The sequence below is a fragment of the Ascaphus truei genome, chromosome 8, assembly GCF_040206685.1.
Source record: "Ascaphus truei isolate aAscTru1 chromosome 8, aAscTru1.hap1, whole genome shotgun sequence".
NCBI lineage: Eukaryota > Metazoa > Chordata > Amphibia > Anura > Ascaphidae > Ascaphus > Ascaphus truei.
The window spans coordinates 62,442,203-62,730,560 of record NC_134490.1 but is presented as its reverse complement, the minus strand read 5'-3'; the positions used below and the strand labels follow the sequence as shown (position 1 = coordinate 62,730,560).

Sequence of the window (288,358 nt, the reverse complement as noted above, 5' to 3'; positions counted from 1 at the left end):
CAGGGTAACTCAAGCTAAGTACTATGGGGTGTGTACCCAACAGGGTGTGCAACAGAAAGTAATACCAACGGTTACTTATACAAGATGGTTTTCCATTTTGGAGGCCGTAAATGCTTCGGGGAAACCATTCACAATTTTTTTTACTAATTGCTGAGGCTTTTGGGGAAACATATCAGGCCTTTAAAGTACAAATTATCAGTGAAGTGACCAGGAAAACCATGTACTGTCTCTTGAAGTTCCTAACAGAAAATATGACCACAGTTGTTAATGTCATCAAAACAACATATCTATCCAAAATCAGTACAGTATGTGCAGGTAGTGTCCGGGGAGGGGCTCTTGACCTTCAGGAGGCCAGAACCTTCGTTTGAGAAGCTGCAGCAATACTATTAGCGGTCCCCAGTACAGGGAGCCGCAGTGTGCACAGTCTGAACTGCCCACGTGTAGTAGCGTCCTAGGGGGCGCTCTCGGAGATGGGGAAGCCAGAACCTCCGTTGTAATGGAGCTATATCAATCCAGAGTGTGAAATAGCGATTCCCGCCAAAACCAGGAGGACCGCGTGGAGAAGTTTGCAGAGTTGCAAAATTGTGCAATGCTTGGCGCGAAGCTAAAGCCGCACCCGGAAATGTGCTTGTTCGGGGTGAAAGCCGTGGCCACGCCCATCTATAATGTGCCTATACTACTGGATCCACCGGGGGGAGGAGGCAAGAGATTACTGTGTCACCACTAGGGGCGTAGCCGGATGTGAGCTACCACACCCTCAGTTGCGCATGGTGAGTCAACGGAGCAGGAGCAAGTCAATACTGTTCCCGCTAAACTATGAACATTGCTGAGTGCACAATATCCCAGTATACACTGCCAGGAGGCTTCCTGGCAGTACAAGTGAATGGGGGAAGCTTCCTACAATGCATTTGTCCCAGCTGTGATTGCCCCGGCAGGGATGTGAGCCTGGAGTCGAAATGTAAAAGACTCCCCGCCGTAAGCCCAAGGTGTCGCCACCACACATGCTGGGCCAGATGGAGGTGCAGGACTTTTACAATACGCTATGTGAATTGCAGGAATTTATGGGGACAAGCGTCCCCCCGAGAGGAGCAGTGTTGTCAGATGGCAATCTACAATTTGTGCCACCCTGAGCGGAGAGTCGAGAATGCGGCCTATCTACAAACATGTGAGGCCTGACCTGCAGAATCGGCAGCGGACGCTCCAAGAGAACTGTGTGTCCCTGTAACAAATAATCTAAGAGACTTACCTGGAAAGATGATCGTCCTAGAGGAGGTGGGCGCACTTCCATCGGTGGTGCAAGAGCGGGAACGCTGCTTGTCAACTGCTGCCAATGTTGCTGAGGTGAGCCAGTGAGCCGGTCATCCTCTCCATCTAGAGAGTCTGAGGCTGCGTCAGAGGAGAGGAGAGTGAAGAGGGGCGCTCCATCGGAGTGTCATCCAAGTGCTGCCGTCGTGGTGATGCAAATCACCAAGGGCGAGCGGGAGCTGTATCTGTGACGTCATCGGAGGTGACGTCGCTACCCGAGCGGAGGATCTCCAAGGCCTTGGAGGATTCTCGTGAGGTGGCGTCAGATGTGCCTGCTCCCAGCTGGGAGAGCCAAAGTAGATGCCAAGGATCAGCGGAACGGTGAGGATGCATTCCCTTCCCAGGTTCCGGAAATTGTGTCTGCCCCGCGGACTGACCAGGAAGCTTCCGCTCAGCTGGGACCAGTGGAGGAATCCTTTGGGGGGTTACCGGCCGGTACTTCCTGCCTGTCTGCAAATGCTAACACCCATCTGGTGCAACCAGATGTCGTCATCACGAGGCGACCGCCAGAGCGGATGAGGACATTGAGATGCCCGCTCCGGTGAGTAAGGCCTCGACTGATTTATTTTTACAGCGGCACCATGACAGAGCCAAGGGCTAAGGACGTAAGGCCCCTACGGACCCTGATACCCATAAAGTGCTGGCAGTAATGGGCCGCGGTAGGCGTAATGAGGCTGATATACCCAGAGACATTGCGGAGCCTAAGGCCTCCATAGAGAATACAAAGTACTCAAAAGGTGTGATTAAGTCATCCAAGGACTGGATACATTAGGCTAGGGCTAATATCACCAGTCGGTCTGTTCCAAGTTATTGACCCTGTTATCAATATAAGATGGTGATGCATTGATGTCTCAGCGGGGACGTGAGGGTCTACCGGGGGGAGCATGTAGCCGGGTACCCCCTGGGCTACTAATTTGCCCTACCTAACACGTAAGCCCTGGTATTAGCCCAGGCAGTGTTAGGGTTAAATCCATGCTCCTTGCTGCTGCAGTAAACAACTCCCTTGAGTGACAGGGGGAGTGGGGCTAAGGCCTGGGTAATGCCCTTAGGGTTGCGAGCAGGCTTGTCCAAAAATACTGGACACAATGGTAAAAGATGCGACCCCCCCCCAATACATTATAAAAAATACCTCCACGCCCCCAAATACATATTAAAAAAATACCCCCACGCCCCCAAATACATACAAAAAATGCCCAGACCACGTCCCCCAATAGATATAAAAAAAATACTCCCACCTCCCCAATACATATAAAATTGTAAGGAATGGGGGAACGCGTGAAGAGGGGCGTTTACCTTAACTTCCCTACCTTCCACTGCACACCCCCTTCCTGAAAGGATCCTCTTTGCCCCCTGCTGTGCAACCTCCCGCGCACCTTACAGAGCAAGCGCACCCACAGAGGACTTTCTGGAATTCCACGGAGCTTGGCTCCGCCCCTCTGCCTGTGACGCGCGTGCACTGCTCCCCAGCTACGCATCAACTCTGATCACCCTCACCTGTCTCCTGCTCCGTTCACAGCCTATCCCTGCCTCCGTTGTGCACACACCTCTGCTCCTCCCCTCTGCCCCATTGGTTCCCTCCTGCTATATATGCTCAGCTTGTGCATTCACACTTTGGCTGGGCATAGTCATAGGTGACCTTTTGTTCCCACTTCCCTGTGCCTGCCTTGTTCCTGTGTTTACCTTGTTGCTGCTTTTCTTCCTGTGTACCGACGCGGCTAGACTTTGGACCATTGTCTGGATTACTGACCCCGGCTTGCCTCTGACCTTCCGCTCTTCTCCATCCATGACCACGGCTAACGGACTCTCGACTATCCTCCTGGCTCCAACCCTAGACCACGGCATTCCAGACTCCGACTACCCACCTGGCACCTACCTACGACCTCGGCAAGTACTACGACTAACACACTCTCTCCAATCCAGACCCGGCGATCTTGACTATCCACCCTCCAGGAGCGCCTCTGCTGCTGTGGTGCGCAGTTTAATACTTTCCCACCCCAGTACCGGGTCCCGCCTTGTTCATGGTGAGCGCAAGCGTTACAAAAATATACCCCCACCTCTCCAATACATATACTAAATACCCCCACCTCCCCAAAACATAATTATATCCCACCTCCCATATTTATATAAAATATACCCCCACCTCCACAATACATATTCAAAATACCCCCACCTCCCCAATCAAATTCAGACTTACCTTGGGGATGGTGTCATGTCGGGCATGGTGGCTGTGGAATGTTGGAGGGGGGGGGGTCCGTTGGCTGCAGAGAGGAGGGGGTGGCAGAGAGGAGGGAGGGCAGTGGCTACGGAGAGGGCCTGGTGGCTGCCAAGGTGTCTGAGGCTGATGCACGCCAGGCCTCCCTCTCACGCCAGCACGCACCGGAAGCCCAGCTGACTTCCGGCGCTGATGTCAGGGGACCCGGCACACGTCAGCATCACAGCACCTCGGCGTGGGGCAGACAGGGAGAAAGGAGCCTGCAGCAGGAGAGAGACGAGCATGGCGGCAACTGCTCTAACCCCCTCCCCCCCCCCGCCCGCAGCCACCCTGCGTTCGGAGAGAGGTAATACCAGACACATACATGTCCGGTATTACCTTTCATTTTATAGTAGCAGGGGCAAAATACCGGGCTGTCCAGTTCAAAACCGGACACCTGGCAACTCTAACTGCCCTCTTAGGGGCTCAGATCTAGGACCCTTCCCTGAGTACAAAATGGGGCTGCAGTCTAATTCCGTTCTGTTCTGAGAGAGCTGGAAGTGTGGAGCCAGGGCTCTGGTTCACCTTCCTTCCCCTCCCTCCGGGGAGTGGGATCAGCTACCCCATATTCCACCAGGGAGTATGGGAGTCAGGGATAGACCTTTGGGGCCTCAAGTCCTGGTGGTTGAGTCCAGGGACCAAGAGAGTGTATATGTTGGTATACTGCTGTGATGTACTGATGGAAGAATAAAGAAGCATTACTTGTTTTATACTCCTGCCTGACGCTGCAGTTTCTTCAGGGAGGAAGGGAGTGTTTTCCACAGGGGACTGCACCTATTCCTATAGGCCCTGCGGGAATGGAGGCGCTGCAACACCGAGCGAAAAGCTGTGAAGATCCCTAAAGCCTGTCCTGTTAATCCCCAAACAACACCGGCGCATGCTCCTGTAAACCAACAGGTAGCACCAACACCAGGTAACAACAGTGAATGTCCCTTAGGCTGCACTTATAGTGCCGGCGAGGTGACGGCGCTGTCGCGTCGCGGCAAAACAAATGCACTGTTGCCGTCGCGTGCGCTTATAGTGCACGCGACGGCGACAAATCGACGGAGCGACAGTGTTACCAGAAATCTGGTATTCACTGTTATTTGATTTGTTCGGCAACGGTCTCCCCTTGCGGCCAATCCGGAGCTTCTCCGTGCCTCTGCCCTCCCCTTTTGTGACGTCGCTGGCCTTGCAGCCAGCGACATCGCCTTAAACTCAATTGCAACTTTTGCTAATGGCGACAGTGACGTCATCGGTCGCCGTTGCTGTCACTATAAGTGCGGTTTTATGCTCGGGGAACACGGGATACATGTGTTTTTTTCACATGGGGTGTGTGCCGAACGCGTTCACAGTCAACCTACTTTGCCTTTGATGAATGACATTGTACTTTAATTTGTGTATTTCTGATAGAATAAAACACTGTTGTGATTTGCACAATACAAAGAAGCTTCACTTATAGCGTGCGTGCTCGGCACACACCCCCCACCCCCTTTTTTTTATTGCAGTTATATGAAAGTATGCAATGCTCATTTAAAGCGGAAATCCAAGCACGCAATTTTTGTTTATTTTTTAAATAGGATAGAAGCGGGGGGTCTCTGGAGCTGAACCCCATTCATTTCAGCTCCGGTGACCCCCTGCTTCCAGACATACTTACCTCTGTAGGGGTGCCGATAGCTGCTCCGCTCGGCAACCTGGGATCACCTTATGGTGGAGTTCCAAAGCTCCCGCACCCTGCGGGCCAATAAGAAGCTGTGACATCACCAGGTGCGGCTTCCTATTGGCCAGCATGACGCGGGAGTTTTAAACTTTGCAGAGATACCGGCACCCCCTTTGAAGGTCTTTACCTTGGGAAGCAGGGGGTCCCCGAAGCTGAAATTAATGGGATTCAACTCCAGAGACCCCCTGCTCCAATCCTATGTTAAAAATACGACAATAAAAAACGGCTTGGATTGCTCCTTTAACAGAGAAGTCATTTTTACACTTAAGGTTAAACGAGCACTGCATTCTTTCTTAATAATGAAAAATGTGTGGCTCATTTAGGATTTCAGCAATTGCTGATCTTGGTTCCTTCAGATATTTCACAGTATGTCATGCCTTGGCTATGTCTGTGCTTCTGTTCTGCGATGCATAGGATATTCAGTTCATGTTAAGATTTTGCTGTTCCTTGTATGCTTTGAAACATTGCATGATAAAAATAAGTAAGAGCATACACTACCTAATATAGAGAATGCATGTAAGTTACAGTATTTGTGTCTGATTCCAGGTCAGCTGATAGGTATGCCAATAACCATTGATGTGTGTTTGAAAACAATGTCAAGCACAAAATTATATACTGTACATCGTTGTTTGCAATTTCTTTGGGTATATATTGTGAAAACACTGAAAAAATGGTTTCTTCTATATTGCAATTTTTTTTTTAAATATTTAAAATAAACACAGCATACATTTTTTTTTATAAACTACGAAAATCAATATCCCTAATAAGAATTGAGCTTCTCACACCATATTAGAATGCATCAGTGTGCAAGATCTGCCATACAGTATATCCACAGGGAGCAAAGTCACCGGATGTGTGTGTGTAAGTGTGTATATATGTGTGTGTATATATATATATATATATATATATATATATATATATATATATATATATATATATATATATATATATGTGTGTGTGTATAGAGGTATCAGTACCGTGTTAGCCGAGCTTCAATAATCAAAAAATAAATAGATGATACCGTTCTGTGGCTAACGAAATGCTTTTATTATATATTATTAAATGAAAGCATTTCGTTAGCCACAGAACGGTATCATCTATTTATTTTTTGATTATATATATGTGTATATATATATATATATATATGTATATGTGTATATGTGCACATATATATATATATATATATATATATATATATATATATATATATAAATATTTGCTTCTTATCTGTACCATGTGATAATGTTTCCATATTCCTAAAGTTTTATACATCAAACAAAATATGTTCAATAGGAATTTACTTGCGCTAAGCGTGTTATCTTTTGGAGCTGGACTCTAAGGACTACATTTTGATTTAAAAAGTGTCAGGTCAACGCAAACATTTGTTATACAATTTAAAGTTGTGCAAATTTCTTCAGGTTTGCTTTGCAAAATGTTTAGTGTATTTTTCTCTCGTCACATTTCTCTGCATATTTCTCAGGATATTGTCTGTTCTGACAGAATTTCACAACTTTTTGTCAGAATTGAGTGAAAATGGCAGCATCTAAAGAGCCACGTGACCTTGCACATGGACTTTAAATGCTTGGTGACATTTTTTTCGGGAGCTTGATGATTTTTGCAAAGTTTTTGCAAAAAAAAACCCCATTCTGCCTTGTTTGTAAACTTGAGCACATCTTTAGTAAAAAAATATGTTTGTAACAACATTATGAAGTGTCTCTTAAATACAGTAATGAAACAAGTGATCTAACGTGTTAGATCAGGAGGAGGCAACTTCAGTCCTCAAGGGCCACCAACAGGTCAGGTTTTCAGAGTATCCCTGCTTCAGCACAGATGGCTCAATCAGTTTCTCAGTCAAAGACTGCTTCAGCACATGTGGCTCAAAGAGTGGCTCAGTCGAAAACTGCTTCAGCACAGGTGGCTCAATCAGCCTGACCTGTTGGTGACCCTTGAGGACTGAAGTTGCCCACCCCTGTGTTAGATCGTTGAAAGCTTTCGCTTGTATTTGTGTCTCCAGCATGATGATCAATAATCAAGCGAACAATGTATGAATGAACACCCCCAGCACATTGTGAAAGGGCAATAACTCTTGGAGGCGTTCTGTGTGTGGTGTAGAGCAGGACACTGACCCATAAGTACCATAAGAGATATGTAAACACGCCAGGTTATGGGAAATGCCGCGTAACGTGCACAGACCTGTAACACAAATACACCTGGGCTGCATGAGCACCACGTGACGCCTCCACAATGTCTGAACACCAGATTAACCCTTTCAGCCGTGCGCATGGTGGTGCCTCCCATGCAGAATGAGTTAAATAAAACCGGGCTCCCCGATGAATGAACAGTTTGAGAACTTTGGCAGCAGCTCATTGCCCAGTTTTTCCCGGTGGTCGATAGGGTCACCCACCACACAGTTCAGGTGCTGCGAGGTCCTTGAAGGATCAGTTTCGGTGACTGTTGTCACAGTGCACCTGTGTATCTGTGGGCCGCACAAGGGCACGACCCGGGGGGGCCTCATCATAACTTCACAAAGCAAGGAGTGGATTCCAGCCTGGAAATATCAGGCCACGTTAGGGAGAATTCAGGTAAGCCTGTTTGTTTTCACATGAATCAAAACATGTGTAAAAGGATTTCAGCACCTGTGTGCTCCTGGGGCACTTGTTGGGAGCTTCTTGTCAAACGCAAGATCCAAATGCCCTCTTTAGGCAGCAATTCAAGGTGTGGTCTCTTTGACTTATCATAACAAATCCGTGAAGCGAGGTAAGGTATACCATTTGAGCATGCCCAGCGACTACCGTCCAACCTGTGAAACACTGAGAAACTCACGTTACCATTGTTTCGATGGGAATAGTTTGGGGAATCTGGTTTTACACACAGTTTGAAAACAATGTTGAAATCGCACAGGACAACTGTGTAGGTGGCACCGACCCCTCACAGCTTTCTGACAGTCAGAAAGAAAAATACCAATTGCAGTTATTCAACAAAATATATGATAGGTATCACATTGCTATGCTACTGATCGATTAAGTAACATTGCTGTCTCTGAAAGACTTCTGCCATAAAAAATAAAAAATACAAGTGCTATCAAACATATACAGTATGGGCATATTTGTGTCAAACCTCTCCACATGTTTATATCTCTATAAACCTAATCATTTCCACACTTTCCTCTACTGAGGTTATGAATTGAACTCCTCTGGCTGCAAAATAGGGGCGTAAATGGTACAGAAAAAACACCAGATTTATTAAAGTAGCATGTGTTTTATGCAGGTATATGAAAAAAATACAATAGTAATTCACCTATATTTTCTCTTTTTTTTTTTCTTCTTGCTATTGTTTAAGTTTTTTCAATTAAAATCTATTTTCAATTTTAATGTTTTCTTTCCGAATTGAATGTTTAATTCTTCACACTTAGACACATACATGGGTACATTTAAGAGTTGGTGTGCACAGCTAGGATGATACAAACACAAATCAAGGCAGTGAATAAGCAGAAATATATTGCTCACCTCTCAAATTCATTATTCATTTTTATACAAATTCTTTTTCATCACATAATATAGAAAGAAACAATGTATAATGCGCTCGATGACACACAGATTACACAACCACAAAGATACACAAAGAACCATTCATTTAAATTATTCTTAATACAGTATGTGAGTAACAGGGGATATTCAGCATTTGCCTTGGCTGATGGGCACTACAATATGTTCTAAGTGATATGGCCAACGAATTAAGCTGATAACACCCGAGGCATGGGGTTGTCCCCTTAACAAGGTACAAACATTAGCACCTGCTTAGTTAGAAGGCACATGAGATATTTGCAGCATCCCTAATGTTTGCAGGCTGTAAACCACACAAACTGCAACATCAATAGGTAATCGCTCCGCCATCATGATCTTCCCGTTTATTTGTTACTGATATACTGTAGACAAGAGGCTATTAACATGAACGTTTCCTGGACTACTGCAATGTTAATAATTAGTGCAAGTATCACCATACTTGCACTTAGCTCTGTTCTTCAACTGCCATGTTGATGACCCCTCTCTCCTTGGGCTTCCTGCTTTCTCTCTCTAACCTCTTCTTTTGACCTTCTCCAAAGTACTGAAGCCAGCACCCACAAGGATGGCCATTACCTGGACCTGGTTTTCAGGAAATCCTATTCTCTCTCCGATTTCTCTATTTCCCCCTTTCCTCTCTGACCATCACCTCATCTAATTTACTCTCTCGCTCGGTTTTCCTTTTCTTCACCTCTATCTACCGCTCATTTCTGCAGAGACCTGCGTTCCATTAATCTTCCGGCTCTTGACTCCACTTTGCGCGCCTCCTTCTCTCTGCTTCTCTACAGACTCTGACAACCTTTCATGAACCAGAGGAGTAACTACTGCGTAAGGGGCCCCCGGGCATTTCACTTACCTGCCGGTCCTTGTTCTGCGATGTCATGGCATTGTCCCGGCAATGCATCGCCATGTAACGTCGCTGCTTCACGTGACGACGCCTTGTCATGGCAACGCGTTGCCATGTGACGTCGCAGCGCCATGTGACGTGTCGCCATGACAATGCAGCGTCACATGAATCGATGGAAGAGTGTCGCTCTGTTACAGAGGCCCCACTCTCTCCCTCGGCAATCAGTTTAATTGCTATGGGGAAGAGCGCCAGGCCTCTGACACTGCTTCAGGGGTTCATTATGAGTCTGGAGGTCCCGACTTCCTTAAGGCCCCTCCCTCCCCCAAGCTGCGAAACCCAGGACATGATTGGGCATTCAGAGCAGTAGTTACACCACAATCATGAACTACAACTCTGCCCTATCCTTCTCTCCTGATCTACCTGCCCCTTTTTTCTCTGCCATTTTACCTGAACGCCTCTAGAGAAAATCTCATACTCTCATGAACGTCCTTCACTACACATTTATCCAATCCAGTTTCAACTCTGATCTCTCCCAGGTTAAACGCAGCTACACTAATCAGCACTCACAAGTCTAGCCCATGCCGCCTCTTCTCTGTCTTTGACTCTCTACTCAGACTCCCGTCTGCTACTAGAGATGGGCACTTTTTTTTTGCGAATTTGGATCTGCAGCACAGGTGGCTCAATCAGTCCACTGATTGAGCCACCTGTGCTGAAGCAGGGATATCCTTAAAAACTGACCTTTTGGTGGCCCTTGAGTATTGGAGTTGGCCACTCCTGAAATAGACTACAATAGACAAATTCTATAGGTAGGAGGTATTACAGCGTTACCCAGGTTTTATCACAGTGTGTATGTAGTCCTGTGAACGCATAACAAAGTTGATTCTTTACAAGATTTGATGTCATTATTTGGACCAAAAATGCAAAATATAACATCAGGTAGCGCCTTTGATGCATGCGATCACCCTCATTGAGTGAACCACTGATTGAGCCACCTGTGCTGAAGCAGGAATGTCCTGAAGACCTGCCCTGCTGGTGGCCCTTGAGGACTGGGATTGGCTACCCCTGGTGTTGAACAACAATAACAAAAAGCAAAGAAATCAGTACAATACAAATTACTATCCACTTCATTGATGTAATATATTTGACATTTACATACAGCTCACAGTATACATAAAATGGAAAACTATTTATACATACAATTATACATCCATGAGTTTGCAATATAAGTTGGTACACAAAGCATAGAAAGATAAAGACTTTTCAAAAGTCACAAAGGAACCAAATGACCCAAAATGTAACAAAAACTCCAAGTATGACGCTGACATGTTAGTCAAAAATAGTTCTGCTCAGAAGAAACATAGAAAGGTGGAGAATGAACTATTTGAAAAGCACGGTACTTTTTATTTTAACGTTTTAAGATGACACCTGCTTCCCGTGACAAAGGTCTTTTCACAAAAACAATGACACTCCTCCTCATAGAGAAGTATCCAGGCGTGTGTCTGTACAAACTGAACTGTTTGCATGAACAATTATTATTAAAAGACAAATAAAGTGAGGCTTACTACAGGGCCTGGCTGGCCAATAAACAAAATCCAGCCGGGATCCATTCAATTCAATCTAACAAAACCTACTGAAAAACTATTACCATCTATCGACTACATTCATCAGACCACCTTCCTCTGCCGTAAATATTCTGGGTAATAGATATAAAATTATTTAAAGGGCATCTTTCCCACTGAATGTGCACGTAACCATGCCTGTCAGTGCAGGTAGGGTTTCCAGGTGTCCAGTATTGAACGAGTCTGACCTGTATTTGGACACTGTTCAGTAAAAAAGGTAATACTGGACATGTATGTATTACCTCTCTGGACATGGTGACATGACCGGCTTGGGGGGGGGGGGGGCGCAGGATTTCTCTGAGCAGGGAGATAGCAGGGCTGTTGCTAAGGGGCTGGGCAACTTTGTTGTTTTTGCATGGTCCTACACTTAGGGTTGTCAAGTGGCTTTTCCAAAAATACTGGACACAATACGCTTGAGACGCACACACCCCTCTCACCTCTCTTCACTCCATGCTGTTTCCTGCTCTCCCTGGCCCCACCCCCAGGCTCCTGATGTCTCCTGCTGATTGTCTGCATTACCCAGCAGCAGCCAATCAGGATGGAGGAAGCTGCCCAGCCCCCTAGCAACAGCCCACCTCTCTCCCTGCTCGGCGAAATCCCTGTGGACCCCCAAGCCAGTCAGGTCACTATGCCCAGAGACGTAACACCAGACACATACATGCTCTTCCACTGTTTCTGGGCTGTTGATGACCAACAGCTGCACATGGAATTCATTGCCCTGCGCTCCATCTTGGTCGCCAATTATAAGGAGACCATTAAAATGCCGATTAACTAGCCCACCATGGGGAAGAAAAAGTCCCAGATCCAGGAATATGTTTATTATTACGGTGGCCCTGTAGCTCAGCACATTGCTCTGAATACTTCCGATATTATTACTGCGGTTTCTAACTTAAAAGAACGAGGCTTGCAATTCATGTCTATTCCATCCACCTATTAGCAGGCTCTGCGAGAAAACCTGGAATCTGCTGATATCCAAGTAAAATATTGACAAACTGGAGATAATTTTAAGCATTATACTAATGGAAATACTTGTATGTGACATGGCTGCCATTTTCCAAGATTCAGACCCTTTTCCCACCAGTTCCATGCAATGGACGTCTCAGTAACAGCAAGTTGTTCCTGTTCTAACTTTAGAACCTGAGGATTTTGGTGGACTATGACAAGAATGGTTATTTGCTGCAAATTTTCACTAAACCAGTTCAGGACAGACCTACGCTGTTTCTGGAGGTCATCCAGCGTCATAATCACCAGGTATGCTATATAAAAAGGGAGGTGAGGGGGAGTGTTTATATATTCCTTTATTCTGAATATTTAAGAGCAGGGACTCGTTTTCCTCTATGTAACTTTTATGTCTGAAGCACTTCTTCCCATTATGTGTTAGTTATATTATTTGTTATTTATATGATTGTCACGCGTATTACAGCTGTGAAGCGCTATGTACATTAATGGCGCTATATAAATAAAGACATACATACAGTATTACCTCTAACTTCTTACTGGACAGTATCCGAATACAGGACAGTCTGCTTCAATACTGGACACATGGCAACTGGGCCGCCAACAGGGGGGTCTGCCGGGGCTGGTGTCCCGGGCACGCTGGCTGGGGGGGGCCGGCCGAGCGGCGCTGCAAATTTCCCCTGGCCTCTGGCCAGGCCCTGCTGCCGGTCACGGCCGGGCCCCGGCTCTCAGTTGCCTCAGGTAGAGTGGACAGTGTGGCTACGGGGCACCCGGTGGCAGGTCTCTCTGACGTCAGTGCCGGAAGTCAGCTGGGCTAAGCTTCCGGTGCGCATCGGCATACGCCCAGACACCCCGTGGGACAGACAGTGAGGGAGAACTGGGCCGGCGGCAACTGCTGAGACCTGATGCCACCCCCCCCCCAGACCATCCCGCAGCCCCCCTCTCAGCAACGCCCCCCGTAGCCACGGCCTCTCCGTCACAGCCACCGGCCCTCCCGCAGCAACGGCAGCCATTGGCCCCCCCACAGCAACGCCCCCCCTAGCAGCCATTGGCCCTCCCGCGGCAATAGCCCCCTGCGTAGCAATGGCCCCTCCATCGCAGCCACCGGCCCACCCTAAGCCACCGGCCCACTGCCCATCCTGCAGCCACCAGCCCCCCCCCCCCCTACAGCCACTGGCCCCTCCCGCAGCCACCGGGCCTGACCTGAGACCATCCACAAGGTAAGTCTGATTTTTATTTGTATTGGGGGTGTCTTTTTTATATGTATTGGGGGGGTTTGGGGTATATTTTTATATGTATTTGGGGGTGGGGGTATATATTTGTATATGTATTGGGGGGTTGGGGGTATATTGTTATATATATATTGGGGGGTTGGGGGTATATTGTTATATATATTGGGGCCTTGGGGGAATTTGTATATGTATTGGGGGGCTTGGGGGAATTTGTATATGTATTGGGGGGCTTGGGGGAATTTGTATATGTATTGGGGGTCTTGGGGGAAATTTTGTATGTATTGGGGGGCTTGGGGGTATTTTTATATGTATTGGGGGTATTTTTATATGTATTGAGGAGGTTTTTTTTTTTTAATATGTATTCTCTTTTTTAGATGTTTTGGGGTCTTTTGTACATTTATTGGGGTATTGAGGTCTCTTTTAAATGCACTGGGGTCTTTTTTTGGTGCATTGGGGTCTTTTTTATATGTATTTGGATGGGTTTAATATGTATTGTTTTATATATATATATATATATATATATATATATATATATATATATATATATACAGTGCTCGACAAACCCGGTCGCCAACTCGCCAGCTGCGATCGGATATTGGCTCGTGGCCAGTAGCTTTTCCCCTGCTCTGCAAAAACAAAATCCCCTGCTCGAAAAAAAAAAAAACCCTCTGGCTGTGACGCGGCTTGGAGTTGCCAGGACTTCAACTCGCCCTTCCTTCTCTGCACGGGTAAGTAATGAAGGGGGGGGGGGTTGGAGGTGCGCGCGCCTATATATCCTCCTGTATAATTGTGTCACCTCCTGCTTACAAGACCTGCCCTGATCCGGTCATGGAGAGGATTGTGGACAGATGCTTGAGGTGGGGGGGAATTTAATGCACTGTAATAAATATTTATATATACTGTACTGTTCTGGTGCTTCACCCCCCCTCCCTCCGGTGCTCCCGCTGCCCGCGCGGCTCGGGTGCTTCACCCCCCTCCCTCCGGTGCCCGCGCGGCTCGGGTGCTTCACCCCCTCCCTCCGGTGCTCCCGCTGCCCGCGCGGCTCGGGTGCTTCACCCCCCTCCCTCCGGTGCTCCCGCTGCCCGCGCGGCTCGGGTGCTTCACCCCCCTCCCTCCGGTGCTCCCGCTGCCCGCGCGGCTCGGGTGCTTCACCCCCCTCCCTCCGGTGCTCCCGCTGCCCGCGCGGCTCGGGTGCTTCACCCCCCTCCCTCCGGTGCTCCCGCTGCCCGCGCGGCTCGGGTGCTTCACCCCCTTCCCTCCGGTGCTCCCGCTGCCCGCGAGGCTCGGGTTTCACTCCCCCCTCCCTCCGTTGCTCCCGCTGCCTGCGCGGCTCGGGTGTCTCTCCCCCCCTCCCTCCGGTGACCGCGCAGCTCGTGTCTCTCCCCCCTCCCTCCGGTGCCCGCGCGGCTCGTGTGTCTCTCCCCCCCATCCCTCCGGTGACCGCGCGGCTCGGGTGTCTCTCTCCCCTCCCTCCGGTGCTCCAGCTGCCCACGCGGGGCGGGAGGTAGTAGCAGTGTGTGTGTGTGTGTGTGTGTGTGTGTGTGTGTGTGTGTGTGTGTGTGTGTGTGTGTGTGTGTGTGTGTGTGTGTGTGTGTGTGTGTGTGTGTGTGTGTGTGTGTGTGTGTGTGTGTGAGCGTATGGGACAGAGAGAGAGAGAGAGAGGGTATGGGACAGAGAGAGAGAGGGGTATGGGAGAGAGAGAGAGAGAGGGGTATGGGAGAGAGAGAGAGAGAGAGAGGGGGTATGGGAGAGAGAAAGAGAGAGAGGGGGTATGGGAGAAAGAGAGAGGGGTATACGAGAGAGAGGGAGAGAGTGTATGGGAATGAGAGAGTGTGTGTATGGGTATGAGAGAGTGTGTGTATGGGTATGAGAGAGTGTGTATGTGTGTGTGTGTGTATGAGAGAGAGAGAACGTGTAGGACACCAGAGGTACCCAGTCACCCCCCACCCAGTCAGTCAGTCATCCCCCCCACCCAGTCAGTCAAAAGTCAGTCACCCCCCCCCCACCCAGTCAGTCAAAAGTCAGTCACCCCCCCACCCAGTCAGTCAAAAGTCAGTCATAGTCTGTCATCCCACCCCCTGCCCAGTCATCCCACCCAGTCACACAGTCAGTAATCCCCACCAAGTCAGACATCCCATCACCCCACCCCCCCAATCACCCCACCCCCCCAATCACCCCACCCCCCAATCAATCACCCCACCCCCCAATCAATCACCCCACCCAGTCACCCCACACCCCCAATCACCCCACCCAGTCACCCCACACCCCCAATCACCCCACCCAGTCACCCCATCCCCCCACAGTCACCCTCTCTCTGTCTCTCACCCTCCGTCTCTCTCACACTCTCTCCGTCTCTCTCACACTCTCTCTCCGTCTCTCTCACCCTCTCTCTCCGTCTCTCTCTTCGTCTCTCTCACCCTCTCTCTTCGTCTCTCTCACCCTCTCTCTCCGTCTCTCTCACCCTCTCTCTCCGTCTCTCTCACCCTCTCTCTTCGTCTCTCTCACCCTCTCTCACACTCTCTCTCCGTCTCTCTCACCCTCTCTCTCCGTCTCTCTCTTCGTCTCTCTCACCCTCTCTCTTCGTCTCTCTCACCCTCTCTCTCCGTCTCTCTCACCCTCTCTCTCCGTCTCTCTCACCCTCTCTCTCCGTCTCTCTCACCCTCTCTCTTCGTCTCTCTCACCCTCTCTCACCCTCTCTCTCCGTCTCTCTCACCCTCTCTCTCCGTCTCTCTCACCCTCTCTCTCCGTCTCTCTCACCCTCTCTCACCCTCTCTCTCCGTCTCTCTCACCCTCTCTCTCCGTCTCTCTCACCCTCTCTCTCCGTCTCTCTGTCTCACAATCTGGATCTGGATATCTTATTTACCCTGTATATCTTAACTGCCCTACACTACACCGAAATAACCTATTCTGCTTTCTTCCAGATCTGACTCAAGCTTCACACGGAAGACATCGGAACCCCCCCTAACCCAGAAGACAGGTAGGGAACACATCCCCTCCAATGTATAACATTGCGGGAATGAGGGTACATGGACATTGACGGACTGCAGATCAGGTAAGATCCCAGGCCGGATTGCTGCTTTAAATATTGTGAAGCGGGGACGTCCAGACACTGGTTAAGGGGTTCAGGAAACTAGTCATTCACATCTGGCTTTTTTTCTAGATTTGACATTTATACACAAGGACTAATTGTAGTATAATGTAATACAATAAATAAACTTATGTCAAAAACGAATGTTCTTACTAGGAATTTATTCAATTTATTTCATTTATGGTTTTTTTAAATGCGGGGCTGGGGGCGGGATTAGAGGCGGGGTTGGGGGCGAGACTAGGGGCGAGTAGATTTTTTGGTTCGGCGAGTAGATTTGTGGGTGATTTGTCAATTACTGTATATATATATATATATAGACTCCAGGCCCATAGTTAACCCCCCAGGCCCATATTTATCCCCCCAGGCCCATATATAACCCCCCCACCCCATACTGAATCCCCCCAGGCTTTTTGTCACATTGGATGTAGCATTTGGGTATCTTTGTCTTTTGTTGAAAATATTAAAATAAACAGATTGCAATGTAATGTTTTTTTCCGTATTAACAATAACAAGAAAACAGTTAAGTAAAAGCTGCGCGATAAGAAAAAATGTTTTCGTGGTATGGGTTTGGGGGGGGGGGGGGAAGAGGGTGCACTGCGCCTTTCATTTGTCCTGGGCCCCATGAATTCTGTTGGCGACCCTGCCTGGCAACCCTACCTCCACCCCCTCACCCCCCTCACCCCTCTCACTCCTCTCACCCCTCCCCACAGCTCTCTCTCTCTAGCAGCAAGTAGGCAAAGCAATGCATTTCAGGCCCCTCTGGCAGTGAAAGGGTTATGCATTAATCAACTAGTTGCAACCAAATTAAACATACCACTGCCATTAGTTCTCTTTGGTCCGAGATAAAACTGCACCTTTAAAGAACTATTGCATTGTATTGCAACGTCTAACGTGTTAAGATGTGGAATTTCCAGTTAGCAACGAGAAAGTCACTCACTTTTATACCTTGTCAGTTAACTATTAAAAACACGTCCCCACCCATGTATTTGTTTGAGCAACAAGCAAAAAGTGATATTTTGTCTAAAGTATAGGTGCACTAGAGTGACTAGACCACACAAGGATGCTGGGCTGGAAATGTTCAGTTGCGAGTTCTTCTTGCTCATTGCGGGAGATGAAGGATGCAGCCTTTGTGCGTATTTGTATGCTAGGACCTTTCCTGTTTAATTACATCTTTACATTGCAAAACCTACATGAGCCCAAAGGTAAAAGAGGGTCAATCCAGGAGAGCAGCGGGAGTTCAGAGTACTCATTACTTGTTCTCTAAAAACTGCCTGCACAATAGTAATTGTATTTACATTATAATGGTCACAAAGCTCAAAATACATTTTATCACCAAGGTGTTTGATTTGTAAGTGGTTTGTGGATATAAATAGTATATTGTTTAAACTTTCAACTCAAATAAAGGAGCAAGTCATGAGCTTTTTTCAAATTATTTTTTTAACATAGGTTTGAAGCAGGGGGTCTCCGGAGCTGAATCCAGGCCCGCCCGTAGGCGCGGTAAGCAGGTAAGGCCGCGCTTATAGTGCTGGCTACGGCGACGCTGTGACATCATCCGTCACCGTTGTCGCAGCGGATTTTGCCTGTAGTGTAGGAGGCAAGAGACGGCGACCGGGGGGCGTGGTGGGGGCGTGGCCGTGAGCGGTTCACCCTCATTAGCTGAACCGCTCACGTGCCCGCTGATGTCATGCAGCGGTCAATTTTCATTGACTTCCAGCGATCGCGACCAAGCCGTTGCTCCATCGCCGGGACTATAAGCGCGGCCTAAGGCACTGCTTAGGGGCGGCAGGTCTCAGGGGGTGGCAAGAGGGAGAGAGTAGCAGTACTTCTGCATTTATTTCTTAAAATGTAGGATTGAAGCAGGGAGCTGAACTCCGTTAATTTCAGCTCCGGGGACCCCCTGCTTCCTGAGATACTTACCTCCTTAGGGGGTGCCGGTATCTCCTGCTCAAGTTTAAAGCCCTTGGTCACATGGGCCAATAGGAAGCCGTCTATGATGTCATGGCTTCCTATTGGTCCATGTATTGGGACATCTAAACCTGAGCCAGAGATACCGGTACCCCCTAAGAAGGTAAGTATCTCAGGAAGGAGGGGGACCCCAGAGCTGAAATTAATGGGGTTCAGCTCAGTAGATCCCCTGCTCCCTACCAAATGTTGTTTTTTTTGGGAGGGGGGGGGATATTTTCTTTTCCTTAATAGTTCTTACCTAAGGGCAGCACAAAACTTAGGAATGTGCCTGGCTGAACCCCATTAATTTCAGCTCCAGGGACCCCCAGATTCCTAAGATTCAGACCTCAAAAGGGGGTGCAGATATCTCTGCAAAGTTTAACATTCCCGCGTGACGCAAGCCAATAGGAAGCTGAACCTGATGATGTCACGGCTGAATCATTGGCCCGCAGAGCGTGGGAGCTTCAAAACTCTGGCAAACATGATCCCTGCTCGCCGAGCAGCTACCGGCAACCCCTAAGGAGGTAAATATCTCTGAAAGCAGGGGGTCCTCTGAGCTAAACTTAACGGGGTTGGGCTCTGGAGACCCCCTGCTTCAATCCTATGTTAAAAAAAATCGCTCGCTTGAATTGTCTCTTTAAATCTCTTTACAGAGCAGTGCACAGCATGGTTTAACATACAGTAATGTGACATGAACCATCTACAGTATGTTTGTTACAACCTGTGCCAAGTGCCCCATGTTTGTGCAGGGGTTTGGATTCCAGTGCTTGGTGTCTCCCTTCAGAAAAATTATCCCTGTGTCCTTAATATCATGTCCGTATTCAGAGGGATCTCCCACTGGTGTGTCCTTTGATGTTATCCCTGATTTGATGCTGTGTATATGCATTTTTTTTCACATGTAGCTGCTCTCTTTCAGAAACACAAAAACTTCCATGGGGGCATTTTATGAAGCGTTGCCGGCCATGGATTTTCGAATTCTGTGTGACATTAGGGTATTGAACGTTCGCAGCTTAGTTTCATGAGACATTACCACTTTTATACTGGCTAAACATGTAAAAACAATGGAGACTAATAAGCATTTCCTTTTCCCCGTAGCTAGAACTACAGCCAAGAAGATGTGCAGTTGACCTTGTGCCTCCAGCAATGCAGATGCCGTCACACTGAGACAGTAATTCCCCTTCTACATGTTCCAGTGGCTGCTCCTTCAGCCATCAAGTTCAGTCAAAGCTGTCAGAGGTGTAACTGAAACCCTTCACATGTCAATCCCAGAACGATATTTTGCCAATAGGTAAGTGCAGATGACACAGGATTAGAAACATTGTCTCAGATGTTCAGCTCTGAGCTGGGGGCTACTTTCCCCCGGGTACCTTGCATATAGAAACATGAATAGGCTCCAAAAACCTATCGCTCCTAATTAGCCCTATCGTTTGCACACAAAACCCAAGAGCTTCCCGTGTTTTGACACCGGTTCTAGATCTAATCTAAAATCACAATATCCCATGAAATGTTGAGTTATTTTTATCCCAATGCAACATATTGCACTGTCAACTGTACAGCGTTAAAGCTGACATACCCTTCCTCTATGTATTCCCTCTGCTCCATACATTTCCTATTAAGTAGTAAGGGTGGGGGCTCTTTCACTGGTGTTTTTTTTTTTTTTTTTAAATGTTGGTGTTTTGGGTTTTGCCGGAAATCGGTGGGTTGTGGTTTTAAACTTAAAAAAAAAAAAAATCCAAACTTTTGTGAATACGTTGGCGAGTTTTTTGTTTGTGAATGAAATGTTTGCCCGTTTTTTTTAAAAGAAAAAACAAAAAACAAAATGGACTTGAGGATGAGCTTTTGTAGGGTTTTGAAAAGAAGGTTGTCTCCAGGCGCGTGGAACCGGGGATTTAGCAGTATGAAAAAGAAACAGAAAAAAAGACAATAGTATAATACTAATGGAAAGGTGAAAAATGAAACGGACCAGGGGGGGGTTTGGCTTGTATTTTGCTCGAGTCCAACATTGAAATAAACATTGGGGTTTTGAACCTGTGAACCTGTCCCTCTTATCATGCCTTCCTCCCTCCGTTAAAGATGCAGACAAGGCAATATCCTACATGTGTTTTTTTTTAAAATAAATCAGTTCTGTATAATGAGAAAATACTTGTAGCATTTAAAAAAAAAAAAAACAACAACTCTGAATTACATTTTTTATGCATTATAATGTAACAAGCATTTTGTGTTTCTATAGCAACCATTTACAAAGTCACATACCCATCCCCTTCTGAAACAGGCTCTGGCACACCCCTTTTGAGCCCTGCCCTCTCTCTAGCAGTACACCAATTGTAGCTAGTGACTACCTGGTCACATGATCTTCCCCACAGAACTTTGCATCTTAGGTCCTCTTTTGCTGCACTGACAGCCATTTAGTGAACCCCTGAGCCAAATCTTCGCCGATTGATTATAGCAGAACGGATCGATCGGCAACTTAGCTAATTACTGATCATTGTGTGGATTGTATTGATGCACAGATTAAAGGGGGGGGAAATGAAATGTAAAACAAAAGCTTGGACTACTGCTTTAATGCAATATACATCCTTCCGTAGCACATTTTTCTCGTACTTTTATGTCATCCGCCTCCCTTCCTCATTTCTTTCTACCATGCTCTCCTTCCCTGCCTTCATTCTCCCTTTATCTTTCACCCGGCCTCCGTCTTTTCCTTCACTTTTACTCCACTTTCTCTTTCTTATGTCCCCCATCCTGGCCCTACTGGTATTCACTAATATGACGTTTCGGGCCATGCAAACCTGATGGGAAAAAGTAAGTAGCTACCTATAGAAATGGAATCAACGCTCTCCAATTAACCTAGAAGATAAACTAAGGTGCAATGGGGTGAATGTATATGGTAGAGACAGAAGTTAACCAAAGGTTAACACAAGAACCCCAATTGCTGCACTCAAAGTGTAGTATAAATACCGTAATGATAGGGGTATACAATAACCCACTGGAGGAGTAGTATATTCCTCCTAGAATCGACACATCAAGGTGAGTATTGTTCTCACAGTTAAACTAAAATAACAAAATGTTCTTTCTATAATACACAACAATCACATTTAAAAGTATATACATAAGGTTGATTAAAATCCCCGGGTAGGCGGTAGATAGGGGTGTAGCAATACTGGGTAATTAACCCATAGAATGCTGACTCTGACTCGGCGCCGTGACGTTGACGCAGCTTCGCCCTGATTGGATGTTTTCAGCCGACAGCGCGCTGAAAAACAGCTTGGCGCTCGGCTGAAAACTGCATCTCGTCAGCACACCTGCGGACGCTCGCGTGAGCCCCCTCTCAAGGCATCCTCATTGAGGACGCAGGGGCTCGGCGCGGAGCGTCCGCACGGCTCAGCACGGCCTGTCCTTCTATGGACTCGGCCTAAAGTAGCCAGCTGCTCTTGCAGCTCCTGTCACATACCCCTGAGGCAAACTCTATTGTATAGCCGCGTGACAGCGATATAGCAGGCGCCACGGAACCCAGCTCCATACACACATGGCACCCGGTACAGCAGCTCGAGTGGGTAGTATAATCGCCAGGCTGACTGACTAGGCAGAATATGCACATAGGAGTGAGTGGTTCAAAAGGCTAGATAAGGGGAACAGGATTGATACGACCGTGTAATGATGGTGCTGCGCTGGTAACCGGATAATGCCGATACTGCCGAGCTGTAGCACACTACCCGGGGATTTTAATCAACCTTATGTATATACTTTTAAATGTTATTGTTGTGTATTATAGAAATAAAATTTGGTAATTTTAGTTTAACTGTGAGAACAATACTCACCTTGATGTGTCGATTCTAGGAGGAATATAGCACTCCTCCAGTGGGTTATTGTATACCCCTATCATTACGGTATTTATACTACACTTTGAGTGCAGCAGTTGGGGTTCTTGTGTTAACCTTTGGTTAACTTCTGTCTCTGGTAAAAAGTAAGTAGTAAGGAAGTAACACATATGGCTTCTTCTGCTGGGAGTAACATTATGAGCCACCCTAACCGGGTAGTAATTTATGATTTATTTTTGTTGCAAGAATAATGCTCATAGTATTTACCATGCATGAGCTTCCTGTGTCCATGGGCTATCCTCTTGGATTTGGACTTTCTTTCCATTTGGGGAGGATCATCGCATACATCCACGGTGCTAAACAACGTGATGTGATATTTTGATCCAAATAAAGACGTCAAATTTTGTAAAGAATCAACTTTGTTATACGTAGAAAGGAAGACACACTGTGATAACACCGGGGTCTGCGCTGTAATAGCGCCAACCTATAGAATGTGTCTCTTGTTGTCTATGTCAGGGGCGACCAACAGGTCAAGTAATAAGGATATCCCTGCTTCAGCCCAGGAGGCTCAATCTTTGACTGAGCCACTGATTGAGCCACCTGGGCTGAAGCAGAGATATCCTTATTACTTGACCTGTTGGTAGCTCTTGAATATTCAAGTTGGCCACCCCTGATCTCTGTCTACTTTGGCTTTTTACCTATACATTTGTACAATAGACTTAAAAAAATAAACACAGGACTGCTTCACACCAGGTGGTTCAGCCAGCTGTTAAAAGCAAGTTCATTTCTCTCGACTCTTTTCTTCTTTGTTTCAGCAACCTGGAGAGGTTTATGGGGAGGGTCCCCTGTGAAAGGAGTTATTGGTTATAAATGTTCCGTAAAGGTTGCTGGTGAAGGGGTAGATGGGCCTCAGCTGATTGCTTTGTTAACAGGCTCATCTGAGGATCCTTGACTGAAAGATCTAGGAGTAATGAGGCAGGTAACAGGTGTGGGAGGAGAGGAGTAAAACCAACACTCCCAGACCATAGGCATAGATTCCAATCCAATGACTGCTAAGACCTTTACAGCCGAGATGCAAGGGGTGGCGGAAACTGTTCCTCCTTCATGTTGTCACAGCTCCACAACAAAAAACATTTAAAGAGTGTGAAGAAAGCCTCTGGCAGCATTAACTTTACAGTCCGAATTAACATGTTCCCTGCTGGAGGGGCCAGCATCTCACTACAAAGCAACATTGAACTTCCCATTATCTCCATATGTCTTTAATACTAAAAATTAGACTCTAAGGTGCTTACGGCAGGAAGCCATTGGATCTGTATTATTCCTGCCTATACCTTCCTTTTAACATGCAAATAACATAGTTAGCTCATCTTGCAGTTTTGAATTACAGATAATACTGGTGAGTTTGCGTGGCCTTTTAAGACTGGTGCTTTTGTGATTTTTTTTTAGAGCTGGTGTATCACTGCAACATTAGCAGAGTATCAGTTTTGGTATTGCCATTGAATAAAGGAGTTCATGTGTTATCGTAGTGGCTTACTGTGACTGACGCACGCACAAATAGACGCACGCTCTCTCTTCTCCCTATGGAAACTCTGTGATATTCTGTATTATAGGATATCCAACGGAGTTGAAGAAAAGCGGAGCACAGCGGCAAAAATAGAAAGGCTACAATGCACTGGCTAGATTCAAAACAATTTAATAATCAGTGACAACATGGCATGAAAGAGTAGTTAATGCTAACGCGTTTCGTGCATGTCTCTGCGCTTCGTCAGAGAGTATGTTGCTCTATTTATAGTCAGGCAATATATAGCTATCACCCCGACCAGAAGTGACATGACCGTTACCATGAGCACGGTACTCCAGCCTTTTTGGTAATGAGCGGCTGTCTGATACACACACCTCAGGTCCAGCGCTTCATGTTGCAACAAATTACCAGACTATAGATTTTCACATAAATGTTCTCTTTATATTGACTACCAAACACACATTTCTTTCCTTTCTTTCCATTTGTGTATAGCCTGCTTTGGAGGCTACTATTGCAGTTAATAAGGTTAACGGCCTTGTTGAGTTAACTGTGTGGGTTCACTCCCCAGCCCAGTGATGTCACTATAGGGAGATAGAAGGGTATATATAGCCCCACACAATGTTCTAGAAACAGGTTCTTCAGAGTTCTGACTGGGGCCCTCACTGTGAGTCCTGTAAATAGGTTTGTGTGAACAGTGAAGTGTATTAAAAACTGTCCAGTCACCATTTGTTGTTTTCAGGTAAGGAACGTGCCCTTTAAGTAAGCGCCAGTAGTAAGGATCCAAGATCGTTTTCACTATTGAAAAGAAGAAACCATGCTCTTGATAGTTTTCCGCATAGTATCTCTGGAGCATGTTTGGACCGACCCCACCGAAAGTTACCTAGTGCAATTCTGATCACATAGGTATGGAAGAAGTATGCAGAACATCTTAGTGGGTTTCTATTTCAGCAGCCGAAGTGTTCCTGAAAGGTCAATCCGATATGGGGCATTACTGACTCTATGTATGAGACTGCCAATTAACACTTTACTACGGGTAACAAGTATAAGTACCTCCCAAGTGTAAGAGTGAGAGTTTCCGGGGGATGAAGTCCAGAGTATTATGTTTTGCCACAAGTTTTTGTCAAGTGAGATGTATGTCAATACCTGTGGAGCCTTATATTCAGATGTCAAATAAAGCACCTTTTATGTTTTACAAAAGTTCCTGGCGCCCATCCTTTTCCTATCTGCTTATTCACGCCCAGCCTGCACCCTGAAAATATATGAGACTGAGCACTGCCAATGTGTATAGTTAATCTGATGTAACCTCCTTTGGAGCCGGGTAAGGAGGTTTACATGTGTATCAAACTAAAACACCAAGACTGAACTTTATGAAATCACAAGGAACTTTGGGCAATATACACTAATATTGAATGAGCCGTCAGGTGTATTATGGCTTAACAGTAATTAGTATCACATACAGGTATTTGTCTCACACTCACTGGAGGCTGAACTCATTGACTAGTTTTAGCGATACATACATGCAAACAATTTCTAACTATTCAGAATATTCCCTGTCTTGTTACGGCTACTGATTATTTCCTTTTAGAAATGCCTTTAGCATCCCTTAAAACTCAATCTTTGAAATGCACTCCTCCGTGATAGGGCATGCCTTAACGAACAGGATTATATTTTGTTAAGGCAGCATAAACATGGAACTAAAAGCAGAACAGACAATTCAAAGTAAGAGGAGTGAAATTTTAAAGCTCTGGGGATTTCTGAGAAAAAAAGACTCTTAAAGTGAAGTTCACTGTGTGCTGTTTTGATAAGCGAGAGGAGGAATCTGAGACAGCCAAGGTGGGAGAAGACATCAACTTGTTTTTTCAGGCCTCTGCTGATGAGCTTAGTTTTATGTAGTGGACAGCAACCGTTTTGTAGTCATGTGCTAACAAGGGCTGTTCAGTTTCTGCTTGTTTTAGATCACAGCAGGTTAAAGGTCACAGGTGCACCTGTAACCTAGACCAAACAAGACACCTCCAGAGAGGCTGAGTCACGAGACAGAAAAGACTGTGCTGACAACCAGGTCAAGGTCTTCCTGAAAGCGTCTCAGATCCCATTCTGGTCTACACTAGCAAACAGTCTGTCCTACAGCTCCACCACCTGCTGGCTGCACTGGTCCTACATCTTGACCTTCACGTATGTTTGTTTGATGTTTTACTTCACAGCAAGAAAACCATCATGGGAGGGAGGTGATCCTTATTTTGGAAACATTTGAAGATCAAAAGCCAAAGCTCCGTAAACACTTATCACCCACCTGCAAGACCTTCTGCACTGCCCGCTACACTTCTAAGTACCACTTTTGATGACGATTTGTTAACTGGTCAGTTAGGATTTTAGGTTTCCACAACATTAGACAAGCAGAGAGGAAGTTCGCGCAGTTCTGATTGCATTATTCTTTTCCACACTTGATCAACTCTGAGGCAGGCCACTCTGCTCCCCATGTGCTGTACAAGTAGCATTACTAATGCCAGTACTGACAGATTTCACTCAACAGATGTCTAAATCAAATCAGAAGAAAATTGTTTCCAAAGTGTAGCTCAAAGTTCTAGTAGTAGCTGTCTTGGTCCTGGAGAAATGTAGCCTTGTTTCAAGTTGCGGAACCTTTGAACATTAGTTTTATTATACTGTGCAGAGCTTCTGAAACCTACGTTTCTATGACGTTTTCAAATCTTTGTACCCTAGAAATTGTATCTATAAACGCTTCTAATGTTCATCCCCTAAAAGGAATCACAACTTCAACAAATGTACATTTGGGAAGCGACAGCCACAGAACCATTCAATACTCTTCCTATCAAATATTTCATACACAGCTTTCCGATCTTTATAGTTAATGCCATTTCTGATTATGAGCAGGAACACCTCGTAGAGGGAAAGGACGCGATGCACCGCCGTGCAAACAAAACGAAGGCTGGTCACGTGACTCAAAAAAACTTTATTGCAACGAGTGTAGAGCTAACAGATCCTTTGAGGCGTATCAGCCGATTGGCCTTTGTTGAGAGACGCTTATCACCTGGTGAGCTTTGCCTAAGACCTACAATTTATTCATTGAATTTGGCCATTTTCAGCAACTGATTTATACTTCTTGAGCACCTAGTTGGTCCACTTTATGTGTACCTGTGTGTACCCATTTCTGATTATACGTGATCTTGTTACTTTTCACTTAGCACTTCATACTGCATCTTCCACCCCCTTCGGAAATTTACATAAAGCAGTTCAATACATGCATGATATTCATGTCGTTTTTGGAGATGTGCACTTATTTGCAAAGCTCGGTACGTAGCCCCTGAAAAAATATATCTTAAAGGCTTTATTATTTTAAGTCTCTCTAAAAGACAACATTTTGAAATTGGAGTGTTCAGTGATGCAACTACATAATGGGATCCTGGGGCCTCTTGGAGCAAAAGCGTTGTGTGCGTAAACAGAGGGAGCTTGGCTGCGGCCCCAGTGCGCACGTGACGCGGTGCCTGGCGGCACTCGTTTCTGGCAGCAGTACGACCTGATGGACTCCAGACAGCATGCGGCGGCGCAGCCCTCATTGGCTGAACCGCCGCCATGCCCAGCGCTCCGTCGCCACTAGCATAGACAAAATCCTTGTCTTTGCTAAATGTGGTCGCACATCGCGCATTGTGCGCAGGCAGCTACAGGGGCCAGCCCCATAGAAGGCCATACCATGTGTGCGCCACGCATGCCGTCGAAGCCACTGGAGACCTATAGAGATCACTACAAAAGGAGGTTGAAAATGTTTTGCCAAGAAGAGACAAACCACCCTTACAATGCTCTCCCTTCTGTGCAAGCGGGCCAGGCCTTACTCTGGTCCATCTATAATAATATTCGGAAAAGAGACAGTGCTGTGAGGCCGAAACATTTTATGCAGGTAACCTTGTTGCTAAAGTTTGACGAAACATGAAATAACAACGATCTCTTTTCCTTCCCTCCCAGATGTCTGTCCTATTTAACTGTTGACAAAGATTATGATCCCAAGCCTGTGTTAAATGACAGGTAGTCCTCGGTTATCCAACGGAATCCGTTCTGGAAGTAGCGCTGGATAGTGAAACCGTTGTAAAGTGAGTCCCATGTTAATCAGTGGCGGTGAGCATCAGATAATGCATTCCAAAATAAAAAAAAACGGCCCATAGGGTTACATTGTAAAGCGTTGGATATGCCATTCGTTGTAAAGTGAAACGTTGGATAGCGAGGACTACCTGTATTCTTAAATTGTTGTTGGCATTATGCATTGTATAAATGTCCCCCTAACCCCTTTACGTCTGTATCCCAAAATACCTTAAAGCTGCAGTTCAGTCAATATCCTGCATGTGTTTTTTTTTTAATAAATCAGTTCTTTGGTAAGAAAAAATACTTTTAGCATTTTGTTTTTTTTAAAAAAACTTTGAAAGACCAATTTTCTTGTATTCTATTTTAACAAGCATTTGCTAAGGCACTGCCCCTTCATGTCCTGTCACAAGCTCTGGCACACCCCTTTGTGAGTCCTGCCCTCCCTCTTGCACATGTCAGTGCAGGAGTGCTCATGAATATTCATGAGCTTCCACTGAGTGACAGAAGCAGATGAAAAACATATGCCATACCTAAAGATGTCGCCAAATTTCGCCGATCAATACATGGAGAACGAATTGACTGGCAGCTATACAGTTCTTTATGTAATTAGAGATTGCACACATAAAACTATTGAATTAAAAAAAAAAATAAAAAAAAAAAAAAAGGGACTGAACTGCAGCTTTAATAGTTGGGGAAAAAAAAAACAAGAATCAGCAAATGTACCACAGAGTCTTCTCTACTGGGGTAAGCACCGAGTTTCAGAAAGGGATCTGCTCACTGCAAGCCCATTATTCCAGATGTTTCGTATGGGATTTTACAGGAGTTATGACATTATATGGGGTAATACTGGTGTAATGATTGATTACTCATGTTTTTTTTTCTGACACCTTTCCTCGATTTGGAACCTTATTGCCTACTAAGATCAGAGTACCACACTATTGCAAACCCAAGGGATTTAATGCAACTCCCTCATATCTGATTTATTTTTTTAATAACTTTTAGCATTGAGAACTATTTAAGACAGTATCGCAGGGGTCCCATGCAGTCCATGGCAGGCTGTGGGCGAGAATCAGGGTGCCCTCTGTGATCCTGTAGGTTCTGAATTCTAAAACATATGGGGTTCTATTTTTTTTTTTCATGTACTGGTCCATCAAATCTTAACGGTTTACTGTATTCAAGACAATTGGGACCTGTTTTTATAGGGCAGCTGACCAAAGCTTTATAAATACAAACTGAACATAACCAGAAAACTGCATTATGCTACATCCATTTAGGAAAGTCTATCATGTTTGTTTTAATAATATTCTCTCATTTTATATAAAAGTGGTTTACGCCAGGCATAAAAGTGATATATAGATATCCCCACCTGCTTTATGGGGTTTAGTCAGCTCAAGTTACAGCAAACCAAAAATAGTGCATGGTTCCAAGTTGTGGCAACCACTCCCTCTGCTGGTTTTCTATGGGTCTTGCCAACTGCAATCTTTCGAATATCAGGTTTCAGGGCACACCATACTTATCCAGTACTTTCGAGAACTGCAACAGTGTGACGTAAAGGCACCTGTTTTACTAGTGTCTTGTCCCAACGTTGGCACTAGCACAGGGGTGGGCAACTCCCGTCTTCAAGGGCCACCAACAGGTCAGGTCTTCAGGCTATCCCTGCTTCAGCACAGGTGCTCAGTCAAAGACTGAGCCACCTCTGCTGAAGCAGGGATAGCCTGAAAACCTGACCTGTTGGTGGCCCTTGAAGACAGGCGTTGCCCACCCCAGAACTAACATCTAATGAAAGCAGGAGGTAGGAGGGGCTGGATTCACCATTTGACCTTCCTGAAACCTGTATACAAGGGTGCGGTACACTACCTGCAACCACTTGCATTAGGTGAACATGGAGTCAATTAATACCTCTAAAATTTCAAAAAGGTGTACAAGGCATGACTAATCTTGCAATGATTGCACCTGTGTACCAGCAGCAAAAGATATTATTTTCGGTCAGGAACTATTTTGTTGTAGCAAGATTGTTTTACATCCAAAAATAAAAGTACTTGTTGGCTACACATTTTAGACGTGCCAAATTGAATATGCTTAATATGGATATAAATATAGATGTTACAGTGCAGCACTTTATCTGGCGCTAGTACCTTGGATATTCATGCAATTGTGAACTTTACAAGTGACCTTCAACTCGAGTCATTTAAAGGCCTTCCATTAAATTGCAGTAAACCATTTAGCACATGGTCATGCCATACAATTTAATGCCGTGACTACACGTTGGTGAATGAAAGCTTTCGGACACAACATCCAACACAAAAAAAACACCACACAAGATGCAGGTTTGTTTAGTCTCTTCCCGAAATTTTATTCCTGTCCCATCAGCCTTCCAAAAGGGACATAAACTGAAAACATAATAGAAGAGGAAGTGGAGATGATAGATTTTGAAGTGCAGACACCCAAAACATGCGTCTCAGTCTGACAAATCAACATTTGGACCAGTAAATTGGTGTGACAGAATTGAGTAGAGACCTTGAATTTGCACATGAACCAATTTTCACACCTGCATACAGTCATCGACAAACACCAAGCAACGTTCAATACAGCAAGTGAGCACCGGGCTGACTTCAAATGCTGACTTTCCAAAAAAAAAAAGAAAAAAAAAAAAAGGAAACTGGCTTTCTGTATGATACAGGGTGGGGTAAAAATGGCTATAAAATCCTTAAAAATGAGTATTGGAACAGAAACATTAGCGCCAATCTCAAAGTATGCCAGCTTATTACACTGGAGAATAATGTTTCAAAAAAGGCAGACTGCAACATCTTTTACAACCCACCTGCAGTTAGTATGTCTGCTTAATATAGATGTTTTCATTCAAACAATGTGCAAATGATGTAACTACAGTATTTGTATGCTCTGATTAGACCAATTTAAAAGACAAACAGATACAATACCATAGGTAAAATAGGGCAACAGCAAAAAAAGCTGGTCCACTAATTAAAATATAAGGGAGTGCAAAATGCAGATTGACTGTATACCCCCCATCTTTTTACACAAGGCCATACAGAAAACAGTCTCCTCTATCTCAAGCCCCTCAACACTGCCACCAATTAGATTTGCTTAACCCACAGGTGCTCAACTCTAATCCTCAAGAGCCCCCCTCCAACAGGTCAGGTTTTCAGGCTTCAGCACAGGTGGCTCAATCAATGGCCCAGTTTTCAACTGAGACACCTGTGCTGAAGCAGGGATAGCATGACATGTTTTTTTTTTGGGGGGGGGGCTTTACTTGAGGACTAGAGTTGAGAACTCCTGGGTTTACCAATTCTGCCTCTGTTAAAAGAATTCAATGTCGATCTTCTGGTCCTAATTTCTTTCAAGAACGTTACAGTTTCGCTTTCTTCTGAGACACTCATGTTATTTTGTAGTCGGAGAGCAGGCAGCAAGCTTCTCCTTTAAGCTGTAGCAGCATATTCTTGTTGCCTCTCCCTGCTACTTTTGGGGTTCTGACGGTTGGCAACATTGAGAGAAGCCTCAGGGAATAAGATCAATTGGGCCAAAAAAATAAAAAATACACAAATGTATTTCCCCACCCCAATGCTTACGATATAGAAAAAAAAAATTATCCAGCCACCAAGCTGGCGTAAGTGCGTTAACATGTGCGTGCCGACACCGGCGTAGCCAACTAATTGTTCCATGTCAGGACAAAGACACTACTGACAAACTTTGGTAAGGACACTGTATTTAGAAACCAAAAGTAAACTTTTTTTTTTTTTGAGTGCGTGTTATATGGGACAGTTACCCCTTCCGCTCGCTCCTTTTTGGGAACTGCTGTAACCAAGACACCTTTGAAGACAGATGCGCAAAGGGTAATACGGCACAGAGTTCGAGGTAAACTCCAGACAACGTTAAATGCCACTATTTATAGCCTTCACCAGTCAGTGGGGAAAAGGTGCAACTTGTAAACGGTTTCTCATTGGTAAAGCATCCATCCCATGGCGTGGTATGTAGAACTTTTTAATGGGCTTCAAACGTAATGTGTTTTTTCCTGTTAATTAAACAGCACTGTAATATGATATCATTATACTTCATATAAGCAGGCTTATTGCCTGAATATATCTAGACAATTATTTGCAAGAGATGCCTGCACAAGCATTTCAATTATTTCCAGACTGCTGCTCAGTGACAACTCCAGCCTTTGAATAATGGGAGTGCGGCTCCGTGTTGAAAACTGTATTTAAAAACAAGGCAGGCTGTTTGCGTTTTGTGGAAGTAAAGAGCAAGGCGGCAGGATCTGGTTAGGAACTACACATTCTAGCTTTGCTGCATGTGCTATTATAATGGGGTAGTAGTGTTGGGAGATGTGACATTCATTCCCCTCACGCCAAGAATAAGTAGATTAAAACATTAAAAAGGCAAAATTCAGGCTGGGAACAGATCATTAACTGTGGCTGGAGCATCTCTGCAGGGCGCGCTTTGGTTAGGGGCATCAGTGCCCAGCCCTCCTTTCCTCCTGTCGTTTGGTGATGATGTATTTGAAGAACTCGTACACAGACCATGCGATAGCTGTTGAGGGCACCTGATAGATCACCCTGGCCTGAACCCCTCGGAAGTAGGCAGCGAGGCCGCCCACTTGGTACACCGTCCTGAAGGCATTAGCCATGCCTGTGATATGTCCACTTATGAAGGAATTCAAGGCCAGAGATTCCTGTGTGTTGAGTAAGGTCTTGCAAACGTCCATTGGTGTGGTGGCAGCGGCAGCCACGGCCCCTGCACAAGCCCCGGAGAGCATGTGGGAAGTCGGATTGTATTGTCTGTGAGGATTTAGGTGCTCCTGCAGGAACTCATAAGTCATGAAGTGGATCGCCTGGAACGGGATATTCATAGTCAGTTGGGTTGTGTAGCTCCTGTAAAAGGCACCAGCGCCCTCTTTCTGCCACACCGCCCTCATACAGTCAGTCACCCGCCGGTAAGGGGAGTTGTACATCTGCATCCTTTGCTTCACCACTTGGTAGAGAAGCGAGATCGCATCAGGCAAAGATGAAGAAGCAGGCCCAGGCAGGTAACGAAAATCCACCAGGGACAAAATAAAAATAGAAAAAAAAACAAAACATAAGTTAGTGTAATCCCAGGTATACGTGTCTTTACTCAATCATGGAAATGTAACGGGTTTAACAGTCCCTAACATTGTGAATCGTTTGCTCTAGAAAGGCTTACAATCCATACCAATTGATTGAGCTTTTAGAACAGTAAAATAGACTGAAAATAAAACATTTACATTTTTTCCTTTTTTAAATGACATACAAAAAAAATAATGACTTAAATAAAAACGTAGTCGATTTATTGGTTCAATATAATAACCCTTACATTTAAACTAGGAAAATGTAATGTGTATGTTGTCATGCAAGCATAGGACAATAACTGTATCAATTGAAAGCATTATACTGTACATTGGTGCATTTACTCATGCTCCTTTACAGGCAGATATCAATATGGGTGGAAACTTGAATTCATCTTTGCATCCAACAATACAGCTCATGCTCTATATCAGCGGTTCCCAGACTATTACACTGTGCAACACCTGCAAGAAAATATTTATTAGGCAAACCCCTAATTAATAAATCTTATTGTTGAAGACGATTGCCAATAAAACTGACCGATCGCAGGCAGCATAGTGCCCTGAGTGCATGGGGGAGGGGGGGAGACACACGCTTACCAAGGCCCCAAACTGTACCTCAGTGTGTGCAGACAGCATGGGGAATATAGCAACCAATCACTGCAGGAGCTGCCAAAGTCACACCCCACAATGCCTTGCTGCAGTGGATACAAAGCACTGTAGGGAGCATCTTCACATATTCCTGCTCGAATTACAGCTATACCATCCACCCTATGGTGCAGTTTGGGGCCTTACAAAGTGTGCAGGTCCCTTACGGTATCAGGAACCCGCTATATTGCCTGGAAGTCGCTAGTAAATAGTTTTGTCTTCTGAAACACCCGCTCTATATTCAACCAACATTCAAAAGTAATAGTACAGCTCAAACCCCTTATAACGCTGTGTTTGGGGTCCAACGAATCGCATCGTGCTATAAGCGGATTGCATTAGAAATAATGTGCGATTGTAGGCATTGCACAATAAGGTATTTAAGATACCAATAATCCTGTTGTAAAGTATTCATAAATACAAAAATTGGGAGCAACGCTTGCATCGAGTTATAAATGGATTCGCGTTATAACGGGGTTGAACTGTATTTTCTTTTGTTTTAAACAAACTTTATAGGATAAATGGATGTGGATTTCAGTTTAATAAATGAATGCCCTCAGGAGCTTTAATATCACTTTTAGTACCAAAAAAAAAAAAAAAAAAAGAGAGAGAAAACCCCCACCCCACTTAATACCTGACAAAAATAAAGGCAACTTAACCTTTCTACTGCCAGAGAGGCCAGCAATAACTCAGGCAGCAAAATGGTTACACAGACTCCATTCGGCTTTTCAAAACATGAACATAAAACGATAAAAAAAAAAAAAAAAACTATTTCTGCAGTTACAAGTTTCCTTTCTAAACGGAGAGATCAGTGCTGGTAAAAGTGATTTCCCCTCGTCCGTTACCTTCAGCTGGATTCATAGCTGCATCATGTAACAGTGTCGCTACGCATCCAGCTGCTCCTGAAAAACAAAAACTGGCACAAGTGAGGGGGAGAAATTTCTGCAGAGAAAGCACACGTTTCTAGAAGGAAATTAAACATTTTTTTTTTGTAAACACCTAATTATTTTGACTGTCTAAAAATATTTAAGTACTCTTGTAAACTCCCCGACAGGCATGTGAACACACGAGAGATTAAATACATTCATAAATGCAGCGGGGCTAGAGGTGAAAAATTCTCTAATAATCAGTGCTATAGCAATCCAGTCAAACTTGTGCAAAAATAAGTGAGTACTTGCAATGACAGGAGAGAGATATAGATATTTGTATTTCAGGTTACTAGATCCATTGCTAAAGACAAATTTTTGAGATGTGTACCTCCCTCAGGTTAAGACGCACTGGTATAAAACGCAGTACTCTATTTCCAAGCTTAAATAACGGAGAGGAGAGCCAAAAAGTGGCCGAGAGCAAAAGGTAAAGGGAGAGACAGTTAGCAGATCGAAGAGATTGTGTAGTTTAGGATAGTAAACAAAAAGGGGTTTAGGAGAAGTGGACTGCGGGACTTTGGAACATGTAGGATGGGAATGAATAGTTGCTGATGATATGCAAACTAAACAGAAGTCCTAACTTATTTTTGCACTTTGAATAGACCAGAATACAAGGACAGATTAACCTTCTGCCTTAATAACGGATTATGACTTTTTTTTTTTTTTTTTTTAGATCAAAAAAACACAAAAAGATGTGTTTCCAACTGCAAAGACCAAATCGATCAAGCAGCAACTGTTTCTTTAATCCTTACAAACCCCCATATACAGCACCTGCAGTCTACATAAACTGCCAATCAAATGTCTCACTCTCCTATTGGATTCATTTAAGTCAGGGGATGGCAACTCCAGTCCACTTAGAGCCATCTGTGCTGAAGCAGAGCCATCCTGAAAACCCGACTGGTGGTGGCCCTTAAGGACTGGAGCTTTCCACCCCTGACTTAAGTGCTAGAGTCCCAAAAGCATAAGCTAAGAGACATTCAGCTCTCCAACTATACCATCTGGGAAAAAAAAAAAAAAGTTAACCTTTTCATGCACCAAGACAATTAAAAAAAAAATTAAGTGCGTCAAGATTTGGGGCATTGACATTCACAGCCCCTTCAACATACTCTTGCATCTAACTTCGTTTCAATTAAATTCCTTCGGTACCTGCAGTCCATACAACACATGCGATGTGTTACAAACCCCTCAGGCATCAAAGGTTTTAATGACCCCATTTTTTTTTTTAACACAATACATCCTAAACAAATCCTGTAACCCTAAAATTAAATAAAAGAATAAAAAAAGTGCAACGGATGTATAAAGAAGAGGTTCTGGAAGAGGCGAGCTTGTGGGCAAGGAGAGCTCTCAGCACGCAGACACTGCTCCGATATAGCTGCCCTCTCTTCACGTTTTCCGCAGATCCAATGCTGGCATAAGAGCTGTGCATCTTTACAGCAGTCTGAACGGATCAAGTCAAACACAGAACAGGTGTCGAATGTCTAGTGCACAAATCAAGTCTGTGTAGAAAAGTTAGGCAAATGTCTCAGCAACATCAGCGCCACTGGAGTAGGAAGTCTAAGCGGTTATGCAGAAAGGTGTGTGTGTAACTGTGTGCACTGGGACGCCTCCAGTCCTTCATATCATCAGTTCGCTAATAACCAATTTATCTGCTGAAGGCTCGTGCGATGCATTCTTCTGCAGCACAGGAACTAAAGGATTGGGTCTAAAATGGAGGAGGTCGCCACATTGGCATGAATTTGGTTTGAACAATACTGCCATTGATAACACTGCAAACTTCTATTCCCCGCAGGAAGTCACTGAAAAACAAGGCTGCTACCAAAAATGCACTTTTTTCCCCCTCAGCAGTCTTATGACTAAATCTGGGGTGAGACCCTTCAAAAAGTCTTCAGATTCAGGGAACAAGAAATGGTTGAAGGGCAAAAAGTTGTGTCAGGGCCTGGCTGAAGGAAGAGCAGTAAATTTTACATCGGTTTGAGTTTTACTTGGCTCGAGCGGAGCAGAAAATAAACCCGGAACTGGTACAATAAGATTGTCCATCTTTTGCCACTAACAATATAAAGTGTAAGAAAGGGAAGCTTTGTACCAAGGGAAAGTCCCCTTCATGTTCCCGTATCATTTACGAAGAGTGATCATTATGTGATCATTCCAAAGCACAAAATTACATATACACATTCTTTTTCTCTACATTGTTATATTAGGTTTAAAACACAGATGTAAACTGTGGGGGGGGGGGAAAAAAAAAACAAACAAATGGATTTACTAAACGGTGACTACATTTTAGAGTAAAAACTAAAGAAAATAAACATGAATGGGAATTTAACGTCATTTTGTTTGTAATCTGACATAAGGCAGAACAAAACTGCAGGTGGAGACACCAAGTACTTGTACTAGATGAGTCATGCTCATAGCTTTGTCAGCATGAAACGGTTGGCCGAGGGAGGGTATATATATATATATTTTTAATCATGACTAGGCTTGCCTGACAGAATGTGGAAAGAGGCAGGCGCCCATTAATTCAGGAGCGGTTTTTGTGGGGAGTGGTTTTTTTTGCCTTGTTTGTGTCAAACTGCCCTAATAAAAATAAAAAAAATAAAAAATGCTGATCACAAAATGTCTCCAATGGAAGAGATTTAAAAATAAAAATAAGCAACCGCTGAGCATAATGCCGAACAGGAATCATCAATACCATTAGCGATATGGCTATTGCCCCCAGGGCGGATTACATCACTCAATGTCTTTTTTAATTTTTCGTAGCAGGCAAAATAGAGGGCGTGAGCGGGGCCCGCCCCCGTTGCTGTAATATTCATTCCTCGCATCGGTCTCCAGATGCCTTCTGTACGAATGATTTTCGACAGGGCCTCCATCACATTCCGGTAACGGGCAGCCGGATCAGGCTGCAGACTCTGCATACGGGTCTGAAACAGCACGGAAAATCACATCAGTAGAGAAGTAGAAAAGACTGGCTCAGGGGTTTAATGTCAGCAACAGAAGGAGTGATTTTCTGAGATGCCTGCCATGAAGTGGTAAGGATTCTACAAAACGCGTTGGGATTATTGCTTTGAGCAATTCTGATGAGCAAGGACCCCCAAAGTCTGTCTAACCGAGACTTCGCTCTATTTATGTGATCATGTGTGACCTACTCCCACTGCAGGAAACCATTCTCATTTAAAACCTTTTATTCTATATACTTTCCCTAAAATATTGGTTTTCATTATATTATGTCACCAGCGTCATTTTCTTTTTATACAGAGCCGCAAACATGTTATAATGCCACAGAAGGGATATCTTTTAACTTTTTCTGAGGGAAGTATTGGATCTAATGTCTATTTTTGATTTAGGTGTGGGGACAATTACTATTTTTGTGGATTGCTCTTTTAAAAGGTGAATATTCATTTTCAAATATTTGTGTTTCATATTTTGCTTATACACTTATCAATTCTGGATGCAGAATATCGATATTTTGTACATATAAACATTTTTCATATAGTTCACACTTATTTCTATTTCTATTTTTTCCCCCCATGGTAGCCGCAACTGCTCACTTTTTATTTGTACACTATTCCTTTGTAGCACGCTGATTTTTTTTTTTTTTTTTTGCATGAATTTCTGAAATCTTCATGGTGAAAATTCACTGCAAATTTCTAAATAAAAAGCAGAGAACAGAGTACAGCCTTAAGCTTGTGAAAAACAGAGAATGCCACGTTACGAGAAAACCAGCCCCTTAAAGAGGCAATATAGGTGGCACTTAAAAAAAACACAATCATTTTTTTTTTAATGCAGCCTTTGATTACCTTTATTGGAAACTAATTACCCAAGCTTCCGATCGATTCGTCCTCCTGTGATCGATCAACAAAGATCCTGCTTCCCATGTTTCACTAAATCGCTACCGTTCAGTTTCAATCAGTGTAACTCAGCAGCTACGAAGTATCCTGATATTACCAAGATAACATTATCTATTGTTACAGTTTGCAGCTGCAGCTTGCAAACTGTTGGGAATATTAGCAACAAATTATCACGAACAGGAAAGTGTTCCCAAGATCTTTGTAGGTGGGCTAAAGCCGACTATAGAAAACAAAGGATGCTAAGTATATTAAAACTCATTAAGAATAGCATTAAGATATTAATTTAAAAAGAAAATTGTACCAAGTATTATCTAATACTACAGATTAAATTAAAAAAAAAAAAAAAAAAAACACACACAACATGTAGGATATTGCATCTTTAAATATACAGAATCTCACTATTGTTAAAATAATTAAATATCCACGTCTTCCGGTTCATCTACTGTGGAGGAAAGAAACACTTAGCAGGGCATACTTAAAGGGTGGCATTGCCGCAAATACACAAACACCTAGAACAAAAGAAGGCACACACTATACCCAGCTATGCATGTATGGGCAGGAAGAGAGGGAGGTAGAAACAGATTCAAATCAGGATAACCTTTCCAGTTCAAATTATTGCTGCATCCATTCCCAAGGTCACATTGCCGAAGAGACATGTAATCCCAGACAGTTTACATTCACACAACCACTTCCATAACAGTATCTCCATAACCTACCTCTAACACAGCATTTTACCTTCTTCTCCACTGGCATAGCAAAACACAGCTGCCAACACCATCCAGACACAATGCTCATTGTACATACAGTTTCTAAACCGCAACCTTCAGCTAAACGGGAGATTGTCTCGCTATGGTTTACTTAAGGCCCTACAAATACCCCTCTAAATCTTTTATACATGTTATGATTAGTCAAAAGATTCAATTACCGCTTTCCCTGGTTCTTTGTTTCTATGCTGGTGCCAAAACAGGTTCTAGAGAAAGTCATATTGAAATCTTATAACCACAGACAAATTGCTCAACACTAATTATACCATGCTGCCTTACTGGCATCTCAAGCCGACTGCTCAATGTTTTTTTTAAGATGGCGTCTGAAGTACTCCCGCCCACACGAGCATAAATGTCACCTTTGTATTTTTGTTTGCAATAAACAGCCTGCAAGATCTTAATACTACAGCAGTATACACAAACCTGTCATGCTTGAAAGCCCGATCACGCGGATGTATTGGAGGATAAAGCTGCATCACAATGGTATCTAGTCAACATGGTTACCAGCTAAAAATAGTTACATGTGATGAGTTAGTTTATATTTCTTTAAAAATGTGTGCAAAGGAAAGACCGGCTGATATGTCTGCTTATAGTGGTCTTTCAAATAAATGGCAAGTAAAAGTAGATTGCCAATACGAGTGACTACAGCAGTGGTTGAGCCCACGGGCTCAAATATATGTGTTCAACAAAATTCTCCAAAAAAGTCTACAATTGAATCCCCTATGTAGCTTATATTTTCTTTGGGGGTCAGGGGGCCTCGTATACCGAGAGAGAATGTGCATGAAATATATATATACATACATACATATATAAAAAAAGAATTATCCACTAACCAACTGGATGGTTTCACCAAAACAGGCATCACAACATGACCCTGCATCCAGGCACTGGAAAAAGGACTCCTGTCTCCCATGTCACCTTACAAAGGAGACTCCCCATATCCTGCTTTAGTGGTGGTCTCCTCTTCTATCATCATTCTAGTAGAGTGAAACCCATTTCCTGAAGGACACACTCCATTTTGTATCATCTTACCAGAGGGTCATTCCATTATCTTTCATGTATCACCAACCCCAGCAAGAGAGAGAGCTCTAGTGTCTAATGCAACTGTTACATCTACACAACCTTGCGGTTAACAGGTTTCAATCCCTGATGTTTGATCTTTCCAAGTTACATAAAGGTCTACTAAATATAACCAGGTAATATAATGTGTAACATCTGTTTACAAAGCTTTGAAAAGTACTTGATAAATACTGTAGATATGTAACAGAGGGGTGCTCTCCATTCACTATCTTACAGAGGTTCCCCATACCTTGCTCTTGGCACACGTGAGGGCACTCCAGGCCTGTCCCTGTACAGTGGGAGTGAAGCGAAGGGAGGACAGGGCCTTCAGTCCTGTTTTATAAACGGACAGTTCCCAGAATACACTGCCTCCCCCCCCCCCTCCTTGCATACACTGTCCCCTGCACTGCTCACACCCCATTGTGATTTTTTTAATTTCAAGATATAGTATAGGAAATACTGAGAACCCACAATGAAGTGGTTGTAGTCACAATAGGCGTTGGACCAAATCAGGAGACGTGTGTGTGTGTGTGTGTGTGTGTGTGTGTGTGTGTGTGTGTGTGTGTGTGTGTGTGTGTATGTATGTATGTATGTGTATGTGTATATATATATATATATATATATATATATATATATATATATATATATATCCTGAAATAAAGTTTGCAAGAGATGTTAGGATCTGCAATGGGACTGGGGATTTCTATATTGATTTAGAACAACTTTCCAAGCAGCACTGCAGTGAAATCACACCAAATAACAAAGGGGGCTGGGTACTGAACTTACTAAAGTTGTGGATCGCATATTACAGCGGTATCCTTCTGCCCTCCCTCCCTAGAGGGGATCTCTTGCCCCCCGTCCTGTCCTAGAGGGGGTCCTGTCCCCTCTCTCCCCATGATGGGACTGTTCCAGCTCCGTGCCCCCTCCCCCCAAGTGGTGGATCCTCCTCCAGCCATGTTATATAGAGGGGGTGACTTCCCACGTGTGTCTCCATCCCCTTATTGCGCTCTGCCTGGGGGTCTCCTCTCACCCTCCCCACGCTCTCACCTTGACACAGTCCACCGGGTACATCAGGCAGTGCTCCATGACCCCAGCCACTGCCCCGGCCAACATGTGCGTGGTGACCGTGGACCCCTCCGGCAGCGCCTCGTACTCCGGCTCCCCCAATTCCCGGGGCCGGTGACTCGCGGACTCCGCCGCTAAGGGAGAAGCCGCCCCGCCGCTCACCTCCGCCTCGGGCCCCCAGCCACGCCGGACCCAACCCCCCAACACCCGTCCGGGATCCCCGGCCGACGCGGCCCGCTCCTTCAGCACGGCCTCCAGCTCCATGCTACAGTCCCCAGGCTGCTCCTGGACACCGACCCGGGCCTGTGAGCGCCGCTGCCGGATTCGCGGTGGACCCGACACCGCCGTGGTGGCGCCACCCAAACTCCCGCAACCTCGGGGCCCAGCGACACGCCCACTCTCGCTCCCATTGGGCAGCCAGTTGCATAATCACCGCGCTGATTGGCGGCTGGCGGTGCCAGTCATTATTCGGAAAGCGGCCATTGGCTCGCGCCGTTGCTCCTTTATGTACCGGGCGGGGGCGGGGCGATGCCGCCTCTTATTGTGATTGGCTGCTTAAGCTGTCAGTGTTTTACTCCTGGACTCACGTGAAAGGGAGAGATGATTGACATGGCAGGGGGCGGGGCTAGATGACCTGGTTGTCAAGTGTGGTGGGCGAATGATGAGGACCCACATGTGTCCCAAGGTCAGGGCTGGAAGGTCATCAGTGCAGTCAGAGCAAGGCCTGTTCACCCAAGCCAGGGGTGCGCCCTCATGCCTTTTCACGGCTCCCAGCCAGTAGAGGCATAAGGAAGCGTGCGATGGCGCTCACGCTGGCCGCTATGAAACACATTTCTGCAATGTGTGTGGCCAGCGCCTGCCCAATGAGGGCAAACCAGCTCCGTGACATTGTGGCCGCGCTCCCAGACGCGCGCGCTCCTAGCCAGCCACAAATAGCCCGGCCGAGCAGGGCGTGTGACGTCACGGCGCATGAGTGTCAGTGCGCCCGCTCCCTGCCTGGCCGCGGCCTAACTGTCTCCTTTATACCCCTTACACCTCTACTGCTCTCTCATCTTAAACACTTTTCCTCACTTCACCATAATTGTGGAACTCCCTCCCACCCAGTATAGCCAAGCACCTCTCCCCACCTTGCAGACAAAACTGAAAAACAACCTCTTAAAGGAAGCATCCCAATTGCCTGAACTTATGGCTATTGTCCCTCAGTCACTCCTGCCAATCACTGCCATCTACTGCACTTATTCCCTCACCTGTCGTAAATTTCCCAACATACCACTTAGATTGTAAATTCTCCGAGGCATGGATTTCCTTTTCTATTGCCTGACTTTGTTGCACTTATTGTATTAAAATTCCCTGTATGGTATTGTCTTTGTAAAGTGCTGAGTACTCTGGGTGCTATATAAATAACGATATACATACGCAGTGTCCTGAGCATTTGGGTTGAATGTACGCTTAGTAAAGCCCCAAACTGCACCTCAGTGTGTGCAGACAGCATGGGTGGTAGAGCTGTCAATCACTGCTGGAGCTTCCAAAGTAACGCCCACAATGCCTTGCTGCTGTGGATGCAATGCACTGTGGGAAGCGACTATAGGAAGCTCCTGCTGTGACAGCTACAGAACCTCCCCCCTCCCCCTCCCCACTCCCTGTGCTAAGGTGCAGTTTGGGGCCTTACAAAGTGTGCAGACCCCACACAGCTTCAGCAACCCACTATACTGCCAGGGACCCAACTTTACAATTTTGGGGGCGAACCCCTTGGAGAAACCTTACAAACTCCCTGTTCGAAATCACTGGTGTAGAAGATCAGGCATATTCATAATTCAAAAATAAATACATTGCTTCTCTATTTTAAGAAAAAAAAATCCATTGTAGGGCTGAATTGCGAACCCAATAAATACCTTTTCTATCTTGTTTGCTATTTTGTACCTTGCATCATAACGGATTAATTCTATACATAAATAAACTGAAGTTGTAGTAGTTGTAGTGGGCCGGTGTGGAATAAAGAAGCATACAAGAAAATATAAGAGACCGAACAAGGAAGGCAGGTTGTCCAGTCCTGTGTCGAGGTTGGAGAATGGTGACGACCAGAAATAATTGTGCTAATTACCCAGCATCATTTTGTCAGTCCCAACCAGACCCTGTTTAGCAATGCATGTCATCCATAAACACGTCCCTCACTCCCTGACTCCTACATAAAACAGGCTTGTCAAGTCTTTAAAACTTGTGAACAACATCTACAAAAGGCCTTCATGTTGATACAGTAAAGCAGGGGTGCACAAACTGGGGGCGCGGGATTTTTTTTGGGGGGGCACGTGTGGTTGCAGAGGCCCTGTGTTCTTCCCCAAGGCATTTATGCTGAGGTATCGCGCGAGGCCTCTGTATTGCTTGGTGTTGCAGCCTGGATTCACTGTTGCTGTATCCAAGGACGGGCCTAACAACAACAAGAGAGTGCCAGGAAAAGAGTAGGGGAGTGCAAGATAGTATAGAAAACAGATATTACACTGATTAGTACGTAAAGTAGCTTACACAACAGCTATGGGGCATGTAGTGATTTGTTATGTATGAGTTGCATTGACCCCTTCACATCCCTATACCACTGTGCTATTATTGTATGATTGAATTCAGCTATTTAGCTGTTGTGTAAGCTACTTTACCTATTAATCAGTGTAATATCTCTGTTTTCTATACTATCTTGCGCTCCCCTACTCTTTTCCTTGCACCTGTGATGGGAGCTTTGTGACAGGCTATAATAATACACCAAATAACTGAGTTGAACTGAACGAGGCTTAGATATAATAAAGTATATTTATTCCTTAAATAGGTGAACACACAATATAGTACAGTAACAGGCAAGAAGTACACTTACTTGGGGGTGGGGAATGAGAAGTATCATGTAGCAATTCTCCAGCAATCAGGTAACAATTCAGATGGTATAGAAGACAAAGGATATAGGGTTGACCACAGTTTATATATCTTTTGTGACCCTGTCCTTAACATTAAGTACAGGTGATTGGACAACAATTACCTGTATCCAATCTTTAACGTGGGAACACATTTAAATCCATGCCCCCCTGCTAGTTAGCTCATGCGCACTAGGACCCTGGGGTCTCATTTCTGTAGCCCCACATTTACATCAGGAATGCCAGCCAGTCTACCAAATGGAGTTTCTGGCAGGATACTCTTTGTTGGAAGGTGTAAAATGTGACACTCATGGACTGGTCTGGTTTGAGTCGTCTCCGCCCTCAGGTAAACAGTGAGGGTGACAAAATCCTTTGAACAACACTTAAGTCCTAGACACTGGGTCACCTCTCTGACCATATGCTTCCTTGTATGCAAAGGAATTTCCTCTGGGTTTTATCCCTGCCTTGGGATACAGCGTTATAGGTAAAATACAAACATATTAAAATATCCGGTTCCATTGGGCCTAGCGGGTCCAAACTACCCAGATCTTAATGCCGGAACTGGGACACCATTTGGTCCGAGTTTCAGCCCGCTATGACCTTCGGAACCGGAGTTACACAAATACACCTTAAACCGTTTCCTATTTTAATACAAACATATCCGCTGTAAATTAAATCACGCTTTTTCACTAAATTCCCATTGAAAACAACGGGCTCCGCCGCCATAGACTTTCAATGGCAAACCGCCGCCATTGGCGGCTATGGGAATCCGCCGCCATAGACTTTCAATGGGGCAGCGCCGCCGTTGAAGTCTATGGGGCTTCTCCGCCATAGCCGGTCAATGGAAATTGGCCGCCATTGGAGTCTAAGGGAAAAGTCCCGAACTTTCAAGGGGGTCCATACTCCGTCGGGGTTGGTCCAAGAGGGTCAAGGATGGTTCTGCAGCCATGCCGGAGCAGTGCCTACAGATACCCCAAACCTTGGCCCTCAGGACCCTCCGGAACCGGAGGTATGGATTCATGGTTTTCAGCTTTTCACACTTAGTCGAATTCCTGAGCTGTTTCTGCCGCTGCCATTGGAACCTATGGCGCGACCCGCTCTCTCGGCACGACCCTTCTCGGGGGTACAGGATACGGGGACCCGGTGGTGGTCGAGTGGGGGGAGGTCTAGGGACTAGGGGCAAAAATAATTTTATTTCTGGGTGCCCTAGAACTGTAGATTCCCACGCCACTTAACGTTGAACTTGACTAACAGTGATCAAAGCTCTTTTTCAGAAAAAGTATCCGCTTTGCGGTTTTGCGGTTTGGACGGCAGCCAACTCGTTCCTGAAAAGCGCCGTCGAGGAATCCCCATTGAAGTCAATGAGCCCATTGACTTACAATGGGAAACCGCCGCTCCTCCTCTCGGACGCCACCTGCTGGTCTTCACGGGAAACAGGACCAAAACAGCAAGATCCGCCATTGAAATGCATTGAGCTCTAATGGTGGCCTATGGGACCCTGCAAAATGGTGCCTGAAAAGGCGGGAAAATTACACAAAGGGCTATAATCACTAAAGAACTATTAACCCTTGCCCTCCCGGATGTATCCCAGCGTGTGGGTGATGCAGCCACATATAACACAATATATAGCAATAAAGCATGGGGACAGGGGCATATACATTTTCAGGCTATAACAAGGGTTAAATCATATTTCTGGACCGCGGCCCAGTTAACCCCTTGTCTCCCTGGTGAGGTCAGGGGATGGCCAAATGGGGTGTAACCCCTTTGATACCGGGCCACCCCCTTTCTCCCTCTACAGCACCACTGTAGGATCACGGGACAAACCTCTTCGGATCAAGCTGCAGCATTTATATTGGGCCAGTATTGTATCTTATTTTCGGCCTTATTACGTGTAACCCTTTTATCCCCCCCCCCCCTAAGTGAGATGGAGGGGTACTCTCCTTCTTGGTTACCTCAAGTGATCTGGGTGCTGCAACCTGCTGGCAACAGGAGGGCTGAGGGCTCCGCGGTGGTGTGGGGAGAGCCAGGACAGGGGAAAAGATTATCTTGATCTCTGATGGTGCAGTGCCTCCAGCCAGTGAGGATCTCCTGATGATCTTCAGGAGATGGACCCCCACTGACACTCCTTCATACCCAGAGACATGAATCCACACAGCAATGTCTTTTCTTGAAGGCTTTATTGCAGGCAAGTGTACAGCATATCACAACAGATTCTTCAATGCATATGCCCTTCTCCATACTAGGGAGCTCTTCCACTGCTCATAACAGCATACTTCCCCTCCCTCCCTGCCCCTGTGGGGTAAGAGGGAGAGTACTCTTTTCTTTCCTTCTCAGCTCACTCTCTAACTCTCAACTCTGAGAACGCCACCTTATTTTCCACTACCGCTGCAGTAGAGCACATCGCCTTCATTCCGGGTACAGAAATCTCCTCCCAAGGCCCATCATCCGACATGGAGTTCAGCCCTGGTCTTCTGGACAGCGCATCCGCTCCTATGTTCAAAGGCCCGGGCTTGTATTTTAACGTGAACTGGTAGTTGAATAAGGCGGCCAACCACCTGTGACCAGTGGCATCCAGTTTGGCAGTTGTCAAGATATAGGTCAACGGATTGTTGTCCGTTCTCACTTCGAAGGAGACCACATACAGATAGTCGTGGAGCTTTTTCACTATGGCCCACTTGAGGGCGAGGAATTCTAACGTGAACCGGATAGTTCGTCTCACTGGGAGTTAAACTTCGGCTCACATAAGCCACTGGACGCAGACCAGCCGGGTACTTCTGGTGTAAGACCGCTCCCAGCCCATTGAAGCTGGCGTCCACATGCAAGATATAGGGTTTCTCCGGATCAGCATAGGCCAGCACCGGCGCTTCCGTCAGACTTTTCTTCAGTCCCAGGAATGCCTTCTCACAGTCAGAGGTCCATTTATCTCCAAAAGGGGTCCTAGGAGGGGTAACTTTCTGTCGAGGCTCCTCGGGGTAAACCTTAAACAGATTATTGAGAGCCTTACATGAGTATCCTTCGACGAACCTTCTGTAATAGCCACAGAAGCCTAAGAACGATCACAACTCCATCACATTGTCAGGTCTGGGCCAGTTGACCACAGCTTCCACCTTGGCAGGATCTGTGGCCACTCCTTCGGCCGAAACTATGTGGCCAACATAGGAAACGGAGGTTCTGCAAAATCGACACTTATCTATTGATAGTTTCAAGCCTTCTTTGCCCAACCTATCCAACACCTTCATGAGACGGGCCAAATGTTCTTCGAGGGTCTTCCCAAACACGATTATGTCATCCAGATAGACGATGCACTTGCGCGGGTTCATGTCCCCGATTGTCTTCTACATCAGCCTCTGGAATGTCGCAGGAGCACCACAAATACCTTGAGGCATCCGTGTGAACTGGTAGAACACAAGGGGGCAAATGAAGGCCGTTTTTTCTTGTTCAGCTGGGTTCATGGGGACTTGATAGTAGCCTGAGCGTAGATCCAACACGCTGAACCATTGGCTGCCAGACAACGCATCAAGGATCTCCTCGATCTGGGGTAGTGTGTACTGATCAGGGATAGTACATTGATTCAAGGTACGACAGTCAGCGCACAGGCGGACGGACCTGTTTTTCTTCCTGACTATCACTATTGGAGAAGCGTAGGGACTTCGGGACTCAGTCACTATGTCGGCCGTTTACATCTCGTTGATGACATTCCTCACGTCATCTACATCCTTTGGAGCAATTTGTCTGGACCGTTCTCGGAATGGAGTGGCATCGGTCAATCTGATCGTGTGTTGGGCATTACGACTACAGCACACATCCAACTCACTTCTCTGCATTCTTCCAACTGTGCGCTCAACCGCTTCTTCCACTCTGCAGAGATAGTTGAATCTCCAAAGTCAAACTGCAAGCCATCGGTCTCTTCTTGAGCGGTAGCAGCCTTGACATGCACTACTGTCTCCACTGTTGTTACCGGGTATATCCTGCCCAGTCTTTGTCCAAATTCAAACGTCACCGGATGTGGGGAGACATTTTGCATAGACACTGTAATTTTCTCAGGAATAGCTGCTGTCCATTCCCTCATCTCTGGCACCATCTTGTACCCTCTTTTGAGATCGTCTTCAGGAGTTGTCTCTAGCGAGAACAAAGTGTCTGCAGTGCTTCGGCCCCAGTATCTGACCACGGCGGTCATATGTCTCAATCCCCTGGTGGAATCTCTATCAGGCCCTTTTCATGATTAAAAATCTCTCCATATTCTTCCTGGGAAGCGACACGTAAACATTCGTCCTTGAGGGCTGGAGGTAGCGGCAGCTTAGACAGAGGCAATTCCCCCATCTCTTGGAGATAGGCTCGAATCATGGACCTTACTACATCAGCGTTCGTTCCTAATATGATGGGGGGCACTTGGGTGCTCTTGAGTCTCAGGGCAGACCAGGGCTTCCAATCTCATTGGGTGAGTCCGATTGGTGTTCAACTGGAATATGTCGATCTGCACGCCTATCACTCCGTCGATGGGATAATACTCGTTACTGAGGCCTCACAACTTCATCTGATTAGCTGACTGTAGGGGCAGATGGCTAAGGTGTTGGTTGTAAAATGTTCTATAGATAATGGTCACCTGCGACCCGGTGTCCATCAGAGCTGAGGAGTACACGCCTTCCATGACGACTCTTATTAGAGCAGTGGGTCCTACCCAGCGGTATTCATTTGGTGGGAGGATTTCTTCCGTGGGGGCCTCCATCTTTTTTTCGGCCTCTTCTGGTAGTGCCGGGATGGAAGTGAGTGACGACTGAACTTGCACGGTGAAGGACATGGGTCCGGTAGAAGATTTTCTGGGGTGTGGACAGGCCCTTGCAGCATGACCCGGTTCTCCACAGTTGAAACAGCTAAAATCTGGCCAATATCTTGAACTGCCAGGAGATCTTGGCGGAGACCCAGGTGCCTTGGTGGTGGACGTATCTTTCTCCTTCTTACTCCCTTTCCCTTTTTGTATCGGTGCGTCCTTGGTATCTTCTTTGCAGGCTTCTTTACCCTTTTTGGGGGTGTGGAAGTGCAACTGTACCTCATGTCTTCTGATGTACCGCATTAAATTCATGTAGCTAGGTGGTACTGCAGTGATCGGGGCAGCCCGCATCACTAAAGCTATGGGGTGGCTAGGCACCGAAACCCTTCAGTAGCTGCTTGAATCGGTGTCGGTCCACTTCAGCGGCCACAACAATATGTTTGGACAAAAGATTCCCCAAGAGTTTCTCTAATGAGTCCCGTATTTCACTCTCTGCCACTAGTGCAGGGACATTCCCTACAGCTACTACATGACTGGGTGGTTCCCTGACCTTGAAGGCCCAGACGTGGACTTCCTGACTTGACGGAGCGAACATGATGAACAATTTGGATAACAATATAACACAGAAATTCTTGGGCACCCCAGGTCAGAATCTCAGCAGCGCCTCCAAATGTAGCGGGTGTACCCCTAGGGTACTATAACTACTGGTACTGCTGTCACCTGTGAGGCTAACAAGAGGCATAAACCTCCACCACTGGGAGCCTGGGGTATACTTACACTCAGTGCAGCGCCTCCACTGATGAGGGATCCCAACGTGGTGGGAGTGTGCCCTCACCAGAACAACCATATAGTAAATACACACACAGTTGAAGGAGAACAGTATTTACTGAGTATGTACTGTACTTAGGTAAACTTATCAGAGCATGACATCCTTACATCAAAAGCATCAGAGTATCACCCCCATGTCAATCATGGCAATACATCACATATCAGTCTTTGCATCACCCTTTGTCCTTGGTGTACCAATGTGCCAGGGCACTTAACCTCTGAGTGTCTACCAGCTATAAGGTTAATGTGAATGTGGGGGATAGCGCTTCCCTGTGTTGGGACCCGTTGGTGCACTTAATATACTACCTTCCTGGTTATTGTCCTAACCAGAATCATCCTTGGATGATCAGTGCAGTGCAATGTGATCCCACGGCGTACTGCGCTGCTCTCTGCAGAACTGGACACACAAGCTGACTCTCCAGGGGAGGGATCCCCAGCTGGATGATCCATTTGCAAATAGTCTCTGCTATGGAGTCAGATGCTCTTTCAGTTACACGCTGTACTAACAGTCAGGCACTGTCCTGCAGCATCTCTCTCTCTATGAGTACAGTGAAGGAGTCCCTGTCTTAAGGCAGTTCCCTACACCATACAGTTACTTCTCTACAGTGGCTCAGGGGACTAACTGGGCCCTGGGGATGTACCCCTGGCCTAGTCCCTGGAGCACTGCTCTGTGGACCTAACCTGCACCTCAGGTTCCCAGGCTTGACTCCTTACTTCCTCTCCCAGCAGGCAGTAGTCCTTCCTACCTTCAGAAGCAATCCAGCCATTCCATTGGCTCTCGTGAGTCACCAGGCAGCTTTCTCCCTAAGCATCATGGGAGTTGTTGTCTCTGAGCTGCCTGATTAACATTGTGACCGCGTGCGCATAGGACACTGCACCTGCGCGACTCTAATGGCCGCCACGACCTTGCCCCGCTCATGCACAACCTTCCAGGGCTCTTCCTGGCCTTTGCCGCTTCTGCGCATGCGCGACTCTGTGCTCGTGCGCGCGCACACCTAACATGGCAGCACCCTGCATAACATACTGAGGGTAAGGAGGGGGGAAACGGGAGCGCGGGGAGACCGGAGGGTACCTGGCTACATATGTATAATGTATTAACTTCATAGATATTGTTAGTTACATTGGTGCGCCCTAGTATTTTCCGATCAACAACAAGAGAGTGTCATCCTTGGGGAGGATACTGGCTGGCCACATGCCGATGATGTGATGCCTGTCAGTATTGGACCTGCCCTGTTATGGGGCAGGGTTACAAGCCCTTCCCCTGGGGTACATAAGCTGACACTCTCCCAGAAGTCAGGGCTCTCTCCCCTCCCCCTATGGAGTAGGAGCACTTACCCTTTTGTCCCATCAAGAGGTAAAGGAGCTGAGAAGGGGCCTGCAGGGCCTCAAGCCCTTTGGGTGCTAGTTCTGGGAATGTGATATCTACATGCTGCTAATAAAGACCAGTTGAACTATACGTTGTGGCTGCTTGTCTGGACTACTATCTGATGTTGCCAGTGTGGCCCATCCTGGCTGCACCAGGATCCTCACCGGCTGGAGGTGCTGCGCTACAAATGATCATCACTGAGAACCTGTCCTGACACCTCCCCATACCACAGTGAGTTCTCAGGGCCTTCTGCTCAACCTCACAGGTATGCACCGCACCAGAATGCACAGTAGCTCTATGATCTCACTCAGTGTGGGGGAAAAGGTACTACATACATATGACCTGAGGCATAGTATGATATTTGCAGTTCAAATGTTTGTTTGAGAGACTAGAACTATATATGTTTTCAATTCCTGAGCTTCTGGACAAAATTAGCAATAGGAGCATCTGTTCATTATTTTCACAAAGGCATATGCACGCATAAACATATGCTAAATTCACTTTTACTAGTTCCTTCCTCTTAATAATCACTTAATCTTCTACACCCTGAACATTTTCATAATTGTTTTGTAAATGTGACATATACATTATAAGAAATGTCAGTAAGGATAACAAATCAAACATCTCTCAGACATAACAGAAGGTCCATCATTTTGATTGGTAGGACATCATACATACCAACGATAATGGAATATGATTAGTATAATAAAGTTGAGATGGGTCAACAGAGAAATGTACTGTATCTTTTCTCTCTCGCCATTAACATCCTGCCTTATCTTCCAGCTTTGGAAATGTTTGTTTCCCAGCGGAGAAGAAAAAAAAATACATCACATGTTTCAAGCACACAGTTGGGTTACAATTACTTCTCTATTTCAAATATTACAAAGAGGGAATAGCCTTGACCAATCTGCTCTCCTGACCACACAATGTAGCAATCAGTTACAGGCGTACAAAACTAGGAAATAACATGCACACAAAACGTGGAAATATGCAACCAACCGACTTATTGAGTCAGGACAGTCGAAGGAGGAATAAAACAAAGAAAGGTTTGATAGTAGAAGATGATTTTGTTTCAAAGTTCTTTTGACACAGCTCATTGTGTTTTCCGGAGTCGTTTTAAAGCATGTTCTTAAGCCTGGGTTTGGCCCTGATACCGACCTTTGTCCTGTCCAGGATCTACCAGAAGTTATAGTGGGACAAACACGACTCGTTGTGTACAATCAGTAGGACCAAACGTTTGCCTCCTCTCACTTGCAGAAGCCCACGTGGTAAAAGGTGAACATTCATGTATTTGTCTATGATATTTTTCTCACTTACTCAGACTGAGGATAACCAGTTATTTTTTTATCACTAACTGGAATGGAAGGGGTTAAGAAGCTTTATTGTATGCGCCTTTTACTGTATATGCAGCCTCATGATGCCGAGTAAGTGGAAATGCACTTTAAATGCGTATTCCCGCCTACAGTAAAAACTTGTAATAAGCACCTTCTTTATTAAAAACAATCACGTCATTGTTTAGGTTCTAATTGATTTATGATATTTTTTCTTCTTGTCGGCGCAGTGTCAGGACTGCAGCCCGTACCCAACAAATAACCTGATCAAAGGCTTGTACAAGGGTAGCAGCCCTTCATTTTCTATACTTATTATGGAATATTGTAATTATGACTGTATTCCTGCTGGTAATGAGTGGTATTATGCTGTCATTGGTAATCTTTAAACTATAGTAAAATTAACATTATGGTTTCCATTGAATAGACATGGATTTTTTAGTTTTGTTTGGATTTTGCATTTATCCTGCTTGGCATAGACCCAGATACTCATGATTAATCACACCTCAGCATCACTAGGACATAGATTTCTCCTACAGGTAGGTTCATGCTTTAAAACATCCTGCTAGGAAACAGGATCCAGAGCCGCCTCCTTCCTCCTATGCAGCCAGCTGAGTGACTGAAAGAAGAGTTACACATATTTACTATTAACATAACATGATATCCTTGTTTGCTCATTTTCTCACATTTATGCACAATGCATAAGTGACATCATGCATTCCCAAAGCTTTTCATTGCAAATAAAGTATTTCATATTCAGTCGCTAAGCTTCATTTTACTGCAGTAAGCACATCATGTAATATTCAGATGTCTGTGCTAACTGCAGTACCATGAAGCCCAGTGACTCAATATTAGTTTACATGGCAAGGTTTCCAATGCTGGGCCAGTATATAAACGCACACACACATATGTGTATACGCCTACACACACATACACACACACATAACCCCCCTCCTAAAGTGTTACTAACAATACTGATATATGTTGAACCCCACCCTGGTTGCTATGGGGCTCCATACGTCACACAGAGGTATTTAAGGAGGAGGGACTGTTCTGGAAGGTTAGGTTCCAGGAGGCCCAGAGGAGTGGAGCCTCGGGGATTGGAGATGGGTATGTTAATAAGATGATTGCATAGACCAAGCCCCTCTGATTATGTTACAGATAGGGCCAGTACCCCTTAAGTAAGGAGCCCTTAAAGACAGAAAGAGTCCTGTACAGTTTCAGTAAAAGGAATACGGCACGCTATAGAGGGTCTCAAGAAAAGAGGGCACCCGGGTGTCTGCTGATAAGCTCTATCCGTGGATCAGCACTAAAGTTTCTCATCAGTCTGTGTGGAAGTGGCAGTTCTCAAATACAGACAGCAAGGTATTGGATCAAGCACAATGAGACCTATCATGATTTCCTGTAGGGGCCTCGAATAGTTGGATCACTATCTAAAGGGTTCCAAAGAGACAAAGGGGGCCGGATCCCACAACTACCTAAGCAACTGTCAGAGTACCTCCATCGAAGTGTTAAGAGTGGACACAGATGGAAAATAAGTATTTGTGTATGTCTTTGTATCAAACTCTGTACACCGTGTCAAGATATGTATGAGTTGTCCCTGAGTTGGGGACATAAATAAATGACGGTTGTACTATAAAAGTTCCTGGCGCCCATTATTTCACAACCTTGCTACCTCATCACCCAGCCACCCGAATGTCAGCACCCCAAGTCAAGGCAAGCCCTAAGGAGTAGCCATATAAATACCACACCGATGTAACCTCCCTAGGAAGCCAGGCAGGGAGGGTTTATATATATATAAATCAAGAAAAAGAATGAGTATTGGCACCTTACCAAATCCCCACTGACACAGGACTGTAATGTGAGGATACTAAATAAAAAATTTGAACAATAACCATGTATAATAATAGTAAACAATATATAGATTATGAAAAAATAAAATTAAAATAAACCAATAAAACCACAAAAAAGAATATATGTAAAATATACAATACAAGTGCAAGTCCAATCCAAAAAACACTGTCCTTCAGAGTCTCTGCAGCCTGAAAAGAGGGACCACCAAATCTCTCATGGATATCTAAGAAAAAAACAAAAAACAACAGGCGCACTCATAGTATAGTAGATTAATAAATTTATAAAGGACTGGTAAAGGTAAAATTGCGCACTCACAAACAAAACAAGAACATAAGCAGTTATGAGTATACTCAATCGCCAACAGTACAGGATACCAGCAAGGCAAACATCTTGGGGGCTCCACCAAGTGTAGCAGATGTCACCGTTCACGTCGCCTCTGTATGCCGAGTACTTCCTCACTCCAGTCGGGGTCTCGCGAGAGTTGTGACGTCAGCGGGGGTGTTTAGGTAGCCTCTGATTCCTCACCGCAAGCAAGCTCTGTGTCCGTAGAACAGCAAGGCAAACGTCTTGGGGCTCCACCATGTGCAGCAGACAACACCACTCGCGTCGCCTCTGTACGCCGGGCACTTCCCCACTCCGGTCGGAGTCCCGCAAGAACTGTGACGTCAGCGGGAGCTTGTCTCTGACTCCTCACCGCAAGAAAGCTCTGTATCCATCAGACTCGATCGCAATAATGCTCAGAATAAAGTCCAAATGCCAATATGTTTGTGGATACGCATATGGGAACATATAAAATTAATATTCGATGTCAAACTTGATCCGAAACACACCATATGCGTTTCGTCCTTAAGACTTCATCAGGGGGTATATAAATGACATGGAACTGCAAACATATTATATACATATGTTAACCAATCATAGCTAGACATAACTAATTGCGTAATTGACAACATGAGAGTGGTTTCAATAATTGGACACTGACACAATTTTCATAATTTTGGCTCTGTCCTTTGTGATGCTTTACCAGGCCTTTACCACAGCTGTCTTCAGTTGTTGTTTGTTCGTGGGTCTTTCTGCCTTAAGTTTTGTCTTCAGCAAGTGAAATGTATGCTTGATCGGGTTGAGATCAGGTGATTGACTCGGCCATTGCAGAATATTCCACTTCTTATTCCACGCCTTAAAAACTCCTGGGTTGCTTTTGCAGTATGTTTTGGGTCATTGTACATCTGTAAAGTGAAGCGCCTTCCAATCAACTTAGCTGAATTTGGCTGAATCTGAGCAGACAATATATCTCTATACACTTCAGAATTCATCCGGCTGCTTCTGTCTTTTGTTACATCCTCAATAAACACTAGTGACCCAGTGCCATTGGAAGCCATGCATGCCCATGCCATCACACTGTCGCCACCGTGTTTTACAGATGATGTGTTATGATTTGGATCATGAGCCATTCCAAGCCTTCCCCAAACTTTTTTCTTCCCATCATTCTGGTACAGGTTAATCTTAGTTTCATCTGTCCAAAGAATGCTGTTCCAGAACTGGGCTGGCTTTTTTAGATATTGTTTGGCAAAGTCTAATCTGGCCTTTCTATTCTTGAGGCTTATGAATGGTTTGCACCTTGTGGTGAACCCTCTGTACAGGCATACCCCGGTTTAAGTACACTCACTTTAAGTACACTCGCGAGTAAGTACATATCGCTCAATAGGAAAACGGCAGCTCACGCATGCGCCTGTCAGCACGTCCTGAACAGCAATACTGGCTCCCTACCTGTATCAAAGCTGTGCGCAAGCAGGGAGACTATAGAGCCTGTTACAAATGTGTTATTTACATCAGTTATGAACGTATATGACGATTGCAGTACAGTACATGCATCGATAAGTGGGGAAAAGGTAGTTCTTCACTTTAAGTACATTTTCGCTTTACATACATGCTCCGGTCCCATTGCGTACGTTAATGCGGGGTATGCCTGTATTTGCTCTCGTGAAGTCTTCTCTTTATGGTAGACTTGGATAATGATATGCCTACCTCCTGGAGAGTGTTCTTCACTTTGCTGGATGTTGTGAAGGGGTTTTTCTTTACCATGGAAAGGATGCTACGATCATCCACCACTGTTGTCTTCCATGGACGTCCAGGCCTTTTTGTGTTGCAGAGCTCACCAGTGCATTCTTTTTTTCTCAGAATGTACCAAACTGTTGATTTGGCCACTCCTAATGTTCCTGCTATCTCTCTGATGGATTTTCTTTTGTTTTTGCAGCCTAAGGATGCCCTGTTTCACTTGCATTGAGAGCTCCTTTGACCGCATGTTGTGGGCTCACAGAAACAGCTTCCAAATGTGAATGCCACACCTGGAATCAACTCCAGACCTTTTACCTGCTTAATTGATGATGAAATAACGAAGGAATAGCCCACTTTTGAGTAAATTGGCCAATTACTTTTGGTCCCTTGAAAAAGAGGGGGCTACATATTAAAGAGATGTAATTCCTAAACCCTTCCTCCAATTTGGATGTGAATAGCCTCAAATTAAAGCGGATAGACTGCACTTTAAGCCCATATTCATTAATTAACTGTAACATGAATTTATTTTGGCAAAAGCCGAAATAACAAAACTTGCATCAGTGTCCAATTATTTCCGGACCTAACTGTAGCTCTAGGTATCTTATAGACAAGGTCCCAGTCTACTAGCTGTATTTACCTGTTATTTACTATTTGTATGGATACAGAAGCATAGAATGGGTGAACAATTCGGAGCCCATAGAACCAGTGAGAAATCTCATGGCTGCACATCCCTTTTCCCTCCCCTCCTTTTCCCTCTCCCTTCTCCTATTATACTAACATTATCAAACCCCAAACATCTCTACCCAATCTCCAATATCTTTTTACAGAATTCAGCAAAATATCAGTGTGGGCGGACGCTCACAGAGGTATGCAAGGGAGACTCGTTATTGTGAAATTAAATAAGCCTTTTATTGCGCCTGTTTCCTTAACATCAGGAAACCATCCAAACAAGGGGTAAACAAAGCTTCTATTCACTTGGGAGTATTTCTAGTGAAATACTATGCAGTTCACAACTCCCTTAGATAAGCATGTCTCCCATCCCCAATCATATAGCATGAGATGAACAGATATAAAAAGTCTTGTATATGAAAGTCTTATCTGTTTGTAGTGGTTTGGAGGGAAAATCTTCTCTGTCCCTGGTTCAGCTCCCTTTTCCTCAGGGTGTGTCAGCATTCAGGTTTAGAAGTTTTCCCTGTGTCTTGAAAGCAGCTTTGCTGTGTCTTCTGGCAAGGCTCAAGACAAGTTGTGAGAGTCAAAGACAATCTCTGCTCTGTGTCCAAGTTCAGCTCAGGTATTAGCTAAGGAGTCTCACTTACTGTCTCAAAAGACAGGCTTTTCTAAGCAATCTAATCAGGCAGGTGGTGTTTGTTAATTGACTACCAGCAGTTAACCACCACACTGCTGGATTGGAGGCACATTACTTGAACAGGGATAACTCCCCTGTTACATACCTCCCCTGTTTGTGGGAAGCTCGGGCTTGCCACGGCCAAAGCCCATCCTTCCACTCTCATTCTAGATATCTCTGTGACTTGAATGAGAGTGGATGGAGGAAGAGAACCCTCAGTCCTGCTGGGATTGGAGCCCTTTCCCCAGTTTATTCGTGTCTCCTCCTGAAGGTGCTTGAGATCAGCACCCCTCAGTCGTTTGAGGAGGACTTTTTCTAAGTATAGTCTTTTTACTACGTGCGCGGTCATGAGATTTCCCTTGCGTCGGGTGCTCGTCTTATTGTAGGCATACTGTATGGCAGCAGTTGCAGAGCGTTTAAAAACAGCCCTTTGAGTTTTCCACTCTTACAGCTGTCTCTCCGCCCTTTTCCCACTCAATGGGGTTGCTAGTTCAGCCTCTTTGGGGTTAAGTTGTAATTCCACACCCACTTCCAGAGAAGTCTTGCAAGTCTCTTCTCAGGGAATTTATCTGCACGCGTTGCTTTCTCTGAGCTTGATTCCACATTTTGATTGCATTGTGAAGCACTATGAATTTCTTTGCTCGGGCCACAGTTACTTGTTTTAGTTTCTGGACCTTCTTGTGCTCCCTTTTGTGCCGGGTCACCTGGGTTCTAAGCTTGGCCTCTAGCGATGCTTTGGTGACGCTCAGGGTAGCCTTCCGTTTATCATGCTGCTTTGCGGGGACATACTGGGTCATCAGACGTTCCTGCAGCACTTGAATTTCTTTAACAGCCTGCAGATTTTCTTCCTGCAGAGTTCGCTGCTTCTCCTCGGCCTTCTCGAGGTGCGTACAGAGACCTTGCAGTTGGTTCTGCAGTCGGTGCTCTGCTTCAAACTTCTCACCTTCCAAAAGTCTATTTATTTCCTTAAGCTCGTGTAGCTTTTCATTCCTTTCCTTGACTTCGTCTGTCAACTGAAAATTTTCTTCTTTCAGTTTTAAGTTTTCTTTTTTTAATCTTGAATTTTCTTTTTTTTCAGTCTCTGTACTATTCAGGGCCTCTTTGCAGTCCTCCTTCCATTTACACACATCGGCTTTGAGAATGACAGTCTCCTGGCGTGAGACTTCCTTCTCTAGGTTGAGGGTCTGAAGCTTCTTCTGAGAGACTTTGAGATCTGTATCAAGATTGACAATAGTTTCTTTAGATATGTCCAGCTCCTCAGTGAGACTGTGTAGTTCCTTTCTGGAAACTTCCAGGTCTGTGCGGCAGCTGTTGGTCTCATGATGTGAGGTATCCAGTGCTCTGCGGAGTGTCTGAAACTCTTTCTGAGATACTTCCACCTCTGTCCGGACATTGTTGACCTCCTGTTGTGAGGCATTCAGCTCTACGCGAAGAGTGTGAACCTCTTGCTGAAAGACTGTCATCTGCTTTAGTGCCTCCTCATACGTCCGCTTCAGCTTAGTCATCATTTTATCAGATTGTGTCTGCTTTTCATCCATGGCAGAAATAGTAGAATTTGCAGTATCTAGCTCAGTCTTGAGATCGTCCAATTCTGTCTTGGCTGCAGAGTACATTGCGAGCACATGTTCCTGTAGCTTCACGTTATTTTTCAGTAGCTCCGCGTAACCATCTTTCTTTTGTTTCAGTTGTTCACGGAGTATATCATAGTCATGCCTGGCATTTTTCAGGGCATCCTCAGGGCTGGTCAAGGGATCGACACTCACTGGTTCCGGCTCCACTTCCCTGGGATGGTTGGTTGAGGGTTCCTCACTGTTGGCACCGGACAGACACTTCTTTGGGGTACACGACTCCTGCCTTGGGCCCTCTGGATATTCGGTTAACCGCAGGACGAATTCTCCATTTTCTCTAGTCTGCAGGGCAACTCGGTCCCCCTTTTCCTCCACAGGATCTGCGGACGTGTCTGTTCCTTCCACGGTAAGTGAAGAACCGCTTTTCTTTTTCCACTTTTTTGTTTTGGATGACTCCGTCCCATCCGGAATACTGGGGTCTCCTTCTTTATTTGATGCTTTAGCAGCTTCATTATATACGCCAGGCTTTTCTTGCAGTTGCTTTAGCTGACAGAAATATTGGGTGATCTGCTGCTCCTGCTCTTTCTCTTGTCGATCATATTCGTCATCATAGAGGGCGGTCTTTTCTGTTTGTGCCGAGTTCAGGCACCCCCACCATTCTTGGGGTGTTTTGTGGATGTGACTCGGTTCGGGTTCCCCGTAAGAGATGTCTTCCTCTTTATTGGACTGGAAGGGCCACTCTTCCGTGGGGTGGGTTCATTACAGGAACGCTGCATCTTGTCCTCCATTTTTAGGCTATCAGGTGTAATTTTCTTCCTGACCTCAGGAGGCGCTATTGCAGTTGTTGCCACTGTATTTGCTAGAACCCCCAATTGTGGTAGTCCTACAGGTGTGCATATTTTGCTTGTAGAGGTCGTAGCTCTCACAGGCATCTCTGTAGACTTTTTCTCTGTAGACTTTCTCTGTAGACGTTTTACAATATCAGCAGTACTGTGCATGCATTTTCTCTCATCAGGTATACAAGATGTGCAGTTGCTAGGTAAAAACGTCTATTTGCTTTACACCATTTACTTGCTAGGTATAATCTCTCATTAGGTATGCTGAATGTGTAGTTGCTAGGTAAAAACTTCTGTTTGCTTTACACCATTTACTTGCTAGGTGCAATCTCTCTGCTTCAACCACATAATGTGGTTTTCTGCTTGAGTTCAGTCTCAACTTTGGGTATTATGACATTCACTCTTCACACTTTGGGATACCTTTTACACAGTTCAGCAATTCCTTTTTTATCTAGTAGGCAATTTTACCCTCAGCACTTGTTTATTGAAAATTCCCCTGCTTCAGCACAGTCTTGCATCAATTTTCATATTTTTCTGCATATACTCCATTCACAACTGGTAGTCCTATGCGGTGTGGCAGCCATTACTTGCAGAATCAGTACCGCTCATGGGTCACCATTTGTATTCACTGCTTCAGCTAAACATTTGAAAATAACAAACGCCTATCCCTTTCAAGGGCTAACTCACTTCTTGAACCCTGACTATGGCTGGAAGGCAAACGCCCTATTTCAATGACCATATTACACTTTGTGATAGGCAAATAAAGGTTTACTTGCTTCAGCAGTCTCTCTCTCCTCTTGGGATTGGGGAAAAGAGTCCATCTGTGGTTTTGTAAGTTTCAGTGCAGTGATTTCCTGCCTGGGTGTGTCGCTTTAATTATGGTCTCTGCTGCATGAGATTTTTTTTTTTTTTTTTTTTTAAAGTTGCTCAGACTGTTTGTAGGCAAAAAGCATTAAAAAAAATTTCACAGAACAAATCTCCGGTCCTTTCTAACTTCAAAGACCCCCTCTCGTCCCACTTCGGACACCATATGTGGCGGACGCTCACAGAGGTATGCAAGTGAAACTCGTTATTGTGAAATTAAATAAGCCTTTTATTGCGCCTGCTTCCTTAACATCAGGAAACCATCCAAACAAGGGGTAAACAAAGCTTCTATTCACTTGGGAGTATTTCTAGTGAAATACTATGCAGTTTACAACTCCCTTAGATAAGCATGTCTCCCATCCCCAAACATATAGCATGAGATGAACAGATATAAAAAGTCTTGTATATGAAAGTCTTATCTGTTTGTAGTAGTTTGGAGGGAAAATCTTCTCTGTCCCTGGTTCAGCTCCCTTTTCCTCAGGGTGTGTCAGCATTCAGGTTTAGAAGTTTTCCCTGTGTCTTGAAAGCAGCTTTGCTGTGTCTTCTGGCAAGGCTCAAGACAAGTTGTGAGAGTCAAAGACAATCTCTGCTTTGTCTCCAAGTTCAGCTCAGGTATGAGCTAAGGAGTCTCACTTCCTGTCTCAAAAGACAGGCTTTTCTAAGCAATCTAATCAGGCAGGTGGTGTTTGTTAATTGACTACCAGCAGTTAACCACCACACTGCTGGATTAGAGGCACATTACTTGAACAGGGATAACTTCCCTGTTACAATCAGGCTATAAAATTAATAATGACAAATCGGAAGCCCTAAATTTAACCCTCTCGGCCCAAGAAATTAAGTTACAACAACTGAATTTTAATTATAGGTGGAATTCCTCCCATATCAAATACTTGGGAGTTAAAGTTCCCAGATATTACGGTTCTCTCTATCAATGTAATTACCCCCCTCTGTTTGACAGAATCAAAAAGGACCTGCTGACTTGGGATAAGTTCCAGATATCATTGTTCGGGAGATGAATATACTCCCTATACTGCAATATTATTTTCAGACCCTGAGAGCAGCCTCAGAGCTAAAAAAAATTATTTGGCAGGGCAAAAGGCCCAGCAGGGCTAGGTCCGTTATGCTGACCTCAAGAGCAAAAATTCTATCTCATGATCCAGAATATTATCAGAGACGCAACAGAGCTGATAATCCCTGTGGACCCTTAGGCTATTTGCTAGCAAAACCAGTAGAAGATATTAGTCAACCCCTGAGACGGTTGATCTTGTTTATACTAACAGCAGCTAGGTGTTCGATAGCGGCCTCCTGGAAGAAACGTGTCCCCCCTTCCAGACAAACAGTAGAGAAATGAATAAACGATGTGATGATTATGGAAAAGTTGATGTGTGCTTGAAACAATTTACTGACAATTTCTACAGAACCTTGGATCCATGGCTGGAGAAATGAGATGAGACGAGGATAATTAAATGTGGTTTGGTCGGACTGGTCGGATCCGGGTTCTCCAGAACAGGGGCCTCCCGGGACTGATAGTATCGGGCAAATAAGACAAAACTGACTTGGTTCGGATGGGTGGATGTATGTGAGACTTTCTGTTGGGTTTGGCGGTGGATGGGGTGGATAGGGGCCTCTTTCCCCTCCCCCCCCACACTTTTTTCCCAGGTCGCTTTTATTTCCTCCTTGTCTGTTTTCTTTGTATACCACTGTTACTCAAGTGCAGTGCAATTTTATTTATAATTCGACTAAAATGTCTCTTGGATCCATATTTATGTATCAGTTGGTCATTTATAATATCTGTAATATGACTTATATAACTTTATTTGGTTCCTTCCTTTTATCTATTTTTGTTATTTTAGTAATTACATCTGACTGCAGTTGTTAATTTTATTATGCTGGAAACGTCAATAAAAATATCTTAAACAAAAAAAATAGTTCGAAGGGACATAGGCTTCATACCAGAATTATAAGGAATGCAACAAAAGTTGCAAAAGGGAAATACGATTAGGAAAACTTTTAAATGAAAAAAGGATTGCAATAAAACATAAGATCAACCCTAAAAAGTTTTTGAAGAACCTTACTAACAAAAATATTACAAAAGAGAAAGGACTGAAAGGACCCTTTCAGTGTGAGATGGGTATGCACATTATTGGAGATAAGGAAAAGACGGAGGTATTAAATACATTCTTTGCTTCTGTATTTACCAAATGAGTCAGTTGCAAAATATTGCAACTGGCGGAAGCCACAACCTCTATATTAACGAACAATTGGTTAACTAAGAAAGACGTACATAGGTGGCGTGATAAAATGTATGTAAATAAAGCTCCTGGCCCGGAGGCATAAATCCAAGGTTTCTAAGGAGCTAAGTTCAGTAATAGCCAAACCATTATATTTAATATTCAAGGACTACATTTCCACAGGCTCAGTACCAGAAGGATGGCATAATCAGACGTGGTGCCAATATTTAAAAGGGGAGCTAGATCACAACCGGGAATTACAGACCTGTAAGCCTGACATAAATAGTGGGGAAGCTACTTAAAGGTCTAGTACAGGCTAATATTCAGGAATACATAATGGCTAACAAAATTATTATTAATAGTCAGCATAGATTTATGAAGGGTAGGTCGTGACAAACTAATTTTATTAGTTTCTTTGAGAAGGTAAGTAGGAATGTAGACCAGGTGTAAGGAATCCGCTCCTCGGTTTACTGTTTGCCATACCTTGCAGACCTGTGCGGTCCTGGAGCACTTCTCCTGATGTTTGCTGCAGCCTGGATTCACTCACCAAAGTAATGCTGCCACACGCCCCTTCTGCCATTGGTTCACGGACCTTTAAGTATTGCCTTCCCACAATGCTCCCTGCCGAGCATAGTCCTTCCTGGATGTCTCTGTGTTCTGCCATAAGCCTTGTCTTGTCTGTCGCCTTGGTTCCTGAGACCGGCTGCTAGTGTCACGCAGCGGTCTGTTCCTGAGCTGAAGCGGACTACTCTCCTTGTTGTCTTCAGCCCCCTGGTTCCTGTGACCGGCTGCTAGTCTCATGCAGCGGTCAGTTCCTGTTTCCTGTGCTGAAGCTGAGTACTCTCCTTGTTACTTCAGCTCCTTGTTTCCTGTGACCGGCTGCTATATTCACGCAGCGGTCTGTTCCTGTTTCCTGCACTGAAGCGGAGGTTTCCCTGGGTATCTTCAGCTTCCTGGTTCCTGGGGCCTACTCTTTCCCTAATCTAGAGAGGCCGTGTCCTGGTTCCTGCGCTGAAACGGAGGATTCCCCAGCCCGCTCAGGACTCTTGCGCTGAAGCACTGGTTTACCAGTGCAGCTAGGCGGTGTGCTACTCTGGTCTGTCTACCACCTCCTGTGACCAGTACCATGGGCCATGGTCGCCGCACGCGCAGAAGCCACTCCCGCACTCCTAAGCTGAAGCGGGGCTCTACTGACTACCTGTTGCCGAACTCCTGCTTGAACAACGTTTACCCTGATATCTCCAGTCCTGACCCTGGCGTGTCCACCGACGATGCTGTCTTCTCCTATCCTGATCCTGCTACATACGACTACGAACTGCGCAATCCGGATCCGCCTGCGCGGTCTAAGGTCGGTGCTTTTACAACCACACCTCAGCCACGCGGTCCGACCCAGGTTTGTGGCGAGCACAGCCGTGACAGTATGCTCGGCCCCACAAACTCGGACCGCCCTGTGGTGAGGGTTGGTATGTTTCTGTCTGAAATCCTGTCCCGGCCTGTAGACCAGTCCCAGTTTGAAAACCAGTATCTGTGCGAAATACTACCCCTGATTGAAGAACAGATTATGTATGACGGTTTAACCCCGTTGCAAAGACAATGCCGTAATGATCTCATTATTAAGGCTTACTGCCTCAAGGACTTAAAACAGTCTCTGGCCGCTTGTGTTTGCTCCCCTGGTTCCCCTTTAACCTGGGATAATGTGAATCCTATCAAACTTGCCAACGCCCAAGATATACTCTTTGCCTTGGCCTTATCATTGGACATTCCCGTAGTACAACAGGACCCTCTCTTCATGTTGGTTCATGCTCAAGACACACTCCGTGTACTTTCCCTGACTTTGGACATTTGCATAAAGGAACATGACCCTCTCCTCGCCAGCTACGCTGCCGCTTGGCAGTCCACCTGTGCTGCCAGTCCTGTCGCTAAACCTGGGGACGTATCTCCCTCTCCAGGAAATGACCAAACTGACTCACTATCACTGCCCCCTAACGTAGAAGCTGCCACGGTCCCTAGCCCTGATTGTACACCCGGGTACTCTGACACCAATGATACGTCTACGTTAACCCCTGCTGATCAGTCCTGTGAGGTTCCCCTGGAATATACGTATATTTCTCTAGCCAACACTAAGGCTCTAGTATCCGAGAACAAGTCCCTTTTTCCCTCTATTCCTAACTCTGAATCTCCCTTTTCAGCCCTTGAAGTTTTTCCTGCTTTAACCCCTGCTAGGCAGTTCTGTATGCCTTCCCTGTCAGAAAACGAATCCCTCCTACCTTCACATACTCAGTTTGAATTTCTAAGTTCTGTTCCCAGGGTCATTCCTGTATTAACCCCTGTGGGGCAGCTCTCTGAGTCCCCTTTGGTAACCCCCTGTTCTCCGCCAGCCATGGTCACTTCCCTAGCTCCAGAGGAAAAATCCCTTGTCTCACCTATTACAGAGGAAAAACTCTCTATGTTCTACTCTCAGGTACTGTCTGCATTAACTCCTGTAAATTCTTGCTGCCTCCAAGCTAATGCCTTCGTTCTAGCCTCAGAGAATGTGTCCCCAAGTCCTACTGCAGAGGTTGCATTAAATGACTTCCCCAAGGTTGTTGAATCCTTAGTTAGTTTTTGCTATAAAACCCCTGCTTCAGCTCAAGTCTCAGCTGCTGTGCCCCCTGAAACTTCGGCTAAAGTTCTGATTCCAGTTAAATATATTCAGTTACCAAGTTTTTCCCTAAGCTTGGTCGCAGAGTTCCCATTCCCGGGTACTTCGCTGAATCAGTCTGTCACCCAGGGAGCAATGATCCCTGCTTCAGCACATAGTCCCCACATCGTGGAATCTGCAGTCATTTCTGGTTTCCCTGACACTCCTTACCAAATACCCACTTCAGAGACCAGTACAGTTATGATTACCCCCCCGTGTACTGTCTGTGTTATCCCCTTCTCAAAGCTTAGGGTTAAAACCGTACAGTGGTCAGTATGCCCCTCCTGGGGTTCATGTGGTGTTCCCAGGAGGGTTTGCTGACACACTGTTTTCACTCAAAAGCGACGCTTTTTCATATGTGCTAGCTAGAAGCCTGCACACAGTTTCCCCTCTCTCTGAAATTTGCCTTGCCGGCCCTGATACTCGGAGAGGTAAAAACCTCCCTTCAGATTCAGAATCTCTTTCTATAGAGGTCGTCCTTGCTGTTAGTTCCCCTGATTTCTCTGCCCATGCAAACCCTCCAGGGATCAGCATATCTGTTGTTACCCCCTTAGTATAGTCTGAGACCACCCTGCTTATATTACAAGTCCTGGTGTTTAAATCTGAGCTATCTAGTTTTACTGCCCTTGCTAAACCTCAGTCCCTCAGCACTGCAGCTAAACGTGCTCCAGCAACCGTTGGGTTACTCGGGGTAAAAATTAAAATTCCTGTCTTAAAGGGTACTTTCTCACACATGTCCAGCAAACCTAGAACCTCAGTGATTGATTCTAAGTCACTTATCACTATATCTGATTTTCTCACTAGTCAAACCCTGACACCCTCACCACTGGCTAGGAGTCCCGTTATCAGAATTTTTGCACTAGTAAACACGCCTAAATCTGGTTTTGTCATGACAAGCACCCCTTTTGTTAGGGCCCTTGCAGTTTTGGATAAGACTCCTTTTACTTCAAAGGTTTCTGCTATTGAGAGTTTCCACGGTTCCAACTTACAGCTTATTGTCTCTTTAACTCCCATCATTACTCTCCCATTACCAGTCACTGATTCCCAGGCACCAGCTCCTGACGCTAGTTCTCCTATCGGTACCCCAGCTTTGTGAGATGTTTCTGTTATGGATTCCGAGCCTCCAGCTCCGGAGTCAATTCCTTTACTCGCTGCTGTTTTTGTAGTCTCTCAGGTCCCTGTCACTGAAGTACAGACTTCAGCTGCTGAGGTTAGCACCCCTCCCTCCGCTACCCTTGCTCTGCCTGATTCTCAAGTTTCTGATATTAAAGCCCCAAAACCTATTCCTACTCCCCAGACAATACTATCTCCCACTGTGGGTTCCCCAGTATTTGGGATCTCCACTGCTGAGTGCTTCTCTGCCTCTGTGAAACAATGGTTTTCCCCCTCGGAACCTTCTGTTGCCCGTTATTTCCTTTGAGTTGGAAATACTCTGTACGTATCCCAAGATTTCGGTCTCTATGTCTGGTTTACTGCTTGCCTTGTCACCTTCCATACCAATACCGGGAAATGCTCCCACCCACCCTATACCCTCGCTGACCACTACCTGGGAGACCTCTGGAGGAGAAGTCCCTCTCAAATTCCTACATGCAGAGGTCAGCCAAGACTTTGTCTGTCCCGAAGGTCGCCCGGGTATATTCGATCAACTGTCAAGGCCGCTTATCCTAAATTCTGGTCCCATTACTAAAGACTGGGCTCCCAGTGGGGGTTCTTCTGCCCAGATTATATCTCTACCACCACTCTCATATCCTAGAACAGTACTCACCAAGGAACTACTCGTTTACGGATCCCCTTTCCGCCTAAATTTTTTTAGGAACAACTCGATGTCCCCGAGACCCATGGATGGCCCTGTCTGGCCGCAGTTCTCTCCGGGGGGTGGGGGTACACAAAGGAGTGACCACGAGTCTCTGGACTATGACTCTAACACCAATCCTAGACGGTTCAGGAACAACTCCTGGTCCCCCAACTCTACGAGTGGTCTTGTTCGCCCGGAGGTCTCACGTGAAGGGGGGGGTACTGTAAGGAATCCGCTCCTCGGTTTACTGTTTGCCATACTTTGCAGACCTGTGCGGTCCTGGAGCACTTCTCCTGATGTTTGCTGCAGCCTGGATTCACTCACCAAAGTAATGCTGCCACACGCCCCTTCTGCCATTGGTTCACGGACCTTTAAGTATTGCCTTCCCACAATGCTCCCTGCCGAGCATAGTCCTTCCTGGATGTCTCTGTGTTCTGCCATAAGCCTTGTCTTGTCTGTCGCCTTGGTTCCTGAGACCGGCTGCTAGTGTCACGCAGCGGTCTGTTCCTGAGCTGAAGCGGACTACTCTCCTTGTTGTCTTCAGCCCCCTGGTTCCTGTGACTGGCTGCTAGTCTCATGCAGCGGTCAGTTCCTGTTTCCTGTGCTGAAGCTGAGTACTCTCCTTGTTACTTCAGCTCCTTGTTTCCTGTGACCGGCTGCTATATTCACGCAGCGGTCTGTTCCTGTTTCCTGCACTGAAGCGGAGGTTTCCCTGGGTATCTTCAGCTTCCTGGTTCCTGGGGCCTACTCTTTCCCTAATCTAGAGAGGCCGTGTCCTGGTTCCTGCGCTGAAACGGAGGATTCCCCAGCCCGCTCAGGACTCTTGCGCTGAAGCACTGGTTTACCAGTGCAGCTAGGCGGTGTGCTACTCTGGTCTGTCTACCACCTCCTGAGACCAGTACCATGGGCCATGGTCGCCGCACGCGCAGAAGCCACTCCCGCACTCCTAAGCTGAAGCGGGGCTCTACTGACTACCTGTTGCCGAACTCCTGCTTGAACAACGTTTACCCTGATATCTCCAGTCCTGACCCTGGCGTGTCCACCGACGATGCTGTCTTCTCCTATCCTGATCCTGCTACATACGACTACGAACTGCGCAATCCGGATCCGCCTGCGCGGTCTAAGGTCGGTGCTTTTACAACCCCACCTCAGCCACGCGGTCCGACCCAGGTTTGTGGCGAGCACAGCCGTGACACCAGGCTAATGCAGTTGATGTGGTCTACTTATATTTTGCAAAGGTTTTTTTTATACAGTGCCACACAAGAGGTTAGTGTACAAAATAAAGGGAATTGGTTTCAGTAAAAAATATTTGCACCTAGATTGAAAACTGGTTGAAAGAATAAACCGGCTACTTACAAATTAAATGGGGCAAACTTAGGTCAAGCCTTGATAGAGAAGGATGTATGAGTGCTTCTAGACAGCAGGTTTAGCAATAGTGCCCAATGTCAGGTAGTGGCTACAAAGGCAAATAAGGTCTTATCTTGTATTAAATGCGGTATGGAAGGAAGGGAAGAAAGCATAATTATGCTACTGTATAAAGCATTAGTATGACCACACCTTGAATATGGGGTACAGTTTTGGGTACCACTCCATAAAAAAAGACATTATGGAACTAGAAAAAGTACAGAAGAGACACCAGATTTATAAGGGGATGGAAACTCTGACCCCATTGACAATAACCACGTGTGTTATTGCGTAAGTGCGACTGGTTTGTGGCACCTATACGCCTAGCTGCACATGTCACTCACTCCTCCAGTTCCTGCTAATATAAGGCTATGTGGCCCACATTTACTAGACAGTGCTAAGCTGTAATGAATAGGCTGTATTGTGTCTTAGATTTACCATGGGTCAAAGTCTTGGCCTGCATCTGTAGTAGTAATCAAACCTCACGTGACCTCCAAACCAATCTGTATTATTAATAAAATAATGACCACACCTTGTAAAAGGCCCTTTCATTAAGGAAGGAAATGTCGCTACACCAAGACTACTTGCGACCACGTGTTACATTATAATTTCCTTTAACTCTATGTGTGAAGTTGGCATTACCATGATTAGATGCTGTATTGTGTTAATAAGTGGAAACACACTTTTAACGCTTTTTCTGCTGAATGGATTTGCAATACAACACCGGGGTTAAATAAAATAGAAATGGCAAGATCTAATAAAAACCCGGCTATTTGCATGACGAGACCAATTTCTGTCTGCCACAGTAAGTGGCTGCTTTTTGCCTTAAATAATGTGGCTCCTAAACAGGCATAAGAACTCTTAGCTACTAACAAATCAAAATACTTGCAAAATAATTATATCATACTAGTAGGAATTTTAGAAATAATAATTGTATATATGTAGTAATTTTGCTTGGACAGAAGCCAGAAGATTAAGCATGTGCTGTCATTGCCAGCTTGAAATAAGAGACCGACGCTAACGCTTCTAAAAACCTGTAACAGAACCTCCTTCAGCAAGTTTAACCAGCTATTCAAGCTCCTGTGTTAGTTTAATTAATGCACCTTGACATTACACACTTAAAGAACTTTATGAGGAGCTTTATTACATTGTGTTGGGTGTATTCTGTGAGATTTGGGGGAAGTCACTTTTCTTTTCTATGCTTTATATGCTAAATTAAAGTGTAAGCTCTGTGAGTCACTCCCAGTGGGCAATGGTGATGTACTGTGTACAATGCTGAATGTATTGGCAGTGCTAGTTAGGAATTACATTTAATCACAATATTATTTATATTATTATTATAATTATTGCCATAACCGATAAGTCATCTTCTCTCCTCATGGACAAACCTCTCAATTTCTTGACATTGCCGCCTGGCTTCCTCAATATCTCTCTTCTGACTCTCCTACTGTCATCCTGGAAGACTTTAACAAACCTATCGAAAATCCCAATGTCACTTCAGCGCATATTTTCTCTACTTAACCTCTCCTATGGTCTCTCCCAATGGATCACCTCTCCTACTCCCTTGACCTGGTTTTCTCCTGCTTCTGCTCAGTCTAGCTCCACTAACACGCCTTCCCTCACTCTCATCATCACCTCCTAACCTTTAGCCTCCCTCTACCCTCTGCACTCTCCACAACATCTACTCCCACACGCACATACAGAAACCTAAATGGTATAGACCCCCTCCAATTTTCAACATCTTTACAACCTCTCCTCTCTCCCATCTCTACCATTTCCTGCCCAGACCTAGCAACCTCTCTATACAGTACACTTTCATCAGCCTTAGACAAGACGGCTTCTGCCACCACACATAGCCCCCGACAATTTAAGCCACAACCATGGCACACAAACTTTACCCGTGCTCACACACTGCTGAATATTCCTAGAGGAAATCACGCTCTAGCGCCGATGTCCTCCACTATAAATTCATACTCTCCTTCAACAACACTGCAATTTCCCTTGCCAAGCAAACCTACTTCTCCTCACTCATACTAACCCTCAACTTCTATTTGCTACCTTAAACTCTCTTCTCTGCGCCACCACACCTGCACTCACCTACACTCACAGCCCAAGACCTTGCCACCTACTTCACCGGTAACATTGAGTCCATCAGACACGACATCTCTAAATCTCAGTCTCCTTATGCACCACCTATCTCCCTCACACACCCACATTCCTCCTTCATCTCATTTTACTGTTACTTAGGATGAGGTCTCCGTGCTCCTCCAATCATCTAACCCTACAACTTGCCCCTTGAACCTATTCCCTTACATCTTCTCCAATCCCTTCTGGCGCACTAAGCCCTATCCAATAGTCACCTTTTTAACCTCTCTCTTATCTCTGGTGCATTCCCAGCTTCCTTTAAACATGCACTAATCACTAAAGAAACCCTCTCTTGATCCAACCCCCCTCTTTGTTACCTTATCTGTCTTCTCCCCTCTGCCTCCAAACTACTTGAGTGGCTTGTATACATCTGCTTAACTCATGTTCTCGCCCATAACTGCCTGCTTGACTCTTTACAATCTGGTTTCCGTCCTCTACATTCCACCGAGACAGTACTAACAAAAGTGGCCAACGACTTACTCACAGTTAAGTCTAACTTTTAGGGTAATTTCTCCTTACTAATTCTCCTAGATCTCTCTGCTTCCTCCAGCACTGTTGATCACCCCTTCTCCTGCACATTCTCCCCTCCATTGGCCTCGTGAAGCAGCCTTCTCCTGACTCCCGTCCTACCTATCCAACTACTCTTTCAGTGTTTCCTTCTCTGTTGTCTCCTCTTCACTCCCTTTTTCTGTTGAGGTCACACAAGGACTCTGTTCTTAGCCCTCTGGTCTTCCCACTCTGCACCTCTTCTCTTGGTACTAATACCATATTTTGGCTTTCAGTATCATCTCTATGTCGATGATACCCAAAGTGACCTCTTCTCCCCCAACCTTTCCCCCCCTCTCTTGCCTTGTGTCACCAATGATCTCTTCGCAATCTCCTCCAGGATATCCCACCGTTATCTGAAGCTTAACATGTCCAAAACAGAACTACTTTTCCCTCTTCTACTGCCACCCCTACACCCACTCTCCCTCATTGTCAATAACACCAGGATCTCATCAAGACCCAGAGCCCACTGCCTAAGGGCCATCTTTGCCCTCTCCTTCATTCCGCACATTCAAGTCCTCACAAAATCCTGCCGTCTTTTCTCACTCATGATGCATGGTCATCCTACCCAAAACGCCCCCTCTATTCTGCCCATAACATCCGCCTTTCCTTCTCCGCTCACTCCAGCCTAAAAGACTTCTCCCATGCTGCCTCTTCTCTCTGGAATTCCCTACAACGCACCATCAGACTTTATTCTAGCTTTCAGACATTTAAAAACTCCTTGAAAACTCACCTTTTCAAGGAAGCCTATCTAGCATACCACTGACCTCTACCAACTCCCTCACCCTATTGGGACCTGCAATGCGGCTGGATCAAACTCCACGCTATCTAACACCCCCTAACATTCTCCCCCCCCCCAAGCCTAAATGGGATAAGCTGTTAGGCTGGACCATACTCCACCCTGAGGAATACTCCATCCCTCAAGTGCGGGTGGAATATTTGGCGCTTTACAAATAAACGATAATAACAACCAAATTTACATTTCCATATACCCTGCAAATGATCGATCGCACTGGAAAAGGGCAGACACGTTATTCTAATATACCATGATGATAATAAACATTAAATGAACTCACAATAATATATCCAGTATATTTACTTTGGAAAGCCTCTCACCACCCAACTATCACTCATACTCTTTCTACGTGGGAGAACATGCTTTGAGACCTGGTTCCAGCTTCACCCTGTCCTATCAGTCCCATGTGTGATGTGGCATGTGGCTGATTTCTGATCCCTTTGCTCAGCTACAGGGCCACGTGGGATGTTATTGTCCATACTGCTAATGTTAGCGTTTCAATAAAGTTGTTGATTAAAAAAAAAAAAAAAAAAAAAAAGGAACGAAGACGTGGTGAGATGCTGCCGGCTGCAAACTTCCGGGTGGTGAGAGTGAGCGTTGTTGTTATTGTTAGTGAGGGGCGCGGGGTACTGGGGTACAGGAGCGCGCAGGGGGAGGGATTAGGATAGAGGTAAGAGTGGGATGGGGCAGTGGTAAAGGTAGGTGTGTGGTTGGAGCAGAGGTAAGAGTGGGATGGGGCAGAGGTAGGTGTGTGGATGATGGGGCAGAGGTAGGTGTGTGGATGATGGGGCAGAGGTAGGTGTGTGGATGATGGGGCAGAGGTAGGTGTGTGGATGATGGGGCAGAGGTAGGTGTGTGGATGATGGGGCAGAGGTAGGTGTGTGGATGATGGGGCAGAGGTAGGTGTGTGGATGATGGGGCAGAGGTAGGTGTGTGGATGGCATAGGGGTACCAGAGGCAGGATGGGATAGAGGTGTTGCTAAGCATGAGACAGGTGTTATGATGGAGTGGGGGTGGGGGTGGGGCTGATGTAGGAGTGGGATGGATTAAGGGTATAACTATGATTAGGATCAATGCTAGGGGTGGGATGATGAGGGTAGGGGATAGGTGGGAGTAGAGGTATCATTGGGTTCAATGGTGTGATTGAGATCAGGGGTGGGAACTGAGGTACTGTAGGAATAGATGGGGGTAGGGGTAAGGATAAGGTTAGGAGCAACTTCATGAGGGAACAGTTCCATATATGACACTAATCACAAACTCCATTTCACCCCATCCCTATAAATCAGAAACATTTATTTATTAGTGTAAATACAAAATGATAAGAAATGGATACATAGAATAAATGATTTAAACTATTGTTGCCAGAGCTGCTTGCAATTCTTCGCACCCCTTCTGACAGAGATGGGGTTACATCAAATATAGACAATATATAAAATTTCCATCATATTTGAAATGTTTTTAAGAAATAACAGGTCACCATTGGATTTGCATCTTTTTCATCCTTGCTTTTGAGTTTTGTTAGGACATCCATTTTTATTGTTATGCATGTGAGCTTTAACTCCAGCTCACTGTGAGCTGAACAGAAATCCCGATGTTAAATACAATTATTTGTGTAAAAACGATTTTATTGTACCAGTGAGCACTTAAACAAATTACTTTATCAGATTAAGCCCAGTGAGTCACCCAATACAGTTAATAAAATTGTAGTCATGATAGTTTTTCAACCCTGATAACGTGATTAAGGACTTCAGATATTTGCTTTTACCCTGTATGTGACCGAGCATAACGTTGACTTGCTGTCAGGGGTTAACTATGTGAATTTCTCTTGTATGACGAATACCAATTGTAATCTTGAGTGAAAGTGATGATGTGTTCAATCATTATCTGTTTTCAACAGTGTTAGCTGTCTTAATAAATACACTAATCCTTACAATTAATTATCTACATCTTGGACATGTCAGTCTTGCTTTGTAGATGAGGGAGGCAGGTGTAAACCTTGCTTTGTACATAAGGCTACCTGGCAGGTGTAACCCTTTTTTTTTTTCCCCTTTATGCTGCCAGGGCTGGAGGAGGGAGCAATGCTAGAAGTTATGACGTCACTTCCCTGGGGCAGACTGAGAAAAAGGTGACATGTGGTGCAAAGACACAGAGAGCAGTTGATTGGGAGAGGTGCCTATGGCCAGGTAATCCTTACATTGTTTTTGGATATATGCTGTGTTGTGATGGGAAGCAACAGAATAAAATAGGTTTGTTGTCATGGTTTTGGCCTCTCTCGTGCTTAAGGGAGTGGTGGCTCCGGTGTGGCATGGAAGATCCCCAGTTTTTTAAATTGTGTCCCTCACCTTGACAAAGTCTGATCCATGCAGCCGAAACGTTGGCTCACTTTGGCTCAATAAATACATTTGGATTTGGAAGACCGAGTGCCTGTATTTCTGCTATACCCTCTTGTAATGTTGGGCCAGTTAATCTATCTCTGTGCATATGACACAACAATGTTTTAACTGTAAGCTGTTCAGAGCAGGGACTCGACGTTTCGAGCTGTTTTTATTGCATCAAAAATAATATATGATCGTTTTATTAAAGGAATAGCTCGAGGAACAAGGAAATTGCCATGGTTGTACACAGCAGATTGTTGGGTGTTTGATGCCCTGTGAATGATGTGTAGTATGTTCTTGTTTTTCAGAATTAGCTTTTCCTGCTTGTTTCCTGTATCTTGGCACTGCAGCCTGCCCTCTGTAAGCCATTTCTCTCGCCAACGCGTGGCTCTTGTGGTTATTCTCCTTGCAGTCTTTGTTTTAGTACTTGTAGCCATTATAGACCCTCGAGTCTGGAACTCAAAGGCATTTCGGGACCGGCAATTTAGGAGGTTAGTGTGATCTCTGTACCTATGTATGTGTATATATACAAAAGCAAACTAAATATCACAAGACATCTTCTAGTATACTGTGATAACAACTGTAATTAGAATGCAGATATTACATGGAGACTTTGACCTCTTGTAAATAGTTGTATCACACGTCAGGAATGATTCCAGTCCACTCAATATGACATGATTAGCTACTAATAAAATCACTGTGCAACACACAAATCCTATACAGGCATACCCCGGTTTAAGGACACGCACTTTAAGTACACTCGCGAGTAAGGACATATCGCCGAATAGGCAAACGCCAGCTCACGCATGCGCCTGACAGCACGTCCTGAACAATAATACCGGCTCCCTACCTATACCGAAGCTGTGTCAAGCGGGGAGACTATAGAGCCTGTTACAACTGCGTTATTTACATCAGTTATGCACGTATATGACGATTGCAGTACAGCACATGCATCGATAAGTGGGAAAAGGGAGTGGTTCACTTTAAGTACATTTTCGCTTTACATACATGCTCCGGTCCCATTGCGTACGTTAATGTGGGGTATGCCTGTAATATGTTAATTTTGTTGACTTGAAATATGTATGTGTGTGTGTGTGTGTGTGTGTGTGTGTGTGTGTGTGTGTGTGTGTGTGTATTTACATGACTTGGGATTCACAGGTACAACAAATCCTTGCCCGGTATAGCTTAAAATCTAATATTTGGTGCACATTGTATACAGAAATATTGACTTTCTCAAGGTAGAGCGGTTGAGGGAAGGGGCATTTGTCACTATTTGCTGTACCATACTAAATCACCCTGGAACTAGCCCAAAATGTGGTGGCTCTTCCATATTATGTATATCATCCCCTTATTATTCCAAAACGGAACATTTCATTTTTCAAAAGGATCTGAAACTATCCTAATTCACAGCTTTGCTAGATATTAATTGCCATATTTCATTCACGTGAATGGCACACACGTGTCTTATTGCTTAGCACAGCCCTTTAAATATGGCCCTCCATGTCTTCAGGGAGGTGAGCTGGCCATGGATTTGGTGCACGCACAGATAATCTTTGTCCATTCAATATTGTTGCCTAAATTACCAAAATAGACCAAAGGGGAATGTTGACTGAGTAATATAAGGACTCTAACAATTTAAGTGTACATCATTTTTTTCACCTTAGTGAGTAAGTGATAATACTTCTTAATTTCAATCAATAAGTGATCAATTTTTAGAGGACGTATAATTGGAAGTGTATAACGATACTAAATACTGTAAATGTTCGAATAATAGCCGGGGCTGTTACATTTACAATTTCTGTGCTTGTACCCAGCTACAATTCAAGCACAGGCTACTATTTAAGCCCCGGCTACAAATGACATCAAAATAATGTTCAAATAAAGTTTAATATAAAACAAAATAAAGAAAAATAAAACATGGATTTTTTAAAGTGTGTGAAGTCTAAAAGATTTCAGCTGTATGGGTTTTATAATACAATTGTAATACAATAGAAATGTAGGTAGCTACATAAAAACATTCTGCTTCTATTAATATTAAAACAATCTAACATTCCAGTTTAAAAAAATAAATGGTGCTGTCAAATACTGGTATCCTCAGAAGAACAGTCACTAGCATCTGCTTGCTCACACGCAAATCATTTTATATCGGCGCCCTTAACGAACAAATTTAATAAACAGCATGTTTAAAACTAATGGCATCGGCACTGGTAAGCAAACTTGCCATAAACGTGGATTCCCCTTGACATGTGCAGGGAGCCTCTGCTAGCTAAGGGGATTCCGTGCAGGTTAGCCCGGCCACTATTTGAGACCCAGCCACTATTTTCAATTTCTGCGCTATTACCTGGCTATAATTCAAGCATAGGCTACTATTTACGCCCCGGCGTTTAATCGAAAGTTTACAGTATTGACATAGTGTAGCATGTTACTTTACACTGGATGTATTCCCCCCCTCCCCTGAACATCAGCTTGTGCTTTAATTAGAGCAGGCTGGATTCCAGTGTGCCAGGTGTTCGTGTTCACAGTGCCCGCTTGTGACACTTGCAGCTGCCTTCAGGGCCAGACGTATCAGAAAACCCAGATACAAGCTCCATGAGACTTGTTCAAGTGACTCGGATGTCAGCAGCTGCGGGTGCTGGGAAAGGCTCAGGAGATCCGAGGGGAACCTCAAAACATTACACATGATTAAAGTCTTTTGGTAATTATCCGGAATAACAGTTAGCTCATTAGATTTAATTCCTCGTTGTGTAGCCAACTTTAGTGAAAACAGAAGCCTGAAGATTTCATGGTACAGACATGAAAGAGAGGCATTCCCAGAGACGGTAAACCCAGCGGAGATCTCGGACAATATATCCCATTTTTTTTCTGCGACAGGGATTTGAATGGTGTTTGTAGACATACCCTCTCTATAGATCTAATCGGGTTTAGAATAGATTCAATACCTTTCTGCTTGCAAACTATGCAAGTCGTCATTATGGACATGACGTTGTATGGTCAGGATTTTTTTTTTTTTTAACATTTATCCTTCCGCAAGCATTTGCTGACAAATTAGCTTTATACTTGCTAAAGGGTCAGGCTCCGTTTAAAGTATTATACCTACCAGTGAAGGACTGTTACTATTATGTGTCCAGGTTCTAACACAGACTACAGTGTATCCCGTCCCTTGAGCCCCGGTGTATCCCCTTGAAAGGATACTTTTTTTCTTTGCTGACAAATTAGCAGATGCCATTGATCCAGTCTAAGACATTTGGTTGTGGCCGTTTCGCCGCAAGTGACCTCGCAGCAGGGACTCAGCTGCTGGACAGTTTGCTGCCAAAGTAAGGCCCTTACCCTAAAAACCCTAATCTTAACCCCTAAACTAATGCTACCCTTACCCTAACAACCTTAACCCCTTACCACTTAAACCCCTAAAGCTAACCTCCTACTCCAAGCATTAAAACCATTAAAGCTAACCCCTTACTCCAAGCATTAAAACCCCTAACACTAACCCCCTACTCCAAGCATTTAAACCCCTAAAGCTAACCCCCTACTACAAGCATTAAAACCATTAAAGCTAACCTCCTACTCCAAGCATTAAAACCCTTAAAGCTAACCCCTTACTCCAAGCATTAAAACCATTAAAGCTAACCTCCTACTCCAAGCATTAAAACCATTAAAGCTAACCCCTTACTCCAAGCATTAAAACCCCTAACACTAACCCCCTACTCCAAGCATTTAAACCCCTAAAGCTAACCCCCTACTCCAAGCATTAAAACCCCTAACGCTAACCCCATACTCCAAGCATTTAAACCCCTATGCTAACCCCCTACTCCAAGCATTTTAAACCTCTAAAGCTAGCCCCCTACTCCAAGCATTAAAAGGTAACCCCCTACTCCAAGCATTAAAGCCAGCCCCCTACTCCAAGCATTAAAACCCCTAACACTAACCCCCTACTCCAAGTATTAAAACCCCTAACGCTAACCCCCTATTCCAAGCATTAAAACCCCCAACGCTAACCCCCTACTCCAAGCATTAAAACCCCCAACGCTAACCCCCTACTCCAAGCATTAAAACACCCAACGCTAACCCCCTACTCCAAGCATTAAAACACCCAACGCTAACCCCCTACTCCAAGCATTAAAACACCCAACGCTAATACCCTACTCCAAGCATTTAAACCCCTAAAGCTAACCCCCTACTACAAGCATTAAAACCATTAAAGCTAACCTCCTACTCCAAGCATTAAAACCCTTAAAGCTAACCCCTTACTCCAAGCATTAAAACCATTAAAGCTAACCTCCTACTCCAAGCATTAAAACCATTAAAGCTAACCCCTTACTCCAAGCATTAAAACCCCTAACACTAACCCCCTACTCCAAGCATTTAAACCCCTAAAGCTAACCCCCTACTCCAAGCATTAAAACCCCTAACGCTAACCCCATACTCCAAGCATTTAAACCCCTATGCTAACCCCCTACTCCAAGCATTTTAAACCTCTAAAGCTAGCCCCCTACTCCAAGCATTAAAAGGTAACCCCCTACTCCAAGCATTAAAGCCAGCCCCCTACTCCAAGCATTAAAACCCCTAACACTAACCCCCTACTCCAAGTATTAAAACCCCTAACGCTAACCCCCTATTCCAAGCATTAAAACCCCCAACGCTAACCCCCTACTCCAAGCATTAAAACCCCCAACGCTAACCCCCTACTCCAAGCATTAAAACACCCAACGCTAACCCCCTACTCCAAGCATTAAAACACCCAACGCTAACCCCCTACTCCAAGCATTAAAACACCCAACGCTAATACCCTACTCCAAGCATTTAAACCCCTAAAGCTAACCCCCTACTACAAGCATTAAAACCATTAAAGCTAACCTCCTACTCCAAGCATTAAAACCCTTAAAGCTAACCCCTTACTCCAAGCATTAAAACCATTAAAGCTAACCTCCTACTCCAAGCATTAAAACCATTAAAGCTAACCCCTTACTCCAAGCATTAAAACCCCTAACACTAACCCCCTACTCCAAGCATTTAAACCCCTAAAGCTAACCCCCTACTACAAGCATTAAAACCATTAAAGCTAACCTCCTACTCCAAGCATTAAAACCCTTAAAGCTAACCCCTTACTCCAAGCATAACCCTAATCTTAACCCCTAAACTAATGCTACCCTTACCCTAACAACCTTAACCCCTTACCACTTAAACCCCTAAAGCTAACCTCCTACTCCAAGCATTAAAACCATTAAAGCTAACCCCTTACTCCAAGCATTAAAACCCCTAACACTAACCCCCTACTCCAAGCATTTAAACCCCTAAAGCTAACCCCCTACTACAAGCATTAAAACCATTAAAGCTAACCTCCTACTCCAAGCATTAAAACCCTTAAAGCTAACCCCTTACTCCAAGCATTAAAACCATTAAAGCTAACCTCCTACTCCAAGCATTAAAACCATTAAAGCTAACCCCTTACTCCAAGCATTAAAACCCCTAACACTAACCCCCTACTCCAAGCATTTAAACCCCTAAAGCTAACCCCCTACTCCAAGCATTAAAACCCCTAACGCTAACCCCATACTCCAAGCATTTAAACCCCTATGCTAACCCCCTACTCCAAGCATTTTAAACCTCTAAAGCTAGCCCCCTACTCCAAGCATTAAAAGGTAACCCCCTACTCCAAGCATTAAAGCCAGCCCCCTACTCCAAGCATTAAAACCCCTAACACTAACCCCCTACTCCAAGTATTAAAACCCCTAACGCTAACCCCCTATTCCAAGCATTAAAACCCCCAACGCTAACCCCCTACTCCAAGCATTAAAACCCCCAACGCTAACCCCCTACTCCAAGCATTAAAACACCCAACGCTAACCCCCTACTCCAAGCATTAAAACACCCAACGCTAACCCCCTACTCCAAGCATTAAAACACCCAACGCTAATACCCTACTCCAAGCATTAAAACACCCAACGCTAATACCCTACTCCAAGCATTAAAACCCCCAACGCTAACCCCCTACTCCAAGCATTAAAACACCCAACGCTAATACCCTACTCCAAGCATTAAAACACCCAACGCTAACCCCCTACTCCAAGCATTAAAACACCCAACGCCAACACCATACTCCAAGCATTAAAACCCCTATGCTAACCCTATACCCTAAGCACTAAAAACCCCTAACGCTAATCACCTACCTTAAAACATACCTTTTTGTGGAAGCGACCGGCGGTGAAGGGTCCGGCAGTGGAACGGCTGCAGCGGAGGGTCCTTCTGCAGCTAAACGCCGCCGGGGACTTGGTCGCGGCAAGACGGCCGCTACCAAATGTCCAATTCCGCCAGTGATCTAAATCGCTAAAGTTTGGTTGCAAAAAGAAAGGTGATGGGAGAGCACACACAGAATGATAAAAATACAGGCTGTGAGACAACATAAAATACCTCTGAAAGGCAAAATGAAGGATTGTGGGGGAAACACTCCTAGAATATCTCTCCATTCCTCCATAAGTGTTCCACTCCTCTAGCGGTCCTGAACCCGCTATGAACCGTGACGTAAAGCAAAGTACCAACTAACAGCTAACTACAATGTGTTCTATTTTGCTATTCGCAACATATGTACATAATATTTAATGTAAGGTATCCCTATGCGCTGCACAGATGTTCTCCCATTTGTGGAATGTAGCCATTCCTGCGCAATCATTTACCTGCAGCAGTTATGCAGTCAGGATCTAGAACAGGACTGGCCAACTCCAGTCCTCAAAGGCCACCAACAGACCAGGTTTTAAGAATATCCCTGCTTCATCACAGGTGGCTCAATCACCTGTGCTGAAGGGATATCCCTAATACCTGGCCTGTTGGTGGCCCGTGAGGACTGGAGTTGGCCAGTCCTGTTCTAGAGGAAATAAAGACTGCTTAGAGATAATTAAAGAAAAGAAAACAAAATTAAATCAATGAAAGTAGATTACTTAGTGTATTGGATTAAAGCTCAATTTAGGCTATATGGTTTGACCGAATACTGCTTCTTTGAAGGGGGAAAGATAAGGTTCTGGATTGTAAATATCCTCATAACCGAGTCCGAAATGGACTTGCAAAATCTAGCTTTCAAATACTTTATTACAGCGCAGGGATTAATGTTCCTGGATATGACAAACAACACCAGCCTCTGGCTTTTTGCAGCGGGGCTCATTGGCCATTGAAGGAAGCTAAGGAATTATTTAGTAACCGTGGGCTGAGAATTGACAGCATTTGCAAACACCAGCTGGGTACTCCTGTAATTTAATTAGACCAAGACAGCTCGGCGATACAGACTGTCTCACTTCCCTGCTGTGCGGTCTCATTTCTGCTTGCCGAAACAAGTTCTTCCAACATAACCCGATTGAGGTTTTACTTCTGAGCTAGAAATCAGGAAAGTCAATTCCAGTTTGGTCACCACTGACTGGTTGCTCGATTGGTTTACAGGCGGTTATTGCTCCTAACGCTGCACCCCAGAGGGATGGAAATGGTACTGGTAGGAAACCTGATGCCTGGGTTGGAGTAATCACATTGTGTTGTGGAATCCTAATCGTGTTATGTTTACACTAATAACAAATGTAGTCTGTTATTTTAGGATTTTCTTGTTGGTTCATTGGCTCCATCTGAATTTCTGCACACGAGGCGAAACCCAAAGGCTGTAGCGGTCCTGTTTGTAGTGGAACCATTAAAGATAATAGATGGGCTTTTACGGTTAGCCAGACACATTGAGGATGCGAGCAGCATACAAGCGCTATTAGTATCCTCAGTGGGGTGTTTGACATTCTCATTGCTGTTACTGATATGTATTCTGCCCATTACCAACTCTATACACGACCTCCATGAATGGTGCAGTTATTGTCTGCTATTCTTTTCATTACGGAGCACTTTGTACTGTTTGCTTCTAAAGTATATATAGCATTTCTATTTCCCCCTGAATAAATGTAAAAGAAGGGTGAAAAGTTTTCGTATGGCTCGGGTACACAAAGTAAGTTATGGTGGGTTAAAGAAAAAGTGACACACACACACTGATGAGCACATGAATCACTGACGTTCTATACATTTACAGTCCATTTTGGCAAAGTGCATAATCAAAAGGTACTCGGATGTCCAGAAATGGGCATCTAGTTGGAAATCCAGCTGGAGACTTTGTAAAAGGGTTGGTGACGGTATTCAAATGATTGTCTTTTTCTGCGGTTTATTTTGACACACAATGGAAAATGTAATTGATATGTTGATATTTTATTACTACATTATGAGTACCGGAGACATTGGCCAACATATTTATGCTGTAATGCAGGGGTGCTCAACTCCAGTCCTCAAAACCCCTCCCCCCCCACCCCAACAGGTCAGTTTTTCAAGATATCACAGCTTCAGCACAGGTGGCTCAGTCAAAGTCACCTGTGCTGAAGCTGGGACTGATTGAGCCACTTGTGCTGAAGCTGGGATATCCTGAAAACCTGACCTGTTTGGGGGTCTTGAGTACTGGAGTTGAGCACCCCTGCTCTAGTGCATTGCATTAGAAGTCATACTAGTACTAAAAGTAATTGAAGACACTATCTGCGTTGCTTTTCTGTATGGTTTTCATATTGCTTATTATTAGAACTTTAAAACCCCCATTATTACGATTGCTTTCCATCTTTCTGGATGGATGCACAACCCCTGCTGTGCTCCTTCCAGATAGCCTAGTCTCGCTCCTTCGGAAATGGTGGCATGAGCCCCCCTCTTCCTTTACCTCCCTGTGGCAGGTACTTAGATCAGATAGAAGACTTGGAAGCTACAGATACAGAGGACAACAAGTTAAGCTATGGAATCGTCATTGACTGCGGCAGCAGCGGGTCCCGGGCGTTTGTGTACTTCTGGCCGCAACATAACGGCAATCCTCACGATCTCCTCGACATGAAACAAATGCGAGACCGCGGCAGTAAACCCGTTGTCAAGAAGATCAAACCAGGTACCTGTACAGACTGTGCACAGCAGAGAGGTGTGTGTGTGTGTGTGTGTGTGTGTGTGTGTGTGTGTGTGTGTGTGTGTGTGTGTGTGTGTGTGTGTGTGTACACGTGTGTACACGTGTGTACACGTGTGTACACATGTAGAAAATAACGGGAGAGAGAGAGCACACCATATATACAAAACAATTGGCTAGTGTTCGCATCATAAATAGTATAAAGAAATATACTGTGTGGATATGGATTAAATACCCTTTTTTTTTCATCTACCTATAATGCTGTCTCCTCCCTTTTCATTTTTTGTGTGTGTGTGTATTGTGTGAATATGCTATAGTAAGTGAACTATGTGTGAAATGATAAATAGCTTAAAGGTATAAATGTGATGTGGTTGGTACACAATCTCAAATGAGTGAGAGGGTTTAGGGAAGGGATGGAAGGTGATCAAGAACAGAACTATGTACGTATGACCCCGTTATAATGTCTTGTGTGAAGCACCTATACCTTATATTCTCTTTGCTAATAATATAAAGTACATCTTGAACTGACAGGACTATAAGCATCTTCATTGTTCCTTCTGATTTCCTCATTCATGTACTGAAACGATGAAAGGAGAAGGCACATTTTGTAATATTAGGCCTTCGTTTCCACTTATACTATAATAGTAAGAACTAAATATTGCATGCCTTCGCTTTTTAACATGGAATCTATTGTAGCACATTACATATGAATATGATCACAATAAGGCCCATGGTCCTTTTATTCCTGTAATGTACAAGTGGTTTTAGACAAATTACCCTTTAATTAGACAAAAAGAAATAGAAATATAGCTAAGATTTTTTAGATGGGAAAGGTATACAGGGATATACCAAATAAGTATACATGGGAAGGTTGTTGATCCAGGGATTAATCCGATTGCTAATTCTTGGAGTCGGGAAGGAATTTATTTTTCACCTTATGTGATATCATTGGATGATATGACTCTGGGGTTTTTTGTTTGCCTTCCTCTGGATCAATAAGTAAGTATAGATATAGGATAAAGTATCTGTTGTCTAAATTTAGCAAAGGTTGAACTTGATGGACCTATGTCTTTTTTTTAACCTCATCTACTATGTAACTATGTAACTAAGTTATGTTGGGTTTCAGCAGACCATGGGGCCTATGCAGAGAGCAGCGCTATTTCGAAATTCGCCATTTTTTGGAGAAAATCGCGCAGAAAGCAGCAGAAAATGGCGAGTTCCGAAAAACGCGCCAATTTTTCGTTTCTAGTTATAAAACTCGCCTCGCGGCTGGCGAGAACCTCAATCTCGCCAGTTTTAAAAATATCCGTATGCAGAGAGGTGCGAACGGCATCTAGCGGCTGTTCGCGCCAATAAAATGGCGCGATTGTCTCAGTTTTAACTCGCCAGAAAAAACTGCCGCTCGCGGCCATTGCAAAGGGAAAAAAAAAGCCGCGAATTTTTTTTAACACATTTCTGAAGCGCGCATCTCGCCAATTTAAACTCGCCACAAGCATCCATGTTAAACATAGCAGAATTCGCACTTTTCTGCATATGGAGATTAAAACTCTCCAAAAAAGCTACTTTTTAATAAATTCGCCATTTTTAAAATTCGCTGCTCTCTGCATAGGCCCCCATGTCTGTTGCTGCTTTGAGACATCAAGGATTGATTCCCAGTTGTGGGCTGCCACCTAGTGGCCATTTCTAGTATTTGCAGGTAACGTGTAGTAGTCAGGTTGGCCCAGAAGAACACAAGTGATTGCGACGATTGGGCATGTATGGGACCCTGATGAGTCCTCAAGACCAGGGGTGCTCAAATCCAGTCCTCAAGCCGCCCCCCAACAGGTTTTTGGGATATCCCAGCTTCAGTACAGGTGCTCAATCAGAGGCTCAGTCTTCAAATAATATAAATCACCAAGATATATTCTATACATTTTATACAGCAAATCTAGTTTTCCCTCCACCTCTTGATGCAAAGAGCATAGATGATCATTCATTTTGATGTGTCCTGTTCCCCAGGTATTTCCACAATGGCGTTGACCCCAGAAAAAGCGAGCGATTACATGAACCCCTTGCTAAGCTTTGCTGCAGCGCATATTCCAAAGAGTAAACACAAAGAGACCCCCTTATACATCCTTTGCACGGCTGGCATGAGAGTCCTACCTGAAAGGTGAGTTACGAAATCTGTTTTGTCCTGATTACAAAATCGATATTTTTGAAGGAATTTCAGTCCCCACTCTTCTCTTTCCTACTGTTCCCATAGATCTGCTTGTTACCGTGAGGTTATATGACCTTTTTTGTAGCTTGTGTATGGGGTATGTGCCTAATATTTGGGATTTTAAATCGCTGATTGCCACATGCATAACCTGGTAACATGGAAGATCGTGTGCTAAGTTCTGCGCGTTATGGAGGGTAGAAGTTAGGTCTGATCTCTGGTTCACTGGCGTCCCTTGGTTGGCGGGATGTAAAGGAATGAGATCAGGTTTTGTATTTAATAACCTGTATTTATAGTGTTGTCTATACCTCTCACAGCCAACAGGCAGCCATTCTTCTGGACCTAGTAAAGGATGTGCCCCAGGAGTTTGACTTCCTTTTCTCGGAGGCCCATGCGGAGGTCATCTCAGGAAAACAAGAAGGTATTGGAATAGTGATATATACGTGGCTAGGAAAATATGTAATGTGGGCTCTCTTTGACGTATTTCCTGGACTCTGAAACTAAAGCACATCTGCTATATTAACATTTATATGTGGAATGTTTGCAATCCATTGGTAAACAGTATGGCCAATTGATTCACAAGTTACAAATGATATCTTCTGTATGCAGTGTAGTAAGCAGTGCCACTTTTGCTCAGAGCTATATATGTTAAGAAAATAATAGGCCCTATATGACACAAAATCCATGTAATTAACATGCTTGATTGAACGACTTTTTCAATCCTGAGCATGTAACATTAGTAAACTGTTCCGTCTTTCTTGTAGAATATATGTCTCAGTAGCGATGAGACAAAGTCTTTAATTTGAATTGGATTTCTCACTCTTTCATTGAACACTTTAATACTTGCATACTGTTTTCTGAAACTTTCAGGTGTGTATGCGTGGATCAGTATTAACTTTGTTCTTGGCCGTTTCGACCACGTCGTTGATGGTGAGTAAGAAGTATGTTTTGGTTTAATGAAAAAATGTATGCTTGTTTCATTGAACAATGTTACTTACCGAGCAACAAAAAGGTGGTGAATGATTTGTGAACCAGATGTGCAGCTATTTGAATGTTTGGCGCCATGAATTGTCAGCATGAAGAATATATAAATACTTTGTAGCTTGCCCACTCCTCGGGATTTCCGGATTGTGTGTGCTGGGTATGTTGTTGTTGATGGTCCCAAACCTGCAGTGCCAGGAGAAATCATACATGCAGCGTTCCTTCATCACTAAACAGTGACATTTTTGTAATGTCGAGGAAAGCAGCTTCCATGTTTTTATATAGTTCCTTTATCAAGACCCCATTATCAGAAGTTAGTGTGGCCAAGTCTTCCTGATAACGCTGTATAGTCTGAGTGTTTGGTTAGTTTATGCCTTACTTAAACTGCAGACCTTAAGTTTCCATTGCCAACTACTTATTAACATTTGTACATAAACATGAAATTAAAGCATATTTCAAATATTCAGCAATCCTTTTTTTTTTGTCCTTGGATATTTTCAGTGGAATAAGAATTTAGTCACAAACCCTGTTGGAGAATAGACGTCTGCCTTCTTCCCGTCATAATCCTTTGCGTAGACTGTAATAATGATATTGTGATGTTATGTTCCGGTTTTGCCCAATACCGCTGGTAATATCTTGTTTGTTTAGGGGAGGAGGCTGTTGTTGCGGTGACTCTAGGTAAACAAGAGGAGCACCACATCGTTCGCAAGCGGACAGTAGGAGTCCTAGATATGGGTGGTGGTTCTCTCCAAATTGCCTATGAGGTTCCAACCACGATGACACCTTCTGCAGAGCATGTACGTACAGTGTGCTGAGGAGGGGACCCGTTTCTTCACCTCCACATGTATCCATAGCTGTACAAAGTCGTCGCAAACAGCATGATGATAAGAATGCAGACACTCCGGTCACTCACATTGTCAAAAGCACTTTAAAAAAAAATTAAAAATTATATTTTGTTTTTAAATCCAGTGGATCTGCTTCCTCATCTAAAATGTCATCATTTCTCAATACACTGCAGTTTGCCTTTGCCTGTGAAAGTTCCCCAACAGGATCTGCACTCCTTTATTTAGAGATTGGTATCACATACTAAAAGGGATTATAGAGTGTTTGGCAAGCGTGTTGATTGACAATGTAAACATCGCACTTTTTTTGGTTTAAATGCCATGTTAAATATCTGTTTTCTTATATTTTGACTTCTTTTGAGCAAAGTTAAAATGTTGAACTTATTGTTGGTATAAATATGCCTTACAGGAGCAACATGTGAACTAAATGATTGTGCGTAGAACGCAGAGGAATACACCAACAGCAGAGCTATAAATATTTCTTGTTACACATTAAAGCTTCTGGCAGATATGATGAGGATGTACATGAAATCTGAATTTTGACTCGCATGTTATATCAAGTCAAGAGCTAGATAACGATGAAACGAATGCACTCAATTTGTGAACATGACCAAACAATACATTATATATAATGTTTTTTTTTTTATCTTTGGACTTCTGCTAATAAGTACTTTGTCTCACACACGTTTTAGGAGGAAGTTGCAAAAACGATGCTGGCAGAGTTCAACTTGGGCTGCGACTTACAACATACAGAGCATGTGTACCGTGTCTATGTTACAACATTCCTGGGCTTCGGCGGGAACTTTGCACGGCAGCGTTATGAAGACGCGATATTCAATGAGACAGTGACAAAAAACAGGTATATTGTGTAGTGACTGATGTGCCAATCTGCCTTCTCTTGGCTAAGTGTTGCATGATCTAATGATAGAGAAATGAATAACCCATGCATATTGTTTTTGCTCTGCGTACATTCTCATGGCCTTCAACTTTCATTTGCTTAAGCTACGATATTGTCCATGAACATGTTGATTACAGTACCTTAATTAAAATGCTTTTCTGCTTTTCTAGAGTGCTGGGGCAGCAGACAGGTATAAATCCCAAAACACCATTTTTGGATCCTTGTTTGCCCATTGGATTGTCAGACAAAGTTCACAGACGAAACCAGGACCTTCATGTTCTTGGGAAAGGAAACTGGGACAGCTGCCGGCAGCTGCTGGAACCTCTGCTGTTAAAGTCTAACGACAGTCAGGCCTATCTGAATGGGGTTTACCAGCCCACCATTGACTTCTCGAACAGCGAGTTCTATGGTTTCTCTGAATTCTACTACTGTACAGAAGATGTTCTACGTATGGGAGGCCAATACAACAGCCACAACTTCGCTAAAGCAGCACAGGTACCTGTACTCTGAACAAAGCATTTGCCCAATCTCCTCTCCATAATATTGTGTGCAGCTTTTATCTTATGTTTAGCATTCTTCCGATTTTTGTCTTGTTAGGACTACTGTAACATGGCTTGGACAACATTAACTGAGAGATTCAACAATGGTCTTTATTCTTCTCATGCTGACCAGCATCGGTTAAAGTAAGCTTCTTCTCTGCTACAAGTACAGTGCTCAGCGGTATATACTGAATACAGCAAGTTTCATCAGAGATAACAATTCAGTTTTATAAATAAACACTTGCTAGACTAATCCATAAAATTGTGCAATTGATGCATAAGGTGGGGAAAATTGTAGGAATTACTTGTGTAATAGAAGTGCCAGTGATGCTAGAAGGGCTTTATTTACCCAGTTATGAAGCCAATTGAACCACCTTCTTTGTATATTTGTTACTTGGGTAATATAAATCAATTATGTTCAATGCTTTTGTGCCTTCAGGCACATTGCAGAACAGATGTAAACAGCATTATTTGAATGCTTGAGGTACTCTTGACTCACATGTACGTATAATTTTATTTACCTAGCGTCGACCATATACGCTGCGCTTTAAAATATTACAATGGGAGGTAAATGCGTACAAAAAATGGTAATAAATGCAACAGGTAAATTACAACATAAGGCTAAAGGAGACTGTCACAAAGAGCTTACAATCTGCATTCTGTTGGCAGGCTTGCTGACACATTAGGAGTAGGAAATGCACTATTGAAGGAAAAATGTGGTCAAGTGCATCTGGAATTTGTAGTAGAGGCGGAGAAAGTTTCAGCTGCTTCTTTTAAGAGGTGGAGTTTCAGCTGGGCTGTGTATGTGGACAGTGAAGGTACTTGATAAATATTGGGTGGAAGAGCGTTCCATAGGTAGGGCGAGATTGGTGAGAAAGGTTTAAGATGGGAGAGGGCTGTAGAGGTGAAAGTTGCAAAGATTGAGACCACGTTGGGTAGAGAGTGGAAGAGACGAGTAGGTGTGTAACGAGAGATCAGAGTTGATAGATATATGAAGGTGCAGAGGAGTGTAGAGCCTTAAAAGTAAGGAGGTGAATGTTGTTGTTCATACAGAAATTAATCTGAAGACAACAGAGAGAGTTCAGGAGGTCGGAAGTAGATACACGCCTAGAAGAGCAGGAGATGATTAGAGCAGCAGCATTTTGAATGGACTGTAAAGGAGACAGATGTGAGGCAGGGAGGCCAGATAAAAGAATGTTACAGTATTCCATACGGGAGAGAACAAGGGCATACACTAGTGTTTTAGTGGTAGTGGAATATAAGAAGGGGCGAATTGTAGCAATGTTGCGAAGGAAAACGAGCCAAGATTTAGTAACGCTATATGTGGGGAGAAGGAATGGGTGGAGTCGAATGTAACCCGTAGGCAGAGTGCGTGCGAGACTGGGTGGTTTGTTGTGAACAATGGGACCTGGTTTGGGAAGGAATATGCGAAGTTCTGTTTTAGCCATGCTAAGCTTGAGGTGATGAAGGGCCATCCAGGGAGATTAGCACTCAGTCATTTTTGACTGGACTGTGGGTGTAAGGTCGGGTGCAGATTAATATAGTTGTGTATCATCGGCATAGAGATTACAGGTGAATCCGAAGGCGTCAATGAGGTCTCCCAGTGAGAGGGTATATAGAGAGGAGAGTAAGGGCCCTAAAATTGAGTCTTGAGATACGCCTACAGAGTTCCATAGAGGTCAAGGAGGAGTTGGTGTAAGAGACACATGAAGCAATGGTGAGAGAGGTAGGAGAGAGCAGTGCCACGGATGCCAAGAGCGTGAAGAACGTGTAGGAGAAGAGGGTCGTCAACACTATCGAAAGCTGAGGAGAGGTAAAGAAGAATCAGAATGTAGTTGTTGCCGTGAGATTTGGCAATATGGAGGTCATTAGCTACTTTGGGGAGTGCGGTTTCTGTAGAGTATGCTGCGCGGAAGCCTGATTTGAGAGGGTCAATTAGGTTATGTGAGTTAAGAAAGTGAAGTATACACAAAGAAGTAATACGTTCCAGAAGTTTAGAGGGAAAGAGGGAGCCGGCGATAGATAGAAGGGGCAGTAGGGTGTAGGGTGTTATTCTTAAGATTAGATGTAACAATAGTTTGTTTTAAAGAGAGATGGGAATGTACTAGAACAGCGGTGCGCAATCTGTGGGGCGCGACCCCCAGGGGGGGCGCGAGACTGCCGACGGGGGGCGCGGGGTTTACAGAGGCCCCGCGCGCTTCCCGAAGGCACTTAAATTAAGTGCCGGGGGAGCTGCAGGGCCTCTGTAAACCATACTTACCCGTGGCTCCGGCGGCTTCCTCCCGGCGTCGCCATGGCAACGCGGCGTCAAACTGACGCTGCGAGGTCATGTGACGTCACGTTGCTATGGCAACGTGACGTCATTACGCCGGAGCGCGGGTAAGTTGGGGTTGGGGGGGGCGCGGGAGCGAGGGGACAGCCGTCAGGGGGGCGCAGGGAAAAAAGTTTGCGCCCCCCTGTACTAGAATACAGTGATGAGTTAAAGATGTTAGTGAGGATGGGGACCATGGTAGAAGCGTTGGGTTTCAGGAGATGGGAGGGAATGGTGTCAAGGCCACATGTGGTGAAGGTTCAGGAGTGGTGCTTCTTCTGGAGCGGAGACAAAGTAAGATGGAGGAGGATTAGGAAGGAGTATGGAAGGGACAGAGGGGGTTTCTTTACAGATAGTTTCCACCTTGCCCTTGAAATAATCAGCAACGTTTTGAGGTGTAATGGAAGGAGTGGAGCATGGTATGGCAGGAGGTCAAAGAACTTTGTGAAGGACAGAGAAGGGTTTAATTGATGCTTATTTATAAGAGAGTTGAAGTAACCCTGTTTGGCAAGAAAATGAGCAGAGTTAAAGCAGTGTTGATCGAATTCCAGGGGAGCGTTGTCGATACCCAAAAAAAGGAAATATATATAGTGTAACACAGTGGTAATCAAAATATAAGGGGTTGCCAAATCACTACTCACAAGTGAAGTAGAATTTAAAGCATTGATTCTGTCTGGAACTGTGAATCATCCCAGTCAGGTGTGTTATATAGGGTCAGCAATCTCATGAAAAAGAGAAAACAGCCATGATACAGATAGAATAACAAAATTTATAAAAAGGTCACGAATGGAGGCTTACATAAATCTTAAAAGTAAAGGCAGTATACAGCTGGGTCTTTAGTGCGTCGCAGACTCTCACCGCCCGGTACACACTGCTCACAGCTCTCGCGTGTGTAGACACCGTGACGTCACTTCCGGATCGTGTCGTTAAAGCAGGACAGAATAAATTTGTAGTGAAGGAAATCAGCCTGTGTGTGACTTCCTCCAATGATGTTCAGCGGAACGAGTGTAAGAAACGTGTCTGTGTATTTAGCCAGGGTTGTGGGCTGGAGTGCCGTCTGTGTCAGTGTACAAGAGGAGCATACTGGTCGAGTGAGAAAGCAAGGACCGTGTTGTAAGTTGTGACAACTGTTTGGGTCAGTGCTTGGTGGTAGTAAAGAACTTTGATTTTAGACTGAATTCCAAGGACTCTGAAGGTCAATGAAATGCAGGTTGTGAGTATAGCAGGGAGAGGCTGGAGGTTGTGTGAGGAGTGTGTGAGAGAGAAAATGCGATGAGGTTATGATCAGAGTGGGAAAGAAGAGATTGGCTAAGAAACCATTTAGTGAAGACGAGGTCAAGGAAGTGGCCTTCCCTGTGGGTGCTAGAAGCAGTCCATTGGAGGAGACCAAAGGTGGAAGTGAGATGCCCAGGACTTAGATGGGTCATCAATGTGACAGTTAAAGTCTCCTAAGAGGAGAGTGCGTGAGTCCGAAGAGAGGAAGAAGGATAACCAGGATTACAAATTGGAAAGGAAATTAGTGTGAGAGGATGTAGCGTTAGGTGGTCTGTAAATTACAGCAATACGCAGAGAGAGTAGAGGGAAAGGGTGAATAGTATGGGTCTCAAAGGATGAGAATGTCTGGGAAGCAGGTTTAAGTAGGGGCTGAAACTTGGTACGCAGAGACGTATTCCCAATCCACCCCCACGTGATGTCCCAAATGAGCGATATATGTGAGAGAAGGAAAGACTCCCATAGAATAGAGCTGTCTCCAGGGCAGAGTCCAAGTGTGCGAGCTAAGTTTCTGAAAGTGTGAAGAGAGCAAGAGAGGAACAGGTCATGTACAGCTAATGTTTTGTTAGAGCGCACATGAAGCAGGGGTTGAGCTGGAAATAGATATCGGGTTGGAGGCGTTAGCTATTACAGGTGAGAAGGTTGGCAGTTGAGAGAAAGTGAGGATATGGAAGGAGCCAAGGTTTGGAGAAATGTCTCCAGCTACCAAGAGGAGGAGGGCTAGTGACAGGAGATGAGAGATTTATAGGAGCATATGCTTTTGAGGAGAGGAGGTAGGTGGCAGAAGTGAGTGCAAGAATCAGTGGAGTTCATGAGTGCAAAGAAGGGGAGAGAAGAGCAGGAGGTGTGTATAGTAAGGCCTCGTCCATAGTACAAGATACGAAGCGAGCTACAGAGCTTGTGCTACAAACGTGTGTATTCCAAAACGCATGGCCATAGTGAGCGCAAGCTTGCACGTGAGATACAAGGATACCAAAAGCAGAGGAGACAAACTTGTTTGCCATTGCAGCGAGACAGGCTGGTCATGTGAACGGCTAACAGCAAATGAAAATTTAGAAAGCTACTGTTCAAATGACTTTTTGTCAGTGGAGTTGTGCTTGCTGTGAGAATATGGACAACTCAACTATTGAAAATTGGATTTCTGAGGTTTACAAAAGTGAACCTTTAATTCATACCATGACAGAAATATCAATGATAATTTATGGAGAGAAATTTCTGATGTATTGTCCATTACTTGTATATTATTGTTAAAAAAAAAAATGAAAAAAAATGTGTACAATGCTTATTTTAATGCATCACATTTTATAATTTTTTTATTTAACAAGGCATGATTTCATGCATGACAGTGTATATATGTTTGCAGAATACTTCTGTAAATTGCATGGCATTATAGCATTTTATTATTTGCTAAAGGCGTGTTCTCATGCATGACACTTCCTTGACACGCCCCTACCACGTAATGACCACGCCCACCTCCTCGCTCTCCAAAAACCTACAGTCCACACATCGCCGGAAAGGAAAGCTCGCGCGAGGCAAGTAGCACTGTAGCGCTCGCTATGGACAAAGCCTAAGGAGAGCTGTGAGCTAGGTTAGAGGAAGATAGTGTGATTGAGAAGATGTTGCAGCATACAGAAGGAAAAGAAGGGTGAGCATAATGAAGGATATGATCGTAAGGAAAGCAAGGTGTGGTGATTGTGAGCAAAAAAGGTAGAAGTATTGAGAGAGACTGGGGCAGATGAAGCTGGAGGACGGTAATAGTGCAAAGTGTAGAGAAGAGAGATCGCAGAAAGCTGTGCAGTAATATCCTCATGTAGATGACGGTTCCAGGCAGATTAAAGTCCACTTCCGGACAATACCCGACTAGCACCCTCTCTATCCACCTTTAAGACCCACCTTAAGACACATTTGCTTAAAGAAGCGTATGAATAGCACTGTGGATAATCCTGAACACATGATACATAAGCTTGGCCCCCTGCAGACGCTCTTACTAGAATTCCCTCCTACTGTATCTATACGTTCCCCTACCTACCAATTAGACTGTAAGCTGCTCGGAGCAGGGACTCCACTTCCTTAATGTTACTTTTATGTCTGAAGCACTTATTCCCATAACCTGTTATTTATATTATTTGTTATTTTATATGATTACAACATGTATCACTACTGTGAAGCGCTATGTACATTTATGGCGCTATATAAATAAAGACATACAATGCTTCCTGTGTAACTCAAGACACGTAACAATATTCACTTTTTAAAATATGAACACTTCTTCAGATAGGCAAATGACAGGCTGCAAAAGTGTGGCATTTGAATAGCCGCACTGGCTCTGCTGCAAGCAGTTCATGTTGGCTGTTTATTTTTGTTTGTACATTTTAGAAAAGGGCTGATATGCAGTTGCTGATTTTTATTTTATTTGTTTCTCAATACAAATATTTATAATAAAGCTCTATCCCCACTGGGATCCCCTGCTGCAAAGTGATCTAATCTTAGGCCTGGGACATAGTGGGATCAGCCTTGCTGATCCGTGCTGAGGCGCGCTCACGCTCAGCACTGAGACCCTGCAGCCGCAATGAGAGCGGCTTTAGCAGGGGCTTGCGCATGCTTCCGCATGCTTGCGGAAGCGTGTGTCTCACCAAGATTTCAGATTTGGCGCTCGCCGGAGCGCAGGGCCGGTCACGTGAGCGGTTCGCCAATGAGGGCGAACCAGCTTCGTGACATCACTGGCCCGCCCCCAGACACGCCCACGGACGGCGCACGCTCTAAAGCCAGGGAAAGCACCGCTTTCCCTGAGCCTCAGCGTGCCTCCGCACGGACAAGTGTCTATGTCCCAGGCCTAATAAACAATTTCCTGATCATGAGATTACCATGTGTGTATTGACACATTTCATGAAAACAATTAATAGCACGTGTGTTTGTGCCATCATATGATGTCATCTATGCTGTATGTTTAGTTTTCTGCTAAGTGTCCCCGTACCATTAGTTCTTATGTATTGTTCTATTTTTGTCCAGGTATCAGTGTTTTAAATCGGCGTGGATGTACAAAGTTCTACATGACGGTTTCCACTTCCCGTACAGTTACCCAAACCTCAAGACTGCCCAGCTGGTATACGACAAGGAAGTGCAGTGGACACTGGGTGCAATGCTGTACAAAACCCGCTTTCTTCCACTCAGGTAATGCAGAGGAACCCAGTAAAGCAGGAGTGAGCAACTTCCGTCCTCAAAGGCCACCAACAGGCCAGATTTTCAGGATATCCCTGCTTCAGCACAGGTGGTGGTCTTCGACTGAGCTACTGATTGAGCCACCTGTACTGACGCAGGGATATTCTAAAAACCTGACCTGTTGGTGGCTCTTGAGGACTGGGAGTTGCCCACCCCTACTGTAGTCACATCTCCTTTCCATGTTCATTGGCGGTATCCATGGATTTTGATGTAAAACTTCTTTATCCAGGTTTCCTCCGCATATTTCAGCATGGATGATGTATTGCTTACAGCTTAGTGTTGAAGTAGCACTCATTAGTAAGAATGCCCCTGAATGCACATCTGTGTTTGTTATCAGTGAGGAAATGTATTGTCTTCATAAAATGGTGTTGTTTCTACAGGGATATCCGCCAGGAGAACTCTCGGCCTTCCCACGTGAGCTGGTTCAGGTTCTCCTTCGTCTATAACCACTATCTCTTCTTTGCCTGCATTCTTGTCGTACTGCTGGCCATCGTCCTGTACATCTTGAGGCTTCGACGCATACACAGACGTCAGACTCGGGCCTCTGTACTCAACTTGCTTTGGATGGAGGAGGGTGTGCATTCGACAGCAGAACCTGGCATCTCTAGATAAGACCGCCAAGTTAAAAGTCGGATAGCTGTGCACTGCCACCAGTTTTAAGATCTCTGCTGCTAAACACCCAATAATCCCCCTACCAAGGATGGAGGTTTTGCAGCTATTCTATAGCTAAGGGCTACGTGTTACTGCCTTCCAGAAGCAGTTCTTAAATACAGGGCCATGTTATTTTTGCTATTCTTTTATTTGTTGTCTGTCAGTACCAACTACCCTCCAAAAAATATTTATAGCCAATAGGAAACTGTTCTCTACGTGTAAGATGCACCACTATTGGTATTGGTTATTAAAGTGGGGTAAAGGGCCATCACGGGTACAGATAAAACCAGTCTCCTTGGAAACCTCCAATAACATATTATTAGGTCTCTACTTTAGGGTGTTCATTTCTGTAGATGAGGAAGGACATACGTAAACATCAAACTTTGTTTTCAATTCTATTTACAACACACAGATTTTAAACGCTGATCTAAAACAAAATATGAAACAACAAGGGAAATATTTGGAAGTGCAGTGTTTAAGAGGCTAGAAGACTGTCTGGCTTCTGTGGACAGGTCCACAGTTTATATCACTTTGGGGCATTTCCTCCAGTACTATATGTTGGACACCCTTCAATTCAACATATTTGACTACATTCAGTCTTTTTGGACTTGTCGATACCTCCTTAGTAAGAGTGTTTACATCGTATGGTGACTGAACATAACAGTAATCCAACTTTATATACAGTATCTCTGTTTATAGAGGCAATTTTGTGGTTTTACTACACCCATTAAGCAGCGTTACTGTATACAGGGAGCAAATGCCTCCAATCACTATGAATTCATATTTATAGTTTATTACATATAAATTATAATCTCCAGAACATTGCTATTTTACATGAAGACTCAAAGCTGCTCACATTCCCAGGTTATCTTCTTCTATTAAGATCTGGGAGTCTGGGATAGAAGCAGCTCAGGTGGTAAATATTTCATGGAATGACCAATCATGATGTGAGTGAGCGCAGACTTGCCTGTAAGAGTGTGGAGACAGCCGCGTGTAAAACATGACTTATTTTGTATGACTTTTCTACCTTTATGTACTAAATGGATACAAACCAAAGCTGAAAACTATGAACTACCTGTACGCAACTCACATTCAATGTTTGACACTCCTCAATGCTGTGAATAGCTTAATTTACACCAGCTGTGAAGCATTTCAGAATATGTTACCTGCTGAATGAAAGGTAACTTGTCCTTCGTTCTTTTTTTCCTCTGAAATGTGTTTGATTGTATGTGAGAGAGGGCTATCGGTGTATGTGTTATTGTATTTGTAATAGTCTTCATTTGTATCTCTCCTTTCCTGATGATTGATGTCTGTTTTTGGTGTCGTGTTGTCCATGGGTGTAAAACGGAAAGTATCTCACTGCCTTTTGTATGCAAAAAAAAATATCTATACACTCGTTGCGCCATCCACCAAATTGTGACGATTGATCAGTATTGGATACAAGTAGAATATTATGTACAAATAAATTCAGCGTATGTGATGGGTTGAAGATTAAGCGGAGCTCTGATTAACAACTAAATGTGAAAGTACAGCACTGATGTAATAACACAATGTATACACAGTATAATACATCAAGTTTATTTCACGGTTAATAAATAATACTAATACTTTCACAATGAATAAAGTGTACATTATTTCAAATAAAGCCCTCATGGTCCTGCTTCCATTAATCATTTTTGTTCTCATTATGCCTTGCCATTGAATAATAATGCTGCTCTCGCCTTCAGACTGTCTTACAGACAATAATGTTGTGTGTTCTGTCCATGTCCGACCTGCATTTATAAATCACGTAAATTAATCTAACCAATGTGTTTTACATAACTACACTCCTTAACCCAGTCAGTGCCAGATGGATGAGGCCAACCCCAACACTGTTGGACATGAAACTAGTACCACCCCCAGTGTAATCTCTAATAGTGGAAGCCCATGTGGTCACAGAATTTCAGTCACTTGCTCTTGGAGAAACACGATTCAAGTATTGTTGATAAGATTGTTGGATTTATACCACCAACAAAATCTGTAATGCCATTGTATGACCTGATAACGGATTTTCAGATAAGCACAATGTTTTTACAAGGTATGAGTTATTGGCATTACTTATTTTTAACAAAAACAGGTAATTATTGGTCAGTGACTCTTTCATTGTGTATAGAATTTACCAAAATGATAATCGGATCATCTAACTCCGTCTTCAATTGAGCCACCTGTGCTGAAGCAGGGATATCCTGTAAACCTGACCTGTGGGTAGCCCTTGAGGACTGGTGTTGGCCACCCCTGATCTAACAATGATGAATATAATTGGTCAACAGCACCCCCACCCCCCACCCCCCATTCTTTCTGACAACTTTATTTTGCACTTTTCCTGGCATATCCTTTGTCCACGCAGAAGACGTATTGCAGCTATAACACATTATCCTCTTTAGCAGGGGTGCGCAAAGTTTTTGTTTTTTGCTGCGCCCCCCCCCGTGCGCCAGCCCCAGCGCTCGCACCCCCCCCCCCCTCTCCAGTGACCCGGTGTCAAATGTGACGTTACATCACGTGACCCAGCAGCAGCATTTGACGTGCGTTATCATGATGACACGTCATCACTTGACACCACGTTGTCATGGCGACGTGACCAGAAGCCGGCTGAATCCCGCTAAGTTGAGTTTGCAGAGGTCTCGTGCGATCCCCCAGCATTTAATTTAAATGCCTCGGGGAAGAGCGCGGGGCCTCTGCAACCACCCACGCACCCCTGCTCTACAGCAGGGGAGCGCAATCTTTTTTTCCCTGTGCCCCCCTGCTGGCTCCCCCCGTTACCTCGACTCCGGTGTTCTGAGTGTCATGCTGCCATGGTAACGTGATGTCACATGACCCCACAGCGTCATTTCATGACGTGTTGCCATGGCGACGCATCTCCAGAAACCGTCTGAGCCAAGGTAAGTGCAGTTTTGTTTAGTTTAAAGGGGCCTGCGCCACTTCCCCGCCATTTAATAAGTGCCTTCGGGAAGCGTGCGGGGCCTCTGGACTTACAATCTCAGGGGCGCGCCCACCTGCTCTATAGAACAGAAACAATTCGCTTTATGTGGGAGGTAGATGTTAAGGTAACCAAAACACACACAAATAATACAACATCCAGTAATGTCCAGGATATAATATCTTCGTATGGTGGGCTGCTGGGTTCCTGTAAGCAGGTGTCGTCTTCAACCTGGTTCTCTTATTGTAAAGTGTCTTTCGTATAATTTTACCGTGATGCAAAACAAGACTTTCTCCAGTGCAGGAATGATGAGGACGATCGTATACTACCAAATGTGTCTTTAACAATAAATAGGGGAAATAAGGAAAATCTAGGAGAGAAGATAATAAAATGCATTACTAACTATACAAAAGGACACGCAATGGTTAATGTCCCCCCCCCGCCGGGCGCGCGTGTCACAGTGATGACTGGGACCGCAGCCTAAGGCTGCCTCACATTTTAATCTGGTCTGTAACTGTTACATAAGCCTATAATATATATTTTCTTTAACTGTGCATGCAATGTCTTGTATATAATGTATACCCTGTTCACTTATGTAACTATGTGTATGCATGTATTATTTATCTTAACTATGCCCAGGACATACTTGAAAACGAGAGGTAACTCTCAATGTATTACTTCCTGGTAAAACATTTTATAAATAAATAAAGTTCTCAGCTGCACATCTGTATGCACTGGTTGATTGCAACTATTGAGTGTTCTATTAGAGGAGTGGCCAACTCCAGTCCTCAAGGACCACCAACAGGTCAGGTTTGAAGGATATCCCTGCTTCAGCACAGGTGGCTCAGCCATTGTCTGAGCTACTAATTGGGCCACCTATGCTGAAGCAGAGCTATCCTTAAAACCTGACCTGTTGGTGACCCTTGCTCTATTACATTCAATACAGTACCTTGGATGATGTGGAGCTCCAGGCCATTCATTCCCACAGGAATCGCACATACCAGATGGTCTCGTTTTTTAGTTGGGGTCCAAACAGGGGATTCACCTGAGCCAAGATGGCCACCAGCCAGCTGTGACAGAAAGAAGCATCAGCGACGCACAACGAAGCATCAGCAACGCACAACAACACTTTAAGTATACAGTATTCTGTCACCCAACGGCAACATGAATTATTGTGCATCCCTCTCTGCTGCAGCATAACCATGTTATTCTAATACGATATTAGCATGCTGAGGTCTGCTGAGGAACCAGAACAAACCCCGTCTGGGGGAAGAGAAGCCAGCGTCCATTCTGGTGAAAGGTATCCCCAATTAAATATTATATCAAATGGCCTGGTAAATATGTATTACTGTTCAGCTCCAAGTAATAGATGAATGAGAAAAAGATTCCAGGGAATTATTTAGAGACAAGCCCCTATCATGCATTTAGCCCACACACCCTGAATCGGTGTGTTACTGCTACCCTCACAATGATGTAAGAGGTAGATGGAGTATACTTACAAGAGGTAGCAGCAGACAGCTGTTGTTACCAACATGGTTATGATAACACTGAAAGAGATAGAAAGGACCCAATAAATATTATTGCATTTGTTCCTATTGTATTTAAAGTGTAAACTGTGTAAGGTGTTTTTGTGCTATGACCATTAAATCCGGATTCCTGAGGCAGATTATGGAAGTTATTCTACATAACATATTCACCCTCTCATATCACAAAACACCCATATATATTGGCCGAAGTCGGTTTGATTCTCCGTGTCAGCTCCTTGTGACCTTGGGCAAATCAATCGGCCTGTGCCTCAGGCACCAAAAGTAGATTGTAAGCTCTACAGGGCAGACTTATTGTGCCTGCCAAACTCTATGTACATTGCATATATATTAGATGTACACACAAAGATTTGGATCTGTCCAACAGAAGGATGCTGGTAACCAGAGTCATAGGAACATTATTAAAGGGAAAAAACCCCACTCAGTTTTCAGGACCCACTGAATATGGTCTGCCCCTCGCCCACTAACTTCAATTTCCACGGTAAAGAAACCACAGCGAAGCCCCTGAACTGATTTGCATCTGATAATAAAACCAGAGAATTCATCCACGGTAATTACCAGAAGCAGCGATTTCTCAGCCCTCTACAGTAAAACCGGTGGGGGGAGGGGGGGTAACAGAAGGCCCCTGTGCTAAGCACAGACCAGGGGGTGACCGGGGACATGATGAATTCTTACCCTCGATTAGGTCCCTTGGGAACGAACCAAGGAGCCGCAAAACCGATCAGGCCCCAGAAGGTTGTGAAGATTATCATGGGGACGGTGAAGGAGTGCGCCGTCATCCTGAGCGATGTGCGCCGGGGAAACGCTGCACAACTCGGTCACAAGCCAATAGGGACTGTGTGATCAGGTTGCAGCGCTCTGATCGAACGCTGAGATTGCGATGGAACCCTGGAATAGAACGCGGAGATTGCGATGGAACCCTGGAATAGAACGCCGAGATTGCGATGGAACCCTGGAATAGAACGCCGAGATTGCGATGGAACCCTGGAATAGAACGCTGAGATTGCGATGGAACCCTGGAATAGAACGCTGAGATTGCGATGGAACCCTGGAATAGAACGCTGAGATTGCGATGGAACCCTGGAATAGAACGCTGAGATTGCGATGGAACCCTGGAATAGAACGCTGAGATCGCGATGGTGCTTGGTGAATCTGTCTGTATTAAACCATAAAGGATAAAAGACGATGGGGCTGCGTCTTTTCCTGATGCTCCTCCCTAAAGCTGTCACCGAGATCCTGACCAGTAAACACTCTCTCCCATCCTGCTTCCAACGCGAGAGCTGTTTACAGAGTGGTTGTATATGGGGGAATAGAAGAAGTTATGTGGAGTGGTTATATGGGGTATTATACATTATATGGAGCAATAGGAGTGTGAAGGAGATGTTATATGGCAATAGATTATATGCGGCTCTTGATGTATATCATGTTTCCCACACTTAATCTATAGGATCTACCTTCTCAAAGCCCTGTGCTATAGGTGAAGGTTTGTGACAGTCATAGCATGGGCAGGGATTTGCAGTGCAATCCTACACAGGACCAAAGATTATATATTATTATACAGTTATATGGATGCTTAACAGATTTAAACTAGATAAGCAATGTCCTAAAAAATAATATATTTGTGTTAGTCATTATTGAAAGTTTATCCATAAAATATTTGCCAGGGAAGTGTAGGTTGGGTTTTATTGCCGAGCAATGTGTTGCAAGGACATCTGGCAGCAAAGAGGTTAATAAAACATCAAAACTATTCATAGATGTTATCCCTCAGTATGAGAGACCACCATAGCGGATCCTTCAGATGTCACAAACTCATGTATATCTGAAACTGTGCAGAGACCCAGATGTAATCTTCTCACATTTAATATGGCTACACATGAGTACTCCTGCCTGTTACAGATTTATACTTTGTTTTATTGTGGGTTGTAATTCAGATATGAATTATCTTGTATAATGTGAATCTGAAATAGCTAGTAAAGTGACCCTTTCATCACATGTGGGCCTGTTGGCCAGGGACGATCTCAGGCCCTTTATGATGCCCTTGTTCAGGCACATGAGATTATTTCTATCACCGGTCACATCATCTCCATGAAAACATAATAGTTTGTTTTTGTGTAGCGCCAACAGTGTATGTGGCGCTATACATGGAATTTTTGGAAGCATGTGTCCCTGCCCTGTAGAGCTTACAATCTATTTTTTGGTGCCTGAGGCACATGGAGATTAAGTGACTTGCCGAAGGCTCTCCCAACTCAGCGCCTTTGCACACTGAGCCACTGTTTTTTTGTTTTATAACCCTAAGCCATGACCACTCTCTGGTACCCATCAGAAACAGAAGAATTGTTTATTTAAAAGAGTTAAACCCTTGGTTGCTGCACCTCTCCCATTCATTAACCCTTGCATGGCTTTATTGTGACAGTCACGCTACTGGAAGATAATGCAACGTTATGCTACAATACCATAACATTAGGCCTATGCTAAGGAGATATTGACCGATTCCAGTAAGGATTCAGAAGATCGCATAGTACTAAAATAACTGGTTTGTGTGCTAAACGATTTCCTGATGGCGAGACACAAATGACTTGCGATCTTGGTACTCCGTGACCTCTCAGCAGCATTTGTTACTGTTGATCATGGAATTTTAATGGAGCACCTGATGGATTTCCTTGGACTGGGTGGCACAGTTCTCATTGGCAGGTCAGAGTATCTTCCAATGTCCATCATGTGGAGTGCCACAAGGTTCTATTCTATCTCCTATATTGTTCGCAGCGTACATGCTGCCACTAGGTGATGGAATGGCCTGGGTTATGCAGAGGACACAATGGTCACTGTTATGCAGAGGACACAACTCTACTTATCCTTTGCACCAGGTACTAAGGAACCATTATCAGTCATCAATAGAGGTTTATCTGAGCTCATAGAATGGATGCGTGCCAGTTGGTTGACGTTGAATCCTGGTAAGGCAGAAGTGCTTATGGTGGATGTTCATTGTCTGAAGATAAGACTGAAGTTTGGTCAACCAACTGGCCTTAAGCTTGGGGGTTCCCAGTTGCTAAACTCTGTCCGTGTGCGGAATGGTGTTGTCCGAGACTCATTTGACCCTTAAACATCAGGTGTCATCCGTGATCAAATCTTCATTCTTCCACCTAAAGAACATAGCCAGGATTAAGCACTTAATTTCCCCAGAGTATTTTACTACGCTTGCCCATGCCATTGTCTCCTCACGCCTGGACTACTATAGTACCCTTCACCTGGGTCTTCCAGAAATAGCTGTGCCGCCTGCAGCTGGTGCAGAATGCTGTAGCCAGGTTCTTAAGTAACCAGACCCGTTCTAGCCACATGACACCTGCTCTACATTCTCTGCACTGGCTGCCTGTAAAATTACTAATTTATTTCAAGATTGGCTTATTGACATCCAAAAGCACTACATTACTAGGTGATCGCTCACCTCGATCTGCATATGAAGGACTCCTAACAGTTCCCAGAATCTCCTTAACTTCCTTTGGGACCCGAGATTTTAGATGCTCTGCTCCCACTCTTTGGAACAATCTGCCTTGTACAGTTCCAGGGGGCCCCCTTTCTGCAAATCAATTAAAAAAATAAAATCAGATCAAGACCTACCCATTTACCTAGGCATTTATTAATGAACCACAACCTGTCTGGCATTTAATAGCTACAGTACCATCCCATCCTGTATATTTCCTTGAGTTTGGCCTCATTTATAACCTTAAGTTATTTATGGTTTTCTTTTTCCTTTTACCAACTGTGAAAAGCTTTGAGTCCCATTGGGACAAAAGCACCATGTAATAACAATAATAATAATATTATTATATAGAACAGCTGTTGGTTTTGCATAGAAGTAGCTCTGTGGATAAGTGTTAAGCTCAAGGAACGTATATTGTTGTTTTAGGCACCATCAAATTATGAGCTCTCATTTAACAGAGCTTTGTGGATCTAGACCGTAGCATGCTTTGTACCGTAGGCAACGAAAAGCTCCCATTCCTTAGCACTGCCTTATTGGAAACCAAGACTTTAGGACAGGCTGCTATAGTAATAAAATATGTAAATCCCCAAAGCGTTTTCCAATACCCACATACAAAAGCTCTGAGCAATGTGGACAGAATCTAAACTTACAATTCCACAAAGACATGTCCTGTTCCTCTAGTATCAGTTGAGAAACGGGGCACCACGGAATTCTGCAAAATAATTATTAAATGAGCCAAGTGACTCGGTTCAATAAATAATTATTTTGCAGAAATCCGTGGTGCCCTGTTTCTCAACTGATAGCTGAAACTTGGAGTGCAGGCAGGGATTCCCTGAACTAGGAGCACTGGTGAATATAAATATCTTGCTTTATTGGTGTGCAGCAATATCCTTGTTTATATATTACCGTTCCTCTAGTAACCACTTTAGGGGAAAAAAAAAAAGTGTTTGATATTTAAATTAGTTTATTTCTCAATATATATCTCCAGGCAAAATGTACAAAAAGGGTATAGAGAGCAACAGTGTTGCTTTTTGCAATGCAATTCAAAAATAAGCTTTGCTATAATAAACAAAGATATTGAAATGACCATCATACGGTGAATGTGTCATCAATGAAGGACATGAATCGAAGAATGTGTGTAAATCCCCATCTGGATATCGTCACTTTGTTTTAATCACTATTTAGGTAGCCGTCTCAATTCGTTCATTAGCCAGATAGCCATGCTGAGCAGAGCCAATGAGCCAGACTGATGGGTAGCCGCTAATGAGGTTGGAACATATAGTAGAAGGGTGCTTATACCCAGTGTGACCTGCAAATAAAGAAAAGCGTTAACGAAAAACAATAAAGCAAAACAGTTTCCCCCTATAAACTACTTGTAGGAAAAGTATGTGAAGAAAAAAGAATATATATAGTAGGTAGAGTCAGTGTAGTAAGGCAATGGTGGTCAGGTTTTCGGGATATCCCAGCTTCAGCACAGGTGGCTCAGTGAATGAGCCACCTGTGCTGAAGCAGGGTCTGATTGAGCCACCGGTGCTGAAGCTGGGATACCCTGAAAACCTGACCTGTTCGAAGGGGGGAGGGTGAGGGGGGGGGTTGAGCATCCCTGTAGGCAAGGCACTCCTAAAAAATAGAAACCAAGATGGCACAAAAGGAAAGTGTTTCTATACTACAAAGTAGAAGTCCGGGCCACTTAGGATTTTTCTAAATGTGAATTTATTATGTGATCGACGTGTCGGTTTCCGTTGGGACCTTGTTGAAGATGTAACGTTGATCACCTAATAAATTCCCAATTAGAAAAATCCCACGTGTGCCAGGTGTGGGATATAGATATATGACTTGAGCAACTAAACCAAGAGTCTTTTTCATACTGCTATTTAAAGCAAACACCAGAACAGGTGTCTGTTTGTTTTTAGATTTTCTTGCACATAAAAAAACAAAATGGAATGATTAAAGATGTCAGCCATGGGTTACTAATGCCTTTATCCATTAGGTTTTTGGGATTAGTTATGTTAATAACTATTGCATCTTTCACCATCATTTCATCTTTAAAATATTACAGAGAGATATATATATATATATATATATATATATATATATATATATATATAATGCAGAAATAGTGTGTGAATAAAAAGGGAATACCCTGAAATAGCTAGTCACATACCTGCATATAAGCCACAGCTATCAGGGAGTTTAATGCGAGCTTCGCTCTACGAGGGAGAGGAATCTTCCGAGAGAAATAGTACAGCCCAGTGATGGCCGCTACGGAGCTGATCCCCTGAAGAACAAACAGCTGATTGATAAAACTTATTACAGTTGCACAATGGGAACTACATGGTCAATCTCCTATCTTGGTTAGAAGTGAAATCATGCAATCTGTTTCCTGAAGAGAAGGCAGGAGATTTACACATGCTGTATATACTGCACATAATCATAACAGAAGGCTTATCCCAACAACAAACAACACTGTCCATGCAATGCTCTTAGCAGGTATATGTAGGTTTGTATGGGTGTGTATAAACACGAAGTGTAATCATGTCAAACACACTAAAAGAATACTAGTAGACAACCCCCTCATCAGTTATCCATAGATGAAAACGGGGGAATAATTCAAGAGCCCTCACGAGTATCCTGTGATCAAACTGCACTGTTGTGGGATTCTCAAAAAAGTTTTTCAATGTTGGGGAGAATGCAAGCAGGTCGTCTGGAATCCAACGTTCCCCCATCTTAGGGAAGGAGTTGTAGACAAGACCGGCGTCTAAACCTGCGACAAAGGCACCTGTGGTTGGAGGAGATGAAGAGAAACAATTAGAATCTGGTGTCACACAGCTCCTGTAAGCCCAGAACCCAAATCTACCATCATATATATTGTGTCAAAATGCGTGCTACTAGGATTGTGACCTTATGTATAAAACAAGAGACACAAAGGCCCAGTGCTACATCTAACTTGACAAAATTATATAGTTAAATACATATCTGTTTATTTAGTTAAATTCTTTGACCAAAGTATTTTAAGAATACAACCACGTCTCGGTATTGCCCATCTGTAGGTCCCAACACTGCTGCACCTGCAAAAAGCTCTCGTAACCTCTCTAATGGAGGGAGAGCCGTCTTAATAGATTGGTCATTTATAGGTGCTTAGCAAGAACTGCAATTAAAAATGTGGGATGAGTGAGCTTGGAAACAATATGCCTTTTTTGTCTTATAGAATCTGGCGTCTCCCATACTGGTAGTGGAATAAAAGGCCACTTTGCTTCTGAATTGAGAAGACAATTATGGCCAACTGTTTTGCATCACTGCTTCCAACAATCAAGACTCCCTATGCTTAAAAAGGTTTTAACAACTATTCCTAAACTTTTCAGAGCTGAAGGGCCCTGGCACAGATTGTTTTTATTACCAACAAAAAAACACTTTAAAGCAAATTTTGATACGAGTCCACTCATACATTAGCCATCTAAACCTCCCAAGACATGCAGGGTTCAGCAAGCGTTACGCAGAATCCATTTAACAGTGAGTGATCTTTTACTGACTAGATCGCTTTTTTTTGTAAGACTCAAAATCACCATTATTTTCCAGGTGTGTGATGTATCTGAACTAGCTACTTTGTGTGGTATCTATACTGGACTAAACGTCTACCTGAGAGAGCTGTGAGGAAGACCAGGCCTGTTGTCCAATGCGTGAATCTTCTCAGCTGCAGCAGCTGACGGGTGTCAGGTAACTGAATAAAACAAAAGTAGGGTGAAAACAAACATTAAATAGAGTAGCTGCTACAAACGCCTTCTATTAGCAGACTATGCCCTTCTCATAACTAGGACATACAAGAGTTGTATTTTAATCATGAACATTTTTAAGTGAAATATGACAGACGTAATTGTTACCTTGTGCTTTGGAAGAAGAAGAGACAATCCAGTCCAAAGACTTGCACAGTAGAGAACAAGCGCAGAACCCAAATGTGCGGCCAGACGGTACTGACTGACACGAGGGATGTCATAGGACTCTGGTTTCTCTTCTAATCCGCTTTTCACCATGTACCAACCCAGGAGACCCTATCACAAGAAATGCAGTCACTGCAAAACAGCAGCAGCAAAGGGCAAGTCTAATAACATTTCACTTTTTATTATTATTATTATTTTTGTGCTTTTGTATGCATCAGATAGCCAAGGCAAATATAAAATGTAGCTATAAAAAAAGGGATAAGTAATAATGTATATTTTATATATGAAGCTTCTATAACTGTTGAATAGATTCTTAAAAGCTGCGATCTCTGCTGACAAGCTACACTTTTGACAAATAGGATGTTTGCCTACGTTTTCAGAAAGACATAAATTTCAAATACAGCTGCTTGCCATATTGGAGATTTGCTCGATAAAAGTCTAACAGCTTGCAATATTTATTTCTCCTATGTGCAACAGTGTGAATATTACAGCACCAATTAAGAAGTACCAAGCTATGCTTAAGTAACATGCATCCTTGGGAGATTTGGAAGTCCTCATTCACAACTTGGCATAATGATTTACTAGAAATGGTTGTTACGGTCTACTTGTGATTGTAGAGAACGACCCCTTTGTATTTGAAACATCAAAAATGGATTCAGAAAATAATATTTAATTGATTCACCCGAAACCCCAGAGCCCTGCAATTGTTTCTTACTTTAAAAAAAAAAAAGAGTGTTAGTTATGTTTGTTGTTACCTGGAAGCAAACAAAGCCACAGAGGCCAAGAACACGACCTTTCATTCCACGACTGAACCAGCCCTTTCTCCAGAAGTAGATTGCTGGGAGAATGTAAGCCAGCCCCACTGCCCGTCCCCACATGCGGTGAGAATACTCCATGAACCAGATAAACTTGAACTCGTTCAGAGTCATATCATGGTTCATACTAAGAAACAGTAACAATCAGTTAGGGAAAGCATTAAAGGACCGCTCATTTAAAAAGGCTCTTCAATAAACCTGATGTGAAAGACATACTGAATCCATACAAGGAACAGCTATCATTACAAATATACCAGTTTATTGCTTAAAATAAGATTAATCGACTCCTATTTATCTAGATTTTAAGTAACATATTTGTTCGGCAGGACACTGATGTAATTTGCATTAAATGTACCACCAACAAAGTCTTATACTTCAAACACTTATGAATTCTGCTCATTCTATTGAGTAGGCCTTGCATTCTAATTTATATTGAGCCTTAAAAAAAAAAAAATATTATATATATTCTAATCAAAATGCTACATAAATTTAACAAAGTCATCTAAAACATGATATAAAGATTACATGTAAACGGAATCATGCAGTGTCAATTTAAAGCAGCAATCCCAGCCAATAGTTATTTATCCAGCATCCAAGGACCCCGCGGTTATTGATATATGTGTAGGTTTGTTTTGTGCCGCGAGACAAACAAAATGGGGCCACGGGGTCCCCAATAGAAAGTCCTTTGATGTTGTGGCTTTCGATTGGCTGTAGGCACAGATCCTGATCCCAGAGCCATTTTGCCCGGTTCAGGTATATATTTAAAAAAAAAAAAAAATGTACACTGTCGCACGGATGCTGCTTTAATGGTTGGTAATCTGGATTACATGTTATGTCTACCACAACTTGCATCCGAAGGCTTACATTTTAAATTCAGGGTACTGCTGGTACTTTTGAAACTCTGCTTCCCAATCTGCTCGAGTCACTGGTGGTTTCATCTCCTTTATTAAATGCCAGTCAACCATTGAAAGTCCAGATTCTGTTAATCTATGACATACCACAGGAGAACCATGTTACATACAGAGGGAAAAACACAGAGAAAAAAACCCAATGCAAACTATTGAAGGCAGGTGACCGCTTCATCCGGGACTTTTTAACTTTAGCTTTCTATGGTGTATTATAAAGCAGTTTGTTTTATAGGATTTTCACCATAAAGTTGTATAAAATCTATCAAACTAGAAGGAACAACACATTGCAAAGCAATGCTTTGCCGACTGTGCAATGAAGCGGTGTCTCCTTATTCATGATAGAATATTTATTAGCAACATTTCCCTAGTACAGTAATTATATATTTTTGGTTCCACTACATGCACTGTTGGCTGTTGACTATTCATTTGTGGCCATATGTGCTGCCTGTTGAGGTCACTACCAGCTATTTTATGCCAATTATGTTAACGTAATTGCCGTTCATACACTCACCTTGTTACGCCTCCCAGGATGACTGCTCCAGCTACCATCCCACTGCATACTAGAAGCCAGCGTCCCATGATACGTTCCGCAGCAGAATTAGGGACAGATCCCCCTGCAGCTCTGGACGGCGCTGCCATTTCTGCCACAGTGCTGCTTTTCCATCTCCTCTGAATAAAGTGTCTCTTCTGCTGGAGGAATCAAATTGAAGCCGTTCTTAACCTCTCACTATTTTGATAGCAATAGATAGAGACCTCGCTCGAAAACCCCTTGTTGGTTAGGGCGTGCTGCCTAGGGAGTGGGTATATGGACAGACAATGAGTGTATCTAGAGAGGTACACAGAATAGAATCCCTTTATAGGCGCACCGCAGACCGTTATGGAATAAATGTGGTCAGGGGAAAAAAAGTGTTTAGCAAAATAATAAATATTTTAATCAAATTTTGTGATTGTGCAATAAAAATTGCTATTTTTATTGCACAATCACAAAATTTGATTAAAATATTTATTATTTTGCTAAACACTTTTTTTCCCCTGACCACATTTATTCCATAACGGTCTGCGGTGCGCCTATAAAGGGATTCTATTCTGTGTACCTCTCTAGATACACTCATTGTCCTCTCACTATTTTACCAGCACTGTTACGTTTAAGCAAGTATTTTATTTTCTAAGTTCTCTGGTCCACAGATCACGCTCTCGAATATGTACCAACTACAACACAAGTCTGTATGTGCACCCGAACAACAGACCCTGCTGAACCTTAAGCAGTTATTTTACGGGGGAAAAATAGAAGTATATTCATATAATTATGACAGGTTGCTTGTTCTGCATTATGAGCTGTCCAGATTTGTTTAGGGAATCCCAACCGAATTTCTTAAAAGAAGGCCGATTTCAGGTGTGGATTGGACCTTTAGGGCTGCAGTAGTAACCTAGTGGTACACCCCTGAGGAAGTGAGACGTCTCTCTCGAAACATGTAGGGTGAGGTTTGCTATTACACATTCCCAAGTAGCTTATTTATTGATACCCTTTTGCTGTGGGACTTTGTGAAACTCTATGACATCCCTGGAACACCTGTATTGGAGTCACATGGACTGCTGACGATTACCAGGAAGTAATAACAGAGGCTCTACACGTGGACCCACAGAGGCAAGGATCCAAGCAGTCACAGAGGAAACAGACATCAGAGGGCCCCCACAACCAGGCTTAAAGGGGTGAAAGGCTTACAAAGAAATGCGTGAGTTTTATTCCAAGTGTTTGTTTTTAAATGTTGGTTCATTAAAATGTTGGTACTGTATATAGCAGGTCTGTGCTAGGTTTTCATTTTTCTTTTCCACATATTGCTGAGAATTGTCCATCCGGCAGAGGTGCAATTTTTTCATCTTCAACTCCATTGATGTGAGTGTTTTCTATTAACTATCATTCACAGTGTAATCTAGGAGTACTCTGGTGTAATAAGATACATCTTAATTGATTGGGTTACACCTAGATTACTGATCCAGGCTGTAAAGGGATAACTGCTTGGTGGTGGTGGTGTGTGTATGTTTATGGTCATTTCCATCACTATTTCTGGAGTGTTTAGGGTGAAATAGCATCTAATGCTACCACTGTCACAGAGGTGACAGCATCTTTAATCAAGTGTTAGGCCTGGTCCCCGCTGGCTACTGCAGCGCCCGCTGTTGGGGACGCTGCAGGGACAATAGCCGCTGCACAATGGGACCAGGCGCGCTGCGCTCTGCCGACAGTGACTCCTGCTCGCAATAGAATTGTGATCAGGAGTCGCGACAGAGCGCTAATCCACACCCCCCAGCAGTTCAGCCAATGAGGGCGAACCTGCCGGGTGACGTCACGGCCGCTCCCCCGTCCCTCCACCGTAACGCCCCCCCCCTGTCTTTTGGTCTGCAGCTCCCTGCACAAGTGAAAGTTCCAGCACCAAGGAGGACTCTATTTGCAAAAACGCTGTGGTAATGTCACTGGAAGTGGGCGAACTTGGTTCAAATCCCAGTGTCGTCTCCTTGTGATCTTGTGCAAGTCACCCAGTCTCCCTGTGCCTCAAGCACCAAACTTAGATCATAAGCTCTACCAGCCTATTGTGCCTACTAAATTCTATGTACAGAAAAACTTACACGGTAAGCAATATAAAAAAAAAGTATATTATAAATGATAAAATGCCACCCTTGAAGTGACGTATCACTTTGGGTTAGATATGAACATAAGAAAACTAGTGGTATGACTAAACAGCGTGGCATGCACAATCAGTCATTCATAAGATTATTATTTATACATGTCTTCTCCGGGGTGGTCGGCAGGTGATAGTTACCTGCCCTCCCGCTGTGTGGATGTAGCGCAGCGCCGCCTGCACCCTGCTCTGTGCCAGGCCGGAGCGGAGAGTCAACAGAAGCAGCATTCTCCGTCTGGATCTGTCTCCCGGCGGAGGGAGGGAGCGAAAAAAACACAGAGAAATGACACGGGCCGGGAACAACTGGACTCGCCGCGCGGCGTAGACACCGACTGGTGACAGGAGGATTCCTTTATGGGAGCCGCCATATTAACGCTGACGTAATCGCGTCTACGGAGGCTCGCGAGGAATCCGCGTGCTGCCGTCACGTGTTAAGGGCGAGCGGCCTGTGGCGTTAAGCGCGTTTGACCATTTTAAAGGCAGGTCGGGGTAAATACATAGATTGTTTATGGCTCATTGTCGCCTGGAATGCCGCAAATCCCAGAGCGATGTCGGGAAGAAAATGCTCCAGGCCACTCGGCGTAGCCATGGGATCAAGATGGCTGCCGCCAGAGAGGCTTCAAAACAAGCCTGAAATAGCGTCCAATCAGCAGCAAGGGGAACAGATGGGTATCCAATCAGCTGCAAGGCGGACAGATGGGTATCCAATCAGCAGCGAGTAGGTGGCCGGGTGCCCAATGAGTGTGGGAAGGTGGTGCTGGCAGAGAGGGCTGTGACCCTGGGAGGTAAACACGCAGTGTATGCAGAAGCAGCAGGAGGGGTGTGTTGGGAGTGAGCTGCATGTCTGACCCGCTCAGTTAGGGATGAGGCTGTGGGTGACCCCTTTATGTCCCTGACAAGTCATGTGTCACTTGTGGTGTCCTGTCTCATGCACATACACATATATATTTGCAGATATAAATGGCTCATGTGGACCCTGCAAACCACTGCTGCCCTCTGTCGTGTTATCCCTTTCAGTACCACAGGGGCCTGTAACACAGGGTGGCAGAGAAATGTCTGCGAAGGGGTTAAGTACCGTGTTTCCTGCGCAATGTGTTCCAGGCCTCACTGGCAGCGAAGGGTTAAGTGCATTTCTATGCATTTCTGGTAAATGGGTAAAAAAACAAAAAATCTCAAATATAAAATGCTTTTTGTGTTGACCGTGGGTTCATCATGGCTTTCTCAATGCCAATAGTCACTTCTCATTAAATGAAACTTAGTGACACAACCTTCTTTGATTGTGGTTGTGACTAGTAGCCGAATTGGTCCCAGAAAGCGTAAAATACAGTGTTGGTTGTGATACCCTTAAATGGAACAACATTTGAATTGTGCAATATTTTCTTGTACAGACGCTTTTGAACCAACAGATCTCTTCTTCAGATAAAGTAATGTAACAATTAGTAATTTGTTTGTCCTGTCAACGTCTGAATGATCCAGTTCTGGTTTATAGGTATTAAATCGTAATCCTGTTTCTCTTCCCATTTTAGTCATTTCTGGTGCTTAATCTCTAAAAGGCAGTAGCTGTACAACAAATGATACAAACCGTTACCACTGTTTTAACGATGACCCTGTTTTGGTGTCACTTACTGATTCGTCATATGCAACATTATTCTTGGAAATATTCTTTCATATACACAAACTCAGAATGTGCTAAAATGCCAAAGGGAGTAATTCTATCAACTCCAAAGCTGACGTTTTTGGCAAAAAAAATTCCTTTTGATTTCCATGGGGATTTTTTGTGGAAATGTCTGCCTCAGAACATATCCCTAAATGTAGTCCAGTTCATACAGTTAATAAAAAATACTATAAATATGTCTGCCATGTTTTCTCATGGCAGACATATATGGACCCCTCTTAACAATTTGTGCTTTCATATAACGTAAAGGAGTATGGGACTTTGGTCATCTAATAAGTCAGTTTATACTTCATCAAGAGTGAGGTGTTTATATTTGTAACATGTTTTCTATGTAACTATCACATTCACCGAGAAATTAGTACTGTTATAATGATCATTTCCTGAAATGTTTATTTTGTACATTTCATCACATACAAATTGCGGTAATTAATCCCCGTTACTCCTCTTAGTTGCACATGGATATATAGCATGCGTACTACCGTCTTACTCACAGCAAAGCCTGGCCTTATAATATGTCGTGACGATACTAATTTACTCAAGTTCTGTATCCTATAACAGTTTCTGTGTCTCTCTGTAGAGATGGGGGATCAAGGTTTTCTGATGGAGGTTTGTGTGGATTCTGTGGAGTCCGCTGTGAATGCTGAAAGGGGAGGTAAAAGTCAGATTATTCACTGTTTGTGTCTAGTGGGAAACCCCAATATCTTCTGGTAAATGTCCTCTCACCTCTTATTTTAGGTGCTGGTCGCATTGAGCTCTGTGCCAATTTGCTGGAAGGAGGAACCACACCTACTATTGGTACATGTGTGTTTTGAAAGGAACTGTCCCTCTTAGGACCTATGTCTAGAAATGGCAGTGACCTGTTTATGGAGTTGTCTCATTTTTAATCAACATCTGACCCCCATAAGTCTTCAGTTTGTAAACTTGGGGAGCTAAAACTTAAGAGGGGTTTGATTTTCTCTGGCTACTCTACAATGTGTGATGTCACTGTGTGTTGAACAAGATTTTGCACAAGTAAAGCATCCCTTACCTTAATTGGCTCTCAGATAAGGGTAGTGGAAACATTTGATTGGCAAACACTGCCCGATTTAGAGGCCCATAAGAAAAACTATTTGTAATTGGGCCTAGCTTCCAAAAAGCAGTTTGGTCAATTTGTCTATAGAAGCCAATTGTTTACATAAGTTTGTTTTGAGGCGGGATTTGTGGCATTACTCTTTTCAACATTCATTGATTCAGCCGCTATAAGCTACAAATCAGTGGTAGCCAACATTTTCAACAGGAGGGTCACGGGTAGAAACTCTCATGTAGCCACACCATACTACCCAAGCCTAATGCTACATTTAACTAAAATAAAAAATCAGTTGTATTTTTTTTTATCATTTTCAGTACCAATTCAGGATGGACTGGACCATTTCCAATTCACAGGCTATTTGCTATGTTTTTCAATCTGAAAGTGGTTTGAATTTGTCTTAATATTGGCAAGATTTTATTTGATTGAAAATGAACTTCGTGTATTTTTGAGGAACGTTCGTGAAATTAACTCATCCCCAAGGTTTTGGAGCCAGGATATTTCTGATGATTTAATTAAGTCCCTTTTCCCGAAACGATGATTGTTTTTATCTAATCTCTCTATTACTGCTGATTTTGACGCTCGGTTGGGTATTCAGCATACAGATGGCTGGTGGCAATCATAAAAGGTTATCATTTTAGATAATAACCCTGTTTGATCTCCCTCTGTCTGCTGGTGTCTCTAGCACAGGCTGCAGTGTTTATTTCATTGAAACGCTCCCTTCATCATTTTGTTTCTCTCTGTTTTGTCAGGTGTTCTGCAAGTAGTCAAGCAATATGTCCAGATCCCAGTGTATGTGATGATTCGGCCGCGAGGTGGGGACTTCCTTTACTCCGACCGCGAGGTGGAAGTGATGAAGGCTGACATCCGTCTTGCTAAGATACATGGGGCAGATGGACTGGTGTTTGGAGCCCTAACAGAAGATGGGCGAATTGACACAGAATTGTGCATGGAACTACTTGGTAAAAACCTAATCGCCATTAAGTAGTATTGAAAACGACTTTTTTTTTTTAACTTTCGTTTTGCAGACTCTGTTAATTTAATCGCATCAGGAAGTATTATCTTTTCTGATTTGGGCAATTTAAACCTTACACTGGTAGTCCCAGACAAAAGTAATAACCTTTGGATAAACCCGCTCAGTCCTATGAGGGCTGACAACGCTCCGCTGTCTCGTGAAGTAGCAATGTGATAATAATGGGGGGGAAGATTACTTTTCCACTTGTTTCTTCTCCGGCCCAATGTTGGCTTTCATCTTTCTGCTCCTTTATCTATGTTGTAGCTGTGCTGGTTTGCCGGTCCGACATTGACATCAGTGCAGCTTTCTTTAGATTCTTTAGTTTTTCTATAGATTCAGAGCACTTTAAGTCTTGGACTGTTTTACTGTCACTTAGTACAAAAAGCTCTTTCAATGTCAGAGAAATAACTGACATTTGGTTCTGAATAGGCACAGACCTCTTAACTGTTACAAGAACAGCAATTGCAGTTGCTGTGTCATTCAGTTGAGGATGAAGAAGCACTTGTTAGACTAGAGTATACCCAGCATATACTTTCACAAAAGGCAAATGTTTTGTATTTTGTTTTAAACATACAGAGATGGAAAGCTGAACCTTTCTTTTCTCTCCCTATTATAGCCGTATCTCGTCCTCTGGCGGTTACTTTCCATCGAGGTGAGTGTCATCCCATGGGAATGACCATAATAGTTAGATGTCCTTGAAACGGCACAACACACATTTCTTCTTCTTGTTGATTTATGTAGCCATTTAACTACAGGTATACAATGAGAAATATCAGAGCGCTTGTGTGTACAGTATTGAACTCCCCCCACAATAGCCAGATTTAATGAGCCACACAACAGTTTCACTCATCCTATTGTCGGTGATATCAATGGATGTACAATGAGAATAATTCATTGCAAAACATAGTACTTTTGACTGACGTATTGTGATGTTTTTGGCCTGGCCTGATGTATGCAATAATTAACTTAAATTAACTTGAGCTACATTATTTTCACTTGGATAGCGTTTACCAGAAAGCAAAAAATAAAACTAAATTCCCTACTTTCACCTGCAAAATCAAATGAATACAATGATTTTATAACCATCTGTAGCTTTTATTATATATTAAAAAAAAGTGTTTGGATTAATATGTTGATTACAGGGGATACTCCTGTTTGCAGAGACACTGAAATAACCTCATACAGCAAGTTTGCTAATCAGTATCATAGCTTATGCGAGTGACATTGTTTCAATGAAAGTAGTGACAGGGACACTTCCTTGCTAAATATAGTCATTCCATCCTATATCAAAAGCTGCAAAAATAAGTACAGCAAATATTATTTTTAATACATTTTTAGATCAGTTATTATTGAATAAACTAAGAGCATTAAAGGTACAGTACATCGTTGATACGATGCCCGGATGAAATGAGATCATTCTGATTGACACGTATCAGAATTGCTGATCAGAATTACGCACTGTTTACTTTACGTTATTAAGTAACGCTTGAATGAATCATTATTGCTTTTTCCAGGGACTTGCCCAACCCATTGCTCTGTGATGGGCAGTTACTCGGGCAACCTTTTTGTTTTAGCATCGTTATAAAGATCTTGTATATATCAAACAAAAAAAAAAAAACCCCAATTCAACATCCAAATGACAAAGTATATAGTTAAATACTGCCTCTTTGTCTTCTCATGAGTAAGGGTCATTTAGTTAAACTCTGGCCAAAGCGTTATAAGCTTGCAGCCACGTCACGGCATGACCACTCTGCAGGTCCTAACACTACCCGTGATTATTCTCATTTACCCCTATAATACAGGGAGAAATGTCTTAATAGACCATTTTCCACAGGTGCATACAAAAACCTGCTACTTCAAAAGTGGTAAGAGCGATAAGGGAGCCCCTGCTGCAGCCACAATAGAGTTAGGCTGTGAACGGTGCTATGGGTGTAAATACAATAGTAGAAGATAGAGAGAGAACCCAATGTAGCACTCGGGTTCACCCTCTGGTGATGAGTGAATGAATTAAAACATAAACTTTATTAATAGCAACACATATATAAAATAATAGGTGTTAAAACAACGTACTGAAGGTGAGCTGATCATTAGTACTGATAGCCATATAGGCTCAGGATCAAACGTAGTTGTGTGTACTAGGTGTATCCAGGTAACACACAAATAACAAAACAACACAGAAATCCTAGTGTGGACCTGTGTTTTAAATGAATACTGTAGGGTGTGCTTAGGTAGATACTTAAACTACAGGTCACATAATGGGAGTATCTGCATAAACCAAGGGATGAAATAGGTAATGTGACTAGTAGTGACTGATACACATATAAAACATATATACTATATATATCAGTGGGGTATCTATGTACAATCAGCTTGATGCTCCTCTGTGTGAATAATGGTGTGCTTTGCACGGTGTCAGAATGACCTAAGATAACCTGCTTAGGTCTGTTCTGCAGGAGTGTAATGTCGTGTAGTAACCTACGTAGCAGTTGTCAGAGGTAATGCAGTCTGACAGTAGGTTGTAGAGATATTAGTTAAAATCCTTATCAGGGAGACACTGACACCTAAGTACAAACATGAATCATGATATACTTCAGAGGAGATAGCTGCGTGATACACAAAAGAAAAGTAACCCCGGGGCTGCTGTTAATACGTCCATATATAGCGGCGCAACCTGCAGGGAACTTAATATATACTTCTACTGGTTCGGAGCACTATCCCTATAAATATTCCTCATTAAGAGGCTTGTAGTGTCTGTCGGGGCACTTATAGCCTGTATATTATAGCACGAGCAGACTACCGCATAAGCTCGCGGTGTGAAACATAAATGCGGAGGCAGTCACTGATCTGCGCGTGCACGTAGGAGAATAGAGCCGACGCGCGCGTTTCGCTTCTCAAGGCGAAATAGTAAGTGTTACTTCAAAAGTGGGAAGGGTGAGCTATTTTGTCATTTGGATGTTGCATTGGGGTTTAATTTTTTTTGTTGTATACAGTATATTTGGTCACACCCAATAGCACTCCTTTTGACACAAATATATTGGGTGTTGGGTTCTGAGCTTGCCTAAGTGTGTCATTACAAAGATCTCCTGATATCTCCCAGATAACGATGGCATGCCATCAGCACATGTTCACAGCCGCTATGTATTGCCTGACATTATCTGATCTTGCAGCGTTTGACATGGTGTATGATCCCGCGGTTGCGATGGAAACTCTAATTTCACTGGGATTTGAAAGGGTACTGACCAGCGGATGTGACAGCTCTGCTTTAGAAGGACTCCCGCTAATTAAAAGACTCGTAGAACAGGTAACCTATTCTATTTTTTTCCATACACTGGCGACACACTTTATTCGAGCTTGGCTAGTCCCACGAATTCGGGTATACCCGGGTGTATTGAGGTTTGTGACTGTTTTCTGCCCGAGTGCATTGAGGTATTTTCCAAGCAGGGATTGAAGCATTTTATTCCTGCTGGCTGCAATACTGCACAGTATATATATATATACTGCATTACAATTCATGAATTTATGCCATCTGGTAGACACGGGAAGCATTGCAGCCTATTAAATTCTAATCATTATCATTTAACAGATCAGCCGCCCATCAGCCAGGCATGAACCCAGGCTGGGCAGGCAAACGCAACGGGGCTTGTCAGAGGTGAGGAGCGGCGCATTCCAGGTATCTGCCAGGTACATACCGGGTATTTGCTCGAATAAAGTGTGTCGGTGCAGTACTTGTTACATTATTTTTACATCACAATAAAATCTGCTTAGCTACTCTCCAATTACCAGGGCTGTGCACCAGGTCTTCCTGTAAAAGGACTTAACGACATATGAGGGTTTTTCTTAAATATATGCTTTCCACTAAACATTAATGTTCCTCTGTTACAGTGTCACAAAGCCTCTGGTGCTGCACAGTTTACTGGCATCTGTTCTATGTTTACTGTAATTGAATCTGCATCACGAGAGTAATATGTGGCATTTTTCTATTTTAGGCCAAAGGAAGAATCATTGTGATGCCAGGTAACTGAAAGCACGAGTGTGTATTATTATTTATAAACTAGAATTGGCTCTCCTAATTTGTCACTGTAACAAAAATGTATATATATTTTAATGTATTCGAACAATTCTAGAGGACATGTTTGTAATATTATATATACACACAGCACTTTTCCCTACTACTGCAATGCATAGTAGTAGTCGAACAGCAATCTCTCTCGCGCTCTCTGACTCTCTGAAATAAGTGGGGATAATAAGTGAAAAGGAAAAATGTCTTTCTCCCTGCAAGTTTAGGCATGTTCCCGCTGCTCATACCCCAGAATTCCTGTATTCTTATACAGCTCAACCCTGTTATAACGCGATCCGTTACAAAGCGAATCCGCTTATAACGCGATGCAAGCGTGGCTCCCAATTTTCATATTTATGAATACTTTACAACACAATTATTGGCATCTTAAATACTTTATTGTACAATACATAGAATTGTGCATTATTTTTAACGTGATCCGCTTATAACGCGATGTGATTCTTTGGACCCCAAGCACAGCGTTATAAGGGGGTTGAGCTGTATTTGCTAAATCTTTAAAGCAGCAGTCGGAGATAATAACGTGTGTGTGTGTGTGTTATGGTGGGTGAAAAAACAAAAAACCTCCACCGTTAGCTTATAGCCAATAAAGAATATAATTTGTGAGCACATTCACATGTCTTAGACAGGTCTGCAACCCTGCCTTTCAACCATCACCTAGCAAACAATGCTCCCACTGCAGCAAGGGATTCTGGGAAATGACATGCAAATGAGCACACGATGTGTCACCTTTTGCCTGGAATATCCACTCACATGGAGCCCATATAAGCAAATGCATCGCTGTTCATACTGCTTTTAAGCACAGCATGGGACTAGCAAAGTAAGTCAAACCACTCTTTGCTTTGCTAGTCCCATGCTGTGCTTAAAAGCTGTATGAACGGCGATGCATTTGCTTAAATGGGCTTCAAGTGACATTCTTTATTGGAGATATATATATATTATTATTATTTTTTTTTTTTTTAAAGATCTCATCTTGCCCGTTCAGGTTTTTTTTCTTACAATTTGAGGTTTCGTTCAGGACATATGAGCTGTTGAAATATTAAGTGACCGGAGGTTAAAAGGGGGTACTCTCCAGAGCCCAGCGCAGGTTACCACTAAAAAAAAAAGAGCAGGAGATGCTCAGGGGGCAAAATACTACCAGTTTATGACTTAAACTCCTGCAGGCTTCTAGGGGCGATTGCTGCACTAACACTTTAACTGCCGGAGGTGCTGCAGCACCAGAGCCCCTTTGCTTTGCATTGACGTAATCGCGGCATCACTGATGACGGAGCGGTAGAGGCGCGCTGAACGCAATCTCCCCCTAGAAATATGACCAAATAGAATATGATGTAGCTGCTAATTCATGGGGCCACTGGAGAGGGCCAGAGCCCAAGACGTTGTACATCAACCGGCATCCAAAGTATTGGTGATGTTTTTCTGGGGAGACTCTATGGGATGTTTTGTCTTGCGCACTCCAGGTGGCGGCATCACCGAGAGGAACCTGCAGAGAATACTCGAGGGCGCAGGAGTCCAAGAGTTTCACTGCTCGGCGCGCTCAACCAGAGACTCAGGAATGAATTACAGGTAGAGCACACGCATCCACGTTCAGGGTCGCTCCTCTCACAGCTTGCAGACCCATTCTAAGTGAACACTTCCTGTACCCGGCAGCATGTCGCAGAACACTATCCTGCAGGTTGTTTCCACACTGAATGGTTCACATGAAATCTGTAGTGTTTTTTTCTTATGAAAATAGGCACTTAATCTGGGAAATGGCCGTTAGGAGTTTAAACAGCAGTAGGGGCAAAAGGCAATACGATTTTTAACTTCTAACCTGCAATAGTTCATTTGAGTAAAAATGTTATGTTGCTATATCTCCCCTTGCTTCTTTTACTCCTCGGTTTCTGCTTTGCCCTCCCCACTGTTACACTGTTATTGGGGGCGGTATGTTACACATTCATTCCGGGGCACTTAGGACAGACAGCCTGGCCTTCTCTTCTTGCCTGCTGAGCCTGTGTTATCCTGTGTTATGAATGTCGGCTAGTTCTAACCCACTGGCTTGGTGCTAATCAAAAACTAAGCTCATAATATGGATCAAAGATCAAAGCATATTTTAACAAGAAAATTACTTAGGCGAGTCATAATCTTCCAGCTCCGATGGCCATGATCTGGTTACCAGAATACCATCATTGTTTTCTTAATATCCTGTGCACTTTAATTTAACATTTACATGTTATTGAGTAAATATTCAGTGTCTGGGTTTATCTTTATAGTATTTGATTCCTTACTTGATAATGGACTCGTGTTCATATATAATAGTGTTTCTGAAAGGACATTGAGGACAGATGAGCCATTTGCATTTATTTTCTATTTCTGCAATATAGTAAACATTTACACTGATCATTTATTAGGTTGTTCGCCCTTAGGTGATGTTTAGTAACTAACCAGCAGTAGGGGCTGCTGTTTGTCTTTGACAAAGCGCTAGGTGCGAAACGCGTTAGGGTATTTCTACTCCCTTCATCTGGTTTGATATGTGCCAATAAATTATTTTACTAGCATTTGCTGGCACTCCAGCCCTTTTATATTAATGCATTGTGCACCGCCATTCTTTCACTTTTTCTATTACCTTATCAGTGAGTCTTGTCATGTTGACATTGATCATTATTATATATTACATGTGATGTTGACAGATGCAGCAAAAAGATAAGGAGAATTTGTTTAGCTAAAGTGTTTTTGTGAACAGACTATGATCTCTTTATCCTTGGCAGAAACAACTCTGTATCCATGGGAGCGACACTTTCTACCTCCGAGTATTCCATGAAGGTTGCAGATGTGACAAAAGTCCGAACCTTGAATGCAATGGCAAAAAATATCCTATAAACGGACAGTGTGGGAGGGACAGGTGTGAAGAACTCTGTGCTGTTGAATCACGGCAGCATGAGAAGCTCGTGAGCTCTGTATCTCTTTACCTATTGGTTGCCGGTAGAGGATGTAGAGTAAGAGCCTCTGCTTCAAGGGGATGTCACTGGCTGGTTGTATTCTGACTGTTCTAACTCTTTTCCATGAGTCCACTCTGAAAGAAGCATTGCCTGAGAAGAACCGAATACAAAGAAGCCGACGACCCGATGCTCAACGGCAGTCCTTGTTTCAGCTAGAAACACAACTATGTGCTGTTACACAACGTAATGCTAAAGCCATTTTCAACACATTGTTTGCAGTGCTGATTAACCCATTCAGAGTCAGGGCGCCCTGCAGTGCATTGGTTTACAATGCTTCACAGTTTCCTGGCATTAGGGTGTCAGTCAGCACTATAGTATGACACAGATTAAGGGAATCGCTGAAAACCATGGGAATGATACATTTTATGCGGCTATTTTATTAAAGGGTTTGACACTTGGCTGTAACTTTTAAGACCGTGAAATGTTAGCTCAATAAAGTGGCTATACATTATATTTCAATCAAAATTCCTGGTTTAATTTTGACTGTTTATAGCAAAGTACTTTTCTCATTTTATCTAGTCACTCGTGATGCAAGAATGGAGGGAATATCAAAGAATTATACACCCATATTCCATTTAAAAAGTTTACACTGCGTGTAAGTTTTGTTATGTAGCTGTGTTTATTTAAAGCAGCATTTCATGTTTGGGGGAAAAGTACAGTGTCTAACTTTATAATGGTACTGAGTATCTCTACATGCTTTGCAGCACCTAACCCCTCTCCCTCTGAAGTACAATGTAGGTTGGAAGTGTGGATTCACACACAGGGTTTCTTTATATTGGCGCATGTTCACTTCATTGGAGGATTTGTTAAACGGAAATGCTGGTTCCATGCTGAAATACAGAACATGTGCATTCCACCCATAATTACAGCAGATGTGTCGCCTCGTTACCTCTTTAATGGAACATTCCTAATAAATGTAATAATAGGTTAAGTGGTTTGGGAGTCTCACACATTTTATAATCGTGTGCAATTACATGTGTTTTACTGTACACAAAAATTGGAGACCTGTGAGGTTTTACTTATGTCCTTTAAATAGACAATAATACAATATATAATATTAAATCTATAAATCCCAAAGTCATGAGTAATATTACACAGGGATTTTTATCTTTCCAAAATGTACAAATCACAAGTCTAGAAGAAATATCAGGATTCGACCTCACAGCAATGTATAAATGCATCAAATTATTTGTTAATATAAAGCAATATTTCATAATATTTTACTATTTGTACAAATAATACACCATCTTTAATAGCAATTTGTCACCCGACATTAAAGTTACAGAAAGCTAAAAGATCAGTTGCCTAAGATGGCTATCTTTGGTGATCAGCTAATTGGTAGGTATTTCAGAATTGATTGTGGCCCCTCTCTAATAATTAACAGATGAATAGTTTTATTGCTAAACTATTTGTGAACATTGGACCTCCCGCTCCTTGTTTGTAGTGTAAGTACGAACAGTTCACTTTTATCTAGTACGTCCGCCAATTAGTCAACACTGACTTTTATACCATTTTTACGAAGGATGACATTGCATATTTTTTTTTTTAGCTTATGTCATTGTTTCAGGACACAATATTGTATTTATTACAACATTTTATTTGTTATAACTGCATTTATTTATCTAAATTATTCAGTAAAGTTAAAAGATGTGGTGGTGTGACCGTTTTTAATATTTAGCGCAGGAATAAAAAAAATCCCGGACAGCCAGCGCCTACATTTATCCCCTGGTGCCTGTGCTGTGTGCGGTGATGACTGACCTGTCAATCACCGCTGCCACTTCAAAGTCGGCTCTGTCTCGCTTGGGTGCGGCAGTGGTGGTGATTGATGGGCCAGGTCGCTCAGTGGGGAGGGGGGTGGTTAGAATGCAGGAGGCAGGCGTGTGATTGCTGGGGGCGGAGCCAGTCAAAGAAATAACATTGTAAAGCTGGTGTATCAGAAAAGAAGAGATGGACACCAGGATTCGCAATGCTCCGATACAAGGTATCGCAGCTCAATGCGGCTTTAACTATCGCACATATAGAACCCATAGGCATTGACTTGAATTGCAGGTAACGCTGATTAAGCTCCAGTAATCATTATTGGGGCTTTGGGAATCCCCCCACAGAGTCGTATAGAGCTGTAATTTGCCTTAAGGGTTAGCACAACTTCGTATTTATGACCCTAGGTGTTGTATTATTACACATCCCAATATTTTGCCTGGAGGAAACACGTCTTATGAAATCTCCGCTTGCACTACCCAACAATCTCTGTTTTAAACACGGGTGAGAATATCTCTGCAGATCTTGACGCTAATAAAGAAGGATTTGTAATAACGTACCAGAATGCTCCATAGCTTTCTATCTTCAGTGTTTGATCCGTGTGCGATATTATTACACGCACACTCCCGGAAGTGAAAGATACCTTGGGACTGAAGATGCAACATAAATAGTGATATTCTGAGTCTGTTGCACCAATATACAGGCAGTCCTCGGTTATCCAACGGAATCCGTTCTGGAAGTAGCGTTGGATAGTGAAACCGTTGTAAAGTGAGTCCCATGTTAATCAGTGGCGGTGAGCGTTGGATAACGCATTCCGGCGTCAAAAAACAGCCCATAGGGTTGCATTGTAAAGCGTTGGATATGCCATTCGTTGTAAAGTGAAACGCTGGATAGCGAGGACTACGTGTATAGTAATCACAGTATCTCTTTTTCATGTTTACCAATATACCCCCAGCATGTAGAAAATATACCTAAGACGACAATTAATTCTTCTATGGGGAACAGACAGTGGACATATTTTAACTTCTTCACAGTTAAAGGGGCCAGCAATGTAATATTTATCGTATATATAAGTAATGGGGCTATACCACAAGACACAGCACTAGAATGGTGTGAGGTGTCTTCTGGCACCAGAAAGTGTTTTGGGGAATAGCACTTCTTAGTAAATATGGGCCTACATGTGTTATTATCATCTTTTAATTCTATAGCGCCAACATATTCTGCAGCACAGTACAATGCGAGAGGGAGGACATTTCCAAGCTCTGGCGGCAGAGAGGCTACTGCCCTCAATTGCCAGCAACTAATGCTCCTTGAGCCAATTGAACAAATTCAGTAACACGTTGCACGCCGATAAACATACAGGCACACTTACACATGCAGTACTTACACATTACCACACAAAGACACTGATATACTCACCAGGGCACCATGCCTAAACACACACACACAAACATACCGTATACACGTGCTTCTATACGCTTACACTGTTGTCATCTGCTGTTCTACTATACATGGGGTGGCCGATTCCAGTCCCCAAGGGCCAGCAACAAGTTAGGTTTTCAGGATATCCATGCTTCAGCACAGATGGCACAATTGTTGACTGAGCCACCGATTGAGCCACCTGTGCTGAAGCAGGGATATCCTGAAAACCTGACTTGTTGGTGGCCCTTGAGGACTGGAGTGTGCTACCCCTGTACTATTCTCACCAACTATGATTGTGGTCGTGTGCTACTGAGGAGTGAGTCTGCATGTACATTCAGGGTACATACCTTGATGCAAAGCAGACAGCAGCTATGCAAACTCATTGTCTTATTTAGTGCCACATGCTGGAACCTTATAAGCTACCCTGGCAATGTTAATGAAATATTTGTTGTCTTTTTTGAGGTTTAACATTGTACAAGTCAATGAATAATTGAAGTCCCTGCAAGGTTGCTTATGTACTTTAGGACATCTGGTAATTTAATGAAAATGTAAATAAATCTTCGGAGGAATATTTCCCGCGCTGTAATCTGCTTTATCCAAACCTCCAATGTTATTGTTTCAGAGCCAGGAAGAGTGCACATCCACAATGTGTAAAGCATGTTGCATTAAAAAGATTAAAGATCATGATAATAATCTCAACGCTCGTAAGCACTAACAAGATCTATATGATGTTCACTTGATGTTCACCAGACCACAGGAGTTTACAAAATCAGCAAAAGAAGCACTAAATAATAACTGTGTTTCTTGCTTGACAGCTTTCCCCCCATCAATTGAAGTCCCTTTTAAGATTGAGATTATGTAATGTTTCTCCCCAGTGGGATGCTTGTTGTGATAACAGATCTTGCTAGGCTAAATGAAAGATTAGTTAGTACCAGTTAAATAATACGCTAGTCACATAGAATAGCACATACATAATGAGAAGAAAACATCATATCAAGAACAGCGAGAGACTGACTACAAATGAAACAATCCTAGAATCCATCCGATGAGACCTTCTTTTAAGGCAACCTCAATGGACGTACAGTATGAAAGTGCGGATGGTTAAAATTTAACCATGCTCTGGTTCAATAGGTTGATGTTGATCCGTTTTGAGATGAGTCTCAGAGGTAGACAGAGCACTCTGGGCGAGGGACGACTTTTAACCTGCTGAATCACTGTGTGATAACACTGCTGCTGACATAAATATAATAAATATGTAACACAGAAAATTCCAAAGCACAATTTCAGAACTGAGACCCCAGCAGCAGCTGCACTGCACACACCAGACTAAACATGTCTAGAGCTTTGGATGAATTTTGTGGTTCTGTTTTCTGGGTAAGTTTGTCCTTTATTGTTTATAGTTCAAATGCTTTATGCACATTACAGATGTTGGGTCATTAACTGGATGAAGATATGTTGGGGTTATTCTGGTGATTGCAGTACGCAGATCTACTAAACCTATTGGTCCTAAAAACATGTCGTTTTTTGGAAGGTCGTGGTAGGCCCAATGTATAGATTCTTCCTGGTTGTTTTGTACATGGGCTTTTCAAGACCTTAAAAGTTACTGCAGACACAACAAGTAATAATTATATACATGTAAATGTTACACTGCTAGTGTAGCAAGAACAGAATAAGAGTCAACTATGCAACGTCCTGATTCATTATGGAACGTACATACTGTAATCACTTGTTTAGCTATAGCTTAGTATTGACGATGATCGCTTTAGACCTGAGGAGTGTTGAGCTTTGCACCAAAAGGTTGACGTTTTCTCATTACAAAAAAAGCAATCAACGGAGCAACTGTGTGAGAGTATCAAGCACATTTTAAAACACTTGTAGCCAAGGAGTAATTCTTCAATACAAGAGGGATTGCTGGAGGAATTCCTGACATAATAGAACATGGTAAAGATATTAAAGGACATGCATCTTGGTGGCAAAGGCTGCATTCAAAATCTCTTTGGGAAATAACTGGGAACACTTCTGATGAAGTGGCTGCTTCCCCGAAGCATGAACACGTTTTTGTGTTTAGTTTTTGCTTTTGCAGTATGCTGTGGGCTCTACGCCTTTTTGGTTCTAAATAATTGGTAATGTTGATGAGTTGATGAATTTGGGGTTCTTCGGCCGCAGTGGAGGCCACGATGTGTGTTGGTATTGAGTTGGATCTTATGGCTACATCTCAGGCAGCAGAACATCTGTTAGGAAGATGAATAATTTCTCTGAAGGCCTGCAATGAAATAGATATAAATAATAACGCCATCATTCCCAAATGTTCATGTGTGTGTATTGTTGACTATATTGCTTAGAATAATCCACCCCAGATGTTTTTAAATCTTACATACTTTATAGGGTTTCTAACTCTTACACATTGGAAATTGGCTTTATTTATTCACATGTATTGTGTTGAAGAAGACTAAATGAACTCGTTAAAGTGAGATAACAGCTCCTAACCATATAATATGGAATGTATCTTGTGTTACAGAACTCCTCCCTTCTGGAAAGGCCAGATCCTGATCTGCCCTTGTGTTTTGAACAGACTGTACTAATTTGGGTTCCTCTGATCTTCCTTTGGCTCTGTGCCCCATGGCAGCTTCTTCAATTGTGTAAACCAGGGACTGTCAAATCCCCCATAACCAAACTTTATCTGGCTAAGCAGGTAAGTCACCGTGTGCACACAAATACTGAAATATATTCAGACCAACAATTACTACATTGCTTCCTATAACACTATTACAATAGATCAGTGCATCTCAAGCAGTGACATATATAGGCCATATGTAGGGTTGCCAGGTGGCTTCTCCAAAAATACTGGACACAATAGTGAAAGTTGTAACATGCTCAAGACACACACACACACACACACACACACACACACACACACACACACACACACACACACACACACACACACACACACACACACACACACACACACACACACACACACACACACACACACCTCTCTTCTCTCCAGGCTGTTTCCTCCTGTCCTTGGTCCCACCCACAGGATCCTGACACCTCCTGATTGGCTGCTGTTGGGTAATGCAGCCAATCAGGATGCAGGAAGCTGCCCAGCCCCCTAGCAACAGCCCCGCTCGGTGGAAATCTTACAACTCCCCAAGCCGGTCATGTCACTATGTCCAGAGAGGTAATACCGGTATTAACACACATGCAGTATTACCTCTCCTTTTTTACCGGACAGTGTCCAAATACAGAACAGTCCGGTACAATACTGGACACCTGGCAACCGTAGCCATATGCAGTGACCTCTTGAACTATCTGCTACAGTAACTTTAATTGTTGCTCAAGCAGCTAAATGCAATTTTGTTCACACTGAAAGTGACTTGTGCAGTAGGGTAATTTACATATTATGGTACATATGTTAAAATATTATATTTCAACATATTGCAACCACTTGTAAATCTTTAAGTGTATCCTAAAATGCATTCTAATATTCTTGTGGAGCTTCTACTCCTAATTTATTTTCTGAATCGACCCCTTTGGGAAACTTGTTAAAGAGCCCATCCATAGCTTATCCAGCACAAAAAAAGATAACTTGATTGTGAGTATAAGCAACAAGAAATAGCTTCCCCAGAAAAGGTAATCTTAGAATTATGTTCAAAATACTTAGGGACCTCGGCACTAAGCACCGGGGGGAAAATCGCCGGGCTGTGTAAATTGCCAGTTTTGAAAGCGTTGCTATCACGGTGCAGAAAGCCCAGAATACCTGTGATAGCAACATTTGCAAAACTGGTGAGTAGCCGGCGACGTGAGGATCGCCTCTCGGAAAGGGGCTCACCCGGCGATTTCTTTCTGCTGCAGAGAGAGCCGCTTCTCCCTGCGCAAATCTCGCCAGAGATCAAAAATGTTTAATATAAAATGTAATACTAGTGTATTGTAGTATGGGGTCTCCAGAGCAGAACCGCGTTGATTTGAGGTCCGGGGACCCCCTGCTTCCCGAGATACAGGCTCCGTTATGAGGTGCCGGTATCCTATGCATTTTATTCCCATGGTCACGTGACGCGAGACATGTAAATGAATAGGAGATACCGGAACCCCATAACGGGGTCCGCATCTCGGGAAGCATGGGGGTCCCCGGACCTCAAATCAACGCAGTTCTGCTCCAGAGATGCCCTGCTCATCTACACTAGTAAAACATTTATATTAAAACAGCTGCTATCCACAATAAACATTAAAAACACAACACTAACACCCACCTCCTCTACCCCCACATGATTGATACCAGAGGCTGCTGGTGTCCAGGGGTCCTCAGGTGGTCCCCACGAGGGTCTGGGAGCCCTCGGGTAGTCCCCGCGAATCCCTGCTTGCCTGCGGTACCAATCCTGTGGCCAATTATTTTTTTACAATACATTTAAATAAATACACCCCCCCCCAACACGTACAGTACTGTAATTGGCAAAATAACTATTATCCAGATATGGATAATAGCTCATTTGCCCATTATTAGCCACCCGGGAGGCCTAACCAGCCACCCTGGGACCACTACACCCACCCTGTACCACCAGACACCCGCGGGGCCCACCTGAGGGCCCACAGACACCCACGGGAACCACATGAGAACCCCTGGACACCCGTGGGGACCACAGACAAACGCGGGGACCACCTGAGGTCCCCCGGACACCCACGTGGACCACCCGAGGGCCCACTGACACCCGCGGGGACCATCTGGGGACCCGCTTGTGCGACATCGCTCCAAGTTTATTTGTACTATCTTGTGTTTGCATTAAGTAATTTTCATTTTGGCATATACCTTGTTTAGATCATTTTTCCCTTAGTCAGTGAGTGCTGGAACTGTAGTTGGTGTTAAAATAAATACACTGTTCTGTATGATGCAGAGAAAAAAAAATGTTTTCCAAAAATAGGATGGGTAATTTAGGGAATGGGCAGAATTCACCATGAGCTAGGACATCACATCTATAACATTTTAACACGCGTGCTTCCCCTTGGCAGTAAAAGAGTGAAAAAGTAAAACAAAAAAAACAGGAACAAGCTGTGCCCACTAATAACCTCATGTGTCTTTTTATGTTTTTTTCTCCACAGTGCCTGACATTGTTACTCTTTCTTAATTCGCTGGCTGGGATAGGTGTGACTGTGGCAGAGCATGTTGCAGTAAATTCAGGGCCGTCTCCTGGACAGCCTGTTCCTGCTGTGCTATATACAAACCCCCCACTCCAAGCAGTGACATGGGTAAGAATGGAAACCTATTACACGTTCAACATGCAGAATACAAATGGAATTTGGGCTCCCCATAATGATAGAGCAGGGGGGCTCAACTCCAGTCATTAAGCCCCCCACACTAGGTCAGGTTTTCAGGATATCCCTGCTTCAGCACAGGTTGCTCAGTCCTAGACTGAGCCTCTCATTGAGCCTCTGATTGAGCCACCCTTGCTGAAGCAGGCCTATCCATAAATCCTAAGCAGTTCTGGCTTGAGGACTGGAGTTGAGTCCTCCGGTGATAGAGCAGAAATGACTTAAGATTGATGGAAGCACAGAACATGCACGGGAAATTATTTAGCAAATTCAGCTGTAAAACTGGGGGGGAAATTATTTAGCATATTCAGCTGTAAAACTGGGGGGGAAATTGAAGCATAAAACGCACCAACTTTATCAAAGAAAGTTAATCCCATTTTCTGAAATCACGTGCACCTGTTTTATACTGGTTGTGCAACCGAGAGCCTTTAATAAATAGATTTTAAAGATGTGGTTCTTCCAAATTGACAATACATTTAAATAAATACACCCCCCCAACACATACAGTACTGTAATTGGCAAAATAACTATTATCAGATATGCAGAGAAGTACTTGTCACTGAGGGCTGTGTTCTGATCATTCTGCTGCAGATATATATCTACACTCACTGTATATCCTCTTCGCTCAGTGCCCTGGCCGTGTATATATTTTGTTAGATCTCTGTACATATATCTTTATGGCTTTTTGCTAGTGTGAGCTACACTACTTTGACTTGGAGACCACCGAGGTTTCCAGAGTTTAGTGATAACTTTTGGATGCTCACAATATCAGCAGTTATGGTTCTCTGCTTGTTCGAAATCCAGGGGAGCGTCGCCGGATGCCCCAAAAAGGAAGAAATGTATATAGTGTAATACAGTAACAACTGTGAATAGTGAGTGTTAAGGCTCCCAATTTTCTACTCACATAAAAATAGAAAAAGGAGCATGTGTGCCAGTCTTTGACCATAACCGTCTCAGTCTGGATGGGGTAGATACAGGTGGTCAGCAATCTCGGGCAGAGAAGAAAGAAACCATGGTGCAGATCGAATAACAAATTTATAAACAAAAGCTCACAATTGGAGGCTTACATGAGATCCAGAACAGAAAGGCAGTAAGCAGCAGGGCACCTCAGCGAGTCGCGACTCTCACCACCTCGGTATACACGGCTGCAGCTCTCACTCGCGTCTGGTCCCGTGGCGTCACTGGCTATCAGGAACAGAGGACACCGCTGGGATCCCTCTGCTTCTTTCTCTCCTCCAAGATGGCCAACGAGCCAAGCTCAACGCGTTTCGACGTAATGACGTCTTCCTCAGGAGTGGCTAATTCATGCTAATAGCTGAATATATATACCCTGTACTCGACTCTAATTGGTGCAATAGCACCCTATCTGCTTCTTATCTAAAAACACACCTTTATGCAGACTAATGAACGTGAATACATCCTGTATGTGTGTGATAAGAAGCTATACGCAAGATGTAAACATTGTAAATAATATAAATTCATCTAATATTAACTATATATCTATAAATAACATTATACATTCATATAAAATATTTATAAATGAATTGGCGCATTATAAATGTTTATAACATATACAAATATATTTAAAATATAGATGTATTATAAAATATATGAAAACATATTTTATACAATATATGTAAAAATCGGCGATGATGGTTTTGTTGCCCCCAAATCAACATAACCATATATACAATACTGTTATCTAACTAAATCAGCGATTGATGATATCCTCATGGGTGAATGAACATACGAGGGAAGAGAACGAGAAAAAGACATGATTAAGTATAATACAATGCAGAACAGATTATCAAAATATCCTAAATAAAAACATATTAAAAAACTACCTAATGGAGATCAATACATAAAAGTCATGGAAATACTATAAAAATACTCCTATATCAAACTCAGCGTTAAGACCAGCTGGAACCAGTGTTTTACGTGTAAATATCCAAAAGGTTTCCCTCTTTGTGAGTTCCAGGTCTCTGTCTCCCCCTCTCCAATGGGGAAGAACATATCCTATAGCACTGAATTTGAAGTTCTTCCCCATTGGAGAGGGGATTTTGAGATTTTTTAGCAGAATTCTTATATTCTCTCTTCATTTTCAGTCCCGGGCCCAATTATTGCTGGTGTGGAAAGGGAATCGCAACTATCGCATGTTCAGGGGAAATATATCAAATGGAGACTTTTCAAAAGTGCAGAGAAATAGGGAGATTTGTTGTGGAAATAATATAACTATTGCCATGGTTGATTATACATACAATAGCTGCACAGATAGATAGATACATGTGTTTTAGCTGCAACATTGAGCAAATATTATGCTTGTTGAATAAAACGGGTTAATAGTGCACAGGTCTACCTTCTTCTGCCATAATATCACCCAGTTACTGCATCAGGATTTAGCTGAGAGCTGCAGTTCTGACAGATTTGTTTAGCAAATAAAAATACCACATTCATATCTCAGACAGGTCCAGAACCCGGCTTTTCCCCCATTATCTTCTAGCATAGAATACTTCCACTGCAGCCAGGGATTCTGGGTAATGACATGCAAATGAGCACACAGTGTCACCTTTTGCTTCTTATCCATGTTAACATGGACTATAAACATATGCCTGCCGTATTACACAGCTTTTCAGCACAGCCTGGGTTAAAGAAGTGCAGAGTCAGTAAACATGTTCATAGACAGCTATTTCAACCTTTTGGTCTCATCAGCGGGAGGATGGTTACTGGCCTTGCAATGTGAAGCTGGGACTAGCTACAATCAGATAGCGTTGTTGTAATGGTAGCTGAAAATATACACAGCTTACATTGTGGCCAGAAAATAACTACAACCCATGTGTTATTGTGTCCAGGTTCTGGTGATGCTGATTCACCACACCAGGCGATACTTCACCAGGAAGGATTCCGGAATTCTTTTCACCTTCTGGACCATCTCTGTTATTTGTGGAATTTTTCCATTTCAGACTTTAACCCGGAAAGCATTGAAGGTAAGAACGGTTCTATTACAAGTCACTTTATCTCCCTGTGCCTCAGGCACAAAAAAACCATAGATTGTAAGCTCCACGGGGCAGGGACCTGTGCCTGCAAAATGTCTCTGTAAAGCGCTACGTAAAACTAGCAGCGCTATACAAGAACATTTGCTATTATTAAAATGCGATCGAAAAAAGGCATTTGCAGCAAACAAATGGTTACTACAAAATATAAGGGGAAGGAATATTCTGATAGACACCGGGAACTAACTAAAGTCTCCTGGGTTCAAATCCCGGGGCGAAACGAGTGCAAAATGATTACACCGGATTTATCAAAGGAATAACTCTTTTTACAATGGAAATCCTTTGATAAATATAGGGGCTATTACACTGTGTGTATCAAGGCAAAAGTGAAGCAATTCTTGGGCAAACCAATGACACCATATGTGTCAAGGAACAAAATCCTATTGATTTCAAGGAGGAATGGTTTTGCTCCAGACTTGCACCAATTTTGCTTTGTTACACAGTATGCCTCATAGTGCTGTTTTCAGCTCTGGGTTTTCCCACCTTTTTGCAGTCTGGAAACGTTAGGAAATAGTCCTCTAGTATGAAGCACATTGTTTGTGTAGCAATGCTCAACTCTAGTCCCCAAGCCCCCCCCACCCCCCCTCCCCAACAGGTCAGGTTTTCAGGATATACCAGCTTCAGCACAGGTGGCTCAATCAGAGGCTCATTTGAAGACTGGTCCTCTGATTGGGCCACCTGTGTTGAAGCAGGGACCGATTGATCCACCTGTGCCGAAGCAAGGACTGATTCAGCCACTTGTGCTGAAGCAGGGATATCTTGAAAACCTGACCTGTTGGAAAGGTGGGGGGGGGGGGGCTGAAGACTGGAGTTGAGCACCACTACATCACATATCAGTTTCATAGACACGCATGTTACATGCTATGCCTGACAGTTTGAATGTTTCTACACATAGAAGAATAGCAAGATGTGTGTAACACCTCTCAGGTGTATATAAAGAAACACTGAATGCTTGAGGCTATAAAAACTGAAATAGTGGCCTCCCTTCTCAGTGCGTAAATGTAAATAATACAGTACTCACATGGGTCTTACTCCTTTCTGAATAGGTACGGTCCTTTGAGGTAGAGCAGTAAAAAAAGTTAGAAAGTGGAATTTTTGTGTAGGCTTGTGTTCAAATCTCAATATATACAACAAAAGACAAAAATCCCCAATGCTATATATATATATATATATATTGACATATTGGATGTAGTATTTGGAATTGTTGTCTTTGTTGAATACATTTGGTCACACCCAGTAGCATTCTTTTTGACAGAATTATATTAGGGTTGCCAGTGGCTTTTCCAAAAATACAGGACACAATGGTGAGAGGTTTGACGCGCTCCACACACACACACACACACATACACACACACACACACACACACACACACACACACACACACACACACCCCTCACACCTGTTCGCTCCATGCTGTTTCCTCCTCTACTTGGCCCTAACCCATGTTCCTGACACCTACTACTGATTGGCTGCATTACCCAGCAGAAGCCAATCAGGATGGAGGGAGCTGCCCAGCCCCCTAGCAAAACTCCTGCTCTCTCCCTGCTCGGGGAAATCCCGCTGCCCCCCAAGCTGGTCAGGTCACGTGTCCAGAGAGGTAATACCGGATACATACATGTCCAGTATCAATTTTTTACTGGACAGTGTCCAAATACAGGACAGTCCGGTTCAATACTGGAGACCTGGCAACTATATATATAGACCTGGCAACTATATATGTGTTATGTTGGGGTTAGAGCTTGCAGGGATTGTGTATGTTTGTAAATCCCAATATAAGGCAATCTGAGTATGGTTCATATAAGAGACTGAAATTAAATTTTTCCCCCTCTTTTACTAGGGGGACATCCCGGATATTCCTCGCGTGTGCTTGTTTTTCATCTCCTTTGGTCTCCAAGTACTCATCCTGATTATCTCGGCCATTTCTGAAACAAATGAGAGTACCAAAAAGGTGGAGTGTGCCCTATTCCTTTTGTGTATATTGCTTTCGTTACGGAAGATTTAGGGAAAGTGCCAAACATTATTTTACATTGCATCCCTTCCTTGTGAAATGAAATAACCGCTCTTCTTTCAAATCTATTGCATGTTTTCATAATTCCTTGTAGTTTACAGCACTTTGCTTTACGGCTTATGTCATGTGAGTCCACATATGTTTAATGGGAGGTGAAGCTAGGTGAGTAACGGGTTTTAATATAGCACCATTTTACTGACCTGTGACAATACCAAGAGAGCAGTCCAGAGGAAAATCAGCTATAACAGTAACTAAAAGCCTAAAAGCCGGTTGTGTACAACGCAAAAGAACACAGGGTAACGTGTGAATGGTATTCTAACATAAGACTTCATGTTTTTTTCCTTCTAATTTAAAGTCATTGTGTTTTTCATGTAGAATCCAGAGATAACAGCATCGTTTCTAAGTAGAATCACCTTCAATTGGTTTAACAGGTACAGTCGTTGTGTTTATACCAAATCTAATTCCTTGGCAAGAATGGAGCGTACATAGTGACTAATGGAATTAACCCTTTGCTGACAGCGTATTGCAGCGCAATGTAATAATATGTTGAGCAATGCATTGAGAGCCCTAACTAGCCACTTCTCCCTGCATGTTTACTTCTTATTTCTTAAAGATTTCTTCACCATACTGTACAGTCACGTTATGTTTTAACATCTCGTTTCCCCCCCCCCCCCCCCCCCCCCCCCCGCTCGCTGATTTTTAAACTGTGTATTGACTTCCTACAAAATTAGCCCAAAACCTAAATTAATGTGGCTGGTAAGATGCCCTCACTTAGCGACATTAATAGACCACAAAGAAAATGATCTGACAAGATTAAGATAATCTTTTTTTTCTTTCTGATAAGACCCTTTGTAGTCTACAGGGAAAACATATCGGTGCTGCCTCGGGGAGTGGGGAAATTGAGACTAAACTGCAGGAGTGGCCATGTGGACACTCTTCTTCAGGCTTTGGGCCTTTTAAAAGGAACATTTACATTTAAAATAACATTTAAAAAAATGCTCACTTTAACAATACGTCATGTTGGGGGAACTGCACCTTTAATAAACGTTTCTCCCTGTAATCCGTCGCTAATTCCGGGATGTGACTGTTTTGTAGCTTGGTTGTGAAAGGATATAAAAACCCACTCGAGTTGGAAGATCTTTGGGAGCTAAACGAAGAAGATAAAACCAAACACATTTATGACGAGTTTGAGAAACACATGAAGAAAGATGTGAATATAGCAAGGAAGGAACTGGAGAAGCGGAGACACAAGCGAGCGCACAAGCAGAGTGACATCCAAATCAACGGGCTGAGCAAGGCGCAGAGCCAGGACATCCTTGTGATGGTAGCTATATCTTCATGGGGTTTTTCTGTGTGTTAGATCAGGGGTGCGCAAACTTTTGGCCATGAAACCCCCCTGCCTGGTCAGCCCCAGTGCTCGCCCCTCCCCCCCCCCTAAACCTGGTATCTGGTGTCAAATGATGCAGCGGTGTCATGTGACGTCACGTTGCCATAGTGACGCCCGAAGCCGTTGGAGAGAAGGTAAGTAAGTTACAGAGGCCTCGCGCGCGCTGCCTGGCATTTAATTTAAATGCTTTGGGGATCCGCGGGACCTCTGTAACTGCCACCCCTCCCCCCCAAAAACAATTCTCGCGCGACCCCCAGTGTAAGATCATATATTCGTGGCATAGATTTCTGTACAGTTCTAGCAGCCATGTCAGTATTGATAATAATAACTTTATTTCATATAGCGCTTTTCTCCCAATGGGCTTCACAATAACAATATAGGGCGCAGTAAGCAGCACTGTACATAGGATTTTTACACGGTCCCTGCCGCATAGAGCTTACAATCTATGTTTTGGCACCTGAGGCACAGGGAGATAAAGTGACTTGCCCAAGGTCACATGGAGCTGACACTAGGAATTGAACCAGACTCCCTCAGTGTCACCGGGTTTCAGAGTTTGTGCTTTTTACTCCCTGAGACGCTCTTTCACTGCATATTGTTGTTGTCGATTGAACCAGCATGGACGTTTTACATGAGCTTCCAAGACCATAGACACACAGTATCTTCTTCAGATGTACAAAGCAGGGGTGGGCAACTCCAGTCCTCAAGGGCCACCAACAGGTCAGGTTTTATGGATATCGCTGCGTTAGCACAGTTGGCTCAAACAGTGACTCTGTCGTTGAGTCACCTGTGCTGAAGCAGGGATATACTAAAAACCTGACCTGTTGGCCCTTGAGGACTGGAGTTGGCCACTCATTATCCAAAGCTTATGTGCAACAATAATAACGCTAAAAAATGATTGAAAAAAAATAATGTTTGTTATTGGTCTGTATTATGTGCAAACCAAAGAGAAATAAATTTGGCGCCTGATAGTAAAGTCTCGGTATAGTGTGACTAGTACCGTGAGGTGTAATATATACAACCGTTTGGCTTTCAAGTTTAGACAATTGTCCTGGCCACTCCAAACGGAAATCAATGCGGATGTGTTCTCAGTACAGGAAACGAGAGAAAAAGACAAGACATAGCATCATACTGTTTTGCAAGTATAGAAGCACAATGTGCAATAATGAACTGGGTGCCTCAGAGGTGATAGGTCATATAGACATAGAAATGCAAGGTAAGTGAAAAAAGTGGGTGTACATGTATTTAAAAATAATTTAAAATACTAAATATACAAATATATCTGTGGACAAATAAGGAGCTTTCAAAAGAATTATTCAACCCAGGGGCAGTACAAATGACTCAGTGCCATCCCTTAAGGTTGGAGGAAAGGCGATTTCACCAGCAACAAAGGAAAGGATTCTTTACATTAAGGGCAGTTACAATGTGGAATTCATTACTCATGGAGACTGTGATACAATAGATTTGCTCAAAAAAAGGTTGGACATCTTTTTAGATGGGAAAGGTATACAGGGATATACCAAATAAGTAAACATGGGAAGAATGTTGATCCAGGGATTAATCCGATTGCCAATTCTTGGAGTGAGCAAGAAATTTATTTTCCCCTTATGAGATATCACTGGATATCTGTTTTTTTTTATGCCTTCTTCTGGATCAATAAGTAGGTATAGATATAGGATAAAGTATCTATTGTCTAAATTTAGCATAGGTTAAACTTGATGGAAGTACGTCTTTTTTCAACCTCATCTACTATGTAACTATGTAAAATAAGATGCAAAATAGTGTGATATGCAATTGAAGATTCCAATGGTGGTCCACTGCGAAAACTTGAAGCCCTACGTACAAGACGCAGGTAGGATGTAAGCAATAGATATGTTAAGAGAATATCCTTTCTCATCCGTGGCAAAGCAGCCCGAAAATTCCTCGTGGTGTGCGGCGTCTCAGACCAGCTGGTAGCGGTGAGATGTGTCTCCACAGAGACGGAGCTGGAAGGTGCCGGTGTCTGCGCGATACCCTCCTGCTGCCTCCTGTTGACTCCACTGACTCCACTCTCGCGAGAGGGAAAAAAGCCAGTTATGGTATTCGGGGAATCAGCTGGAGACTGCCTTTTGGTGTCAGTATCGATATGCTATGCAGGGCAAGCTAGGAATAACCCTACGCGTTTCACGAGTTCACTCGCTTCTTCAGGGGTGTATTGCAACAATGTGAAGCTCCGATCTTAAATAGACCCTTTAATCAATCATTGATCCATTAGACCTGTGTGCACCTCTCTGCACATGCGCATATGACATAAAAATGTTTTACACATATTGTTTGAACCTCTGGGCACCTAATCCTAGTCGGTATTATGATGACGTCCGTGGCAATTTAATTCTTGTTAATTTTCAGGAAGAGAAGAAAAAGACAAAAAAGAAAAAAGAGTCAACAGACGGGACAGTTAAGGACTTCCCCAAATCCTGGCTCATTAAAACTCTCCTAAAAACCTTTCCACATACCTTGATTGAATCTGCTCTTTTTAAGCTTCTGCACGACCTTCTGGTGTTTGTGAGTCCCCAACTTCTAAAGTAAGTTGGGATTTTATGAGATTAGCTTGTTTTTTTCTAATTTTAACAAGTTGGACCCAAATACACATATCAGTACTAGTCTTAACTGGAAAGATTCCGCACAGCAATCTCTGAAATTAATGTAACTTTATTTTACAAGTTATTAATTAAATATTTTGCTGAGTGATAACTGATAAATAAAAATACATAGGGCTAGTTGTACCTAATCTTGTGTATTTGCCACTAGCAGAATGAAGAATTTCCCTTTCTCTGGCCTGTGTTTCTGCAGGTTAATGGTCTCGTTCACAGCTGATCCTTCAGAGTACCAGTGGAAGGGGTTTTTCTATGCCATCTTGCTGCTTGTAACAGCGATAATCCAGTCTCTCTGTCTTCAGCAGTATTTCCAAGGCTGCTTTGTTCTTGGAATGAGAGTCCGTACTACACTCACGGCTGCAGTATACAAGAAAGTAAGTTGGGAGAGAGGTGTGTTTTCTTACTCTATACTAAACACCATAACCGACGTCTAAATACTAGGAAACTCAGATTAATGTATCAGCTTAAGTCTCAGGCCCAAACATAAAGAAATGATAAGTAAAGGACATTATTAAAGTTGGATGTTTGGGTCACTGGGCACTTTGTCAGTGCTCTAAAATATACTAGTGTTGTTGTCTATTCCTTAGATTAGAAAATGTATTTACATTATTTGTCATGTTTTAACCATAATGATTTCCTTCCAAGGCACTGACTGTCTCCAACTCTATCCGGAAAGAGTCAACCGTGGGGGAAACAGTAAACCTGATGTCTGCTGATGCGCAGAGGTTCATGGATCTGACAAATTTCATTCACCTTCTGTGGTCCTCCCCTCTGCAGATTGCTATTTCCATAGTGTTTCTCTGGACAGAGCTTGGTCCATCAGTCTTGGCTGGACTTGCAGTGATGGTGCTGCTGATACCTATCAATGCTATCTTAGCCACCAAGTCCAAGAAGCTTCAGGTAAGATGCTTGCCATTTATTTGTTTACTTCTTGGAGACCACTTGGAGACCTCTTGGAGACCTCTTGAAGAACTCATGACCTCGAGCATCATTGTCCTTTTTGACTACAATCTGCTCCACCCAGAATAGAAGCTAGAGATGCTGATCCTACTAACGTTAACCTAAAGACCATATTCAGTCTCATTTTTGCATCACTGTAACAGCAATTGATTGCTCATGTGGTACATCAAAATCTCTCTGCAAGCATCTGAAAAAATATAATTGTTTAGTATTATAAATTATAAAAAGAGGGGGAATCAGGTCAAGCGACTTGGGAAGCCCCTGCAAGGGGCCCCTGCTTATATCCTGCTTATATCTGTAGCTGTGAGACAGAGAGTGCTGGTACTATTTTTTGGATTGTTAGACAAATGGTCCGGTCAAGGAGTAACAATCATGAGCAAAAAAGAGTCAAGCACACCAAAAAATAGGAAAAAATCAAAAGGTAGCAAAAAGGTAATTTAATGACTATAAAAGGCCATGGTTGCATCCAACGTTTCGGTGCCAACATGAACCAGGGATGATTTGTTACGATTTTTTGGTGCGTTTGACTCCCGTTTGCTCATTAGTATTATAAATAAGATTATGTGAGCAAAGAAAGAAACATGTTGTTTGGGCAGCAGTGGGATCACTCGGATCTTTACCCCATAGCGGCGTGGCGTTGCCGCACACAGAATGTGCCATACAAGAGCAGCTGGCGTTGGTATAATCCGAATTTTGTTCTCTATAGATGAAGAACATGAAGAACAAAGACAAGCGGATGAAAATAATGAGTGAAATGCTCAATGGCATCAAGGTAAGATATACTAAATGTAGAAATAGAGAAATGAAGCACAGATAAGGAACATTTAGCTCCACTAATGACACCCCAGGGGTATTAATATACTTCACTTCAGTAATGATGACCATCATTCTTATGACATCTTTTGCCAGTGTATGACAAATGGGGCCACACACATAATAAGAAACAATTCAATAAAGGGAATATACCCAGTGAGCAGTAACTGTTTCATTCATTATCAGAAGTAAATGGAAAACAAACATATTTTTGAAAATAAAGCCAGCATTAAGCCTGGACTATAAACATGTGGGCACACATCTGTATCTCAGAGATAGGCACAAAGCAGAGGAATTATTATGGTGGAAGTGATGCCTTAGTCTTAGTGCAGGGGTGGGCAACTTCAGTCCTCATAGGCCACCAACGGGTCAGGTTTTCAGGATATCCCTGCTCCAGCACAAGTGGCTCAATCAGTGGCTCAATCAGTGGCTCAGTCTTCAACTGAGCCACTGATTGAGTGACCTGTGCGGAAGCAGGGATATCCTGTGAACCTGACCTATTGGTGGTTCATTGAGCCACCTGTGCTGAAGCAGGGATATCCTGAACACCTGACCTGTTGCTGGCCCTTAAGGGCTGGGAGTTGCCCTCCCGTGCCTCAGTGACATTGCAGGTGCCATGATAAATATCTTAAGATAACTGTGGAATTAGGCAATGACTGACTATACCCCGGGTTGCACTTGGTTTTTTATACACTGACAAACCTGGATCAAAAAACAACACCAGATTTAGCCTACAAAATGAACCATATTGCAAGCAATGGGACGTTACTCTGATGCATTTGGTGGAATTGTTTTGCATTAGTTCTTGCCCGGTTTTGCAGCTCACAGACTTTGCTGAGAGTAACCCTAATGTCTATTAAGTGTTGATTGTAACACAAATTGCCATTGTCTCATACCTTCATGGTTTCTCCCGTGCTTACTTTCCGTTATAAAGTGTGATGTATTTGTGTGTGCTAGATCCTGAAGCTGTATGCCTGGGAACCATCATTTGAGAATCGGGTACAGGAAATTCGGGAAAGGGAACTGAAAGACTTGTTGCATTTCACCTACCTCCATTCAGTGTCCCTTTTTATTTTCACTTGCGCTCCATTTCTGGTAAGGACTAGACAAATATTCCATTGTGTCTTTATACTGAGGTCCTTGTTTCTTGCATAATATTCTGATTATTTGCCATTTAGGGAGGTGGCATCACATCGGGGTGACTACTATGTGCTTAATGTGGGAAAAAATGGTTTGAGTCACATTGGTGTGTCTTTATGATCTTAGTCAAGTCACTTCTGCTCTGTATGCTGCAGGTACCAATAGGATTGTGGCAAGACTTCCTTACAATGCTCAGTGCTGCGTATACAGTCAGCTGCATTCTATAAAATCTAAATGATATATATACTAGCTAAAGTAACCGGCCTTGGTCAGGAATTCAAAGAAACAAAAAAATACTGAGATTTATTCATGGATAATATTTTTTCCCTCTGTTTCTTAATGCGTAATCCCCTGCTAAAACAACAACTCTACACATAATAGTTTCATTGCCTCTGAGGTCCAGAAGTGTTTGATCGAGAGCCTCTAATGCGTGTTTGTAGGACATTGTGCTCTCGTCCCAAACCCTGATCTCGTGCTCAGTCTTGAAGAACTTTTGGCTGCTTCTGTATTTTTGCTAATGTTGCAAATTTGGATTTTCAGAGTGCGAGATTAAGAGGGAGCTTGAGGGTTGTATGATGAGATCATGTCATACATGATGTCATCAGTTATGTCATTGCTGGTGTCATTTGTGAATTGTATCCACACATAGACAAAACCTGCTCCTTGATCTCAGGAACCATCAGGCAAAATTTGGCTACGATATCTTAAGAGGCGTCCAAATGCATAGCAAACAGACTAGCAACTTTCCAAAATATATACTAGATAACGTACAGTACGATGATAGAGTCCCCCAGAATCACGATCCTTAATCTGTTGCCTTGTGCAGTTTTAATAAAGATGACCAGTTAACGTCTGGTGATCATTTTCTTCACAGGTGTCTGTTGCCAGTTTTGCTGTGTACGTGGTGGTGGATCCAAGCAATGTCTTAACTGCAGAAAAAGCTTTTACCTCCATCGCCCTGTTTAATATCCTACGCTTTCCTCTGGCAATGCTCCCCATGCTCATATCTACTATGGTGCAGGTAAGAAACGAGATACATATGACTTTATCAACTTTTAAATACAGTATTTCTGGCTCATTGTAAACCTGCCAACCTTATTCCTGAGTAGATACAGGATAACATGTTGTCAGTCGGGTGGCTGGAGAGATCTGTTGTTTATTGTATCTTCTCTACAACACCTGTGTTTGTGCAGACAAGTGTGTCTTGTGGCCGACTTGAGAAATATCTGGGTGGTGGTGACTTGGATGCATCGTCCATTCGTAATGACCCTACTGTGGGTAAGGAATAATTGAAAGGAGAAATACTACACCCCCCCCCCTTCCTTTTTTTTCTTCTTATTTGTATATGCAAAGCATGTGACAAGGTATAATTCGACATTCTTATCTAAGATGGGCAATTGTGTGGTGTTCCTGTTATACATCTGTAAAAATCCTGATTGTGCGACTAATATGTACAATGGCTGCTTGAGTCAGTGTAACTCAGCAGCTACAATGTATCCGTATATTACTAAGGCAACATTATCTATTGTTACAGTTTGCAGCTCAAACTGCTGGGAATATTGGCAGCAAATTATCACAAACAGGAAAGTGTTGTAAAAACCTTGCACTGCTGGGGAGGTGGGCTTAAACCTGCTATAGAAATCAAAGGATGCTTTAAAACTGATTAAAAATTGCATAGAGTTGAATAATAATAATACAGATACAGTAAATATGATCTAATACTACAGAACTGATTTATTTAAAAAAAACACCTTTGTGTTTGAGCATAGTTGCCTAATATACACCGCCTCTGTAATCTTCACACAAGCCGCAGAGTGTGTCGTTAGGGAGAAAATATTACACAGTAAGTGTAAAGTTGTCCGCAGAAAGGGAAGTTCTATGACTGCGGAATCTCTGAACAACCCCATGGTGCACAGTGTCTCACCGTCTGTGAATTAAGCACACTCTTTCCTTTCACAGATGCTGCCATTCAGTTTTCTGATGCCACGTTTGCCTGGGAGCAAGATGCAAAGCCAGTAGTCCGAAAGTAAGTGACAATGACCGTAACATTGGAACGTCACCGTTACCCTGTTACCGCAGAACATTGTACGGAGATCACATGCTGACGGTTTTAGGAGATACGCAGATGCAGTTTACGTCAATTTTATGTTGAGTGAATTTATGTAGCACAGCTAAGTCTAGAAAACCCAACCGGGCTAAATAACGCAATCTACACATTGAATGCGATATTTATTAAGCAGTGTTACCCCCCCATATTGTAAGACAAATTCCAACACCAGAAACATCTTATGGCCCATTCACTTAAATGAGCTGTAAGGCAGGGGCGGCCAATGCCAATCCTCAAGGACCACCAACAGGTCAGGTTTTCAAGATAGCCCTGCTTCAGCACAGGTGGTGCAGTCGAAGACTGAGCCACCTATTGGATCAACTGTGCTGAAGCAGGGATATTCTGAAAACCTGACCTGTTGGTGGCCCATGAGGATTGGAGTTGGCCTGGGCCACTGATTGAGCCACCTGTGTTGAAGCAATGATATTTGTGGATCTTTATTACTTTGCTGGTTAATGTCTGTGTTAATAGTGCATGTCCGAAGGAAATTCAAGGGCCGTTTTATAACACAGTGTTGTTTCCTTCTTCCATTCTCCTGTTCTTCACCTCCTCTTCATCTGAATTGGATTCAGTGTTAACCTGGATATTAAAGAAGGGCACCTGGTAGCAGTGGTCGGGGTAGTGGGTTCGGGGAAGTCCTCCCTTGTGTCTGCAATGCTGGGAGAAATGGACAATATCAGTGGATACATTAATATTAAGGTAGGAATGAATGACACTAACCCACAAGCTATTATTGGAGGCAAATGTATGCGGTTAATGCTTTTCATTTGATATAGATCTTTGTGACTGGCATTTAGGCCATAAGTTTGTTTTAATACATGCAGCCTCTGATTACCTTTATTGAAAACTAATTACCTAAGCTGCCGATCGGTTCGTTCTCCTGTGATCGATTAGCAAAGATCCTGCTTCACACGGTTCACTAAATGGCCGCCTTTCAGTTTCAAATCAATCATTCAGTCAGTGTAACTCAGCAGCTAAAATGTATTCTTATATTACTAAGATACCGTTATCTATTGTTACAGTTTGCAGCTCAAACTGCTGGGAATATTGGCAACAAATGATCACAAACAGGAAAGTGTTACAAAGATCTAGTACTACTGTGAAAGTGTTTAAAACCTTTCTATACAAACAAAAGGGTTATCACTATATTACAGCGAATTAAAATGGCATTAAGAGTTGAATAAAATAAAAAACGTAGTAAGTATTATCTAATACTACAGAACTGATTTATTTAAAAAACACACACACACACACACACACACACACACACACACACACACACACACACACACACACACACACACACACACACACACACGATATTGCTTGGATTGCTCCTTTAACAATAACAAAACCAAATTATTACAAATAACACATTACATTTATTTGAGATAATCATCTTCCTGCACTCTGTTTGGAAGTTAAACTTAATCTCTGACAAACCGTTTGCAGACGACTCAAAGCACAATCTATGCTCTGTACATTGTGCAAGGCGGGACTGGCCTTCAAACTGGTCTCTTTGGAGCAGAGATTCCTTTCTCCTAACATTTCCTTTGCAGTTGGAGGGCCCATCCTGTTATTAGTCCAATTTTTAGACGCTGTATCAGTTTATGAGAAGTGTAGAATTCTTGTGGGTCGCGATACCTTTCAATTAACCAACTAGAGCGTTTTCCATAAATATAAGAATGTGTACCAAGCATTTTATACATTTGTATCGCTCTTTTTTATGCGCACTGTATCTTATCTTTGTGTAGTACTATATCTTCCTTGTGTGTTTTTTTACAGCACTAAATCTATAGTTGGTATTATAAAAGAATAAATAAACATAGATACAATTTTTTAACCAGTTCGTCAGCAGTTTTTATATTAGGCATCAGATGTGAACTAGCATTGCGGACAGAAGAGACATCAAATAGTTCTGAAGCTTTGATTTAACTTCTGATTATTTTTATTTTAACTTTTGTATTTCGGTCAAATGATCTTTTTCTACAAGACACACTGCTGTCATTCCAACATGTTACACTTGTTCATATCATCTGCTGTTTTAAACAATGTTATCTTGCTAGAGCAGGGGTGGTCAACTCCACTCCTCAAAAGCCACCAACAGGTCAGGCATTAGGGATATCCCAGCTTCAGCACAAGTGGCACAATCAGTGGCTCAGTCAGTGACTGAGCCACTGATTGAGCCATATGTGCTGAAGACGGGATAACCTTAAAACCTGACCTGTTGGTGGCCCTTGAGGAGTGGAGTTGGCCAGCCCTACTTTGGATCATCGGAAGAAGATACTGTGTGTCTATGGTCTTGGAAGCTCATGTACGACAGGGATCATGAAGCATTTCAGGACTGGAGTTGGCCACTCCTGTGCTAGAGCAGGGGAGCACAAACTTTTTGTGCTGCGCCCCCCTGTCTCTTTGCCCCCGGCTCTCGCGCCCCCATGCCTTCCTTCAGGTGCGTCAGATGATGCTACGTGTGCGTGTGACATCAGGTCACTAGACGCCGCGTTGCCATGGCGACGCAACACAGACGGCTGAATCCCGGTAAGTAAATAGTTGCAGGGGCCTCACGCGATCCCCGGCATTTAATTTAAATGCCTGGGGGAAGAGTGCGGGGCCTCTGCAACTGCCCGCGCCCCCCCAGCACAATCTCCCGCCCCCCTGGGGGTCGCGCCCCCCACTTTGCGCACCGCTGTGCTAGAGGATGTGAAAATATGTTTTCTTTTCCAGGGTTCTGTTGCATACGTTCCTCAGCAAGCTTGGATCCAGAATGCCACCCTGCAGGACAATATTCTGTTCGGGGCACAGCTGGATGAAGTGCGATACCAGAAGGTCCTGGAGGCGTGTGCTCTTCTCCCAGATCTGGAGCTACTCCCTGGAAAGGATAAATCTGAAATAGGAGAAAAGGTCAATATAATCCCTTCATTTATTCAAACTCAACAACATGCCTTCTATTCAAATGTTGAACTCAAAGAAAAAGTAAAGATGGCAAAATATGAGAGGTGATATACGAAAAGAAATTCTGGAGCAAATCAGAATTATAACTCATATTACCAATACCAGTGTGTTTTTTTCTTTAATAAAACGGATCCCTTTTTAGATTCATTACCATGTGTTTTTGTTTAACTCAGCTGTTCTATTTTTTAGTATACGTTTAAAAAATATATAATTTATCAGAACACCTCATGTCTTATAAAACGGAACAACGAAGTGACCAGCTCCCTTTGGCTAATGTTTGTATGATAGGGTATAAACCTGAGTGGTGGCCAGAAGCAGCGGGTCAGTTTGGCCAGGGCTGTGTACAACGACGCAGACATATATATCCTTGATGACCCTCTCTCTGCTGTTGATGCACACGTTGGCAAGCACATATTTGAGAAGGTGGTGGGTCCCAATGGATTACTGAAAAATAAGGTAAGTGTGACAGAGATCTCAAACTGTGGCAGAGATCTCTTAAGTGTGACCATGTGCTTTATTACTTCTCACTACATCAGGAACCTTTACAACTGATAAAGGGATTTCTTACTGTCTTTGTAACAGCGTAGAAATTGCAGTCCCACTACAGTATATCCAACTAGAATCCTATTATACGAGTTAAATCTGTGTTGCTTCCATTCCATACAGTATCCATTTAAATGTTTATATTTGTATAGGACAAACATGATCAAATGTGCACCTCAAACATTACATATTTATTGTGCTGCCTTTATTTATATCAACATCAAATTATTTATAAATGTGTAACACGAAAGGGTTAAACCACGCACGTCTGTGTGCCATACAAGGACTGGTGTTGAGAACCACTGCAGTAGATACTGTTACAATCTGCAAACATCTATTGCAAACAGATACATAATTTTTAATATTGAACACCTTGTGATGTCTTTGAGACATGTTTTATACTACTGTATATATTCCCTATTGTGGTAAGGTGAAGTGCCCAAGGTACATGGAGCTTGGTAGATCCTGTTGTTGAATTCTCTGTTGATTCGTAGTACAGTGACAACTTGTCCTATATTGATTTGGGAAATAAACACCCCATTGCCACTACACTTGCTAATAGACCATCTGGATGTGTTTTCTGATCATTCCGTTTTGGTTTTCTTGACATGCTCTTCCTTCTCCCCACAGACCCGTGTCTTAGTAACCCACGGTGTTAGTTTTCTAAAGGACACGGATGAGATTGTGGTGCTTGTGAGCGGCTGTGTCACTGAAACCGGATCCTACAAAACCTTACTGGCAAACAATGGAGCATTTTCAGAGTTTCTCAAGACGTATGCAAAGCAGGAAAACCACAAAAAGGAAGAAGAAACTTCAGGTGAAGGGCACACCAAGTCTGGGTCATACGTGCTAACAGGTGGTGCATATCTATGAACGTGTGTGTGTGTGTGTGTGTGTGTGTGTAGTCTTTCCATGGAATATGACACACAAAAGCAAATTGATTCAGATAAAAATACACCCAGATGCATTTAAATGATTTTTCTTTTGGGCTGGTTTTTTAACATTCCTGGAAGTCAATTGCCTGCCACACAAAGTAACGGCTTAGCATGACTGCACTGGAGTTTTCTCATCTCCCGTATTGTTTAGTTTGGAACGGCGTGGATGAGGAAGGTGACGGCGAGCCATCGGAACAGAGTGTGGAAGAACTCCCTGGAGACATTGTAGCAGTGACGCTGAAAAGGGAAAACAGCCTTCACCTGAGGAAGCACAGCAGGTGGGAACCTGTCTGCGGGTCATAGAGAAAAGCGGAAGGGAGATCTTTCTGAAAGTCTCCTGGCTGAAGCACGCAGCCACAACTGATGCAAATGACAGCGCACATTTGATTCAAATCAATGAGACATTAATCTGTTGCAGTCTGTTTGCCCCAGTTTTGCAGATGGGGGCCTTTAAAAGAGCAATTCATGCCTTTTTTTAAATTTATTTTTTAACATAGGGTTGAAGCGGGGTCTCCGGAGCTGAACCCCATTAATTCAGCAGGGACACCATCCGAAGGGACTGCCGGTATCTTGGCAACGTTTAAAGCCCTTGGTCAAATGGGCCAATAGGAAGCCGAACCTGATGACATCACGGCTTCCTATTGGCCACAGGGCATGGGAGCTTTTAAACAACACCATTATGTGATCCCTGCTAGCCCAGTGGAGCGGCTGCCGGCGCCCCCTATGGAGGTCTGTATCTCTGGAAGTAGCGGTCTGCGGAGCTGAAATTAGTGGGGTTCAGCTCCGTAGACCCCGTGCTTCAAGCCTATGTTAAAAAAATAAAAAAGGGCATAAATTGCTAATTTAAAGACTCCCATCAACAAAACGGGGGCTGTGTTAAAAAAAAACAAACTAACAAAAACACCACATGCAAGGGTTGCCTATTTAATAAGTACTGATGATAAGATATATGAAGATGTACAAAAGCTAATAATGGTATTTAATACAATGCTTAATAACCAGTTAGGGCACTGGGCAGGACAATTGGTCCAAATTGTTCTTATTCTGTGTTTGTAGAAAATAGGCTTAGGCAAAATATCTTGAAGCGGCAATTCCCGCCTCAGCCCCCAACATTAGTTACCAGGATGGGAATACAACAAAAAAGGAAGCGCGCTAACTAAATTAAATTCCAAACGTGAAAAAGGTAGATGTGGTGCAGCGTGAAGAGTCGAATTGTTCCCAATTCCCAGCAGCAATAGATGTGCAAAGTAATCAGCGCACCTCGTTTCATGCGAAGGAAAGAAAAAGAGCACAATAGTGAAGCAAGTTCACAACACAAAGCTGGTATCTGTAGATGGTGAGATGTGCACTTACATTTCAGTGCCTGTCTCAGGCATGTAATGGTATCTTTTAGCGTCCTCACCACCATGAAGTCATCACAATATTCAAAAGACTTCTTTTTTCAAGGTTCTGCTTTATATAAAATATCAGGAATGGGGTTTCACAAAACAGAATTAAAACATGGGCACAGACCAGTTCATGATGTTCCGCAACCTCCGGTGTCCGCGACAGTCACTTGCCGAACTGGTCGGCGTTCTATGTCACTTCCGGTTCCTGGTGCTTCAGTGAAACTGGTCCTTCCGGCAACCCCAAGTGATGAATTCATGATGGTGAGGACGCTAAAAGATACCATTATATGCCTGAGACAGGCACTGAAATGTAAGTGCACATCTTACCATCTACAGATACAAGCTTTGTGTTGTGAACTTGCTTCACTATTGTGCTCTTTTTCTTCTTTCTTTCCTTCACATGAAACGAGGTGCGCTGATTACTTTGGACATCTACCAGGATGGGAAGTAAGGGGTCTTCGGGGATGAACCGCTTTAATTTTAGCTCCAGGTAACCCCTTTTTCCCGAGAAGGTAGCACCAGTACTTCCTGGAATTTACCTCCCCCATATCACATGGACCAATAGGAAGCATTGCGGCTTCCTAATGGTCAGCATGATGTGGAGATTTATAGCGCCATTTTGTTTCCCCTGCCATGGCTGAACCTTCACCAGTAAGTATCTTGGGATCCAGTGGGTTCCCGTAGCTGTAAATAATGCGTTTCGGCTCCAGAGAACCGCTGCTTCCCATCTTTGTTAAAAATAGAATCGTACAGGGGGCTGTTGTGTAAATATTTAGTAATATTTTTTTTAAAGTTTATGTCAACATTAAAGAGAAGGGAGTAACAGATTTTGTTACTATATTACAGCTCAGTAATCTAATGCATGGATAAGATAAAATGGTTTTTGACCAAATGGGAGTTGGGGGCAGAGAATGACATCTTGTTAAATTACTATCTTAACGTGTATGCCACATTGCATGAAGTGGTCAAAATATAGCATATAGGTGATCGCATATAAGCAGCAGTTCATGTATGGAAGTCCCATGGACATATAAAGCAATCCTTAGTACAAGCCCATAAAGCTAGTGTTATATTTTGCATTTATTTTTTGTTGTACAGAGATAATTAAGGCCATTACATAGTAAATGTTCATTTTCAAGTGTGTGTGACGTAGATCTCGAGTCAAGATGTTCACAGAACTACTGATATAGTCTTTTTAATATATTTCTCAGCTTCAATGGCACCCAGTCCCTGAAAAGGTCACTGAGAAGGTCACTGGAGGATGGAGCAAAAGAAAAGACAGAGGACCCGCAAAAGCTAGTGAAAGGACAACGGCTAATTGAAAAAGAAACAATGGAGAAAGGAAAGGTACCACATTTCCACTCTGTAGAGCTAGAAACATAACAAGCACGTACTGTAATACACAACAACATTTCAGGGGGGGAAACAGGCGGAAAACTGGAATTATTTTGGTGCCATTGCGCAGTGTGTGTAACACGGCGCTCAATTATTCAAATACTTTTACAGTGACCCTTTTGTAGTGTTGCAATGAAAGGGTTAATATCTCCTTTGTGACGTTGTTCTAATGACACAAATGAGTTGGCCATGTTAATGTATATTTAGAAGAAAAAACAAACAGGAACACATATTTGAACTTCACAATTATATAATAGCAAAAATCAAGGGTGCTTGCTCATCGGCAATACCGGCTCCCGACGTGGCAAGGAGCTCGGGGTACCCCGAAACATTCCATCTGCAGACGCTTTTCAAAAGACATTTGTAAAGATTGAACTGGGCAGACTGGGTCAGCCCAGCGGTTCTTTTCTGCCGCCAGTTTCAATGTCTCTATTAACCTGTGTGAGAGCGATCGGCGGGGAATAGCCCGGCCTCAGTGTGCCACACACACACACACACACACACACACACACACACACACACACACACACACACACACACACACACACACACACACACACACACACACACACACACACACACACACACACACACACACACACCGTGTAGCCTGACGATTGTTTTTCTTTTTATTACATTGCTACAGGTGCAATTTTCGCTATATGTGCAATACCTGCGTGCAGTAGGATGGGGGTTCACTTTTTGGATATCTGTGAGCTATGTTCTTCAGAACGCAGCCTTCGTTGGACAAAATATTTGGCTGAGCGAGTGGACCAAAGATGCTGTAACTTATGACAATAGGACCTATCCAGCGTCACAGAGGGACATGAGGGTCGGAGTATTTGGAGTGCTGGGAGTAGCGCAAGGTAAAGACTATGACGATTCCATAGAAAACAATACCAACCCATCACCAAACACCCATCCCAGTGAACCATTGCGCAGTCAGTAGGGATTTCACCATCTGTAGAGAATATGAAAGCTTTTGTGTCCTGCGTGTTCTTGTAGCAATGTGTGATGTACACATCTTCCAGGTATCTTTGTGTTCCTGGGAGCATATCTTTGTGCCGGAGGTGCAATCCGGGCTTCCCGATGGCTTCACGCACGGCTGCTTCGCAACATCTTGCATGTCTCTATGCTTTTCTTTGATACCACGCCAACGGGGCGCATCGTTAACAGGTTTGCCAAGGTGCGTCCGTCTCAAGTTAATCTTTTCAAGAGGTGCCTGTGAAGTGAGAAATAAAGGCGGGAACAGGAGTAGACTCTCTTGTTCTGGTAGAATAAATAAGGCCATGTCTAGTAAGTGGCGCTAAGCCATAAGACACCTTACCGCCCATGGGGCCTATTCTAGTAGCTCCAAATTGTGATGTTAGAGCTGCTGTTCTGAATGGCAGAGTTGTGGGTTCTAATTGTGTTGACTCTGACACTGGTACCCCCTTCATCACAAGGGCCCTTAGACTAATTGGACTTAAGAATATATTTTACGATGTGTGACTCATTTCAATATATTTTGTATAGACATTAACATGTCTCCCAGGGTACCTCATATGTTTTCCATTTTCGGCACAGGCATCTCTCCCTAATTTAATTTGAGGGAGGTTTATGGGGACATATATACAACTGGAGGTCCTACTAAGTTGGAACGCCTCCCTCCTCCCCACCATGCGGTTTGTCACCTTTTATAGAAGTGGTTTAAAAGGTGCGATTTGCAATAGAGAATAGGGATTTTCTCCCATTTCATTCCGCGACTTCTGAACCCGCGCGGTTTGCCACTGACAACTTCGGCGCTACGAGAATAGGCCCCTCAAGTCTTTTGTTATGAGTTAGATGGGATGTGAAAAGCGATGAAATGACAGAGTACATTCTCTTTGCAGGACATCTTCACAGTGGATGAGACCATCCCCATGTCATTCCGCAGCTGGATAGCCTGCATTTTGGGGGTCATCGGTACATTGTTTGTGATTTGTTTGGCCACCCCCATCTTTGCTGCGGTCATTGTACCCATAGCAATCTTTTACTTCTTTGTGCAGGTAACACTTGTTCATCTGAAAAGCACAATGCCAACTGGAATTGCACGTTTGTTCCTATACTGTTATTTATAATACAGGCGTTGCTATAGCACTAATAGGAGTGTTGGGATATGATATGTATTGATATTGCAGAATAGGAGAAAAACCTTGCGAGTGCAACGCAAATATATGCAGCTTTTTAGTTAAAGTTGCAGTAACAATGAATCAACTTTGGCCCAGATCCACAAAACAGTGCTAAATCTTTAGCATAGGGGCAGCCAACTCCAGTCCTCAGGGGCCACCAACAGGTGAGGTTTTTAGGAAATCCCTGCTTCAGCACAGGTGGCTCAATCAGTGGCTCAGTCAATGATTGATTAATTGAGCCAGTTGTGCTGAAGCAGGGATATCCTGAAAACCCCACCTGTTGGTGGCCATTGAGGCCTGGAGTTGACCACCCCTGCCCTTTACTCATAGACATAATATCGTAAACACGTGTTATTAATTTCTCACAGTAGCATGTTTCCCATTTAAAAAAAAAAACAATTTCTAGCGCTTTTACGTGACCACATCGCGCCAGCTGAGACGCCTGGATTCCGTGACGCGCTCTCCGATCTATTCTCATTTCGGAGAGACTGTCTCTGGCTTGTCTGTGATCCGTGCCTATGGCCACCAGCAGAGGTTCCTTCAGCACAACGAGGCCACAATTGATATCAATCAGAAAAGTGTTTATTCCTGGATCGTCTCCAACAGGTGAAGCATCAATTCACAGAACAGAAAATATGTAGCCGGGTAGCATTATAATGGGGAATCCTGGTATGAGCTTGTTGCCGTAAGGCAGGAAGATGGATTTTATTGGTACCGGAATGAGATCTATCCGTTGTATATTACTGTTTATGTCACTATGTAGGTGGCTGGCTATTCGTCTGGAATTCGCAGGGAATCTCACAGTGTTCTTTGCGGCGCTTTTTGCGGTTTTGGCCCGAGGAACTCTGGACAGTGGAACTGTCGGACTTTCCATTTCTTCAGCTCTCAATGTGAGTCCAAATGAAATGGGTTTCTGTGTGCACATTGTCTCTTGTCTACCATTTCATATGTGAGGTTTCATAAGCAGCGTTAATGTCACAAGATGTGTAATGTATAACTCTGTGTCTATCTGCTATCTAATCTATCTGTCATTAAAGCAGCAGTCCAACCTGCTGTCCCCCCCATCCACCCACTTTAATATGTGCATCAATACAATCCACACAATGATAAGTAATTTGCTAAGTTGCCGATCGATCCGTTCTCCTATGATCGATTGGCAAAGATTCAGCTCGGGGGTTCACTAAATGGCTGCAGAGGAGTATTCTGTTTCAAAAGAGGAAGGGGGTGTGACTTTGTAAATGGTTGTTATAGAAACAAAAAAGGCTTGTTACATTATAATACATTAAAAAGTTAATTTCAGAGTTGTTTAAAAAAAAAAAATGCTACTAGTATTTTCTCATAGTACAGAACTGATTTATTAAAAAAAACAAAAAAAAAAAACACATGTAGGATATTGCTTGGTCCGCAGCTTTAAGACATTAGTTAAACAAGTATAAAGACATTATGCATTGATGCTGATAAGCGATACTAAGGACTTGGATGCTTATTCTTGACAGATAACGCAAACCCTCAACTGGTTAGTTCGGATGACATCCGAGTTGGAAACCAACATCGTTGCTGTGGAACGTGTACATGAGTATATCGAACTAGAGAATGAGGTGAGCTGTGAAAGGGGTATTAGTCGAAAGCATAAAGAGAGTATTTTGGATGAAAGCCACACACTTGTAAATGTTTTATTTGACACAACAAACGTCATGACTTTATTGTAGGCGTCATGGGTCACAGAACCTCGCCCACCCCCAAATTGGCCCGATAAAGGAGTGGTCCAGTTTATTGACTACACAGTTCGCTACCGTCCTGAATTAGATCTTGTTCTTCAAGGAATATCATGCAAGGTGGAAAGCATGGAGAAGGTATGAGTTATCGTCACTTCATTGGGACAAGTTGCTATCATGGAAGTTCAATGTATAAGGAAGCTGTACATTTTGACCGTGCTTTAAGACACACCCATCATTTAAAAGACTAATTCAGGGGTGAAACAAAGAAAATTATTTTTTAATTTATTATGATTATTTTATTTTTTGTAATTATTATTTTTATATATATATATATAGAAAATAATTAACAGCGCCCCTATTAGCACACACCTGTATCCTTGCAAAACAAATCCCACAATGTAGAACGATGCACCCAGCACAGATGTCTAACAATATATAGTAAAGTGGCAGGATACTAAGTGAATTCAAGTTACAAAAAATAAAAATGAAAAAATATAAAAAATGTAGGTTGGCAACAAAAACAATATAAAAGAAAAAGAAAAATATACCTATAAAAAATGTGTGTAAGTCTCTTTTTCAATGTAGACAATGCAAATATAGAATGTCCATACAAATCCTTAAAAAATGAAATTGCAGTCCTGGGCAGCTTTAATCTTGGGCTCACCAACCTCCCAACGATACCTAAGAGAAAAAAAAGAAAGAAAAAGCGCCCGATCCTTGTGTAAAATCAGAAAATAAAGGGTTTTAATTTGCCATGAACAGACGATTGCCAACTCACACTTTATCAAATAAAATCAAGCAATTTATGGGACAAGCCCATGCACCACGCCGACGACCAGATATCACAGCTGTCCTCCGTCTGCATACAGATACTGCCGTTGTAAATCAGCTCTGCTGTGGGATGTGCTGCCAGTAAAACCTTTCTCTTTCACCTCAGTTGGAATAATAGGTACTTCTGGCTGCATTCAATCTTCCACCGATCGTGTTGCAGGATACTCCTGGACTGACGTCTTTGCTCTGGAGCCTGGGCTGTTCGGCCACCGTAGTTCCTGTACCACGTGACCCTACGTGTTTCATCCGTCTCAGCGGATTTCATCAGGGGATCGAAATCCGCTGAGACGGATGAAACGCGTAGGGTCATGTGGTACAGTAGGACAGCTGTGATATCTGGACGTCGGCGTGGTGCATGGGCTTGTCCCATAAATTGCTTGATTTTATTTGACAAAGTGTGAGTTGGCAATCGTCTGTTCATGGCAAATTAAAACCCTTTATTATCTGATTTTACACAAGGATCGGGCGCTTTTTCTTTCTTTTTTTTCATATATATATATAGTGGTTGACAAATCACCAAAAAATCTACTCGCCACACAAAAAAATCTACTCGCCACCTAGTACCAAACGTGTGCTGCTTGGGCCAATATTTACTCGCCCGGGGGTTAAATCCACTCGCCCGGGGCGAGCAAATGTATAGGTTTGTCGAACACTGTATATATATATATGATGGTGGTTACATCCCTTTGATCCCAAACTGCGTAATTCAGTTCCATTGATGTGGATGTTTCAATCTCTTTATCTCTGAACGTATATATATTACTTGGGAGACAAAGTAGTTAGTTTTGGCACATTGGCTTTTAACTAAATCTGTGTGGATCTGTTCCTCAGATTGGAATCGTGGGCAGAACAGGTGCTGGCAAATCCTCACTCACAAATTGCATCTTTCGGATCATTGAGTCGTCGGGCGGGAAGATTATGATCGATGGGGTGGACATTTCCACCATTGGCCTTCACGACCTGCGCCAAAAACTGACTATTATTCCTCAGGTAAAGGTTTACGTTAGGATTTATGCCCCAAATTGGAATACACAATCTTTTGTTTGTAGATTACTATTCCCATGTTAACAGCTGTATGACTGGAAACATTACGAGTGTCATCTGGCTAAGATTTGTCATGGTTACATAGCATATTAATGTCTGATTCTGAAAACTCTGCCCAAGAGCAAATGTTGGTCTGACCTTTAAATTAAATGTACATATTGCAAAAGATCCACAGGTGGCGGACACACTCCGCTCCTTTCAAAATGGTGGTTGGTGCTCTAGCATGAAAAGCGAGAATCCCTGCAGAAATCACTCCATAGACTTCAAAAGAGAACAGTATCCTGTGGCACTCCAACTCTGTGACAAAAGTCAATAGACATTTAGGGGCCTATGCTATAAGCGTCGATAAGCCACTTATAGAGCACTTATCGGCCAAAATGCCTACTGCTATTCAGTAAGCCTCGATAAGTGGGCGATAAATGCCTGAATCGGCAGAAATTTCAGCCGTCATAAAAAAATTGCCGGATGAGCGGTTTGAAATTCGTGCAATTCTAGTAGCCGCGATTAGGTTATCGACGATAATCACGGCTCTAGAATGGCGAGTTTCTCCCAAAATCCTCATGCCAAGAAAAGTTGGCGTGAGGCTGGTGAGAAGCTGCTGAGAGGTGGCGAAACAGGACTTCAAAAGGATGTGACATCTCTTTAAGGGATGACATCACATCCTTTTGAACGAATGTGACCTATCACATGGTACAGCAACCAATGGGATTGTCTTCAATCACTTTGGCTGTAATTCCATGTGATATAGCCATGTGGTTTTAAGGATGTGACGTACCTCCCTTGGAGATGATGTCACATCCTTAAAAAAAAAAAAAAAAAGAGGCGGGCACATGATACATCGTCCAATCGGATTGGAGCTGTACCATCTGACAATAAAATGTGATGTCACAGGCCATATATAAGGCATGTATGTCTCATTTTACTTCAAGAAGCCGACGAGAGATCCTGTTCTGGATTTACCATTGGGTTTTGGATTGACAGATGAAGATAGAAGATTAAAGAAAAGATAAAAATAATGAAAGATGAAGAAAGAAGACGGCGATAGAAGATAAAAGAAAGAAGATTTTTTTTACCTGATGCTGGTCTTCAAGGTGGATGGCGTTGGATTGCGGGTGATGACGTCGCGGTACGAGAGATTGCAGATACAGCGGGATTCGGAGGGTGAAGACTTCTAAAAGGTAAGTAAAATATTGCATGTATGTAAATGTCATTTTCAGGTTTTTTCATTATATTTATTTTTAAGTTTGTGATTGCCCATTGACTGATAATGTATTAATCTGTGCCCCTTTAGGATACAGATAAATGCAGTGACAGTCAATGCATTTTTTGGCAAATGCTTGTTTTGAATTGATTGTAATTTTTTCTATTTGTTTTTGTTGTTTGGATTTAATAGTTTGGAATTTTGATGGCTTGTTTTAGTACATTTTAGGATTGGTTAGCATTTTAAATTAATTATTTGTTTTGCTGGCTACCCGTTTTGTTGGCTAGTGTTTAAAATGAATTAATTGTTTTGTTGGTTAGTGATTTTATTTATTTAATTGTGCTGTTGAGGTGCTTGTGTATATCTTTTATTATTGTGTATTTTTGGCCTCCTTGCTTTTTTTATTAGGCTGACCATTGACTGCTATAGTGGCTTATAATGCCCATATTATATGGGTATGATGTACCACTATGCCAATCAATAGGTAGAGGGTGGGTATAGTGGGCCAGGGTGGGTGGTTAGGCCTCCCAGGTAGGAAGCGGGGGTTGTGTGGTTTAACCCCTTAATTACTATAGCGGTTATTAATAAATTAATAGATAGGGGAAGGCGGTGTATTTATTTAAATGTATTGCAAAAAAAAATTTGGCCACAGGATTGGTACCGCAGGCCAGCGGGACCTGCGGGGACCACCTTAGGACATCCGAGGGCCCACAGACCCCCACGGGGACCACGAGGATCCCTGGACACCCGCGGCCTCTGGTATCAATCATGTGGGGGTAGAGAAGGTGGGTATTAGTGTTGTTGTGTTTTTAATGTTTATTGTGGGTAGCAGCTGTTTTAATATACATTTTAATACTAGTGTATGAGCAGGGAGTCTCCGGAGCAGAACCGCGTTGATTTGAGGTCCGGGGATGGGGTGCCAGTATCTCCTATGCGTCACGTGACCGTGGGAATAAAATGCATAGGCGTTTCTGGCACCCCATAACGGGGCCTGTATCTCGGGAAGCAGGGGGTCCCCGGACCTCAAATCAACGCGGTTCTGCACAGGGAGAGGCGACTCTCTGCAGCAGAAAGGTATCGCCGGGTAAGGTCTTTTCAGAGAGGTGATCAGGCCGACGGCTACTCGCCCATTTTGGGAATTTTGCTATCACAGGTAACCGGGGCTTTCTGAATACTGATAGCAACGCTAAAAAAACAGGCGATTTTTTTATGAACGCTTATAGCATGGGTCCCTTATAGTTTTTTTTAATGAAGTAAAATAGATGACTCAGAGCACTATGGATTTCTTCATACATTTATTGTGCCAAATAGAAACACAACGTTTCGTCAGGTAACTGGCCTTTATCAAGTGAAAGTGGCATAGTTACAGGCCGAAACTTTGTGTTTCTATTTGGCACAATAAATGTAGCATGAAGAAAACCCATACCATTGAGTCTCACAGTTGTCCCAGAGGGGTTTAATGCCCTGACTTAGAGAATCTTGTGTCCTCTACTTCCCATCATCAGTAGGTTGTACTGGGATAGTATAATTATATATTTGATGACATGGGTGCTTGATATTATTGATTTAATCCATTTTTAAATTCACTTTACACAATTCTTTGGTAATATATGTTTTAAGTAAATATATTAAAAGTTAACTCTTACACATTGTAAGTGTGCGGTTTAGTGAATTCTTTTTGGGGCACAATCAATTTGTGTTTCCCTTCCCTCTTTTTCTGCATTACAGTATGTCTGCATCATTAAAAAGACTTTAAATGTCTATTTGACTTTTGTCCCAGTGTTTGACTGCCACGGTATACTGTTCTCTATTAAAATGTATATATTTGAATGGTATGGCTATCCATCTAGGAATCTGCTGAAATATGACGTAGTCCTTGTGGCCAGTTCAGTCTTTGCAGGTGTATCTAGGACAGAAGTGGGCTAGGGATAGCGATATGTTCAGTAAGGCCAGGTCCCCGCTGGCTGCTGCAGCTCCCGCAGGGACAAGAGCCGCCCCTCATCGGGGCCTGGCCCACTGCCAGGGGGCGCCACCGCGCTGCGCCGTCAGTTTTTCCAGAAGACTGGAAAATTGTGCTCAGTACGATGGAGCGCAAGGCCACTCCCCCGGCGGCTCTGCCAATGAGGGCGAACCTGACGGGTGACATCATGGCCGCGCCCCGTCACTCCCCCTGCAGATCGGGGAACTCGGCTGCACGCGTGGCCAGCCTGGCAGGTGTGCGTGCAGCGCAGGCGGCGGGGCCCTAGCCTTAGATAACAGTAGGTGATTGATGTGCAGGATGCATGAATAAATCACTGCGGTAATGCAAACAAGATTACCAATGACACCTTCCGTCAGGCTCCCTGATATAAGTGAAATGAATGTCACTTTTTTTTTTAAGCCTCTAATCTCTTCGTTTTAATTGATTAAACATGTCACCGTCATTAGTTCAACATGGTCTCATCCCCAAAGGATGTACTCATTTTCAATAGCACATATAATAAAACATACCACTAGAGGGCAGCAACTGCAAGCTTAATATAGGAATGTATTATTTGTAGGTTTTGCACAGCACACCTATCACCCAACATTGGCACAGGGCAGGCACACAGCCAGAACCAAACAGGGGGTTTACAATGCATTTCTCCCACGGTTTGGACATGCAACAATTGTTCAAGAAATACTTTGAGGTGTGTTTCATATTCGCACTGGAACGGCATTTTTGCAGTTCAACGTCACATCGTTTTCTAATGCTTTCAATCGCCTGAAGGCAAAATCACAGGATACGATTAAATCCAGTTCTACATTCTCTGGGTCCGATTCCTGTATTGCCTATATACCTAGGGTCTGGGACATGGGTGGCCAACTCCAGTCCTCAAGGGTCACCAACAGCTCAAGTTTTCAGGATATCCCTGCTTCAGCACAGGTGGCTCACTCAGAGACTGAGCCACTGATTGAACCACCAGTGCTGACGCAGGGATATTCTGGAAACCTGACCGGTTGGTGACCCTTGAGGACATGAGTTGGCCACTCCTGGTCTGGGCTATATACAGCATATATAGTTAGAAATATGCAATACAAACATTTTCCTGCTTAGGTAAGTTACCTATTTGACGTAATTTACGTGCGATAACTTAAAGGGCAGAGAGGAATTATTCAGTGGGGATTTATTGACTGTTTCAGAGCAAATGGAATAACCGCCCCAAACAGACTAATTCTTACGTTTCCAAACAACAATAACAAGATGCGCTCATGAAAAAAGATCGACTCCAGCTGCCTCATCACATTTCACTTACAGGGCAGCAACAATTCACTGTGTTCTTACACTCCTAATTATCCCTACTTCTTGAATAACCAAAACAATTGTAACATGAAAGATAAAAGCATATTACAAAATCAACACGGAATCGGTTGAGTTTTGCAATTTATTTTGCATGCTGCAATGAAACATTTTACTGCCAGAGGGGCCATTAAAATATATCACAGGCTACAACGGTGCCCCCCAAAAATGTATAAGCATCATAAGGAAATCCCGACCCATAAGCGCAACCCTGAGCGGCAGATTCATCCAACGCGGGCACGGGGTCGGCAATGCACCGTCCTCTCTAATAACTATACCCAAAGCAATGCTCATTTCTGTAGGATCCGGTCCTGTTTTCTGGCAGCCTGAGGATGAATTTGGATCCCTTCCACCAGTACTCGGATGAAGACATCTGGAAAGCGCTGGCGCTGTCTCATCTCAAACTGTATGTGGAAGGGCTGCAGGAAAAACTCTCCCACGAAGTGAGCGAAGGAGGAGAAAACCTAAGGTGACCAAGCAGTAACATAGCACAGGAGGGGGAGGGGGGAGAAAACCTAAGGTGACCAAGCAGTGACATAGCACAGGAGGGGGAGGGGGGAGAAAACCTAAGGTGACCAAGCAGTGACATAGCACAGGAGGGGGAGGGGGGAGAAAACCTAAGGTGACCAAGCAGTGACATAGCACAGGAGGGGGAGGGAGAGGGGGGGAGAAAACCTAAGGTGACCAAGCAGTGACATAGCACAGGAGGGGGAGGGGGGGAGAAAACCTAAGGTGACCAAGCAGTGACATAGCACAGGAGGGGGAGGGGGGGAGAAAACCTAAGGTGACCAAGCAGTGACATAGCACAGGAGGGGGAGGGGCGAGAAAACCTAAGGTGACCAAGCAGTAACATAGCACAGGAGGGGGAGGGAGAGGGGGGGAGATAACCTAAGGTGACCAAGCAGTAACATAGCACAGGAGGGGGAGGGAGAGGGGGGAGGGGTATGATACATTTTATTGGACCAACAAGTAATTAATATTATTATTATATGCTACAAGATTTCGAACCTCTCGGGGTCCTTCATCGGGAAGGAAGGACCAGCACGGCTACCCACCCTTCTTTGCCTAAGGCAGGGGTGGTCAATTCCAGTCAAGGGCCACCAACAGCTCAGGTTTTTAGGATATCCCTGCTTCAGCACAGGTGGCTCAGTCGTTGACTGAGCCAGGGATATCCTGAAGCCTGACCTGTTGGTGGCCTGTGAGAACTGAAGTTGGCCACGCCTGGCATAAGGTAACAAAGTAACAATCAGTGAGTGAGATTTCATGAACACGAGAACCTGGGCAATCAGATAAAAGGTTCTTTTACAGGGTCCTGCACATAGCACTACCTGAGGTTACGCCAATGCAATTCTTTGGTTGGGGGGGGGGGGGGGGAAGGGGGTTGGTGTGTGTGTGTGTGTGTGTGTGTGTGTGTGTGTGTGTGTGTGTGTGTGTTAATGCCTATACAAAATATAGTTAAATGTGTCCCATCCCACACTTTGTAAAAGCATTTCTATACCAATTATATACAGTTCATAATAAGCCTAATATTAGCATATCGCTCAGGTGTGCTCCTTTTCCAGCACAGGTGTGTTGCCCTAATTTATTTGGTGTGAGGTTGAAGGGGATATATAGATAGAACTGGCGACTGCTAATAAAATTAGGTGTGTGTGTGCCCTAATCCATCTGCGAATCCACCTGGATTTTCAGGCATGAAATCTGTATGCGGAACAGAATTTGGCAAAATAATCTGCAAAATTTCAGGAACCTAATTTTGACAGCTTCACCCATCTCTGGTGATGGAGGGGAAAAAATAAAAATCTTCATTAAATTAATTTCAAAGTGGACACATTTTGAATGCAGGTTACCTGGTATTGTTGTAGCTATATAGAATAGAATGCAGGTTACCTGGTATTGTTGTAGCTATATAGAATAGAATGCAGGTTACCTGTACAGGCATACCCCGGTTTTAGGGCACTCACTTTAAATACACTCGCGAGTAAGGACAAATAACCCAATAGGCAAACGGCAGCTCACACATGCGCCTGTCAGCTCGTCCTGAACAGCAATACCAGTTCCCTACCTGTACTGAAGCTGTGTGCAAGCGGGGAGACTATAGAGCCTGTTACACATGCGTTATTTACATCAGTTATGCACGTATATGACGATTGCAGTACAGTACATGCATCGATAAGTGGGAAAAAGGTAGTGCTTCACTTGAAGTACATTTTCGCTTTACATACATACTCCGGTCCCATTGCGTATGTTAATGCGAGGTATGCCTGTATTATGGCACTAGGTGGTTTGCAGATCTCGGCTTCTTACAATGTCAGGATTTTTATTTTGTTAATAGTGATAACTGTGTTTTGTTTTTTCTAAATTCCTAGAGATCTTGGTCCCTTTATGTAAATAAAGTAGGCAAGTCCTAAAAATAAAGGGGGGGGGGGAGTATGAAGGAGAAAAACGTCCTATTTATAGAAAATGGTCCAAGAAATAGCCCAGATTAATGACGAGTATAAATCTAATTGAAAGCAGATTTTTTTCAGGTTTTGCAGGTGGAAGACTATGGTTCCTACCTCAATATATTGTGAAGCCACCATCCCCCTTGAAAGCCAATAGAATTTAAAGCAGTTATTACAAATCTTATACCATTGTGTACACCGTAGCATCACATTAACCATGTAACCTTCTGCTTTTCTTCTGGGGGAAGTGTTGGCCAGAGGCAGCTCCTATGTCTCGCTCGCGCTTTGCTCAGGAAATCCAAGATTCTGATATTGGATGAAGCAACAGCCGCTGTGGACCTCGAAACCGATAATCTGATCCAGAGGACAATACGTAGCGAGTTTTCAGACTGCACAGTTCTTACCATCGCACATCGATTGCACACCATCATGGACAGCAACAGGTGAGAAGCAGGTGACCTCCACCTTATTCACTCCAACACATCACTATAGTGAGGTTCCTTTCACATAAGTATGCTCTACTCAAAAGGTCCTCTTTGTTGTTCACATGCAAAGGCGGCTGATCACAAGTACAGAGCGATGACCAAATAAGCTCAATACAAGAATACAAAGCATCACATTTCTTACCCACTTTATTAAAGAAGCTACAGATCTAGGTCACTATACATCATAAGATCACTGTAATATGAGCATCAAGTCAAACCTAAATTCTCCCTATCTTTTCTCGTTGATGTCAGGGTGATGGTGTTGGATGCTGGGAAGATCATAGAATTTGGTAGCCCAGATGAGCTACTCCAACGTCAGGGACACTTCTTCTCTATGACCAAAGATGCTGGCATTGGGAGCGCTCAAAGCACTGTGTTGTAGGAGTGAAGGTGGCAACTGTGTGCAAAGACGCCCAAATAAGTGCCACAATGAACCTCGATTGCTCTTGTGGTATTTTGGTAGCTGATGCTAAGTCTTCAAGGTGCTTTTACGCGGAGGTGAAGGCAAGTCTCGATTCCTCCAGTTTAGTAGACTTGGACATGCTCACTAGGATGACATCAGCGATGAAGACCACACCCGGGAGTATGTGGGAGCATTAATTAGATGGTGCTTGAATTCCCATTTTAAATAGTAGATTGTGTACGATTGTGCTTGGCAAATTTCCTACGGATGAACTAAAAGGATCACCGTAAAACAGCCCTTTAGAAAGAAGCTGAGCAGCACATACAGTACAAGCCGGTCAGAATTCTACAAAGAATGTAGGAGGTGCATTCCCCCCCCGTCTACGTTTTGTTTTCTTGCACTGTTGGGCTGTTACTCCTTTTTAAAACAAGAATTTACAGGAGAGAAGAGGTCCACTAAATATCATAAGATACCCTTAAAAAAAGGGATCCCCCCGTCACTTGTAGAATACTACTTAGGGAAATAATGCCCTTAAAAAGGAGCAATTCAAGCAGTTTTACATTTTTTAACACAGGGTTGAAGCAGGGGGTCTCCGGTGCTGAACCCCAATAATTTCAGCTCCGGGGGCCACCTGCTAGCCGCTCCGACTGAACTAGCTGGGGTTTAAAGCTCCCGCATTAGGCGGGCCAATAGGAAGCCAAACCCAATGTTATTACTTCTTCCTATTGGTCCGCAGGGCGCGCGAGCTTTGAAACCCCGCCATTACATGAACCCTGGGAGCCGAGCGGCTACCAGCACCCCTGCCGGTAAAATAGAACCGCAGTTTGTCACAATGTATCCACAAAGCGTGTGCTGCTGTACATAGTTGATGAAACATTGTTTAATGCATCACGTTCAACTAAAATCAGTATTGCAAAATCAGACAGAAACCCAGCACCAAATCACTGTGTGACAAGATTTGAGGTGGAAAGGTTGTGGGGTTTATCTGTTCAAGTCTCCCCATTATTTTTTTCTTTTTTTAAACTTTGGTAAAAACTGTCCCAAAGCAAAAAATATATATTAAAAAAAAAGCCCATAGGTTTCAATAGGAATATTTTCCACCCCAAACTTGATGCTGGAAGACTTTCATATGTAACAGCCATTAAACTACAATAGTGCCGATCGGGGCAGGCACCATCGCATGGAAACTACCACTGAAATCGGTACGAATTTTTGTTCAACTGTGCCCTGATACTATTGCAGTTTAATAAATAACCCCCATGGGCCCTAAATTCTCTAGTTGTGACTCTATTGCACATATACAGGAATACAATAAACCATTTGACCTTGTCCAGGTAACTACCTCATTCACATGTGACAACTGCAGAGACACTACAATAAAATCTATTTACTAAGTTCCAAAGGACAATAAAAAAGATAGAACGCCACCTGCAATAACCAATTAATAACACATCATACACTGCTGATTATACCTTCTTGATAAATAAAGTATTATAAAACTGGAAAAGTTAGTGCATACTAAGAATGCATATTGTGTTCTTTAAATAGATCTAAATTATGTTGTATGCAAATGTTTTGTCAATTAAAGGCAACTGAAAAAAGCTTTCCTTCTCCATGTGGTGTGAAAATTGATTTGAAGGCATCAAGGAGGCAAGCCAAGAGGCACTTTATTAAAAATAATAATATATATATTATATGCAGCCTTTGATTACCTTTATTGAAAACTAATTACCTACTGTAAGCTCCAGATCGATTAATTCTCCCGTGATCGATCAGCAAAGATCCTGCTTCCCAGGGTTCACTAAATGGCTGCCTCAGTTTCAACCAATCCTTCAGTCAGTGTAACTCAGCAGCTACAATGTATTCTTATATTACTTGTATAACTTTTATAACATTATCTATTGTTAGTTTGCAGCTCAAACTGCTGGGAATATTGGCAGGAAAGTGTTACAAATACCTTGCACTGCTGGGGAAGTGTGTTAAACCGGCTATAGAAATCAAAGGATGCTCAGTATACTCTGCCATTTTTAATGAGTTGAATAAAATAAAATGTAGTAAGTTTTTAATACTACAGAACAGATTTATTTAAAAACACACTTGTAGGATATTGCATGGATTGCTCCTTTAAACCAGCTATGAACATCATGGAAGATAGTTCAATATTAATATACGAGACCATTTTGTATACATATATAGGTTCGTTTTTCAATGCGAGGACCATTTTCTCGCTGAAAGGAAGATTTGTAAAACCCACTTGTGACTGAAGACATTAAACACAGACAGCTATAAACTAGGTACTATATCTCAGAGAAATGAGGGGTTACATGAAAGGCATCGGAAAGAAATCAGGTGTGCAATTCTAGAAATCAACAGGAAATCGCTCTCCTCCATCATATGCATGTAATACAAATATGCAAAATAAAAAAAGGTATGGGCACGAAGAAAGCAATCGAAACAAAAAGGTAGTGAATTAATGAGCCCAGCACAAAACACGAAAGATAATTAAATGTAAAAAAAAAAACTAGGTGTGTGAACTGTTCAGGTATCGGCATTGTTTAAAATAAATTTGCTGAAAGGTTTATCGTTTTCTTTATAATTGCATTTTTTTTTATGACAAAGGAACATGAAATTTCCCCCATTTTTCAAAATTTTACAAAAATGGTTTAGTTTTAGCTTTTAAAATAAAAAAGTTTCCCAGAATCCTTGGCTGCAGGGGAGGTATTGTATGCCAAGAGATAATGGGGAAAAGCCGGGCTGCAGACCTGTCTGAGACGTGTGAATGTGCGCACTAGTGATATATTTTTGTTTTATTAAGTAATTTTTTTTGTTGCCATTTTAACGGTAATTATTTGAAAAAACGACGTCCCATGACCAATATGACCTGCACATCAGCGTCATTTGACAAATTGTGTTTGGAACAAATGTTGCTGGGGTTTTTTTTTGCAAATAGTTTTCGCACAAGCCTACAAATGTCTCTGTGAGGTCACACATCTCATCACCACACACAGCGTGTACATTACAGAAACTGCACACCGCACCAGAAATCCAAAGCAACCGCGCCCCCCCCCCCCCCAAAAAAAGAAGTACTTTTATCCAGCAGCGTCACAACAACAGGGACCGTTGGACGCAGGGCGCAATAATCAATCCAGCTCAGATGCCATCTCTGAGCTGCAACATATTCCTCATGCTGTGCTTACACTGCAAGGTATGGGGGGGGGGGGTGCTACATATTTAAGAGTTACTATTGCTTGGGTAACATTATTGAGGTAGGGAGGCAGTCTGTCTCTCTTTCATTCTCCAAGTTCATTCACAACCCATTGACTTATTAATGTATTCAGACCAGGTGTGTGGCAACTGTTCTGTAAATCCACACTTTCTGCATGAATTCTGCCCCAGCAGCAAATGAAATGCGCATAAGCAGTATGGTTAGAGGCATGAGTGGACTGTTACGCAGAAGTAACAACATAATTAATATCAGACTCGACCCCTGGTTAGTTATAGCGAGCGGGGAAGATTTGGTTCAAGGCAGAGGCCAAGCTTAACAGAGTAACACAAGTAACCTTTCTATGAATAAACGAAATAACAGCTTCAGGAGAAGGGTCCATTCTCAAACACAACATTGGATGTGGTAACACTAAAAAACAATGTTTCTCTTCCAGACACTTTCTCCAGATACTTTAATACTTTATTTAGTATGTAGTGTGCATTCTGTCAGATGGTGTAGTTACATGATTACGTAGGGTTACTGGCTCTGCACTTCTTATCCCAGGCTGTGCTGAAAAGCTGTGTAACACGACAGGTATAAAGTTATAGGGATCCATGTTAAAAGGATAAGAAGTAAAGAGTGACTCACTGTGAGTGCTCATTTGCATGTCATTACCCAGAATCCCTTGCTGCATTGTATGCTAAGCGATTGTGGAAAAGCAGAGTTGCAGACCTGTCAGACATCTAAATGCCCCAAAAGTGGTATTTTTATTTACTATAGTTCTAACACCCACTTTAACCATTTTTGTCTTTTCCTGGGAGAATTTTAACACTTTTTTTTAAATCATATTCACACTGATATTTCCCACAAATGTTTAAGAAAGTCTTATGTAAATTACACAGAGAAAAATATTAATTTAATTCAGATTATATTTGGCTCAAATTAATAACTAATTTCACACACACAAAGGAATGACAAAATCTGAGGTTTATTGGTACTGTGTAGCATTGCACAGACTGATGCCTGATATAATTGAACCGCTGCATCTATAAGTGACCAAGAACGCCACCGGAAATCTTCTCTTACTCCTGTTGAAAAAACTCAAACATATAAAAGCACAGGAAGGCATCATACAATGTCTCATTCCAACAGAAAATAAAAATAAAAAAAAAGAACGTATTGCATTCTCTAAAAAGGTGCCTATTACAAAATGTGCAAAGCCTAGGTTTTAAAAAAATGCGTTTACATCTGAAAGATAAAATAACTACAAAAATAAATTTAAATGCAATTTACATATGTGAATGTCCCCCTCAGCCAATCAAAATAATTGCATCAGTAGTGAAGGTACCTAGAACATCCCCTTTTCCATGTTATACTTGGTACAACGCTGTCTCGTGTGATGCACACAGCATACAAGGTTTCATTTCATAGGAATTCCTATATTATACAAAATGTCTCTTGCCGGACCCCTTGTAATGCAACGTGAACGCTTCAAATAATCAAATAATGCACAAAAACAACGTAACGGAAGTCGTGGACGTCAAAAGGTTCAAAGATTCGGCTTTGTTTCCAAGCATTTCTTGTCCGTAGCTTGAACACCAGCCAACGTTGGGCGGTTCTCGTACAAATGTCACTAGTGAAATGCGGTTTGTTTTGCACTGGAGAAGGAAGACCAAGGTCTTGGAATCTAGGCGATGCACGGACCTATTTATCCTCCTACGGTTAAACTTCAGTTCTCTCACTCATGAGACGTGGTACTGAATGCGGTTCATCTGGTCACCGTGGCTTATTAAGAAATCCTTACTGACCTGAAAATGTCCGTAGCAGAAACAAAAATAGATTTAAGAATCAAAACAAATAATACTGTTTGGCTAATTGCAAATCAGCACCACACTCCCTAAAATGCAAGAAACACGATAAAAGGTAATGCTGAGGCAGTTACCCAACACCACAGCTAAGGTTTGTTTTCTTTAACTGCAGCCTTCACCAACCTAGTCTCCAGCAATGGTTTGTCCAGGAAGAGAAACGTCTGCTGATTGAAAAGTTCTTTAAATAACCCTGAATTGGAAGTACGGCTCCTCAGATGTGAAATTACTTTTAATTAGCACACAGCATTCACCACAGCAAAAATCATTGGATCGTTCTTAAACTCGATTCCAGGGTCTCCATGATTGGGTCATTAAGCAAATTGTATTTAAATGTAAGAATATACAAAAAAAAATAAACATTCCAGATGGATGCTTTTCATCAGTGACCTGAATAACCAGGTTTTTTCTTTTTTTTTTGGACGACTCCGCAATTCATAATCGATGATTTTTAAATGTCAACATATTTACTGTGTTGCTTTAATGCACCAGCCAAGGAACTGCTTGAACTCTCATCAAATACTCTCTGCTTCTGTATTGATGTTCTGAAAGTTGGTTCCACAAATTTAAAGCCACCTTCTCGGTAAATATTGTTCAAGTGATTTCAGCAGCAAAAAAAAAAGAAAAAGAAAAGAAAAACTGATCAACCTGGATAAAAGGCACAAATGTTTTTCTAATGCTTGTAAAAGAATAAAAAAAGCCTATTTGTTCTGTAAGAGCTTCCGCTTCACGTGTATTCTGTCTTGCGAATGTAATTGGATGGAACATAGCCCCGCCTTCCTTCTACTTCAGCCAACCACCATTCATTGTTTCCATTCATGTCTCGGAATTCCAGGATCTTAAGTCTTTGATTGGCAGTTACTGAAAGTTCATTTGGAGAACGGGCTTTGAAGGTGTACACAGCATAATACACCTGCAATGGTACAATTAAAATAATGAGCTATTCAACTAGTTGGCATTAATTAACCGCAATTCTGACTCAACTGGAGCCGGTCTACTCCTGGGTACTGAATAGAAGGGATACAGTCCACTCTAATGAGTGATGCTGGACAGGCCTATTCGTACCATTCACATCAACAAAATATTGTGCATAAGACTTTAATAACAATTTTCCATGATGAAACTGCAAAGATGGACATAACAGATAAATGGGTAATAATATGAAACTTTTAGGGCCATTTACAAACGGTGATATTTCATAGGACACCTTTGGCTCATTCATTTGAATGGGCAATAAGAGGTTTCCTGGCGCCGAAAGGCAAGCGGAGGAGCAGCACTTAGTTATTGGTCCTGTATTTGTATAATATGGCCCTAAATCTCCAGCAGCAAGTACATCAACAATGAAAAGACAAACACAAGATAAATGCTCCGTCCCTTTTTGTTCCTTTCTGCGGTCACTTAAATTTGACAAAGTGGGCAAATGACGACTAGTTATCGGACTACTAGAAAGACTTTCCTGGCTCTGCTTTTGGGCTTCCAACATTGTAATGCTTCAGAGTTCTGAAGGTTTTACTCTAGTTACAGATACACAATTGAAACATATTCCATTCTAGCCAATCAAACAAAAGGTTTGTTTGTTAATTCATTTTTAGCAAAATTTAATAAAATTGTTTTTATCTCCATAGAGTTATCCTGAAATAAAGAGAACGGTTTAGTCTAAAGCTTACCTGGTTCCCTTCTAATTCACTGCTCTCTTGTGCCAAGTAGCTGTCCATGGAGGAAGGAGCTTTCCTCTGGTATGCTTTGCGATTATCAGCAATACGCCCTTTCTCTCCATTATTTTGCGGTGGAGAGTTATTCCCATTTGCGGTTTGGCTGCAGCGACGGTTAGGATCCATCTTATTAGCATTCTGCACAGAGTCGGTAGCCGCTGTATTAGGTCTCGATTTACTTGGTTCCATTTGACCAGTCCTTAATTGCGGGACCGAGTCTGTCTCGTTGCACATTTTAGAGGAGTTCTTATCAGCAGGACTGGGCTTGGAAGAAACACACGAGTCTACTTGACTGCTGCTTGGTACTGATGCATCCGTACTGGATTTTGGAGTGGATAGTGTTGTAAAGGTGACAGTTGCATTGTTCGGGTTAAATGTTAAAGTGTTATTGCTGTCCTTTCTTGAGAAGTTGGGAGAGGAACCACCATAGCCAGATTCATTGGAAGAGTGGCTGCCAATGGATGCGTCCGAGTGGCTTCGCCGAGGATTGTATGGCTTCAGGAAAGAGCTGTATACAAAACCTTTGGTCACTGGAGAGAGAAAATATGGTGTATGGTTAGAGAATTCAGCAGCTCTAATACATACACATATACACACATGAATAGATATAAGCAAATGTGGTCCTCCAGAAGATTAACATTAAACTATTACTCAATAAGTGCACATTTCCAAACTATTAGGGGGTTATTCTATATACACCAAAGTGGCGGCTTCAATGGAGATTTTCAGATGAAAATAATAGCCACAACGTCCGCTTTGGAGTATATAGAATAAGGCTCATAAACTCTTAAAAGTTAGCTTGCATTACAAGTGCATAAGGCTGAGTCCCCGCTGGCGCAGAGCGTGCTCATGCTTGGAGAGCGCTCCAAGCATGAGTGCCGGGTGTCTTGCATGTACGCGCGCGCGGGAGGGGCATTGCGGGTAGTTGAGCGCGCAGGAAAGTATAGGTTTTTTGTTTACCTAAGCGCCGAGCGCGGGTGAGCGTGTGTGCCAGCATGCGAACGTGCGTGCACAGTGTGAGCGGGGACTTACATATAGCTGTATATGTAAGTAACCGCCGCAAGCGCCGCCCGCTCAGCGCTAGCGGGGACGCAGCCCAAGGCAGAAGAAACAACTCTGACAGTTTTTCCAAGCTCAGTCATGAAAATTCTGACATCATGTGCATCCTTTTTTAAATGCTTCGCCAGCTTTTTTCCCCAGTAATTCAGACTAGAGTAGGAGAGTAAAGTCAGAAATATTATTTTTGCTGATGAGCAATTGTCTATATGAAGCACAATATGACAGCTAAAAAACTGGCAGTACAGAGACGGACAAAAATGAATGGCATCAAATCTTACCTCCATTATCAATAAGCCATCGATTCTGGCTACCCATTGGGTCTTGCTGTTTAATGACGCCGACAAGATCGCCTTCTAATACAGAAACGTCCAAATTCTGAGCTGCATTAAAGATGCGATCTGCCTGATAGAGTTTCTCTGGTGGGTACCTAGCAAGGAGATTAACTCGATGCTCATCCGACTGCTTTGTGTACTTTGGCTGTGAAAAAAATAATATATATGTTATGAGTATGTTCACTTTCCACTGCACCATAAGTACCCAATATAATACACCAGACACCTGTATCGCCCCCGCATCCAGACTCAATGTCTAATACTCACTGGGCTCGGGACTGCTCTTGCAGATTGACGTTCAATGGTTTTTCTCTCAAAGGGCTTCTTGGCAGCTGGAGGATTTTCTGGGAAGAAAGTGAAGACCTGGAGCTGCTGCAGAACACTGCTATGCTGTTCCTGGAACACGGCAATGAGGTTACCCTCCCTGCCTCCAATTCCCAACAGCTGAAACCAAAAGAAGACACACAAGTATTACAACGGTCAACAAACCCAACCCACACTGTAAATGCAGTTAGTAATCAGTTACACCTAAAAATGATGTTGGCAAAATGTCTTGCATATTATAACAGGGTACATCACCTCTTGCTATTCTTATCCGCAACATACACACTGTGTGGGGCTATATAAATAGAATTATACAAGTATACAAACTGTTGTTGTTTGCAAACTCGCATAGATGAGAGCAAACACGGGTTCTTAGATAATGAGTAGTTTATTGCCTTACAGCATAGAGTATGTTCATACATGAAAGTCAATCAGTGACTTTATATACACATATTTTCATTGTCTACATAGGTTGCTAGGCAGAATATAATAACTCCTTCCTAGTCTAAGCATATCATTTTAAAGGTCACTAAATAAGTAAAAACTGGGTTAAAACATCTTAGTACAACAACAATGTATGTTAGGATACATTTTATCTATAATTTTGTATAACTGAAGAATACGCCTAAAGTACGTCAGGGTACATATTATCGCTATTCTTCTGAACAACAGAACTCGTCTTATTCTTATCAATATAATTCTAGGCGTTGAGCCACAGCCTCGGAGTGAGAAACTCCTGTCGCCGAAACTCATACTCGCAACATGCACATTCTTTCTCACAGAAATTCATTCAGGAACACAGCATGAGACATAATAAGACATTGACATGACAGGCAAAATGCATTCTGAATATTGCCAATAATTCATCTCCAGAGACCCCCCAATCCATTTCAGCAACATGTCATCCATTTCAACAATATATATGAAAAGCTGACAATGCTACATCTAAGACTAAATCAAGAGACCTGACCCCCAACCCCTGCCCATCAAGAAAGCAAGCTCTCAATACATCTAACCCATAACCTGACCATAATGTTCCCACCCCTGCCCACCAAAGACAATTACTTTATGCCCATCACATGAAATGTTCCATATATAACCCCACAGTTCCAAAGTGCGGGGAAACAGTTTCAGGAGAGGAGAATCTTGCTTGTGCAGCCAACACAACATAGACAAACAAATGCCTCAAAATGCAGGTCTCCTCTAGGACAGACCTACAAAGTAGAGGGTCTACTCACAAGTTCATAATGCAATTCTTCATTTATTATGACAGCCAAGAACAGAGGAGGAACCACGTTTCAGATCCCATATCGACCTTTCATCCATATATAACCCCACCATTATTCTACCAACTAATGTACTTGGCCAGGGGCGCTATATAAATGTTGTAATAAATAAATCTACTGCATCCATAGATTTTCCATAAACTTACCGTCAAGAGAGGTTTCAACGCCTCCAAGGCAAGTTTGACAAAGTCACAGTGAGCGTTGGCATAGCCACGCACACAACTGGAAAACAGTTCTTTGGCGTAGTTGTGGAATTTGGGTAGCTCATCCAGCAATTGAGCGTTTAGCGCTTCATAATTATTCCGGGCTGACTGCAGGTCCTCCAGGGTTCTCTTGTCCTTTAGCTTCTCGGCGCGCTCGGTGCAATTATGAAAATCCAGAAGTTTGTCAAAACGTTTCTGTACCAGCTTGTGAGGCCCGGCAAACATGGTAAGAAGCTGATTCAGAGGTGATATGACCAACTTCTCCGTCCTCTCTTTCTGTTAGGGAGAAAAAAAATTAAAAACGCGTCAAATGTTTTGCAAGTATTTCAGCCCAATTGTGTGTAAGATTACAATAAACGGTGCACTGTGGATGCTTTTTTTTTTGGAAGGTTTTTTTCAAATTTATTACGAGAAAAAAAAAAAAAAAAAAGTGTAGCCAATTACAAAAGTCTTCTAAGTGTTTCAGGAGTTGCCGGATAAAAAAAAAACAAAAACATCACTTGTGAGCACATGAAAGTCTCAGACAGGTCTGCAACCCTGACTTTCCCCATTATCTCTTTGCATGCAATGTTTCCACTGCAGCCCGGGATTCAGGGTAATGACATGCAAAAGAACACACGCAGTGCATCACTTTTTGTGCCTTTTAACATGTAGCCCTATCATTTATGCCTGCCGTATTACATGGCTCATACAAATAGAAATGCAAAGACAATATAGTAGCAAAACACAACTAATCAGTAATTTGCAAAGAGTGGTCGGTAAAGTTAAAAGGGTAAACAGGCAGCCGAATAGTACAGAGATCTATTTGTAACTATTATTAAATGACACAAATTAATAGCGCCTTATAAGTAGATGTTCTAACCATGCAATGGCGACCTGATGGCCGTGCAATCGCACCGAGCCCCGTAGTTACAGAGGCCCCATGCTCTTCCCCACAACAATAAAGCCGATTGCCGGCGGAGAGCGCGGGGGCCTCTGTAACTGTCTGTTACCTGTCCGGTGGCATTTCCTCCTTCAGCATCCCGTTATCATTGCGCCATGATTTCAAATGGCTTCGCCATGAGAACGTGACATCACATAGCGTTGTGTTGCCATGACAACGTGACATCACATGGTGTCACAACGTCACATGGCATCGTATTGCCATGACAATACGACACCGCATGGCGCCATGACATCACATTGTCTGAGATGCCGCACTGGACCAGCTAAGAGGCCCCTGCACCGAGCCCCACAAAAGAACAAGCTGGCCCTGTAACCATGAGGTCACTGTACGGAAAAGCCTAGCTATGTATTCCGTACATTAGCACACACCCTAATGAGCATTAGTACTCTACACTAAACCGATAACAAATGCAAACATCTAGGGGTATCATTACAAACATTTTCATATACACAAAGTTTAAAGGTTGCAGTTCAAGGCAAATCATTAACTCATCAGTTTTCAGATGTTTAGAATGATGCACCCAGAATAATAACTGTAACCCCCCTTTGGGATTACTAGGGCCTTAAGGGGTTAACTGTGTGGGCCCACACAGATTAATGCCCCTTCCCCATCACATGGTGCTGGGGTGACAGGAGAAGTTAAGCCCCGCCCCCTTCTGCCTGGAGAAGGGTGACATCAAGCTGGGATAAATAGTATGTGGGAAGCTTCTCGAACTCAGATCCTAGGAGGAGTTGAAGAAGAGGAATCTCACCGACAGTGTATATACAAGTTTCTATGTTTAGGATACTGTAAGGATTCCCATTTACTGTTTTGTAGTTTTCTGTTTAGATAGCGTCCCACTGAAAAGGTTCCATACTGCTCTAAAGGATCACAGAGAGCTGGCCTATGCCCATAGGAGGCTCCACAAGACACAGCCACTGGGTATAGTTGGAAAAGCCCCATCAGAGGGTCCATAGCTGGCTCTCATCCAGAAGGCCATGTGGTGGCAGCTTGTCCCCAGACGGGGAGGCTGATCTCAGAGGGAGTAGTACCAGGCCCACCCGGGGCCCAGTGGACATGGAGCACTGCCAGCGCTATAGCACAGAGGGACTCTGTAGATAATATAAAACTTATAAAGCCTCAGCACCTTTCCGAGCGGGGCTGAGATAGGGGAACCTAGTGAGGCCGTGCAAACAATGTAGCCAAAAGGGACATTCAATTGGTTATACAAGATGCACTATGTATACCAATTGTGAGACTAGGTCTATGGCCGCGTCCAGGGTGAAGCTGAGCATGCGGTCAAACACATTGCGACTGAGAGCGCACGCACGTGCCCATGAGCGCTCCGCTTTCAGCTGTTTGCCGAGACAAATTCTTTTGAATTTGTCGCGATTGCCCTGGTCACGTGCGCGATTCAGCCAATGAGGGCGAACTGCTCGCGTGACATCACGGGCACGCCCCCCTCCGCGCACGCAACCACACTGACACTAATAACCCCTGCTCTCACTCCGTGACGTTCGAGCGAGAGCACGAGGCCTAAGAAATAATAAAGCTGCTGTTTTAATGAATAAAGTTCCTGGCGCCCATCATTGCTTTCCAATGCCCAGCCTGCACCCCGAATAAGGTAATGCACCCTGAAACGCCAATAATACCAACACTGATGTAAACTCCCTAAGAGCCGGGCAGGGAGGGTTACATATGGGACGGAGGACACTCACAAAGTCAGTGAAGAGCTTCTCGCTGATGTGACTATGGGCTCTCTGAAACTTCTCCACGTCGCCGGTTCCTTTGTCTGCATACAGATCACACATGCTCATAGCAGCCTGCACCTTCACAAACGCAGATTCCTAGAACACACGGGGAGTGCGACAGTCAGTGGCCGGACACGAGGACACGATGGTTACTGCTTCACAGCTCATGATCAATGCGCTTACTGGTGAATTCTCAGCAACACATACATCAAGTTTAATAGTTATTTTACCATGAAAAAAAGAAGTGTGAAAACTGAAATCTCTCCATAAACATTCTTCAAAAGAAATATGGAAGCAAAGAACTTTTAAGATAGGCAGCAAAAACGCCAATTACTGTACTTTTTAAATTGTCTTTTTAGAAAATCATTATATATGCATTAAACAGTAATGTCGTTATTTCCCACGGAAGAATTTTGGACTTTGGTATGTTTACCAATGTTCAAAATTCAAGTATTGTATCTACAGATTTCTACATCGTTAAAAAGGGAAAGTCACTGTTGGAAGTTTTTTTGATATGGTATCGTAAGAAAAGTTGTTTTTCAGGACAAAAGTCTAAAGTTCAACCCAGCTTTGCGTGTCTGAGAAAGCAATGGGAGTCAAACTATATATAGTTTATGGGGACCAAAACGTTGGGCTTATGTGTGCATTTTGGACCCAATAAACCACTTTTATGTGATTATCTCTTGTGCTGTGCCGGTATATTGGACCGCTACGGAGCCTCACAGAAAAATATATATATGTGTGTGTGTGTATGTGTGTGTGTGTGTGTGTGTGTGTGTGTGTGTGTGTGTGTGTGTGTATATGTGTGTATATGTGTGTATATGTGTGTATATGTGTGTATATATGTGTGTATATGTGTGTATATGTATATGTGTATATGTGTGTGTATATGTATGCGTGTGCGTATATATATATATATATATATATATATATATATATATATATATATATATATATATATATATATATTTACAAACAATGGCGAGTATGTACACACACAAAAATCCTTGAACTGGGTAAAAATCAGGGCCGGCTTTATGGCAGTGCCATCGGTGCCACCTCACCAAACCCGGCAGTTACTGAGGACCTGCACACATCCCCACAGTTGAACTGATTGCTGAGAGAGAGAATGGAGCCTCTGTATCTTACCTTCTCCGGAGTAGCATCTCGTCCTTCAGCATCATGTCATAGCAACACGTTGCCATGACACCACATCGTAGGAGGAGGAGATGCTGCTCCGACAGAACTGAGAGGCCCCGCCAAAACCCTACTGCACCGAGGCCCGCAAAACCCCTAGCCGGCCCCGCTCACTCCAAAAAATGTATTATAGTTAACACAGCCATTCCCATATCCGCCCTACTTAATGTAAAGAAAACGCCTTACCCTGATATGCTGCAGATAGAGCGAAAGATCTCGAATGAAGGATTTAATCAGCCTCTCCTGCATCCGGAAGTTTTTCTCCGTTTCTTCAAATGCTTCATCTTTGATCTGTTTAACATCCCCCCAAATTAGAGGCTTGGTTCAAGTGATCTCTCTGACAAAGTGTGCTAAAGAAGCTTACAGTTATGACAAAAGTTGGAAGGGATGCAAGGGAATGTTACAAATGGAGCTCCTCACTTCAAACAAATTGTAAAATAGAGGAAATATGTCCCCAAAACAAAAATCAGCCATATATAGTGTAATATAGAGAAAGTGCACAAAAGAAAAACTGCACACAGTGCGATTTGATAATCCCAAATAAAATGTGACAGTAGCAATATACAGTGCACAGTAATATAAAGGGCACAACACACTTATTTATAAGAAATAGATCAAATGGTACCGATTGCTGCTGAAACCCTTATAAGAATTGTTCCATCAATTCTTCCCATAGTTTTTTTATTGTCCAAGTCAGGGGAGCGCAATGTAGTAACCGGACAGTACAAGAAACTGGACAGTACTAGTAACCGGACAGTACAAGAAACTGGACAGAATATAGTGCACTAAGTTCTTAACTAATAAAGTTCTTGTGGTTGGAGAGGTACCCACATATTCCCCCAATAATATCGCTAACTTTAAAACGGTGGCAAATATCTTTAGTAGGCGTCTGACAGAAGAGGAACCCTTCCAAGTGAAAGTAGAGAACAAGGAACGATGACGCAGACGGTAAAAAAAGTTATTTATGTAATAATAACTCTTTAAAAATGGACACCCACAATGGTACAAGAGTGTACCCGACTGCATCCAGGGAGCAGAGAGACAGACGAGTCCTCCTTGCGGGCAAACATCCGGGGATCCCACACGGAAGTACAGAGACTCCACTGCGAGATATCGGTGTCCTCGAGAGGCGGTGAGAGCAAATCTTTCCATCCAACAGAGACCTTCACTGATTTTATATGTTTTAAACAACGTACACATTGTGGGTGTCCATTTGTAAAGAGCTAAAATTACATCGAGAACATTTTTACCGTCTGCGCCATAGCTCCTTGTTCCCTACTTTCCCTTGGAAGGGTTCCTCTTCTGGCAGACTCCTACTAAAGATATTTGGCTAGAACCAATGCTGTATGTTGCTCCAAAACAAAAAGCAACACTGATGAGTGATTGAGTGGCAAAGTCTTATATGGATTACCCCTCCAGTAAACAGTAATAAGCTGGAAAATGACTGTCCCCAAAAGATGAATGACAGGTGTGTTGAAATCCCACATTGCAATGCAGTAAGGATAATATGTTAACCACCTGCCGGTGACCAGTACTATTGAAACATCCAATTATGGGTGTACAGTGAACAGCAATTGTCCAAACATCCAAGTTATAAGTATGGAACAAAAGAAAAAACTCACATGGGATAAGTATCCTCAGGTAAAGGTGAGTCCACTGTCTCCAATGGTCCAGGGGTAATTGTGTGCCTCCGTCTGCAGAATTCAATGAAGAGGAGAAGGGAGGAAAAAATGGAGCACTACATCCAGTGCTAGCAAGCCAAAAAACAACAAGAGTGCGTTCCCAAGATAAAAAATTAAGCTATTTTAATGGATCATAATGGCAAACATTACACCAACGCGTTTCGGACTAATACAGCACTTTATCAAGGTGAATGATAAAGGGCTGTATTAGTCCGAAACGCGTTGGTGTATTGTTTGCCATTATGATCCATTAAAATAGCTTAATTTTTTATCGTGGGAACGCACTCTTGTTGTTTTTTGGCTTACTAGCACTGGATGTAGTGCTCCGTTTTTTCCTCCCTTCTCCTGTTTAAAGATATTTGGCACAGTTTTGGAGTTGCCTATATTATTGGGGGAATGTGCGAGTACCGCTCCAACCACTACACCACAAGATGTTTTATTATTTAAGAACTTGGTGCATTATATGCTTTACAATTTCATGTATTTTCCGGTTACTACATTGCGCTCCCCGTGACTTGGATGACGAAAAACGGTGTGAGGGAGCCTGGAATAATTGGACCAATTTCCTTCCCCCCTCCCCCCCAAAAAAACCTAAGTTAGTCAAATCGTTCTCTTTATTATTTGAAATCGGTTAACATTATTATATAGCCACGTTACATTCTCTGATGCTTTTTGCATACTTCACTCCTGCCCCTACTTGTACTGGTGACATTCTGACTCAGAAACACAATAGGAGCAGGACTGCAGAGTGTAACTGCCTGAATGATCTAAATATGCATGAAGTAAGAAGCAATATTTATAGAGGGAACTTTATATTGCATCCAGAACTCAATTACATTTATCTGTAATAGAAGTAAGCATAACTTAATAGCAGATCTCTTGTTCCCTCCGGTGAGAACTCCATTAAAAACACACCTGGGTGATTTATTACCTGCTTGCCACTGCTTTAAAAACATGCTCATTCTTGTCCTTACCTGAGGGGCAAACCCAGTGAGGTGTTTCAGGTGGCTGCTCACACGGTTTGATTTCTTGATGATGGAGTGAATATTGAGTTTGGATATTTTGTCTATCAAACTGTTTTCATCCCCTTTGCGGTATTTTAAAACTGGGGGAGAGGGAAGAGTAAAAAAAATAAATATAGATGTAAATTAGATTATTGATTAAAAAAAAAGAAAAATGCCTACCCAAAAACACTTCAAATACAGTTTTAATTGTAGGTCGTGCAGAGGCTGATAAAAAAAACATAAGGCATGTGCTGTGATATTTGTTAGTGAATTAATATATTTATAACAGTGTTACCTATTTTGACAAAGCAATTCATTTCACACATGCTCTCTTATCCCTGTATTTAATGTGTATCTTGGAATTTGGTATATTTATAATTCTCTATGCTTAAAGAGTAGAAACAGAATTAATCATCAGTGCCAAAACAAAGAATGAACAAGAGCGTACAGTATATTCATTAAAGAGCTTTAACCCCTAACATTTGCTAACAGGAATTAAAGTGAACGCCTGGTAACCAGCCAGATCAGCTACTTATCTTTTGTGAAAGTATTCTTACAAGTCATTATACAGCTTCAAAGGCGTATCTGTCTCTATATGTGCTCATTAAATGTACAGTGAGCCCTGGGTCGAACATCTGTCTAGAAAAGGAGGTTACACCTTAAAGCAGCAGTCCAAGCTGCCTTTTTTTTAAATTGTATTTTCCCCCCTTTAATATGTGCATCAATACAATCCACACAATGATAAGTAATTAGCGAAGTTGCCAATCGATCCGTTCTCTTGTGATCGATTGGCAAAGGTTCGGCTCTGGGTTCACTAAATGGCTACAGATGAGTATTCTGCAGTCAGTGGAATGCATTTGCATATTAATATGACAAAATTCTGTGGGGAAGATCATGTGACCAGGCAGTCACTAGATACAATTGGTGCACTGCTAGAGACAGGGCAGGGCTCAAAGGGGTGTGCCAGAGCCTGTTTCAGAAGAGGAAGTGACCTTGTAAATGGTTGCTATAGAAGCAACAAAGGCTTGTTCCATTATAATACATTAAAAATTTCATTCAGTGTCGTTAAAAAAAAAAAAAAAAACACATGTAGAATATTGCTTGGACTGCAGCTTTAATAAACATTACTGATTGCAGTATGCCAAGACTCAATTGGTCATGTAGGAACCTTGATGTGGTTGCAGTTTAACACGCTTTGGTCAAAATTTTTTAACTAAAATGACCCACACTCCAGAGAAGAAAATACACATAGAAAGGACTCAAATAGTTTGTCATATTGGATGTGCATTGGGACTTCTTGGTTTACAGTTGGCCAAGACTCACCCAGGTCCTTCCGGCGTTTGTACTCGTTGATATTGAAGTTGATGTCCTTAATGGTCAGCACAGCTTTTGTGAGAGGAGATTTGTCTGGATGTGTATCTGGGGTTGCGCTTAGAAGTTCCATGAGGAGCAGCGGGTAACGCATTATCCTCTGTACCGGTTTGATGAGGAAGGAACCCAGGTTAATGTAGTTCGTACAGCCCCTGTGGAATGTAAGCAGAGTTAATACCGAGAGACCCTATCCCCTCTCCGATACACTGTGTGCCTATAACGAACATAAATCTGCAAACATTCTGCTGTACTGGATACCTGAAAACCAGGCGTGTCTGGAGAAAGTCACTGCCCGGCTTAATACCACAACTGAAAGATTTGCAGCAACCGGGGAACCTTGGGTCAAAACGTGGACACACTCCACCTTCGATAGGTCTTAAATACTATTACAGCCCTTGACGGGCGTGGGCAGAGTTGCCAAAGAGACTCTCTGCTCCATCATTAATGCCAGATATGAAGGGCATTCTTATGTAAAGTCTGAGAGAAATACTTATATATATGTGATGATTGTATTTATGCTATACCTAAACCGATGCCCCCCCACCCCATCCTCCTCTGATTTAGTTGTTCTGTATCCCCTCCCTACCCATTACCCCCACCCCCTCTCTTTGTTTTGTACCCCACGCCTACAATTGTCAAATAAATAATAATAATAAAACAAGTATGGATAAAATTTTGTTGTTGTTGTTTTTGTTTAAAGCATGGAAACGGGAATCAGTCCGTGAATCAGTATCCTGTACAACAGCAGAAGGAGGTTAAATACTCACCATTCCTGATACAGGCTCCTATGTCAATGAGAAAAACAAGAAGAGAAAAATGGTTATCAAAACATGAAACTTTTCTGGCAAAACAATTTTAAAAGAGAAGACACTAAAAAGGCTATCAAAAGATATTTCATATACAGCACATTTTAGATTTACTCTGCTTTTATGAAAATGCACAGCAGAAAAAGAAGTAATCAAAGGAGAAAAAAAAGGTACTGAAATCGTAAAAAAAATAATAATTAAAACACACACACACACACACACACACACACACACACACACACACACACACACACACACACACACACACACACACACACACACACACACACACACACACACACACACACACACACACACACACACACACACACACACCTTTTATTTTGTAACCTACAACGGAGATATGAGAAGTGAATAATCACACAGAGCAGTTCAGTACAAAGTAATTATCGTACTTTATGATTTCCATACACTCCAGCAGGTGTTTCTGCATCTTCTCGTCCTTCTCGTAAGTTTCCAGCAATGCCAGGGTTTCCTCGTGGTTCTGGCAATACTCTTTGTACACATTCTCCAGTTCTGCACGGTGCTCCAGGAAAACCAAACCTGTCATCACATTAAAAAAAAGGGGGGAGAGGGTGTTTGATTTCTTCCAAATATCCTAAACTATTAGAGTCACAAAAAGGGGAACTGTACTCAGGCAGTTAACCCCTTAACTGTCACAGGGGCCAGCAATCCTCTGGCAGCATAAGCAGCAGTGGTAATTAATTGGCCCATTTGGTAGATCTGCTTAATTGGGGAGTTTAATGAGGATTGGGGTTTCATAATAATCTTAATAAGCAACGATCACAGTATCAGTATGATTGCTCCAATAGACAATTTGTTGCTCCATGTGCAACTTTTAGAAGCCGGGATAGGTCTTATATACAATGCACTCCACATAAATGAATGTATCCGGGGTTTTGAGCCCTCTATATGTGCAGTCAGGATGCTTTCAATAACTCCACTTGCTCAGACATTAAGGTAAGTAGGTGGCACCGATAATTTTGTATGTTGGGAGACCAAAACACAAAATGATGATCATAACCCAATAAGCAAGACAGATTTCATACCAACAGAGTCAGAGTTCTCCAGGGCCGCCAAAAATCTCTTGGACATGTCTATCACAGCATGGATGTTTCCGAAAAGGACATCAAAGTCCACATTAACCACCTGTTAAACAAAAGGAAAACTATTATTAACCGCTGAGCCTTCCGACTCCATGAGCCTTACCATTCCCAGTTAGACATGGTAAGCGATTATGAACTGTACTGTATATGACATTTTCTGCAAAGGCTTATTATGCCACTGGAAATGTAGGATGTGAAATATAACTTTGGACCCAAGTAAGGTAATCATTTTGAAATAAAGATTAAATGCGTAAGATTTTCAAGGTGTTTTCAGGTTATTGTAACTCCATTATCTGTTGCAAAGTGCAACTTTAAATATTATGCGCAATATATGTAGCAATATGAAAATATAACCTAGAGCTCTGAAAAACCATCTGGTGCTAATAACACAATACTGGAAAATGTACAAGGTAGTTTTATTTGAAGTTGCTAAATCCTAAGCAAGCGGACATCGCAAACGGTTTCTTCTGCATTGCAGTTTAAATCACTATGAAAATTTAAGTTCACGAGAACAAGCAAAGATGTAAAAAAACAACTCTATGCTGCAACTCGCACGGCAATCTTTAAATTAGACTGACGATTATGTACTGAATAGCGAAGGCTTTAAGGCCTCGTTCAGGGTGCAGAGACAGGAGTTGGAGGGAGGGAGGGCGGGAGGGAGGGCGGCAGTTTGCTGGGCGATGTGTGTTCATCCCCAGCAGACATTTTCAGGAGTTGAGGAGGTGGGGAGGGGGCGGGGCTACAGACGGGAGCTTAGGGATCCAAGCTGCAGTCATGAAATCATTCTCAAGAATGATTTCATTGGCTACCGAGGTCCCAGTGACGCTGCTGCAGCTTCAAAAAACGATTTTTTTGTTTAGTGAAACTGTAGCCAGCGTCAACTCCGGGCTTCGGAGACAGGGCAGCTGCTACCCTGACAACCAGTATTCAATTTGAATACTTTGTGTCCCACGGCAGCACGCACGGCAGCACGCCCTCCCTCCGAAGCCTGCATCCTGAATGAGGCCTAAGGCATTATCTTGAATGGCCATTAAAAAAAAATTGCTATCACAAAACTTCCGGGTCCACTTCACTGCGTGTATTCATGTCATGTCAGATACTGGTTTCAAACACGCCGTTCCTTCGAGGTTGTAAAATTCTTACCTGGGTGGTCTGCAGTGGAACCATGATCTGCTGCACGCAGGTCTCCAGATCTCGGAGGTAATCTCGCTCAGTCTGTAACAGCTCCTCAATGACCTTTGACCTCTTCTCCAGCATCCTTTGCTCAGAGTTCTCCGCGGTGGACGTAGCAGATGGACTCTCTTCCAGAGCCTCTGGTTGTGAGGAGAGAAGAGTCATATCTGAAATGCAGGAGAACCGAGCGTTAATCACGGGCAGTGCTCTGATCATGCAAAAATCGGGAAAGAAATTATTTGAAAGAGACATATATTCCTTATAGTATTATTTATTTCTAAAGCGCCAACATTCCTCAGCGCAGTACAATGGGGGAATATAGTGATAAAAATTACATTTAAAAAATGACATACCAAAGACTGACAAGAGCAAACAGATACAAAATGTAATGAGGACCCTGCGCGTTAGATATTACTGTATGGACCAGCAAAAAGACCAGGCTGTTTTCTCTAATAATTGCTAGAAATCCTCATCCATTGCTAGAAAGCCTCACCCAAACCCTCACCCATAAAGGTCACCCATTACTAAAGTTGTTCAGTTTTACCTTCCTGGACTCTAAAGACTAGACAGAAAATGTCAAAATATACACAGTATATTATTTGAAACGGCAACAATCACTAGTAGCAGCCAGATATACAATCCCTTAATAAGCCCTGGAAGAATTAGTGTTTAATCCCTTCCAGGACCACCTGCTTTGTTTTACTAATCTAGCCAGACCATAACACGCAACAATATACACAATGATAGCAGAGATTAAATAATTCTAATAAAAACATTTATGACAGTAGCTCCTAAATGCTTAACTGACATGCATTATTATTCTATCCACATGTAAATGTTCGGCTCCTCTAGTCTAAAGCCTTCAATGCTAGGCGGAAACAGAGCTATAAAATGTGCTGGTACTTACTCCCCCCCCCTCCCCTCCCTATTGTCCGTAAATGTAGGATTTTGCCTCTGAACAACCCACCCCCCCTACATCCAAGTTATTTCCCCTCCCCACCTCCCCCTCCCATGTTAGATATGTATTCACTTGATGTATCAAATGTTCCATGTGCTATTTTCTGTATACTTGAAAATAAAAAACGCTGTTACAAAAAAATAAAAAATTAAAATAAAGGCCTGAGTGTTGAATATTCTGTGATATTTATTACTGTATTGTTTTAGTAAGGTTTCCAAACCTACATTTTCAAAGCCATCATAAAACAACTGTTAATGCAGCAATCCCCCCCCCCCCCCCCCCCGGAAGCCTATAGGCATTTATCCCATATATATTAGTATTTAACCCCGAGCATGCCATGCTCTTCTAAAAACCTTTAGAATGCAATAGTATCTAGGGAGAGCTTCATTTTAACCACCCGGACACTTAGTACACATATCTCCTGAACAGAGCCTCAGATATCAAAAAACAAAAACAGCGTTTGGAAAGGAAAAGAGGAGATCTTCAAGTAAAAAAACAAAAATGGCGGCCAGTGCAGGCTGGTGCTTTAAGAATGGTGTTGTATGTATGGGTGCTTTCATTTGATCACATCTATAGAAGATGTTGGTCAGAGGGAACGGAGGAATGAAATAGAAGAATATAATTTGTGCTTTCAATTAATTAAAAAGGAATTAAATGGATCAATTACAAAACGAAGTGTTGGCAGGTATGACGTTACATGCCAATGAATAGAGCAGCGGATTAACAGGTTGGGCTATTCGTTAAAACATCCAAAAACCAACCGTCGCACACAGCAGTTGCATAGCAACCAGAAACAAACAGTCACGCTTTATCACAGCGTCATGGTCTGGCTGCATGAAGTTCATTTTCTCACGCACAGATGTAGGAGGTGTTATTGCACCTGCAGGCGAGTGCGACAGCGTGCTGGCCCCGCCCCTTTCCCCACAGTTCATGGTTTCACAGTGGTGTTTGCGGCCGGTGGCGCGTTGTGCGTGTCCCGTTACAACGTGGCTGCGGTAATGCTTGCTACTTCTGTATGTCATTTGAGTAAAATATTTTATTTTTATGTTAATAAAACCCCATTCTAAGTTTTTAAAAAAAATTACTATTGCAAGATGAGGAGTTATCCTGCGGCATCACACGAGCACCCGCAGGAACTATCCGAGTGTGCTTTAGTTGAAACAAAATCAGACAAACCGCTGTCAGTGCAGTACGCCTGCCAGAATACACAGTATGTAGTATATCTTTATGTATATAGCGCCCACAGCTGTACTTAGCACTTTGCAAGACAGACAATACAGTTCAGGGAATTATAATAAGTGCAACAAATAAGATCAGACAATAGGAAAGGAAATCCCTGCCCTGAGAGCTTACAACCTAAGTGGTATGATGGGGAGACTTGAAGAGAAAAGGTGAGGGAATAAGTGCAGTAGATGGCGGTCGTTGCTAGGAGTGACTGTGGGTGTGGAACAGTAGCCATGAGTCTACTATTAGAGTGCTGCATTTGAGAGGTGAGCTTTAAGGTTTGTCTTAAAGGGTGGGTGGGGGTGGGGGGCAGAGGGTGCTTGGCGTATACTTCTTGTGAGGGAGTTCCACAGGTAAGATGCAGTGAGGGAAAAGGGTTTAAGGCGAGAGAGCAGTAGAGGTGAAAGGGTGGAGAGGAGACAGTTATGGGTAGAGCGCAGGAGACGAGCAGGGGCACAACCAGTGAGCACAGCTGATATGTAGGACGGAGCAGATGGGTGGAGAGCCTTGAAGGTAAGCAGGAGAACTGTGTAGGTGATCCAACATTTGATGGGGAGCCAGGAGAGGGATTTAAGGAGGAGATGAGCAGACTGTTTTGGGAGAAAGTGAAATTATTCTAGGAGCAGAATTGTGGATAGATTGCACAGTAGCTACATAGGCTACGTGTGACATTCAGAGATGAGCACATTACAGGGATTCACCAGGAGCTAAAGGGCTCCCTGCATCGCAATGTGTTACAGACCCCTCTAGCACAAAGGGGTTAATAGAGTTTGGACTAGCGTCCGAAATGTAGGCACGATCCTGTCAATGGCGTAATACTCGCGATCAGGGAACAATACTGCTTAGGAAGGGGATACATGCATAAACTGGTCATTATGCTGGAGTCATTTCACACGGATAAGAGACTCACAAAAATATTCACATAGGAAATCATCACGAAGGGGGCCGCATGTATTGTTTCAAGCTTCTTTTCTCTTCTCTCAAAGCAGTTGACTACTAGACTGTTATTTAGGAAAGAATACATGTGACAACAAAATAAAAAAAAGTTAGACATAAAGCATATTTTCAACAGGATAAATAAGGTAGATGCTTTAGGATAATATGCAAATATAGGGATGAGCACACATTGCCTTTTATTTTTTACATCGTCCTTTAAATGACCTTTAATGTTTCTGCTCTTCCCTTCCCTTCCCATCACCTCATTTTAGAAGCATTGGAATGAATTTCCAGGATTTTTGTTAAACTGCCATTGCCAAATCAGGGAGTTGTCCAGCATGGTTTCTTAGTGCAGGGCTGCACAACTCCGCTCCTCAAGTCCCCCGAACAGGTCAGGTTTTCAGGATAGCGCAGCGAGTCCCTGCTTCAGCACAGGCGGCTCAATCAGCGACCTGTGCAGGAACTGGGTTATCCTGAAAACATGACCTGTTGGGGGGGGGGGGGGGGGCGCTTGAGGCCCGGAGTTGTAGACCCCTGTACTAGTGTACCTGTAATAATTACAGCATAGGAAGGGGGGAGAGTCATAGTAAGTCACCACAGTACTCTCTCCACTTCTTGGAGTGTTCAGTTTGGTCACTCTCTGCTAATCCCTCTCAATCTACAACAAAAGCCCTCTGCCCCTCCCCCAGCATTTTGCAGAACCAGAACAACCTGCAGCAATACAGCCAAAGCAATTACTCCAATCTCCCAGCCCCACCACAATGCAACGGCTTCCTCAGGCTTAATGTATAAACCCCAACCTGCTGAGAAACGTCAACAGTGTCAAAAACTGAGCCACACATTGAGCCACCTGTGCGGAAGCAGGGATAGCCTTAAAACCTGACCGCTTGGTGGCCCTTGGGAACTGGAGTTGGCCACCACTGGTCTAGAAAGTCATATCCCAGTGAACACATAATAACTTCTCTCCATCCAGACAATGCAAACTACAATGCAATTCCCCAGAGCCACCTTCAGAGACGGCATTTAATTCCCTTTACCTCTCAACCGCAGGGCTCAAGTTACTTGCAACCGTTGTCTTCCCTTCAGACTCAGAACAGTGAAACCATTCTGCTCCTCTCCCAGCATTAACATCTCAATAGCTGGGAACTGCTCTGGCAACAACAATAAAGCAGGCAGAGCCAATATGGCATGAACCAAACCCCGGAGACAGGGGTTTAGTCGCTGTGGTCTGGAATGTGGGCGGGGCATGAGCGAGAGGCTCCAAATCCCACCACATCATAGCACCTTGAGGCAAGGCTACCCCATGGGTTCAAGGCAAGGGGCACAGGATGTGCAAGTTCTGCGACTTGATTGTAAATATGGTCAGTACAAAACAAATCTATGGATCTGTCAGAAATACACAAAAATACTCAAACTTTTTAACTGCTGGACATTTACCCAACAGCAAATGAGTTATACTGTACAAACACTAATAATAGGTACAGAATTAGTACACATCAGGCACACATGAAGTGCACTCTTATGTAGGTAAAGTTCATATAAACGTTGTATTTCTATGAATATCGACAATGTTTTGTTCCTACGTTTCTATAATCTCTTGGCGCATCTCAATAACACAGAACTTGTTTATTCTGCATGCAATTAAAACGGAGACTATCCCAACGACAATTTTCCTTTTTTACAAATCTCCCTTTGCAAAGCGTTTCCCATCCCGCCCCGTATTCTCATTTCCACAGACAGTCACTTGTGCTTTTAATAATTCTCAACAGCAAACTGCACCTAACAGAAGCTGCACGGCCAGGACCAGGGGAAGTTGCTAAAGTCACCTGTATGTCCTAATGATGTGAAGGGGCTTACTTAATTACGCGCGATAGGGCTGATTAGATACTACACTGCGGCACTATTGAATAATACTCTAAGACTTTAAAATGCTGATGTGTTTGTACATCTAGCGAATATGTACTTGAGAGAATGCAAAAATTAAGCCAACAACATGTAACATAATACAAATGCATGTAGTGTAAACATGCAAAGTCGGAGCTCAAGAAAAACACCTGCTTTGCTTTTAAATACACCTGTTAGAACGATCCTAAATGACATTTATATAGGTATTACAATACATTGTAATACAGAAGTCCCATGGCTCTGAATCATCTGTATTGGAACTGGAAAAACATAAGATTTTAACACTTATAATATTTTCTTCTTTTTGTGGACAACGCATTTCAAAAAGGTTACAATAAATGAGCTTTTAAGATAAAAAAAAAAATTATGTTTTGCAGATTCAAAACATCTCCATCTTTGACAAGGCGGCTGCACAAATCTCTTTTCTACACCAAAGGGGGAAAAAAAAAAAAAAAAAGGATTGGATATGAGGTGTAGGCCCGCGGTTCCCAATTGTTATATACATCGGGACTCTTAACCCCTCCACTGCCAAAGAAGCCAGCGACGCAGCGTGAAGCTTTGCTTTCTTGTTTTAGCGCTGGAGGGGTAAAACTTTTATATTCATGTTGATAACGAAGGACCACGGCAGACAAAAAGCTTGGCCATTCGATATCCCTACACATCTCAATACCGCAACTAATATTTGGAAACGTTTGTCCAAATAAATTTAAAAAAAATATACCACTTGTGAGCACTCACATGTCTGCAACCCTGCCTTTCCCCATTATCTCTTAACACAGCGGTGCGCAAACTGGGGGGCGAGAGAATTTCTAGGGGGGGGGGGAGGCACGGGTGGTTACAGAGGCCCCGAGCTCTCCCCAACGGCATTTAAATTAAATGCCGGGGGAGTCGTGAGGCCTCTGTAACTCACCTGCTGCTAGTTGGGTCTTCGGCGATGCGTCGTCATGGCAACGCGCGTCAAATGATGCGGTGACGTGACATGACCTGCAACGTCATTTGACACAGAGACATTGGGAGAGGGGGGGCACAAACGCTGCGGCTCCCAGGAAGGGAGCCGCAGCCCAAAAAGTTTGTGCATCGCTGTCTTAGCATGCAGTGCTTCCACTGCAGCCAGGGATTCTGGGAAATGACATGCAAATAAGCAGATATGAAATTTAAAAGTGTGAATAACAGTTGTCATGCAGGTAGGTGGGTGGTGATTTTAACAGACTTCTAAAAAACAAAGCAAAAAACAATCGATGGCCCGTGTACAATATGAGGTGAAATCATGCACCCCTTGCTCAGGAAAATGTAAACATCTGAATGGGGCTGAAATCTTCCCAAGCAAAGGTAAGATGGCTTCACATCATATGGAATAGGGAACAAGGAGCTCATTTCCTACTGAGAACATAGGAAGGCCACAAGATACACAAACTATATAATATATTATGGTTGTGGACAAGAAACCCCCAATATATTCAATAGGCCACTTCAGCCCCTGCAGTCAGAGTTTTAATAATTTAAGCAGCAATTGCAGAATTGGACCTGGGGGTTTCCTGGAGCTGAATTGTGATATATATCTTATTGGACTGGCTATGTGGGACAGCACCATGACACGGCATGAGACAGAGGATAATCCCGGAACCTGGTGATCATTTGTTTGCCCTCTATAATCATTATGGGACCTGAACAAGTCTGCCCAGTTACCACAGACCATTTGGCATTGCAAACAAACTAAATACAAACAACTTCCTCAAAGTGCAGGTCTCCTCTAGGACAGAGGTACAAAGTAGAGCTCTACCCACAAGTCCAATTCTTCATTTAGTGTGACAGTCAAGGAGAAGAGAAACAACGTTTGAGATCCCATATGATGAAAGGTTCACATGGGACCTGAAACGTTGTTTGTACGTCTGTCCTAGAGGAGACATGCACTTTGATGAATTTGTTTGTCTCGGTTGTGTTGGCTGCAGAAGCAGGATTCTCCTCACTTTAAATTGTTTCCCCGCACTTTGGAACTGCACTAAACAAACTACATACACCACAAGAGAGAGTATTATGCGCCGTGCTAGAGTAAGCACCCGGCTCCATTAACATGCAATGTACCGCTTACAGCTCACAGTCGTGCAAATGAATACAGTGTGGGCAAACAGGGATCTTAAGAAGTCTCCATTTAAAGACCTGTGCAAGATCTGCCATGCTCATGTGGGACAGGGGTGGCCAACTCCAGGCCTCAAGGGCCACCAACAAGTCAGGTTTTAAGGATATCCCTGCTTCAGCACAGGTGGCTCAGTTCTTGATATCTTCCAGCACTAGAAAATACCTTAGAGCAGACCTGCACAACACGCGGGGCCGCATGCTTTCCGCTCTCCCAAGTCCTCTCTACCCCTCCGCCTCCCTCCCGAGTCCGCTCTCCCCCTCCACCAGGAGCCAGCTCTCCCCCTCGAGCCAGGGCAGCAGCACGCTCTAGCATTGAGGCACTTCCATGCCTGCTGCTTGCTAGAGCGCGTGCGTAAAGTCCTGCCTGCTCTGCCGCCTCCTCCACAGCAAACCAAGCAGGGGGGAGTCGTTGGAGGTGCAGGGGGGAGTCGTTGGAGGTGCAGGGGGGGGGGGTCATTGGAGGTGTAGGGGGGGGGTCATTGGAGGTGCGGGGGGGGGGGGTCATTGGAGGTGCAGGGGGGGGGGGTCATTGGAGGTGCAGGGGGGGGGGGTCATTGGAGGTGCAGGGGGGGGGGTCATTGGAGGTGCAGGGGGGGGGGGTCATTGGAGGTGCAGGGGGGGGGTCATTGGAGGTGCAGGGGGGGGTCATTGGAGGTGCAGGGGGGGGTCATTGGAGGTGCAGGGGGGGGGGTCATTGGAGGTGCAGGGGGGGGGTCATTGGAGGTGCAGGGGGGGGTCATTGGAGGTGCAGGGGGGGGTCATTGGAGGTGCAGGGGGGGTCATTGGAGGTGCAGGGGGGGTCATTGGAGGTGCAGGGGGGGGTCATTGGAGGTGCAGGGGGGGTCATTGGAGGTGCAGGGGGGGTCATTGGAGGTGCAGGGGGGGGTCATTGGAGGTGCAGGGGGGGGTCATTGGAGGTGCAGGGGGGGGTCATTGGAGGTGCAGGGGGGGGTCATTGGAGGTGCAGGGGGGGTCATTGGAGGTGCAGGGGGGGGTCATTGGAGGTGCAGGGGGGGGTCATTGGAGGTGCAGGGGGGGGGGTCATTGGAGGTGCAGGGGGGGGGGTCATTGGAGGTGCAGGGGGGGGTCATTGGAGGTGCAGGGGGGGGTCATTGGAGGTGCAGGGGGGGGTCATTGGAGGTGCGGGGGGGGTCATTGGAGGTGCAGGGGGGGGGTCATTGGAGGTGCAGGGGGGGGTCATTGGAGGTGCAGGGGGGGGTCATTGGAGGTGCAGGGGGGGTCATTGGAGGTGCAGGGGGGGTCATTGGAGGTGCAGGGGGGGGGGTCATTGGAGGTGCAGGGGGGGGGGTCATTATTGGAGGTGCAGGGGGGGGGGTCATTGGAGGTGCAGGGGGGGGGTCATTGGAGGTGCAGGGGGGGGTCATTGGAGGTGCAGGGGGGGGTCATTGGAGGTGCAGGGGGGGGTCATTGGAGGTGCAGGGGGGGGTCATTGGAGGTGCAGGGGGGGGGTCATTGGAGGTGCAGGGGGGGGTCATTGGAGGTGCAGGGGGGGGTCATTGGAGGTGCAGGGGGGGGGTCATTGGAGGTGCAGGGGGGGGGGTCATTGGAGGTGCAGGGGGGGGGTCATTGGAGGTGCAGGGGGGGGTCATTGGAGGTGCAGGGGGGGGGTCATTGGAGGTGCAGGGGGGGGTCATTGGAGGTGCAGGGGGGGTCATGGAGGGCAGGGGGGGTCATTGGAGGTGCAGGGGGGGGGTCATTGGAGGTGCAGGGGGGGGGGTCATTGGAGGTGCAGGGGGGGGGTCATTGGAGGTGCAGGGGGGGGGGGGGGTCATTGGAGGTGCAGGGGGGGGGGTCATTGGAGGTGCAGGGGGGGGGGTCATTGGAGGTGCAGGGGGGGGGGTCATTGGAGGTGCAGGGGGGGGTCATTGAGGTGCAGGGGGGGGGGGTCATTGGAGGTGCAGGGGGGGGGTCATTGGAGGTGCAGGGGGGGGGTCATTGGAGGTGCAGGGGGGGGTCATTGGAGGTGCAGGGGGGGGGGTCATTGGAGGTGCAGGGGGGGGGTCATTGGAGGTGCAGGGGGGGGGGTCATTGGAGGTGCAGGGGGGGGGTCATTGGAGGTGCAGGGGGGGGGTCATTGGAGGTGCAGGGGGGGGGGGTCATTGGAGGTGCAGGGGGGGGGTCATTGGAGGTGCAGGGGGGGGGGGTCATTGGAGGTGCAGGGGGGGGGGTCATTGGAGGTGCAGGGGGGGGGGTCATTGGAGGTGCAGGGGGGGGGGTCATTGGAGGTGCAGGGGGGGGGGTCATTGGAGGTGCAGGGGGGGGGGTCATTGGAGGTGCAGGGGGGGGGTCATTGGAGGTGCAGGGGGGGGGTCATTGGAGGTGCAGGGGGGGGGGGTCATTGGAGGTGCAGGGGGGGGGGGGGGTCATTGGAGGTGCAGGGGGGGGGGTCATTGGAGGTGCAGGGGGGGGGGTCATTGGAGGTGCAGGGGGGGGGTCATTGGAGGTGCAGGGGGGGGGGTCATTGGAGGTGCAGGGGGGGGGGTCATTGGAGGTGCAGGGGGGGGGTCATTGGAGGTGCAGGGGGGGGGTCATTGGAGGTGCAGGGGGGGGGTCATTGGAGGTGCAGGGGGGGGGGTCATTGGAGGTGCAGGGGGGGGGGGTCATTGGAGGTGCAGGGGGGGGGGTCATTGGAGGTGCAGGGGGGGGGTCATTGGAGGTGCAGGGGGGGGGTCATTGGAGGTGCAGGGGGGGGGGTCATTGGAGGTGCAGGGGGGGGGGTCATTGGAGGTGCAGGGGGGGGGTCATTGGAGGTGCAGGGGGGGGGGTCATTGGAGGTGCAGGGGGGGGGGTCATTGGAGGTGCAGGGGGGGGGGTCATTGGAGGTGCAGGTGCGGGGGGGGGTCATTGGAGGTGCAGGGGGGGGGGTCATTGGAGGTGCAGGGGGGGGGTCATTGGAGGTGCAGGGGGGGGGGTCATTGGAGGTGCAGGGGGGGGGGTCATTGGAGGTGCAGGGGGGGGGGTCATTGGAGGTGCAGGGGGGGGGTCATTGGAGGTGCAGGGGGGGGGTCATTGGAGGTGCAGGGGGGGGGTCATTGGAGGTGCAGGGGGGGGGGTCATTGGAGGTGCAGGGGGGGGGTCATTGGAGGTGCAGGGGGGGGGTCATTGGAGGTGCAGGGGGGGGGTCATTGGAGGTGCAGGGGGGGGGGGGGTCATTGGAGGTGCAGGGGGGGGGGTCATTGGAGGTGCAGGGGGGGGGTCATTGGAGGTGCAGGGGGGGGTCATTGGAGGTGCAGGGGGGGGTCATTGGAGGTGCAGGGGGGGGTCATTGGAGGTGCAGGGGGGGGTCATTGGAGGTGCAGGGGGGGGTCATTGGAGGTGCAGGGGGGGGTCATTGGAGGTGCAGGGGGGGGTCATTGGAGGTGCAGGGGGGGTCATTGGAGGTGCAGGGGGGGTCATTGGAGGTGCAGGGGGGGTCATTGGAGGTGCAGGGGGGGTCATTGGAGGTGCAGGGGGGGTCATTGGAGGTGCAGGGGGGGTCATTGGAGGTGCAGGGGGGGTCATTGGAGGTGCAGGGGGGGTCATTGGAGGTGCAGGGGGGGGTCATTGGAGGTGCAGGGGGGGTCATTGGAGGTGCAGGGGGGGTCATTGGAGGTGCAGGGGGGGTCATTGGAGGTGCAGGGGGGGTCATTGGAGGTGCAGGGGGGGTCATTGGAGGTGCAGGGGGGGTCATTGGAGGTGCAGGGGGGGTCATTGGAGGTGCAGGGGGGGTCATTGGAGGTGCAGGGGGGGTCATTGGAGGTGCAGGGGGGGTCATTGGAGGTGCAGGGGGGGTCATTGGAGGTGCAGGGGGGGTCATTGGAGGTGCAGGGGGGGTCATTGGAGGTGCAGGGGGGGTCATTGGAGGTGCAGGGGGGGGTCATTGGAGGTGCAGGGGGGGTCATTGGAGGTGCAGGGGGGGTCATTGGAGGTGCAGGGGGGGTCATTGGAGGTGCAGGGGGGGTCATTGGAGGTGCAGGGGGGGTCATTGGAGGTGCAGGGGGGGTCATTGGAGGTGCAGGGGGGGTCATTGGAGGTGCAGGGGGGGTCATTGGAGGTGCAGGGGGGGTCATTGGAGGTGCAGGGGGGGTCATTGGAGGTGCAGGGGGGGTCATTGGAGGTGCAGGGGGGGTCATTGGAGGTGCAGGGGGGGTCATTGGAGGTGCAGGGGGGGTCATTGGAGGTGCAGGGGGGGTCATTGGAGGTGCAGGGGGGGTCATTGGAGGTGCAGGGGGGGTCATTGGAGGTGCAGGGGGGGTCATTGGAGGTGCAGGGGGGGTCATTGGAGGTGCAGGGGGGGTCATTGGAGGTGCAGGGGGGGTCATTGGAGGTGCAGGGGGGGTCATTGGAGGTGCAGGGGGGGTCATTGGAGGTGCAGGGGGGGGTCATTGGAGGTGCAGGGGGGGTCATTGGAGGTGCAGGGGGGGTCATTGGAGGTGCAGGGGGGGTCATTGGAGGTGCAGGGGGGGTCATTGGAGGTGCAGGGGGGGGTCATTGGAGGTGCAGGGGGGGTCATTGGAGGTGCAGGGGGGGTCATTGGAGGTGCAGGGGGGGGTCATTGGAGGTGCAGGGGGGGTCATTGGAGGTGCAGGGGGGGGTCATTGGAGGTGCAGGGGGGGGTCATTGGAGGTGCAGGGGGGGGTCATTGGAGGTGCAGGGGGGGGTCATTGGAGGTGCAGGGGGGGGTCATTGGAGGTGCAGGGGGGGTCATTGGAGGTGCAGGGGGGGTCATTGGAGGTGCAGGGGGGGTCATTGGAGGTGCAGGGGGGGTCATTGGAGGTGCAGGGGGGGTCATTGGAGGTGCAGGGGGGGGTCATTGGAGGTGCAGGGGGGGTCATTGGAGGTGCAGGGGGGGGTCATTGGAGGTGCAGGGGGGGTCATTGGAGGTGCAGGGGGGGTCATTGGAGGTGCAGGGGGGGTCATTGGAGGTGCAGGGGGGGTCATTGGAGGTGCAAGGGGGGGTCATTGGAGGTGCAGGGGGGGTCATTGGAGGTGCAGGGGGGGTCATTGGAGGTGCAGGGGGGGGTCATTGGAGGTGCAGGGGGGGGTCATTGGAGGTGCAGGGGGGGGTCATTGGAGGTGCAGGGGGGGGTCATTGGAGGTGCAGGGGGGGGTCATTGGAGGTGCAGGGGGGGGTCATTGGAGGTGCAGGGGGGGGTCATTGGAGGTGCAGGGGGGGGTCATTGGAGGTGCAGGGGGGGGTCATTGGAGGTGCAGGGGGGGGGTCATTGGAGGTGCAGGGGGGGGGTCATTGGAGGTGCAGGGGGGGGTCATTGGAGGTGCAGGGGGGGGTCATTGGAGGTGCAGGGGGGGGTCATTGGAGGTGCAGGGGGGGGTCATTGGAGGTGCAGGGGGGGGTCATTGGAGGTGCAGGGGGGGGTCATTGGAGGTGCAGGGGGGGGTCATTGGAGGTGCAGGGGGGGGTCATTGGAGGTGCAGGGGGGGTCATTGGAGGTGCAGGGGGGGGTCATTGGAGGTGCAGGGGGGGGTCATTGGAGGTGCAGGGGGGGTCATTGGAGGTGCAGGGGGGGTCATTGGAGGTGCAGGGGGGGTCATTGGAGGTGCAGGGGGGGTCATTGGAGGTGCAGGGGGGGTCATTGGAGGTGCAGGGGGGGTCATTGGAGGTGCAGGGGGGGGTCATTGGAGGTGCAGGGGGGGTCATTGGAGGTGCAGGGGGGGTCATTGGAGGTGCAGGGGGGGTCATTGGAGGTGCAGGGGGGGTCATTGGAGGTGCAGGGGGGGTCATTGGAGGTGCAGGGGGGGTCATTGGAGGTGCAGGGGGGGTCATTGGAGGTGCAGGGGGGGTCATTGGAGGTGCAGGGGGGGTCATTGGAGGTGCAGGGGGGGTCATTGGAGGTGCAGGGGGGGTCATTGGAGGTGCAGGGGGGGTCATTGGAGGTGCAGGGGGGGTCATTGGAGGTGCAGGGGGGGGTCATTGGAGGTGCAGGGGGGTCATTGGGGCAGGGGGTCATTGGAGGTGCAGGGGGGGTCATTGGAGGTGCAGGGGGGGGTCATTGGAGGTGCAGGGGGGGTCATTGGAGGTGCAGGGGGGGTCATTGGAGGTGCAGGGGGGGTCATTGGAGGTGCAGGGGGGGTCATTGGAGGTGCAGGGGGGGTCATTGGAGGTGCAGGGGGGGTCATTGGAGGTGCAGGGGGGGTCATTGGAGGTGCAGGGGGGGTCATTGGAGGTGCAGGGGGGGTCATTGGAGGTGCAGGGGGGGGTCATTGGAGGTGCGGGGGGGTCATTGGAGGTGCGGGGGGGTCATTGGAGGTGCGGGGGGGGTCATTGGAGGTGCGGGGGGGGTCATTGGAGGTGCGGGGGGGGGTCATTGGAGGTGCGGGGGGGGTCATTGGAGGTGCGGGGGGGGTCATTGGAGGTGCAGGGGGGGGTCATTGGAGGTGCAGGGGGGGTCATTGGAGGTGCAGGGGGGGGTCATTGGAGGTGCAGGGGGGGGTCATTGGAGGTGCAGGGGGGGGTCATTGGAGGTGCAGGGGGGGGTCATTGGAGGTGCAGGGGGGGGGTCATTGGAGGTGCAGGGGGGGGGTCATTGGAGGTGCAGGGGGGGGGTCATTGGAGGTGCAGGGGGGGGTCATTGGAGGTGCAAGGGGGGGTCATTGGAGGTGCAGCGGGGGTCATTGGAGGTGCAGGGGGGGGTCATTGGAGGTGCAGGGGGGGTCATTGGAGGTGCAGGGGGGGGTCATAGGAGGTGCAGGGGGGGTTCATTGGAGGTGCAGGGGGGGGTCATTGGAGGTGCAGGGGGGGGTCATTGGAGGTGCAGGGGGGGGTCATTGGAGGTGCAGGGGGGGGTCATTGGAGGTGCAGGGGGGGGGTCATTGGAGGTGCAGGGGGGGGGTCATTGGAGGTGCAGGGGGGGGGTCATTGGAGGTGCAGGGGGGGGGGTCATTGGAGGTGCAGGGGGGGGTCATTGGAGGTGCAGGGGGGGGTCATTGGAGGTGCAGGGGGGGGTCATTGGAGGTGCAGGGGGGGGTCATTGGAGGTGCAGGGGGGGGTCATTGGAGGTGCAGGGGGGGTCATTGGAGGTGCAGGGGGGGGTCATTGGAGGTGCAGGGGGGGGTCATTGGAGGTGCAGGGGGGGGTCATTGGAGGTGCAGGGGGGGGTCATTGGAGGTGCAGGGGGGGTCATTGGAGGTGCAGGGGGGGTCATTGGAGGTGCAGGGGGGGGTCATTGGAGGTGCAGGGGGGGGGTCATTGGAGGTGCAGGGGGGGTCATTGGAGGTGCAGGGGGGGTCATTGGAGGTGCAGGGGGGGTCATTGGAGGTGCAGGGGGGGTCATTGGAGGTGCAGGGGGGGTCATTGGAGGTGCAGGGGGGGTCATTGGAGGTGCAGGGGGGGTCATTGGAGGTGCAGGGGGGGTCATTGGAGGTGCAGGGGGGGTCATTGGAGGTGCAGGGGGGGTCATTGGAGGTGCAGGGGGGGTCATTGGAGGTGCAGGGGGGGTCATTGGAGGTGCAGGGGGGGTCATTGGAGGTGCAGGGGGGGTCATTGGAGGTGCAGGGGGGGTCATTGGAGGTGCAGGGGGGGTCATTGGAGGTGCAGGGGGGGTCATTGGAGGTGCAGGGGGGGTCATTGGAGGTGCAGGGGGGGTCATTGGAGGTGCAGGGGGGGTCATTGGAGGTGCAGGGGGGGTCATTGGAGGTGCAGGGGGGGTCATTGGAGGTGCAGGGGGGGTCATTGGAGGTGCAGGGGGGGTCATTGGAGGTGCAGGGGGGGTCATTGGAGGTGCAGGGGGGGTCATTGGAGGTGCAGGGGGGGTCATTGGAGGTGCAGGGGGGGTCATTGGAGGTGCAGGGGGGGTCATTGGAGGTGCAGGGGGGGTCATTGGAGGTGCAGGGGGGGTCATTGGAGGTGCAGGGGGGGTCATTGGAGGTGCAGGGGGGGTCATTGGAGGTGCAGGGGGGTCATTGGAGGTGCAGGGGGGTCATTGGAGGTGCAGGGGGGTCATTGGAGGTGCAGGGGGGGGGTCATTGGAGGTGCAGGGGGGGTCATTGGAGGTGCAGGGGAGAGAAATATGTGAGGTGCAGGGGGGGAGAGTGATGTGAGGTGCAGGGGGGGAGAGTGATGTGAGGTGCAGGGGGGGAGAGTGATGTGAGGTGCAGGGGGGGAGAGTGATGTGAGGTGCAGGGGGGGAGAGTGATGTGAGGTGCAGGGAGGGAGAGTGATGTGAGGTGCAGGGGGAGAGTGATGTGAGGTGCAGGGGGGGGAGAGGGATGTGAGGTGCAGGGGGGGAGAATGATGGGAGGTGCAGGGTGGCTGGGATGTGTGTGGTGTGCAGGGGGTTATTGTGTGTTTGATGTGGAGGGGGAGTATTATGTGTGTGGGTGAGGGGGAGAGATGGGGGTATGAGAGAGATGGGGAGTATCGCAAAGGTTGATAGTGAGGGGTTCTGGGGGAGATATGAGGATGATAATGAAGGGTGCTGGTGGAGATATGAGGATGATGATGAGGGGTGCTGGGGGAGATATATGAGGATGATGATGATGATGATGAGAGGTGCTGGAGGAGAGGTGCTGGAGGAGAGATGATGATGATTTTACCCGTGCGGCCCAAATTTTTTTTCCTTGGAGCAGTTCGGCCCTTCTCACTTTACGAGTTGTGCAGGCCTGCCTTATAGCTTATTTAAGTGAATTAACCAGGATGGTCTTCCAGCTCTGGAAGGAGTCTTATAGAATCGCACTGCTTAATAAATATGGCCCTGAATATTTTTAGAATACAGTACAAGGTGCTCGTTCACATGGATTATTTCAACATGAAGCATGTTGCGTTTTCCATTATTTGGGAATGTGCTAAAAAATAAAAAAATAAATAAAAAGCTTTAAAATGTAAAAAAAAAAAACATTTCAAATTGCATTTACCTTCCTATTTCTGTTTTGAAAAAATACTTTCTGCGCAGGGCCTGCTAAAGATGGCTGCAACTGGGATTTTCTAACTACTTAGCAACTCAGCCCTGATCACTGTGTCTTTGAAAAGTTGCTGCATTCTTCCTCATGTCTGTACTCCTAACAAAAACACAGAAACATAGAATTTGATGGCAGATGATAACCACGTTGTCTGCCCATTTTTGAATATGGTTTAGACCTGGGGTGCGCAAACTATTTGAGCTGCACCCCCTTTGCCTGCTCCCCCCCATGCTTGCGCGCGCCCCCCCCCCTTACCTCTTTTCCAGGGGTCCAGCGACGTCACATTGCGATGGCAAACGGCGTCATGACGCAGCGCTGCCATGGCGACGCGTCACAAGTTGCAGAGGCCTCACGCAATCCCCCGGCATTTAATTTAAATGTCTTGGGGAAGATCGCGGAACCTCTGCAACCGCCCGCGCTCCCCCAGAAAAATCTCGCGCCCCCCCAGTTTGAAAACACCTGGTTTAGACCATGGGTCTCCAACTCCAGTCCTTGAGTGCCACCAATAGGTCAGGTTTTCAGAATATCCCTGCTTCAGCACAGGTGGCTCAGTCAAAGACTGAGCCACCTGTGCTGAAACAGGGAAATCCTGACCTGTTGGTAGCTCTCGAGAACTGGAGTTGGCCACCCCTGGTGTGGGTAGATCCAAAGACCGGATTAGATCATTGGCTTTTTCATATTAAGGATATATATATATATATATATATATATACACATGTAGAGGTATCAGTACCGTGTTAGCCGAGCTTCAATAATCAAAAAATAAATAGATGATACCGTTCTGTGGCTAACGAAATGCTTTTATTTGTGCGAGCTTTCGAGATACACTGATCTCTTCTTCCGGCGATGTTACAATGAATATATATATACACACACACACAAACATATATATACAGTGTTCGACAAACCTATACATCTGCACGCCCCGGGCGAGTGGATTTAACATCGGGGCGAGCTCCTATTGGCCCAAGCAGCACACGTTTGGTACTAGGTGGCGAGTAGATTTTTTTTTTTTGTTCGGCGAGTAGATTTTTTGGTGATTTGTCGACCACTAATAAATATATATATTAAACCCTTAAAGAGGAACAAGTCTACCTACATTCTCCAAACCCCCACCAATCATCACCGTGCAGCGTAGGAAACTGACCGGGATTTAAAGTCACCGTGTGAAAGTATATTTGAAAGGTTCACGCTGCACATTAAATAATTCTGTCCTGTCCCTCTACTGCCCGTTTAACAAATTCAAAACTTGAATTTGGAATGCATCGTGGGTCACTTGTGCAGCCAAAGTTTTAAACGTGAGAACGTCACAGTAGTTGAGTGAAGAAGCCCTTTTCCGCTATGTCCCATACTGCTGACTGAGCACAGTGTTTAGATTGTGTACAGACGTCCGCCAAACCGGTTTCAGCAAAACATACCAGACTACAGAACATACAACAGTGAGGGCCAGTGCTACCACAACAGGATTACATGTCCACTTATCAAAAGAAGGCAGTGGAAAGGACATAGTTACATGGTAGATGGAGGTTGAAAAAGAGAGATGCGTCCATCTAGTTCAACCAGTGCTAAATTTAGATTACAGATACTTCATCGTTTATTTGTACTTACAGTATATTGATCCAGAGGAAGGCAAACAAAACACCCCTGTGACACATCATCCAATTATATCTCATAAGGGGAAAAATTAATTCCTTCCTGACTCCAAATATTAGCATATCTGATTTGACTGCATCAACATCCTTCCCATGTTTACTTATTTGGTATATCCCTGTATACCTTTCTAAAAAGGTGGGCTATCTTCATGTAGCCAGGGTCCCTCTGGTCCCCGTCTGCAGGTTTCTTTCCCTCTTGCGTGTGTGCTGCTGCAGGGGCGAGCGCGTTCCCGGGGGCTCCCAGTGGCAGCTGCGGCAGGACGCCGCCATGTTAATGTGTTCGCGCATGTGCGGAGGCTTGTGCGTAAGCAGAGCAATCGCGGCGGCCATGTTGAGGTTGGCGCGGGAGTTCGCGCCTGTGCCGTGCAATGCACAAAGGTTGGCAAGCATAAAGGTGGCCATTACATGTGTGCAAGAGCTCTTGGAAGTTGCGCATGCTCAGTTAAGAGTAGCGGCGGCCATTACAGCTTCAGACATGCGCAGTAAAGATCGTGCACGCGGTCCCCATAGGAAAGAGCTGTACCAAGAACTACAATTCCCAGCAGCCTCTGGGGACTGCATTTTCACCCTGGTCACAGGCAGCATTGAAGCCAATAGAGCTGGCAGCTTCTCCTGCAGCAAAGAAGATACAATGTTGTGTGCAGACAGGGTTTTGTCAGTTGGATCCAGGAAGCGATTGGGGAAGGTAGTGTACACAGCTGCAGTGCTCTGCTGTACTAGGCCCCAGACACCCCAGGCCAAGGTAGGTCCCACTCCCCACTAGGTTAATGGGTACGTTCATAGGGAAGGCCCCTTAGGTAGGGACCCTGCCGTTATCCGAGTCCGAGTCTTGTCAGTGACACAGCTGCAGTGCTGTGTGCTCTGACAAGAAGAGACAGTGTGGCTTGCAGTGCAGCCACATCAGTTAGTTTGGCAGTTTCAAGAAAGGCCCCCTTTCAGTGCAAGGGGGGGTTTGCTTTCTATAGTACCCAGTTCTATTTGATATCACCGGTGCCAGTTGCACGCAGTGATCGCGGCCTGCGTCTGGGCTCAGACAGGCTCTACAGCAAGAGACTTTCCAAAGGTGGATCACTCCATACGGGAGCCACCCACCGTTGAGGCGGAGGCATCTTGGATCATCTCCTGGAGCAAGGGATTCCAAGTAAAGGTCATCTGCGCACCCGGTAGCAGGAGCACCGGGCAGGTATTATCCAAGTCACCAAGTGCACCACCTATACACTTCATCTTAGTGGGCAGCACTGTTCCACACGTGTGTGGGGTTGTGGGACTCTTGGGACTTTGGGTACAAGGACTTTGGGAATACTGTGTGGGGTTAAGGCCCTGCGAGGTGTGTGGATAGTTGTGTTTAGTAGTGTTACAGGGTGACACTGAAGTTATGTACTGTTGATGTCATATTGTTGATGCATGTGTATTGTGGTTTATCTGCCCATATAGTAAACCTGTGTTATATATACCTTGGTGTATGTGATTCATATATGTGGGTCCTGTATAGGGGGCATTCTACACTCCTAGAATCCTGCACAGGTGGAGGCGCTGTAATTAGAAGATCGTTCCAGAGGATTCACCCCAGGCTCTCACTAGCGGAGGCACAAACCTCCTGTGAGCCCGACAGGTATACTGCACCACACCTGGTAACATTTAGGTTCCCCTTACATACGCCATATATATGCGATTGGGTGGGGGGGGGATACCCGTTACATTCATTTTAACAAATCTATTGTATCTGCCATCACAGTCTCCATGGGTAATGAATTCCATTGTAACTGCCCTCACTGTAAAGAACCCTTTTCATCACTGATATACAGAAATATATAATATGAAGAGGCAGGATATGAACATTGTGTGTGAGAGTAAATGACAGAATCGGACACACGGTTGTGCGGCCAACACGCTGCGACCGCCGAGGGACCCTTTGCTGTTCCGCCGCCGGCTGTTTCACCAATAAGGCAAGTTAACTTAAGGGGTTTTAGCAGTTAGGGTACGGGGTTAAGAATAGGGTAAGGGGTTAGGTTTTTAGGGTAAGGGGTTAAGGTTTTTAGGGTAGGAGGTAACGCAAGTATTACAGGTCAAGATTAGGGGTATTTAGTGAATAAATAGCGGGTCTCTAGAGCAGAACCTTGTTGGTTTTACTACTTAGCTTCTTAATTTAACCCATCTACCGTTCCACGTCTCCCAACCAATAATGGTGCTGGCCGTGGCACTAAAATCAGTGAATTGTAGACATCAGAGTGACTTTCCCCTGAATCACTGGCTGAATGGCATGATGCTACAGGCAGGGAGTTTTATTTCCTGAGAAAAAAAACCCGAGCAATATTGATTGGATGGGTGTGCCCCAGTAACAAGACTAGTGCAGAGTGCCCCAGTAACAAGACTAGTGCAGAGTGCCCCAGTAACAAGACTAGTGCAGAGTGCCCCAGTAACAAGACTAGTGCAGAGTGCCCTTTGCTTTGAGGAACCAGAGGACACACGCCGACAGCAGAAAAGGTTCTACTTGCCTCCTTCTTCCTTCCATTTGGAAAAATCCCACCTGGTTTTTTTATATTTAGAATACCTTTCTCTTTCTGTAACTGCATTAGCCCCTATCTCTGCTGGAGGTAAACGGTTGGACATAAATACCAACTAAAAATCAGAAATTTTGAACAAATAGGTACATGCAAATGTACTAAAATACAACTTATGTTGATACAGTAGAACATTACTGGTCAACCACAAAATGTGACAAGACTTGGAAATGCAAATGTATGGATCTCACTCTTTACCTCATGAAAGAACATATGGGGGGGAAATCGGGAATTAACAGGCAATAAGTTGGCTTTAATTGGACAGACAGTAGTTTGCCGTCTACAAGGGTTCAAACTTCTGAGTTCTTGGTGAACATGGCGAAGTTAGAAAGCTTGTAAACGGCAAACTATGCTGGTACAATAACAGGTATCATGCTACCTAGAAAAACAATTTGATGTTATATTATATGAAGATTGAATTCGGCTGAACTGTTATGAGACTTATTATACAAGAGATCAAACTCAAAACAGAAATCAGTGTAGCTTTGTAAACTTTAGGAATGTTTCTATAACAAAAGAAAAGATCCACAAACTGTTATCTGAGAACTCAAGTCTCCTTTGTGAGCAATAATAATGCAGAAAACTGAATAGGTTCAAGAGCCACAATGGCTGTTTTGTGAACTGTACAGGTATTAGAAGAGTCGATTTCTCCACGGCTAAGGCCAGCTGAGACACTTTGCTAGAAGAGTGGCCTGGCAATGTATTAATGGACACCAAGCATGAATGAATGCAGAAATTATGCAAACTGTTTTGTTTCTAGGTGTGCAACACTACACACTCCTTGATAAACAATGATGTCATCATCAGAGCAGGTCATTTTCACCCAGTGGATGAGACGACCAGAAATCCCCATGACGAACATCTGAAGAACTCATCAGATTTGGCAGAATGGAAGGGAGATGGTTCACCAAAATCAGTGGCCGATAAAGCCGGTGACCACTGGAAACGTGTAAGAGCGACGTGTGTGAAAAAGAGATTACAGGACATAGGGCAGGAATGTGAGGAAGATCCTATATTATAAAACAAAAAACAAACTGGCAATTCCCCCCCCCCCCCCCCCTTAGGTTTGTCGTTCATTTGGAAAGGGAGTATAGTTCAGGTTAACAAAAAAGGGAAGGAGAGAAAATGCTGGCAGTCACTGGATCTTTTGGAGGCCTCGTTTTTATATATCTGCTCATTAACATTCATACAATGTTTTCAAATGACACCTTTGATTGAGCCACTGGAGATAATGGAGACAATGTGTGTTAACATCTGTGTAATAACTGGCACTAAAACATTATTTCATAAATTGTTATTTAGAGATGGGGGTATTTTTGGGGCGGAACGGCCGGTTCCTTTGGTCCATGGATTTTCAGCGGATCAATCTCAAAAAGGGCGATTCGCGGTTTGTGGATTTTTAAAAATGATTATTATTAACGCACTCCGCGGGTTCCGCGTCCCGGGGGCGGTTTTGTAGAATCCAATGCGGATTAAAACCGATCAAATCCTTTTGCAGCTTTTACACAGCGGGGGGGGGGGGGGGAGGGAGGGTGCGAAAAAAATCTGGAAAAAATGGATTTGGGGCACATTCACCATCTCTAGTTATTGTGCAACATGTCAACTCGCTTACATTCTTACATGTATTTACAGATCTGCACGGGATGGAACCGGACTTCCCTTTCTTACTCTGCCCGGGATTTAGAATCCCTCACTTTGTTCTCTGCACTTTGTATGCTTAGTATGAATAGCTAAAACTGATTGCACTGCACTCCTTTCCTCTCCTTGCTATCTCTCCCAGCAGCGTCATGGACGAGAACCAGCCCCGCTCATGGACACATTGCGAAGAGAAGGTATGTGAATTTGCAGAGGATTCACGCGATCCCCCGGCATTAATTTAAATGCCTTGGGGGGGGGGGGGGGGGAAGAAGAGTGCGGGGCCTCTGCAACGCTGCACCCCCATGAACAATCTTGCGGCCCCCAGTTTGCGCCCCGCTGTTTTAGAATACAAAGCTATGCAGACTATTCACTAGCTCCTGCGCTCATTGTGTGGCAATGATGCTAACCCGAGGACAGATCATACTTACAATTACATCCGACCGAATGATAAACCCTCCTTTATGACAGACAGTGCTATATTTTTGTTAAACGTCGCCCTATAGGTTTTATATTTTAGTGAAAACACGAGGGCAGAAAATAAACCAAGTTCCTTAGAATATGAAATAAGTCAAACGATATATATGAAAATAAATGGTGATATGTTACAAAAAAGTTATTATCAATATCAATCAATCATAGGCTCAGTCGACCACTTGTGCTGAAGCTGGGATCTCTTGAAAACCTGACCTGTTGAGGGGGGGCTTGAGGACTGGAGCACCCCTGGATTAGAGAATCATTGAAAGATTACTGGATGTATATTTGAAGAAATACCAGCACAGCTATCCAGCCCAATTTTCATTTCTTATATTTTTAAAGAATCCAAACCTGGTCTAACACTCCCCAGTAATATCCACAATTGTCATTAAGAAGTCAACGATTAAACTCTCACTCATAATTTCAGAGTAAAATGTATCAGGCGTAATATGGCACTCAGGAAGCATGGAAAATTACAGCAGTAAGTGGTTATGTTTCATAATATTTTATTGGGCAAGTGGTAATTTAAATGCGGAGAAAACAAAGCTAATCCCTTTGATACAGTAAGATTGGTCATTTAAGGCGTTAACTTTTGTCAGTGATTCATTATCAAATATTTATATACCCCACGCTTGTTAAGGGTGCACACTTATGCCTTGAGAAGATAGGAAGATTAGCATTTTGTAGCAGTGTTGAAGAAAATGACCATTAGGGAATTTCAATTTAGGGGTAAAGCAAATATAAATATCACTGTTGAGCACATTCACGTCTCAAACAGGTCTGCAACCAGCTTTTTACCATTATCTCTTGGCATACAGCGCTTCTACTGCAGCAAGGGATTCTGGGAAATTACATACAAATGAGCACAGTGTCACCTTTTGCTTCTTATCCATTTTAACATGGATCCCCATGAGCTTATGCCTGTCGCATTACACAGATTTTTAGCACAGCCTGGGTTAAACAGCAATACTACTTTCAACTTTATTTTCTATTTATTTTAATTATTTTTATAGCTAAAGCATGTGACAATGTATAATTCTACATTCTTACCTAAGCTGCAATCGCTAGGTGCTCCTGTTATAAATCTGTCAAAATCCTGATTGTGTGCCTAACATAATGGCTGCGTCCATGGTGAGCGCGACGGTGTGATAAAAATGCTATGCCTCTATGAGGCCGGCCGTAGAGCGCGCGATCAATGCAGAGCGCCGGCGCTCGCGATGTGCGAGAAAACAAAAACATTTGTTTCTGTCACGTGACGGCTGAGTGACACGAGCGGTTCGCCCAATGAGGGCGAACTAGCTCCATTACCTCACGGCCACGCCTCCAACACACCTCCCATCGCGTCTACCCCAAGGCCACAAACCTCTCCTGCTACAGGCGTGCGTGACGCTGCGCGAACGCTCGTGCGCACTAACTATGAATGCGGGCCTTAGTCAGTGTAACTCAGCAGCTACAATGTATTCATAAATTATGCAGGTCAAATTATCTATTGCTACAGTTTACAGCTCAAAGTGCTGGGAACATTTGCAACAAATTATCCCAAACAGGAAAGTGTTGCATAGATCTTGCACTGCTTGGGATGCTTTAAAATGGCATTAAGAGTAGGGGAAAATGAAAACAAGTCGCTATGATGTAATACTACAGAACAGATTATTTTTTTAGAACATACAATTTCACATGGTTTGCTGCCTTAAAGTGTATAGCCAGTAAATTTACTTTAGATGTAAAAACTAAAACTGAGATCACATTTAAAAGCCAGTAGCCTGGATTTATAATAGACAGGTCTTTATCTCCATAAAAGTCTTCCTACAATACAAGTTCCTTATACGTTATGGATACCAATCATGGATCAAACAGAGATTAAGCCACCGCCCTGCACTTTATTTCTAAGGGCTGTTATATACAGCATGCGGCCGTGCGTTCCTATGCGAACGCGCGTGCACGTGCCGCATGCTTTTCCTGTATATAGTGCCGGGAGCTGCAGGTAATGTATATGCGTGTATGTGTTGTGTAAGTAAGATTTTTTAAATTTAAAAAAAAGTTTAATAATTTTTTTTGTGTGTGTGTGCATTTATTCTTTCCACACACACACACACACACACACACACACACACACACACACACACACACACACACACACACACACACACACACACACACACACACACACACACACACACACACACACACACACACACACACACACACACACACACACACACACACACATTTGAGCGCAGGCGGCGGCGCGAAAAGATGAATTTCTTCATCTTCGCCGCTGCCTGTCGGCTCCCCTCTCCCTGCCGTGCGCGGCACTTCTATAGAAATCCGCGCACGCGCCTGGCACTATAGAATGTGCCTTATAGTACTGCTTCGGGCAATAGCGGGTTTTATTTCACACATGGCAGATCCATTCAGCAACATACATTCAGTGCACACTGGTACTTAGGATTGCTATACAGTTTCAGGCTGACCGTTTCTTTCAGAAACATAGCTCTACTAACAGAGCCCTGCAGATTTCACGTGTCCATATAATGTGGGGCCTCAACTGCAGAAGCAGGATTTCTCTATGGCCGTGGTTTCCAACCTGAAGTGAAATTCTAAGGAACGCCCAACCCTCTCTAATAGCAACTCTGCGGTCAAACGCATTGTAAATTCTTCTGTATTTGATGCAATTTTCAAATGACCAGAAGATTGCAGGGAGCGATTTAGGGATGCCCGGGGAACCCAAGGCTTCCTAGGAATATTGATTGAAAAACACTGCCCTTGGGAGTGGTTAAAAATGGGATGAAATGCAGGAGTAACATTAAAAAAAAAAAAAAACACTTGTAGCCTAAAAGAATGTTTTTTGTTTCATTACGTGACTATTCGTAAGATACTTTAGTTCAGGGGCAGCCAACTCCAGTCCTCAAGGGCCACCAACAGGTCAGGATATCCCTGCTTCAGCACAGGTGATTTTAAATCTTTTTCATCATTTCCAGATTAAGTTATCCAGCACTCATTTATCATTGCACCGAGATCGACCAACGTAGGAGTCCCAACCAGTATTAGATTCAATACAACTCGTATCTAAGATCTTATAAGTAGTGCTTGTTAATAACAGTCACCTTTTGCACTAAACGGTAAACATTTCTATGATGATTTGAAAGCATTTTCCCCCAACCAGCAAAGATCTATTTTTTTAAATTAATCTGTTATTTCCTACACTTGTTGCCCAAAGTATTAAAATAAATGAGGACAAGGAAAGTACATATTAATTTCCGTAAGACACAAGACCAAATACAATTAATGACCATTATCTGTTAAATAGAGTAACATTAAGAAATGAATGACATCAAGAAATAAAGTAAATCATTATTTTTCACGTTTATACTGAAAGTGTGTGTAAACATTGCAACATGGAGTTTTCAGGGGAGTTGTATTTCCCATGACTGCATCATCTAGTCTCCTGATCATAGAGGAAACCATTATTCTCGTTAGCCACATAATCCATAGTCCAAAGCTTCAGTGCATTTACTAAATACAGATTCAAATGCTCCAATTACGAGATAAGCAAACTAGATAGTTGTTTGAAAAAAGAATCCTACTTTGCTCCCATTCAGAAGGCATAGCGTGCGCAAGAGAAGTACAGTAACAAAGAGAAGCATCCATCAAAAGCAAAGTACTAAAGAGAACACAAGGGAGAAAGCCGTGCACAAATCAGAAGTCTTTTTTGAATGTTCAGACGTCTTGATGACAGAGTTTGCGTTACACTGGCACTTTGCTTCATCTATAAAGCCTTTCCAAGATCTCCCAATCAACTCAAGTCCAAGAGACCAACCCTTTGGCAAGCATTGGATGATGAAATCGTAGATCTACACAAAGCACTATGCTGATATAAAAGAAAGTTTGAGATACGCAGGAGGAGCAAGTGAAAGTATGTCAGCCCAGTGGGAGGGAAGGGGGGTTGTAATTGAATGGAAGAGAGGAGTTCAGTTGGGGGAAGGTGAAGCAGGAACAATGTTTATTTTGAATGTATACATACTTAGTATTTTGTATATTGTAACGCCAGATATTGATTTCATTTAAAAACCAGGTACAGATGGTTTTGCATAATGGGGTCAAGTAGAATGTACAGCACATTATTGGAAAACAATAACTGCATCGTTCTGATAAAGCATAAAATAAATAAATTTTAGTACACACAAATACAAAATATGGATATAAAAGGGAAGAGAATTAGAAATAACTTGCAGGGCACAATATACAAAAGTTATCTGCTCCATCACAAATTCCCATTACATAAAACCTAAATCTGTCAAGGCTTATTTAACAACTTGAAACACTAAAAAGCACCCACCTCCTTTTCATTAAATTATTAGATTAAAATCCAACAATTAGGCTGCAAAACCTGTACTTCCAATGAAAAAAGATCCTACCCCAAACAAACAAACAAATTGGAAGCATATAAAAAAGGGACAAAGTACAATGTATAAGAATAATCTATGGAAGATCTGGTGCCATTAATAAAGAATATACATATTTGTAAATCAAGCAAGATGGATTACACTTTTAAGAAATGAATTAATCTTACCTCGTTTCTTTCTCCTGTTTTGAACAAACTCTGAACTCCGTAGGCTGCTGGGAGCAGTTCGCCTGTATATGCTATTTCTTTTCATTGAATCAGTGTTGGGCACATACTCAGGCCTTCTGTAGGTCTCCTGCTCATAACTAAGTGGTTGCCCTGAGAAATGAGAACTTCTTCGATCATAAAAGTTTTCACATTGGATTTCCTTGAGACCGGACCTGTTCTTAGAGCTTTGAAAGTCGTTTGAATGAATAAACTCTTGAAATAACCCATCGCTTCCTTCTGGCGCACCAAGGTCCTCATAGGCCATTTCAGAAGCCTTTTGGTCCTCCGAGGAGCTTTCATACTTGTCTCTCTTCCCCTGTTCCTTGAGTTGCTTACCTTCATCTTCAGAACTCTCATAATCCACACTTTTTCCATCCAATGCTCTTCTGTCCATGTGCTGATCTTTGTCCTTTTGTTCACCGTTTTTTAGAACATTATCACTTTCTGCTGTATTAAAATAGAGTTCAACTTCATCAGGCGGATTGTACTCAAAATCATAGCCCATACGCTTAGAACAGCTCTGCGGCTCTACGTCAAAGTCTACAAAATTACTTCTCTCTGTCTTCCGGTCTTCACAATCGTCATCTGAAACGCTTTGATCCTTATACTGACTTGCAGCTGTCCTGTCCTCAATATCATCGCAATCCAAAGGCCTATAATCAGAACGCTGTGTATTATACTTCCTAGAATCAGAACCCTGTCTAGCATCCTTGAGTTCAATAGTTCCAGTTTCTATTTTCTCTCGTCGGCAATCCTCACCGTCTCGATTTGAAGTTCTACCTTTGCTATATGGAATTTCACCATACCTGCAAGAACTTGCATCAAAACTCTCCCCATTTGTATGACTGTTCTTCATCTTTCTATAATCCTTATGGTCACAATTACGCCTGTTACGATCCATATATTCTGTTGCTCTATAATCTCCACGAGGTTGGTCAGCGTTTATTTTCTCAACACTTCGGTTGGCAAAGTTACTATAACGTTCCATTTCTCTATCAGAATATTTGTCAAACTTTTCCCGATCATACTCTCTGTAATATTTGTCTTCGTTCATCCGGTGGGCATAACGAAAGTCCGATTTTCTAACAGGAGCATAGCGAGGGTTCATATCTCCGTGGTCAGGATATGAAGATCTGTAATCGTTCAGGTCATCATAAAAAGGTCTTCTGTCTTCACACCGACTGTCAACTGTCCTATATTTTCCAGAATTCTCGCTGGAGTTTTCCCAACGTTCATAATATTTGTCAGCGGTTTTCTTACCACTATAATCCTCGGTCTGCGATTTCCTGCAATAATCATATGGATCTTCCACTTTTCTGTATCCTCTGGGTATTCTGTCCTCCTTCCTGCCGTTTGTGTAATATCTCCCCTCCCTCGTGGATGAAGTGCTATAATCCTTAGCATAGCTCTGGTCGCGATAGAACTTTTCCGCTTCAGGAAAGTCCCGTTTCCCTAGATTCTGACAATCTTCATACTCCCAGCTTGGCTTGCGGTGGTCCTTTTTAGGAACTGCAGACCCATCTTTTGCAGTCCGGTATTGTTCATGCGGCTGTGCACTCATACTGGTGATTGGACGTTTCCCCAGCCCTACGCTGGCACTCTACTTTCCCAAGCCCATTGTTCACACACCACCCCGTGTGCTGCAGCCTGAAAACACTGTTTGTTGTCTGGGAAAGAAGAATCCATCGAGCTAGCTACAATTTGCCTGGCTGGATCTCTGTGTCAGTCTCTTTCGGCATACCTGGAGACACTCCCTTCTCTGTACGTTTGCACTGAAACTCAAACGCAGACTTTTTTTTTTTCCTTCTTTACCTTGAGTGGCCAATCGGCAAACCTCTGCTACCTCTCCCACCTGATTCCGGAATTAATTAGTAGCCAGGGTCACATGATCCGAGTCTTGATAAGTCCTTGAGTGTGATTGGGTAGGAGCTTCCCTATTTTGCATCTGAAGGCTGGGTTCTTCTCAGTGGCTGAACAAGCTTAACTACTTTGTTATGTTAAAATACTCAAGGAGGCAGACTACAGAGTATGGTATGTGAAACCGAGGTCCAGTGAGCGAGAATAATTCTTACATGACACAAAAGCAGGAATCTCAAAATGATTTAGCGGACAAGAGAAGCTTGAAAAGGGCAAGATGGTTTTAAATCTGACCGCTTGTCAGAGCTATTTCTTTTAATCTTCTTCAAATCAAGCTCCAATAGCCGCAAATTGTTGAGAAATAATGCATAAAAGCAAGAATAAAACCACTTTATTTATACTTTATGATTAAGGATAGCAAATACACAAAAAATAAGCGGCATCACTGTAAAAAAAATTATATATATTTATTCCTTTGGCTTCAATACATTACATGACACCTCAAACTACAGAATAAAATACACAAGGAATACACTTTTGTTTTGCCTGGGGCGTGTACATTATGTAACCATTCTAGGAGTGACAGAAACACATTCCTGGTCTTTCCCCTCAAGGTAATTTTTAAAGGGCACTAAAATGCTTGAGGAATGAATTGCAGCAATGACTAACTACTGAACAGGAACAACAGTGCATCACATGACCAAGTCATGATATAGAAATCAGTGATCGCACATGGGGGGGAGAAGATCGCACATGGGGGGGAGCAGATCGCACATGGGGGGGAGCAGATCGCACATGGGGGGGAGCAGATCGCACATGGGGGGAGCAGATCGCACAAGGGGGGGGGGCAGATTGCACAAGGGGGGGGGCAGATCGCACATGGGGGGAGCAGATCGCACAAGGGGGGAGCAGATCGCACAAGGGGGGAGCAGATCGCACAAGGGGGGAGCAGATCGCACATGGGGGGAGCAGATCACACATGGCATAAAGCTAATTTCCATGGCAATAAACAACCAAGAAATTAAAAGTATTCAACATTAATATGGGCTGACAGCATAGCTCAGTAATAAAAGGGTGAACTCCCCCTGTGCCTCTGGTAAGTCACTATACCTTCCTGTGCCTCTGGGACCAATAATTAATTCGATTTTATGTACAGTGCATGCTATATAATAAAACAATACCTATGTTTGATTATCTTCTAAGCCTCTCTGCTGCACATGTCTATTTTCACTAGACCTCTTTGCCTCCCAGTGAATGGGTTGGTTTGTAAGCGCTTTAAGGCAAATAACACCTTTGAACCAGCAGTGTAGGTCTCTGTACATACAAGATTGCAACAAACACTTGTGAGCTTGGTGTAAAGTTAAACTTTTCAAATGTGAAAAGGACCAAAGCAGGACTGGTTCTTCCGATAATGGTGTATAAAAATATACTATTGATTTGTAAACCAGCAATTTATTGTTTTCCTATTACACATTGTTGGTTTGACAGTTTTTGATGCACCTAATGTCTCCTGTGCAGGAATGTCTGTTGGGAACAGAGAAAATCCCGGGTCTGAAAGGTTTAAAACAGAAGCAAAATAGCAAAACAGCACAAGCTAAAAGTAGTGGACTGGTGCTCTCTGAACTCTGGGAATAAAGTAAAGTTAAGAAAACATGGACTTTATCTCAACTCGTACTGCTGCTGGTCATATTTGGAAGCGCCGGTTTTCACGTTCTTCACTTCATATTTAATAGAAAACTATTAAAAGCTATTTTGCGTAAATTGTAAAGCTGCAGCTCATGTAAAAATGAACACCTTGCATTGAGAATCATCTGGATGTTTACACAGTAACAGCAATACTTTCTTGGAGAGCAAAACATACTTTGGGGGTGGGGGGGGGTGGACTCAAAAATAGAAATGTACTAGGAGTTTAGAAGAAAGGACCATTCTAGAGCACAGTGTAGGACTAGCTCAGTGGCAATCTTTGAAGCACATGAGCTCAGTTTAAATCCCAGTGCCACCTCTGTGTTGTAACCGTGGGCAAGTCACTTGGTGCCATAGAGACCAAAGTTAGATGTAGACAGCGACTTGCTGTGTCTTCAAAATAGTCAGTACAGCACAGGCTAAAGTGTCCGTGCTATACAGGGAGAGGGAGGGGACGGGGGGGGGGGGGGAAGGGACGGGGGGGGGGGGGAAGGGACGGGGGGCGGGGCAGGGGAGAGAATGAGTTGAATACAGATCAGCCTCGAATGGTATCCATTCATCAACTACACCACCCTGTGCTGTTATCTCAATGTTATATCAATGTGTGTTATCAAATGGTAAAGGAACAAAATAATATATGAACCAGAAATCCTACCAAAGTTTAGAAGCGACATCATCGTTGTTATAGTTAAGTAAATCTACAAAGAAGAAGCAAAATAAACTGAAGCAAAGTATAAAAATCGACCAGACCAGCTTTGTCTAAAACCAACAACATTTACCAGTATGGGCAAATCACTGAATGCTCTTAAAGCTGCAGTTCAGTCAATATCCTGCATGTGTGTTTTTTTTAATAAATCAGTTCTGTAGTAAGAAAAAATACTTTTAGCATTTTCTGTTTTAAAAACAACAACTTTGAAAGACCAATTTTCTTGTATTCTATTTTAACAAGCATTTGCTAAGGCACTGCCCCTTCATGTCCTGTCACAAGCCCTGGCACACCCCTTTGTCAGCACTGCCCTCCCTCTTGCACATGTCAGTGTAGGAGTGCTCACGAATATTCATGAGCTTCCACTGACAGACTGAAGCAGAATATAAACAGATCCCTTCACTAATTATGTCACCAAATTTCGCAGATCAATACATGGAGAACGAATTGACCTGCAGCTATACAGTTCTTTAGGTAATTAGAGATTGCACACATGAAACTATTGAAGTAAAAAAATAAATAAAAATAAAAAATAAAAAAAAGACTGAACTGCAGCTTTAATGTTTCTTCTCATTCATCAGCACAATGGAAAAAAGCCATAGTTAAAAGGTGCAATTCGATTTTCTTTACAGAAAAAAAAAGAAAAGTTTGTCTTGCTTTATCTAAGGGTTCACACTCCTATACCCCCCCCCCCTCCCCCACACTAAAACTTCCTCGTGTTTTTGGAAATGGAAAAAAAACCATGCTGCCTGGGATAGAAGAACATGGCAGACAGAATGAGACTAAGCTTTAATTCCAGTTCAACGCTGTCACTGAGCTCCTGTGGGGGCAAGAGTGGGTTAAAAAAAAAACCCAGGGGATTCTGGCAGAGGAAATAGTGGCTACCAATAAAACTAATCATTTATAAATATGATATTTTTTGGACTAGATTGGGGGTAGCATTTGTAATTGGCTCCGGTTTGCTATGATTCACGGAGCTCAAAGTTCATCTTGAGTCAATTTGCAGTCACCCATAATATACTAAATTAATTGTAGCAATATTCGTCCTGTTTGTAAACATTATAACATCTCTATAGTTCAGTTTGGTCATGGCACTGCGCCTTTACCCAACCCTCTATGTACAAATACATCATTTAAACTGCCCCAGCAAGTAACACGGTAACTAAAAATAAAGTATTATATAGAACGGTTCCAAACAAGATGCAACATGTCTATAATATGGCAAAAAGAGACGGGGATGATACAAATCAACAAACAGAATCCAGCCAACTAGCCTGGACCTGTGGCGTCTATTTAATCAGTCAGGACAATATATTTGCATTAAGCCGCTTACTCATGTTCGGAACTGATGGCTGTAATGTTACGGATTATGTCACGTCCCCGGAAAACGTGCTACGTGTGGTATGTCATCCGTAAAATACGTTGCCTTCACATGGATTTCACATGCTGTTCCAGTGAAAGATATGGAAGCAATGTCCTTGTACAATATGCTTCAATAAAGACTTGGTGCTCTGATTAAATGTATGTGTATAAGAATGTTCCGGATAATTAGAAGTGTGTCAAACAAACGCATGGTGCATAGCATGAATAGTATCTTGTGATACTGGGTAATAATGTATTGTTTCTTTTTTTATTCTGTGTTGCAAGTATAAAATAATGACATTAATTAATGCTTTACATATATTTCTGATCAGGTACTCTAAGGAACAAGGAGTATAGAAAAGGGTTTTATTCAAAAAGGTTTGATGTTTCCGTATATACTTTCTCAAGCATATAATATACTGTAATACACACACACACACACACACACACTATTAGGATTCAACTAGCACAGTTTTGTCTGCACTCTTGTATGTGTATACAGTGAAATGATTGAGAAGAGATGAGAATCTATCCTTTTAAACCTACAGTATTAAATATATCTGATTGTCTCATTGCTCTCCCTCCCATGTAAAGGGACTGACCGCATCACATTTGAATTTCAGCTGCATCGTATTCTAGATCAGAGGTGACCAACTCCAGTCCTCAAGGGACACCGACGGGACAGGTTTTCAGGATATCCCTGTTCAGCACAGGTGGCTCAATCAGTGGCTCAAGAAGACAGGGCCGCCTGTGCTCTAGCAGGGACTGATTGAGCCACCTATACTGAAGCAGGGATATCCTTAATACCTGGCCTGTTGGGGGCCCTTGGGGACTGGAGTTGGACATGCCTGTTCAATATGTTCTCCCGAGTTCTTCAATCCAAGCATGATTCTTTAAAAAAGGGACTTCCTGCCACGTAAGAAGTTTCAAAGTATTTTAGGTGGGGGCTTGGCTGACAAGCGCCCCCACATTCCTAGATGACCATAGAAATTACAAATTGCATTGTTTCTGAAGAAACATTGTTGCTTTTTTACAGTGGTTACATTAGTGAGTTCTTAAAAAAATATATATATATCCTACTAGGGATTGCACCTTCAAAAGCAGAGGGCTTTCTTCAAGCGGGTATCAGGTTATTTTGTTGTCCCAGCGTGGAGGTCTGTGTCAGTGAAGCCAGGGCCGCCGACGACTTTCCCCAGGCCCTGGATTAAAGTCTCCACCTGAGCATTTTCTGTCGACAGCTTTGCGAGTCCCCCTCCTCTCTCGCTCTTTTTTTACACTCCCCCTCATACTACATATCTCTCACTCCACCCACCCCATATTTCTCCCCGACTCTCCCCCTGTAACTCTCCTCCCATTCACTCACCCCCTCACACTGTTCTCCCTTCTACTCTCCCCACTGTATTTCTCTCCCCCCCCGCCCCCGCTACCTCCACTCTCCCTCCCACTCACTTCCCTTCCCTCCCCCTCTCCCTAAGAATCTTACCTGTGGGAAGGCCTCCGGTCAGAATGGGCCCGACGCGGAGGGAAGCTGGGGTCCGATACGGGAAGTTGGGCCCAACTTCCAGCATCGGAGCGCCGCCTGGGCCCCCTGAAGCCTGGGACACGTGTCTCTGCTCTCCCGTTTTGTACCACTATGGAGGTTATTTCTTCCCTCTTGTGTTGTAATTCTATAGGTGAAGTTACTGTACAACGCAAAGAAGCCTTTAAAAGGACAGGTTTTGAGCAAACAAATAGGCATCAGCATTTCATCCCATCATCTATGTGGGAACCTCCCTCAAACTCTATCTACTTCCTGTGTAGTCATGTGTGATGTGATGTAAACAAATCCTTTTTTACACCCAATCATTTTCAGATATTTTTTCATCAAGAAGTGCAAATTATTCAACAAAGTACAGTAGCGCCAATTTGGTGCCATCGCGTGAAAACCCCATTAGAATAAGAATAACCCCATTAGAATAAGAGCCTAAGACAGTGGTTTCCAACCTTATTTTTTTAGTTAAGCAACCATACAGGAGATTCTGAGGAACCTCAACCCTCTCTAATAGCGCGTCTGAGATCAGTTGCATTGTAAGGAACCCCAACCCTCTCTAATAGCGCCCCTGAAATCAGATGCACTGTAAGGAACCTCAACCCTCTCTAATAGCACGTCTGAGATCAGATGCATTGTAAGGAACCCCAACCCTCTCTAATAGCGCGTCTGAGATCAGATGCATTGTAAGGAACCCCAACCCTCTCTAATAGCACGTCTGAGATCAGATGCATTGTAAATTCTTCTGTATTTGGTACAATTTTCAAATGACCTGAAAATAGCAGGGAGCCTTTTAGGGGTGCACGGGGAAACCCTGTTTAAAAACACTGGCCTAGGAATTCCAGCAAACATGAAATAGGTGTAAATAAACCCACAAACGTATTCATCTGTATCACGACACCCAGTAAATCTAATGCTTATATAGAAATATTATTTTACAAGCATGCAAACATTCAAAAACAAAAACAAAAAGTACTAATTTAAATCAGCAAAAAAGGAGAAAATAAAAACAAAAAATGTCTCAATATATTCTAACTAAACAGCTCATTGCTGTGACCTGTGATATATGGAAATTCCAACAACCAACAATTTACTGGGTTACACAAGCAGCCAAACCCCCCCCCCCCCACTGTTCTATTCCAGTATAATAATTACACGATACATGAACAATACCTGTTCCCTGTTTAGATGCAATGAGGATAATCTGACTGACGAGAGTGGACAGTTTTACCAACGGGAAAGCCAAGATCTGCCAGAACGTCCAATTTGTGGTAATGTTTAAAGACATGTTAAAGACGAGGAAAGAAAGAGGGAAAAAAAACCAGCTAAGCACAAAAATGGGGAAATAGCGTGAAAGCAAAAAACAAAACAGATACAAAATAAAGGAAAAATAAACAATGAGTAGCTAAACTTCAAAGAATGGCTTCAAAAAAAAATCAAAGCACACAATTACTCAAAATAATCATTCTGCACCAGGAAATATAGTTTCGTTGTCCCAAAATGATAAAGAACACAATTAGTTAAATCAAAATTGCACACAGATACAAAAAAGAAATAAAAGGGGCCTGTTAAAAGCTTTGACCAACAAAGTACAGTATGAAATATAGAAATGAATCTAAAGAAGTAAAGCCAGAGAGATGAGAAACACCTAACTTTGCTGAGCAAGTGCAGGATGAGCAGTGAAGTGGACGCGAGAGGAGAATGTAGAGAGAATGTGAGAAAGTTTTGCCCAATCACCTAGAATTAGCACTTCTGCAAGAGCCGACATTTCACTTAAAGGCGTATTTCATTTTTGAGGTCCCTCCTGAATACAAATATGCGCTTAATAAAAGCAAATATCTGCGCTTCCAGCTACTCTGACCTTTTGCTGCTTAGAGAATAGAGCCAAAAATATATAATCGTTTGCAGACAGTAACGAACACTCCCAATGCCCTCTAACTCTCAGGGAAGCCACAGAAAGAACATCACGTGTTGGGTGGGCAGGTGCAACACAAAAACATCAAAGGAATTATGAGATGCGCCAGTTTTTTCCTACACAGACCTCTCATTTATTTAGGTCGTCGTCACTTTTTTGCTCACTGTAACGTATATAACGTGTGGTTGGAACCTATCCCAGAGTCACATTGCAAGGCCAGAATAACCAGGCTCACACCGATGAGACCCAAAACCCAAAAGGTTTAAAACAGCCGTCTAGGAGTAGGTAAACTGGCTTTGCACTTCTTTAACCCCTGTGTAATCCGGCAGGCATAAGCTCATCGTGATCCATGTTAAAATAATGGACATGAAGTTAAAGGCTTACACTGTGCTCATTTGCATGTTCTTACCCAGAATCCCTTTCAGCAGTGGAAGCATTGTATGCCAAGAGATAATGGGGAAAGGCAGGCACTTTAAAGGGTGAATTTGTGTTTTTCACCCCCCCCCCCCCCACCCCCACCAAAAAAAAAAAAAACTTGAAATGCTACATTAATCACACATGATGGCAAGAAGGGTATTCTGTGAGGGACAGACAGAAATGTTTCCTCTCGTGTTACAGCAGCTCGTGTGGACATTTTATAAATGCTAATGTTCAATCCCCTTCTGTGTTGCAAGTTCCTCCAGCAGTGACGGTGTTAAACTCTGTCCTTCACAAAACTCACTAAGAAAACTTGGGAGGAACAAGAGGGGCAGCTATTGGCCTTACAGCATTTCCTGGTGTCGTGGAAACCGTTCAAATAATCCTCGTAGCCGAAGGTTTAACAGATAAAACCAGGACACGAAAAAAAGAACGACATTCATGGAAGGAACAGAATGATATACATCGAGATCCTCTGAAGGGCCAAATATATCTACCATATATCTTTACATGTAAAGGTTGCACACCTGTCAGACATGTGAGTGTGCTCACAAGCGGTGGTGTTATTTGCTACATTTAACACGCATGACATTTAGATGGCATTCCACTATGTGAAACGCAACTTTAAGGTGGGAACGATATGACAGGTCTGACAGCTTCACCGATATGCTAATTACAAGCAGCGGTCCCTGCATTCATACTATCATGCGCACAGTTATCCACCTGCTAAAAATGTGTGTATGCCTCATACTGTAAGCGTGCCAGTTCCATGATCAGGTGTGTGCTGGCGACAAGCATGTGGGGAAGGGCCGGCATGACGTCAAATCTCTGAAGTCTTTGGCTTACTCAGAATCACGGTGGGTCTTCAGCAGGGGTGGGCAACTCTAGTCCTCAAGGGCCACCAACCGGACAGGTTTTCAGGATATCCCTGCTTCAGCACAGGTGGCACAATCAGACCGAGCCACTGATTGAGCCACCGGTGCTGAAGCAGGGATATCCTGAAAACCTGACCTGTTCATCATGGCCATTGAGAACTGGAGTTTCCCACCCCTGCTGTAGCAGCAACAATCAGTATGATTTCATTGAATAGAAAGCGCCTGTATCTGTATCTCCCTCAGATGGGAAGGATTTTAAAAGACTGAATGTCATCTCTAACTGATTGAGCCACCTGCGCTGAAGCAGGGATATCATGAAAACCCGACCTGTTGGTGGCCCTTGAGGGCTGAAGTTGCCCACCCCAGGTCTACAGCATAGGATGGCAGGGTGACCTCTAAGAAATACGCAATTCCTAGAAATAGAGTGCTATGAAATGGTTAATTTGAAATGGATATATAAAATGTCAAGTAAAAACTCAAATGAAACAGAACCCCCCCCCCCCATACCTTACCCCTCCCCAAGAACAACCATTGTTTATTAACACAGCATGAACAAAGTGAAGAAAAAAACGCGGTGCTGCTCCAAAGAGCTTACAATCTAAACATTGATGTCAACGGCATATGCAGATAAAGCTGCTGGCCCCAAGAGAATGCAATTGTTTCACGTGAATTATCTAGACATTATGTTGACCCAACTGCTGCCAGAGGAGCCGGCTGAGAATTACTTTGCAACAGGCAGCAGAGTTTTTATTATTATTTTTTAATCTACACCTTATGCCCTTTTTAATGAGTTTTAAAATACTGTTAATCCTTCGATTTCTATAGCAGGCTTTAATTATCCCACACCCCAGCAGTGCAAGATCTTTGTAACACTTTCCTTTTTGTGATAATTTGTTGCCAATATTCCCAGCAGTTTGAGCTGCAAACTGTAACAATAGATAATGTTACCCTAGTAATATAAGAATACATTATAGCTGCTGAGTTACACTGACTGCCTTTAAGTTTTAAGCCAATCCTTCAGCCATTTAGTTAACCCTGGAAAGCAGGATTTTGCCGATTGATCACGGGAGAACGAATAGATCGTTCATTTAGGTAATTAGTTATCAATAAGATCATCAAAGGCTGCATATATTTAAAAAATAAAACAATGACACTGACTTTCAACTTCAATTGGCTTGACCCTAAAAACCACAAAATCCAGATACAACTCAAGTCACTTAACCTATCACAACTCATTTCCCAACCCACACGGATAAACCTGAAATCGCACAACCATTCCTTGCTGGACTGGATTCTTTCCTCAAACCCCAGCAGAATCCAATCCTCTGGCATCCTTCCTGATATTTTCAGTGACCATGCAATAGTGTGCTGTGTAAGGAAAATTAAACCACCCCATTCAAGCCCTAAAGTTCTCCTCACTAGAACATTTAAAAACTTTAACCCACAACAGTTTCTGGATGACCGTACCAACTGCCCATGGCACAGAATCGATTTAATTCCCGACCCCGATTCTGCACTCGACTATTTCCAATCCGAGTTCTTAAAACTCTGCGATACCCATGCTCCACTACGCAAAATAAGGGTACGTAACTTTTTGAGACTCGAAAACTGGATTTCCCAAAACAAACTGTTTTTAAACACTGACAAGACTGTAACAATGGTATTTGGGACCAAGACTACATTTTTAAAGCTGCCAGCGACTGAGCTCCAGATTAGAACCAACGCTTACACCACCCTAACCCCTGTCACTAGTTTTAAATACCTGGGCATATGGTTTGACTCACACTTAACATTTGGGATGCACATTAATACCCTGACAACCAAGACCTATGCCAAACTAGGGGTACTTTACAGGAACAAATCCTCCCTAAGTCTCCTGGTCAGAAAGCATATCGCACAGCAGATGCTAATGCCAATTATTGACTATGGAGACATAGTATATGGCTCGGCACCTCAAACCCACCTTAGCAAACTTGACACCCTCTACAATTCAATTTGTCGTTTTGTTCTCCAATGCAACTACAACACACATCACTGTGAAATGCTCAAAGAACTAGATTGGTCATCACTCGAGTCTGGGTGCAAAGTTCACCTTTCCTGTCTTGCCTTTAAATTCTTTATGGGCAAGCTACCCAGCTACCTGAACAAGCTCCTCACCCCTACCACATGCAGCACCTATCACCTGAGATCAGACTCCAAAAGACTGTTCATGGTCCCAAGGCTCAACAAAGTATCCGGCCGCTCCTCCTTCTCTTACCGTGCACCCCGAGACTCTCACATCCATCTTTCAAATCTAAGGCTGTCTCAAATTTTAATCTGGTCTGTAACTCTTTCATACGCCCATAATATATATTTTCTTTAACTGTGCACGCAATGTCTTGTATATAATGTATACCCTGTTCATTTATGTAACTGTATTTGTAACCATGTATTATTTGTCTTAACTCTGTGCCCAGGACATACTTGAAAACGAGAGGTAACTCTCAATGTATTACTTTCTGGTAAAATATTTTATAAATAAATTTGAAGCAGGGGAGTCTAGTTCATATCCCAGAACCGGCTCCTTGTGACCACATGCAAAGTCACGACGTTTTAGTGCTTGAGGCATAGGGAGATAGTGTAAGCTCTTTGGGGCAGGAACTGTGCATGTAAAATTATATGTTGAATGCTGCATACCGCACAGTTGTTAAAAGCACTTTGACTCCCAATGGAAGAAAAGCGCTATATGAAATAACGTTATTAAATAAGGAGGTATTATTTCAAATGTTTCATTTAAAAAAAAAATGAAATGGCTATAGTACGATGATAAAGGTTTGCTAGGGCTGTTTTGGATACATATTCTGCCTGCTGGGGAAGAATGCAGGGTTTCCATGGAGGTGTGAACACACCAACTCAGAAAGGTATTGTTATCCTTAACTGCCTCACCAGAGCAATAATGTGTCACCAGCTGTGGAAACGGAGACTTGTAAGTGGGAGGGAAACTATTGGGTCACATTCTACAGTGAGTCAAATGCAGTAACAATAGCAACAGCTTGTGTGTAAAGGGTGTGAGCTGATATTTGGGAAGACAAAAAGTAGGATGAGAGCAGAGAACGCCAGAGTTCCATAAGGAGGAGCATTCTCAGTACAAACATGTAACAATTCAGACAGCTAGACCAGTAAAATCTGTGTATAAAGAAAAGCTTTATAGAGAAGCAAGTGCCCGTTCTGTTATCACCTCTCAAAATGCCACATGGTCAGTGAATGAACCAGTGGAAAACTGGGTCAGATATGTACTAAAGCAGCAAAATAACCTGTGGGTGCCCTGAAAAATTCAAGCACATCAACAAGAAATAGTACATATGCAGATTATGATTTTAGGAACGGGACTGGGGCTAGTACTGGAAATGGATGCATGGTTTTGTTCAATCACATTTCTTTATTTAAAGCTGAAGTGTTTATTGTAATTTTAAATATAAATCACATTTTCTTTTTTAGGGCTTTCTACAAAAACACCTCTGCATAAACTACAATATTCACCTTACCGAGGTATCTTAAACAGTTTAACAACGTGGCCTTTCAGAGATTTACTATATAGCCCTTTTAGCTGCGACTCCGGTTACACTGCCCTACAAATCTAAAACAATTAACAGAGCAAGTGTTCAGCAACAAGAAGTTCATTTTCCCTGCAAGTAACCCTTTGCAGAGCCAACAGCAAACAGCTATTGCATTTGCAGCGCTGTTGTACCTAGCTGCGCTGCTCAGGTAAGGATAAAAGGCCTAACAACTCAAATGAACTAAATACATCTGAAGTCAGATGAGTAGTGAGCATGCATGTGGTAGTATCTACATTCAATAACTTCTGCAGGAGCAGCATTGAACTGAAGGACTTTAATAAACCTGCTATACACCATGCAGTGTGTTCACATTCGTCCTACTCTCTACTTCCCATGCTGCTTGATTGCTTTCATCTCACAGTGATATTTTCAACGAAGGTGAATAGTTGCACGGGAAATGTCCATTCTATTTAATCTCTGTCTCCGTAGTTAGTGTGTAAAAACATGCACGTTATAAAATAAAATCGATCACTCAACAATGATGGAAACTAAATAGCCCTACCGGAAATGTACGTAAAAACAAAGACTCTACCCGCTCAGAAAAATGGAGAATTGTTTTAAAAAACGCAGTCAGACATGTTATTGACATACTAAATTAGCTTAGTTTAGGCAGACAGGTAACGAAGACAAAAACTGAAATAGCAATCCTACCTCTCAGCTGCTGAAGCTCCAAATCCAAACTTTCCATGTTCGAGTCACAAAACTCCAAGTTCTCAAGAGTCTCTGCTCTTGTCATCTCATCTTGATCTTCCTCGAGCATTAAGCTGAGCTCCTCACGCATCTTTCTGTAAACCTCCAGGTCTCGTTCTATATCTTCAATTTTCAAGAGTAAGAATGGGCACGGAGAACTTTGCCCGTTGTCAAGCTGATTTAAACCCTCTTGTGTTGTATCTACCGCATCCTGAATATTGGACAAGTTTTCGTTCGGCGAGTCCATTCTTGGCTGTGGTTTTGGTGACGGCGTGTTTCTTTGGTTGCACGCTGGAGGTAGTGGAGCTGGCCTGGAGGGTTTGACAGAAAAAGCAGGGGACGTACTCTGTGTGTATTCACTTCTATGTGGACCACGTCTGACAGATAAATATGTATTTGAATTTGATCTAAGATGAGGTCGAGGGGGTGGGGGCCTTAAAAATCTTCTTTTATCTGGTGATTTCTGGAGTTTGGAAAGCTGTGGCAACCCACTAATAATGTCCATTTCAGAGCTGTAATCCAGTATCGAAAAATGTCTTGAAACCTTATCTCCCTCTGCTCCTGGGGTGGAGAGGCTCTTTTCAAACTGGGAAAGCTGCTCAGATAGTTTGGAGTCCAAGTCAATTAATTCAGATCCACTGCTTTCCATGTACATTGCATTAGATGGACTATCTGATCCTGTTGACCATGAGTCTGGCCAAGTGTTAGGACTTTCATGTTTACCATTGAAATTAGAAGAACAACCTTTTGATTTCTGCCTCTGATCCTCTACCCAGTGTACAATGTCTTTGTAGGGAATACTTTGTTTTTTATTGCTTTTAGACCCTTCCGATAAGCTGTTCTGAGAATGAGGTATCTCATTATCTTTCACAGAAGAGGAAGCTATTTTTGAAGACCACTTCTCTTGCGCCCCAGCAGATGCACGGATTCTGCCTCTCCTGTCAAACTGCTCTGCAATAAATGCATTGCCTTTTCTCGGTTTGTGGACAGGTGGTTGTACACTTGGAGGACTATACATCTTAGTCTGTGGACGAGGAGGTAGCTGGGGTTTTGAAGACATGTAATTTATATCCTCAAAGTCATCTGGGAGCATTTCTTTATTGCTTTTGAAATGTGGTCTTTGCCTTTCCTGATTTTTCTCAGATTCACCAATTGTGAAAGATGAATTGTCTTCTTTGTGAACCACATCCCAATAAGGTGGACTTGTTCCAGTGTGGGTATACTGGGAGGATACGTCAGAATAGGGCACAGGCTCATGTGGAGCAGTGCTGTTCTTGGTTTCTACTGGGTACTCCTCACAGGAAGCATTTTCTACATTCTCCAATTTCACAAACCTGTATGGAAAAATACCCCTTTTTCCATACAATTCCCCTTCTAGCCAGCCATCCTCTAATGTGCTAATAACCCTAATCCTGTCTCCCACATCGAAATCAAGCTCCCTCTGCTCCAAAGCTTGAAATTTGTAAAGAGCAATTCCATAGGTCCCCTCTTGCTCCTCATCATCTTCCAGTTTTTCCTTTTCCTCTTTTCCTCCAGTAGGGAATCGAGTTACACCAGACAAACTACCATCCTCCAAGCCCTCACAATTGTCAGATATATTTGAATTATCTGCGATCCTGAGAGGGTTTAACAGTTCCACAAAGCCTTCAGGGAAAATGCCCCTTCTGCCATTCAGTTCTCCCTCAAACCAGCCATGCTCTGGAACTCCAGTAATGGTAATAAGGTCTCCTTCTCGAAAGTCTAGCTCCTCTTCCATTTGTGCAGACAGTCCTATAATGGCTCTTGCCTGACCTAGGGCATTGCTAGGGAGCTCCAAGATCAAACTTTGACAAAGCTGGCGGCTCCTGGATGAGAGGAAGAACTCCTGAATGCATGATAATGGGAAAAAACCCTTTGAACCCCAACAATTCCTTCCCTGAAGCCAACTGGATGCCAATGATCCCTCGAGCACCACCAGATCCCCTGCAGGAAAACAGGACGACCGTTAATAAATCACCTTCATTTAGTGCTGAAGCAGTTTCATTTTATTTCCATTGCAAAGGGGGGAGAAGCATTGATTCAAACTATAAATCATAGACGTTAAGAATGTATGTTTGTCATATACATGTAGTTCGTAATAGGATGTTAAAAAAAAAAAAATAATAATCCTTAAATTAGGTAAAAAAAAAAAAAATTCTGAGGGCAATGATTTGAAACGCAGACAAAAGGTAATAAAAGGTAATGCAAAAAAAATAAATGTATTAAATACTATGAAAAGTACCTTTGTCTGTGTTGAGTGCTGGGTGACATTGTGTATTACTACCCAGCCACCTGAACAAAATCCTCACCCCTACCACATGCAGCACTTATCACCTGAGATCAGACTCCAAAAGACTGTTCATGGTCCCAAGGCTCAACAAAGTATCCGGACGTTCCTCCTTCTCCTACCGTGCACCACAAAACTGGAACAACCTACCAGAGACTCTCACATTCACCACCAGTTTAAGTTCTTTCAAATCTAAGGCCGTCTCACATTTTAACCTGGTCTGTAACTGTTTCATACGCTCATAATATATATTTTCTTTAACTGTGCATGCAATGTCTTGTATATAATGTGTACCCTGTTCACTTATGTAACTGTACTTGTAACCATGTATTATTTCTTTTACTCTGTGCCCAGGACATACTTGAAAACGAGAGGTAACTCTCAATGTATTACTTCCTGGTAAAATATTTTATAAATAAATAAATAAATATTACATATACTGTATCTGTTTGTGGAGATTTTGTCTCAGAGTATCCCCTGGTCTTCCGAGCACCAACTCTGTATTACTTGCTTTAAGGATCATTGGTTTTACTTTTAATAGTGCTGTCTAAAGTTGATATCTACCGTATATAGTATCACTTTAATCAGTAATTGTATGTGTTGTCACAGTACTCCTTTAGCAAATATTAGCCAAACGATGCCCTCTGCTGGCAAAGCCAAGCAAACTCCTTTGTTATATCACTTACCGGTATTCGATTGACAATTATTGTCACAACTTTTTTATTTTGGAATTTGACAATTATTGTCACAACTTTTTTATTTTGGAATTTAACAATCTTATTTTACAATCGTAACCAAACTACCAATACAGAAAATATAGTGTTTGCAGCTGTTCCAGTGCGAATGTTTTTTTTCCCCCCAAAGAATACTGGCAAGTATTACTCATAACTACCCAAGATGTCTGATAACCAATTTCAGTTATTCTGTACAGTAGCTACACTTCCTATGGGAACATGCCTCTTCTGTAAAAAGGCCTATCCTAGGTCAGGCGAGTGTTCGAGAAGGAGAAGAGGTTCAGAAATAATCCACCTGATCTCTAACATCTTAGGTCAAACAAATAAGAGAGATAACATACTCCCTATTCTAGTCATTGACTAAGATTCCACCAGAGAAAACAATGAAATTGCGTTCCCAAACATACTGAGAGAGTGGAGCATGTAGGACTATCTCACTGCACACAGCTGCCATCTGGGTGATTCTCCTTTACTATTTCCGTCACTTTCATTTGTGTCCGAGTGTGATTGTGGTTGCTCTTGTGAAATTCCAGTTAACTACTATAAAGATGGCACATGCTCGATGACTGTGTTTTTAGCATTGTAAGAATTTGGGTGTATTCTGTTTTACTGGGAGCAGCCTCTCCAACCAAGAACAACACCTTATGGAGACTCCTGGGACTATGTAATATATATCATGTATGGGAACACTCCTTAGATGGAATAGAGCAGGGGTAGGCAACTCCAGACCTCAAAGGCCACCAACAGGTCAGGTTTTCATGATATCTCTGCTTCAGCATAGGTGTCTCAATCAGTGGCTCAGTAGAAGACTGAGCCACTGATTGAGCCACTGATTGAGCCACCTGTGCCGAGGCTGGGACGGATTGATCCACCTGTGATGCAGCAGGGATATCCTGAAAACCTGACCTGTTGGTGGCCATTGTTGCACTGACAACTTTGTTCCATTAGTGACCTGAGCAGGTGAGAGATGGTGTATTGTAGATAGAAGAGGAGCTATTTCCCAGAACAGATTTTTGTTTTAGATCTCATCCTTGTGGGTATTATCCAACTGAACTCAGATCTTAACTACATCTATATCCAACTTTACCAAAAATAAATGTGTTCAATACAATATGTAGGACCATATTCACCAAGTAGTGCTAAGTCATAAGGGCACCTTATCACCCATTTGGGTTAGGTGCCCTGTAACTTAGCACTGCTTAGTAAATATAGTGGTTAGTAAATAGTGCGTTAAATAGGAGTTTATTTGGTATGTTATACTTTTAACAGTAATGCAGGTCCAAACAGAGATTTTCTTATAAGCAAAAAATGCCAGAGGGCAATTTGGCAAATAGAGACATTAATTCCCTGCAGAGGTCACATTTGAAATGTCTGAAATTCCTAGATGAATATCCATTAGTTCTGCAAGTTATCCTTGCCAGACCTGTCAGAATGTTAATATATCAACAAGATATAAGGAGCAGACAGACAGCACTCAATCTGTAAAAATCAAAAGAAAAAAGTGCAGAAGTGGTGCAGCGTGAACAAGGAGGGGGGAGGGGGCTCAACCCTCCCAAACACAGAGTTCCCAGCACTCAATTAAGGAATAATCAAATGATGATCAAATAAGTAAATTTAATACAAAAAAGTATCCACACACAAGAATATACACAATGAGAGATGCGGGAGTAACGGGAGGTACTGATTACTCCAGGTGTAAATGACACCTAAGGGGGAAGGGGTGCAATGGAGGATAAGGAATGGGAAAAACAAGGGGAGGAAAAAAAGGGGAAGTGGGGGATAACAATCAAAAAGGAGGGTGCATTGTTATCCCCCACTTCCCTTTTTTTCCATCCCACCCACCCCCCTACTTTTGTTTTCCTCCCCTTGTTTTTCCCATTCCTTATCCTCCATTGCACCCCTTCCCCCTTAGGTGTCATTTACACCTGGAGTAATCAGTACCTCCCGTTACTCCCGCATCTCTCATTGTGTATATTCTTGTGTGTGGATACTTTTTCGTATTAAATTTACTTATTTGATCATCATTTGATTATTCCTTAATTGAGTGCTGGGAACTCCGTGTTTGTTAATATAACACCTCTACTCCCTCCTGTACTGAGAAGAAGAAACACCACATATAATGAAACCCGGCGATGCTCAACTCCAGTCCCGAAGCCCACTCCCCCGCAAAAGGTCAGGTTTTCAGGATATTCCTGCTTCAGCACAGGTGGCTTAATCAGTCCCTGCGTCAGTGAAGACTGAGCCTCTGATTGAACCACCTGTGCTGAAGCAGGAATATCCTGAAAACCTGACCTGTTGGGGCAGGGGGGGGGGTTAAGGACTGGAGTTGAGCACCCCTGATGTCACCTTTCCCTATTGGCAGACCCAGTTTCCAAGGTGACCTGCACTGGTTTTCACTGCATGACTACAACTTACATATTTTGCCACTCTTATGATTTCCGCTGGTGCATTACAACAACATTGCCACTTATCGTTTTGTCAGCACAAGGCTTTTGGCAGCCATTTTGTTTTTCAAAAGAGGAAATATTACAACTTTTATTTCTCTCTGGAATGGGGGGTGGGTGGGCGGGGGGGTCTGGGGAGAGGAAGGCAAATACAAAATGTGTTCGTTTACCACTCTATTCGGTCTGGTGGGGGTCAACTGACACTTAAAGCAGCAACCCCTCCACCAACAATTTTTCTTTTTATGTTCTTCAATCGATTTCAAACACCAGGCAAGTCAATATGGCCAACTGGGCTAGCCATAGTCAAGCAGGCCGCAGGAAGGCTATTGGTAAACCGGTGGCCATCTTGTATTTGCCATCAAACAAAATAAGAGTTATTTCTCTGCAGAACCCCCCATGGTTAATTTCAGTGATGTACAGTTAACAGCATGGTATAAAAATACACATAATACAATTGAATCCATATATCAGGCAGACTACTATTCACACTCAAGATTTTAATTTGTCATCTCTCATTCCTCTTCTCCCCAAGAACCTCCCATTATCCTTTTTATGCTGGTCCCCACAGTTATTAGACTTGTTTGGAAAGGATTACCCACAAACTTTGTCTGATGGGACAAAATAGCTGCCAACAAGAAAATACAAGTGACATGAGCCAGAAAGAGAGAGTGACTGAAGACGTCCCCCTAGTTATCATCATAAAAAAATAACAACAAGGTGGGCACTCCCTCCCCCCAGTCCTCGGGGGGGTGGTGGGCAGACGCCTGAGCGCCTATCCCCCCCCCTCCTTACCCCTCAATCCCCTCCCTCCCCCTGTATGTTTCCCTCCCCCCCCCTCTCTCTCTGTTCCCTTTTTTACCCCCCACCAAAGGAAAGTTATTGGTCACTGCTAGATTGTAATAAACCTTAGTGTCATGGGCTCATGACACCCCTGTATGTACTGTAATTTCTGAAAGTGTCCAATAAAAAAACTGTTATAAAAAAAAAAATAACAAGTAATGCCCGTCAGTTTCTGCTAAACCAGGAGATTGGATCATTTAGAAGGAAAAATGGGGCAAGTGGTTGCATGGTTGACGCGCGTTCTAGGAATTCCCAATGTAACAGGAAAACGTTCCCCAAACGTACCTCTTTGGAGGCACAGCGCTCCCGGTTCATGGGATGTGAACTCGCTGACGCACACGTAAATCTTCTCTCCATGTTTCACACTGGGGATTGTTAACAGCTCCACAAAACTAACAGGAAATTGCCCTGTAAAACATGGAAATTAACATTGCAAGTGAATTAACAGTAATCCTATAAAACAAAAAGGACAATAATGCCATTTTTGTTCAGATGCTATGGTGTGTATACATACACACACACACACACACACACCATTATTGTTATGCTATATCCTCATACCCAGGGGTTAAATCCCAATTTTAACAATTTCTCTCAGTTGAAGCTTAAGTTGTGTGCCCAGAAAGGAATAATGGTGTATGTGATGCGCCGTGACAAGGACTGTGTGTCACGCAAACTGCTGTGTGTGTTCATTATCAGCCCATAGACGCTGAAGAGTTTATCACTCAAAGGATTTATTTCCCTCTTTTTTTTCTAGATACTTAGCATCATTATAATGAAGCTGATTATCCATTCACTGATAACACAGAGCAGTGTTTTCTATATCAGGGTATTATTCCCTCTCTCACACATTTCTCTTCCTCTCTGCCCCCCTCCTCCATCCCATCTTCCTAGCTCTCCCCCCCCACCTCCCCTTTAACCTCTTCCTATCTCCACCTTGTTTACCTCCCCTCTACTCTCCCTCTCTAGTTTCCAATCCCCCCCCCTTCCCCTTTCCACTCTATATCTAGCGTCACTGTCTTCTCTGTTCTATTCTCTCCCCCCCCTCTATTTCTAGCTTCCCTAATTCTTCCTCATCCCCTCCCCACCCCCTTACACACTCTCCCCCTGGTAAGCATTTTAACAACCGGTTCTGGAGAACCGTTACGAACAGGCTGAATATCAGCCCTGCGGATATCCTCATCACCTTTCATTCCAAAACTGAAGGGGCTAAATTATAAAGCCGGTTCTGGATGAAAAGACAAAAAGTGATCGCAATTTGTGATCAAGAATATTAATGAACAAATAAAGGAATGACATAACAAAAAGGGACGAAATCCTTGTTGCTAATTTAAAAAGCAAAGTTTAAACATAAAAAGATGAGATTACCTGTGATTCCTTCCTTGTTTCCCAGAAGCCAGAACTCATCTATCACACTCAGAACCTCAATCACTTCCCCAGCGAACAGAGTCAACTCCTCAGAGACGCTGGGGCAAAAATCAAAGATCGCCCGCACCACGGAACCAACCTCCATACCTAAGGGGTTCAACAGAAACAAAAACAGGTCACGCATACAGTAACTAGTGGAAAATAAGTAACCAAGTACTCCAATGGGATTCTCTGGGTGTTTTAATACGTATTTGACCGATATAAAACAATATGGGAGTAATCTTGTAACAAAGATGCTGAAACCTGACGTAAAAGACCATGTTTCAAAGCTAGTGCAAGGGCTGTTTGCTATTGCACGTTACTTAAAACACTCAGCAATTAAAAATATAACCCAATACTGATTTTAAATTTTAAATGTAGCGGATTGAGATTTAAAAGAACAGAACAAAAATAAATAAATAAAAATCGGAAAAGTATTTTTTTTGAACAATCTTTTAAAACATAACTTTTCCATTTTAACCAAATGCTTCCTTTGTATTATTAAAGGCCGCTGCAGAACAGAATTCTACAAGTGACACCTACACACGTTCTTCTTCCACCGATACGTCGGCTGTGTGGGTTGACTTCCCAGCATGGAACACACTTATTATTTTACATTAGTCATGAGCACCAGCTTGAAATCCCAACTTCTGGACAAGCTGCTCTCTCCACCGAAGCAATCAACTTCCTACCAAAATACCTAGGTGGAAATATTTCACATACAAAAAAAATAAATAATAATGTCAGGGTAAGGATGTCAGTTGAATGTGAGGAAGGAAATAGGGGAATTTGCCTTGATCCACTTTCCTGTTTCACCTTATTATCACCCCGATCCCAGTCACAAGGGCCTATTACGCCCAAAGCAGAAAAGGGTTTACTTTGAAATACCGTCAACTCTTATGCTAAATAAACGTTGACAAATGCAGATTCCCCCGTGATAAATGCCCATCGTATTAATAAATGGGTGTTTGTTAGTTAGCAAGGCTGCCATTTATTAGCCTAATTAGAAGTTCCATAATTGAATTTCATGGCCAAAAAAAGCCACCCTACTGGAATCACAGTCCCCTTGAAATGAGAATTTGACATATTTTAACCAGACGTGTCTTTATTTTTATGTGAAATACCTATATTGTCAGATTATTATTGTTCTAAACTTTTAGGGCCTTATTCTATATTGAATGAAGTGTCCATCTGAGCCGATTTGGCTAATAACCCTGTTTGAAGTAAATGGGAATTTTGGGCTGAAATGTCCCGAATGGCTACTTCAGACATTAGAGTTACGCCTTTAGGCTAAGATTATAGTCCTTACTTGCGCGCGACGGACCACATAGCCTCGCGCACACCTGTTGCCCAAGCAATGTGTGAACTTGGCTGCAGGAGATTGGGGAAGTGTGGCAGAGGCGTCACAAAGCTGGTTCGCCCTCATTGGCTGAACAACCGACGTCACGCGGCAGCGCACTTGAAAAAACTATTTTCTTTGTCTTTTCAAAACTCTGTCGCGCCATCGCACGTACTAGAGTCGGCCGCATAGGGATTATGCCATTTGTGGTTGTCGCGCGTGAGCACCATCGCACCGAGAACAATCTCAGCCTTTAGTTGTGTACTCCCCATTACTTGGCTATAAATGGTGTCACATTACATTAGTTTCTTAAAACATAATTGCTCACTCATTTGGCCATATAGATGGTGCGTTGGCAGTGGTGGATTTTCCATTAGGACCGGCCGGCAAAATTTTGGGGCGGCAAAAAATGTCGCCCCGTATAAAGATGCCGCACACTCGAGCCTAATCGGGCCTGATGGGAAGGCACTTACCTGTGGTGGCTGCCTCCTTGCTGCCGCCCTCCTTCCGAATCGCAGATGTGGCGGACATCAACAATGTGACGTCACACGGTATCTCATTGCCATGGCAACGTGATGTCACAACGTCAAATTACATCATGACGTCACGTTCATTTGATGCTGCAATTCGGAAGGACGAGGGCGGCAGCAAGAAGGCGGCCGCCACCGGCAAATGACTGGGGGCGGCGGATTTTCAATGCGTGGGTTAGTGCTAGCTGGGCTTGGATGAAAGTGCAGAATAGAAATGGGTGCCAGGAACTATAAGAGAAAAGGTGTCTATTTGAACGGCCATCCAAAAACAGTGCACATACAGATCTTGCAGCCACGAGGCCAGTAACGCTTGTAGCCTTTAAGGAATTAACGCAACAGGAGTCCCAGCTTCTGAATGTGACATTCACAATACACGTGGCAAATAATACTTTCAGGGAATCATCCTCCAATAAATTCTGGTCCTACCCAGAGGAGGTACATAGGCTTGGTTACCCATTGCACAAGCACATAATGGAATAGCTTGTAGGGAGGCAGTGGTGCAAGAAACAGACTGGCTAATTGGGCCAATCCAGAGTAGAGGTTGCAGTATGGGCAACCCTTTGAGGACAGTGCGGCATCCTTCGCCTGCAAAATGAGGCTTCCTAATATTTTAGCAGGCGCTGGCTAATGATCGGGCATGTTACTAAACTGGAAAACCATAAACTGTGACAATAGACAAAGCTAGCTGCAGACAGGACACATAGAAACGTACATACAGGACTCACAGTGAGGACCCCCGTCAGAACCTGCTTCTAGAAAAAAAAATGTGTAGCTATATATCACCCGGTGTTCTTCCCATGGTGACATCAATGGTCACAGGATAGAAAGAAGAGGGACAACAAGTGATCCCATCCAGTTAATCCCTTCAAGAAATCAGTAGCCATCCAAGAGTGTGCTACAGCAGTTTGGGTAATGATGGCAAAAATGACTATGTGAGAAGAACAAATAAAAGACAATGTGAAAGAATAAGGTTGGGAAAGTACCCGTGTATACAAGGTTTCAAGAAAAGTCTCATCACAAAAAAAAAAAAAATGATTACGCAAAAGCACATGATGAACAATTTATGTTTTTTTGTTTTTTTAAAGTGCCAGTTACCAACTTTGTATCCATTAAACTTAACATGATTTCACTTTGGTTTAAGGTGGTACTGCACCTTTAATTGAGTGCACAGATGTGAAGAGGTGACCAACAGCTGGAAGGGCCAGCCCTCCCGGGAATGAAAACGAGAACTTGTTTATGTACAACAAGGTCTGGCTTCTGCCCAACTGCTGACCATGCAGTGGGGTATTACGTAGTAATACAATGTAACTATTCAACAAAAGGGGATACATTTGCATCCTGATTTTTCCAATGAGAACATATTTTTTTCCGGTATTACTTGCAATATGAAAATGTAGCTTTTATTTCATTAACAATATACAAATATAAGTGCATTTTTTTTCCCTCCAAAAGTGCGGGGTTATGAGCAATTTAACACGGCACAGGAAAGGCATAAATTCCCGGACTGCTCTAAAAAAAAAAAAGATAAGAAAACAATGGTTCTAATGATAGTAATAATTGTGGTCACGTATGTACATTAGGCAAGAAGAATGTAAAAGTGTGATCAAATACATTTGGATAGTATTGCTTTTCTCTAACACAACTTGATATATGTAGGGTTCTATAAATGGAGGTCCATACTAAGTAGAGTAGATTAGAGGGGAGGATGTAGTTACATCTCTGGCCAGCAGGAAGTAAGAGCAATTGCCCAGACATATGGAGATTGTATGCATGCATCTATGCTTTACGGTGGAGGGTTGTGTCACTTTTTTTTTACCCACCATAACTTAACTCAGCGCTGCACAAACTTTTTCAGCTGCGGCCCCCATCCTGGGAGCCGCAGCGTTTGCACCCCCCCCCCCTCCCCGATGGCACGGCTTCAAATGACGTTGCGGGTCACGTCACTTGACCCCACCGCGTCATTTGACGCGCGTTGCCATGGCGACGCATCGCCGAAGACCCGGCTGCCAGTAAGTGAGGTTACAGGGGCCTCACGCCTCTCCCGGCATTAAAGGAACAGCGCGGGGCCTCTGTAACAGCCCGCGCCCCCCCTGCAAATTCTCCCGCCACGTTTGTTTTTAGCGCGAGCTATGTAGCTCACTCCGTATCTATGGACGAGACCTACTCCCTCTTTTCCTCACTCACTCCCTCCCTCCCTCTCGCCAGCACCTTCTGTCAATTACCCCACTCTCACTCAATCCCCCACCACGGGGGTCATAGGGCCAGCGCTGCGAGTTGGAGCTGACCTCTGGTCAGGCCAGGCCAGGCCAGGCCCGGCACCCCGGCTCACTGTGTCCCATGCCGAGCTTCCAAAGTCAGTACACAGTACACACTGTAAGCGGAGGTCCAGCTTTCTTCTGGCATGCTGACTTCAGAGGGGCCCGATGCGCCACCACAAGGTAGGAAGATCGGCGTGGGACACAGTGAGGAAGAGGCCTGCATCTGATTGAGAGCCAGGGCCCAGCCGCGACCCGCAGCCAGGCCTGACCAGAGGTCAGGGACAATTTGCAGCGCCAGCCAAAGGGCCCCCCCCCAGTCACCGGGCCCGGGACACTTGTCCCTTCTGTCCCCCCCTGTCGGCAGCCCTGAATACAGGCATTAACCTTCTGACAATGGGGAAATCTTTACAATTTGACTTTATTTGAAATCATGCCCAATTTTCAATGATTTCCAAGGCCAAATGCCCGCATTAAAAAGTGTGCGGGTTGCATTTTTCAACCACTGGGTCAGATTGCACTGAGTGAAGTAAAGTGGAGAAGTAAAGGGAGAAGACTCCGATCTTTCTCTACAGTCCAATTCTGACACGCAGGCTGCGCTTAAAGTAATGGCGACGTGCTCGCGAACGCCGACGTCACAGCAAGGGGCGGTGACATCAGCCAGGGGGAAGGCACAAAAGGCAAAATGGAGATGTGATTGACTTGCCGCCAGTCACATGATGCGGCCGTCGCTGTGCATCACAAAATCCATTGACTACAGCGGTTTTTGTCTCCCTGTCGCTACACAGCGCCGTCGCACCCACTATGGCCACCCGCGGTGGACTACATGTACTTGCTTTGGTGCTGTGCGCCATCACTATAAGTGCAGCCTAATAATCACACTAACAACTATTGTATACAGCACTTTTCTCCCAATGGGACTCAAAGCGCTTCACAATTACAGTACAGTGCGCGGTACGCAGCACATCGGAATGTTACAGACACAGTCCCTGCCCCGTGGAGCTTACAATCTATGTTTTTGGTGACTGAGGCACAGGGAGATAAAGTGACTTCCCTGAAGTCACAAAGAGCTGACACCAGGAATTGAAACAGGTTCCCTGATTCAAACTCAGTGTTCACAGAGGCGCTGTCCTTACTCACTATGCCATGTCTCTCTAGGGAACCTATACAATTTAAAGGTTTAATCCCACATAAATCGGCCAGATGAATTTGTTAGGGGCCAATAAATAGAGAAGTGTTTGCCAATCAAGTGTTTTCTTAACCCTTAGAGAGCCAATAAAGATATGTAAATAGAGAAGTGTTTGTCAATCAAGTGTTTTCTTAACCCTTAGAGAGCCAATAAAGATATGTAAATAGAGAAGTGTTTGTCAATCAAGTGTTTTCTTAACCCTTAGAGAGCCAATAAAGATATGTAAATAGAGAAGTGTTTGTCAATCAAGTGTTTTCTTAACCCTTAGAGAGCCAATAAAGATATGGTAGCTGTGGAGTCTGTACAAGCGTTTGCTGATTAAACAGTGACATCAACAAAAGGGAGGAGCCAGAGGAAATCAAACCCCTCCCAAGTCTCACTTCATGAACTAAATTAAAAATATACTTATAGATGTCACATGTGAGGTAAATAAGGCAATTACCCAGATGAGACACCTTAAATAGGTCACGGGGATCAGTTCCCTTGGGTCCTTTGACCCTTAGGCTTGTTATATAGTTGGTGCTGGTGCACGTGCAGGCGCGCGCCCGGCGTTGCGCATACACGTGCGTTTCGTTTATATGTTGCAAGCAGTGGCGTGCGTGGCTAGGGGGCGTGGCTATAGACATCACCGTGATAGCCTCGCTGTGATTGGCTTGGCAGCGTCACGTGGCGCGGCAGCAGCGCGAAAATATAAATTTTCATGTATTTGCTGTGATCTGCCGCGCCACCGCTCACTGCCGTGCGCACGGCTGAAGTGTAGAACGCCAGGCCTGGACACAGCCAATTCTAATTGACTATATTACACGCCTTAAGGGGTATAGTCACTAAAGTGTGATAGCCATTTACAACTATTATTTATTTATTTATAAAATATTTTACCAGGAAGTAATACATTGAGAGTTACCTCTCGTTTTCAAGTATGTCCTGGGCACAGAGTAAAACAAATAATACATGGTTACAAATACAGTTACATAAATGCACAGGGTATACATTATATACAAGACATTGCGTGCACAGTTAAAGAAAATATATATTATGGGCGTATGAAACAGGTACAGACCAGATTAAAGTGTGAGACAGCCTTAGATTTGAAAGAACTTAAACTGGTGGTGGATGTGAGAGTCTCTGGTAGGTTGTTCCAGTTTTGGGGTGCACGGTAGGAGGAGGAACGTCCGGATACTTTGTTGAGCCTTGGGATCATGAACAGTCTTTCGGAGTCTGATTTCAGGTGATAAGTGCTGCAAGTGGTAGGGGTGAGGAGCTTGTTCAGGTAGCTGGGTAGCTTGCCCATGAAGAATTTAAAGGCAAGACAGGAAAGGTGAACTTTGCGCCTAGACTCTAGTGATGACCAATCTAGTTCTTTGAGCATTTCGCAGTGGTGTGTGTTGTAGTTGCATTGGAGAACAAAACGACAAATTGAATTGTAGAGGGTGTCAAGTTTGCTACGGTGGGTTTGAGGTGCCGAGCCATATACTATGTCTCCATAGTCAATAATTGGCATTAGCATCTGCTGTGCGATTCGCTTTCTGACCAGGGGACTTCGGGAGGATTTGTTCCTGTAAAGTACCCCTAGTTTAGCATAGGTCTTGGTTGTCAGGGTATCAATGTGCATCCCGAATGTTAAGTGGGAGTCAAACCATAAGCCCAGGTATTTAAAACTAGTGACAGGGGTTAGGGTGGTGTTAGCGTTGGTTCTGATCAGGAGCTCAGTCACTGGAAGCTTTAAAAATGTAGTCTTGGTCCCAAATACCATTGTTACAGTCTTGTCAGTGTTTAAAAACAGTTTGTTTTGAGAAATCCAGTTTTCGAGTCTCAAAAAGTCAGACTGAAATATGTGTTGAAGGCCAGAGAGGCTATGGCTGTGTGCATATAGGATTGTGTCGTCTGCATACTGTACATGTGTATTGAGGCTTCCTTACAAGCTGTGGGAAGATCATTAATGAACACTGAGAAGAGTAGGGGCCCCAGAACAGAGCCTTGCGGGACACCACAGGTGATATCCAGGGGGTTGGAGTTAGAGCCTGAGATGGACACATGTTGGGATCTTCCTGATAGGTAGGACTGAAACCAGTTTAAAGCATGCTTCCCTATTCCATAGCTCTGGAGTTTGTTAAGCAGGATATCATGATCAACCGTGTCAAAAGCCTTTGCAAAATCTAGGAATACTGCACCAGTGAGTTGTCCCTGTTCCATTCCACACTGGATTTCATTGCAAACTTTTAGCAGGGTAGTTACGGTGGAGTGTTTGGGACGAAACCCAGATTTGAATTGGCTAGGGAAATTTGTCTTGGTATAGAAATCGCTTAATTGGGAGTGGACACATTTTTCCATGACTTTGGATAGAATTGGGAGAAGTGAGATTGGCCTGTAGTTTGTTTTTGTCCCCACTTTTGAAGATTGGGACACCTCTGGCAATTTTCCAGGTCTTAGGGATATGGCCTGCAGACAGGATAGAGTTGACTATGGACGCAATTGGTTTGGCAATGGCTGGGGCACCAATTCGTAGGAACCTAGATTGTAGTAAGTCAGGTCCGCATTGGCTGCTTAGTTTTAGTTTGAGGAGCGCTTGTATAATCTCCTCTTCAGATACTGGGCCAAATTGAAAATTGTGGGCAGTGTTGGGAGGGGGTGGGACTATGGGGTACTCCCAGGATGGGATTCAGGTTTGTGGTTTGGGCTGCGTTTTGCTAATAAGTTAGCAACTATGGCAATCACACATCCCATATGTGAATATACCACAATGTCACTAGGGATTTCTTTTTTTTTTTCTTAACAAATGTGACACGATTTATTTGCACCAATTTTCATCCAACAGTAGCTTTGCACGTGGAAGACTTTGCTAAATGCACCCTTACGTGGCTTGTGTATACGAATGAAACTCACACAGCATAAAGTTTACTGCTTTTCATGTGTCATAAAATGAAGAGAACAGCTCCTGACATAAGCAATGAAAGTGTTGTCTCCGGCATATAAACGCATAGAACAGGTTAGGAAGAGTTCTCTTGTTTTACTCTTCACTACCACGGCATACAGTAGCAATAATGGCCATGCACATAAGGTGTATACTACAACAGGGGAGCTCAACTCCAGGCCTCAAGAACCCCTCAAGAAGTCAGGTTTTCAGGATATACCCTGCTTCAGCACAGGTGGCTCAATCAGAGGCTCAGTCTTTGACTGAGCCACCTGTGTTGAAGCAGGGATATCCCCTTAAAACCTGACCTCTTGAGGACTGAAGTCGAGCACCCCTGTACAAGAGACTTCATCCTCATCAGTCTAAAATGCAATAGAACATGTTACAAGCTTCTGTGGCAGCAACGGTGTTAAGACGGTGGGAGTGGAGTCATTCATTTTAGTGCTTTCGCTCTGCCCTCTAACCAGGCAGCATGAAGCACAAGGTGAATATTACCCTCCTTCTGTTGCAGGTGATAAAATATTTATATACTAGAAACACAATAGCTTTTCTATTCCCGACAGGTCTCGGGAACTGACAGCAGACACAAGAGACAGAATAAAGAAACAAAAAGTGTATTCCATCAGAGGAATTCTTTTTGTAAGCCTTGTAATGTTCATTATAAAAAGCCTTATTAACATAAATATATGCTACCACTGTTACAGGTGCAATCCCATTTAGGTATAAAAAGATTATATGTGCCAGCATCTGCTTTGCAGTTGATTCATAAGCTCCAATAGTGTGCACCACACCAGGATCCCACATTATCCGCCATTAACTGCCAACCAGAGCTTGGTGAATCTCGCCCAGGGGCGGATTGGAGACGGATATCGGCCCGGGTGGTATCTGCCTTACAGGCCCTCCTCCTACGATGTGGCGTCATGACTTCATGTGATGTCGCGTTGTCATGGCGATGCATCGACCATGTGATGCCAGTGTCATGGCAACACGTCGCCATATGACGCCGGATTGCCATGACAACACGACGCTGCAAGGGGAGATGCAGTTTCGATAAGACACTCTTACAGAGGCCCCGCGCTCTCCAAGGGCAATCAGTTTAACTGTTGTGGGGCAGAGTGCGGGGCCTTTGTAACCACTAATCAAGTCCCTCCTCATAGCCGAGGCAACATAAGCCCATGGACCCTCCGCCCACTTGCCCTGTTTCCTGCTGCCCTGAGTGGAGACAAAATACATTATTTACATGGGCAGCGAGCCATGGTTGGACTTGATAAACACCTGCTCCTCCCACGTCTTTATGCCCAGAAGAAATTGGGAGAAGCGCCAGAATCCTTTGGGGGAAAAAACAAAACTTATTTGTGATGCAATAAGGGGGGAAAAAGCCATTCGACGGGTATCATGGAGAAGAACAATTTACATAGTCCCCATTCTAAGATAGTTCAAAGTGACCCATCATAAAATTCCTCCGATTGTCCACTTTCTGAAAATATACATTGTGTTTGGATGAATCATTGTATAGTTACTGTAATTACATGATAAATGCTACTTTGGGACCCATCACCCCATTCTCATATAAAAGACAACTTTAAAGGGAGGAGTCCACGTGTTATTTTCAGCCCTGGGGACCCCTCGCTTTCCGAGATACCACCATAACAAAAATGGAGAAAAAGAAAAACACAATTAATTCTGGCACCTCCGTGTATTTATATCTCTGGCGTCACGAGCCAATAGGAAGCTGCAGCGGTTGACATTGCGGCTTCCTTTTGGCTCGCGTGACGCAGAGGATTTACACCGCCATTTTATTTCTCCCGGAGGGGACGATACCGGCGCTACCTTTAGGCTAAGCTTATAGTGCCGGCAACGGCGACGTCAGGCTGTGGTTGCTGGAAAAATGAAAAATCGAGATGACTTCCAGCGATCGTGACCAAGCTGTCGCTCCGCGCTTACTATAAGCGCATGCGACGGCGGCAATGCATTTGTTTTGACACGACGTTGCATCGCTGTCGTCGTCACTATAAGCACAGCCTTACAGGGGTATGCATCCCGGAAACTATAGTTTAAAATAGCGCGTTTCTGTTTTGGGTTCCCTGCCTTACACCCACGTAAAAATAAGGGGAGTTTGCACACACACAAAACAATATATACATATATTTTTCATATTAGAGGGGGGGGGAGGGAACTGCCCCTTTAACTAAATCAAAAGGAAATGCATTGGATGTTATAATTACACAAAAGGATGGTTTATATCAGGGGTGAGCAACTCCAGTTTTCAAGGGTCACCAACAGGTCAGGTTTTCAGAATTTCCCTGCTTCAGCACAGGTATCTCAATCAGTGGCTCAGTCAAAGACCTGGTTTATATGGTGTGTAATATGGCCCATTTTAATGAAAATTGGATAGCCTTATCACATACTGCTTTGCAAAAAATAAAAATGTATCCCAATAGTTTGTTTGTTTGATGAAGTCACATGACCTAATCTGCACTTGGCGACAACACCAAATAAAAATAAAACAAACCCCAGTGTATGTATTGCTGGAATACACCACAAAACTGACACAAAAGCCAGTTTCAAAATTTGAATGCAAAAATCTTACAATTCCCTTAGCCAAGTACAGAGTAACTGCCTTGGGAATGAGGGGGTTAAGTATTATCCCACCAAGGAGCCAAGAGGATCCTTGTAAGGAACTCAAACTAAGACTGCGTTCATAGAGATGGGAGCAGTGCGGAACCGCGCTGACGCTGAGGCTCGCCTGCTGAAAAACAGCTTGGCTGTCGGCTGAAAAATCCGCCTGCGGACGCTCGCGTGAGCCCCCTCTAAAGACATCCTCATTGAGGATGCCGGGGCTCAGCGCGGAGCGTCCGCACGGCTCAGCGCAGCTTCCCCTGCTATGGACGTGGCCTAAGATACCTTTACAAATTGTGGCTACGAAATGGATCACATACAACGTTTAGAGAACATATTCCTTGAATGGCAGTGCTGCCTCGCTGCCTTGTGCTGTGAATTACTAACCTGGATCTTCTGCCGTTTGCCAGTGTCATTTGGGAAAAGGAAATATCTTGGGCGTTAGCAGTTTTTTGCCTTGCACAGAGCAAGAACAGTCTTCCTGTTTCTGCATACGTGTTTCTGTCACTGATCCAATGTCTCTACAGTTAGAACATGTCCAAGCTTTTCCATGCACTGTTCCTATTTAGAAGCAAAGTTATTCTACCTCATCTCGAGATACATTGGCTTTTAATATATTATATATATATATTGCTGCAGAGGCATTCCTATCTGCTTAGGGGCTGTATTACAACATGTCAGCATTTCCCTTTGCTTATGCATTATATTTACTAAATTAATTAACTTGGGATCTCAAATAATACTATACAACTCCTTCAATGATGAAGAGGTTTGCCCCCATTTCTTCTTCTTAAACCAGTGACTGCGTCGAAACCAGTCAATTTGCTAAATTCCATAAGAGATCATTTATTGCAATTCTGGGCTTTGAACACTCATTTCAACTCATCCTGGGACTTGAAGTCCTTCATTTAAAAATAAAAGGCAAAGTAGGACAAAGAATGGCAAAAATCTAAAATAAAACAATACAGTAAATAAAAATACCCCTGTATTTGCATGTCTCAGCCAGGTCTGCAACCCCATCTGTCCCCATTATCGCCCAACATCATTAATAGCCCTGGATGAACTGGTTGGTGTGTCATTAATTGGTAACAGAACCCTCTCCACATTTAATTTCCAACGTATGGACAATTGTACTGTACTATCAGTAACATGTAGTGTAAGAGCAATAGGTCAGTGTGGCTAGGCAACACTGGGCTGGTCATCTGACCTTTGTTGTTCAGGAATGCCAGGGAAGCTAAAAGGTTTGTTTGTCTGTTCTGTGAATAATGTAAACAAGCTGCAGAAGAGCACAGTGGGGAGAGCCACAGAGCCACTGCATCTCTTACTGCTGATTGTGCTGGTTGCTTTCTCTCATTAGAATCATCTCGTGGGAACAATGCACAGTTTGTATTGGGACCAGACCCATTGGCAGGTCTACCCGGACTGATCTTTCTATTATTGGCACGTGCACACGAGATGCCCAATTACTCACTTTCAGTGTTTGTGAATGCTCAGATTTGCCACACAGGGAGGGCTGACCTCTCCCAGGTTTGAGGATCAGGACACAGCAGAAGTATTAAAATAATATCATTCTCCTCTTACTTACTACTCAGTGATTACCAAATGAGTAAGATAAAGCATAACTCACTTCCTTCTGTTATCAACCTACGAATGTCAAGAAGATAAGAGTAATCAAATCCCAGACATCTCTCTCCCCCCCCCCCCCAAGCAAAAAGAGAGCTCAATCATACAAGAAAAAGTAGTGTCGTGTCAGGGACACATATTGTACATATTTTCTAAATAGTTCTTTATAGATGCAAGACAAGTCTTTCCTGTAGATGTGATGACTGATCCACCTCAGGGCAAAATGTTCTTCTCCCAAATAATGGGTCCTTAGAAAAACATTTGGAAGCTAGCTGCAGATTGATAGGTTTTATTAGGGTATTGTACGTCTAAACCCCATCTACCCATTATTGTTTAGGTTGAAATAAGCCCAAAAACCTGTGCCTTCCTGAATGGCTACACCAAAAGTCCCCCAAATTGATCACTTTTTTGATTCAGCAAAATAAAAATATACTGGCAATAATACTACTAATAAAAACGGAATCAAATCCTTCAGAGACATCTAGTTATAAAGAGCCAGGAATACCCAAATCTACTCACATAAAAAAAAAAAAAAAAAAAAAATCCACACATTTAAAAACAAAGTTGTCAGACAAGTGGGACTGCATCTACGAAACTAGCTTCAGCTGTTTAATAACACACAGATCGGGAGATAAAGAGATATAAACATTCCAGCTGCCTGTAAATGCAGCCTTACTACAGATCTGGAGTGATCAAGAGCTTACATTTTCAAAATAACCAAAAATAGATCAGTTAAAGCAGCAAAACATGTGAAATCGTATGGACGTTTTTAATAAATCAGTTCTGTACTATTAGATAATAGTCAGTGTTTTTTTTTCTCCAATTATTATTATACTCTTAATGTTATCTTTAATGAGTTCTAAAGCATCCTTTGATTTCTAAAGCAGGGTTTAGCACACTCCCCAGCAGTGCAAGATATTTGTAACACTTTCCTGTTTGGGATAATTTGTTGACAATATTCCCAGCAGTTTGAGCTACAAACTGTAATAGATAATGTTCCCTTACTAATGTAAGGATACATAGTAGCTGCGGAGTTACGCAGTCTGAAGGATTAATTGAAACTGAAAAGGCGGCCATTATGTTAGGCACACAATCAGGATTTTTAGAGTTTTATAACAGGAGCACTAAACGATTGCCCGTTTAGTTAAGACCATAGAATGATACATTGCCACATGCTTTGCAAATAAAATAAGAAGAAAAAAAAAAGGGGATGGGGGGAGAAAAACAAGGGGAATATAGTATTGCTGCTATAAACAGTCCAAGTATAAACTGACCAAACGTTTGCTGCTAAGATACGTTTAAAAGCTTTCAGGTTTAAGCACTCTTGAAAATGTCAACAAACGTGCCATCCAATCTCTCTCAAAATGCACCTACAACATAGGGAAAATGATGCAGCATGCAAAAAAGAGTGGGTGGTGGCGTAAGAAAACAGGAATACATTGGAAACTGGAGGACTGTTTTAATGAGCCTACGATCATTCATTTCTATCAATTTTTACCAAGTCACTGGGTAAATTCTACTTTTTAGATGATGTCTACAACACAAGTGTCACCTTCCTACAACCTAAAAAACAATGCATCACAAAGCCTTACATCTCTTATAAATAGTTTTTAAAGCGCATATCAATTTCTATACACAGCTACGCTGGATTCCACTGAATGACCAGTATCACAAGGTAAAAGTTACAGGTATTTAGTGAACGATCTCCAAAGCCGATAATTAGGGAGTCAGAATGATAGTACTTCCAGCTCTTGTTGGCAGGCACATTACAACATAAATGAACGCATGCTGGGAATTAAAAGATGGCATTACACTTTTAGGGCCAAATCTACTAAGCAGTGTTCTGCCATAATGCACTTCAGGTTCTGGAAGACACCTTGCAGCCCATTCCACTCAGTTGGATTAAGGCGTTTTCTAATTCTGGAAGGTTTGTTACCGCAGAATACCGGTTGGTAAATATGGGCCTTATTCTCCATATGTATAATGCATAGGCAGTAGGGACATTGCAGCTGAGTGGCAAGAGCTTTTCTCCGCCGACTCCAGTCAGATGCATAATGTCGGCACACTGGTGAATACCTTCCCACTCTTCTTCTTGCACAGGACACTAGTGATCAGCACAGGAGAGGCGCAGGAAGCACAGTATTATCAGTGCACCATCATTAAGCAGCTATGGGAGTCGGGAGAAGCTCCTTCCCACACATCTCCGCTCCCTCTGCACTGGACAGAGTGGATTGCTGGGGCGGCCAGTGGTTGGAAGGCGCAGGGGAAGCCCCGTGAGGGCACCATGCCACCCTCACAGCCGTCTGTTTCCCACCAATGTACTAGAACTAATCACAGACCAGTTTGGTCTCATGAGTTTGGTACAGGACAACTGCATTCCTTTTGGAGACGCCTTATGGTTACCCCCGAGGCCTCCCTACTTTTCCTGCTACAGTGGAGTGGCATTCCTGACCCCATTCTCTTACCGTAACCAGCGCTTACCGTCTCTTTTCCTGCATGCCTTAGGCTTTGCCTATAGTGCCGCCGACGGCTACACGATGGTGACGTCACCCGTCGCGACCAGCGAAAGTTATATTTTGCCGGTCGACGGCATCGCGAGATTCCCGCAATTTGATTTGTTCAAGGGCCGTCACGTGACGCGACAGCCCGCGAAAAATCAAATTGTGCTGGTGGCGGATTTTGGCGACGGCGCTCCGTCGCTTGTCGCGTGCACTATAAGCAATGCTGCGGCGGAAATGCTTTTGTTTTTTGCCGACATTGCGTCGCCGGCACTATAAGCGCGGCCTTAGCCTGCTCCAACATGAGTCTGGAGCGCTTTGCTCGACAGACCCGGTTAAAAACATCCTCTACCTCAAAATGGGTATCCATACGGCTCCCAAACGACTGGCTTCTCTACTCAACATGAAAACTACCCAAAAATGGACTTTGTTTATTTTCTGGGCTACAATTTATCCCCTTGGATATCCTTCCTACAAATAATATAAAATATATCCTATAGTCCCTTTAATGAGCTAGTTAAAATATTTAAGTGTATCTTGCAGGGTTATTGTATTCTGTATCCAATTAAATTCATTATTTTTTTTTTAAAAAAGAGTATTTATTTTTTACCAGTATATGCATACATGTCTAGTATCTCTCATTTTTACAGGACAGAGTGTCCCCAAATGCAGGCTGCAATAGAAAAATCCCAGAATACAAAACAAAAAAACGTATTAAATAAAAACCCTCATACCTACTGCATAGGGTTGAAGGAACGTGATCTCAAAAGTGCCGTTAGACATTTCACAATAGCCGATTTATGAACAAAGTGAGAGAAGACTCCTAAAGTGTAAATGACCAGTCCGCCTGAATATATTACTCACTACTTACTCTCCATTGTCATCAAATGAATAATTTTCACAAGCTGAGAAATATGGAATTGGAACCTTTATGTCTTGACTCCAAAAGATGGGAGTTTGCAAAATCTAGTCCCTCCATTACAAATGATAATACCCAACATTTAGATTTATTTTTTTAGTTCAATAACCTACAGCAGGGGTGGGCAATTATTTTGACTGAAGGGCCACTTGACAAGCTTTGGTAAGCTTCACAGGCCACGTACTTAATGTAGAAAGCTTACCAAAGCTACCTCAGCAGCTTCTCACCCCCTGCATCTCCCCTGCCTCCCTTTCTCACTCTCCCTCTTCTCTTTTAATTCTTCCCCCTCTCTCCCACTAGCCTTCTCCCCCCCCCCCCCTCACTCTCTCCTCTCTCTCCCGGTCCCTACCTGTGGCGCAGGTGACCGAGGCAGCTTCAGAGGCAGCAGCAGCATGGCAGCACAGGAGGAATCTCTGTGACAGAGAAGGCAGCAGCAGCTCTGTGACGAGGAGACAGCAGCACGGTGGCGGCGCAGGAGAAAGCTCTGTGACGGAGGAGACAGCAGCACGGTGGCGGCGCAGGAGAAAGCTCTGTGACGGAGGAGACAGCAGCACGGCAGGAGCCCACCAAGGCAGTGATTGCGGAAGTTGGCCCAACTTCCGGTCAATTCTAACCTCCTTGTTAGGACCATCTGGGTGGGCTCCCGCTACACTGCTGCCTCCTCCGCCGCCCGCAAAGCATGTAGGGACGAGGATCGGGTCCCTACCTGTGCGGGCCGCAGGCAACCGTCCTGTGGTCCGGATGTGGCCGCGGGTCACACTTTGCAGTGATCAGTGTGTAGGTCAGGGGTGGGCAATGTTCCCCTTCACCGATGAAGATGTTGTTAGCAAGAAAAGTTTACGCCATGTCAGACCTGCAGGATTTTCTTGATGCAAACACAAGAAAGATAGATATATTACATAGTTATATAGTAGATGAGGTTGAAAAAAGACGTAGGTCCATCAAGTTCAACCTATGCTAAATTTAGACAACAGATATATGATCCTATATCTATACTTCCTTATTGATCCAGAGGAAGGCAAACATAAAAACCCATTAAGGGGAAAAATTAATTCCTTCCTGGCTCCAAGAATTAGCAATCAGATTAATCCCTGGATCAACATCCTTCCCATGTATACTTATTTGGTATATCCCTGTATACCTTTCTCATCTAAAAAGATGTCCAACCTTTTTTTGAACAAATCTATTGTATCTGCCATCACAGTCTCCATGGGTAATGAATTCCACATTTTAACTGCCCTTACTGTAAAGAACCCTTTCCTTTGTTGCTGGTGAAATTTCCTTTCTTCCAACCTTGATTGATAGATAGATAGATAGATAGATAGATAGATAGATAGATAGATAGATAGATAGATAGATAGATAGATAGATAGATAGATAGATATACTCCAAGTCTGGCGCTGTGTCAACTTGCAATTTAAGGAGTGTCCATAAAAGGGTTGGGGAGGATGATTAAGTGATATAGATCTATCTCTCCCTCTCACATTATATATCACTTAATCCTCCCCAACCCTTTTATTGACCCTCCTTAAATTGCAAGTTGACGCAGGACCAGGCTTGGAGCAAAGACAGAAGAGTTGGAAGAGTTGGAAAAATCCTGGGCGCCTAAACGTTTGCTTCTGGCACTTAAGGTTGATGCTGTGCTGGAGCAGTGCCGATCATGCTGCGAGTCAGCACCGCAACCGCCATACTCGTGCCCCATCATGATTTGTGAGTGACGGTGACCGACAGTGCTTCTCACGCCACAAGCCGGGCAGGGGGATGGAGGAGTATGTGCTGTGGGATCTGCCACCGTCGCTCACTCCGGCTTCTATTGAGAAGGATTGGCAGAAAGAACGTAGGTAAGAGGGTGGGGGAGAGGAGATCACTGTGTGCGACACAATGTGTGTACGTATACGTTACCCTTTACCCACTCAACGACTCCCACCCACTCCCCCGCTCTGAGCAATGCAGATTGCAACTTTAAAGCTACAATGCCTTCTCGCTCTTTCATTTATGAACTAGTTACGTTGAGCAGCACAGTGTCGGGCCCCCATTTCAAAGAACATAGGGGCTTAATCTATATGAGCCTAAGGCCGTGTTTATAGTGGCCGCACACGACGTCAAGCAAAACATGCACTATGCAATTGTGGTGTCACGCAGGGAGGTGTGGCCGTGGCGTCACGTGAGCAAATTGCACGCATTGGCTGAACAGCGCACATGACCCGGCCATCACACAAAAACAGAATTGTTTGTCTGGTCGAAAATCGAGTTCACGCTTCGCCGCGCGCTCTATGGGCGGCCTCGTAGAGAAGTGTTCTGTTCACGCCGTCGCTGCCACTATAATTCGCGGCCTAAGCTTCAATGGGGAATTTAATCCAAAACCCCTATGATCGGCCACTTTGGCTGATCAAAAATAAGCCAAGATATAGAGATACATACCACACACTAAAACAGAATATTTACGAATCAGCAATATGACCCCCAAAAATAACAATACATACCAGGTCTGGCGTTCCTGTGCCTGATGTCCGTACTAACCTGACACTGTTACAACAAATGTACAAACAATTACAACATCACCTTCCTGCAGTGTATCATCCTAATTTAAATGTTGGTCAGAAAAAAACACACACTATTATTTGCCTGTATGGGATCATTTAATAAAGTCTTCCCGGTGCAAACCCAGAGCAAAAGGAATTACACCAGACTTATCAAAGTAAAAACTTACATTCATTTCAATGGAATTCCCTTTCTTTGATAAATATGGTGCTATTTTTGGCACTACTTTAGTAAATAAATTCCTATATGTTAATGTTGTACAAGATCTGAGACGTTTTCATGCACAAAATGGGAAGAAAGCCAGGGATCTCCGTCATGCTGTGCCCAGTATGAGAGATATCCTTGGGTTTCTTACGCTTTTGTTTATTTGTGTTGAATTTATATCTCAATAGTGTAGCAGCTAATCAATCATTTACTATTATACCTCAGTTCTGAGCAGTCTCTTTTCTTCCACTGGGACTTAGCGTTTCACAATTACTGTACCATATAGCGTGCGGTACACAGGGCTGCACACAGAACTCTACAGCCCCTGACCCGATGAGCTTACACTTGAGGTTTCAAACTTGTTCACAAGGAGCAAACATCAGGGTCTGAACCAGACTCCCCTGTATCAAGGTCAGTGCCATGGTTTTCAGCGTCAGCACCTTTACTCACTGCTCCTTCAGCCCATTTGCTGCAAATGAATGAGGAACTTTTGCAGTGTACAGAGGTCATGCACCAAAACATCTATTTATAAACATGCCTGTCAGACATGGCAACCTGCTAAGAATTCAGTTCTGATTGTTATCAAGTCATTTTTTTACTATAAACTCTAACCACTATAACACTGCACTGACACAACAATCCGGCGGCTGTATTATTCTTTTGTTACCACTCTGCAACTCTTCTGGAATCAGGCGGATTATCTCGTTGAGAGGATCACACACGCGCCTCTCTATTTCAGTACATAAGCGCTGAGAAGTGACAGGACAGTGTATTACGTGATACTGAGACAGTTTAATACCTTCCATGAGGTACTGACATCCTATGAGACAGTAACAAGAAAACCCTCATCCTTCTCATTATGAAATACAGTGTCCCACTAGATCACCATGATTGCTAATACTTTATTTCTTTTTGCCCTTTGGTCACTAGAAGGATTAATCAACATATCACAAATTAAAAAAAAGCAAAGAAAGACAACCTGTATTTGTATGATCAGACATTTCTACATTAAGGCAAGGCAGTGCTGATACTTTTATCACTATGCAACATGCTGTGAAGCCTTCTGCCCCTTGCTCTATAAGAGGTCATTGCCCATAGTTAGGAGAAGACAACTGTGGAGTAGGGGCCTTTCTTGTTAAGAGCAGACACAGATTTTTTTTAAACTGCTGATTTTATGGTTGAGCATCTCTCCTCAGTCCAAAAATACAAGTAGGGTGGTTTCAGTTCCCCTCTTGCAGTTGAGCATTTGAAGACATGCCCATTGTGTACTTTAGGTTGTTAAACATTATCAGCACCTTGTATAGAAGTGGAGGGGAGCTTAGTACTGAACCTGTATTACTCATTTCAGAGAATGAAAGAACTCTGTGTAGCATGAATCTATACTCAGTCACCATGCTGCAATGTTTATGCTGTGACACCCTACTACTGTACTGCCCACTTAGTCATAAACATCTCTCAGGGCGAATCTCTCCTGTGGTGTTTGGAGAGGGTTAGTGGGGTCATTAGTCCTAATTTGAATCCCAATACAATTTGGGAGTCTCCATTCGCCAAGCATTACTTATGACAGTATGTTATATGTATGGGGGATTCCTAACAAGTATTGCATGTCTACCCCACCCGGTGCCAGAAGTTCAAAAACCATTTAAATTGCGGAGACCCACCGACACACACACACACACACACACACACACACACACACACACACACACACACACACACACACACACACACACACACACACACACACACACACACACACACACACACACACACACACACACACCACACTTCTTTCATTTGACTCCAATCTCTTAACTGCAGAAAAAGTGCCCATTAGCGCCACAACCCCTGATACCGTGATACCGCCTATAACAGCCTGTGTGGGTCGCTCCTTGACCCAAGCATGGCGAAATCCCAGCACCACCTGGCCTTGGAACACACAACTTGTGATGCTTAATACACAGCCCCTAAGTCTGTGCCAAATTAGCTCATTCTGGGGAGAGTGCCCCAAAGTTGCCTTCCTATTCGGCACCAAGAATAACCCTATAGCGTCTGTGCAGAATTAGGAGCCCGGGCCGCCTTACTAAGAAGATAGTCTCCCGACCACCCTGCTCAGGAGCGTCACACCCCACATTAAGGTATTGCAGCCTGTGCACTGAAGAGGTTAATGTTTGCCAGGTTTCGCTACATGTAGAACACCCCCTCTCCCCCATGCAGGGCCCAGATGTCCCATTGTCCCTCGGTTCCTGTGGGGTGTTGCCCGGAGCTCCCTACCTGCACACAGCCCCCCGATCCTCCCCGGGTCACACTGTCACTCTGCTTCCCTGCGGAGGCTCCAGCAAGTCAGTCCGGCCCGCAGCGGCCCCGCCCGGAGACTGCACGGCCCGCCCCCCCTGCAGCTGCTCTCTCTCCGCCCATCCGCACGGGTCATTCACACGCCCCTGCAAGGCAGCACAACACAACTAACACGCCAACACAACTCAGTGCAACCAACACAACTAACACAACTCAGTGTAACCAACACAACTCAGTGCAACCAACACAACTAACACAACTCAGTGTAACCAACACAACTCAGTGCAACCAACACAACTCAGTGCAACCAACACAACTAACACAACTCAGTGTAACCAACACAACTCAGTGCAACCAACACAACTAACGCAACTCAGTGCAACCAACACAACTAACGCAACTCAGTGCAACCAACACAACTAAGGCTGAGTCCCCGCTGGTGCTGAGCCCGCTGAGCGGGAGGCGCTTGGCGCGGTTACTTGCATATATAATCGCTTATATATAATCACACACACACACAAGTTCTGGCTCGCCTGCTGAAATCTGCGCGATTTCATGCCCATGCAGGCGAGCCAGCGGGCGCGATCGGAGGTGGGGCGAGACTGAGGGAGGCGGGGCAGTGACATCACTGGGCCAATCGCCCGCGACGCACTGACGTCGTGACGTTGACACCTCTGTGCTGTGATTGGAGGTTTTCAGCCGACAGCGCGCTGAAAAACAGCTTGGCGCTCGGCTGAAAACTCCAACTCGTCAGCACGCCTGCGGACGCTCGCGTGAGCCCCCTCTCAAGGCATCCTCATTGAGGATGCAGGGGCTCAGCGCGGAGCATCCGCACGGCTCAGCACGGCCTGTCCTTCTATGGACTCGGCCTAACACAACTCAGTGCAACCAACACAACTAACACAGCTCAGTGCAACTAACACAACTCGGTGCAACCAACACAACTGAGTGCAACCAACACGACTAACGCAACTCAGTGCAACCAACACAACTCAGTGCAACCAACATAAATAACACAATTCGGTGCAACAATACAATTCAGTGCAACCAACACAACAAATTACCACAAATAGAAAGGTGTTTCAATAGGAGCTTGTTAGGTGTCCAGTATGTTCAACCAACACAACTAACACATCTCAGTGCAACTAACACAACTCGTGCAACCAACACAACTCAGTGCAACCAACACAACTAATACAATTCAGTGCAACCAACACAACAAATTACCACAAATAGAAAGGTGTTGCAAAGATCTTGCACAGCTGGGGAGGTGGGCTAAAGCTGCTATAGAAACCAAAGAATGCTCCGTATATTAAAACTCATTGAAAATGGCATGAAGAGTTGAATTTAAAAAAATGCAGTAAGTATGATCTAATAGTGATTTATTTAAAAAAACACATATGTAGGATATTGCATGGATTGCTCCTTTAATCTATAATGTCACCAGTTCTGTTCAGGATTGGTGTCAGACACAGTTACTGAAGGGATTTGTCCAAAAATATTGAGGCTTCATAACATTCAGTGCTTTTGTAATGAAATACCTAGTCAGAAACATAGGGACTTTGCATATTCATTCGGAATACATGATACATTGACAAATCTATTAATAATGCAAGTACAGTGTATTACTGTATATCATTTTTTTTTAGAATAAATTAAATTGTAATAAATAATAATAAAATATTTAGTACTCAGCTTTTATTTCTCCTTAAAAATGTATATATATTTTATTGTCAATAGACATAAAAAATGTTTTTTTAATTTTGTTTATAGCATCATTGATTGATGTCACTAGTCAAAGTGGCATAAAAATATAGCAGAAGCCTTTCAAACATGGTGACATCGCTTCTAAATGGCTAGTTTCTGACGTTACAATGGTAACCTTAAGGCTGGGCTCTGGGGACAGTGTCATTTTAACCTCCCAGACACTTAATATTTCTGAACAGAGCATGTGATTTTTTTAAAATAAAAACAGTGTTGGAAAGGACAAGAATAGATCTCTTAAAGTAGTAAAAACTTAAATGTAAAAAATAATAATCTGTATGGATTGGTGCTTTAAAACTGTGATACTTCATACCTACTGTAGATGTCGCATAATTTCTTCCATCACTGGCTGCCATCTTTCATTGAAATAACAATGGCATAAAATTACACTGATTCTCTTTTCCAGTAATATTTTGAGTTTGTTTCAGGGGGAAAAAAAAACTCTCCTTTAAATCGACTTATTAATGCTGACTACCATCCAAATGACCAGAGTTGTCCTCTTAGTTAAAACCAAACAGTGCTATGCTCAAATAATGAAAAACAGAGGCCAGCACTTCCACATAGGTTTCAACATGTTACACAAAACATTCCAGAAACCAATTCAAGATAAGAGAGGGGGAAACACAACACTAACGTTGTATATTCTATTAAGGGCTTTTTATATACATCAATTAAATCTCCAACATTTGAAGCAGCCTCTGTGTTTTCAATCAGGGTTTCCACACACAACCCTAAAGGGCTCCCTGCAATTTTCAGGTCATTTGAAAATAGTACCAAATACAGAAGAATTTTCAAAGAATCTGATCTCAGACGCGCTATTAGAGAGGGTTGGGGTTCCTTACAATGTATCTGATCTCAGACGTGCTATTAGAGAGGGTTGGGGTTCCTTACAATGCATCTGATCTCAGACACACTATTAGAGAGGGTTGGGGTTCTGAAGAATTTCACAATATAATAATAGGGTTCCTTAGCCAAAAAAAGATTGGAAACCACTGGTCTAGCAGATCAGTGTCACATGTAAGACATTTAAATACCACGTTTTATAAATTTGGTGGCGGTTCAGATTGCAATAAGAAAAACAGGTTGCACTACATTAGGGAGAATGTGGTGTCCTCTTGATATGTATCCCAATAAGTCTATGAGGCTCAGAACGTCAGAGTAAAATTACATTGTTTGGGTAATAACTTCTTAATGGGAGTGAAATAATTTTGAGATGAAAGAGAGAAGGCAGAGATGACAAATATGACATAAGTTAAAGTGAAGGAGGTAAAGAAAAATTAGTGATGTAACCATAGGAGTTAATATAACGATATAGATCTATCATATGGAATTTCATTATATTTGCTAATGAAATCCAGCATTCAAGTTCATAACAAATTCATCCTAGCTTGGTTCAAAATTGACCAGTCAGTACAACTTGGCTGAATGATCTATATCTGACTTGCAGAAGAGGGGATACCGTGGTGTGGTTTGCAATACAGTACATGTATAAACATGAGGTCACAACCCCAGTAGCAGTCCTGCTGACACAAATATATATGGTGTGGTGTGTTTGGGTTCTGAACTTGCGGGGGTGTCCTGGAACAGAATTGTTCATTTCTGTTCCCCCTTTGCAGCTCTGCCTGCTAGCCCTTTACATTTGAGTTGCATGTTTTTCCCTGCTCTGAAAACTGACAGTGCCTGTGTAATCGATACATTATTGTTACATATTCCCTTCTTTACACTGTCAGTAGCTGGTTGCCCTAGAACCTCCCAATTCTCCTAGCTGAGAATGGGTCAATCCACCCCCCTTGTCTCTGTTGATAAATTAGTTTAGTCCTGAGACTATTCCTGTTTCCTAGGCACCCCTCACTTCCTTTCTATCCTAAGCATGCTGAGTGAGTACCTCTTGTGTTATCTACTCCCTGGCAAGGCCATTCCGCTTTTACCTTCCTCTAACTACAAAGCACCTTCACCCTAGAGAAGCGCTCTCTCACCACACCATACCATCTACAAGTGCCTTTATATGTCTAAGGCTAAGTCGCCGCTGGCGCTGAGCGCGCTCAAGCTTGGAGAGTGCTCCAAGCATGAGCGCCGGGTGTCCAATAGCGGGGGAGGGGGGGGGACATTGCAGGCCAGCTGATCGCGCGGTAAGAATAGATTTGTTGTTTATGTAAGCGCCAATCGCGGCTGAGCGTGTGTGCACGAGCGCCGTGCGCACCGCGTGAGTGGGGACTTACATATATCTATATATGTAAGTCTCCACCGCAAGCACTGCCGCTCGGCCTGATCAGCGCTAGCGGGGACTTAGCCTGATGCTTTCCCAATAAAGTTAAGAAAATATAACAGAACTTGGTGTGCTTTCAAAAGGGGACGAGTTAAGCTATCTGGCCTCATTCACATCCTTCATGTGACCCTGGTTCCAGAATAGGGGTTTTGTGTATTTATAAATTTCAATTGGTAAACAATTGTTTGAAGGTTTGTGATTACACCTCCTTCCTGGTTTTAAGATCACTCATCCCACTTTTCTGTATATTAAGACAGTTCCCCCTCCATTAGAGAGGTTAGGAGAGCTTTTGCAGGTAGTGTTAGGGCTTGCAAAAGAGGGGATACCTAGGCGTGTTTTGCAACCTTAAAATGCTTTGGCCAAAAAAATGAACTAAATGACCCTCACTTATGTAAAGAAAAACAGATAAGTATTTAACTATATAATGTGTGATATTAGATGTAGCACTGGAGCTTTTTGTCTTTTGATATATATCTAGTCTGGTTTGCATCAATCTGGGTACACAGGTCAATGTCTTAAAAAAATATGAGGAGGAGGTGTTCCAATTCCAAATTTAATAGTATCTCCAGTTGTATATATATCCCCTAAAACCTCCCTTCAAATAAATTAGGGAGAGATGCCTGTGCTGAAAAAGGAGCACACCTGAGGTACCCTGGGATGGATCCACCACCACCATGCAAAAACTATGTTTCAGGTATTGAAATCTGACTGCAGATTGAATCAGAGTTTTGATTCTTAAAAATCCAACCAGATTGGATGCAATTATGGATTCTATACCTATAGTGCATAATCTGCAGACTGATTTTGGTGATGGGAATTTTGAATTAGGGAAAATCTTCAGTTCGGATTCAGACTAAGAAGGAATATGTTCTCTACTAAATGTATGCCATTTTCCTTGGACACATGATCTCCTGTTAAAATGTGATCCTTGTCACGGGGGACCACAACTTTTAACATCGAAAGCACCGTGATCACTATCACCAGACAGGACACAATAGTTGAATAAATGAAAGTTTATTCTGGCAAGCCTGCAAACATTCAGAATACATAATCACAGTTAAACACTTACCAACTGGGGGCCTTGGGGAGAAGAATCTAGCCTCAACTAGCTGCAGGTGCCTGCTTCAGTAGGCTTGCCCCGTACAGCTCCTTCTCCGGCTTCTCAGTGCTTTTTAGTGCTATTCCACACAAAGCACTTTCGAAAATCCCGCCAGCTGTGTCTCCGATCAACTCCCAAACTGTTCTCGCTCTCTGATCGGCCGTGCTGCTTATATAGCCCTTGGTCTGCTATACTTTCATGGAGCAGCGGGCCACCAGTCAATCAGAGCACAGATCGTGACGGCGCAGCTAATCGGAGGACGAGGGCTCGTCCAGCTGCACCAATCAGAGGAGGGGGCCGACATAGGTACTCTGGACCGCCCCCGAGGTGGGAGCTGCTGGCGAGCGGGAAATTCGAACAATTAACAGTAGGGGGAAAATGACTGCAAGGCATATTAATTTTGATACATCCTAATATCATATATACGTGTAGCCAGCCATTCAGATAGCAATGGGTTAACTACCTAGCTCTAGGAAATAGTCCTGCTCAGCAGAAGCTCTTAGCAAGTCCTCTCTGGGGAAAGAGTAGCTCTAGGCTAAACTATGAATAGCAGTGTCAGTGTTAGGTAATTCAGAACAACTACTAGAGGGAAGATTACCAACTAGCTGAAGCATTCTGTGTAATGCCTCCAATGGACCCAGAGAGCTGACTATTACAACGGGAGGCATAGGACACAGGGAATATCATTAGAAGAAGGGACCCTGAGTGAATAGATTCTTTGCCACACGTCAATAGAGTAGGATTATTATCCTGGTCCAACACACAGGAGAAGAATCCACTCAGCAACCCTCAGCCCCCTAAAGACAGGAATGGGCTGTCCAGGTGTAAACTGGTGGCTGCTTGCATCCTGTTCAACAAATTCCCAGTTTGGTTATTTTGGAGTCAGTTCTCAGTCCTGGATTCTGCCCTGGTCAGAATCTGCAATTAGTAGCCTAGTGATGGTGAAACTTGCTCTGACCTCTGGACCACACCTACACCCTAGGGCTACATATGCATTTCAGAACTGCCCCATGCTACCTCAAATATATAACCCCTCAAGTCTTGTTATTGTTATGTTACTTCATACATTCAGTATAATCCTGAGAATAAGTGAAACATTTTCTTTTGCAACATAATGTGTCGTTTAATGATCAATAAAACAGACCCATAAATGTTTTTGAAACTTTTGTCATGTTTGAAAAGCCCAATGGTTTCCATTAAATGTAGTTTATAATGAATTATTCTTATGGCTGGACCTGCTTCTGATATTCTGGTGGCATACATGTTTTTCCCCCCACTGCCTTTGCACAATAGTACAGTATAATGATGTATGTGTGTTTTTCTATTGTTTGGTAACAGAATGCCACAGAAAACTATGAGTCAAAATTCAAGTTTTACTGGAATCATCTGTGAGCTGAATCATTTGGGAAACCAGCAAATGAATACAGCTAAGCCAAAATTCATTGTATTTTACCTTGTATAATATAGCTGACAAGCACATGCAAAGATATGGGCAAAACGACCACCCACGATGTAATCCTATATATGTGTCAATGTAATTCTATACATAGGGATAGAGCCTAGATCAGGGGTGGGCAATTTCAGTACTCAAGGGCCACCAACAGCAGGACAGGTTTTAAGGATATCCCTTCTTCAGCACAGGTGGCTCAATCAGTGGCTCAGTTGAGCCACCTGTGCTGAAGCAGGGATATCCTTAAAACCTGACCAGCCGTTGGTGGCCCTTGAGTACTGGTGTTTGGTCACTCCTGATCTACACTAACAAAGCCATTGATGTTACTGCATTGCAATAAGAGGCCACCCGTAGCAGGTGTGATGCAACATGTCTAAAAAGTTCATATGGAAGCAAAAGGGCAGCGTTAACCACGAGAATGTAATACATATAGTGACTTTAAGATGACAAACACTTTTGGTATGGTGAGGAAATATATTAATCTTGTCCCTTCGCTGCCCATTTTTTTTTTTCCATTTAAATGCGTTCCCCTTTCTTGGCTCACTCCCCTATTACAGTTCTGCAGTCGCTTCCCTAGAGAGAGGTCTGTTTATGGTTCAAAACCCATTCACTGCCAATGGTGTATTGTTCTGCAGTGCTCTACTGCGTGTTGTTTGTCTCCTTGGTATGGACGGGGTTAAACGTTTTGCCAAAGCCCGGCCAACAATCTGTTTTTAATTTATCTGCACAGAACAGCTCAGTTCATCGCTGCACAGATATGTTCCTGACTTGTTCATTTGGGCTTGCCAAAGTTACTGTGCCGAACTTCTTTCCTTAAACCAGTTTGACAAAGTCAGTGAGTAAATGTCGTTGTTGTTTTACTGTATAAGTGTACAGGAAATAAAAATACCACTTGTGAGCACATACAGGTCTGCAACCCTGCCTTTCCCCATTATCTCTTAGCCTGGAATACTTCCACTGCAGCCAGGATTCTGGGTAATGACATGCAAATTAGCACAGTGTCACCTGTAGCTTCAAATCCACAGTTTTAAGTCAAAATCAGCATGCTACTACATGTGATATTTCAGTGGCTATGTACAAGAAAACATATGAGGACATATTTATAATGACAAAGAAGGTTTGCCAAAGTACGTCACTCTTACCCAAACAATAACACTTTTTAAACTCTGTGGTGACTGAATCATACATTTGTGGTTGCTGTCATAGTGCCAGATCGAGTGGAAGTGTGGCAGGCTAAAATAATAATTATACTGACGTGTGAATTCACATCATACTAACATCATCACATTGACGATACAGTATTAGCGTTGTAAGAGTTTTTTGTAAATTCCTTAAGAGAATTGTAACCGCAATTAGCTCAGAGAGCGTCGATCTGGCAAGCGCTACTGGGACTTCAATGCACTTTTTCGGAATGCCTATAAGTTGCTGCACTCCACATCGTCACCGTCTGAAGCAAAGGAGCAGGTTGTGAACGTTTGCTATTTTTTAAAACTATTTCTACCTTGGTTTTTTCCTTTTTGAAATGTGTTAGCTCAATAATGTTGGCAAATCTTGCAATTCAAACATTGTGATCCACATTAGATTGTAAGCTCTTTGGGGCAGGGACTCCTTTTTCTATTGTTACTTTCATGTCTGAAGTTTTTATTCCCACTATGGGTTACAATATTATTTCACATGTGTTACTGCTGTGAAGTGCTATGTATCTGGATGGCGCTAAATAAATAAAGACATACATACATACATACATACATACATACAAACATGCAAAATAATGTTTTATTAGCCTGATTTTTTTTCTTTAAGATAAAGATTGAAGCAAATAAATATCCAAGTTATCTTTTTGTAAGACTCTGGAAGCAAATGGGTTAAAAAATACTACGAAGTCATGGTACAGTCAGGAACTATATGGCCCATATTTACCAAATGGTGCTACATCATAAGACGCCTTATGGCCCTTTCACATAAATCAGCAGGAAGGATTCCTGATTATTAAATTTGGTCCTATGTACATGAAGAGAAACACATTAGATTAGGCCAACTCCAGTCCTCAAGGGCCACCAACAGGTCAGTTTTGAAGGATATCCCTGCTTCAGCACAGGTGGCTAAATCAGTGGCTCAGTCAACAATTGAACCACCTGTGCTGAAGCAGGAATATCCTTAACATGATCTGTTGGTGGCTCTGGAGGACTGGAGTTGGCTTCCCCTGCAGTAGACCAGGGGTGCACAAACAGGGGGGCGAGGGATTTTCTGGGGGGGAGGGGGGTGGAGCTTACAGAGGCCCAGCGCTCTTCCCGAAGACATGTAAATTAAATGCGGGGGGAGCAGCGAAGGCCTCTGTAAACCCTTACCTTGGGTCAGACGGCTTCTGGCGACTCGTCACCATGGCAGCATGACGTCACATGACCTGACATCAGAACGCCTGAGTCTAGGTAAGGAGGGAGGGTGCGAGCAGAGGGGGAGAGCTGACAGGGGGGCGCAGAGGAGAAAGATTGCGCACCCCTTTATTAGACCATAGAAACAATGCCAATACCAATAAGTACATTTACCCCCAGTCTCATGTACCTACCAACCAACATTATTCATTCATTTGAGCAGTGAAATTGGCTTGTAGTGTCTGCGGTAATAAAATGTTTAAACGTTCATCAATCTTCTCTGAGGCCAAATCTAAATAGGATACATGAGCACAGACTCACACTTAAATGACGGACAGCAAAAATGAAGGATGGAGGAACACAAGTACTGATGCAATAAGTTGCGGAGTTGTACAGCATATTGTGAGCAGTGCTAGTGTTACGTTTCGGGGTCACAGCCCCTTCCTCAGACAGTAAGCCATATCTTTATTCTATTAAATGATGGACAAGACTGAGAGGGCCATGCAGTGGGGTCAACAAAGATTTTACCAACAGGGGAATAAACCAGACAGAATTCCGCCAAAGACATGTTTACTCAGATTAGTGCATTAAGAGACAAGCGAGGCACCATGATATACAGTATGACCCATCTAAGATTTGTGAGGAATTACAAAAATTCTATGAGTCTCTTTATAATTTGCCCCAAGGGCTGAAAAGGAAATCTCAGACCACACAAAATATTTCCACCTATCTCAATCCATGTCATCTTCCTAGAATCTCCCAGTGCAGAGTAAATGAGTACTTCAGTATTATGGGGTACCTTTTTACTAACAATTGATATTATAAGACAAGCTTTCAAGAGTTCTCTCTCTTCCTCGGGTCAGCATTACTCATTTACAGAGATTCCAGGATTTTAACACAGATGTGAAGAAAAAAAACAAGATAACAATCTAAGGCAGGAGATGTGAAGAATTAATTGCAAAGGGTCTGGTAAATAAACAGACAGGGCAATACATGGATGAAAGGGTTACTGAGAAATGGGGAGAGCATGTAGGACAATATATCCTTCAGCAGAGTGAGGGGAGTGTGCAGCGGGATTGTAAATCAGTCCAGTGTAAAATAGTCCAGATAAAAAAGGTGTCACCTAATACTCAGGTACTCATTTACTCTGCACTATCACATGCACTAGTGCAACTGGACTAACACGTCTATTTCTACTTAATTCATAGAATCTCAGAGGGAGACTTGGGAGAGTCTTGACAAACCTGTAACACCGATGGAGTAGCCCTGGCCATGAAATCCCTGAGAAATTGGAAAGCCCCAGGCCTTGATGAGTTTACGGACTTCTATTATAAAAAGTTAAGTTCCTCCTGATTCCAAACTTGACAAAGATGTGAAACAAATTATTTCAGTGATCCTTTCCTCCGGAACCTATGATTCAGGCACACATGGTGATGGCCCCCAAAGAAGGTAGAAATTGTGGTGGCTATAGACCTAGCTCCCTAATAAACACAGACATCAAAATCTATACCATGGACCCAGATAATTGGCTTAACCCTGTTCTGCCCACGATTATTCTGCCAGACCAAGTAGTGGTCATTGTAAATAGACAAGGGGGAGATAATACACGAAAATTAGTAAATATCTTACAGTTCGCACAATTGAAACATATGCCCATAACTGTTTTGACTTTAGACATATAAAAAGACTTTTATAGGCTTCATTGGGATTATATGTTTACAACACTGCAAAGGATTGAGCATGACCCTAAATTACTAATGGGAATAAAAGCCCTATATTCCCTTCCTTCGGCGGCAATCAAGTTAAACTTATTTATTTATTTTTATTTATTTATAAAATGTTTTACCAGAAAGTAATACATTGTGAGTTACCTCTCGTTTTCAAGTATGTCCTGGGCATAGAGTTAAGATGACAAATAATACATGGTTACTGTAGAGGGAGAAAGGGGTTGGCCTGGTATTAAAGGGGTTGCACCCCATATGGTCACCCCTTGACCTCACCAGGGAGACAAGGGGTTAACTGGACTGCGGTCCAGGAATGTGGTTTACACCTTGTTCTATCATGCAAATGTATGACCCCTGTTCCCATGTTTTATTATAATGTCAGTGTCTGCACCACACACACATTGGGATCCATACGGGAGGGCAAGGGTTAATAGTTGTATAGTGATTATAGCCCGTTGTTTAATTTTCCCGCCTTTTCAAGCACCATTTTGCAGGGTCCCATAGGCCGCCATTGAAGCTCAATTCATTTCAATGGCGGGTCTAGCTGTTTTGGACCTGTTTCCCTTGAAGACCAGCAAGTGGCGTCCGAGAGGAGGAGCGGCGGGTTCCCATTGTAAGTCAATGGGCTCATTGACTTCAATGGAGATTCCTCGACGGCGATTTCCAGGAACGAGTTGGCAGCCGTCCAAACCGCAAATCCGCAAAACGGATACAATGTCTGAAAAAGAGCTTTGATCACTGATTAGTCAAGTTCAACGTAGTGGCGTGGGAATCTCCGGTTCTAGGGCACCCAGAAATAAAATTATTTTGGCCCCTAGTTCCTAGGCCTCCCCTCACTCGACCACCACCGGGTCCCCGAATCCAGGACCCCCAGAAAGGGTTGTGCTGGCAGAGAGGGTTGCGCCATAGGTTCCAATGGCGGCGCCAGAAGCAGCACAAGAAAACGGCTAAGTCAGAAACCCTACAAATCATAAGCCCATATCTCCGGTTCTGGAGGGTCCAGAGGGCCAGGGTTTGGGGTACCTGTAGTCACTGCTCCGGCATGGCTACAGAACCATCTTTGACCCTCTCTGACCAACCCGTTCGGGAGTTTTTCCCATAGACTTCAATGGTGGCCGGTTCCCATTGACTGGCTATGGCGGAGAAACCCCATAGGCTTCAACGGCGGCGATGCCCCGTTGAAAGTCTGTGGCGGCGGATTCCCATAGCCGCCAATGGCGGCGGTTTACCATTGAAAGTCTATGGCGGCGGAGCCCGTTGTTTTCAATGGGGATTTAGTGAAAAACCGTGATTTAATTTACAGCGGAGAATTTTGTATTAAAATAGGAAACGGTTTAAGTAGTATTTGCGTATCTCCAGTTCTGAAGGTCGCAGTGGGCTGAAACTTGGACCATATGGTGTCCCCGTTCCGGCATTGAGATCTGGGCAGTTTGGACCCACTGGACCCAACGGAACCGGATATTTTAATATGTTTGTGTTTCACTTTTAATATTGTGTTCCAAAGCGGGGATAAAAACCCGCGAAGATTCCTTTACACAAAGGGAAGCAGATGGTCAGGGGGGCGACCAAATGTCTAGAAACTAAGTACTGCTCAAAAGATTTTGCCACCCTCACTGTTTACCTGAGGGCGGAGAAGCATCAAACTGGAGTGGTTTGCAAGTGTCATACCTGACACTTACAAACAAAGAAGATCCTGCCAGATATTCCATTTGGTAGACTGGCCGGCGTCCCTGATTTAAATGTGGGGCTACAGAAATGAGACCCTCAGGGTCCCAGTGCGCATGGGCTAACTAGCTGGGGGGCATGGGTTAAACTGTGTTCCCACGTTAAAGATTGGATACAGCTAATTGTTATCCAATAGCCTGTATTCAATGTTAAGAATAGGGTTACAAAGATATATAAACTGTGGTCAACCCTATATCCATTGTCTTCGAATACCATCTTGATTGTTACCTGATAGCTGGAGAATTGCTATCTGATACTTCTCATCCCCCAACTCTAAGTAAGTGTTACCTTCTTGCCTGTTAATTGTACTATATTGCTGTGTTCACCTATTTAAGGAATAAATATACTTTATTATATCTAAGTCTCGTTCAATTCAACCCAGTTATTTGGTGTATATTATATCTTGTCATAGTTACCGTGACAAGATCTACAATAACTGGTGGCAGCGGCGGGATTGAACTGGACCTGTATTACAGTGTACTGCGGGACCCTGTAATATAGTGGGAACTCGAAGGGAATTGCGAGTTCCTGGGACTAAAGATATTCAACACACAGTAGTGCAACAGTTAACACAAGTTGTAACACCACCTCACTGCTGTGACCATGAACCATGAGCGAGGCTGAAGGCTCATCCAATCTCAGGACCCGAGCTCAGCTGAAAGACAAGTGCCATGAATATGGACTGCCCTATGAGGACTAGGAGATCGCAGACATGATAGCGGCAATCAGTGACTATGTAGCCCGGCTTGCAGAGCCTCAGGATACGGCTCAGCTTGCCCTTATACAGCCGCCCAGAGATCAGGGAAGGAACCCAGTGCCAGGGCGGCAGAATCCCGGGGAGGGAACGAGTGCACCTCCCGGGACCAGTGCAACAGGAGGGGTACTGGTGGCTGCGGCTACCAGTCCGTTCACCACTGAAATGTTGGCACTGATTACTGCATGGAGTGACAGAGGGACACCTGAGGAGCGGCTGCAGTTTCTCACTATGGCAGTGAACAGACCAGCACAGTCTCACCAAGTTCATGGAAGGCACTGACCTGATTGACAGTTTCTTAAAGAACTTTGAAACGCAGTGCTGGCGGTACAAAGTGCTTCCCCAGAATCGGTTTGCACGTTTGGACCCCTTACTGTCCGGCTTGGCTAAGCAGACGATGATGGCGCTTCCAGATGAAATGCTTATGGTTATGACCACCTGAAAGAACTGTTGTTATTTCAGTACGGTTTTACCCCTGAAGCCTACCGGGGTAAATTCCAGCTGGAAGAGAGGCAGCCTCTGGAGTCCTATGTTACCTATGTGACCCGCATGGCTTTGTACGGGATACGCTGGGTGGAGGGCTATGAGGCAAGGACTTATCAACACCTGCTGGATCTCATCTTTCAGGAGCAGCTCATGCAGCAGTGCCCGCTGGTGGTGAGGGCTTGGGTGTATGACAAAAAGCCCAAGACTTACCAGGAGGCGGTGGGGCTAGCAGATGACTATGTGGCCAGCCGAGCCCTGATGCCCGCCAAGGTACCAGCCAAAGCGGCGGTGGTCAAAAAGTCTGCTAATACCCCCAATGGACTCAGAGGCCGCCTGCGGGCAGCAGTCCACCGAAGGTGGGGGAGCTCCGGCACGAGCGCCGGTGCTACAACTGCAACCGCACTGGTCACATCAGACCAGATTGCCCGGAACCCCTGCGTTCCGGCGGACCCCATCAGGGGCAACGCACCCCAGCTGCGAAGCCGGTAGCCCGCGTGCGGGTGGCTTCCACCAAGGCGACCGGACCGGTCATGGAAACAACTCCCAGCGAGACGTCCCATGCAACACCGGTCCCAGTTTCATCGGTGCCTACAGCCAGGAGTGAAGGACATCTCAGCGCGGACCTGCAGCAGATGGACGGCCGGAGCAGACATCAGACCCCAGTCACAGTCGGTGACCGGCAAGCAATCGGCTTGATGGATTCAGGAGCTGCAGTGACCCTGGTCCGACCTGATATGGTCCGGCCAGAGGAATTGCTCCCAGGCCCTGGGATGCAGATCTCTGTGGCCAACGGAGAGCCACGTTTCTTGCAAGTGGCCAGAATCTTTTTGGATTGGGGGAGGGCTGGGGTGTGCGGGAGGTGGGGGTTTTATCCGGTTTGGATGCTGAAGTTCTTCTTGGCAACGATCTGGGACCGATGACCTGCACCTACGACCGGGTGCCCAAGCCCGCTGCAGTGGCGGCGGTTACCCGGAGCCAGACAGCAGCAATGGCGGCGGCGCCAGTCACCGAGCCTTTGGGACCAACGTTAGCGGAGGGCTCTGAGGAGCCCGGGGAGGTAAGCCAGGATCAGTTGCAACCATAGACTGACTTACTGTTCCCCCTCACCCTTCCCCATTCCCCGGACAATGACATGACTGGGGGGTGGCCAGAATTAGGAGCCCAGTTTAGGGAGGCAGTGAAGACAGACCCTACCCTGGCCGGTGTGAGACTTCGGATGACATCCAAGTGACAATTACGAAACCTCTAATATCCCTGCCTGACCCCTCCATCCTACAACAATTTGGGGTCTGGGTTCAAAATCAATAATAATAAATCGTAGGCTGTTGATATTAATCTCCTCTCGCACACTCTTGAACTTTTGAATATCAACTTTCACTTTAAATTGAGCAAGACACACATCAAATATTTGGGGTCAAAATTGCAAGGGATTATCATAGCCTTTACGATACTAATTACCTCCCCGTGCTTAAACAAATATCCCAAGAACTGAAATTGTGGGAGAACTTTCCTGTATCTGTGATAGGCCGTATACAGTACAGTATAAGCAGACAAAAGGAATATTTTACCACAAATCTTACACTATTTAAAATTTTTACCCACCCCATTCTGTGCAAGGGACTTAAAGGTTCAGTCGAAGCGGAACTTTTTGTTATTTAAAAAAAATGTTTGAAGCAGGGGGTCTCCGTAGCTGAACTGCATTGATTTCAGCTCCAGGGACCAGGGGGTGAAGAAAAGAAGACAGCGCACAACTCTCATAGCATAGTATTAAAAGATTTCAATTATGAATACAGCAGGTGAGTATCACACATACATGAAAGAAATCCTTTCACAGCATGTCATGTTAAGGGTACATGTTACAAGGAACACAGGGCACAACGGATTTAGAATATCCAAACTCATTTATTGAGCCAACAATAGTGTTGGCTCAATAAATGAGTTTGGATATTCTAAATCCGTTGTGCCCTGTGTTCCTTTTATCATCTACCCAGGACTGATTACAGGCTTTCGTTCAAGCACTGGAGCACCGGTAATTGTATCACTTTTTGTTCATATTTTGAAGTGTACAGCATTTATCTCACTTGTCAAGGGTACATGTTACCACATAGCATTCTCCCACATCCTCGACAGTCACCGACAGGGCTCCTTTGGTCAGGTAAGCGGAAAGATCTTAGATCCCCAACAGCCTGGATCCCGAGGTCTGATGAAAATGGCACTAACACTTCTCTGTTACGGGGACCTGTCTTGTCTACGCAGATATATGAATGGCTTACACACTACCGGCAAGATAGACGAAAGTTTCTAGTGCGGTAGGCAGCAGGTAAATGAGGTCACAGGTATCGCATCGCTAAATAGCAAACAGACACCGGACTGTCAAAACGGCCAAATAGTTAAGCCACAATGTAGAGGGAGAAAAGGGGTGGCCCGGTATTAAAGGGGTTGCACCCCATATGGCCATCCCCTGACCTCACCAGGGAGACAAGGGGTTAACTGGACTGCGGTGCAGGAATGTGGTTTACCCCTTGTTATATCATGAAAATGTATGTTCCCCTGTTCCCATGTTTTATTGTTATATCAGTGTCTGCATCACACACACTGGGATCCATCCGGGAGGGCAAGGGTTAATAGTTATTTAGTGATTATAGCCCTTTGTTTAATTTTCAGGCACCATTTTGCAGGGTCCCATAGGCCGCCATTGGAGCTCCATTCATTTCAATGGCGGATCTAGCTGTTTTGGACCTGTTTCCCTCAAAGACCAGCAGGTGGCGCCCGAGAGGAGGAGCGGAGGTTTCCCATTGTAAGTCAATGGGCTCATTGACTTCAATTGAGATTCCTCGACGGCGCTTTTCAGGAACGAGTTGGCAGCCGTCCAAACCGCAAAGCGGATACTTTATCTGAAAAAGAGCTTTGATCACTGATTAGTCAAGTTCAACGTTAAGTGGCGTGGGAATCTCCGGTTCTAGGGCACCCAGAAATAAAATTCTTTTTGCCCTAGTTCCTAGACCTCCCCCCACTCGACCACCACCGGGTTCCCGAATCCAGGACCCCCGGAAAGGGTCGTGCTGAGAGCACGGGTCGCGCCATAAGTTCCAATGGCGGCAGCAGAAGCAGCCCAAGAAAACGACTAAGTCAGAAAAGCTACAAACCATAAGCCCATATCTGCGGTTCTGGAGGGTCCAGCGGGCTAAGGTTTGGGGTACCTGTAGTCACTGCTCCGGCCTGACTACAGAACCATCCTTGACCCTCTCTGACCAACCCGATGGAGTATGGACCCCCTTGAAGGTTCGGGAATTTTCCCATAGACTTCAAAGGCGGCCGGTTCCCATTGACCGGCTATGGCGGAGAAACCCCATAGGCTTCAATGGCAGCGATGCCCCGTTGAAAGTCTGTGGCGGCGGATTCCCATAGCCGCCAATGGCGGCGGTTTACCATTGAAAGTCTATGGCGACGGAGCCCGTTGTTTTCAATGGGGATTTAGTGAAAAACCGTGATTTAATTTACAGCGGAGATTTTTGTATTAAAATAGGAAACGGTTTAAGTGGTATTTGTGTATCTCCGGTTCCGAAGGTCGTTGCGGGCTGAAACTTGGACCATATGGTGTCCCAGTTCCGGCATTGAGATCCGGGTAGCTTGGATCCGCTGGACCTAACGGAACCGGATATTTTAATATGTTTGTATTTTACCTTTAATACTGTATCCCAAGGCAGGGATAAAAACCATAGGAAATTCCTTTGCACAAAAGGAAGCATATGGTCAGAGAGGCGACCCAATGTCTAGGACTTAAGTACTGTTCAAAGGATTTTGCCACCTTCACTGTTTTCCTGAAGGTGGAGACACCTCAAACTAGAGTAGTCTGTGAGTGTCATGTTTTACACCTGTGAACAAGGGGCATCCTGCCAAATATCTCTTTTGGTAGACTGGCCGGCGTCCCTGATTTAAATGTGGGGCTACAGAAATGAGACCCTCAGGGTCCTAGTGCGCATGGGCTAACTAGCTGGGGGGCATGGGTTAAACTATGTTCCCACGTTAAAGATTGGCTACAGGTAATTGATATCCAATAGCCTGTACTTAATGTTAAGAATAGGGTTACAACGATATATAAACTGTGGTCAACCCTATATCCATTGTCTTCTGATACCATCTTGATTGTTACCTGATTGCTGGAGAATTGCTATTTGATACTTCTCATCCCCCATCCCCAAGTAAGTGTTACTTCTTGCCTGTTACTGTACTATATTGCTGTGTTCACCTATTTAAAGAATAAATATACTTTATTATATCTAAGCCTCGTTCAGTTCAACCCAGGTATTTGGTGTATTATTATAGCCTGTCACAAAGCTCCCATCACACACAAGCACACAGAACTTATGGAACTGGATAGAGTCCAGAGATAAAGTCCAGAACGGACCCAAAAATACATCCAACATGTTTCGTAGAGCACCTCTACTTCACCATTTCCCTGATACACCTTAATAAAGTGCACTTGCAGCTAAAAACCTAAAAACGCATAGGTGTGCGCTTTTGTTTGTTCCATGAGTCTATGAGACTTCAATAAATAACTTTTTTTTACGGGGCCTCCTTGTGATATTTTGCTATGGTTAGTGCTCTGTTTATCACCGTTACCCTCACCTTTAAACCTTTATTGTTCATATTTTTTGGTTATTTAGTGTGTCACAAGGTGGCTTTTTGGGACAGCCATCTTGTGATGCTCAGAGCTGGATGGAGTTTTGGACTATGAGGGTGCTTGCAAAGGTACTCTGTACAGGACAGATCCATGGAGTGAGGAGCCTGGTGGAGTTGCTGGCCAGTATAAAAGCACTGCGACCCACCTCAGTGAGCACTGCCAGCCCAGAGGAAAGGATCAGGATTCAGACAGCCAAGAGAAAAGAACCAGCGTGCTCTCAGCCCAGAGGAAAGAAAGAGATTCTCTTGCACTGGAACAAAGCTTATGTTTTCACATTAACTGTAAGAAGCACAGGCCTGCATCTAGTACTTCTTGAAACAAGAGCTCCAACAAAAGTGTTATTGTGCAAATACCCTGTCTGATGAACTCAGTTGCAGTGGCTGTAATATATCAAATCAGAGGCACAGCATTAGTAACCTTTAGTAGGATTGTAGGAATACTGTGTGGTTATGTGGTGGCCCTGATCATAACGGTCACATGAGTTTTGTAGCCCTGTGTGTATCCCTGTTCAAAGTTATAGATATAGAAATATAAAGTTTGTCATAATTATTTACAGTTGTGTCTAATTACTCCTGCCTGAGGTACGTGAGCAGGTCTGGTAACATGGAAGACAATAGGTATAAGCGTGTTGCATGAACTCAGCATAAACCGGAACTTTGCTCGGCAACTTCCTGCTCAGAGGGCTGTCCTTTTACAGGAAGTTGCCAGAGAAAAGGTGGACGATTCGGCCATAGGGGGCGAGCAAGAGCAAAATCCCGAACCGGAACCTGAAAACCCGGATAGGATTTTGCCAAACCTCATAGTACCTCCCCTCCCCCACCCCTCCAGAATCGATCTCCGGACAATTTAGATGGGCTTGTCGGGGAACCTCCGGTAGAAACCTGGGATAAAGGAGGAAGTGTGGACATCATCAGCCTTAACCCAGGTATTCTCTTCTAGACCGTATCCCTTCCAAGATACTAGATACTGGAGACTACCTCGAGATTTACGGGAATCCAGAATCCGGCGAATTACATACTCCTCTTGACCATCCACCAGAATAGGTCCTGGAAGGGTGGGAGCAGCAGAGAAGTTGTTGTGGACACCGCCTTTAGTAGCGACACATGCAAGGCCGGAGGAATCCTTAAGGTATCCGGTAGCTCCAATTTAAACACGCCTGGATTTACTTGTTTCGCAATCTTGTAGGGACCTATAAACCTGGGCCCGAGCTTCAGGGAAGGAATCTTCAGATGGATGTTCCTGGTAGATAGCCAGACGTGGTCTCCAACCTGGAACTGCGGAGCTGGCCGCCGATGCTTATCCGCATGATCCTTCTACTGAAGGGAGGCTTTATTTAGGTTGGCGTGAATCCTCTTCCACAGAGACTGTAACTCCTGGACCTTGTCATTCGACGCAAGAACTCCACAACAGGAGACAGATTATGGAAGGGCAGAAGGATGGTACCCGTATGCACAGAAAAACGGGGACTCATGTGTAGAGTCATATCTCAACTAGTTCCATGCAAATTCTGCCCAAGGAAGAAGATCCACCCAGTTATCCTGACTTTCAGAGACAAAGCAACATAGAAATTGCTCCAAGGATTGATTGGTCCTTTCTGTGCGGCCATTAGACTGAGGGTGGTATGATGACGAGAAGTGGAGTAAGATTCCCATTGATTTGCAGAATTCTCTCCAAAATTTGACAATAAACTGTGAGCCACAAACGGAGACTATCTCAGTCGCAATACCATGAAGGCGAAATATCTTGGTGAAAATTTCAGAATGTTCGAAGGCAGTGGTTAACTATCTGAGTGGTACAAAATGAGCATGTCTTGTGAAGCGATTGGCCACTACTAGAATGGTTGTCATACCCTTAGATGGTGGTAACTCTACGATAAAGTCCATGGACAGGTGGGTCCATGGTCTGGTAGGAACCGGCAGAGGATGAAGCTACCCACAAGCCAGTAGCTTTGTTTGAGCGCACACAGCACAAGTGACTACAAAGTCTTTAACGTCTTTGCGAATATCTGGCCACCATAAGAGGCGTTCTATAAAATCGGAGGTCTTCCTAACTCCCGGATGACCAGCCACCTTGGATTGATGACCTCACTGCAGCACCTCACTACAAAACTGGGGGGGTACAAACAACTGGATTTACGTGAGGACTTAAGCTAGGATCCTCTGCCTTTGCTTGCGAAATGCGTTGTAATAGAGCGGATGAAACGGATGAAATAATCTGAGACGGTGGAATGATTGGCCCATGATCCCCCTCGTCAGAGTCTTCCGAAGAGAATTGTCGACACAGTGTGTCCGCTTTGACATTTTGGGATCCTGATCGAAAGGAGATAATGAAATTGAAGCATATAAAAAAGAGAGCCCACCTCGCCTGTCGAGTCCCGAGTCTCTTTGCACCTTCAATGTACTCCAAATTCTTGTGATCCGTTAATATAATGATGAGCTGTGTGGTACCTTTCAGAAAATGTTGCCACTCTTGAAGAACTAATTTTACGGCAAGTAATTCCCGGCTCCAAACATCGTAATTTCTCTCGGAAGAGGAGAACTTCTTAGAAAAGAAGGCGCATGGGTGTAGTCTCCCTTGAATCCCCTGCCGTTGGGAAAGGATGGCCCTGGCCGCCACATCAGATGCATCCACTTCCACTACAAAAGACTTAGAGGGATCAGGATGAACCAGGACCGGGGTGGACGAGAAAGCAGACTTCATTCTCTCGAAGGCCTGTACTGCTTCAGGTGTCCACTTCTTGGGATTAGCCCCCTGTTTCGTAAGAGCCATAATGGGACCCACCACCATGGAGAAGTTTTTAATGAACCTTCTGTAGTGTTTGTGAATACGAGAAAGAGCTGAGTGGGTTTGAGACCCTCCAGTATGGGCCAGTCCAATACTGCTGAGACCTTGGCTCTTTCCATCTCAAAAACCTTTGCGGAGATAACGTATCCGAGGAAGGAGATCTTAGGTTGTTCAAATTGGCATTTCTCCAGCTTGGCGTAGAGAGCGTGTTCCTGTAACCTCTGAAGCACCTGCCTGACCTGGACCCGATGTTCGGACCGTGAAGAAGAAAAAATCAGGATATTGTCTAGATATATGACCACAAATTTATCGAGGAGATCTCGGAATACCTAATTTTATGAAGCCTTGGAACACAGCTGGAGCGTTGCACAAACCGAATGGCATCACTAAGTATTCATAATGTCCATCTTGGTTATTGAATGCCGTCTTCCATTCGTCACCCTCCTTAATTCGAACCAAATTGTAGGCCCCGCGGAGATCCAACTTAGTGAAAATAGAGGCCCCGCAAAGTCGGTCGAATAGCTCCGGAATGAGAGGGATAAGAAAATGATTTTTGACTGTGAGTTTGTTCAACCCCCGATAATCTATACAGGGACACAGAGACCCATCCTTTTTTCCGGGAAGACACAGAGGGATGAGGGATGGTAGAGATGTCTGGCGAATGCTCCCCCAACTTTACTGGTCACAGGCGTTTTCCTGATCCCGCAACAATCAGGCAGTTATGGATCCAGTGGCCCTGGGGCCCACAATAAAGGCACAAGCCCAATTTATGCCTCCTGCTTCTCTCCTGTTCAGACAGTCTGGTGTTACCTAGCTGCATAGGCTCATCATCCGGAGGAGGCGGTGAAACAACGTTTAGGGCCAACCGAGTAGTCAGACTCTTATCAGCATGGCACTTCTCAGACAGGCTTTCCTGCATTCTGAGATCGACCCATAGGCAGAGAGACATCAACTTCTCAAGGTCCTTAGGGAGGTCCCAGCAGGTCAACTTATCTTTTAGGGGTTCCGATAGTCCCTGCCAAAAGGCCGCTACTATGGCTTCATTATCTCAGACGGTTTCAGCCGTGAGGGTGCAAAACTCAATGGCGTACTGGCCTACCGTGCAAGCTCCTGGCAGATCCGCAGGAGTGAAGCTGAAACTGAAGATACACGTCCTGGAGCGTCAAACACCAATTTGAAAGTACGGATGAAGGCAGGGGAGTCACTGGTCAGGGGCGAATCCCTGTCCCAGAGCGGGGAGACCCAGGCCAGTGCCTCGTAAGTGAGAAGAGAAATGATGGAGGCTTGGTGCGTGGTGAACATGGACGGTTGTAATTCAAATTGGATAGAGCATTGATTAAGAAATCCCCTGCATGCTATAGGGTCCCCACCATACCATAGAGGAGTCGGGATCTGAGGTTCTCTGCACTGGGGATAACAGAAGCGGTATCGGACCCACATTTGCAACCTTCAAATCCAGCTGATGTGTGCCTATGTGGGTGACTAAGTCCTGCACCGCATCACACATCCGTGCCAGTTGTTTGCCAAACCTCATACTGCCTCCCACTCTGTGTACCACCCACTATAAGATGTAAGCCCCAATTTATAGGACTCAGCCCCCACCTCAGTGCAGGTTCTATAGCCTGAGGTAAAGTAAAGAGGGGTTACACTTGACTATACTGTACTGTCTTATTATGGAAATTCAATAAAATATGAGTGATAAAAATAAATGACTCAATCTTTCTGAACCTCAGCTTATCTATGTGTAACACCTTTCCCCCCCTCCTATCGCAGATGGGGACCATGTGGGGAAATCTACACTTATGTTATCTGGTGTGGTGCGTTACCTGATAGGCTCACAGAAGACCTGAACCTCCGCCACTGGGAGCCTGGGGTTACCTGATTCGTCGTACACAGCGCCTCCACCTGTAAGGGTTCCCCATGTGGGGAAATCTACACTTATGTTATCTGGTGTGGTGCGTTACCTCAGGGGGGCACAAACTTTTTTCCCTGCGCCCCCCTGCCGGCTGTCCCCTCACTCCCGCGCCCCCCCCAACCCCAACTTACCCTCGCACCGGCGTAATGACGTCACGTTGCCATAGCAACGTGACGTCACATGACCTCGCAGCGTCATTTTGACGCCGCGTTGCCATGGCGACGCCGGGAGGAAGCCGCCGGAGCCACGGGTATGGTTTACAGAGGCCCTGCAGCTCCCCCGGCACTTAATTTAAGTGCCTTCGGGAAGCGCGCGGGGCCTCTGTAAACCCCACGCCCCCCGTCGGCAGTCTCGCGCCCCCCCTGGGGGTCGCGCCCCACAGATTGCGCACCGCTGCGTTACCTGATAGGCTCACAGAAGACCTGAACCTCCGCCACTGGGAGCCTGGGGTTACCTGATTCGTCGTACACAGCGCCTCCACCTGTAAGGGTTCCCACCTGAGTGGGATGGTCCTCTTACAGGAACCACAATAATAAGACACGCACACAGTGTATGCTAATAACAGTTTACTATTGGTAATACTAATAACTTCGGTACCTGTACCACACAGAATAATGCATATAGCCGTACACATAGAAGTGCACCGGGTGCACACATCAACATAAGTATTCCCCAGAGTACCTTATGTCCAAACCCACCCACGTGTGATGGAGATAGCGCTATCCCTGGACGTGTTGGTCTATTTATAGATACCTGCCCGGGGCTCCAGCCCGCGGGTACCGCTATACAACCGGTATGGATCCGTCTGATCCGACGTGATGTCCTCCTACGCGTGGGGTGACTTCCAGCGTGGATAATATCACCACAGCTCCATACCGTCTGTACCTTGATGGGGATCCGCCTGTAGCCGGCAGGCCACAGTCACTGCTTGGCTTGGCCTCCACGAAGATAGTCTCTATGTAACTCTGGGGGGTCTGAGCCCAGACCCAGTAATCAGGCTGCGCACTACTGAGTGGCTTCTAACTTAACCAAATAGCTAAAGGGTCAGAACTCCTCAAGTAGGGCCTGTCCCTGAAGCAACCACAAATTTGGGCAATGGTAACTTATCTGGGGGTAACTAGGCCTCGTGCCAGGGGCTACTGCTGCCTGCACACACACCCTAACTCACCCAGCTCCCAGCTCCAACTGACACTCTTTTTAAAAGTTGTCTAAACTGTCATCTCTCACAGCTTCACTGGTTGCCTAGCAACATGTAACTGCAGCCTCTCTTACTTGTCCCTATTCAGAACTGCCAGCGCAGGCTCCCTTGCACTGAAAAGGCCTTAATTGCAAATGCAGCCGCCCTATTGACTAAGCCGCAGCATGTGACAATCCCCTGAGGGAAACGGGGGCTATATATGCATATAGCAAGCCTGTACTTGGTTCTAAAACTATTTTCTCACCTAGTTTTGACATGGTATATCAGAAACAGCATCATTCACATTCTGACACAGAAGAATGTACAGTTATATTGCTGTTGAAGCGTCAGTGTGTAATATTAGTATAAGAAGAAGTCATTGCCTATATATATTGTAAACTGAGTTAAGAGGACGTACGAAGGGTTAATATTTAGGCTTAGTCGACTTGAGGGTAGCATACTTCCGCTCTAACTTGGTTAACATGTTGCTATGCCCCGTGGAACTTGCGTTAAACTATGATAAATAAATCTTATACTATATTAGTGAAAGCACTGTATGCCTGCCTGCCTGCCTGCCTGCCTGCCTGGATGTCCGGTGTCCCTAGGGGAAATCTCATTGGTCCCTTGGCCCGCCCCCACACACCTCTCATTGGCCTGAGGTGGAGTGACTGGCCAAAGGACACACAGGGACACACACACACACACACAGGGACACACACACACACAATCCCCTCCCGGTGCCCCTCACTCTCCCCCGTCAGCTGGACCGCACCTCAACTTCCACCCCCCCCCCCCCACCCTCCCTCTGCCCGAACTTACCCGGAGTCCCGTGTACACACAAACACATACACACACACACATTCCCACCCCCCCCCCAAGCTCACACACACCTCACCCCCCCCCAAGCTCATCCCCCCCCAAGCTCACACCCCCCAACCCCCCCAAGCTCACACCCCGGCGCCGCTACAGTCAGCGGGGGAGCGGAGCGAGCGCCCGGGATACACGCGGGGGAGCGGCCACAACACGCGGCCTCCCGCCTCACATCCACGTGGGAGCGACCGGATGAGTGAGGCAGCGGCCGGATGAGTGAGGCAGCGGCCGGATCAGTGAGGCAGCGGCAGGACGGGTGACCTCCCCCCCCCCTCCACATGCTATGTGCTGATCTTGCCCCTCCGGTCCCGGCTCCCCCCTGTGACCGCGTGACAGGCCGCGGGACGTGAGATGGGAGGGGGGATGCCCCTCCGCTCCCGGCTCCCCCCTGTCACCGCGTGACAGGCCGCGGGACGTGAGATGGGAGGGGGGATGCCCCTCCGGTCCCGGCTCCCCCCTGTCACCGCGTGACAGGCCGCGGGACGTGAGATGGGAGGGGGGATGCCCCTCCGGTCCCCGCTTCACCTTCTCCCCACCGTTGTCCCCGCTGCCTGCGCAGGAGGAGGGGGGAGGGGGAGCGGGTGTTGGTGCTGGTGTGTGTAATTGTGTGAGACTGTGTGTGAGTGTCTGTGACTGTGTGAAACTGTGTGTAAGTGTCTGTGACTGTGTGTGACTGTGTGTAACTGTGTGTGAGAGTGTGTGAGTGTGTGTAAGTCTGTGTAAGTGTCTATGACTGTGTGAAACTGTTTGAAACTGTGAAAGTGTGTGTGACTGTGTGTGAGTGTGTGTAACTGTCTGTGATTGTCTGTAACTGTGTGTGTGTGTGTGTGTGTGTGTGTGTGTGTGTGTGTGTGTGTGTGTGTGTGTGTGTGTGGTGCACTGTGCAGTGTGAGCAATGAGCAGTGTGTCAGTGTGTGCAGTGTGAGCAATGACCACTGTGTGTGCAGTGTGCAGTGTGTGTCACTGTGAGCAGTGTGTGTGCAGTGTGAGCAATGAGCAGTGTGTGTGTGCACTGTATGCAGTGTGACCAATGAGCAGTGTGTGTGCAGTATGCAGTGTGTGTCAGTCTGAGCAGTGTGTGTGCAGTGTGCAGTGTGACCATTGAGCAGTGTGTGTGCAGTATGAAGTGTGTGTCAGTGTGTGCAGTGTGAGCAGTGTGTGTGCAGTGTGCAGTGTGTCAGTGTGAGCAATGAGCTGTGTATGTGTGTGTGTGCAGTGTGAGCAGTGAGCAGTGTGTGTGCAGTGTGCAGTGTGTGTCACTGTGAGCTGTGTGTGCGCAGTGTGCGTCAGTGCGACCAATGAGCAGTGTGTGTGCAGTGTGCAGTGTGTGTGTGCAGTGTGCAGTGTGAACAATGAGCAGTGTGTGTCAGTGTGAGCACGGTTCACATCCCGGGCAACGCCGGGTCTCTCAGCTAGTAATGAATAAATATTTAATAATTTAGTAATTAGGTTATTGTGTAAGTATTAAATCACTACAATCAGCATTATCTACATGGGCTGGTAATTGTATGTTGTATATAATAAATAAATATACATCTCTGCGAAAATGCTTCTAGGCGTTTCGGAAAGTACATATTTACAAAAAGAGCCATGTATATCAAGTAAACGGCGGCATTGCTCCAAAAATTATGAAAATTACCCCATTTTTACATCAACATATCAAGGGAGTGCTTTGCATCAGCTTGCGTCTGCAATATGGGGAGTGCTGTTTGTAAAAAAATAAAAAGTGGGGTGTGGCGAGCACGCGCATTTTAAGTGAAACGTCTTTGTCTTTTGTCACTGAAATTGTGTTTGTGATGGTGATGTTTTTAATTAAAAAACAGAACACAATTTCAGTGACAAAACGCAAAGAAGTTTGATTTAGAACGCACGTGCTGGGCACACACACCCTGTTTTAGCTATTTGCACGTCTATATTTATAGTAACTGTGAATTCCTTGTGTTTGTATGTGTGTGTGTCTCTATGTGTGTGTGTCTCTGTGTGTGTGTGTGCGTGTCTGTTTGTGTGCGTGGTGTCTCCGTGTGTGTGTGTGTGTGTGGTGTCTCCACGTCTCTGGTGTCTCCAAGTTTGGCGGGTTGGTACTGCGCATTCACGCCAAAGCCACCGGCTATTGCGCATGCGCCCCGAGCCGCCGGCTACTACGCATGAGCGCCGAGACAGCGACTACTGCGCATACGCGTGGGGAAGGTTATAACGGCTTCTGCGCATGCGCATGGCGGTGACATGGCCTCTTTTGCCCACAGTGACACGCGCCGACGTCCTCTTTTGCCCACAGTGATGTTTGCCCACTTCTGTTACTCTACTTCCGTCACCATGAAGGTAATTTGTGCCAGTAAAATTTTTGTAGGTGCCAGCAAAGACGTTTCACTTATATATAATGTATACCCTGTTCACTTATGTAACTATGTATTGTAACCATGTATTATTTGTCATCATAACTCTATGCCCAGGACATACTTGAAAACCAGAGGTAACTCTCAATGTATTACTTCCTGGTAAAACATTTTATAAATAAAAAATAAACTTCAAAAAGTGTGATTTAGAGCAGTCCCATATTTATTAACTTCCCATTACCATTAGGCCAGAGAGAGAGAGAGAAGGGTGTCTCTTACCTTCTCCGCAGCGGCCCTCCTCCTGCAGAGTCGCGTTGTCATAGCGCAGGGACACTGCAGGAGGAGGGCCTCCAAAGTCTTGGTGCGTAGGGGCTTCAGGGGGTCTTAATCTGGTACTTTTATCCCTGCTTCAGTTGTTGACGGAGCCACTGATTGAGCCACATGTGCACCTGAAGCAGGGATATTCTGAAAACCTGACCTGTTGGTGGCTCTTGATGACTGGAGTTGGCCACCGCTGGCTTACACATACCCAATAGTATTTTTTTGGTGTCCATCCTACCTGTTACTCACGAAAAAGCAGCTGGCCCATCTCTAAGAAAGGAATAAACACTTGAACGAACAGTGGGTTAGGGGAAAATGTCTTTGGCTTAACTTATTTTGAGACACACTGTTAGCACTTCAGTAACTAATTTCCTGTGCCTCTGCATAGGCAGAATGTAAACTCTTCAGGGAAAGGACATATTATGCATTAAAGCAGCAGTCCAAGCTGCCGGTTTGCCCCCCCGCCCCCACCCCTCCCCTTTAATATGTGCATCAATACAATCCACACAATGATAAGTAATTAGCTAAGATGCCGATCTATACATTCTCCTGTGATCGATCTGCGAAGATTCGGCTCTGGTTTCACTAAATGGCTGCAGAGGAGTATTCTGCAGTCAGTGGAATGCATTTGCATATTAATATGACAAAGTTCTGTGGGGAAGATCATGTGACCAGGCAGACACTAGATACAATTGGTGCACTGCTAGAGACAGGGCAGGGCTCAAAAACTGCTCCACTGTTCCTTCAATAAATGGAAGATACGGCATTAAGAGAGTTGTGTGCAGAGCTCCACTTTGTATCTCATTTTGAGAAATTCTGTTTCAGCATCTCCTCCAAACAATTTCATTATTGTCACTCCTTTGGCGTTCAGTGTAGAATGAAGCATGCACAATACCTGTGCTTTTCTCAGACTCCTGAGTTGCCAAAGCAAGTACTGTACTAATTCTAAGTGTAAAGTGTGTAAAGGTTATAAATGCATTAACCAGAAGAGGGAGATATCTGAACATCCATTTCTAGTAGCACAGGGAGCCGTTTCACATACTGACTTCACAGAGCAGTGCTTCAGTCTGGCTGCCTTAGGTAAAATGTGTACTTTTAACAGTATAATTAACACCCTGGTTTTCCATCTCAATTTCCATACAATGACAGGCATATCTTTTCAGCGAGGAGGAAGGAGAGGGTGGTTGTTATAGGGAGGGTGGGGATGAGGGAGGCCAAGAGCAGGGTAGAGACAAGTTTGGAGGGTTATGTAGGGGTCACACAGGTGATGGGGAGTTATAGGGGGCACATGGGTGATGGGAGGATATAGGGGGCCATAGGGAGGAGAGGTGTAAAGGGGCGATGGAGAGGTGTAGGGGGTGATGGGGAGGAGTGGTGTAGGGGGCACAAAGACGATAGGGAGGAGTGGTGTAGAGGGCACATGGGTGATGGGGGACAGTTGTAGCGGGCACATGGGTGATGAATGTGTAGCCCTTTTTCTGACGCTCTAAGGAGACTATGGGTACTGCACACACCTGTGGCTCCAGGAGATCTGGGCCTCCGCTAGCTGGGAGCCTGGGGGAACACTTATTTAGCGCAGCGCCTCCACTTACCCAGGATCCCCATTGCGTAAGATTCCCCTGGGTAAGAACAATATTCACACACATATGATTGTAACTGACTTTACTGGAACGAAATGCAACCTTCTCACTTATCATTGGTTTAACACATAACACCCCTTACGTAACTTATACTATAACGCTAGTCATAAGCAGCAATACAAAACACACTCCTAATAACTGGTAATGTCCTTATAATGTTAGTGGCTCAGCCACGCTCCTAAGGAGTATTGTGTTTGCCCCGTCACCGTGTGCCTACCCCACACACCGTGTCCATGCACTATGTTATGAATGGTAGGCCCAGTCCTTTGGCCACTCCACTAGTGTCCCCAAAGAATGTTTCCTAAGGCGGGATCAGCGCC

The 288,358-nt window shown here is 44.3% G+C and overlaps 7 protein-coding genes across 24 annotated transcripts; 3 read left to right on the top strand and 4 right to left on the bottom strand.

The window, feature by feature from the left end:
- Positions 1 to 30,256: 30,256 nt before the first annotated feature.
- On the bottom strand, positions 30,257 to 41,738 carry SLC25A28 (solute carrier family 25 member 28). 4 transcript variants are annotated; one of them, XM_075612315.1, is made up of 4 exons: positions 41,310 to 41,738; positions 37,284 to 37,512; positions 34,517 to 34,573; positions 30,257 to 32,917 (listed from the first exon to the last, which is right to left on the bottom strand). In XM_075612315.1, exons 1-4 carry the CDS (start codon positions 41,589 to 41,591, stop codon positions 32,400 to 32,402), a joined length of 1,086 nt encoding a protein of 361 aa, XP_075468430.1. In that variant the 5' UTR covers positions 41,592 to 41,738; the 3' UTR covers positions 30,257 to 32,399. The 4 variants fall into 4 exon arrangements, with proteins under 4 accessions (XP_075468430.1, XP_075468432.1, XP_075468431.1 ...); XM_075612317.1 differs by lacking the exon at positions 41,310 to 41,738 and adding an exon at positions 41,049 to 41,251; XM_075612316.1 differs by lacking the exon at positions 41,310 to 41,738 and adding an exon at positions 40,513 to 40,698.
- Positions 41,739 to 52,439: 10,701 nt separating this feature from the next.
- On the top strand, positions 52,440 to 98,947 carry ENTPD7 (ectonucleoside triphosphate diphosphohydrolase 7). Of its 5 annotated transcripts, none has more exons than XM_075612303.1 (13): positions 52,440 to 52,458; positions 74,692 to 74,813; positions 75,314 to 75,496; positions 83,726 to 83,931; positions 85,942 to 86,092; positions 86,455 to 86,558; positions 87,008 to 87,067; positions 87,767 to 87,915; positions 88,653 to 88,819; positions 89,029 to 89,353; positions 89,456 to 89,541; positions 95,990 to 96,151; positions 96,580 to 98,947. In XM_075612303.1, exons 2-13 carry the CDS (start codon positions 74,806 to 74,808, stop codon positions 96,809 to 96,811), a joined length of 1,833 nt encoding a protein of 610 aa, XP_075468418.1. In that variant the 5' UTR covers positions 52,440 to 52,458; positions 74,692 to 74,805; the 3' UTR covers positions 96,812 to 98,947. The 5 variants fall into 5 exon arrangements, with proteins under 5 accessions (XP_075468418.1, XP_075468414.1, XP_075468415.1 ...); XM_075612299.1 differs by lacking the exon at positions 52,440 to 52,458 and adding an exon at positions 73,154 to 73,220; XM_075612300.1 differs by lacking the exon at positions 52,440 to 52,458 and adding an exon at positions 73,166 to 73,214.
- ATP6V0E2 (ATPase H+ transporting V0 subunit e2) lies at positions 98,065 to 102,542 on the bottom strand. Its single transcript, XM_075612314.1, has 4 exons — positions 102,026 to 102,542; positions 101,306 to 101,353; positions 100,756 to 100,876; positions 98,065 to 100,176 (listed from the first exon to the last, which is right to left on the bottom strand). Exons 1-3 carry the CDS (start codon positions 102,127 to 102,129, stop codon positions 100,783 to 100,785), a joined length of 246 nt encoding a protein of 81 aa, XP_075468429.1. The 5' UTR covers positions 102,130 to 102,542; the 3' UTR covers positions 98,065 to 100,176; positions 100,756 to 100,782.
- A 184-nt stretch (positions 102,543 to 102,726) lies between these two features.
- On the bottom strand, positions 102,727 to 113,767 carry COX15 (cytochrome c oxidase assembly factor COX15). 3 transcript variants are annotated; one of them, XR_012803578.1, is made up of 11 exons: positions 113,303 to 113,766; positions 110,998 to 111,176; positions 110,443 to 110,565; positions 109,519 to 109,705; positions 108,707 to 108,874; positions 108,465 to 108,546; positions 107,453 to 107,607; positions 106,993 to 107,106; positions 105,924 to 106,137; positions 104,793 to 104,924; positions 102,727 to 104,490 (listed from the first exon to the last, which is right to left on the bottom strand). XR_012803578.1 is itself a non-coding variant. In XM_075612306.1 (9 exons), the coding sequence occupies exons 1-9, from the start codon at positions 113,387 to 113,389 to the stop codon at positions 106,006 to 106,008; spliced, it is 1,224 nt and encodes a 407-aa protein (XP_075468421.1). In that variant the 5' UTR covers positions 113,390 to 113,767; the 3' UTR covers positions 105,775 to 106,005. The 3 variants fall into 3 exon arrangements, 2 of the variants coding, with proteins under 2 accessions (XP_075468421.1, XP_075468420.1); XM_075612306.1 differs by lacking the exons at positions 102,727 to 104,490; positions 104,793 to 104,924 and having other exon boundaries at positions 105,775 to 106,137; positions 110,998 to 111,173; positions 113,303 to 113,767; XM_075612305.1 differs by lacking the exons at positions 102,727 to 104,490; positions 104,793 to 104,924 and having other exon boundaries at positions 105,775 to 106,137.
- CUTC (cutC copper transporter) lies at positions 113,324 to 124,432 on the top strand. Of its 6 annotated transcripts, none has more exons than XM_075612309.1 (9): positions 113,324 to 113,879; positions 115,414 to 115,488; positions 115,572 to 115,631; positions 116,655 to 116,864; positions 117,534 to 117,569; positions 120,085 to 120,218; positions 120,904 to 120,931; positions 122,450 to 122,555; positions 123,737 to 124,432. In XM_075612309.1, exons 1-9 carry the CDS (start codon positions 113,858 to 113,860, stop codon positions 123,846 to 123,848), a joined length of 783 nt encoding a protein of 260 aa, XP_075468424.1. In that variant the 5' UTR covers positions 113,324 to 113,857; the 3' UTR covers positions 123,849 to 124,432. The 6 variants fall into 6 exon arrangements, with proteins under 6 accessions (XP_075468424.1, XP_075468426.1, XP_075468427.1 ...); XM_075612311.1 differs by having other exon boundaries at positions 113,326 to 113,946; XM_075612312.1 differs by lacking the exon at positions 113,324 to 113,879 and adding an exon at positions 113,945 to 113,981.
- A 3,885-nt stretch (positions 124,433 to 128,317) lies between these two features.
- On the top strand, positions 128,318 to 168,368 carry ABCC2 (ATP binding cassette subfamily C member 2). The gene is made up of 32 exons (XM_075612298.1): positions 128,318 to 128,521; positions 129,666 to 129,839; positions 132,245 to 132,391; positions 135,304 to 135,438; positions 137,343 to 137,453; positions 137,889 to 137,944; positions 138,609 to 138,837; positions 141,286 to 141,461; positions 141,730 to 141,907; positions 142,179 to 142,433; positions 143,200 to 143,265; positions 144,264 to 144,401; positions 145,321 to 145,467; positions 145,640 to 145,724; positions 146,406 to 146,472; positions 147,126 to 147,252; positions 149,278 to 149,454; positions 149,794 to 149,961; positions 150,679 to 150,865; positions 151,135 to 151,261; positions 153,583 to 153,718; positions 154,413 to 154,632; positions 154,798 to 154,952; positions 155,638 to 155,793; positions 156,323 to 156,522; positions 156,680 to 156,806; positions 157,413 to 157,514; positions 157,626 to 157,769; positions 159,297 to 159,455; positions 164,332 to 164,498; positions 166,719 to 166,913; positions 167,208 to 168,368. The coding sequence occupies exons 1-32, from the start codon at positions 128,480 to 128,482 to the stop codon at positions 167,335 to 167,337; spliced, it is 4,683 nt and encodes a 1,560-aa protein (XP_075468413.1). The 5' UTR covers positions 128,318 to 128,479; the 3' UTR covers positions 167,338 to 168,368.
- A 3,163-nt stretch (positions 168,369 to 171,531) lies between these two features.
- Positions 171,532 to 258,758, bottom strand: DNMBP (dynamin binding protein). 4 transcript variants are annotated; one of them, XM_075612294.1, is made up of 17 exons: positions 258,654 to 258,758; positions 237,713 to 237,859; positions 236,630 to 236,752; positions 229,983 to 231,983; positions 188,351 to 188,547; positions 187,151 to 187,250; positions 186,497 to 186,644; positions 186,042 to 186,059; positions 185,227 to 185,426; positions 183,874 to 184,004; positions 181,404 to 181,508; positions 179,988 to 180,116; positions 177,288 to 177,620; positions 175,799 to 175,975; positions 175,478 to 175,676; positions 174,096 to 174,670; positions 171,532 to 173,341 (listed from the first exon to the last, which is right to left on the bottom strand). In XM_075612294.1, exons 2-17 carry the CDS (start codon positions 237,855 to 237,857, stop codon positions 173,156 to 173,158), a joined length of 4,767 nt encoding a protein of 1,588 aa, XP_075468409.1. In that variant the 5' UTR covers positions 237,858 to 237,859; positions 258,654 to 258,758; the 3' UTR covers positions 171,532 to 173,155. The 4 variants fall into 4 exon arrangements, with proteins under 4 accessions (XP_075468409.1, XP_075468411.1, XP_075468410.1 ...); XM_075612296.1 differs by lacking the exon at positions 229,983 to 231,983; XM_075612295.1 differs by lacking the exons at positions 229,983 to 231,983; positions 236,630 to 236,752; positions 237,713 to 237,859; positions 258,654 to 258,758 and adding an exon at positions 215,354 to 217,256.
- Between the last annotated feature and the right edge of the window lie 29,600 nt (positions 258,759 to 288,358).

Excerpts from the sequence above, each read along its gene's own strand:
- CUTC (XM_075612307.1), top strand. The coding sequence starts at position 114,214 with ATGTCTGCGAAGGGGTTAAGTACCGTGTTTCCTGCGCAATGTGTTCCA. Across the intron at positions 115,632-116,654 it reads AGGAACCACACCTACTATTG|GTGTTCTGCAAGTAGTCAAG; the intron begins GTACATGTGTGT and ends CTGTTTTGTCAG. Across the intron at positions 122,556-123,736 it reads GACTCAGGAATGAATTACAG|AAACAACTCTGTATCCATGG; the intron begins GTAGAGCACACG and ends TATCCTTGGCAG.
- COX15 (XM_075612305.1), bottom strand. The coding sequence starts at position 113,389 with ATGCTGCTTCTGTTGACTCTCCGCTCCGGCCTGGCACAGAGCAGGGTG. Across the intron at positions 110,566-110,997 it reads ATCCTGGGAGGCGTAACAAG|ATTAACAGAATCTGGACTTT; the intron begins GTGAGTGTATGA and ends GGTATGTCATAG. Across the intron at positions 106,138-106,992 it reads TAGCTGTGGCTTATATGCAG|GTCACACTGGGTATAAGCAC; the intron begins GTATGTGACTAG and ends CTTTATTTGCAG.
- ENTPD7 (XM_075612303.1), top strand. Across the intron at positions 83,932-85,941 it reads TGTCAAGAAGATCAAACCAG|GTATTTCCACAATGGCGTTG; the intron begins GTACCTGTACAG and ends CCTGTTCCCCAG. Across the intron at positions 87,916-88,652 it reads TGACACCTTCTGCAGAGCAT|GAGGAAGTTGCAAAAACGAT; the intron begins GTACGTACAGTG and ends CACACGTTTTAG.
- DNMBP (XM_075612294.1), bottom strand. The coding sequence starts at position 237,857 with ATGGAGGTTGGTTCCGTGGTGCGGGCGATCTTTGATTTTTGCCCCAGC. Across the intron at positions 188,548-229,982 it reads GGAGCTTCAGCAGCTGAGAG|ATATGACTCTTCTCTCCTCA; the intron begins GTAGGATTGCTA and ends CCTGCATTTCAG. Across the intron at positions 174,671-175,477 it reads ATGGCTTATTGATAATGGAG|TGACCAAAGGTTTTGTATAC; the intron begins GTAAGATTTGAT and ends TTCTCTCTCCAG.
- ABCC2 (XM_075612298.1), top strand. The coding sequence starts at position 128,480 with ATGTCTAGAGCTTTGGATGAATTTTGTGGTTCTGTTTTCTGG. Across the intron at positions 135,439-137,342 it reads TAACCCGGAAAGCATTGAAG|GGGGACATCCCGGATATTCC; the intron begins GTAAGAACGGTT and ends CTCTTTTACTAG. Across the intron at positions 137,454-137,888 it reads CAAATGAGAGTACCAAAAAG|AATCCAGAGATAACAGCATC; the intron begins GTGGAGTGTGCC and ends TTTTTCATGTAG.
- ATP6V0E2 (XM_075612314.1), bottom strand. The coding sequence starts at position 102,129 with ATGACGGCGCACTCCTTCACCGTCCCCATGATAATCTTCACAACCTTC. Across the intron at positions 101,354-102,025 it reads CCCAAGGGACCTAATCGAGG|TGTTATCATAACCATGTTGG; the intron begins GTAAGAATTCAT and ends TATCTCTTTCAG. Across the intron at positions 100,877-101,305 it reads GCTGTCTGCTGCTACCTCTT|CTGGCTGGTGGCCATCTTGG; the intron begins GTAAGTATACTC and ends TTTCTGTCACAG.
- SLC25A28 (XM_075612315.1), bottom strand. The coding sequence starts at position 41,591 with ATGGAGCTGGAGGCCGTGCTGAAGGAGCGGGCCGCGTCGGCCGGGGAT. Across the intron at positions 34,574-37,283 it reads CAATAGCCATATCGCTAATG|GAGCAGCTGGATGCGTAGCG; the intron begins GTATTGATGATT and ends TTTGTTTTTCAG. Across the intron at positions 32,918-34,516 it reads AGCTATGAATCCAGCTGAAG|TGGTGAAGCAAAGGATGCAG; the intron begins GTAACGGACGAG and ends TTCTCTACCAAG.